General features: G+C 41.8%; 1 protein-coding gene across 1 annotated transcript; it reads left to right on the plus strand.

Moving 5' to 3' along the window:
* The first annotated feature begins 30,647 nt into the window (after positions 1–30,647).
* Positions 30,648–164,486, plus strand: GALNT9 (polypeptide N-acetylgalactosaminyltransferase 9). Its single transcript, XM_048322841.1, has 11 exons — positions 30,648–31,285; positions 55,538–55,718; positions 76,178–76,344; positions 78,101–78,275; positions 89,267–89,464; positions 96,619–96,736; positions 145,689–145,874; positions 149,288–149,425; positions 151,420–151,515; positions 158,607–158,774; positions 159,516–164,486. The coding sequence occupies exons 1-11, from the start codon at positions 31,045–31,047 to the stop codon at positions 159,660–159,662; spliced, it is 1,815 nt and encodes a 604-aa protein (XP_048178798.1). The 5' UTR covers positions 30,648–31,044; the 3' UTR covers positions 159,663–164,486.
* Positions 164,487–247,283: the final 82,797 nt, after the last annotated feature.

The following is a 247,283-nucleotide window of genomic DNA, read 5'->3' on the forward strand; positions in this document are numbered from 1 at the left end:
GCCTTGGTTTCTGCTTTTTAAACTGGGATAACCCCTCTCTTAGACCTTTTCTCCAGCCCAAATAGGTTGCACATTTTTAGTTACCCAAATAGGGATTACAGGGCTTTAATGTATTTGAGTGAAGCTAAGACTTAAAAGGGCTGATCTGTAATAGCCATAACTGCACTATATACAAATATGAGGACAAAACTTTGTGTTTCACCAGGATTGAAAAAGTTGTGGAAAGTCCTCTGAAGTTCCCTGCCTTCCTTTGGACAGAGTAGAACATTTTATTATCTCATTTCTAATTTCATCTATTGAATCTTTGGCCTTTTGCTGATATTGCTAATGTTCATAGTTCATGAACAAGCTAGAGTTTGGGAAATTAGAAGGATTTTCCATATCTTCATGGGAATGTGTGCTGCTGCTTTTATGCTGAAGAACTGACCTGGATAATGCTGGGTTCTGTTTCTTTAATGCCCCTGGCTTCACTCATTCTTGGACATATGAGGTATTTATTCATTCCAGTTTATTAGAGAAAAATTGTACCTGAAGGCTAATTTCATTAAGACCTTTAGAAGCAGAAAATAGCCCTAGTAAGTTAGTCTCTTAAAAGGAAAAAAAAAAAAAAGAAAGGTAATCATGCCAAATCTAATTAAATGTGGGAGGACTTTGCTGTGGGGTTTTTTGTTTGGTTGGTTTGCTTGCTTTATTTGGCCTCTCCTTAGATTCTCTGGCCATTTTGTTAATGGCACAATGGCTAGCACGTGCCCATGCTGCCTCTCCTATGATGGAGGAAGATGTGCAGCATGAGCATGTGTAAAGGACCATGCACAATCCACTGGGGACACAGAGGTTTCCACAGCAATTTTGTAGAAATCCATAACAAATGCATTGTTAGGTTGGTTTATTCCTTCTCTTTCCTGCTGTGTAAAGTATTTGATATTCAAATTAAAATGGTGCTTGTTTAGGACAATTCAGTTATAGAATAAGCCTGGTAATTGGTGCCCGTGGGACTGTTTACACTCCGCTTGGTGTAATCCACTTATGGAAAATTAATGAAAGGCAATTTCCTCCTCCGTTGTAGCTGTTTTAATATGTACACTATGTCGTTTCCTCTTCCAGCTGAAGCTTCAGATGGTTATTTGGGGACAAAAGCTCAGACAAACCAACGTGCTCCCCAGAGAGCCCCTTGGGGTTGTGGGTGGTTTTGGCGACGCAGAGGTTGCATGAGAGCCCCGCGGAGCAGCGACTCAGCACGCTCTGAACTCCAAACTCTTCCTGTTCCCAGGGCTAGTTTGCTACCAATTCATAACTTTTATTTATAACAACTTATGAGACTTCCCAGTGGCAGCTGAGCTGAGCTGGGGGTTTGTCCAGCCAAGCTGTCAGGCTGTGCCCTCTGGAGCACAGCGCAAATCCGCACCCGAATGTTCAGATCCAGTGCTTCCTCGGGCCCCAGCTCTGGGGAGCTGCTTCAGGGAGGGGACACAGACTTTTCTCAGGAAACAAATGGTCTGAGTCTGAATCTCGATTGAAACAACTGTAGTTTTTCAGCTTCCTCAAGCAGCTGCATAAGCCCTTTTTGTAATATTGAGGAGAAAGTGGAAGGGAAATAAAGGGGTTACTGCACACCTGTACATGCTGTGATATACTCAGCGTGCAGCAGGAGTGTGATGGGATGTCAGTACCACTTCTTACATTCCTGTAGAGACATTACTTTCCCTGCAGGTTGGTGAAGGGAGGAAACCTTTCCAAGGCCTGAGTGAAGTCTGAGCTAAGGCACTGCTGTCACTGCGCTCTGATTTCCCATTTTGTCAGACAAGGGGAGGAAAGCCAGCATTGCTTCTTTACTCAGGAATATTTTCTAGCTGTTTCATAGAGAGATGACTCTAAGTGCAGGGGGGGATGTGAGAAATGAAGGATTTCAGTAAGTAACTGTTCAATTTTGCAAACAGCACTAAAGCAGTTTTGGGCTGTGGGATACCTGAGTCAATATGGCCAAAGCAAAGAGCTCCAGTTCCAGAGCAAATAGCAGCAGCAGAATTGGGAATACTGAGAGTAGAAGTAGCATTGTTTTGTTATTCATGGTGGCTACAAAAAAAATTGCTGAGGAAATATCAAATGCAGAAAGCTGGAATTCAAAGAGGAGAATGAAATCAAGCTGATCCTGGAGAAATTACTGATCTGCTTTGCCTGAAAGGGATGTGAAATCATTGCCTCTTACGTCAGCAATAAAGCATCAGGGGGAACATAGGAAATATGCTCCGTTTGACCTAGACCTATTACCTAGATACCAGCTCTTCATTGTCTCACCCCAAATTCCCTTCCTTCCTTCAGGCAGTGGACAGACTATATTTTCTTTATCACTTCTAAGAAATGCTTTTTTTCTTTCTGTGTTCAGTCAGATTTCCTATCTAGACTGTCATGCCTTCAAGTCAAAAATATTGTAGCCTTCTCTCAGCGTCCTTAAAATCGGCATAATTCTCCCTGACCCAGACACAATTACAAATGCTGAAATCGTCTTTCTGATTCCCACTTTGCCTGTTTTCCTGGGAGCTCCTTCAAGTTGGGGCCCTCCTTTCACAATCTCCTGCTCAGAGATTATTTGGGTAAGATTAGGCTGACCAAAAGAGGTAGATGGGGAGGGGAGGAGATTGTCCCCTTTTTTGTCTCCCTTTGTCATCTCCCAGATGTACTTACATCTGAATAAATAGCGGGGGACAAACTCTCCCTAGATATTGATGTGGAAAACGTGGGAAAACTCAGTATTGTGCATGCCTCTTTGTCTGGTCTACTGATGTGAAACACTTGTTTGGGGAATGTGTTGTTTGTCAAAGAGGGTCCTGGGCAGAGCTGCTGTGCTTTTTGCAAGTCCAGAGCCCAGAGTACAGGCAGCAAATGCTTTGTTTTCCCCAGTTCAGCACCATCCCATGCCTGTTCTGCAAACCGTGCAGCAAACCTCACCTGCACAGTGTCTCAGCCCTTAAAAGCTTGATGTATTTCACACAAGGTCCAACCCATAACGGGCTGCGTTCCACAGCTCATTTGGTGTCGTTCTGAGAAGCATCACTCAGCTGATGGCAGTGTGATCCCTGAAAACAATGCTTCATTCTGCATCTCGGTCCTTTGGGAGACGAGGAAGATTTACTGCCTACAAATAATGAGGATAGGTGAACTTGTATCCCAGGGAATGGGATGGAGGCAATGAGCTTGAGAGATGAACAGCTCTGGGGTCACCTGCATGTTCCCACTGGCATTATCAAATGGAGATGAATCAGATTCACTCTGCCTCCCCACTCCGTTGTGTTCCTGTGCAAGAGCTGAACCTCTCCTTGATGCAGCATCTTCCAGGCACTGGGCCATCTACAAGATGCCCTCAGAGGTGGGCTGAAGGGGAGACAAAGAAACTTTTAAAGGTTTTTATTCATCAATACTTGAAGGGAGTTGAAAGGAAAAGACATTTCCAGAAAAATTACTTTTCCTATCCAGTCAGTTGAATGCCATTGAGAGGTTCTGTCTGTTATCTCCAGGTGATTGGCACCTCCTGCTCCAGATTGAAGGAAACTCTGTTCGTATTAACATAACTTTTATCCTTTTGTCACTTTTGAAGTCCCTGTGGACTTTAATTTTTGCTTTAGGCATGGTGAACTTTATTATAATTTTATTTGAAGAAAATAATGAAAGGGACTTGCTTGAGAAGTGTCTTGTTTCCTCAGGACTCCTGGGTTCAATGACCAAGACCTCCAGTTGTCTTTCAACAATTCACACTTGGTTGTTGCTATGCATTAAATTCTCTTTATGGATACTAGATGTAAATGGTAAATATTCATCAACTGCAGGAGCTGGGTTGCACTTCTTGCCATGTAGCTGCCCAGCTGGGGAAGGCAGAGTGCAGCCTGTGGTCCACTGCACCACCTGGGTGGTGTTTTGTAAATGGGGAATTGTTTAAACGGGTTTTGAGAGCTGTCACTGCATGTGGTGGGAGATGGCCAGTGACTTCCCATGTGTTGGGTCTCATGATTTGAATGCAAGGGCAGGAGCATAGAATGGTTTTGTTAAAATGGGTTTCATCAGGAATTGCAGTGACAGGACGAGGGGGGATGGCTTCAGACTGAAACAGGCTAGGTTTAGATTAGATGGAAGGAAAGAATTCCTCCCTGTGAGCGTGGTGAGGCCCCGGCACGGGATGCCCAGAGAAGCTGGGGGTGCCCCATCCCTGGAAGTGTCCAAGGCCAAACTGAACAAGGTTTTGAGCAACGTGGGATAGTGGAAGGTGTTCCTGCCCATGGCAGGGGTTTGGAATGAGACAGTCTTTAAGGTCTCTTCCACCCCAAACCCTTTTGTGATTCTGTAACTTGGTTATCTCTGATTCTGGGAACTACTTGGGTGAGCAGTTGAGGGGAAATAGGATTTTGCACAAGGAGCTTGCCTGAAATGGAGCAAGAATATGAGGAAGATAAGAATAAGATAAGAATATTTAGGTCTATACCACTGTTCTTCTAAGCAAGTAAAATTAAAGGAAGCAAAAAAGGTCTCATAATGACTACACCCCTGTTCCCTGATTATTTTCTGCAGGTTACTGGGGATAAAATAGAGCAAAAAACTGAGAGTACCTGAAAATCACTCCACTGTCTGTAAAACTTATGACAGATACTTTTCATTTAATTCATTCAGGAAATCGATGTGTCTTACAGAATCATTTGACTGTGGTTGGCAGGGAAATGATAAATATACATGAAAACAGAATTGGATTAATAATTTTTGACAGGTAATATAATGCAGCTCTTGCTGAATGATATTAACGAGAGAAGACATGTTAAGTCCCAATGTCAGAGTAAGGCTAGGTGGTTATAATGTCTGAATAAATTTCATGCTTTGACTGAAGACTCTGGATGGCAGATGGAGATTGACAATATAAAGTTCCACTAAAAAGTCCTTTGCTTTGCAAATTCTTGACTCTTTTACTGGTCAGTAGTCTGCTCATCGATCTTGGCTGACTGAAATAGAATTTCCCCATTCTGTCTGCCTGAGCCAACACATTTCATTTGCAATATACTGAGTTGTGAAAAAGTGGGAAACTTCACCCTCCTGAGATCAGCATCCCAAAGAAGGCTGTGGTCATCTGGACAGGGCAACATCTCTTTTACCTTCCTTCTTTCCCAAGTAAGACTGAGATTTTTAGATTTCTTTCTTCAAGGTTTACAAAATGTTAGTAAATGAATATGAAAGACAAAATTTTCTCTGTGAAAGACATCAGATTGGGTTTTTTGCAGTTTTTCTCTTCCAGTTTTTTTGTTCCCCTTCTTTTAATTTTCTGGGTTTTCGTTTTGTGTTTTTGTTTTTGTTTTTTTTGCTAACCCCCTAGACCAGTTGTCTCTCAGCTTTCCCTTGTGTGGGATTTTTTTTGTCCCCAAATAATGCAAAGCAATCAGAACTCACTTTTAACTACCTATGAATTCCGCCTGGAAAAAAGTATTACACGTGCTGTTTCTTACAAAAGACAGAGAGGCCGAGATAATCACATTTTGACACTGTTCATAGAATGATGAGATGAAAAAAATACACTGGGAGTTTTTCTGTAGAAGGTCCTGTCTACACCCAGCAGAAATAGAGCATCTCCATGAAGAACCTGCTGTCTGAAACTGCTGTCTCGTTGGGGGGGGTTGTGTCAGTTTTGGTTGTCTAATAAAGGCTGAGAATTGCTGCAAGCTGTGAAGTGACTGGGATGTAGAAAAGGATCTGGTTCAATACTTTTCATAACAGTACGAAACAGTTAACACGGGGAGAGCCTGGAATTAATTGAACTGTTCAGCCATAGCTCATCCACTGCTCTGTCATGAAACCATCAGAGCTGCCATTTTATTACTCATCCAGGACCTGGACGAATATTTTAGTGAGACAGAGTAGATAAAGAAGCAAGGAATATAATGGGTAGCACTGGAATTATACAACTCTTATTATAGCTTGTTTCAAAGATTATTTTAATTTAATTGATCAATTAGATAAAATTATATACCAGCGTGCTGCTGGCACAGGCTTGGGTGGGTGCTACCAGAATTTTTAATGTCCATCATATCAGTCACAGGTATCTTTAAAGTGATTTACATGATGGAAAAGAATGTTTTTAATTAGAGCATTACTTGTTATCTTTGCAGGATTATTTAAACGAGCACTGGGAACGGCGGCTTGATAATGTTCCTGTAAGAAATAATCTGCCAAATGTACAGCCCATAGATCTTGAGATAGACACATTTTGACTGGCTTTACAGCTTCACATATCCACTTTTGCAGTGATTAGAAATAAAATCACATCAGGAGATTAACCTTCATGCCCAGGTTTAATTGCTATCAGTTAGAAACTGTTTCTTTCTCAACGTGTTCGTTGTTTTCCCCTTCCTCTTGTCATATTCATCTTTATTCTTTCAACACATAGCAACAATTTCAGCATCCTTAGCTCATGCTAGGCTTTTAATACATAGTATTTAAAAATAAAGAGGCTTCCTGTTCACAGTTTTCTCTAATCTGAACAGATTCTTCTCTTGTTTTGATAACTTTATAGCCTCTTCATTTCACCACCTTCCATTACTGAGTGATCTTGATACTCTGGACTACTAAAATATGGAACATTTTCTGATACTGCTCTTGTACAGAAATGGCATCTTTCAGTGTGATTTCAAAGCCTTTCTGAATAGAGCTTCAGCTGTCCTGTGTATTAGGAAAACATCATCATCAGGCAAACATCATCACCAGGCAAACTGCTTATATCCAATTAAATTAAATGTTTTCAGAAAGTATCTGATTTTGTTTAGCAATGCTTTGTCTTTTATTCACAGGAAACAGCCCAAACTCTCTTTTAATCCAGCTTTTAATGTCACCTTCTTTAGATTTTGTGTCTAATAAATGCCAGTGTTTTGCAAATGAACATTTCACAAGCACAAAAAAGGCTTTGTTCAACTTCTCCCCAAGAAAGGGAAAAAAAAGATTGTCTAAATAATCCCAATTCTGACAGTTCTGCTGAAGCAGAGAAGACACTTCCTTAAGTGGCACAAAATGCGTGATAAACACAGATAAAGATGGATCTCTGTGCTCTGGGTGACTGATGTCAGTCAAATCCTGGCCAGGCTTTGCTTTCTGAGAGAGAGGTTGGAAGAGGAGGTTCTGTGCTGAGCACTGAAATACTTCTGGGGGGCTGAAGTCTTCCCTGGCCTTCACCTCTCTGCGCTGCATCGGCACGTTCCGAGGAACACAGAAGATTGATATTTCCTGGTAACTCTTTGGAAGCATTCAGCTGGGTAATAGGGTAGGCATTCTGCTCAGGAACTCATTTAGTCTGCTTCTGTGTTTCCAGTTTATGCCATGATGAGATGAGTTACTCAACAGACACACAGGACCAACGATGTGCTGCGGTTTGATTGCCCCCTGCCAAGCCCTTCAGGTGGTTGTGTGCCTGTGTAGACAGGATGCAAAGCAGGGGAGGATTCTGCCCTGGATTCTGCCATTTGCCTGGTTTTTAGATGCTGATGTGATCAGAGTGAAGGGAGAGTTGCCAAAGCAGAGCAAGGCAAGCGCCTGCTGCTTCCAGTCCTCTGTGTGTTGTGTGCATGTGATCTGTAACATGCAACCATGGACCTCCGCTGGGTTTGTGACACTCAGGGAACCTGTGCAAATGCTGGGACTCTCCCTGCATCACAGGCCAGCCCAAACTTCATCCTAGGATATCAGCAATCCAAATTGCTGAGCCTGTCTTTTCTGATTTCAAGCATTTTTTTCATTTACCTTGCACAGAGTAAAGCAAAGGACTGCATGACAGACATGGGCTAATCAAGCTGTGACCTGTCTTGTTCTTTCAGCAGATTTTAAGATGAGATGTGTGCATACTGCTGGGGGTTTTAGGGCAAAAATATACATTTCTTCCCAGTCTGTACAGTTTTCATTAGTTTTTCAGGGAGAACAGGATGGGTTGAGGAGAAAAACCTGAGGATGAAGTTGTTTCTAACAAAGGTAGGTTTTACATTTGCTGTGTGGTGTTGTAAAATAGGGCAGGCATTTGCAAGTAGGAAACTGAGGAGGGGGAAAAACCTAGAGGAGATGTCTGTGTTGGTTCTGCAAGTCCACAGCAGATACAGGAATGTGTGTTAGTTTTCATGAATCGCATGCTTTAACCAGATTGCTGGTTTAATGCTAGAGAAGAGCCAGGCTGTGTTGGGACCCTGCAGAATTCTGCAGGAACTCCTGTCACACCCTTTTTTTGGGGTGTGACTGCTCAGCTGTGTCTCAGGCTTTTCCTGAGCACAAATATAACCCAGAGGGTGACTCCACGAGAGCAGCCTGTACCTGCTGAGAGCTGCAGGATCAGACAGGGGATGGGGAGGCAGGAGCTGTGTCTGCAGCACCATTCCTTCCCAGGCCCCTTGGTTTGTGCCAGTCCTACACTGAGCAAAGGCTCAGTCCAGGTCATGGTTAATTATGAGGTAAGTGTCCCTTTTGATTAAATTTGATGCTTTTTAAAGACTTCAGGCAAAGCATGAGATATGCTGGGACCCTGAAAAAAAGAAAACACACACACCCCCCTCATGTCCATCTTTAAAATGATGTGAGTAGTGTATCTGATTTATGAAAAATGTATAAATGTGACTTGGGAACAGCTTGTGCTTTCACACTAAATAAAAGGAGAAGACAGAAGAGGGAACTTGAATGTCTGTGAGCATACTCATGTATACAAATGACTGTCATAAATCTTTTTGCATGATTGCTTTGCTTTGTGGCATCTCTTTGGGGAGTTCTGCAGGGGAAAAAAAGCCCTGCAGTTTGGGAAACTGGAAAAAAAAAAGCAGAAGAAAATGGATTTGCTGATGTTCATCTAGAACATATTTGGTCTGCTAATCAGAATGGAAGGGAAAAGCCTAGGCAGTGCTGTTGGTTTAAGGGAATTGAATTAAAAGACCAAACATCCTGGGTAAGACTGCTGCAGCCTCAGGAGACAAGCCTGGCTCTGGAGGGAGTTGGAAACAGAGCCCTGCAAACCCTGCTACTGTCTCGTGACTGAGGAAAGGAAATGCTTTATTCTTGCAAGGTGGGCTGGGGAGAAAACAGATTTCTCAGCTGGTATAAATTTGCCTTGACGTTGGTGCTTGCTCACATTACCTGCAGCTGTGGTGCACAGCATCCTCAGCTGGGTCTAAAGTCATTCCTGATTGTGGTGCAGCTCCATCAGCCTGGAGTTCAGGGTAGGATGCAGAGCTCCCCAGAAAGGCAAGAGGAGCCTGGGAGAGCTCATGTCCCCCGGGATTAGTGCTGCCATGGCCACAAGGGATCCTGGACCTGAGCTGGGGCTCCTCTCTGACTGCAGCAGCTCTGCCCCGCCGAGTTCCTCACAGCAGTGCTGCCCTTTCTCTTCAGGCTGCAGGGTGATTCTTAGTGACCCTTCTGGTGTGTGAAGAAGAAGAAAGTGAATGAGATCGTTCAGAAAGATGGCAGAGAGAAGAAATGAGGAGAAAGACAATGGAAAATAAACAGGAAACTGGTCATGCCCGTCTAATGTGCTCGATAGTGTTGTGCTTTTCCAGGAAAGCTCCATCTTCTGCAGAGGGGAAGGTGTTCCTCAGCAGACCCAGGCTAAGGAAGTGTGACTGGCAGCTCTGTGGCTTGTTCCTGCCTCTGACTGTGTGCTCCTGATTTGCCCTGAGCTGTACATCTCACTGTTGCTTGCATATAATCTTGCTGGGGACCAGGGCATACCTGAGAGGTATTTCTGCAATTATTAGTTTGCAGAGGAATGCCTGTTAATTGGCTGGGCTTTTCCATGCTTGTGAAATAGTTAAATAATGTAGAAAGAGTATTAACAGTTATAAATAATATTGATAATTAAAACCCCCTAATAAAGCTACAATAAAGTGTCCCCAAAAGTATATTTGGATAGCAAGGAAGGATTTACTCTGATGGTATTGAGGACTTTCCAAACCATGGTGGTTGTGATTTTCTCTTATGTGAGAGGGTGTGTGCATGTGGGATAGAACAGCTCAGAGCAACACTCATGATGGGCCCTCGTGCCTGTCCTGAAATGACCGTGAACGGTGCCAGCAAGTTCAGTCAAGCTGCTCTGTCCTGTTTCTCCTCACATCAGCCATCTGGCTGCAGAGCCTCTGTGCTGTGCCTGACCAGCCAGTTGGCCATCTGCACATCCCAGCCTCCAGACCCCTCAGCTCCCTTGGACCACTGCTGCCTTTGGGGCTTGAAGAGCAGTTCAGACTTCCACGAAGGTGCAAGTCCAGAGAAACTCCTTCCTTCATATTCAGTGAAAAGAGCAGTAGCCATATGGAAATGCCATTGCCTTTTTGTCCTGTCATTGAAGTGTCATGCAAAAGGGAAGAAAAGCAAAGATTACAGCAGAGTTGCTGTTAGTATGGGGGAAGCGAAGTCCTCAGCTGCTACACGCTGCCGTGGTTTTTTTTTTTTTAAGGAGCTACTTATACTAAAAGCAAAAGTAATTGTCTTTGATAGATATTTGTTCCTTGCAGTTGAAAGCTTCTTGAATTTTGAAAGCCAGCAGAGAGTTCCTTTGCCTTCCTTCACAGAGTTTTTGAAGTAACCAGTGAGATTCATGTTGAAAAGGGAACCCAGGACCTGTTCTGTGGTTTTCTCATGCTGTGCTCAGTTCTTCCATCCGCAGCATTTTTTGCTCTGGCAGCTCCCAGCAGAGCCAGGCCTGGGCTGACTCCCATTAGCATGGGCAAGCAGAGCCAGCTTTGGTTCATCTACCAGGGCATTTGTCTGAGACCTTTAAGTTCTCCTCTAAGTCCCAACTGCAGCTGTTGGAAATCTGTCTCCCCTCTGCCTCTCTGGCAAAAGGAGCACAGCCTCTGAAGGATTTCAGTAAGGACAGGCTACTTGTGAGCAGCCACCTCGTGCAAGAAGCAATATTTTGGCCCAGAGGCTTTTGCTAAAGGGGGGACCACGTCCCAGTGCTTTGTAGAACAGAGAAACAGAAGAGAGGGAGGGATGTATCTTGCTGTAAATGCCATTCTGTACTCTTTTGAAATAATCTTTGATAACTCAGAGAAAGGTGCAGCTGTGCCTTTCATTGAGCAGTGATGAGTGTGGTAGAAACTGCTTACCCCTACTTATGCAGGCTTTTCTTTTACATTAATAGCCATCTCTCTCCCTGGCTGGGCTGCCCGGGGTTCACTCAATTCCTGTGCTCAGCAGCCAGGATGGAAACTGTGCCACCAGCAGTTCTTGCTGCTGTCATCCAATTTTCCATGGGGTGTATAACATTAGCAGCTGGATGCAGCAGGATTTGGTGGGTTATTTCCCTGTGCTGGAATCTGTCTAATCTGCCCTCTCCTCAGGCCTTTCTGCATTGTTATTGGGAGCCAGGTCTGCTGCAATTTTCCAGGCAGAGGTTAATGGGATAGATTAGCATTTTATTACTATGATTATCTTATTGTTCTTTGCGTGACACTGACCTAGAGTTTGCAATGCTGCATAAAACATAAAGGAGACACGAGTCCCACTCATAAAAATAATCTTTAGATTAATGCAAGCCTGGTCCTGCAGGCACTCGGGAGGCAGTGTGCTTGTTCCCATTCTCTTTCCCAGGCTGTTACTGGGAGCATGGTGCTTGTACCAGCTTTCTCCAACTAAGTGCCTTCTATGTGGCTCCTCAGAGGTAGATGCAGCATAATTAGGAAGGGAATTAAAAAGGTTTCAGCAGGAATTTTTTAAAGCTCCCAAGTCATTAAGGAATGCAAGTAACAAAGTAATGGAGTGACCTTTGTGCTCTTGAGGGCTGAGATGCTTCTGAAATCCCCTTATTTCTGCTTGGGGCCTGACACAGCCACTGTCAGTTGCTCCACTGCCTGTGGAGAGCATTGGTCTCTGCCCTACTCAGTGTTTACCCTTGCTAGCTTGCACAGGCTCTGGAGGACAGTTCACCACTCTTTCCCTTGGGATGCACCCTTGTGTGCTTTTAAGTCTTATTTGTTGCAAGGCATTGGAATTCCTGGTCCCAGTGCTGTGAAAGGTGACACCTTTGAGCACAAAAGCTCTTATTTCAAAGAACGACAAAAAATCTGCCCTCAGTCATTTACCTAGCCACTGTCCAGGAAAGCAAGTGCCCTTGGTGTGTTCAAGGAGCTCAGGGTTGAGACCTTCATCAAGTGGCACCACCGAAGCCTCTGAATGAAAGCCCAATCAAAGGTGTCAGTTCAGCTGCTAAGCCCATTAAAATGTCTATAACGTTGTTGTCAAGGTAGTAGAAAATACTAATTGCCTACTTCTACTGAAAAGTCTGTATTTTAATAATTTTTACCATCCAAAGGCAGTGTCAGTGTATTCCATCATCTGCCCTGAAGACAGATGCCTCATGCACCAGAGCTCTCCATTTCCCCACTCATCCCTTGGCGGGGGAGGGAAACAGCCACGAGCAGCTCTTGCTGCTGCCATCCCATTTTCCATGTGGGGCGTGCCATTCGCAGCTGGATGCAGCAGGGTTTGGTGTTCTGATGGGCAGGGGTGGGGGGCACTGCAGGCTCCTCCATCTCCACCCTCAGGCAGTGTCTGTGAGCCTCTGGTCACACACCAGACATTGTGGGGAAGAGCTGTCATCACTCACAGCTCCTGGGCCAGTTGGGAGCCCAAAGATGCAGCTCTTCCAGCCTCGAGTACAAAATTATGTTTGTTTTTTTAAGATTACCTAAAGCTGGGGGTTTTTTTGTTGTTGTTGTTTTGGTTTGGTTTCTTGTTTGTTTTTTGGTTGGTTTTTTTTTTTTGTTTTTGTTTTTTGTTTTTTTGTTTTTTTTTTTTTGTCAATATATACCCTACCATGGACTATTTTTTCCCCTTTTGGGTTTTCTTTTACCTCTTCCTAAAATCCCTGACTGGGGAAACAGCTCAGTAGCAGATACAAGTTTCTCAGCAGTTTGAAGCACTAAATTGAGGCTTAATTACGGAATTAAGAGCCTGACCGTATCAGGGCTGACTACATTTTGGTGTCTTAGCATAATATCATAAACTAAATTTTATCTAGTGAGTTATAAGACATTAACATCTCATTAAGGATGAACTCTTTACCCCGCAGAAGCCTGCAATGGCACTCATGTTGTTTCCCAGTCTGTGAATCATCCTGGGATGATACTGCTGGCTCTGCTGTAGACTGGATAGACACTGCTCCAAACAGCAACTGCATGTTTGAAACTCTTCTCCAGATACTGCTGCCCTCTGTTCTTCTCAGAGGGGAGTCAAAGGAACCAACCAGGAAAAAAAGAAATTTTTTGGAACTATTATTTGAAAAACAACAACACTTAAATAGCATGCAGATTGAGGGTCACAGACCATTCCACCTCAAGCAATGGTTTTCAGACCCCTTTAGAGACAGGGTCTGGAAACCTACCAAATGTAAAGCCATTGGACCTATTTCCCACTGGATTTACTTCCACCTCTGCACAAAAAGTGCAGAATCCACCCAGAAGTAGCAGAGTTTTGCATATGTTCAGATGACTGTGTAGTGTCAGGGCAAAGAGAACATGACCCCATATTTCCCTGTGGAAGACAAGAGATCACAAAATAGGAATGTGGTGTGGTTCCTGGTTTTGCCTTGCTAAACCCAGTGTCCTTGTCATGTTAGTTTGGAAGGTTGGTACTTACTTTACAACTCTACCTCCAGGAATCCTGTGGGCTGGGAAGAAAAAACCTGCCAGAGACAGGACTAAACTCTGCAGCAGATAATGCTGCAGCTGTTGATCATGGATGCCAGAGTGAGTATTTTGTATTTTTTTAAAATTAGATAAAGTAATGGTTGTTTTCCTCTAATGAAAGAGATTTGTCTTTTCACTGAACCTCCAGCCTCCCAATCAAGGTTTTTTTGCCCTGTTTATAATTTTTTTTTTTCTTCCCCTTCTTTTCCCCTTGTGCAATCAACAACAACAGACCAGGTCTACAGCAGTTTGATGTTTATAAAGTGGTCCAATCATAGCTTCACTTCTGGGCAGGAGTAAATAAATTCATCAAGCAGTTGATGCTTTTGCGCTGCTGTTATGATAAATGTTGCCATCAATTATACCAGTATGCTCAGACTGCAAGGAGCAGAACTAGCTGCACATGCTGCCTGAGAGGAATGACAACAAGACAATTCGTGTTCCCTCTCTTTATGCTTTGTATTCACAAGCACAACTCTCCAATTATACTAATTTGTTTGTTTGGCTTAGCTGATGGATTAAGAAATGTTTTTAGTTAACACTTGCGCATAACACACATTAATATTTTGGCAAACATGACATAATTCTCTGTGTTGGGCTGGAATCAGTGTAGTCTCTGTGATGCTGGGGTTTCACCAGTTCCATGCCTTTGGAGTGTGCTGAGGGAGCAAACACCCCTCTGGCTGGGACCCGCTCACTGCAGCACCAAGAGAAATCCAGATGTCACCAACATGGGATCTGGTACGTGGCAGCATTTGAGAATCACCTGACTTTGGATTCCTCTAGAAAAAATGGTACCAGTCCCCTTACTGAAGGTGTTTGTTCATTGATGGTTTTGAGGAGAATGTAGGGGGTAGTTTTTAGGAGATGTGTTGTTTCAGCTCAAGACTGGCAATAACAAGGCAGTAACTGGCTTTTGTTTGGTTTCAACATTGGTTCTGGTGCCCTCGCTCTGTTATTCCTGTGTGGTGTTTAGCAGAGTCCTTGCATGATGTGTTTGCAAAAGATTTGTTAGAGAAGTGGAAACCAAACTAGCAGATAGCACACTGTAAAACCTAAACCATATTTAACATTATTTAAGGCGTCCTTTCTTTGATCACAAACTGTGAAGTTGAAGTCTTGCATGAATTGAAGGAAATTAATTAATTCAACAGAGAGTTCCCTTTCTTCCTTTGAAATTAATAAACAGCCAGTGCCTTTCAGAATTGGACATTGTCACTAAAATACCAAGAAAAAAGTGCATCTTCCAGCTCAAAGTAGAAGTAAACATACAGCATCTGCTTCTTGTGGCCCAGAGTTCAGCGTGTTTATTTGATAACTGGAGTTTTAAAATTAAGCAAGCATATGTGGCCCCCATATAAATGGCTGCTGAAACATTCCTTACTTGAATTCTATATTCCTAGATTGCCTGCATGCAGCAATTAATTCCAGAAAAGAATTCTGTCTGCGGTGTGCCATCCTAAGAGCTTTATTTGCCATGTCTGCTCTTGTCTTTAACCCATTCTTTCCTGATCAGATGCTATGGTGGGGTAGCTGTGCCCCATTTTGTTTAAGTGGGAATGGAGATGAGGCATGTCAAATACCTCTTTAATGGACACTACTGGCATGAATTTCAGATCTTTGTGCAGGTAGGTTTAGGTCAAGAAATAGGCAATTCTTAGCAGAGCATCAAATTCAAACTTCCCTTTCTGTCTGCCTCAGTACCTCTGAAGAGACAACATAAATGACAATCTGGTCTGTGTAAACAGCAGTTGTTATTTGTTATACTCCTGGCAAAAAGCAAAATAATGGATCAAAACCATTGCAAATTGATGTTACACTACGAGGTGTGAGGCCAGGGATTAACCCACTAGTGCAGCTGTGAAGACAGCCCTGAAAAGGACCAGAGATCCCTGTATGCATGAGACTGTTGTGAGCACAGGGAATTCATGCAGCTGGTTCTCTGTGGCTCAGCCAACTTCTCTGATCCAGCCAGGACAAGTGGTGACTTCAAGGAAAGCTCTCTGAGAAGAGGAGTGCAAGTTTTCAAACTGGGAGTGGGATCCTCTGTATGTCACCCATCACACGTTCAGCAGTGTGCCGGAGCTGGTTTGTTACAGTGCAGCACCTGGGTCGTGGGCACTGGAGCATGAACTGAAAAACACAATATGCAACATCCTTATTAAACACAGCCCGAAAGGAGGAAGGCTGGGCCCTGTAATCTATTCTGCAGAGAACAATCGTGGCAGGGTTTGTAAATGACATTTACAAATGATTAGAGGAATGCTGTGCTAATAGCATCCAGACAAAACAATTCTCTGGAAGATAAGGAATGGGTTTCAGTCCTCAGAGCCATTCTTGGTCTGCAGCAAAAGGATTTTGTCTTTTTAATAGCATTTCTTCCACGTATACATCTGCCTCTTTATCAAGAATTCAGGCTTTCAACTAGCAGAGTTCTGAGTTTCTAAAGAAGGTGCTTTTTTTGTGTTTGCAAGTTGAAGGCTGGTTGTGGGCATCATTTACTCTGTTGTCCTGCTGGCTACTTCCTGATCTGCTGTAACACAAATAACAAATGCCATTATGTCTGGATAAAGCAAGTATCTGATTTACAGCCTCTGCTAAGGAAGCAGCACAAGTCCCGTCGTGCTGCCTCAGGCTCAAGGGCTGCCCCCTGGATGAGGTGGGCACCCTGCTTTCCTTAGGTGGGACAGGTGGGCAGCAAGTAAGTGAAGGTCCTGACTGATTTTTCAGATTACAAAAGCCCATCTTACACTTTCCTGGGCTTCTGCGTGAGTGTGTAGTGCTGGGGTTTTGTGATCAGAGCCAATATGGAAAAGGGTTTTCTGATTCCCCACAATTCCTGATGTTGCAATGATGGATTCTAGAAATAAAACAACTACATTCCACTGCCACCAGCTCTGGGCACCTGTAAGTGTAGCTGCTTTGGTGGACAAAGATTGAGTTTGCATGAGTTCCTTTGCACCCTCTAATACCCCACTTCTCATTTTGTGCAGTAGCTGTAGAATGTTCTGGGCTAACCAGTCTGCTCCTGATGTAATTGTAATGAATGGTGACAGAATGGTGACGCATGAAAAAGAAAGAAATCAATCAATCTGATTTTGAAGAGAATTCCTTTTTCTTGAGTGAATTATCTGTGGAGCCAGAAAGTGACAACCCATGTAGGTGGTCCAGCAAGTTGCCTTGCCATGAGTTTATGAAGGGCTGTTGCTTCCCAGACAGACCACCCACCACCACCATCCTTCCCCCAACTCCAATTTTGAGAATTGACAACTTCTCAAAATAGTACTGAATACCAATGCTGTTTAACTGGAGAGGAAAGCCTTGCTACAAATACAAGCAAAAATAACAGAGGCACAGTGTACCTCACAGAAGGACTTTGTAGAGTTTTCTTGGCTGAGACACCAAGGAATATCACAGGGACTCTGCATTTGCAGGGAAGCTATTTTAAGTTATTGTGGAAGAGGCGAGTGTGATTTTGTACTTCCATTTCCATCCTGCATGACTTCTTGTAAACAGGCACAGCTTAAACACAGATAATTGGGTGAAAAGGGAAGAAAGTGGTGTCTCTTTATGTACAAGTAATTGCTGTCACATCCAGGTACTGCTGAGACAGGGAACAAGCTTTGTTCTATAATTGCTGTGCAGCTGTTGCACTTGCCCAGAGAGGGGTGTTTTATATTTACCTTGCAGGACTTTCAGGAGCAATGCAGAGTGGGCTGCTTGGGTGAATCTCTGGGCTTGGTCTCTGTGGATGCCTCAGTTTCCAGCTGCTTATGGCAAGGCAGTACATCCTTGAGGCAGATGTGGCACCTTGTGTTTGTAGCTTTGGTCAATGGGGACGGATTGCCACATCCTCACCTGTGGTTAAGGTGGTTTTGAGGTGTGTTTTTCATTCAGTGTGTAACACAGCTGGGAGTTTCCTGTGCAGTGAGCTATGGCAGTCCGTGGTACATGACATAAACAGATTTATATTTCCCCCAGCTTTCTGCTCTGGCCACTGTTAGCCGGGTGCTGAGACAGCTTCTGTAGGGAGGGACCAGACAAAGGGAACAGCCTTGCAGGGAACCACGGCTCCACACTGCAGCTGGGCCTGAGCTGCTCCTCAAAGGGAGCCAGGCAGGTAAAGAAAAAGCTGTTTTGAATCTCAGACTGATTGTAAATGACGAGTTATCAGGGAGCATAAAGAAGGAACCACTGTACCTTTCATAACACCGATACTCTTTGTTAGACTACAGACAAAAGTAGGCTTTGACTTGAGACAGCAGGAGAATACAAGATGAGAGCCTGTAAAGATGGAACATATTGATCTTCCCTTTATCTTTTCAAAGCATTCCTCTTTTGTCTAGGGGTCCTACTTTTTGTACAGCATGTCCCCATCTTCCAATACTTTGTGCATTTCAATGCACATATTTTAGGGAAATACATCATTAATGTTTTCTGTAATCAAAATCTTTTTTAAACTGAATATTTTTGAGTGATGAAACACATATATTTTCAAACAAAAAAGTTACTCCGAATTGAGATAGTAAAACCAGGTAGGTTGCTGGCCTGGCATGAAAGCGCAGTTTCATGTTCCTCACCGAGGGTATATTGATTTATATGAACTAAACATCTTTTTCTCTAAGCCCCAGATCAGAGTGGGTTGTTTTGAAGCATGCTGTCTCCTATAAACTTGAAAAGGGAAGGCTTCACTAAGGAAAATGGAGATATACAAATAATTGGCTTGTTTATTCCTTTGTTGACGAAATCAAAGCATTGGTAAAGAGAAATATCCAGGCCAAAATGAATTATTTAAGCTTTTTCACTAATATATATATATATACATATGTATATAAAACTGAAAGTTCTTCAGGGTCAGAATTGGCCCACTTCATGTCAGGGCATCATTTATAAATGTAGAACTTGAAAGTATGGAAAAATGTGAAAAATTTGAAACAAAGCTACCCTTATAAAGTTTATTTGAAAAAAAAAATCCTACTAACAGTTGCAGTAAATTCATATGGCCCATTTTGGGGTGCCTGAAGTCTGTTTTTCAATGGATGAAATCCCAGGTTAGCCAAGCCCCTCGTCCCCACGTGTCTTGAGCACAGAGTGCTGTTCAGTCACTCCCATGTTCTCACAACACAGGAATGGGCCATGGTGAAATTCCAGGAAATAAGGGTTGACTAATGCTTTCTAATAAAATATAGTGGTGTGTAATACAATAAAACACACACAACCATTATTCAAGGTGCAAACCTTTAGAAAAGCTCTTATGGTTTGTTTTTTCTTTTTTCCAGTGAGGAAACAATTGAATCTGTCCCAAATCAGCTTCTTAATCCACAGCTGCTATAAATCAAAGAAGAAGAGAATTAAGTTTCAATTGACTTTCCTGGCTTTGAGCATCAAACGAGAATAGCTTGAAAGATGGAGGGAACTCTGCAATTTAAAATTCAAATGCCTTGCCCTGGTAAGCTCACCAGAGTGCAGCTGAGGGTGCTGTGGGGCTCCAGCAGATCCCCTCTGCAGCCAGGTGGCTCAGCTGGGGGATGACAGCAGAAAGGGCACAAAAAGTAGGACTTGCAAATACATAAATGTTGAACAATTCTTTGTTCTGCACAAGCCTTGCTTCCCCAAATGAGAAGTTATCAGGAGTGAAACCATTCAGAGTGTCAGATGTGACAATGGGGCGCATTTATTCATCTGAAGACTAAAAGAATTTTCTACACCATCATTTTGGAGGGTTTTCTTTCTCCCATTTCTTCTTCTCTTATTTTTTGTTTCAGCTCAGTATAGAATGTTTGGGTTTCTTTTCTAATCATGTGAGTTGCCTCACGAAAGTAGAAATAAATAGAGTGCCACAAGCTTTCTATCTGAAATTTTTTCGAAGTTTTTAAAGAACCTAATAAATTACTGGATTTCTTTCTTCTTTTCAACAAGGAAGAACTTTGTGTCTTTAAAAACCTTTTTTCCTTCTAAAAGCAACAGAGAATTCATAGGTCTGAGGAGCTGAGTACTTTGATTTTGCTCTACTTTGATGAAAAATGCGAATTTACCCTCAAATCTGGTAAATCTGAGAAGGGTATTGTTTAAAGTCTGTGCAGGTATTTACAGTCAGTTCTACAGTTTGTTTGCTGGAATTTCAGTGCTACTTTAAAATATCACCTGTTATTGTCCTTGTTGTTTTAATGGACCATTCTAGTGGGTAGTAGAGTTAACTACCAGCATTTGTTACGTGCCAGCTCCATTTCCAATGTTTGCCAACAGAAAAACACATAGAGAAAAATTCCTCTTCTGTTTTGCCTTCAGCATGATCCTTCTTTCAAGTTTGCTATAAATCTGTGTAAAGTGATATTGATTGGTTTCAGTGTCCTTGCTTGAAAGGCTGGGGCACCTTTTCATTTTGGTTTGATGTTATGGAAAGGTTACTGTGTTCCAAGGTCATCTCCCACTGAAGTCATGCTGGGGGAGTGCCTGGGGCTGTATCCTGAGCTGATGGAAACTGGAGCAGCTCTATTTACTGCTGCAGGATCAGGCCATGGTGTGGAAAATGCTAGAGGCATTTTAAAAAGCCATGAATCTTGGGATTTATTTGTGAATATCAATATTAATATTGAATTAAGTAAAAATGAAAAAGAGAAGGAATTAGCATGAAAGAGCAAAAGAACTGCAAGAAGCAAACAAACAAACATTACTTTTTAATTGGGTTGTGTATTTTCTAATTCCCTTTCTAATCCAGTATAAGCAGCTGGCTTGTGACAATGAATTCCCCAAAGACTAAGCAATTTTCCCCTAGCATACCAAATTGCGTCCATCATGGCACTGCTTAGTGTCTTCTTGGCTATTACATCTAGATTTTTCATTCCATAAAACAAAGGGGTCTTGTCTTCCCTCTTCTCTGCACCCCAGAATCTCATTGGGGTAAGAATTTTTTATAGAATCGTTTAGGTTGGAAAAGTCCAACCATAAAACTGAAGTATCTATTACAGGATTTACTGTGCTTTAGAGGAGTGCACAGAAAGGTGTTCAGGTACTTTTCTGACCATTTTAAGACACCATCAGGTTTGCTGCAAGTCCACATCGTGCAGTTGAGGAACAAGGCGATGGAAGATTTGGCTTAGAACTGTTGTGTGTGCCACAAAAATTTGAGGTGAATTTGGGGTATGTTTATCTTGGTATTGGGCTTGTCTGCACATCTGCAGCATGCTTTGGAAAGCTGGGTGAGCATGAAAGAGAATACATTCACTGATTCTGAAATAGATTTTTCTTAAACTGAAGGTTTTACCTGGCAAAGGTCAGGCTTAGAACTGCTTGTTCAGTTCTCGTGTTTGAATTTGCACTGACGCTATGTACAATTAGTGGCAATTAAATGAATTAACATTTTCAAGGCAGAGAATTTTCTCAACACCGTCTGCTCTTGATATCCAGCTCTTCCAATTCCATTAGTATGAGTGTTATGTGGCAGCCTTCACTTATCTAATTTTAGAGTAGGCTATTTAAAGAATAATCTGATGTATTCGTTTATGTCATACATAGAGTGGATGTTATGAAGATGCACTGTTCTTATCACTGCTGCCTATCACTTGTCCTGCCTGTGTATTACGTGTCAGGTGGAAGCAGCTCCCTGCCCCAGTCAAGACAAGGGTCCTGTTGTAGATAAATGCTCCATTCAGGCACTGAGAACAAAAAATTTAGCAAAGTGCCATAGGGGAGAAAAGAGGACTGTAAGATACATACTGAAGGATTCATCAACAGAATTCATTTAATTGTAATCAGTAGTTGCACCTGTGACCAGTTAAAGCTAGGAGTAAAATGTGTTCTGTGAATGTCACTTCTGGCTCCATTACAAGATTAAATTATAAGTTTTCACTTTAAGCCTTTCTTACCCTCTGTTCCAAACCTGACTTGTGCACTCGTGCTTGAAACAGGTGTGCCCCTTCTGAAGGCTTCCTACATGTTATTTCCTCAAAGCAAACCTGCAGAACATTTGCCTGGGCAGGTAATCCACTTCACTTGCCTCCAGTTAGCCAGGTAACAGTGGCACCTAGTCTGGATTGGGCTCTGGAGCTTTGGGATGATCTGTTTATTATGTGAGTGTCTTTTCATAGTGCACTGAATGTTGTCACCACAAGAAATACATTATTCTTCCTATGCCATTCTGTCTTTTTTTGGCTCAGGTGCCAATTCCTCTGAGGCCCCTCTGTGCAATACCACAGCAGTTCCCTGTGCACATACTGACCTCAAAAATCTTTAAGACTTGGAAGGAAACCAGCTTCAGTTATTTTAGCTACAAACACATCAGATAAAATTGAGATCTTCATTAACTTTTATTCTTTATTTTTTGCCCATTCTACCCTAGACTATTTTGGCAAGTCTGTTTGGATTCCTCTGTATTCACCTGCCTGCCTCTAGTTTCCTCCTGCTCTAATCCACTTCATGTCATGGTGTCCTCCTTCCTGTGCTCAGGAAGTTGCAGTATTTCATGTGACAGACAATTACTGTTCCAAGAGAATTCCCCTAACCTTTTGTCAGAAGTTGAATAACCCCAGTCTATCACTGAGCTATCCCTTAGCGTTTTCTCTGGTGGGGAATTGTACTAATTGTGTTGAACGAAGTGTGCTAACAGGCAGCAGTGCAGCTCCCTGCAACGCTCTCTGTTAAATAGCAACTGAAACCCCAGGATTTCAGGCCAAAGCAGGGCCCTGCTAAGCTCAGTCCAGCCATGTCCTCCTGGGATCTCTGTGCCTGAGGGGTCGAGGGCAATACCCAGCACCAACAAAACCCTTGCTCAGGGCTGGACAGCCCAGACACCGCCTGCTGCTCATCTTTGGTTTATGTCAATCAAAAGCAGCTCAGTGGACATTAAAGGATTTAATGTCAGGATTTCTTTTGTGAGCTGATACCGCTGGATGTGTGTTGGATATAATATATAATAATAAACAACATAAAGAAAACTACAGACTGATCCATTTCACATTTCCTATAGATCAGTGGAACGTGATCTGTCCTTTATGGCTGGTATTAATGTCTGTACCACAATCAAGCCACCAATGTAAAATATCTCCCTGTATTTAGTAGCAAAAGCAGCAAGTGATCTGTGTCTGTAATTATATATCATGATGTAGTGGCTGATGGCAGGCACAGTATGGAATGCTTGGGAGCTTGGCCAGAGGCTTTGATGCTGCAGTTTCACCGGGGAGTGCTTTGCTGAAAAATCGTTTTCCCTCAAAATAAGTAAATATATAAATAAATGAAGCTTTTCAAGTTCATAGCCCAGAGCAAGATTAATTAATAGGGGAAAATGCTTAATCTATGTGCTCACCACAGAATTAATGAATAATAGAGAATGTCTTCCCAGCATCTAGAGCTAAAAGGGTGATGAATATGTGTGCCTGTCATACCTCCATGTCTCTGCCTACCTGCAGCTCCCCTCACCATTGCACTTTTTGTTGCACTTTTGGTGCCTCCTAACAGGTCCGTTGGTTTTCCTTGGTTTGGACTTCTTTTTGTTTTAAACTCCATATGGTCTCTAAATCAATTGAGAGGGAGATTAATAACAGCAAATTCTGTCACTTCCCTTATGGCAAGCTGTCCCCAGTTTTCAGATGGAGAAATTGAAAGCTAGAGAAGTTGTGTGGTCTGGAACAGGAAAAGACAGAACTGCTCTGAGAGTATTTACTGTCTTAAATGTTCTTTTCCTACTGACTGGCTCATTTTCAAGTGTGTTTTAAAAATCCCCAAAAAACAAAACCCTCAAAAAACTCTCTCCAAAACTGTTAAATTGGACTTTGCCCTTTACTGGGAATATTAGGGAATCCAACCAGACTAAGTGAATATGGTTTTGTCATCCTATTTCCATCTGTCAAAGATTCTCACTGACTTAGTTTTAGGATGGAATTTCATCATGCATCAGCCTTTCACTTTTTCTTTTTTTAAGATGAAATATTTTTAAAATACATTGAAGACTTTAATGCTAGAAATGTTTTGGTTTCTATTTAAAGATTCTGAACATCTCTGTTAAAGGCAGATACAAACTGTACTAAATGTTCTTTATTACTCATACATACTCTGTCCCTGTGAAAAACATCATACATCAGAGGCAGCAGGGATTCTTCAGATTTGCCCAGTGACAAGGCACCATATAGCTATTCTTTGCTAAAAATGTCAATGTCAACTTTATTTGCCAAAACATGTTTTCTTCTTTCAAGCTGCCAGTTGTTGTTTCAAAATAAATTGAATCTAAAAATCTCATTATTTTTATTGTTTAAAGCCAGCATTGGGTGCAGCTCCGGGGGTCAGAAGGTAGCAATACTAATTTACCCTGGTGCTGCTGCACTTAGAATATTTAATCTCTTAGGACTTTGACATGATGGCTGGCTGTGTTTCTTAAGTTTGTTGTGAAGATTTTGCTGGAGGGCCAGGCAGCTCTTAATAATGTGCATCAAGACAGAGACGAGTAAGTAATGAATATTGTATGAGGTTCTTTTCCTACCAGAGGATCAGCCTGGACAAATACCTGCACAAGTCCACAAGCCTGCTCCTCCTGGCAGAATTGGGACTGCTACGATGATGGCCAAAGATTAATGTGCCCTACTGGATTCAGTGCAATTCCAGTAGCAAAATATTTTTAGCTGTTCTAAGCCAGGGATAATGTTCAGCTTTTTCATAGGCTTTCAGCTGGATTGGACAGGGAGCAACATCCTTCCAGCTTTTTGGTGCCAGTGAAGAACTCTTACATTCCACATGTATCCAAGAAGGGGCTTCTCCCCAAAGCCAGCCCTGCTGTTTTAAAATGCTGTCATAGAAAACTTGATCTGGACAGTGTTTCCTAAAATAATATCTGATCAAATACTAATAAAAGACCTGACAGGAAATTGTGCCACCATAAGGTTGGCTGTTTAAGAGTAAAAGTGGAAATGAGACAAATGGATTCCAAGGAGGAACTGAGGATCATAATCCACAGATATCACTGACAGAGCCGAAAATTGATTTGCTCCTGGAATTAGGAGCATCATTCATGAATCCTTTTTTTAAAACAGCCCTATCAAAAAGCAGTCTATGTTTTAAAGGCTGTGCAGTGCATGAGAGCAGCAGAAGGAACATGCAGAACCAGAAGACAGTGCTGGTCCGTGTGAAAAGTAGAAGTCTCAGCAAGCAAACAGCCTAGCCATTGTTTAGGATTTTGTAAGTTTTCTGGCATCAGGAATAAGTAAAGATGGATTTCAAGGAGTATAATGAGATAATTTCTATATCTGTAATAGCTGGATATTAAGTTACATTTATATATCTCTTGCACATTTATTTTCTTTATTGCAACTCTCATAAACATAGAAGCTGTCCTTGAAAGCTTCCCTGATTTATTTCCACTGTGAGTCTCTATCTTATCACAGCAACTCTGAAATTCCTTGCAGTAAGTTATGGTGAAGATCAAAACCATCACTCTGCAGCTTGGGATCCCCGTGCAGCAGCTGCCAGGCAGGTCCCAGCCACCTTCCCTTTTCTGAGGTGCAGGTGGGCTGAGCCTCTCTGTCATTTGGGGGAGACGAGGTCCTCAAGGTTCTTTTTCTCTTGTTGCATGGGTAAATCTGAGTCCCTGCAAGTAATTTTTTTGATCAGGGTGAATGGTGATAATCCTCTCTTAGCAAACAAGCACCTATTCAGGAATTACAGTAGGAGATAATAATAGGAAATGGATGGAGGACTATGCAGTTGGATTTTAAAAAGGTAGCTCAACTCAATTCTTAATAAAATTGGTGAGAGCTGTAATGTTTATAAATTAGAGCTTTGAAAAATGTAAGTATGTGGGTTGAATATTTTAGTCTTGGTGTTATTTATATTCTGTTTTTACAATGACAGGTTTATTGGGGGTTTTAATGTGCGTTTGGATAATTGTTGAGTTTTATCTGTATGCTTTTACTGCAGGGTGGTCATCAGCACAATCTCACAGGCATGAAAGGAGCAGATCTGCTGGCAATTGTGTTTTCTATTATAAATTCTCTCTGCAGGGTCAACCTGTAGCTTTAATGCAACAGGAAGAAGATAAAAGCAGTGCATATTTGTGTCACAGCCACAGGTGTTAGAACACAATGTGATCTGTATATTTGAAGAACTGTCCCATGTGCAAGTGGGCATTGCTGCAGTTTTAGAAGGAAGCATCCCAAATTCCATTTATGAAACTTCTGTGTAATCCTATTAAGTGACTAATACAGCCAAAATTAAAAGGATATCTATAAATATATTACATATATATATATAATTTCTGAAATGTGTGTTCAGATTTTAAGGCATCTCATTTCATTTAGAACCATCCTCAAGATGCATTTAAAATTCAGCACTTCCAGGCTGATCTTGTGCATACTTAATCCCTGTGTCATGCCCACTGCTTTGAGCAGGTCTGCTCATTATGAGTGAGTCTTTGCACACTGTAATTGTGGCCCCACTAACAAACGCTGCTGGCATGGTGTGTGTAATAAGTGTCGCACAGAGGTCATTTTACTAAAGCAAACACATTCAGCCTGGCTCAGCCACAGCACAGCGTGTTGTCATTCTGCCCCACGGAAAGCAGAGCTGATCAGGGTCAGGGCTGTCCAGTCTCCACACACCTTCACTTTCTGAGCCAGCACTAAATGCTCCCAGTGCAGGATCACTGCACAGACATCGCTCATGGCTTTTGGGCTTCCAGCCTTGTTAATGCAGTGAGGTGGATAGCAGATTCCTCTCTCACTTCTCTGCTTCCAGTGACGGGCACTGGGTCAGCTGTGAATGTGCCCCAAAGCCTCAGCATCCACAGGAGCACAGTCGAAGCCCTGGGAACCTGGAAGCACCTTGTTGCAAGAGGAATTATTTACTGTGGGCCTTCTCGTGCACTTAATTCCAGCTTGACATCACCTCCCAGGCTGCAGCAGCAAAGGTGACAGGCTGGTTGGAAACATCTCCACCGTGAGACAGCTGAGGCTTCCTCATTTATTTCTCTCCTAACTTGTGCAAAAAGCTTCATGCAAACGTCGTGTTTGTGCAGATCTCATCTTACAGAGCCTGCTGGCGCTTGGTGAGCAGGGGCTGCGCAAACTCTGAACTGAACCTGGGGGGCTGCAGTGCCCCTTTGCAACAGGGCGAGGGCCTCAGCTCTGTGTGTCTGGGTATTCACAGATCTGAGACTCTGCTGGCTGGTTTTCTTGCTGTTTTCTTCTAAGTAAGTAGAAAAGTAGAAAATGAAGTAGAAAAATAGGCTATATTAAAACTCTAAGCAAAGTGCTGGCAAATGCAGTTGGGGTTTCACTAGGAAAATGGCAGGTGATGTCTGTGTGTGAAAAAATACAGCTGGAATCTACACTGGCATAATATTTTGTCTGTGGTGTCTTTTTCTTTCTTTAAAGCTGGTGTTCAAATATTTTAAACATCAAAGTCTTCCCTTCTGCACATTATTCATTCTTGCAAATGTCTCATATCATGCAGTAGGATGATCAGAAAGGTATGTCTCTTTAGATATGGTAAATCAATCTTGTCCTTTTGGAAAAGTGGTTGGGAATGATTTTATGGTTATTAACTTGAATTCAATATTTTTTTTCAACCTAGACTTTTTAAAATTCAAAAAACTTTCAAGCAACTTTTCAATCATCCTCTTCTTGCCTTTTCTCAAAAGTAAAATCTTACTTTTTTGTTTCATCAGCCAATTCCTTCATCTCATTTAAAATGAAACTCAACATAAAACACCTCAAAGAAAATTGAAACTCACTGGTTATCTGAGTAGGCACCCACCATACCTGGGACTGAAGGCATGGTGCCTCCAAGGGTTCTACCATAGGGATGGCACTTCGACATGGTCCCTTTTAATACATTTTTCTGAGGACTTTTTGGGAAAACTGGAACTTGAGAATTGTCCAGATGATGGTGGGTATCTTGGTCATACTCAGTTGCTGCACAATCTACAGATTTCAGCAGCTGGCTAAAACAATGTGTATTGGTTGAGGTTAGTAGCTCCAAATAAACTGAGGTCAGATTGACTTGGAGTCTGCTGCCTTGAGGAGCTGCATGATGGACTCTGCAGATAATGGCTGTAAGACGGATGCTTTACTAATTTTCTTTTCAAAATATTTTAGTTCCATGTTGCTTTCAATGAAACTTTCTGTCTCATACCTCAGTAGCTAAGTAGAACAGGATTTTAAATGCAGAAGCAGCTGAAGTTTTCCTCTGTATCAACATCTTCGTGCCAAGATGGAGCATTCTGCAGTAACCAGGAGTCAAAAGAAGCAAATATAACTGTTGCAAGATGAACGTTGCACAAGACCAAGCACAGCTTCAAGGAGAGCCTCAGACAACAGCAAGGTTTGGTTTCACACGCTGCTGCTACCATTACAGCCTCAGCTGACAGCCCAGTAGCAGCTCAGAAGTGCCCCAAGGCAATAAATCATCTTTGCTGCGTTTGGGGAGATGCCTGTGGCAGGTGGATATTTCAGAGTGCTGACTGGCTTTCCAGAGCCCTTACCTCTGGCTGTTTGACATCCCCTTCATCTGCAGCCAGCTGTCCTTTGTCCAGGTGTTCCCTTTGGCTGAGCACAGTGGGAGCACAGCAATGTAGAGTGTGGTCACCTGTGGGCTGACATTTGAATGCGAGAGAGAGAGAGAGAGAAACTGGATTTGTGGTTTGGAATGGGATCCCAGCATTGCCTCTGGCTTGTTCCATTGATTGGGAACATGCTAGCAATGCCTTCCCATGATCTCCATTTGTAGGATGGGAAGAAAAATTGGAGCTTGACCCTTTTGGGCAGGAAACAGTGGCTTCAGCTCAGTGCTGCTTGTATGAAAATATTTCAGTGCCTTTTTTGTTTGGTTCCAAGGAAAAAATAAAATATCATGAAATTTGATCATGAAATTTTTCCAGAAACACTTCTGCTGTCCTTCAGTCAGCTCTAGTATGTCTTTTGCAACTTGCTTTGAGATGTCTGAAGGAAAAGTGAGCTATACAAACTAGCTACTGTTTGAGTGATACTGGGTGAGGTTTCAGCCATGTGAACATAGTCTGTGGTGTGCACAGAAGAATATGAGAATATTTTAAGCTGACCATTTAAGAACATTTACTTAGGTCAAAAAGTGGTTTCCTTTAGCTAAGCCAGTCATGGGTGAAATCATGTCTGTGAAAGCCAGTTTAAAACTGCAGTGGTGCAAAAAATCCTCATCAAAACTTGGGAAGTTCTCTGAGAAATTTGAAGGTGTTTTACAAGCCTTGGGACAAACTATAAACTCGTGTCAGAATCCAAACTGAATTCTTGTGGCCAGCTTGTGAACTTGGGGTTGATAATGGAAATACGGATGTAACAGATTCTTAACCATATCAAGACCAGCAGGTGTTGCTATAATATATTAAATGCTGTGGAGCCATCAAATAAGCTGCACTGGAGCATTAGTTGAATATTTTCTTAAACCAAATGGTTATTTGCTAGGAAAATGTAATGCTGTGAGAGATTTACAATAAAAATACTACTGAAATAATCAAAGCACTGGAAAATTTCCAATTCTGAGCTGCTTCTGCTCAGGGACTAAGAGAGTTTTGCTATACCTTGAGTGGAAGATCTGATCCTGCACCTAAGGCATTATTTGTGTTTAAGAATCCAGTAATGTAGGAAATAACTAAATCCTGGACATATTTCCATAGAGACACACCTGTTTGGAAGAGATGACACTGCAGAAACTTGTGGCATCTGCTTCCAGGGATAAGATTAGATGGGTGAAACTCCAGTCTAGGTTTTTTCTGCTTTGCTGATCTCCTCAATGCAGGTCTAACTGGTGATCCTGAAACGACAAGGGAAGAATTCCTCTAGGACAGAAACACATCTTCTCAAAGAAACTGTACCCTCAGGGGCCTTGCAGAAGGTGAGCAGCAGGAGTGCCAGAAGTAGGACCAGCCGTGGAGAATTTATATCTCAGGAAAACCTGAGCAGGACTTACTAAGTTTCAATGAATTCAGGGAGGTTGTAACTTTTGCTGGACTTTGAGTTGGCAGCTCCTGAAACCAAGAAGGAAGGATGAAAGGAAAAAAAAAACCCCAGAACCAGGATATATCCTATGGTATGTGACCCTGTAAGTGAGATGGGTATATCTTTTTGTATAAAAGAAGGATCACTGTGAACATGAATGGAGAAGGTGTTGAAAGGGCATATTTAATGCCTGTAGGTGTTGAGATTAAAGAGTTAATGGTTTTGACCCGAGAGATTATCAGTTTAGACTAGATATAAAGAATAAATGTTTTATGATAAGGGTGGTAAAATGCTGGCATAAGTTGCCCAGAGGGCTGGTGGATGCCCCATCCCCGGACACATTTGAGGTCAGCTCAGACAGAGCTCTGAGCAACCTGATCTAGTTGAAGATGTCCCTGCTCACTGCAGAGGGCTTGGAGCAGATGGGCTTTTAAACGTTTCTGCCAACCTAAACTATTCTGTGTGTCTGTATTTCTATGGATGCTCGGCAAGAACTTCTCTTGCCTGTGCATGTGGTCCCAACCATGTCATTTCCATGTAGGATCCCAAGCCAGTGTTGTACTCGGGCTGCTGGGAAACCCACGGAGCTGAGTGCGTTACCAGCTCTCCCTCTTGCTGGGAGCGTCTGAACTTGTTTCAGCTCTTTTCCACCGGTGAGACGGGTGGGGCATCACCTCCCCTCCAGGGCTGCACCACAGCCAAGGACACCTTCGTCCTGCCGCCCTCAGGAGCTGCCCGTAGCGATGCTCGGGCAGGACAAGTGCTCTCCAGGTGGGCAGCGGCGACAAAATGGCCCCTGGCGCGTTCCGCGGGCGAGCAGCGCGCAGCTCCCGCGGCGCTGAGCCCGCGGCGGTGGCGGGGCCGCTCCGCAGGGCGCGGACGCGGGGCGGGCGAGGCGGGGCGGGCGGCGCGGCTCCGCCGTGTGCATGTAGATGAGATCCCCCGGAGCACGTCACTCCGCACCGGCGCTCTGCGTTTGGGGCGGCGGACAGCGAGCGAGGGCGGGCGAGCGGGAGCCGCCGGAGGAGCAGGAGGAGGAGGAGGAGGAGGAGGAGGCTCGGCGGAGGCTCGGCGGAGCAGCAGCGCTCGGCCCCGCTCCATGCCGCCCTGCCCGCCACGGCGCGGGCCCCGCGGGGCGACGGCGGGCGCGGGGCGGGGAGCGGCGCGGCGGTGCTGAAGGACAGCTCCGCTCCCCTGGGCTCCGCTCCCCTGGGCTCCGCTCCCCTGGGCTCCGCTCCCCTGGGCTCCTCTCCCGTCAGCTCTGCTCCCCCTGGCTCCGCTGCCTTTGGCTCCGCTGCCCCGGCTCCGCTGCCCCGGCCCCGCTCCGCGCTCCGGGCGCGCCCCTCGCCGGGTGGCCGCGGGGCCGCCGCTCGCCGCGCCTGGATGCGCCCCCCGCCACCGCGCCCGCGGCTCCCATGGCGGTGGCACGGAAAATCAAAACTTTGTTGACGGTGAACATCTTGGTCTTCGTGGGCATCATCCTCTTCTCCGTCTACTGCAGGATCCAGGACCGCTCCCAGGAGCTGGTGCAGATCGTCCGGAGCGCGGACCGCCGGGCCAGGAGCCGCGGCGCCAAGGTGGGCAGCCTGGCCGACAGGGAGTCCATCCTGCAGCGCCTGGACCACCTGGAGGAAGTGGTCTACAACCAGCTCAATGGTACGAGGGGCGGGGAGGGGACGTCCTGTGCCCCCGGCAGGGTGCTGCAGGGTGGACAAGAGCCCCCAAAGTGTTCCTCCGCTGGGGAGGGGAGCCCGGGCACCGCTCTCACTGACCCCAGCGCTGAAGTGCTGAAAACCCAGGGGAAGAGAGGGTGCAGGGTTTTGCTGGAGGGGTTCGTTGAACCTCCCATCACCAGCACCCTGCCTCTCTGCCAACTCTTGGTCCGAAGTCAGGACTTCCTCAATAGATACAAAGTTAAGGAGGCTGACGTTTAGGGGTTTCAGGATCAGAGGAAGTCCCTACGAGCTGTTACTAGGTTTTACAGTTTGCCTGGATATATTAACTCTGCATAGGAAGTTGTTTGTATAGCAAATACACTGTTAGGTTATAGCTGGAAGTCATATACTTGGTTTCAGAACTCCTTTAAAAACATTCTGCTGAGTTCTTACATTGTGCACTATTAATGGTCTGTTTAAACAGAGCACCCATATGCTTCCTTAATGATTTTGCCACTTAAATTTGTTATTGTCATTGATGAGGAGGGAAAGCATCCACTAATTCGTTTTATGACTTACCATTCTCATTCACCAGCCTTGAAAAATATTGCTAGGTAAGCAAAGAACCTCTCCATGGTAGTTAAAACAGGCTAAGCCATCAAAGTTGTTATAGGACAGATAACATTTCATATAGAAACTAATTCTTCAAAACAAGTGCATTTGTATTTGCATAGATTTTTAAAGTTCTAAGTGTGAGACATCAAAGAAATAAGTATGTGGTTAAATACAGCAGTGTTTTGGACAAGAAGAGGCTGAAGGAGTGAACTTCTGCATGAAATTAGAATATAAATGTAACATTTAGTGTTTCTCACCAAATAAAATTTCCAGTGTAAATATGTTTAAGTAGAGCAAATGTGCTTCTGGGCTGCTTGTGGAAATCCTAACTCATAACATTGATTTAAGAAAGGCTACTGTAGTCTCAAAATGCAGACGAATAGGAGGGTTAGCATAAAGTATGTTTCCTATTACTACTTTGTGAATGAATGTATAAATCTAAGTAAGTTGGGCTGTTATGGTAATACACAGCTTGTGCCAGCAAGTGTTAGAGAACAGGCATCCCCTTACGTTCTCCTCTGGATAAACAGGACAGACAGAGGGGGAACGTGGAGTGTGGAGTGTGTCCCAAAGCCACACATTCAGGAATGAGAGAGAAAGTGTCAACAGCTGTGCTTTCTAACCATATTTTGGAACAGTTTTGAAGAATGTAGGATTTAAGAGGAAAAACTTTCTCGTGAATTACACAAAGCCACAAAGTTCCCAAACTAAATCAGATTGCTCCGCAAGATACATCCATTGCAGCTCAGTGAATGGGGGGGGGGTTTGGCCCAAAATGGATTTGTTCTTGATGTTGTTCATAGGGGGGACTTTGGGTAGGATTTTCCTGTGCTGTGTTCATCTCAGCATAGCACCCCCTGGAGAATCAGCAGGAGTCCTTAACGTGCTAGGAAGGCACCATTGCACGCAATGACTGGAAGTTCTCTGTAAAGTATGCCTCTACTTTGGGAACTATTTTCTTCATCTTCTTTAATTTCATTTATTGGATATGGAACTTCATAGTGAAATTACTTGAAATTAGTGCTATGTTGTTTCTTCAGGTCCTATCAAACACTGCAGGCAGTTTTCTTTTCCTGAAAGTTCTTGCACAGGAAAATACAGAAAGTTTTTCAAGCAGACCTGTTCAAATTTCCTATTTATTTCCCTTTAATTTCTCTCTGATGTGTTTGGTGGGGGTTTTTTCATTACACAGTGGTACATTATCACAGATTAATTAATTATTTCATCATCATTCTGAAAAAAACCTTTTTTTTCCTCCCACCCTGTTTCAACAAAAGCAAAAAGTCCTAAGAAATCAGGAGGTGCTCCACTGAAATGATCAGAGTTGCATTGCTGTAAGTAAATCAGTATCAAGCATCTCTGTTTGGGTTTAGCTCCCTGGTATTCTGTTTTTAATACCATGACTCATTATTTATGCCATTAATGAGCATAATGCTGCTCTGGCAGCGCTGGGATTTGGGGGAGCCTGTCTGACAGGGCTGTGCTGTGTCACACAGCAAGGCTGGTGTTACACAAACACTCCATGTGCTCTGGAGCTCTGCGGCGTCACCTGAATGTTGAGTAAGGTTCTCAGACCCTGTCCTGTAGATGCTGCCTGATCACAAGGTTAGAGAGCCGACTGAGGCTGTCTTGGATGTTACTTTCTCATAAGGTGGGTCAAAGTCACTTCTATATGGAGAGACAGACACAGGTAGGCAGATTTTATTCAGGAGGAATACGAGTTCCTTGCATACCCAGAACCCCTCAAAGCACCAGGAGGCTGAGTCCAGCTCAATGTTATCATTGCAGCAGGTCAGCCCAGCCCAGTATTTCAGTTTTCTGCTCTTGGTTGTTTCTCTTTGAGATTAGCAAATTTAGAGCTACTTATTAAGTATATTTCTGGTAATAACATCTCAGTGTTCTTTTATTTCATTTTTCTCTTCTGTTCAGATGAGACCTGAACTCCTAAGACTTACTTGGATGTTCTAGGGACTCTGTTGATGATCCAGTGCAATAAAAAGTTACTCTGTGAGAGACCAGCCCTGCAGCTGCACAGAATTTTGTTTCTGTCACACATATTTGTTTACATACAATCAAGGAAATGTTATTGAGAAGTATGTACCTTCTGCAAGGAAAATAAACACAGGCAGTAACATTACAAATGTATAAAGAGGCAATCCAAAACTGATCACTTGAGAACTCGTTAACTTTTCAGTCTGAATAAAATCTGTGTGTGCAGTGCCTGTGGAGGTGAGTGCAGGACACAGAGGACCATGCATGAAAGTCAGGAGAAAGCTGCTCCTTGTGATTATCTTTGGCAGATCAAGAGTTTTTAGAATGGGATGAATGAGAATTGCCATGATTCCCTGCAGAGTCGTGCAGACATACACCCAAACAATAGTTTTCATTTGGCTCGTGCTCTGGTTTTTTATCAACTTGGGAGAAATAGTGTTTCTGAAAGCTTTCTTTTCACTCAGCTGCTGCTGGGTTTGGTGGAAGCAAATGTGCGGAGCATGTAAAGGGAAAGGAAAGCAATGAAACGTGTCTGTGGAATTTTCTTGGTCAGACTTTGTATTACCTCCTGATGCTTGACCTTGGGTACAACGTTTCTTTTGAAAAATTGAGTTATTATGGATGTAGTTGAGCAATCTATATATCTTCTTTTTTTTTTTTTTTTTTTTGCTGTGGTATTGCTATTGATGGGTATATTTTATTGTCATTCAACACAGAACTAATGCCAGCTAGACTTGGTAGCAATTCATTAAATGGCATAATGATAACACCTCGGCATTTTTTTTCCTTTGCCTTTACTTTTTTTGTAAAGGGGAAAAATTAAAAAAAGGATTTAATTGACTGAGTTTTTCCCCCTAATCAGTTTTGCATCTAAGTCTGTTGCTAATGATTTGCCATAGAGGATAAAGAATTTTTGATGCCCCAAGTAGAGCATAACCTTTCATGCCAAAAGCAGTTGAAGGTCAGACTACAATTTCAGTCTAATTGCCTTTTTCCCTTTTCACTGTCTCTTTCCAGTAATACACAACAATCAGTACAGCATGTAATTAGATTTCATTCAATCTGCAAAGATTAAGAGAGCTTTCATCTTCTCATTATGTATTCTCACATCATGTCTTCCTACCCATGTCTTCTACACTAGACTCCTTTGACCTGATCTGTTTTAGATGTGGAGGGATAAGTTGGGAGTATTCCCTTGAATTTGACAGGTTATCATTCGTTACACATCATAATTTGATTTTGCTCTCTTTGGGAAGATTAAATGCAATAGTAATTTCCAGTGTGATAAATGGGGTTTACATTACATATGCATTTCATGGAGAAGGCTGGGGGAAAAAGTGGACAATTCACATAATTGCAGCACAGAGGCTTAAAAGGATGGAAATAGCTGGTCCTGGATGCAGAGTACTGATTCCTGCTGACTGGGACTCCTGATTTTAGAGTGCATTGGAAGCCAAGTGATTGCATTTAGAATTCTTCCTGGCAATCTGCGTAGGTAAAAGTTACAGTAGTATTTTTTAAAGGACAGTTTATTCTTCGTAAGCTTGGGACTGGTCGAAAATGGGTCCACATTTCCATATTTGAAAGTAAGGGTTGGGAACAGGCTGCAAGTGAGTCATGTGAATGTCCACATCAGCTTTGACAAAAAGAACCTTTTACAGCTGGCAGCTCTCAGCTGAAGAGCAGTTCCTTGGCAGAGGAGAGAGGTAAAGCCACACATGCATGGGTCACATTTAGTGTGACAGCAGTTTTGTACCAATGAAACTGCACCTTCTCATACCCACACATTTTCTAACTATTTCTATTTTTGGTGGTTATGGTCTGCTGCTAACATAAATAACTCCAGAAGTATCTGCTCACTTGTGGGCTCTGCTCTTAGCCCTGTGCTTTCCTTATCTCAGTGAGGGTCTTATCTTCACGTGGTCTCATTATCAGGATATTTTTAAAGAAATACAAGGTTGAGCCTCATGAAGGCAGGAGTGAAAAAAATACTAACTTCTCCTTTTTTTTTTTTTTCTTTTTTTAAGTTAGGCTGCCATTTCTTGGTTTACCACACAGTATTTTCTCTTGTGTTGGGTCACTTTCTCAACTTTGGGTAAGTCACCATTGCTACAGGCCTGACCTTCTGTAGTGCAAAGTGATGGTCAAGTCCAAAAGACTGATTTCCCCATCACACCTGCTTTAGTTGTGTTAGTCTTGATTTATGTAGCTGAGGGGATTCACAGTCAGTGCTTTCAGGAAGGTGAAGATTTCGTTCCCTAAAACAACAGAAGGAAAATGTAATGAGCCAATATTTAGATAGTGTCTATATAAATATAAGGTAATATTCAAAATAATATTACTCTATTTAGGCACTTTAGGAAGAAAAGTTCTAGAAGTTTAGTTTAAAAAGAGGGCAGCTCCCTTTTGTAAAACAGGCAAAATTGCACTCAGCTCTGAAAAATATTGACAAATACAAAAAAAAAGGTCTCAATTCTAGCAGGACATCAGTGATTTTAATGCCTTTCCCTGTAGTCTGTGTTTCATATAGTGGTAACTATTTTTTATGTAATGTTTCTGCTTTTTGCCTTTGTAGCTGGGAAGAAAGCTTATTTTGACAGGAAAAAAAAAAATCATGTGGTAATTTTATCATTGACTCATTTGTGTGGAACTTGAATCATTTGTACCATATGAGATTAAAAGCAAAGTTTACAGAGGCAGAAAGGAAACCTTTGACTGATGTTGTTTTTGTTGCCTTTTCAGCTGTATTCCAGTTCAGTATCTTTCCATTTCTTTGTACATGTAGCTGGAATTGGAAAAGCAAATACGGGTCTCTCATCTTCCCAGAGAAGAGCTGCAGTGTGGTGGTTGCACACCTACAGCCACTGCACAGGTTTAGAGGATTAGAAAACCTGGCTTTAACTTAATACCCTTGATAGAGAGAGGTGGAGTTGGTTTTTTGAGTTTAGGGGGTTTTATTGTTTGTTTGTTTGTTTGATGTTTTAGTAAATAAAGGCAGGTAGCAGTTAAACCAAGAGCACCGTTTAAGAATGAGGTTCCAGACACTGAATGTGTGGCACTTCTCCAAGGAAATACTAAGATTTATGAAAGGAAGGAAAATAAATGAGTCATGTTTAATAAATTGGCTTTTTTTTAATGCCCTTCTCTAACTTTACTAACGGGCACTCAGTTTCTCTCGGTATACTTGGCATACTTTTTTATTATGGTTGTTGTTGTTTGTGGGGTTTCTCTTGGTAGTCATTACCATCATTTAGTTTAAACCAACACACTGAAGGAGAGGAAAAAAAGAAAAAAGAAGAAAATAAAAAGAGCCTGTGATGTTCTGGATAACAGGAAGGAAGAGAGCCAGTAACAGCAGAGCAGCTTCCAACCTTGTTGTAGTCCTATTGATCAAAACTGTCCTCTGAAATAAGACACCTCCAGTTCCTGAGAGTGAAAGCCAGAGAGATCCTGCAAGTGACCCAAAGTCATCTTCTTCTGAGAGCACAAAGCTAAAGCAGCCAAGTACTAATTGGATGTGTCTGCTTTTCCTAAAACTCATAGCTGTGGTGCCATGGAAGTGGCTGTGAATATCTGAAAGCCTCATACGTGGAGGCAAAACCCGTTTCTAGGACAGTAGGGCAGATGCAAACAGATTAAAAACTGTCTGTCTGCCCTAGAGTTTTATCCTTTCAGGTGTTCTGGAATATCTAGGTTCCCCAGACAGTTATGAAGTCAAGATGCACCACAACTGGCACTTGCTGGTTACTCAGAAAGTCCTGTAGGAGATAAAAAGAGTGTAAGGCCATCTCCTGAGCCAAGATTTCTTGACTTACGCAACAGATGGCAGCAATCAGGAAGCAGCAAGATGCAGCTTGGTCTAGGGCCCTCTGTTTAGCTGGGGTTACTCTGAGTTTAAACACACGTGGTGCTGCTGGGGATGAAGGTGACAACCCTGGTTCCATCAGTTATTTCTCAGTTGGATCTGTTGGGCTTTCAAATTCTTGTTTCTTGAAGTGATGTCACACCCGTGATCTGGTGTAGGTCCAAGTGAAGTAAGCTCTGTGTGTATGTGCACATCTGCAGATGTCCAAGGAAGGGACAAGGAAGGAGCTGAGTTCTGCTGTCTTATCCCTGTGATTTGATGCTCTCCTCCCACAGTGAGGGAAGGGGGCTTGTGCTTCTGCAGTTCTTTGCACTAAGTTTTTATTTCACCTGGTTTAACTAAGTTGGACTCGTTGCTGTGCATGGAAAGACAATACAGCAGCACCCTTGGTGGGAAACCCAGCAGAACGGATGCTCCAGAGGAGCTCTCACACCAGTTTCCTACCCCTCTTACTGCACTTGTCAGGTCATTTCATTTCTGAACAATTCTGTGTTTGTGTTTCATTTACTTGGATGACTTGTTCTGAGGCATCTTCTCCCAAACCAAGGATGAGCCTGGAGCCATGAATTGGTTTGTATCCTTGTTGAGGCAGTCCTTAGTGAAACAGTGCAGTAGAAAAGGGCTGGTTTTGAGAATCTCAGATAAATGGCAAAAGGCCTAATTTTTTTGGTTGGTTTTTTTTTTTTTTCCCTTCAAGTTATGTCCTTGATTACTGGCTTTGAAGGAGAGTCCAAGGGCAGCAGCAGGGTAGAGAGCTGAGGAGACAATAGAGTGATTCTGCTTTGTCATCATGCGCAGTGTGGACGCAGAGTTCTCTTGGGGGCTGAAGAGTTGTTGAAGTAAATGAGCAAAACGTTTTTAGAGAAGGTGAGAATATAGATTTCTGAATATCTTAAGCCTTGCACCACCTCCTATGGAGCCATTCTCTAGAAGCACTTTCACATGCCACCAGTCTGATTTATCCTTTTAATACATGAGCTGTAATTTGCATGTCATCCTGGGAGAATGGGCAGTGCTGAAGAAAACTAAACCAAGGAAAAGGTTTTTAGAAGACCTTCTCTTTAAGTAGCTTTCTGCTACTTTAAAGCAGTTCTGTCAGGCAGAGATATTTGATGCCAAAATACTACAGGAGAGCATTATCTGTTTCACAGCATAATGCTTGGAATTCCAGTGTTGGGAATCACATTTAAATAACCAGGATTTGGTGGATGAGGATACAAAGGAACATGCTTGGCCTCTGGGATTCTTTAGTGTGCATTTGCTTCAGCCCCAACCTCCTGGGCTGCGTGTTAGAGCAGCAAGCCCAAGAGGCTGCTGCAACACCAGGATCTCCCTCGGGCTGAACAGCCCCTGTAAAATGGCACAGCACTGGCACAAGCCTTGCTCTCCCCCCACAGATTCCTGACACTCCTTCCCTGTGCAAAGCCAAGACAGGTGTGTGGAAAGAAGCTGCTGGTGTAAAGGCCTGTGTTACCTGTGTGCCGCTGGGCTCTGCTGCCATAGGATTCATAGCACAGAGCTGGTCTCTCTGGGATTCCCAGTGTGTTACTGGGTTTTGTTGCTGAGGAGCTGTTGAAATTCATGTCCGTGATTGAGTCAGCAGTTGTGTTGAGTTGGGAATGCAAGCCAGGTACAAAAGTGACACTGCTTTCTAAGCAAAGTGCAGGTGCTGCCAGCCCTGCTGTGCTGGAGCAGTGTGTGGGGTGACAGACTCTGCTGGCTGCACGGGATGACTGCCTCAAGTAGGTTTTTATGACTGCAGCAATGATTCAAATTCTCCTCAGCTCACCCGTGCACTTAGTCCTGCTGAAACCAGTTGTCTAAATTAATCTTTGCTATTGATCCAGAGGCATCAGCACAGTCAGTAGTTATCAGTACAGTAACTCCAGTAGTAAATTTGGCCAGCTGAAGGCATTTTTGCCACAGGATGAGCAGGAGATTTGGTAGTCATGATGATGTATATGTCGTACAAAGGATGAAGTCTTGCTGTGTCCCTGTACTACTTCAGCATGGTTGAGAACAGGGTCCTTCCTCCTTGAAGGTTTTGGACAGATTCCCCTTTCTAGTAGAGCTTTGGTGAACTTTGTGTTCCTGCCTCTGACTCCTAATCCTGGGGGCTCCAGTTTTTTCTGTGTTTGTGCTGTTTGGCTCCAGTTGGCATTTTGCAGAAAGGAGTTCTCAGACCAGGTCAGATTAGCACTTCATCGTGGCTCCCTTGCCAGAGGCACTACAGGACCATTTGCAAAGAAAAAGGGGTTTTGTTGCATAGGAGCTCATTTTTCTTGGAAGATATCCATGAAGACAGCTGGAAAGCCCTTTCCTGCAATACTGGGAAAGTTTGCTGCTTCATTTTTTTTTTCCTCTAGCATTTTTGGTAGGGTGGTGGGGTTAATTGGTTGTTTTTCATTTGGATTTTTTATGCTGGTTTTGTATTTTATTTGGCAATGGGGCCTTACTGCCCTTTTAGAAATTGAGTTTATTTTTTCTACAGCTCTCACATGCCTCTAGGATGAGCAGCTTTTGTAAATAAAAATGTATTTTTTGTTATATTAACTCATTTTCAAGCAAGCCTTGTGTTGTAGAAAAGATTGGTGGTATTCTTTCCTGTGCATGCTGAACTGAAGGCAGTGATAAGACTAAAAATATCCCCAATTGAAATAGCATTGTATAACCCATAGGTTAGTTTTCCTCAGGATGAAAATTTGCAGTTTCTCTATAGATTCCTTGTAAGACAGATTTCTGGTCATGCAGCCATGTGTAAAATGAGGCTACTGATAGCTGCAAAGTTCTGTATCTGCAGAACTCAGCCCCACTGGTGTCTGCCACGAGCAGAATTCAGCTGGTGGCCAATGCTGACACCCACTGCTCTGGTCTGAGCTGAGGGTGAGTGCTGGGTGTGTTACCAGCACTGCACTGCAGGTGCAGAGCAGGGACCAGGCACTGTTCTCACCTCTAATAGGAAAAACAGGCTCTCCAGCACAGAGCTGTTAATCCTAAAACCTGCTGATGGATTGCAGGTGGCTCTATGTACCAGATGGGAGTGGAGTGTGAGGGGAGAGCATGTTGGAGTTATTTAACAGCCTAATGCCCAGCTGCTGAAAGAGTTGATGCTTTCAACTTCCACAAGCAATCAGTGGGTTTGGCTTGGAAAAATGGGTGGTTGAGTGGCTTAGGTGTGAGCCTGTGCTGGCCTTGGGTTTGGAAACCACTTTGTTTTTGGTAGTTCTGTTACATAATTTCTGTGTCACATGGAGAATCCCCAGGACCCAGGTCTGTGGATTTAGGCTGCTGACTCAAAAACCATCGCAGGGATGTGGGCAGCCAAATTCTCCACTGGAGCCTGCTTTATGTATTTCTTCCAGGTGACCAGTTGTTTCTACCACTCTTTAATGAACTTTTGCATCTGCCAGAAGTTGCAACTTTCTCAGCAGTTGAAAAATGTCTTTTGCTTATTCACTGCTAGTATTGTAAGGAGCAGTGAAAATGTTTGCAGGTATTAATTATAAATGTCACATATTTCTTCAATTTAATATTTGGCAAACTCACTCAACACATCCTTCGTGGGGTGCTCCTTTAGGCACGGACATGGCCATGTCAGCACCTGCACTGAACACTTCACCCTCAGCCATTCCAGCTCTGAACACACAAACTCAATAATCTTTCATTTTAGACCTGTGCCAGCCTGAGCTTCCTCCTGAAATAGATCCATCTGGCTCAATGTGTTTCCATTCAAAAGAAAATTAATGCTGGAAAGGAAGTGGCTTTTATAATGCTTGTATCCAGTGGGGTTATATGTAAAACCTTCTGCTTCCTGAAAGAGTCAGCTTGGTATGGGTCCCATATTCTCAGCTATGTTCCCATTCCAGGCCCACATCACTCAAAGCCAGGCTGCAGAGAGCCCTCTCAGATGAGGTCATGGAAGGAAGAATTTCTTCTGTGATTCATTCTGAACCTGATCTGCCTAATAACTGGATTCTTTGTCTCCCTCTTTCTGTCACACATTAAAAAGTTCACAGAGTGAGAATATTCAGTCTTCTTTACACAATGGGAAGAGCGAACAAAAGATGTGCGCAAATGGAGGAGAAATATTTATGAGGGAACAAAGACATGGCCTCAACTTTGAAGCCAGGATGGAGCAGCCCAGCACGCCAAGGGACACGGGCTAAGCGATGCAGCCCTCGCAGAAGGAGCTGATCACTGCAGAAGGATTTTTGCATATGTTACAGGACTACTTGTTTAGGCATCTCTCAGCCTTTAATCATGCTGACAAGAAGCTGGAGCACAAACAGAGTCTTGGAGACACAGTGGAGCCTGTGGAAGAATGAGGCCAGGGTGAAATTTTTCTTACTGCAGTTGCTTATAGTTGATGGAAGTGCTCATGGGATGAGCGAACTGAGGTCAGGGTCTGTGCCCAACTCATGGCAGAACTGCTCTAGCCTTAATAAGGAGAGGTGGAGCTCCCCTTGGCAGCACCATGCAGGACAGGTCACTTTGGGAAAGCCCATAGCACAGTTTGACAATGCATCTTAACATGGAGTGTTGATACCTCTTGTGGACCAGTTTCGAGGGAGAGAAGCTCTTGCATGGCTTCCTGATGGCACTGAGCAGCAAAGTCAGAACCAGGCCCAAAGGACAGGACAGCTCATGCAGGATCAGCACCAATTAGACATGACTAGGCAGTGCTCTGTGTGAGGGCAGGCTGACACATTGTACTGTCATAAAGCAAAATGATATTTTTGGATGGAAATTCATTGTAGAAACAGAAATCAGCCTATAGGCTTCTGGATTTGTCCCTGAGCTGGAAGAAGATGCCTCTAATCTGTTTGATGGGTGATATTGCATGCCTGTGGGCTCTCAGCGCCTCAGCATATGGTTGTGAAACTAGAGGTTGATTATTTTCAGAAGTATTTAAACAGATATTGAACTGAAAAATTTCCTGTTAAAAAGAGAAAGAGAGGTTCTGTTTGCTCCTCTGCTCATGAGGCTTTGTGGGTTTGGGATCATATCTTACTTTATATTCCTTTCAAAGGTAGGGAGGGAAAAGCACTCCTACTATAAGCAATCAGAAGGATTAATTTCTTAATAAATTCCAGGGGAAACAGGCAGAGCTGCATGGAGTTGGGTGCCCTGCTGTCATGGTGCCTCACCTCTGTGTTCTCCCTTTCCAAGGGTAGAAGTGCTAATCTAGCAAGTCAGGCCTTTCCATGTAAATTTTCTTTAACATGAGAAAGTAGTTTTAAATGGGATCCCACACATACCTCATTATTTCAGTAGGAATCCCCTAATCTGTGGCCAAAAAACACACTCTTTTATCACTTACCCTGGTTCTCATCATTGCCACTAACACCTGACTAGAAGCAGAGTGTGTGAGCTCACAGAAACTGGAACTGGGGGCAGAAGGAGCAGCTCCAGTGCTGGGGTCAAGAAAATATTTTGAGCTGCTGAATTTCCAGGGGGGCCATCCTGTGCTCTTCACCCTTGGTGACAGCCTATCTCTCCTCCCCTGCTCCCCTCCCCTTATCTGTGTCCTCAGGTTAACTTTGTGATCTTGTTAATCAATGGTCTGTATGACTGCCAGACTGCCAACAGACCTAGACACTTAGTAATTAACACATTGAATCCTAAAAATATGTGTTTAGCTCCTTGAGCAGCTAAACCAAGAAAACTGACTTTCTTGTGGCTTGGCATCCCACAAGTGAATTCTTGGGTGGTCTCTAACAGCTCCAAGAGGTCTCTTGTGTTTGATCTTTCACCAAACCTCTTCTCCCAGGAGGAGCATTTTAATGGCACTTTCTTCCCAGGTGTTGGCTTCTGTGACACTCAAGGAAATGTAATTTTTGGAGACCTCTGACTGTCTGCCAAGCTTTGGCTGAAGTTAGAAGCAGTCCTCGAAATCTAACGATCAGAGTGAGGGGAGAGTATAGAGAGGGAAGCAGACTGATAGACAAATGGAGACAGCATGATCCCACAAAATGTTTTTTCTTAGCAAACCAGGCTAAAAATCATATTGGTAACAAATGGGGTTTTTACTTATTTAAACACAATCAGGAAAACTAAATTTTGAGCTTTTAAAGGAACCAGACTCAGATATCCACCTTGAACTCCTTTGCTTGCTCTGTTAATTTGCAATATGTTAGCACAAGCATTTTTTTCTCTACTTTCCTGCTTATTTCAGTTAATAACTACAGCAGCATGACATTTCCCTGACACTACACCAGTACTGCAGGAGAGCCTGCTTTATTTTCAGCCTGCTGAAATGGCAGACTCGGGTCCCACTAACCTGTCTCAGTGCCTTTCAGCAGGGAGTGAATAATTGAATTAGGAGCCGAGCAGTGATGCCGCGCGCTCTGTGCTCGGCAGCGTGACGCATGTCCTGCTGCTCATCTCATCACATCTCCCTCATGGCCCAGGGGGCTCAGCCCTGCCTTTCTCTGGCACCACTTGATGCTGGGGAGCTCTTTCTGCTAAGGAGAAATGTGGGTGTGACCTGAAGTTTAAGCGTGACCAGCGAGTGCGTCTGCTTTGTGTCCTTGAGGAGGGATGAGCCCAAGCTGTAAACTCAGAACTCGGGTTTCTGAAATTCAAATTTTGATTCATTCCAGTCTCTCCACTGAAGGATGATCTTCTCCTGTATAAAGGCACCTTCTATCACTGTCCTCGTTTCTCTCTTTACTGTGTAATTGAACACCTCATAATGTAGTCGTAAGTACAAGCTGGAGACACATCAGGGGACAGGGACATTCATTCTTTCATGGAATTTTGGCATAAGGGAAAGGAAAGCTCAAAGTAAAATTGAGTCTCTGAAAACTTGAGTTTCTCTTTACATTGCCTTGGTGGAAACCAGGTAAGCACTATTGCAGTCAGTGGCATTAGGAAGGTAAATTGAAGAAGGTAGATCCACAACTTCAAAAACGTGGCCATTGTCTTTACGTATGATCTGAATTCTATGTATGTGTGGTAATTTAAACATGCTCTGTAGGTGGATCAAAGCAGCACATTGTTACCAAATGCATCCTTTTCCAAGACAAGCCCAGTGGTCCTGCTGTGGGTTTGTCAGGGCCCAAACCAGCCCTAGGTCACAGTCCATTCGTACAAATACCCACACGCAATGAAGCCAATCTTGTTAATAATGAATCAGTTATTATAGCAGGGCTGGTTTTTAAAGTGCCTGTAGTACTGGATTGTAGCTTTCCTGCTCCTGGGAAGTCTGAGTCAATTTATCTTTATATCAACAATAAACCAGAAAGGGCAGAAATCAAAGTAAGCAATGTTTTTATTACCACTTTTAAATAAAACATTGTGCCAATATTTTTTCCCTAACATTACATCTTTATTTTCTCAAATTTATCGGCAATTGCTATTTATCTTCACTTCTCCTTTCTTTTGCAAAGCTATCTCATCCTTTGATTTGCTTCCCCCAGAGAATGCAGTACCTAATTCTTGTTATTTGTCCTTGATAAATCCCTGATTAATTGTATGTTATAAGCTATCCATGCAACATCATGTCTTTCATTTCTAAATAGGCTTTCTTTTATGAATATCAAGAACTAAAGCTTTCCTTTCTACAGCCAAAACCAAATCCAGACTCAACATTTCCTTGAACAATAGCAAGGCACTTCAAAACCAAGTAAGATTCTCAGCACTGTAGACTCCTTCTATTCCTCCTCTGTGAGCAGGAGAGACTCAGACCTTTATTTGGACACATCCTCTGGTAGATAGATCTGCTATAAATGTGGCTGTCACTTCATATCAATCAGGAGGACTCTGCATAATAACTTTCTTCATGCATTTTAGCTTCAAACTTGCCATAATTTGTTAATTTCTAAGCATTTTGGTTTAGATGCTGGATTCAGGACTGTATTTTTGCCATTTAAAATGTGTCCTTTGTTTGGTTTTGAGCTGACTTGTCCTGCTGGCAGAAAATTAAATCATACACACATTAAGAGGTTGATGGAAGGAGGCACTGCAGCCTGGCACTGACAAGCAAGACACAGCTGTGGTGTATGTTGACATGAGATATGAAGATAAAGTGAAGGGAGGAAAGAAGAGGAAAAGCAGAGGTGAGAGTTCTGTCCCAACCAAATTCCCAAGCTAAGCTCCCTGAGAGGTGTCAAAGATGCGCCTGAAAAGGAAGAATGCAAAGACAGGTCAAGAAAAATACACATATCTACAGATCTAAAATAGACAGTCTGTCAGGAAAGTAAGTGTGTTTTGAAATTGATGTGCAACGATGCAAAAAAGAAAATGTATGTCACCTTTACAGAGTTTTTAAGGCAATGCCACACTGAAAGGAAAAGGGAGGACTCGGGGCTCTCTCTGGCACTTGTGAAAACCAATGTCCAAATTAACTGTTTTTCAAGAGATTGGGTGGAAATATTTGAAATCTCACATCCTCAATAGCAGCTGATCTCTTCTCCCATCTATTCCCAAGGAGAAATGTCCGATGATAAGGTGGAGAGGCAGCAGAGAGAGAACCAGCCCTGCTCTGACAAAGTCGGGGATTTTCTCAGATAATTTCACTTTCTCATGGCCAGTAGGGGAGCAGGCAGTGACTCTTGGAGCACGGAAGGGAGAACAGTGGATGTAGCCAGCAAGTCTGTAGTGGTTAACACTGGCTCTTTATTGTGGTTGCATTGCCAGGGGTGAACTCAGTGACTAATTTCACAACAGTGGAAAATCGAGATCTGCTTTCAAGCACGATGTGACTCTGAGCTCCAGCAGCTCCCACGTCTGGGTTTAATGCTGCCATCCTCTGCTGTGCAAAATGAGCTGAACAACCGGAAGCTTTTCAGCTGTACGAATGGCAAAGTGTTCTATATGACTTTGTTGTTGGGAAAGCTTTCTGTGTGATTATGTTAGTTTAATTTAATAGCAGGCTGTTTAGGTAAATGAGCAGGGAGGCATATGAGTGTCTGCTAATAATGTGGAGCGTGACTGCAAAATGATGCTGCAGGAGATGGGCTTGTCTGGCCCTTGTCGGGGCTCTCCAAACACCTTTGAGCAGGAGAGGAGTCTTCCTTAACCTTGGACAAAACCCTTCTGAGACAGAGACCCAAGGGTGAATCCTGGGCTGAAAGGCAGTAATTTGGCAGGTTGGGCAATGTCAGATGTGGTAGAGCCTTTGATGAGTTTGGACTTTAACATCAGCACAATGAAGTATGGAATAGTACAAACCTGCATAGGACCTGAAATTAGATAGATTTTTTTTATTATTATTCCTTGTGTTTAAAGATATTTTTTTTTCCCTTTTGGAACCTGGGCCTGTGGGATTGACTGTTGGAGTGGAGCCGGTCTGAGAATAGAGCAGTCAGGGACTTCTCATCCTGAATTGCATCAGAAGTCAAAGGGGTATTTTTAATGGTTAGAGGTGTGCAGTCAGCTCTGTAGGGTCAAGGAAATGCCATTGCATCGAACAGCAGCTTTCCAGCTGTGGGATCCATCCTGCCAGACCTTGGGTCACAACTCCCTTCCTGCAGTGCTCCACTGCTTTCCTTCCCTGCCTTTGATTAATACAAGCAAACTCCTTGCTTTTCAAAAGATACAAAAGATAGTTTCCTCATTTATGAAACAAAAGCCCTTTAACTTGGCTGGACCAGCTTGTTCCTGAATCTAATTAAACAGCTGCAAAGTTTTATCTCTTGCACTGTGGAGCTTTTCAAGGAGAAGTCCCTTTCTCTTCCTCTAGAATGGCTCTGTTATTGTTTTAATGATCACTTTCCCAAGAGTTTTCACCTCTGTTTCCCTGGAAAAACTAAAGAAAATCTAATATATTGATGCAGATGATCCATTTCATGTGAGTTGGTGACGCTCTGGCCGTAACAGTACCAGAGAATTCATTGCTGCAGGAGCCCATTGAATCTAATGTTAGTGGCCGGGCTTTTAAAGGACACTGCGTAGTTTTATGCCCTGTTTCTACCTGTCTGAGTTAAGATAATGAGGGTAATCTAATATTATGCTTCAGGGCTTTAGTTACCTGCCCATGGGGTTCAGAAAGGAACTCTGCTTCCAGGGACTGTGCAGAGTTTAATTGGCCAAGTGCTTTATCATCTGTGTTTCATTTCCTCTGAAGCCTCAGGTACTGGCCACTGCCAGAGGACAGGTGCCAAACTGATGACACTCAGATTTTGTCTCCTTTTAATATCAGTGGGCTGCCAGGCAGATACACCAACATTTCAGCTCCTCCCCCTCAACTCCAGATTATGCCATCACCAGAGGAGTTTTCTGGCTTTCCTCCAAAGCCCTAAAGAGAAAAATCCATTTTATGTTTCACCAGCACAAACCACGAGTCATCTGAGATTTTAAAACTTCCAGAAGAATCGTGGCATCTGTTATTTATTTAAAGATAACAAAGTGATCTTTCTCTGTGAGTGATCTTTTTGATCACTGAAATGAAATTTTTTTTTTAAATCTGAGTTACACATATAATTTAAAATTATCCACATGGGATAGGGGCTTTTTATTTTGTCTCTCTAAATATATCACATAGCTCTTCCTTGCTTGAGGAGGAAATCGATTTTTGTTTATATCAAACTTCTGGCAAAACTCTGGCACCTCTCTGTAAATTTGGGGTCAGTGTCCTACCTCACAAATGATGAGCTTTTATCTTCATCTCCAATGGACTGTACAGCTGCTATTTCTTGGTCCTTCCGATTGTCAATCTGTTTATCTCCTCCTGAATTATCTGTTGTAATTAGAATACATTTTCTCATCTCAAGGGGAAACCAGCTCCAAATGAGTGTTCTATAAAAGCAATTACTTTTGATATTAGATATCTGTACATAAAAACACAGTATTTCTTCCAATTAAAAAGCACTAATGAATTTTGTGTCTAGAGAGGCAGTAGCCTACGCAATGCTGCAGTTTCTGTGAAGCCAAGGAACAAAAGATTAGGCCTGTAAGAGGGCAGTGGTGTGTGTGCTGCACCACTGAACAGCAGATCCAGAGAGAACGTGGCTCTGCAAGGACATTGTGTTCCTTTCTGTCCCCAGCAGGCCTTTTGTCAACACTGCTGAACTAGATCCCTCTCCACATTGTGCCAAGATGACTAACACAGTTTGTCCTACTATGCCTGTCTCCTACACCTGGCCCTCAGTCTTTTTATTTCCTCAGCTATTCCTCTCCTCTTCTTCAAAGTGTGAAGTCATGTGGTAGGACTCTTCCATTTGGCATGGGGCAGCTTTACCAGAGGTCTCCATGGACTCCTTCCCTCTACAGACACAGAACTGCCACCTTTCGTCATCTCAAAATAACCTGATTGAGTAGGGAGCTTTTATCACAAGCTTTTCTACAAAAAGGATAATTTCAGAAACACCTTGACCACGTTATATTGTCTTCATGTCTTCTTTCTTCATTATCTTTCTTGCATCTGGTTCTTGTCTCCATTGATAGCGAGTTCTTTGGGGTGGGAACTGTCTTTTTGGGCTCATGTAGCATCTGCTGCAGTGGCATCCTGATTCTGGACTACATGCTAGGGAAACACTAAGGGAAAAATCTGTTCTGGCCAAATCCTGTCCTGGTAGGACTTACCATGTAGGATTTAAAGATTAAAGCATCAATATGGTGGGAGCAGAGTGTGTAGGATGGAATAAGGGTCAGCTTCCAGCCCAGATGCTGAGAACAGCCCTGGGCATCTTTATGGAATTTTCCATATAATGTATTTTGAGCACCTGACAGATGTTGTGTCTCAGAGTGCTCTCTGCAACCTGGAAAAGTCCCTGTTTTGAAGAAGAAACATATGGCAAAGCACACGAGGGGTTGGATATTGGTCCTCTTTCCAGGTAATTTGTCCTAATCTATGTAATTTCCAAGGCACCTGGTTCTGCACTCTCTGCTGAGTGGCTTCTGTGGGTGGGAAAGGAGCAGCCCCCTTACAGGCAGAGCTGCCAAATCCCTTCATCCCCTCACCACCATTCAGCAGTCTTCTCACAGATGGATGTCTTATAGGATTCCCTCTCATCTGGGCATCAGGACTGAGAAATATGGTCTCAGGCTTTCCATTGGGGTCTTGAGATGAGGTTAAGCTACAAAACCACTGCACCTCCTGTTTTCAGAGCCAAAAAGTTGTATATTAACTGCTTCAAGTTGCTGTACTGTTTTCCTTTTCAAGCCATCAGCTGCAGGATGCTGTTTGTCTTCTCCCTGATACATCTGCAGAGATACTTGGGGCTGATACCAGGCAGCAGGGGACATAAACTTTTCAAGCAAGGATGCAGCAAACTTGACTACAACTATAAAAAAATAAGACTGTGTTTTGGGTTTCAGATAAATGGAAATGCTGGAATTACTTAAATTAGATGGGGTTTTGTTTGTTTCTCTCCAGTTTCCAGAAGTTGGAGCTTGTATGCCTGTGGGATGTGATTTGCTGAATGTTTCTGTATGTAAAATAAATCTCCTCCACATTCAGCATTCCTTCTAGTTTAGAAGGTGAGCACCTTTAGATATGGGCAAAATTCAGGTCAGTTCTCTGGGCAGCAAATCTTACATATTATGAAGGCTTGCTTCAGGGTCATGGTGGGAGAAGCTGATTTGGGATGTGGAAAGTTGGGATATGCAGAAATTAAGGGCCAGGATCTGTTTAACATTTAGATTGAATCATGAGCTAGACACTACCAAGTCCCTTTGCTGCATGCTGCTGTTTACAGAGTTGGCTAAAACAGTGCCAAATAGTGAAATAGTTCCAAATAAGAATTTTTTTCTGCATATTGTTGATCCTCATTCTAGAAACTGCAAAATGCTTTTACTTTCTCAGGTTTAATATTGGTGCACTGACCTGCCAATGGATTCACTGAATTTATGCCTATGGGGCTGTGCTGGGGTTGTGTGAGAGGCAAGGGGCTGTTTACACCAGCGAGCCTTTGTCTGGTGTGAGCATGTTCTTTTAGAAACTGTCAGCTAATAGTTATTTTCAGGGATCACTAAAATGAAATTATAAAACATCTGGTGAGCTGAGACCTTTAGCTTAGTGTTGAATGGCTCACTTGTAGCGCAGTTTTCTTCCTCCTCCTCCAACCAGCTGCTTTTCTCGTGCATCTGCTTCACTCTAACATGTAGCTCCTGAAGGAGGAAGACCAATGCTTCACTCCATGCCTACAGCTATGCCATTCACTGAGGCTGCAACAGAACAAGATTACAAAATTAGCACAATACAGTAATTCAAGGTGGAAGCATTAGGGCTGATTCAGTAATTGCGACTGCTCTAATTCCTGCCTCCAAACAGGTGGTTTCATATAAAAATAGCTTTAAAAGACTTTGTAAACTGAGTCTTGTTTAAGCTGTTACTGAACCTATTCCAGAATCTCTGAACTTTTTTCTTTTCCTTCCAAAGCTGTAACTGGAAATGCTAAAAGTCAGCTTTGTCAATCTATGTGGAGTGCTATTGTCCCTGATTCTTTTTTCTTGGTTGAGCTAGGAGCCAAAGGTTTTTGTTGCCTTACATGGTATGCAGTGATATTTTCAGCTGAGAAATAATAATTGGAAAAGGAAGGAAACAACTGTTCTGCTGATGAGTTTTATGTTTCCTGTTTAAAAGAGAGAACTGTTTCAGGAGTCACAGGTAGAACTGCTAGGTGACTATGGTTTTTTGACCTATGCTAGGTTTTTCAGAAGGAAATGTTTTATCCCCTCCTTTTAAGGTCCTATAAACTGAAATACTTTCCTGTAATTATTCAAATGTGCAGATGATGTAAGTGTAGATAAAGCTCAGAAGTCTGGCTTTGGAGCCCTCTCAAGCTAAGGCTGAGACAGGCCAGCAAGGGCATTTCAGAGACTTTGCAGCAGTTCTGTCTGTGCTCTGACATTCTGTTATAATTTTCAATCACTTATTTTTATTTTGATTTGTCAAAAGTGTAACTTTGTCTGAGAACCTTGGCTGAACCTGATTTACAGCTGCCTGTAATTGTGTTGCAAATAAGAAAAAATGATAGTAAAATAATCACAGCCATAATCTGATCTAGCCTTTGCCATAGTTTCTCGTGTAAATCTCCTTAGTACTTTTCCCATTGTGACAGGGTTTATGATGAAAAATAGAAGATCTCTTTTCTTCCTAGAAAATTATGCATCCTGTGGAGTAACTAATCTGGTTAAGGAACTAAGGCTGGTTTGTTCTGCTCTCCATTCTCTCAACAATTTCTGTCCTACACAGAAATCTCTGCAGTGAGAGCAATAAATTTGAAATGAATGACAGACACTAATTATTTGTGACCTCATTGTCATCTGCAGTGTTGAATGGGCTATGACCATTCCCAGTGCATCAGCTGCAGATATTTTTAGTCTAGAAATTTTAAACAAAAGACAGCTTTAAAAATAGCTGCTCACTGGGCATCCCCTTTCTGCACATCCCCATTCCAAAACTGGCCCCGTGATCTCAATCCTTGGCTCTGGCTGTCAGCAAAGCTGCTGTGCCTTGCCCTCCTTGGCTTCACGTGCCATGGAAAAATGGGTGTGAGTTCGGACTGTAGGTGAGTAACCCAAAGATAAGAGGAGGATCTGCAAGTCTGCAATAAGCTTCAAAAAAAGAAGAAAACAGAGAAGTGCTCTCAGATGAGGGCCTGGAGGATGTGCTGGAAGGTATTCACCAGCAGTGTCTGCTTCAGCCCGACTGGGGGATGCTCATCCCATCACCTGTCTCCTGATCCCATCTCTTAATACCAACCTGGTTTTGGGAAGGTGCTGCTGAACTGTCACTCCTTTTCTGTTTTGTTAGAAGGCTAACCAATGCAGGAACTGTGGATTTGGGGGTTAGCAAGTCATCATCTTGGCTTAGAGAGTGATGGGAAAAAGCCTTCTGTTGAGGAGACACTGGCTGAAGGAACAGCAAATCAACTTTCAGTTGGAGAATGCAATGCAAATATGTGAGACATGGTTATGTTGGGTCTGGCTAACTAACCATGCATAGAGGAACATTGCCTGTAGTTGCTGCATCTAACACACACGCACATATATAAAATTTAGCATATTCATTGTTCCTAAGAACTTCTAGAGACACTTTAGTGCTCTTCTTGAAGAAGGAAGCAATGTGATATCATTTATTTAATTGCTGCTGTATACTGGTCAGTGTTACTGCATTGATGAAATAACTGTCAGTCAGACTAAGCTACAATTTGGGTAAGGAATAGAGAAAAAACTTCACAGCAGTGTGCTCTGAGAGCAAGTCAGACATATGATCACTCCTTTGCAGAACTAGATCAGATTAGCAGCACAAAGAGCTAGAATATCAGATTTAGAAAGAGGTATGTGAAATAATTGTCATTATGCATGGTTTGGCAGGCTGTCTCAATGATTCTCACAGAAGTAAAATAGCCAATTGCTTGATGCTTCCTGTGGGTTGGCAGTTTCATTCTCACATTACTTGGGCCATAAAGACTCGAAGAGTTTTGTTCCATAAACTGCAAGAACATGTAGTATGAAGAATAAAGGTTTCAACTACTGGAATTAAATTGTTGCTTCAAGTCAAATGAGCACACCACATCTTGGAAACCCTTTCATTAAAGCAGGTCAGTTAATTTGAATGAAGTCATCTTCAATTTGTTTTGATGTTATATCAGAACCAAGCCTAGATGATTCCAAATGAACATCAAATGAATTTCCACATTATGGTCTTTCAAGGATATAGGCTTTGTCAAGTTTTCTGGGGTTTTGACTTTTAAAGTGCATAATTTGACCTTTTTTTTGGAGGGAACTGCTGACTTTTCTCTGAAACTGAGCCCCCTTTAAGATTCCCTATATTGGGCATGTAAAGCAGAGCTTGCAGCATCACTGCTGGTGGTGTCTGTTAAGTCTAAGACTGTATCATGCAGGAAGATTAGGCTGCTGTGTTTTTCCTTTTGGATGGGGAGAGATTTAGAGTCTCAGACATATAATTTCTGTAATTACTTGAGCAAGGAGTCATTGTCAGGCCAGCCATGGAGGGCCCTCTGTTCTAATTTTTCCAAAGGCAAATCAAAGTGCCAAATAGCCTCTCATCCTGAAAAACAAAAGGACAAATGTTAGAGTTTTCTTCAGAATTAAGCTCCCTAAAATATTTTCAGAAATACTGAACATGGATCGAAGTGCTTCACTTAATAAGCTAGAAGAATTTCTGTGGTTTGAAATCAAGAGAAGTGTTGCGTTTTAGTCATGTTTCAGTGCTTGGTGATGAGGAGCATGAAGAAGCTGTGAAAGGCACAAACACTGGCAAGGTCTGTCCTGACTCAGGACCACTGATTGCAGTATTGATGTATTTTTGTAGGGAGTGTCTGAAATTCAGTAGCGGAATTCCTGAGTACTGCAGGTACTCAGCCCTTTTATGTTAATTTGTTTGTATAGTTGCACTTTATATTAGCACAGGATTTTGTCATAAGCACTGCAGTAAAAATGCACAACTTTAGTCTTTCAGACCAGTAATGAACCACTGTCTCTGTGGTCTGTCCTGTCATGAAACAGAGATGTTGATGGAGCTATAACAGGTAAGGACATTGTTAGCAGTGAGATGCAAGAGAATTCCTTCATGAGGGTCTGAACTGCCCTCCTTAATGCGCCTTGGAGAAGCCGGTCCCACATTTGTACTGCCATATGTGTTTGTTGCTACCAAGTGCTGACAGTTTCTCCCTTTCTTTTTTAATCATTTAGTTGAAATAATGACTTTTCCTCTTGAAAAAGTCTTGATTTGAAAAATGTTGAGCAGGTCAAACTCTAATTGCTTTACTTGGTGTCGTAAATGATTTGGGGGAGAGTCACACATTGCTGTATGGTATTCCTGAGATTATTATAAATAGCTTTGTCGCTTATAATGACTTGTTGATAGCGAGCCTTTTGGAAAGGAAAGCTTTGGCATTAAACACAGGATATTTGAGGAGCTTATTTATGGGAATTCAGCACCAAATTAAATGCCTGTTGCCATGGAAGAGGTTCTTGGCGATGTGATCATATGGACATTTTTTATGTTGGTTTAGTTTTGTTTTACTTTTATTTTTGAGTTGACCAGTGAATGAAACCTGTAAAGGCATTGTTGACTGGCTAATTTCTCAGCACTTACCAAGTGTCCAAACTTTCTGCTGCTGTGAGCTGTACAGAGCTGAGTATCTTACATATTTCATTTGTCAGATGTGAAGTACAGAGGAAATCTGGAGTGATTTCCAGGTGAGAGACAGTGTCAGCTCCATTAAAATAGTTTTAGCACATCTTTGTGGGAACAGGCTGGGCAGGGTGTGCAGCTGAGTCCAAACAACCTATCTGTTTGACTCAGGCAGTGAAATCAGCTTTATCCTGTATTTCCTACCCAGCAGAAGCTGGTGACCAGTCCATAGCTGTGTCCCCAACACGGGAACCAAAGCTTGACCAAAGCTGCAGTGGTCTTGGAGTCACAGAGCAGATACCAGAACTGACATTAATGTGGAGTTAAACTGGCACACCCACATGTGGTAGAAATTCGACATCTCTCCCTTAAAATGAGGGAAGCTATAAAGGGCTACATGGGGAAATCTTCCAGTTCTTATGGGGAAAATTTTTTCTTAATTATCTTAACAATAATCAGGCATTATGGAAAAAGAAGAAGTTGTGAAAGCTGCTAATTGATTCTTTATCGTTTGCTCATTATGCACAGATACTACAAGATGTGTTGACTTGGACTCTGGTTTGGAAAGCTGAGGATAATTTCCACAGAGCCATGAGGGTTTCAGAGCTGAGATTCCTGGGAATTCAGATCTCATTCATCTGAAAATATTCTGTGGTCACAGAAGAGGTTCTGTCCGTATACTTTATATTAATAATTCGATTTTTTTTTTTTTTTTTATCTATTTCATTTAGGTCTGGCAAAGCCCATGGGATTAGTTGAAGGTCCAGGAGGCTTGGGCCAGGGGGGAATGGCTGCTACCCTGAGAGATGATAGCCACGAATCAGAGACTAAGTATGAAGAATATGGTTACAATGCCCAGCTCAGTGACAGGATATCACTGGACAGGTCCATCCCTGACTACAGACCAAAAAAGTAAGTTGAATTCTGCATTATTATTAGGAGTAAGAGATTGGTTGTTGTTCTGTTGACCCATGGTGGCATTCTTCTCTTCACATCCCCTCCTGGTTGGAATACGACAGCAGTTACTTGTACAGATAGCCCTGAGCTGAGTGAAAATTAAATAGACCACTGCCATCTCAAGCAGGAAGTGCCACATTAAATGCATAGCTAATTCTGTCAGTAGTGCATTAATATGCACATTCAAGGCCTCAGATCAAAAACTACATCAGGATATCAGTGCTTACTGGGTTTGGTTCATTTAGAGAAAGCCTTCAGAGGTGGCAGCTTTAATCTGAGCTTCTCGTAGTCACATGCAGTGGGAGTGGGGCAGTGCAACAAACACTTTATAGTCGCCAGTCCCTTAAAAATAACCCCAACTTATCAAATCAGCTGTCTTTAATTGCATCTGATATTCTTAGAATTGTTTAGTCAGGGTTTGCAGTGTGCTGAAACAAAGACTAAGTGCAATCCATCGGCGTCCTGTAATTGCAGTAAGATTTTTTTTGTCTTTGGAATGTGTGTCTATTTTTATTCCAGCGTTTATAGTCTTCACACGCCCGTGCTATGCTTGACATTGCAATTACATGTTTATTATTTGCACTGATTTATTATATTTTGTATTAAATAACTTTCAGATCTTTCATATTTATGGAGTTATATATTTTCCAGATGAGACATCCGCACTGTCATCCCATGAATGACAATCAGTAATGTCTTAATGCGGAGGAGATCAGCAACAATGCCTAGTTGCTCTCAGGAGACAGAATTGAAAAGAATACTTAATTAATTTCTAATAATAATCTTCTGTTTTAAAAGACCCACTGGGGCTCCTAGGCAGAACTGAAAGTTAAATAAAAAAGTATCTTATTAAGTGGTGAGAAAAGTTTAGCCAAGCAAAACAGCTGTGCTCTGTGAGTAGATTGCAATTGAATTAGGATTTTAGGCAGTTCAAGCTGCCAAAACCAAAACTTCAGCTTAACTAGAAATTTCATTAGCTGTGTTACATATTAATCTGATCTCAGAAGTATTGACTCAGGTTTTGTTTTCTCAAACCCTTGCTATAGAAAAGAAAACCCAGGTAACAGAAGTGGCAAAGAGAAAACAATTTACCTTGATACCACATTTGATGCAAGTACACGGACTCGTTCAATGGTCTCGTCTCTCCTCGTCTCTTGTCTCTTGTGATGTATCATAAAAATCCACCGTGGGATTATGCTGGGGGAAAAGGAGTCTGTAGTTATGCAAATATTGGAGTTGTGCATCAGGTCTGGCCTAGAGACCCTTAAAGTCAAAGTGAAGTTTCCCGAATGGAGGTCGGTGAGGTTTGACCTGGCTGGCTTTTGCTGCTGTGGGGGATGAGGATAAATGAGATGTGTTCTGCTAGGAAATGCAAAAGCAAAGGCTGCAGAGCTTGAATCCAGCTCAGCAGCTGTCAGAGGCATGAGACCATTTGCAATGCAGTGATGTTTCACTTCAGATTATGCTCTCCCACAGTTTTACTTAGAAGCTTTGATGCGTCATTCAGATGAGCTTATCTCTCATTGTGGGTATCTCAGAAGGCCATGCCACATGATTAAATGTCTGAGTTACTGGGAGAACTGCCTTCCTTGCCATGGTTTGACACTTCTGAGGTGGTTCTACTTAAATCTAGATGCTGCAATTGATGCACTTGTCTCTAGATGCTTATGAGTCACAGGAAAGCCCTTCAGACTGATTTTGCTATGGAAAATGAGTGACAGTTTGGAGAAGGTAGAAGGTCTTGGTATACGAAGACTTTTGCCCACTTAGATGGATTGAGAGCAGCCCTGAGGAGGAGGACATGGGGGTGTTGGTTGACACAGAGCTCAACATGGCCCAGCACACTCAGAGTCCAGAAAGCAAATGTGTCCTGGGCTCATCCCTCACCATGGACAGCAGGGAAGGGAGGGGATTCTGCCCCTCTGCTCCACTCTTGTGACACCCACCTGGAACTGCATCCAGCTCTGGGGCCACGAGCATAAGAAGGACATGTACCAAAGCTGAGCTTGACTGTTTGGTTTAGACACTCTGCTCTAATTATGTTTTGGAGAGAACTGAACCTCCAGGAGCTTGAGACAGGCTTTGAAAAACCCTGCTTGTCCAGCTTCTCTGTGTGCTGACTTGCCCTCCCCTCTCCATCACTGAGCACTTCTCCGTTTGCTTGTGATTTATATTCATGTAATTCCCAGAACTGTTCATTTTTAAAAAGAGAGGGCTTTTCATTTTTAAATTGAGAAGCAAGGTAGAATCAATGTCCAAGGCTATGTACAAAGTCCATGGCCAGCCTGTGAACAAAAACACTTACCTCAATTTACATCCCCACAGTATTAAACTCTACTTTCTCTCCATTCTGGCTTCCATTTCAAATATTCAATCTATGTATTTGCACATACCAGTAGGTATTAAAGATATGAACTGGGAGAATTCATACTCAAGTTTGCATTGCATAGGCACAATTTATGAAAGTAAACGTGATTTCAGTATGCAAACTTGGGACTTGTAACATTCCAAGCTTGATGAGAAATACTGTATTTTAGTTCATTTGAGCTCCCCTCTTACTGCTGTCCGCTATCTTATTCTGATAGAATAAGCCTTCTGTTCCATCTGCAAGCATAGGTTCATAAACATTTGACAGTTTAATTGCTTTTCAGGAGATACTTTCATCCCCATGCAGCAAATTAAAAAGTATGTTGCACTACAGAGGTGCACAGTCAGCCAGCATGACCATGAAGGCTCCTAAATTGGAGTCACCTCCCTGTCCTTCCAGTGAAGCAAAGTCTCAAGCCTGGGTGGGTACTCCTGCCCTCGAGATGCTTTTCTCACATTTGGTTCTGCTTTCCTACCTGCTGCTGCCACTGCAGATATTCCTTTTAGCTCAGACACCTTTTCTTTAGGATACAAATTTGTGTTGGTACAGGAGACAAGAGCAAATTTTGTGCATGTTGTGTTTGTGTGCCAAATAGAGGCAATGGCAGTAAACAACTTGCTTGTGATTCCAAATCACACAATAATTACAAAATTGTAGTTTGATTCTAGCGTGGTATAATAAATGCATCTCAGCTTTTTCTTCTCAATATCAGAGATTTTTTTAAATCTATCAGAGATGTATAAATAATATAATACTTCAAGTTTTTTAAGGGCTGTACCACTGTAGGAAATATGTTGCAGAGAGCTCAGAATGATTGACGTCCTGATTTCTCTTCCCAGCAGTAAAATATTAGCAGGACTTCAAGCCCTCACTAACACATCTTACATCCTCTGTGCAAGAGAAGAAAGAGAAGCTCTTCTTGTAAGGAAAAAGTTATTTTTGTTTTGGAAGCACATGGCTTAAGCTAGAGCTTGCTCTGTAGTTCTCCAGGAAAAGTGTTATTTGATGGTGAAGTGTTATTGGATTAATTTCCATACATGTTCTTCCATATATAAAATGAGTATCATGATTGAAAAAAACTGAGCACTTAGTGAAAATAATCCATTGATGCCAATGAACCTTCTGTGTGGGAAAGCATAAGAACATGTATTCGTGTCAGTTATCCCTCCCAATATGTGTAGGTGTAGAATAGTCCTGAATCCTGCCCCTGGGAATGCTGTGAAATCTGCTGGACCCTGTCCATGCCTTTCTTACCATAATATCAAAGGGACAATGTTTGACTGAATAGTCAAAACCAGACCTGGAGCAACAGAGCTGAGATTTTGGTGGAGTTTCTGCACTTCCCAGAGTCAGCCACCTAAACCCCTGCAGGCACTGAGCAGAGGAGAACAGGTTTCCCTGTGTGGCTACAACAGGCTGCCAGAATTCATCCTCCTGCCCTTTTGGGGGTATAACAGCCACTGCTGCCAGCTCCAGCACAAAATATTGGCTTCTGCTTCAGTAACAAAGGATCAGACTCAGTCCTTCCCAGCCATGCATGAAGGCAGAGGTGCTAGAGCATGTGACAGTAGATTTTGACTTTATCAAAGATAAAGAAAGTAGAAAAAGTCCAAAATATTAGGGAATGTCATTCAAAGATGGGGGAAAGGCCCCCAAACTTACAAAAGCTGTTTGTTTTACAGTGTAGCGTGCTGGAAAATTGGGAACTGTCAGCTAAGCAGATGCTTTCAAACATAGGCATTGTCTCTCAGGATAACATTAATTCCCTTGTTCTTTTTGATGCACAGCCTGGATAGCAAGGGGTTGAATTGAACAGGTGCAACACCTGTAAATCCAGCATTTTCTATCTTTCTATCACTTGACTTTGCAACTTAAATAACTTCAGGGGTTTCTTTACATGCAGGACACATCCACACACACACAGACTCACACACACTCAGGCACTTGTCAAAACCACTTGCTGTCGTGCATTATGCATACTTTTGAGAAAAGTTAATATGATCCTGGAGCTTCCATAATGGCTAAATTGGCTTTTACACAAAATTGTCACTGCTTGGTGAGGATCTTTAATTTAACTGATCTTTTTTTGTGCAACTGGATGCCGAGTGCATTGTGGCAGTTCAGTGATAACAATATTATTAATATATGAATTCAGTCTGCTGGCTCTATCAGCCAAAGAAGGTATTTCTTTGTGTTATGGTCAGGGATGTTTGTACTGAGAAAATCCAGCCCTAAAGAACAAACTTATTAATGCTGTGGCAACTCAAGTCTTCAGCCATAAAACGCAGAGAAATCTGGGTCTCGAGGAAATTGCTTTCATTTATTCAGTTCTTTTATGGAGGCAAGCATTTTTGTGGTTTGCTATAGACATTTCACAATAGCAAAAGAATTGCATCTCTGGGGCTGTGAAGTGTAATTAATGGTTCAATCCACTCCATACCTAAGGAAAAGCTCTTTTAATTACCTATCAAAGAGAATTCTGGAGTTGATCAAATAGTGTTATCAAGGGGGCAGGCTTGGTAAATAGACCTCTGATTTGTTCATTCAAAGGTTTAATAACAGCAGCTTGAGTGAGGCCAGCAGCTGGAGAGCAGCCCTGCTGTCAGAGATGGTCCTTAGTGACCCATGAGCTCCAGCCATCTGTGAAGGCAGAACGATCACCTTGAATTCTGACCCTTTCTTTTGGTGGTAGATCTCTGGGGAGTCCCTGTGATACTTAAGCCATCAGTCAGCAGCTCTCTCGAGCCACATCATCTGTGTGTTTGCAGTTTCTCTGTGCTGGGAGGAGGGCTGGTGGTGTGGTTGGATGGTCCCTGCCCGAGGCTGTCGGCGGCCGCTCCTCTGCCCGGCCGTGCTGGATGTCGCTGCAGGAGCAGGGCATGAAGGCAGATGGCTTTCAAAGAGCATCAGCTTTTGGATCAGTGCACTGGAGAAGGCTAGGTCTGGGATTATTTGGTCTTCTCCACCTCTGCTGCTTGCTCTGCCTCATGACCTGTTTTTCAGATCCTCTGGGGGTGCTGGGTGTTCTTTGAGCCACTTAGAGAAAGGACACAAGAAAGTCCAAATTAAAACAGACCCGTAGGATTCTTTCCAGGGTAACCAGAGTGCAATGTAATGGGCTTCTTCACAAGGAATATTTGAAGTGAAACAGATCCAGAGCTTTCCAGGAATCAGAATTTCTGATTAGCAGAAAATGACAAGTGAAAAAAAAATATCGCCTAAAAATATTTTGTGTTAGGCTGAAGATCTTCTGTAAAATGTTTGTTTAAACAAAGAGTTTAGACCAATGAAACCTTTAGTTTCCCATTTTAAAAATCAGTCTTGAAATGATGGATTTTCCATTACTAGCTTGTTCCAATACTTTCAGATTAAATATCAGGTCACAGTAAAATGAAACATTAGCTGAAATTAAGCATTTCATTTTTTTTAGGCAGAACAATGTTTCACAATCAAAGTACAGGCATGATATTTTGATTTCAATTAAGCTTATTTTTTATAGGAAAGCATTTGACTTTTTTTTTTTGCACCCACTCTCAATTAATTGAAAAAAGCCATGCTGAAATTCTGAAAAATCCCTTTTTTGGGCACTCTGAACACATGACGTAAATTGAAGCAGAGAGAAGGAAAAACATAGACAGAAAATGAAGCAGACAGAATTACCTCTGGGCAACAGATTAAGATTGTTTATTGGAAGGAAATTCAGTAAGAGATGAAACTAACTGGAGTGTTTTAATTAGATCCCCAATCAGTGTCCAGATGTGGATTTTGAACAGGGCGAAGGAGGGGGGTGTGTACACGTGCTCTGGGACTTCCTGTAGCTGTTGACCAGCTTTGCCAAGTCACATGGGCTGGGCATTTTTGGGCTGTGAACCCCCTACAAACAGCACTTTGCACACACATTATCTGTGTGAACAGCTGGAGATACAGCCCCACAGAGATGTAGCCGAGTTTCAGCTGACTTTTGCCTTGCCCAAGAGGAGAAGGAACTGGTGTGGACTGAGTAAATCCCTGTGCTGCTTCCTCTGACCAGCTCTTCCTCAGCGTTTGGTGTTGTAGTTCTGACTCAGATCATTTGGGATATCAGCTGACAGCCTAAATTCACTCACACTGCTGCCTCTGGGCCATCTGTGCTTATTTGTGTATCCCTGTGTACGCCACAGGCTTATCACTGCATTTTGGGAAATGTTTCTTATTTGGCTGTAAAGGGCTCAGACTGGAACTGTGCAAAGCCCTCAAAGGAGAGGAAAAAATCACCTGTTCCTTTGGCTGGGAAATAAAACTCTGAGTCATAGGTACTTCCAGCATCTACACCCCAGTGCTCTGTATTAGCCCAGCCTGTAGCTGTCACTGAGTCCTGGAGTCATGCCCTGACCCTTGTTTATGAAGGTACTTCAGGTCTTCTCCCAATCTCTGCTGGAGCTCTGCTAGCCTTGCACAAATAATGGTTTGGAATTAGTTGGAATGTGGGCTCAAACCTTTGTCTCCCAAGTCCCAGGTCACTTTTGGGTCTTTGTATATTTAGTTGTGCAATGTTAAATTACTCCAGTGAGAAGACTGACTGAGAAACAGGTTGACACAGTGGCTGTGTTTCCTTGTAATAATAAAAAAAAATATTGAGAAACCTTCCATCCCCTTTTTGAGGCCAGTACCACAGTTTTTTGCAGGACATGGCTCATGAGCAGAGCCTCCCCATCATCGGACTCCAGGCTGTCTCCATAGCAGCAGTGCTGGACACGTGGCAGTATCTCACAGTTATTTCTGATATTCGATAGCTGTTTTCTCTGGCTTTTCCCATTAGATTCATTATTGATTCCCTTTTGTTTAGGGCTAGGTTTTCCAATTAAGTAGTGACTTTAATTATACTGCAAAGTGTATAACATAGGTCTTGATTATTAACACTGACCCGTGGGATGAAAGGAGCACCAGAAAGGCTAAATTAAAAATAACCATAAAAATGAGCAACCTTTTCCAAAAAGCCACCTAATGTTCAAATGTAGTCATTTTCCTCTTCTACATTTTTGCAGTGCCTTTGTGTATACTAATTGTTGAAGACAAGTTCTGCATGACTGTCAGCACTAATAAATGTGGATTTAGTGAAGGCTGAATTTGATTAACTAGGGAGTATGAAAAATAACTGATTGCAATGTTGTGTTTAAATGCAGTGAGACTGGAAGCCATTCCCTGCAATTTGTCTGCACCAGAATGTACTCTTGAATACATGAACAGTTTACCTAAGGTGGGTTGCATAACACTAGAAATTAGACATCTAATTTAGGGTGATTGACTTGGCTGCCTGTGTAGTCGATGGAGATGCCATGGCAGCATTGCTTATCATGTACAGAGTGTAATGTCCTCTGGAAGTCCCTCCCTCAGGAACCTAGGGCAGCCAGCTTAAATAGGATTTCAGGTGAATCCAGCCCAAAGTGTTACATGCTCCAAGGCATGCTGAAACAAGATGGGATTTCTGTACTAGCAACACTCATTGAAGAATGACCTGCCAGCATGGGCAGCCTGGTCAGCTGGGAGGAAAATAAAAGATGCTCTATTTTGCATCCCTCAATTTTTCTTATCAGTCCTCAGACTAAATGTGTCTCATGTGACCTGCACATTCACAGGTACCTTAAACATGTGTTTTTTTCTCTTTTAAAGTATGCTTTAGAGACTGCAGTAATTTCTTGAACTTAAAAAACAGAAAGCCACAGTATTTCCATGGCAGAAAGAGTATTTCCTCCTAAAGAAGAGCAATGGTGGGGTGCTGTCTACAAATTTGTGTGAGCTGTTCTTTCATAGGTAAAGGCATATCTGTAGTACAGAAGCACTACCTGCAGATCCAGCCAGGACATGCAGCTGTGTGCTGGCATTTTAGAATTTCTTTCATTTCCCTCCCCTGAGCCCATGGCTGGTTGTTGCCTGCTATCACTTCCAGGGAGAAAAGGGTATTCCTGTAAATTTCTGAACTGTCATGTTATGTTACACTCCATGATATCACATTACAGGATAAAAAGAAGTAGCAGAACAAGACAGGCAATGAATTCAAGGTGGTGTTTCTTTTCCTTTTATGTTTCCTTGCATGTCTCTCTGTTACACTACACCTGAGATTCTTTGTAGGGCTTTGAAGGAGTTCTAATGCTTTGAAATAATGTTTCCCATTTCTTTCTTAAAAGGTGTATGCAAATTTAGTTCTGCTGACAGTGTGAGGTATGTGTTATCTCCAGGTGTCTTCCTGATGTAGCTTTAAAAATTACCGAGTTCTGATTCCTATTTTATTTGGATAGGTTTCATAGTATAGGAAAGTCAAGGTTTCAGGTCACATAACCTCAGGGCTTTTTAGTTGTTGTTGTTTGTGTCTTTGTGATAAAAACATGAACAGGCCAAAATGTCAGACAATTTACTCTTCTGTCTGAAATAAAACTGAATTGTGAACTCCAGGTTGATGCAGTGTTTCATTTTAATAGTGTCAGTTCGTGCTTGTTTTGCCTGTGTCTCCTGTTTTGAGTGAATTTAGTGCTAATAAAAGTGAGAGACTCTTAAAAGTAGCCAGAGCCAGAAGTACCTGACAGATACAGGCTGGCAAATGTTAGCTCCCTGTCTTGGTTAGCTTGATCTAGATGCTTTCCAAGGTTTGGTTTCTCTGAAACAGCATCTGCCAGTTAAGCTGTTTGAAAGCTTTGTGATATTGGAGTGTGGGGACTCACTTTTCTTTTCCTCCAGCTTTCTGAAATGTTTTTGTCTTCTGTTACATTGCATCTAGACCTTCTGCTGTGGTCTCAAAAACAAACCACAGTCAATCCAGGCCACCTTGCCAAATGCAGCTCCAAAGGAGCTTGGTCTAAGATGTGCACCCACAATTTCAGGTGGTGTTGGTGTGTCAGAATTTATCAGTGAGGCACTTAGCAGATCTAAATTACTGGAGATATCATCTCTGTGTATTACTTCTGCACAAGCTCCCTGTTTCTCAGCTTCTGGAAACGAAACCCTCTGGAATTGCTTTTTACCTGTGTGAGATGCCTTCAGGTTGTCAAATAGTTTCTTAATTAGTTTATTTTCTTCTTTGCTCCAGGGGATATTATTTATTCTACACTCCTAGACTTTTGTTAGTCTGCATTTATGTGTTTTGTCTTGTGAAGGCCCCAGCAGTGGGCTGGCCTCTGGGGTGGTATGAAACACGCCTCTCAGGCAGACACGGTACTTCAGACTTGAATAATGGTGGAATATTAACAGCAGCAGTAATAATTAAAACAGTGCACTAAAATACCTTGGGGTGTTGTTGCTAAGCTAGTCTGTACCCCAAAAATTTCAGAGGAAAGGCATAAATTTTAGTTCTTTCCATCCACAAAGTGAACAGTTGTCTCATTCAGTGACTGGAGTAAGCTTTCATCCCCGCCGTGGACGTTTCATTAGGACACAGTTCTCCCAGAGGGTCATGGTGCAGTTTACATTAAACTCAAGATAAAAATGACATTGAAGCTTTGCTCCTACATTTTCTTCACTGCCTGAAAACAAATGTTTGACCTCCAGCTACTCCACTGGCTTATTGCCTTGGTGTTATTAACCCGCGTGTACCAAGAGGCAGGGAATTTGTGTTCTGTTTGCTCAGAGAGCAAACTCCACTCCTTTGCCTGACAGACCTGGGAATCTATGGAAGCACTGGGGGGAAGGTTTCTCTAAGTGCAGGTCTGAGCAAACAGTGTGGAAGGCCCTGGTTGGATGTGTGTGTCTGCAGATGAGGGATGAGGAAGGGCACGGTTGTGAACAGAACGTCAGCCTGCTGGGCACGCAGTTAATGGCAATGCCCCGTTCCCCCAGTGCAGAGCACTCACTCCTGGCTTTCTCTGTTGTGGCAAATTAATTTAAGTCTGCAAACACTGAGGATGTGAATTTAAAATGCTTGTGTTCGGTGGACAAGATAGAAAAGATACCAGAAAACATAAAGTGAAAAGGGAAGTAGTTTCTCAGCAGGCTGGTTTGGGCAGGAGCAGTGCAGGAACACTGATGTGCTGCAATGGCCAAATCCTCTCAGAGCCAGGAGAAGGCTTTGAGTGTCCTTGGCCTGCTCAAATTCACAGCCTTACTTAAGTACGTTGCCTGGTCTAGGACATGTGCCTAATTTCTGTCAACCTGAGTGAAAAGCAAGCACATGTTGACCTGGTTCTTTTTTTGAATTAGGATAAGAGCCCATAAATATAAAAAATCCCCATACATTGCACTGTTTTGCTGCTATCAAGCGTGTGCTCTAGGTATTAGCTGTGTGCTAGACAGTAATTGTGGCTGGATTTTTAAAAACTGTTTTCATTTCTACATGTAACCAAAGCTAAATAAAAACGCAAGAGTTTTCTCTATTTATATAAGCTGAAGCTATATAAATAGTTAGAAAGGAACTGTTGTTAACATTTAACTTCTAAGTTCATGAAATTATCAAATACTGTGCTGTTCACCTCTAACTAGCCTTTAATTTAAACAAAAGCTATAAAAGTGCAATTAGGCTCCAGTCCAATGCAGCACTTAAATATGTTCCTAGTTTCAAGTGTATTAATAACCCCAGTGAAGTTAAGACATGCCTAGGTGCTTTACTTGAATAGGACATTTCACAGAGTAGTTACAATGCATAGAGAACAATCCTGCAAGTATCACTGGGGGAGATGGAGAGAGGAGTAAGGTCCCATCTGCACTTTAGGATTTGACTGCTGTTGCCTGATGATTTATCCTATGGGATCCTGATCCAGAGTTCATTGAGAGCTTTGGATGTGCTCCATCATCTGATTGTCAGGCAGCTTCCTACCCACATACAGCACATGCACCTTCCTTTGTCCTCTCTGCCTGACTCAGACTTTTTATAAACACTCTGCTGCTGCCACCAGGCTCTCTCCTCAATCCCATATAAAGCATCTAAACATCATGGATTTAATACTCCCATTTTCAGTGCTAAATCAATGTTCTTTATGCATTTGTTCTTGGAACACTGCTCTGTTTGAACCATAATTCTTCCCACATACCATAAACTTGGTTCTGTTTTCATTCTGATAGGAATTGATCATTAAAAGTAAGAGGAAGCCCATGACTACTGTTCAAACATTTCAAGGCCATTGCTGGTTAGTCAAATGAGCTTGTGCACCACCTCAGCCAAGTGTTGTGATTACTAGGGGAGCATTACCTTTCTGGGCTACAACCAGCCTTGCAGCAGCTGGGAGAAGTGAAGATTAAAGAGAGCTCTCACTACAGTTTTGGCAGGCAGTGGTGGGGTGGGTTTATTCAGTTTATGGCTGACCTCCCATTTGGTGGTTTACTCCTCCAACCATCCTGTATTTGTACATAGGTAGAAAGAATCATTCTGCTGCATAACTGAATTTGACCAAAGATTAAAGCTGGTCTCCTGTGAAATACACTGGAGCCCATTAAAGAAGGGATTGTTTGCCAAACGTTGTTGTATATCCTCCCAAGACCATAAAAAACATTGTTAGCTGAAGTGATAGTGGAAAATTATTGCATTCCTCTATTCTCCTCCTTACCACTACACTGCAGCGTGACAGCAAACCTGTAATGAAATTCATGAAGAGCTCTGCAGCAGTTACCTTGAAAACTTTTTTATTGCCCTACATTTCCAGGTAACACTGTGATACTCAGCCTCTGTCCAGCACCAGCAACACCAGCTGAGACAGAGAGATAGTCAAAATTAAACAAAAGTACCTGGAATTTTTAATATTAAGTACTTGCAGTACATTTTTTAATAGTCAAGGATAACTTCCTCTATTTACATATTATTATCTGAATAACAAATAGCTTCAAGGGTACAGCAAACTGTTCTGTGCAAATGGAAAAGGGTGAGCTTACTCTTATGCATTATTTATTGAAAATAATTCCTTTGATTTCATCAACTCCACTGCTTTTCCTTTGTGTCTGGCATGGGCTCAGTAGGCAATAGGAGAGATGCTTCAGAGGAGGGGTGGTGTCTTCAGATACATAACCTGCTGTTGGTTGTCTGGGCTGTTACCATCTCACTCCCTGCAGACATGCTGGGACTAATTATTCCTTTGCCATAAAGAACCTTTTCTGGGATCTTGATGCATCACCTTGAGTGGAAAAGGACTCCTTTAATGGGAAATGTACTGACAGCCGCTGCTGGAAGTGCAGCTAAATGGCTTCACGTGGCTTGCTGGAGAGCAAGGACCCTTGGTGGCAGCAACAAGAAGTGGTGCCACTGGGTAGCAGCCAATTTTGTGAATGCACCCTGGAAAACAACTTCTGGCTTTTTGGGTAGCTCTTTGTGAACCTTCCCTATTTGAAATAGGAGGTCTTAGTTTTGGCAAAGCAGAAATGAGAGTGTAAATTCTCTGTTCCCCACGGACAACATGGTTCCCAGAATTAAGTTTTAAAAAGTTGCACAAAAGGTAGTGTTTTCCTGAATGTATTTTGCTGCTATGAACTTCAAATCAAATTGACACAAAGTTTGGCCTTTATTTAATAATCACTTCATCAGTTTCACCAATTTTTATATTTCACTTAACTTCAAAGAGCTCTTCAATCTCAAAGCAGAATTTTCTAACACTGCCTTTATGGCTTTTTTAAAATAAAATTCTTCACTAGTTTTTACTTCAAAAGGATGCAAGCTAAGAATCCAGCTGGAATTGGAGTGAGGATATTTGCAAAATCATGAGAATCACTAAACAAGCCATTTGTTTTAATCACCTAAAATGAGGCAGAATACATGTCACTTGGAATTTAGCTGAGCTCCCCCTTAAATTTAAGTGCAGCACCATTAAAAATAAAGTTGCACAGGGGATCTGTTTTCTTTGGGGATTTTTGGAAAGCATTTGAAAGCAGATTTCAGCCTCTCCATTAATTTCCAATGAGCCTAATGCTTTGTGATGCAGCATGCATACAGCCAGAGGCAGATCCGGACTGGCACACTGGGGGATAGAGTGGAAATTTTTTACAGATGGTATTTCAAAACATATTAATGACTCAAGGTAAGTTACAAAAAAAAAAAAAAAAAAGGCAAAGACTTTTTACTACAGAAGGATGTGAGCACGAGCTTTTAGCCATTTTTCATGTTAATAAAGAGGCTTGTTTTTAAAGTGATTGAAACTAGTTTTAGCATTTTTATATGTATAAATCAATAAGGGTATTAGACATAATGGCATGTTTCTGGTATTGTTTGCCTGAGGAAAACCAGAAATAGCTCACTGAAATACAAAGCCTCTTATTTTATGTGTGCAGCAGCTACTTTTGAAGAGTCTAATAATCTTAAATATAAGGGTTAATATTCTTCACAAGTAGAGTTGTCTTCATGCTGCATATGTTAATTCTGCATTTATATTGCGCTACCAGTCACTGATTGACAGTTCTCAGGGCTTTCTACTATAAATATAAAAATAATTTGTCATAGAGAAAGGAGGAATTAAACCAAATCGAGCAAGTGTGTTATAAAACAAAAGGCACAAACATGTGTTGGGTTTTTATGTGCAGAGCAATTAGTCACAGTTGTACTGGCCTGGAATTTAAAAGAAAGGAAGAAGAACAAAAAACAAAGCTGTGATTCTCAGGAAACACTTGTCCAATGTGTGTTATTGGAAGTTCATGGGGAGCTTTAACCTACCTGTGTCCAGCTTGAAAGGGCTCTCTCCTTCATAGAAATATTAGAGGACTGAAATTCCTGTAAATTTGGTCTTTCCTGTAGGAAATAGGACAATGAAGAGAGAGTCCTAAAGTATAAAAGGCAGTTATTTTAGGAAGGCTGCCGCTGTTCTTCAGTCTGCAAATCCTACAGACATCAAATCCAAATGTTCAGCCTGGGAATGTGGGAAATTCCCATGACCAGGTGTGTTCTGGAAAACTCATTGCACATTGCAATAAATTGCTTGTGGCTGACATGGAAGAACATTTTTCCTTGATACAGGAAGTGTTTGAGGTTAGCTCAGGTACAAGGACTTGGCCTGGTTTCTTTCTGATGAGTGTGGGGGGTTTCTTTCTTAGCCTTTTGGATGCAAAATAAGAAAAAATATGTCAAGAAGAATGTGAAAAAAGCTGCTGGGAATTCCCACAGTATGGAGTAGATTTAAGATCTCACTTTATGAGAAAATGATCATCAACATCACTGTGTATGAGGAAAGATGGAGAACAGGTTATTTTAGTGGATTTCCTCTGACTTACAGCACCAACAAGAATTGCACCGTGTGTTGTACCTGCACTTCTCCAAACATTCAGGAAGAAGGAGAAGGCATTGATTTTTCTGCTGGAGGATATTTGAAAATGGAGGCTGTTCCATAAGGAACACAGAAGAAGGCATCTTTTGCTATCAACATAATTCCTAGGCTTTTTGTGAAAATGATTCACTTATTGTTTTACCTTAGTTGTAACTGTGCTGCTTTTCTCAAGGTACATAGAGCATCTGTGTTCTGTACCCCTGCTCTCTTGTTCACAGTTGTATTTATATGTTCTTAGGGAATGCTGTCCCTGGGCTGAAAAACAGGAGCAGAAAGTAAGAACATATTCTGAACTCAAAAATTTACCATTTGGGTTTTTGGATAGGGCAGGAAAATCCACCCTCAATAGAAAGAGAATGTTGTGCCATAATACAGTTAACATCTTCTGTTGAGAAGGAGAATTAATTAGGAAGGAGTTGGAGCCTCTGGCTGACAGATTCATGATCCATGGAGCTAATCAGTTTTGTGGCCTGTCACTGCTTTTGCTGCTGACTGGTCAGCAGCTGGATCCCATGCTGGGGAAGGAGATGTTTGCAGCTTGTCACATTTCCTCTTTTGTGCCAATGGGGAACAGGAAGGTAATGTTAGTTTACTTTTGCAGCTCAAAAGTTACTGTTACATCCAGCACTAGCTGTAAAGCCTCAGTGCCTTCCTGGAGAAAGAAATCGGGCATTGAGCTAGACACTAAATTTAGTGATTTAGCTGTGGTAAATCGTCTGTGCCTATAGAAGCCACAGCAGCATTTAGGTGCTAAAAGGTAACCATGTAGGTAAGATTAGTCTGAGCCTTTGGTTTAACAGGGCTCAAAATACATATTGATCTGGTGATTAAAAGTAGTATTTGTTAGTATTAAAGAGCAAGGGTTCAATAATCTTTTTTAATATTTATCTTTGTCCTTTCATTGATCATGTACCAAATAAGGAGCTGTTCCAACTCTTTCTCCTGCTGTGGCTATAAAACATGAACACAGATCATTCTGAAGCTTTCAAGGTGGAGAACATGTTGGGGTAGGGGTTTTTTGTGCCAGAACTGCAGATGTTTCTTCATGCCCTGCAATTTCATCAAGTTTGTGAAGGAGAGAAACCTTCAGTCATCTCCATCCCAGTAGTTCATTGGAAAAACATATCTTGTATTAAACACTTTAAAGATTCATGAAGCAGCTTTAATTTTGTTTGCATTTCTTCCTGAAGGGTAAAGCTGTCAGAAATCTCTAAATGCATTGCTTAATCCATTTCCAAACTCAGTATATTAAGGTCTGCAAGCAAAACTCATTTTTGGAGTTTAGCAAGTTTGCAGACAGGAAAAAAGGGCAGGGGAAATAGAGCAGGAAAGATTTTTCTTTCTTTGGTAATGCACTGAACTACCAGCATGGCTGCAGTGTCAGTCGTTCACAAAAAGTAGTGCAACCCAAATGGACTGTAAGAGCAACCTGATAAACAGAGGACTTCATGTGTTTCGCTTGGATCAGATACAAATAAACTAAATACATCTATCAGGGAATGAATGTTCAGACAAAAGAAAACTTCCTTCCTCCCTTTATTGCCATGAGCAGGTTCACGTGCAGCTCAGTACCTTTTGTTTTCTCATGTCCCAGTTTCTATGACCTTTTTATGTCAGTACATGGGGGTTTTTTCCAAGGTTCTGGTCTGCCAACCAAAGAGCTTTCCCTGTTTTCTTATGCCTGCAAGACAGTGCTCACAGTTGGGCTCAGGAGGCTGGCTGGGAAATGTTCATCTAAGGAACCAGTTCAATGTAAAGGAAAGAATGAGTGAAAATCATCTCCAGAATAGAGAAAAATGATCTGACATCAAGCTCTCTATCATGTACAAAGGAAATACCTCTGGGTTGCTAGCCAAGCTCTGCAGTAGCAAATACAGAATGAGAACACTCAAAAGACCTTTCCCAAGACAACAGCAGGATGCCCCAGGTTTGATGCTTGACGTGTTGAATGAAAGCTGCCTGAAGGGCTGTTTCACATATCCGGTCTAATCCATCCTCAGCTGGCCCATGGAAGTGATTAGCCATGGCACTGCCAGCCTTTGCTGGAATCCCTAGTCCTGCACACATCCAGGCTGTGTCCCTGTCCAGGGTACCTGTGTGCCCTGGAGACCCGAGCTCCTCTGCTGGTTGTATGCTGTGGGGCCTGCTGACAGTTCAGAATTTGAAATTTTTTTGAAAATTTGAAATGATTTGAAATCACAGGAATATCCCACGGAAGCTGTGCCTGCCCAGCTCAGACTATCGTTAGCTACCACAGAGGTCAAATGTGCACTCTGAATTCTTCCTGAACTCAGGAGTGCTGGATGTTAACGAGGCCAAGTTTCAGCTATTGATTACTGTAATTGTCCTCCCTCACCTGGTTGCCACAGTTCACTGTGTGGTCAGACCTGGTGCACAGATGTGGAGACTGTGCTGGCACCCTGCTCTCTTCCCTGGCAGAGCATTGGGTGCTTTAAACTCTCAGGCAATTCACAGCATGAGGGCTGAAAAAGGCATGATTTCTACATTTCTTACTAGAGTTCTGTTGGCAGTAAGGCTGAAGGATTGTAAAGGTGTGCCTTGCTAGTACATTTTGCACAGTTTGATTTCTTCACATTCCAGTAATTTTCTTCTCAAAAGAAATAATAAAAGTGACTAGTCTTGTGCTAAGCTGCTTCATCATTAGCTCATAGATTTCTTGTTGAAACCTCTGCATCCAGGCTGCTGCTCCAACCGTTTTCTGCAAAGATGCCCTTTGGCTCATTGAAAGTCAATAGGTTTGTTACAGCCTTACCTTTTTCCTCTATAATGAACTGTCCCCTGCTGCCTTGCTCCAGGGCCATCAAGGGCTGCTCCAAGGAGGACTCTGTGTGTTCTGACACTCTGATTTTCTGTCCCTTGCATACAGGCACCACTGGCTGACCCACTGCAGTGCACTTGGTCCATTGTCAGCCTCTGGCTGAGCAAAGGTGGTGAGAGGTGACAGTCATGGGTTTGCTTTGGCACTTTGAGACTTGCTAATGTCACTGTTTGGCTCAGAGTGTCAAGCTCTGGTTCGAGTTTCTTGGAATGAAGGAAGTATTAACTGTAAATTGCTTTGGCTGGTATCTAATTAGAGAACACACTGGGAAGAACTCGGGCGACAATCCAGAAAAGCACTTAAGCACCCACTGATTTTTAAGGAAAGACACCTCAACTGGGACTGCTCATGCTCTCAAACACCATCAGAAGTGTTTGTTAGCAGACCAGTAATTTCTCCTGACTACCTCAGCACATCGATCCCATTTTCTGAAGTGACCTAAGGAGTTGGGAGTTCAAGGTTGACTTGAAGTCTGCAGCAAATAAACCCTTAAATCACTTCTGTGCTTTGGAAAGTGCTCAGCTGGACAGCTGCTTTTGTTGTTCTTCATCCTCACTGCAGTAAATAAATTTATGACAGCTTTTAAACTGCTGCTAAATTCCGAGGTTTTGCTTTTGCACATCTAGGTGTCCCTGTTGCAGTGGCATTACCAAAAATATTCCAATATATATTGTTTGGAGTGCTCTTTTCAAATGCAGCCAAAATGCAGTTTTTCAACTATGTCCTGCTAATAGAAAAAAAAAGGGGAGAACTGCCAGACAGAAGGTTGCAGTGAGAAGTGATAGGGATGACTTCATCCAGGTGGAATAAGAAATTCAAACAAGTTTTTTATCTAAAGCAGTCCCTGATGCCCTACAGTGTAAGTAATCACTGAGAACTAAGGCATGAAAAGTCTTGTGAACCAGCAAGGCCATGGAGTGACACTTGGGACAATAATGCATTGATTTAGTGTAATGAAGAACAAATAAATAAAAAATTAGGAGGTTATGGTTTTGGTGTGCTGGTTTTAAAGCTGGAATTAGATTTTTTTTTTTTTTTTTTTTTTTCTCAGAATGAAAGCAGGAGGGTGGCAGGAAAGCACTGGAATTAGTCCTGCTCACGCTTACCCTGTCAGTCTGACCAGGAACATGTGGCTGGATGCCCAGGTGTTTCAGTTCACTTGCCAATAAAACAAATACTTTTTACTCTGAGAAGTTCAGCAAAATTCCTAATTCTCTGAGGTCTTGTAGTATTCCAGTGGTTCCCTGTCTTTTCCTAGGCAATCTTGGTCCTTCCACACATGCCTCTTTGTTTTGGACATTCGTGATCATCCCACCTTTCCTGTAATTGCTTGTCCCTTCTGTAGTAAGTGCTGCTTTGACTGACCTCTCATTCTTGCTGTAATCCCTCCTCCTGTGTCACAACCTCTTACACACTTTCCCACCCTCCTTTCCTGCCAGCTCTGAGTGCTGCTGCAGGACCCCACGAGGATGGATGGCCTGGGGTGGGCTTCCTCCTCTGCCTCACCTCCACCTGAGGACTGGTCTGTATTCCTGAGGTGCGGTTTGTGATGTGTTGATACAGGTGAGACTCTAGAGAAAATTGCTGTCAGGTAAAAGATGTCCCTCATCACAGGAAATCTTGCAAAGTCCATGTTTTTAGCTGATGGCTCTTTCCCGTTACTGAAGTATTCCTGACGGACTTCTTTGATATGTTGGTGTGCTCAAGAGGAAAATTGCATTCAAACAAGAAATGCAAAAAAGAGGACTGTGTCAGAGCATTCACACTCTCCTGAAAACCTCTCTACTTGTTCCAGGCTTATTTTTAGGCTTTGTAAGAGTGCTGCTTAGCCAGAAGTTTTACACAGTGGTCCTCTGTGTGGCACAGGCCACCAGCAAGCTGCCAGTAAGTAGCTATGGTAACACTGGAATCAATGACAAGTGCTCAGGTCTCTGAGCAGATAGTGCTGGGATCAGGAATTATGAACAATTACACTTTACCAGAATTCATAACTGACTTCCAGAGGTTACTCAGCAGTCAAGCATTTGTCACCTGCCCTATCCCCATGACTGCTAATAGTGGGGAAAAAAGTGATTGTTATGCCAAAGTAATGAGCATAGAGGTCAGAAAGTTTGATAAGAGCAGGAGAAGTCATTTTCTGTGATATCATTAGCAGTATTTTAGAGAGCAGGTTCAGTAATTGCTATGGTAATTCTGAATGGCTTTTGACTGTGAGAACACGGAGGTAGATTTTAAAGTTAGATCTTTGCTAATGGGAGAGAATTCCACTGAAATAAGGCAGTGTGGTGTTACAGAGGGGCATGGGCCGAGGACTTGGGAAGCAGGAGCTCTGCTCTGTGCTGTGTGACTTCTCCAGGCCTCAATTTTTCTTCTCAAAATGGTCTGTGGTAAAATATATGTGTCGGTGAGCAGCACAAAAGCAAATTGTGAATCAGGATGTAGCAGCCTAGCAAGGTGACGTCTCAGAGGGAGCAGACCTGTTTGCAGATATTTCAGCAAGTGCAGGCCTGTACGACAGCCGTCACATGTTTGTTATTGCTGCACAAACTGCACACTCAGAAAGGGTGGCAAGTGCTCTCTGGATGGGCAAATCCAAACTTTGCTCGAGTGAATGTTGGTTTGAAAAGTATGAGATGCAGTTCTGCTGATGGTTCCCCTGGGAGCACAGCCAGGGTGTGCCATTGTAGGCCTTCTCCAGGCTGGTTTTGAGCAGAGTCATTGATGTTCCTTTGGTTTTCAAGAGATGCTTTTAACCTTCCAGGGAATGAAGCTGCTACAAATCTGTGTGCATGCACACACCCTGTGTTTTATACTGGGCCAATGAAGAGGTTCCTGCTCCTGACCAGGTTGATTCTTTCAAGCCTTTACCACATCTTTCCTTGGGGTTAGAAATGACAAAGTCTGCAAATCCCTACCCAGATGGAGAGCAAGGAGAAGAGGATACTCTTCAGTCTGTTTTGCCTCCCAATGGCTGCTTGGGTTTTAATTGTGTCTTTCTTCTCTCCAGGTGCAAGCAGATGACCTACCCTGATGACCTGCCCCAGATCTCTGTGGTGTTCATATTTGTGAACGAGGCTCTCTCTGTCATCCTGCGCTCCGTGCACAGCGTGGTGAACCACACCCCATCCCACCTGCTCAAGGAAATCATCCTGGTGGATGACAACAGTGACAATGGTGAGCTTTTGTCACTTTGCCTCTGAGTACTGTGCCCTGTGGGATTTCTAGATGTGCGATGTAAATGTGTTTGTTGATGAGAGGGTTGATTGAGCCATTTGCACAAAGCTGTGAGTAAATATTGACTATTTGTATAACAAATAAACATTATGTGGATAAACCCTGTTGATTTCATTGAAACCCTCACGGAATGAAGGCATTTGTGTAGGCAGTCTTAATATGACACTTTTCTCCAAATTTTCAGACCCAGAGGAGTATCATCATTAATACACTAAAAGTTTAAATTCTGCTTCCAAGGAAAAGTGAGGCTACAGATTCTCCCTAAAGAAAGTTCCTGCTCTTTTACATGGCAGCACATTGTTTCTTCATGATTTAATCCAAAATCAAAATACTGGTGAGCATACAGGGTGCTGTTGATCAACATGTTTCACAATACAGTCATGTTTGAAGAATTCTCAGGATACAAGGGGCTAGCAGTATTGTTGTGTGTAAAGTTGTTGTACCTTAGACTTCTAGAACTGATACATGCATCCTCTAAAATCATATTTATTTCCAATAAGCCTAAAATTTAGCACTTCCTCCTCAGATAAACAGCTTTAAGTTCTTTCAGTTTTAAGTTGCTGTTACTCTTCAGGATCCCCAAAGAGACGGGAGAGCTGAGAGAAGAGATAACTCAAACAAAAATAAGTTCCAAAACCTGTAGATTTAAGAAAATGTTTGTGCAATTCAGATTTTAGTTATGGCAGTGTAACCTGTGGAGTAATTACGTGAGATTGCAAAGTGTTTGAGGCAAGGCAATCCTGAGGAAAATTGAACTCATCATTTCTCAGTGAACTCTTAGATGGCTTTTCTCTGCCACTCTTCTAAATAACTGGAGATTTATCAAGTCTTTGATTCCAATGGTAATGATTCTATTGTCTAATATAGATCAGAAAAATGAGGCTCCTAATGTCCTGGAAGCCTCTACTAGTTTTCCTGATAAATATATTAGGGCAAAAGCCACTTTATGAATACTTTTCAGTGTAAAGGAATTACCAAACTACATTGATTTAAAAAAAAATAGAGAGACCATTTTGGTAATTTGCCTGTTTATGAGCCTCTTGAAATGAAGCTGAAAAAGGGTGAATGAGTTCTGCTCCATCTGTGATTGAATGCCTGAAAATGAACAAAAGAGAAGTCTAATTGAGATCTTCAATATCCATTTAGTTAAAAAAGAAAGAAGCCTGGTATTGAGGAATCTTAATTATATTTAAGGGAAAACCCTGAAAATAAAGAGAAATTCATTGTGATCTGAATTAGGTCTTGACCCAAAATCCATTGAGGTTATTTTTCAAACTCTTACTGAACAGCATAAATCAGAAAAAAAAATCACCAGACTGACATGTTACACTTCCTTATGGTCAGAATTGCCCTTCCAGAGGCCAGTTGTAACCTAACACAAATCATCAGAGAATTAGAACGGTAATTATTTAAAAATATTTAGACAAACTACTTCTTCAGCACTATACTCAAATCCATCAGGCCACATTAAACCTGGGAAGTCTCTGGTGTGTAGGGAATTTCTCTGAGCTGAAACCCCTGGAACTGGTCCATGCCTCAGCTGTGGTACTGGCTTTGTATCTGTCAGACTGACCAGGGGTTTAGGAACATTTAAGGATTCCTTTCCCTTTCTGTTGCAGAATAAGAGTAGAACACAGCATTGCAGGGCCTTTCTCATTCTAAATGTTTGTGTGGCTTGGTTTTTTCTGTCCTGCAGTTGAGCTAAAATTTAATCTGGACCAGTACGTCCATAAGAGATACCCGGGCCTGGTGAAAATAGTGCGCAACAACAAACGGGAGGGGCTGATCCGAGCCAGGATCCAGGGCTGGAAAGCAGCAACCTCTCCTGTGGTCGGGTTCTTCGATGCCCACGTGGAGTTCAACATTGGCTGGTAAGTGCTGGCTGTTCTCAGAGGGACTGTGGCACTGGGACAGCGGCACTGGGACAGCGGCACTGGGGCTCCAAGGCTGTGGGAGGGCTTTGCTCAGCTCAGCTTACAGGGATGAGGCGGCTGCAGGCTGCTGTTACCACATCAGCAATTACTCCTGATTTGTGTTCCTGATTATTGCAACATTGCTGACAGGCTCCTGCAAGATCCATAAAAAAGCTGTTGTGCCTGGTCTAGCACAGCTCAGTGGAGAGAGAAGTAATTGAAACCACAATGGATGTGAAATCCCAAAGCAGTCAAATGGGGAGACACCATTAAGGAGGCTCTGGGCTGGAGGATTTCAAGTGCTTTTTTTCCCTCCTTGTCATTTTCTAGCATTTCTTCTTAAAAACTTGAATACCAGTCTGATTTCCTCATAAATTTTCTTGCATTTACATTTGAAGGAAACATTAAATTATTGCCTGAATATTTTAATAGGGCTTGAAATTAGCATGCCTTTCCCCATCCCCTTTTGGTTTAATGGGCCAGAAGTGCATTTGAAATAAACCTTTGTAGCACCACTTGGTGGCCAGTATTTGGCATTACTGGAAGTCGGGACTGTCGGAGCTGATCTGTACCATCAGCTGCAAAAGGGCTGCTGGGACCTTCAGCATGTAAAACGTGCATTTTCCAAAGATAGGCTGGTATTTGATAATGATGATGCAGAGTTACAGTGGAAATGATTATACTCTGCAATTCTGGGAGATATCCTCAAATTAAAACTAAAAATAGCTGTACTTACAACTAGAGAGAAACTTAATTGCAAAGGAGTAGAGTGTTTATTTTTATATGTCCATGAATATCTTTATAAAATGGAAGATACAATAAAATAAGTCTTGTAGTGCACCTGCTTTATGTTCATCCCATTTTTTTTCCTTAGGACTATGTTAGACTATAATAGCAGCTGTAGTTAATTTTCTAGAAGCTTAAGAGCGGCTTTAATTTATTTATTTGCTTTTAAAGCAAGTAGATCGTTCAAATCTTTTCAAACATTCATCTAGGGTAATACCAGCTAGGGGACAGGATCAGGGACAGGGGAGAGCATGCTCTGGGTGCTGTCCCCAGTGCTTGTCCTGCCCAAGCTGCAGTTTTCTGAGGCTTGAGGAGAATTTTGTTATCATTTTATAAAGACATCGAGGTCTGACTGATGTACTGTACCCAGGGAAGCTTGGCAATGGTGTCAGTAAGCAGGGAAGGGCTTTGTGGTTGCTTTGGGGTTTGTTAAGGTTTGGTTTTTTTACTGTACTGCTTTGCATTAATGTCAGAAAGGGTTGAAATCAGCATAGCAAGAACCTGGACTGCTCAGTGAGAGTGTGTGTGTATCCAAGATAAAGAGTTTGTGTTTCCTGCCCCTCTCTGGTGCACCCTCCTTCCAACAGAGCACTCAGGTCTCAGTTGTTCTGCTGAGCCAGGCTCTGCCCCTGCTGTGGGGCACTCGGTGGATAAATGGGGACAGCAAACATGCACCAGGGTCATCCTGTATCCCTTCATTTCAGAGCTGCACCTGTGGGCTTGCAGCGTTCCCTGCTGGTGTTTCTCCTCTTGTTCCACTCAACCTGTGTGGCTGCTCAGAGCCATCTCAAACCCTGTTCCACCCACTTCCTCCTAGTTTTAATTTTGTCCACCTGTGCACATGTGGTTGCCTGTCGTCTCCATTTTCATCTCATCTCCTTTGACTGGGAGGAACTAAAGTCCTTCCATCTGGACTGCTCTATTTTTTCCCACCAGGTTAGCACTGCCCCCACTCCACAGCCCTATGAGCTCGGGAGTCAGGTGGGAGTCTCTTGTTAAAGCTCTGCTGTTCTGTTCTCCTACTAAGTTGCACCTTGCATGAATATTTCCCCCCATTTTCAGTGCTTATTTATGTATTCAGAGGCCACACGGTTTGCTCCCACTAAAAGCTGTCTATGGATTATTTGTGAGGCAATTAAAAAGAAGCCAATTCCTTTACCACAGAAAAGAGTATTAGCTTTCTGTTTGGTTTGTGTTCCATCTAAAAGTCAAGTGGCTGCAGTGCAATTTCGTTTCCCAATCTATGGCTGTTTTACTTGCCTAATCAGTTGGCAGATTAATTCATAAAGAATCAAAGAAGGACTTCATCAGTTTCTCATGAAATATGCAGGACTGACAACAAAAAAACTTCTTTAAACAGTAGTGGCCCATTTACAGGTGGCTTTTTGCCTGATACCTCACTGTAGCATTTTATGGGCTCTCACAGCATTGCTCTCCAGGGACACTTCTTCTAAACTAAATTACAATCTGGTAGGATATAAAAAAATACTCTACAACCTGGCAGGTCAAATTAGCTATTGAATTATTTATTTTGCTGTGCTTAATTGCTGCTTTTTGGCTTCTCAGGTGTAGAAATATGTTATCTCAGAGCGGTGATTTTCAACTGACCTATTCCCCTTAAGGCTTTTGGTAGTGTGAGCCAATACTGCTGCTGTGAGAGTGGGAAGTGGAGAGGACTGCCTGAAAGGGAGGCCATTGCTATTCATTCTCAAATGGAATTTAAAATTAGAATTACAGGGTAATATATGTGTACAGTTCACATGTGAAATTCTACCTGTCCCACTGTAGAACCTGGTCTGTTTTTAATGGTTACTTGATGTCAATGGGAGTCAGCAACCCAGCAGAAACAAGAGAGAGGAAAAGCTCCTGTGCTTTCCTCTCTGAGGGTATATTTAAGCTTGTTAAGTTCAGTTTTACTTCAGTCCTCTGAAGGTTTCATCATTCTTGCTCTGAATTTTGGGTTAGGTCTACCCAGTGTGCCTGAATCCACCTCCAGTAACACTGAGAGCAGACCAGCATATCCTGGATGCTGATTGTGTTGCAGAACATGCAGAGCATTGTATAGACTCGTGCCTTTGAGAGATGGGAAAGAATAACATGACAAGGAGAAGAGACCTTCCCTGCATTATGTCTGGGAGCAGGAAAGAGATTACAGAGATAGAGTGTTAATTCTCTGGGTGAGAAAAAGGACACATTGAGTGAAGGAGAGCAGAAATCAGTACATGAAAGGCAGAAACCACAATATATTAGCAGCCATAAAGAGGGTGCTAGGAGCAATAAAAGAAGACATAATGATAGAGTATTATTGTTGCATTCTATCTTAAGAATTGCTTTTGCTCCTATCACAGAGGTATTATCAGAGCACTGAATGGAGTTATGCAGTCCTGTAGTAATTAAAATTTTGCCAGACAAAGGGCGAGTATCAATAAGGAAGCAGTGAAGTAAGAGGATTTAATCAAAAGATTTCAACATACCGGACATGAGAAAGGGAACATGAAATATAAGTTGAGTATCCATCAGATTGTGTCACACAGGTCCCATCATTATGGATTATCCCTGAAGTTGTATAAAAATATACAGAACTGGTGTTTTAATGAACTAAGAAGAGCTAAAGATCAATATCCCTAGGCCTGTGGATGGTACTCTGCAGATGCTTCTTTATACTGTAAGGTGCAGTTTGCTGTGGTGACCATAAGCAACTGATTCTCAAAAAGGCGTGTAAAGAAGGCAGGAAGCTGATTTCCTCCTCATCTTCTACTGACTTTGATTATCCCAAGTACTCTGTAAGATGTGGCTGTGCTTTTTTGGGGCAAAGCCACAGGGTCTTTTTCCCCCTGAGAGCTCCCTGGTAACCTTTTCATGCAATGTACTGGCAGCCAATCTCTATTCACAGGTAACCTGTCCCCCCTGTTCAAGCTCAGGTGGCTCTCTGGGGATGTGACAAGGTCCAGGTGGCTCTTTCCTTCTAATGAGGAAAGTGGTGAAGGTGAAATTACCTTTGCAGTCCTTCTCCTGTGCAGTCTCTCCCCTCTGGAGTGTTCAAGTGCATCACTCCTGCTCAGGACATGGTTCATTGCAGCATCCCTGGTACCGGGCCAAGGCTGACCTGGGAAGCCCAAATAAAAAGGAACGGAGAACGTGTGTTTAGTAGGGGAGTTTTTCCTCATCCAAAGCCTTAGGATCATTTTGGTAACTTAATGGAATACACGTTTTAGATAGCAAAAGTGTACCAATATAATCTGAGTGGAGCATGCAACATAAGCCACGTGGGCCTTTGGGATCCGTGGGACTGTGCCAGCCGACACACAGAGGATGTACCAGAAAAGCAGCTTCAACTGTTCATCTACCTCAACAACCTAGAATGTTCACTGAAGCATCCTCATTGCTTTTCAGTGGTGCAGAAAAGAGCTATTGAGGTTTGGCAGCCAAAGAGCTGGTCTTTAACTCTCCAGCAGGCGTTGGGGCCGCGTACCCTCCGTTCTGGCTGGGGGCTGTGGGTTTGAAACTTCCCTGGGCACGCGGGAATGCTGATAGAGATGTCAGGCAGGACAGATGGGGAAGTTCTCTCTTCTCTTAGAGACCGAGGAAGGGAGAATGAAATTTATTTCTTTTCTAGTTCTCTGAACACTTATTTACAGGAAAGGCATTCCACATTAAATATTCTGCAGATGGCCTCAGTGAAGAATTATGTATGTCCGTAGATCTGCTTGTCTGCATCTGATAAATGTATATTGTCAGTGAAATGTGAGGTAGCATGTAAAATCATGCAAAATAAGCTTTCAGTTTATACAGATTTCTTTTTTCTTGCATTTCTCTGTTAAGTTTACACTTCATGGTACCTGACAGTGGTAGAGCCAGAGTAAGATACGGTGTTAAACCCCTGAGCAATAAAATCTAGCAGATGAGACCTTGTTGACTTTCATTTATGTCTTATAAGGACTCTTCCCTAACTGCTTGCAAGAAAAGGAAAAATTCTGATTTGTGAAAGCAGGAAAAAGAAGGTTGGATTTTTTTAATGTTAGTTCTTCATTTTTTTATTGGGGTAAAAAGTAGCATAGTGATGGTGGAGAAGAAAAAATGACAGCCGTGTTTATGTCAAAAGAACCCAGAGATGAGGGTATTTAGATACCCACCAGGGATAGGGCAGACTTGGAGAGACATTTCCCAATGCAATTCCTGTCATTTAGGAAAGGACTTACTTTTTGAACAAATTTAGAAAAAGTGACATTTGGGCTGCAGGGAGGAATTTTTTGACAATTGCCTTGTACAGCCATTCTGATTAAGAACTGGAAGCTAAGATCTGCTTCTCAGATGGTGCATGTTAGCAAAGCATCCCTGAAGTTGTGAAGGCCATTGAAGTGACAAAGTTGGGCAGCAGAGGATCTGGCCTGCACCATGCATGTGGATTCCCTTGGATTATGTGCATTTATTCCAATGTTGTGCCTTTTTTAAAGTCTGCTTGAAGTCAGCAGGTGTTTTTTACATGTTTTAAAAGGTGAATTATATAATCATGTGCACTGAGGAGCTCATTGCTAACTTCTTTTTATCTGTTTTTTATCTGGAAGAAGCTGTTCTTTTTAGCATTGTGAAAAATCAGGCTTCCCTTTGGCATGAATTCTCCAGCAATCTGATAAGGATGTAAGACAACACAGAGTTTTTGTTTGCTGTGGTTTCCCAGGGGGTTGAGCTGCTCTGAATCAAGCCAGTGTTAAATACAGAATGCATATATGTTCAGAGATAGACTTACAATGGGATTAGAGAGGCCTGTGTGATCACAGTATGGCTCCTGCCTTTGCTCTCAATCTTCTTACAAGCTTATTCTGGACTCTGGCTTAAATTCTGCCTTCCAACTCTTTTCCTACTCCCAGTGCTTATCTTGGGAGCATTTACTCTTTGAATCCCATAGAACCAGCATTTTTGGAACTCCCAGTAAAGTCATCATGGGTGCTCAACACCTTGGAAAATCCACTGTTAATGAAGAAATCTTTCCACTGGTAGGCAAAAGCATTGAATGCATGTGCTGTTTAGTGATGTGCTCAACAGACTTGGACAAATCAAAGTGAATAAAATTGAAGTGAAAATACCCTTTAGCCTAGCAGAGTCTATAATAGAACTAAATTTACTGTCCTTTCTCTTCTGGTTTTATTAATTCACCATCAATCTTTTCAGAGAGAGAGGAGGACAGTGACAAATACATCGTTTTAGAGAGGATGGAAGGGAGAGGATCTTCCTATGTCACTCACATTCCAGTCCAAATTGTCTGCTTGGTTTTTATTAAGTGGAAAAAAAACCCCACTGGATGATGTGAAGCACTACCTATAAAGCAGAATCTTTTGATTATATTTAGTTTACTGAAATCCATCATGTCTACGAATATGCCTGGGAGAACTTTCCCTCTTGCTCCAGTAAATAACTTGTTAACAATGCATGCTGCTCTTTGCCCATAAAGTATCTTGACTCAGATGCAAGCTGGGAACCTAATATTTTTGCATCTGAGTGAAAAATGGAGATGGATCCCAAAATTCACATCTGGCTTATGCACCTAATCAGGCAGGGCTGAATCCTGCCTCGCTGCCAGCGGTGGCCATGTGGAAAGGAAATACTCCAACACCACATTGCAGCTCATCAGCTCCATGTGTTGGACATACTTGGACTTCAGCAACCTCTTCCCCTCTTATCCTTTCAGTCCTGTGAGCTGCCAGAAGCACCTGACTTCTGCAGATGGACAGCAGAAAAAACAAGATAAAGTGGGGGAAAAAATCACAGAAAGAATGCTGGTGTCTATAAAGAGGATGGGTAAATCTACACAATAATGTAGCAGTTTGAAATTAGGGAACAAATTAGAAATTACTACGAAAGATTTAATCATAATTCTTTCAAAAGCCTGAAGCAATTATATAAAGCCAGAGTGACCAGGAAAGGTGACAAAGGATTTGATGAATGTGCAGCTCAGCTCAGCCTTACAGACTGACTCCGAGGCTGGACTTTGCTAGCCATGAATAGCGATGAAACCCCCTCATATTTCATGGATTACTCAAGATAAGCAATGCAAACACAGTCCATTGCCCAGTCCTGTTCAAGCTCATAGTCCTTCTTTACTGGCCATTACCTGGGGATCTTGGCAGGCAGAAAACCAGCCCACAAGCAGTGTTGGCAGTGAGAGGGCATTGGCAGATCTGGGATTGGAGTGTTCCTGCAGACCTCACTGAGATGAGCTTGGGCTGAGCCTCTGAATACCCCATTGCTGTCTCTGTTGTCTTTTATAGGGCAGGACAGGCTGTGAAATCTCTCAGGTATGCAATGTCTAATTAAAAGGCTCTCCATTCTGGGTTTTTGCTAAGAGAACAGCTCTGCCCTGGATTTTCTCTTTCCATCTGTGACTCAGAGCCTACTTTCTTACTTGTGGGTGTGAAAATATTTTGGGAGTTAGGTAGCTGTGCCGTCTGTCCAGATACTGAACCTTTCCTGTTCCTAATACATGCAGGGGTGTGATTTCCACACATGTGGATACCAGAAGAGCTAGGAAATCACCTCCATGGGTGAGATGGGAGGTTTAGAAGATGAAGTTCCAGCAGTTGCTTTCATACCAATTGACTCCATAACCTTGGCATGGCATTTGACTTCGTCTGTAACCTGAGGGTAGAGAAATTAACACTTGTCGAAGCAGTGGTATCTTAAACATTTACATTTCTTGAGTGCAGGGGACTTAAACAGAACTTCCATCACATGGACAGCTTATAGATGCCTTGGATTACATGAAAGTTCAGAATCTGTGATTTCACATTAATAGGTTGATAGAGATTAATGGAATTTGATCATGTGTTTTGACCACAACTGTTGCATTACACCCCAGAGATCCCTCCTTGCGTCATTCAGATGCAAAACACCATGTCAGGTGGTAATAAATGTGAGCCACACAAATGGGAAAACACAGAAGTTCCTCAGGTATAGAGTGACAGGAGTAGTTTGGTGATAGCTGGTGTGAGAGCAGCACCAGAGCTGGGAATGGATTGTTCTTCATGTAAAGAATTAAATGAGGGCTCAGGTTAGCATTTCCAAGACTCAAGTATTGGACTAACACAATCCCAAATATGATTAAGGGCTGAAAAACCAGTGTGACTGTTGAATATTTTCTTCACATTCTTTCTCTAACCATTATTTGGGATACACTTCAGCAGTCCAATTTTAAGATGTCTTGCAAAGTAGCAGGCTAAATTCCCTTTATATTCAAGATAGGCTCCTCTGGAACATTATTAATCTCACCCAGTTTCAGTGTCTACATTATTATGAGAAGCATCTGACTATAAAAGTGCCAGCCTTTGCCTTCCTCTGCTGAGAATGAAAGTTTGAGGCAATTACCATGTGTATGGGGGGTCCATTGCAGATATCTGACATTAAGGGAGAAGAATTCCTTATCTCCTTTCAGCTTTTTTATTACACAATCTCAATCTACCCTACGAAGTAAAATACTTGAAAAATGAGCACCCCAGGAGGAACCGTAGAAGGGACATAGAACCTCTGGGATAGTTTTGCTTTGTATCAACATAAATACGCTATTAATTGAGGACCTGGTGACCAAAGAATTCCCACCAAGAGGGAGAAAAGTAGTTTGGAAAACTCCCGGTCTTTCCTTGTTTGTCCAAGACCTGTTTCCAGAATCAGACAGTAGTGAATGGCAGAGTTTGGTTCTTACAAAAGGAAACCCATTTACAGATTTCTGCTGAAGAAGGCATGCTGTTGGAAGCCTGGGTTCTGAGAATTTCAGCCTGTCAGTACTGAGAGGCAGTGATCCTCAGAAGTACACTGCATTCGATCCAAAACCCTGGGAAAAGCTTCCTAAATTGTGTGATAGCACTGAGGTTGTTGCTGTGTAATTGAAAGTTATGTCACTGGGTGAAATATGTAGAAATGTAGAAAATTAGGTTTAGGGGTTATAGGTAATAATAGGTTACAATATGGAGGATTTGGGGTGTGGATTTATGTCTTCTTCTTTCTCCTTCTTCTTCACAAATCTGAATGTTCTGTCATTGTGTCAAAAGTTCTGCACTGCAGAAGATGAAAAGTTAGTAATTGCATTATAAGTAAAAACATATTACTTAGCATTTCATAATTGGTTAATTTAGATGTTAAAAAACCTTGGAAGTGAAAACTCACAGCCATTTTCCACCCTGCCAACTAAGAGGCACATACTGTGCAGCTGTGTTACTGATAAGATATAATAAACAACTAAGTCCGAACAAGAATTCTCAATCTCCTGCATCTTAATTCAAACTCTGAGTAAAAGAACTCAAGATACAAAAAAAGAAGAAAAATAATAGCATGCAAGCAGCTTTTCTGCTTTGCAGGGCAGATCTGGAAATCAGACCCAAACATAATAAATTTCCTCGTGCCATGGGAGTCACTGGTGCAGCCATGTCCTGCCGTGTGCACCAGGTCTCACTGGAGGGTGTCATCCCTCTGCTCTGTGACTTCCCCTCGTACCAAACCTTGGAAGCTGTGCCCAAGGGCTTCAGGAGTGGACCCCTTCCCAGGAAGGTGTTTGGATTGCAAAGGAGCTCAGAGGCAGTTCTGCTGCAATGAGGGCTCTGCTGCAAATGCTCCACAGGGACAGTGATGCGCACCAAGGTCATTTTTTTCCTCTACAACCTTGAAGAGGAAGATTCTTCTTCCGGGCAAACAATTAGTGACACCTGTACCTGTTGTCTGGTATTTTGAAATCCTTTGTTTCAGAGTCTAGAAGGGAGCAGCAGAGCTTTATGCCCAAGGGTTACGGTGTCCATGCATGGAGTCGTTGGATTTGTGATGACATGTCCATCGTTCTGTATTTTCTTCTGCTGATGAGCAGAGGTAACATGATGGAAAGAACAAAGCAGATTCAGCTTTTCTGCATTTGTCCCTGCTTTGTTGGATTTGCAAAAGTTTTTCTGCTACCCACCCACTGGTTTTTAAAACACTTAATCTCATAAATATAATGTACTAATAATGGAAGTGGCTTATCCAGATCTGGGAGGTCACACTGGCTCTATGGGGGTGCACAAGTGTGGCCAAAAACCCATATGAATTGAGAGTCTGAATAGGGTGCAGTATCTTCTGTTGGCCTACACAAGAAAATTCATGGTAACAAACTAAATAAAACAAAATATGAGGTAACAACATCGAAACCACAAAGGAGCAATTGCCTTCTGACCAACAGCAAAAGAGAAATGAGAAAAGATCAGTGTTCAAATCCTCCTACGTCTGTGAGTTGCAGCAAACCTCCATTCCCTTAAAAATCCATGTGAGAGCTCCTTAAAATCTTCAAAGCTTATTTCAAGGGGAAACACACTTACAAAGGAGTGAACCAGTGGCTCTTTCTAATACTGCTTTGAGGAACGATTTCACCCTTATGTAAGTCTGCTACATCTTTGGATCAGTTTCTCTGTAAATTCAGAGCAAACTCAGACTACCTTGGTCAGAAATGCGTGCTTGCACTGAAGCTTTTTACTTTCCTTTTGGGATGTAGCTTCTGTGGAAAGCACATTGATGTTTTAAAGCCTTTTGAAATGATGGAACATTTCCTGCAGTTCGCTGCTTTTGCACCATCTGGCACCTGAAATCTTCTCATCACCAAAGAGGTTTTAGAAGGCATAATGCAGCCACATTTGTCATTCAGACTAGATCTGATGGGGGTCAGTCTTGGGAAACAGGATTAAAATCTTTGAGTAACCTTCAGATTCTTGCAGCCCCTGGTCTGTGTTTAGTTCTTCGGGCCATATCAGCCAGTATCTAATGGCTACCAGGAATCTTGGTGGTGTAGCCAGTAGGAGACCATTTAGCTGCTGTTGGTGATGGTATCTCTCAACATTTGTCCATTGTGAAATGAATTAACAGTCTCTAGGCCTCAGAATAAGTGTTTGGTCAAATTTTGTCTTGTTAGACTCTGGTGCAGCTTCACAGAGGTGATAATTCCTGTGCAGGTGCTGTGTGCAGTATCCCACACCAGCTGCAGTCCCGGCAGCGCGTGGCTGGGATCTGTACCCTGTCCCTCTCTGCCATGCTGTGGGTTTTCCAACTCGCTGGGCTCACACTCACAGGATTAGAGAACCTCATTTTATCAGCCTGCAAAGCAGGAGCTGTGATTACTGGATGGCTGTAAAACATTGTGCTGTTTTCATTGCTCTCAGGGCGGAACCTGCGCTTACCCGGATCAAGGAGGATCGCAAGCGGATCATCCTGCCCGCCATTGACAATATCAAGTACAACACTTTTGAAGTGCAGCAATACGCCAACGCAGCCCACGGCTACAACTGGGGGCTCTGGTGCATGTACATAATCCCACCACAGGACTGGCTTGATAAAGGGGATGAGTCAGCTCCCATCAGGTAAATCTCCCCTGTGCTGTCACTCTGGGCCGAGCGATGTTTCCATCTCGGCTGTCTGCCGAGGGGGAATTCAGGTGAATGAGGCTGCAGGCTTTGTGCAGGGGTAACACAGACTGGGGAAAAATGATGGCTCTACAAAGCTGTGGATGCATGTGCTGCCTCTCAGAGCTGCCCCACAATGTACACAAGTGCTCTGGCTCTGAGTGTGTGCTTCAAGCACCTTTTCTGGCCCTTGGTAGGATAGCAGGATCCTTTTCATCTAACCTTTTATTTTCCAGTGGACTCTGGCCCGTTGTGTACATGAGAAACAAAGGTATTGTGTATATGATTACAAAGAGGCTGGTTTCTTTCCTGTTCTGTGGTTCTTAGGCAGTCTTGGCCATCAGCCTAAACCAGAGCTTCCCAGGAGCACTAGTAAGAGCTTTGTTTGAGAGTTGCTCTTTTTTTCTTTTCTTTTCCCCTTGAGAACTTTGCACATGTTCAGAGTTTTCCTACTGGTTGAATTTTAAAATGAAATATCACCAGACCATGTAGTCAGTGTGTCAATTTACTTTTCCCTTTAAGAGAACATTTTACATTACAGAAATGGAATTTTCTGAGGAAATGCTGTTACAGGAACTGTGAAGGTGTTTCTGAGAATCGTTACAGTGGGAAAACTGGAACTGATGTGAAAAGGGCTTTCTCTCACCTTCATTTGAAAAGTCATGTCTCCTAGCCTTTCATCTCCAGCACAGATGCTTGTCTAACAGCTCCTCTGGGACATATTGTGCTGGGTTAAGGGTACTGTTGTTACCAACTCTAGAAATAAAAGCTAAAAAATATGAAGCCTAAGTATGCACTTTAGGATGCTCTTATTTTTAAGAGTTCTTAAGAAGGACACAAATTACCACCTTAAAGTCATCTTCATTTTCATGTATATCAGCCTCATCTTAAATTAAGTTAAAACTCTACTGTATGGTCCCAGTGTGGGCTCTGGCAGAGGAGCTGATGTACTTCCAGTGCAAAGCTTGAGTTGTCAGATCCTGAAGAGTTTGTCCAGCCACTTCAAACAACACACCCACCTGAAAAAATGCAAGTGATCTCTTGGAAGTGAAAAGACACTGAAAAACTGATCCCATTTCTAAGTGATCAGTGGGATGGGACCACCTCACAGGATCCTTCCCTTATGCAGAGTAGTATTTTAATCTGTATTTGAGCAAGTGATGCAAGTTGTACTTAGGTTCATTCTCATGCTCTGTGACTGCAAAACAGAGCTATACAGTAATATTAACCTTATTTACTACAGGACAGCACAGTCCATCATCACTGACCTTTTGCTTGGCTTGAAACCTCAATAAGCAGGGAAGTAATTACTTAGGAAATCAGTTTTCCTGGATAACATGCCCTGCTCACCTCACATTGTTTTTAAAGTGCAGATGTTTTATACCTGTTTCAGTCAGCCCTGAGAAAGTTTATTGATAAAGGAAAATTAATCATCCAAAGCTTTCATTCCTGAAAGGTTTTGCACACTTCATGACTCAGAGTTTATATGTGAAATCACTGCAGTAATTTTTACATGGACTGCTTCAGTATTTGAGTATCTTCTGTTCTGGAGACAATGATCACATAAACAGATAAGAATGAATTAAGAGGTTAAACCTCAGTAATAAAGGGCCTGATTTACCATGGACTTGCTTCAGATTTACGTTCAAGCTCTTGCTGGTGTCATGTTGGCACTGAGCTGGACTGATACAGAAGTGAACAAATCCAAACTCAAGCACTGAGCAGTGTTAAAATCTGATGCACACGAGTAGCTGGCTCCCAAGAGCAGCAATTTTATTCTGAACTCGAGTGAAGAAACCCTCCCATTCAATAGTGCATAAACTGCCCAGAGACAGATGAGACAAGCAGCAGAAGGAGGAGGACACCCAACCCTTGCTGGCAAGTATCAGGAGCACTGACACACTGCAGCTGCCTAAGCATCTCTTCTGCAAATTAAGAATTACATGTCCTAAAATGCAGAGACATCCACATGGAGCTGTGGACACTTCCATGTCTCCCTGGGCACAAGTTCTTTGAAGGCAGGGATCTAGGAGAGCAGAGCAGCCACTTTATGGCCACACTGCACTGCTTGCTGAGGGGCTTCTGAAGCTGTAGCACCTGGATGGATTTGCTAAAGCATTTGGCTGTTGTGTTCTTCCTGCCCGTGGAAATACAATGCAATTTTGTGGCTTTTAAGTGATATACCAGTGTAATTATGGTAATGCAAAGAGTGACTGTGTGATTGTTATTGATGAAAACAATCAGGAATCCTGTCCTTAGGACTGAGATTTTAAAGCACTCATGATGGGAACTTAGTAGCTGTGAAATATTTCAAGTGTGTTTTCCAAAGGAAGGCAAAGTCAGGCTAGTGAGCAAACTTCTAAAAAAAAATCTCCATTAGTTTGGTACAGATTTTGGTTTTGTAACCAGCTTTCCAAACCACATTCTGCAACCATGATTCCTTTTTCAGTCCACTTTGCAAGACATGCACATGGGTGCATTTTGATGGGGTTTGAATCCGTGTGTGTGTCCAGTGCATTCATAAGATTGCAAAGCTGCTCTTCAGCATGAAAACTGCAAGTTCATTTAGTCCTTGCTAACACTGTTCCTCTTGAGGCTTTCTCTGATGCTGTCTTCAGCAAGTATTGGGTTTGGTTTGTGCCTCTCTGTGTTTTTTTTGTGAAAGAAAAGGCTGGCAACAAATAAGCCTGTGACTGGTTTTGTGGTTGGTGTAGCTGAATACTTCCTGCCAGATCCCCAAAGAGATTTGAGATTTTCAGCATTAAAGAACATGTGTACCCTGGTATCAGTGAGGATCAGAGCCCTGGCATTTCTCTTGTTTGCATTGTATGAATAAATATCATCGATGTGCAGAATTGGGTGAGGCATTTGGAAAGCAGGGCCCAATTCCTGTTTTCTTCTGGGACTGCACAACAGATGTGCTTCTTTCCTAAGAATTTTTCTATTTGAAGCCTGATCCTCTAATTCCTTGAACACTGACAGTGGTGTGATTCTACTCAGAGCCTTGCTGGGAAAGAGCAGGAACTGTCCCTCACGCCAGTGGGGCGTTCATAGGCAGTCATGTCAAGTATGCACCATAAAATGTCACATCAGCTGTTGTGAGCTAAGTGACAAAGGGGACGTGGCCTTGAAGTGCTAACAAAGGTAAAGAAATAGCAAGAACAAAGTGTCAGATTTTGTAAAGATTTCTGATGCACTTTAAAGTTGGTTCTTTTTTTCCCCCCACGTTAATACTCTGAACTTCAGAACAATTGATGTTCCCCGAGCTGGCTTCCGCAGGCAATCCATTTTACATGTTTGACATTAGAGATGTGAGATGTCTGTAACGTGAAGATTTAAATGAGGATTGTTATTTTGACACGCTGTGTCCATCACGTCATTTTCCATTTGTGTTCCTGCGATCACGCTGCCCCAAAACGTCCTTATCATCTGGCAACACACTGTGTAACAAAGGATCCTATTTCAGAGGGCTTCTAATGGATTGGACTATGCATTGAAACAAGCTGGGGTTTTTAATGCATGCTGTATTTTTTTTTTTCTGGGTTTTGGAACAGCAAGGAAGGTTTCTGGTATTCTGAGCTCTGGCTCTGACTCGTCCTCCCTCACCTGCCGTGATGATGATGGACTGCACTGCATTTGATTTCTTGATCAGCAGCCACTAACATTAGAGTCATTAGTCAGCCTCACCCAGCCAAGCACTGCACAGCTTTCCATTTTATCTTCCTCCAGCAGCAGTGGTGCATTTCATTGTTGCATATGTTCTCACTTACTGCTTTAATATGCCTTAGCTTGGTACCAGTAGGGATGTGTATGTACATGCACTGCATCAGCCGCTCCAGAAAGTGCCAGTGCCTTGCTCATGGACGTAAATCAGAGTTTGATGTGCCCCCAGAGAAGTGTTTTGTGCTGCCTCCTCTGTGTGGGGGTGTGTGTGCCCATCTCATATGCAAGTCAGGTCCTGTGCTGGTCTGCAGTAACAATACTGATGAAGCCAATCTGGGCCTTCACTGCTCTGGGAAGAAATCCACCTGTGTACCTGAGCTTAGGAAGTCAAGTCTTTCAGGATAAACCATGCTGTCATGTAATAATAAAGCTGGTGACTGTTTACTGAATGCTTATGGCCATCTTTTCAGTTTCTGGTTCACAGAAGCCTGTAACAGAGCAGTTTCGCTTTATTTGTCCACATTCTGATGGGTGTCCTGCCTGTTCCAAAAAATTTACTTCCACAGGGCATCAGAGACTTATTCTACACCTGTATTTGCTCTGCCTTTCTAGCTGAGCATTAGCTTGTCATCTTGTCTTTTTTTTTTTCCCTGTATCTCCTGAGCAGCAAATCTGTCCTTAAGTTCCATTCTCAAGGCCTGGTGTGACTCTTTCTTGCAGGAGACATGAGTTGTAAGAAAAATAGAAATACTTATGCAGGTACCATGCAGATTTCCCCACTTACATGTCAGACCAGGGCTGAGGTGCTGCTTAAGAACCTGAATCAAAGAAACACTCTGCTGAGAGAGGTGGAAAGCTCAGAGACAGGATGTGTGATGTGTCATTTGAAACTCCTTTTCTCTCCTTATGCCTGTATATATACATTTATGCTTATATGTTTATTTATGGTTCTATTTGTGTTTGAATTTATGTATTTATTGTGAGCATTTGTCCGTTTTCCTGGAAATTGGAGTTGGCTGCTCAGGAAACTGTTTCAAATGTGACCCGATTGTATTGTGCACATATGTATATATAAATATATAAATATACATATGTGCTGACCTTAAGGCAGGAGAGACAGATGCATAAGGCAGAGGAAGACTGACTATCACATGCAGTATGTCAGCTTAGTGCCATCACTTTCTCCTTCACTTGTTCTTGATGAAGCCCCCCCAGGCAACTCCCTTCAGTTGTCTGTGAAGGGGAGGGATGCACCTGGCTGGAGAAATGGGTGTCAGCACCCGCTGGAATTTTAGCAACAGAGCTGTGCTCGTGGGGATCTCACTGACACAAAATAATTCTGCCTCACACCTACAGCAAGTGCCTTTCTTTCCTGGCCAATGTGCCCTCTGTTCCCTGTGCCCCATCCCATGCCAGGCACTGCCCTCCTCACACAGGGCCTCTCTTCCTGCTGCCACAGGCAGGCAGGGAGGGAGAGTTCACCACCAGAAACCTCTCTGTGCTTCCTCCCTTTCCCCAGGGCATTACCCAGAGCAGTGTTTCTGTGTGTCTCCCTTGCTACAACAGTGCTATCAGGTAATTCCCCCAAACTGACTATGCTGTATCTTACTCCAGCGCAGAATCAATACAATTCTAGGCTGCATTTTAAGCTTTTAGTGGCAAAACCCACTTTGCTGTGTTTCCCACATTATCCTTTGAGTGCTTCTGTTGATTATAATTGATGCTTATAGCATCCTCCATTGTATCAAAGAATATTCCACAGATCAGTTAAGTTTCACAACACCTTTGAGGTGTTGGTAAAAAAACAGTGCACTTCTAATTGCTGTTTTACTAGAAGGTGCATGATTAAGGAAAAAGGTTGTTTTATATAAAGCAGGTTCACATGTTGTGCTCTGAAGCTGTGAAGTGCTAAGGGCACTCACCTTCTGAAGTGCTGTCCCCTGGGCAGTGAGCAGTGGGTAAGAGGTGCTAACACAGCTGCTTCTGCTCATGTAGCCATTTCCAGCTTTCAAGATGAGTCTGCTGCACTGCACTAAAAGTGGTGGGTGCACTAAAAAAGTGGATGGACTGGAGTATTTCAGGTACTGGAAAAACCCAGTTTTAGCACCAAGTGAAGGCCTTGAGCTTTTTTTCAAGCAGGTTTTTTGAAAAATGTTTGCAATATGTCAGTGTGACACTGTAGTCCAGTATAAAATTATAAAAGCTGGATATGGTTCCTTCTGTCTTTGTGCTGCTGGTGTTGCTCAGTCCTGAAAACACTTTTTTTTTCTGAAAAAGCCATGAAGGTTTGTGAAGTCTATATTTGAATATATATAATGAGCAGAAATAAATGCTAGAAGGGAGAGAGGGAGTTGCAAAGACAGTCCTCAGTGGCATTCATCTGTGAGTGATGATTATATAGTTGCATCTAAAATGCATTTCCCACCCCCATTCAATTAACTACTCAGTGTTTTAATGGACAGAGCCAGCAGCTGCAGAAATCCATCCCCCAGAGAGAGAGATTCCAGCACCTGAGAGCAGTCTGCAAAGCCTGGCAGTGCAGCTCCTCATTAGAAAGGGAGGGGATGTCCTCATGGGAGCATCCTGCTGCTGTAAGGAACTGCCTCCAGAGGATTTTTGTGAGGGAGGCAGGGCTGGAAAGAGAATGAGTCTAAGCCCAAAGTAGCGTCTCAGTTTTGCAAAGCAGTGATGCCTTGATCCATTGAAGCCTGTGTTTAGCTTTAAATACACAAAAAAGAAAATGAAGAAAGTGGTGTGTGTTTCTTCCCCCCATCTCCTTCCTTCTTTTATCATGGCTAAAACTTAAAAAATACACCTGAAATATTCCCTAAGAGGCTTATTTCATTGCAAAGGTACTGAATTTCCTTACCTTGGTTGTGTACTCCTTTTATTTCAGTTTCTAGACCAAATTTATTCCTTGTTAGCCTAAGATCTGCTTTTCAGTGATACAAGATGTGAAATCTTTTCAGTGATACAAGATGTGAAATCAAGATGTATATAGGATATGTCTCATCCTGTGTACAGGAGAGCTCTCAGCTTTTTTAGGCAAGTCTGTTTCCAGGCTTGGCTCTGGGAAGTATAATCAGGAAAATGCATTTTATCAAATAACTTGAATTTATAAATGCAAAGATCCTGGTGTATAAATATATGCATCAACAGAGGATGGAAGTGCCCAGCCAGGAGTACAGAGAACCCTGGGTGGTTTTTGTAGAGCCTTGAGACCACTTCTAACTAGAGAATGATTGAACAGAAAGTCTTCAGAAATTACAGCACCAAATAGAGTAGTACTGGAATTTCTTGCATCCATGAAGTGCCATGTGATTGATGCTATAGGTAAATTTAAAATGTTAATTAGAAGACTAAGAACTGTTTAATCTGTGTAAATTTGTTCTGAGGTGGGGTCTGTAATAGCTAATCAATTAAATTTTTGCTTTAATCTCTCTGTGCAGGACACCAGCCATGATTGGATGCTCTTTTGTGGTCGACCGAGAGTATTTTGGTGAGATTGGCTTGCTCGACCCTGGAATGGAGGTCTATGGAGGAGAAAACATCGAATTAGGCATGAGAGTGAGTAACAAGGAGCAGACCTTGTGCAGTGTCCCTTTTCAAAGAGTGCTGGGGAGCTTGTGGCCCAGCAGAGCTGCTGTCTGACTGATGGGCTATCATGCTGGAGTAATTGAGGCTGCAACACTATCTGGAAGTGACAGTGCCAGTAAATGAATGTTCCTGGCCTTACGGGCCGGGAGAGAACTGATAACAGTCAGAAATATGCTTTATTGGTTCATTCTGTCAGTGTCTGAACCAATGAGAAAGATTTTCTCCTTTCCCAGTATCTTTCCTCGTGCAAACAGCCACTCTAAGTCTCCATGTGCTCATTGCCCTTAGCTGATGTTGCACAGGTATGGTCTAACAGATGCAATTCCTACAGAAAACTAAGGCCAGGCTGGTAGAAGTCAGTTGTAATGTTCATCATAAACACATTATGAATGCTGGGATGTTTTGCTACTCTAAGGATCCTCCTTGTAGAATAAGAACTACAGGGTACAGGTATTCAGTCCTGTCGGACAGGCCAGTGCAAAGTGTGGGCAGATGGCTTTGGAACAACATCAGTCCCTGCACCCTGGACCTATGGGAGGTCTGATACCTGTGATCCCTTGCCCTTGTTTTCAAGGGGGTGCTTACCAGCAAGTCCTCCTGAAGTCCAAGGAATATGTTTTTGCTTAGCATTTGAAAATTAGGCTGCTTAATGTTGCATGAACAGAGTTTCCTCATTATAAAGCTGGCTGTTTAATTATTTTCCCTCTACTCTTTATCCCCTGCTTCCCAGTAACATGTCCCTGGTGCATGTAATGTGCTCATTAAAGCATATATTCTGCTCATGGTGAAACATTGAACGTCAAATTAGTCCATTCTTTATCTGACTCTTTTTTTTCTAAAATGGCTACAAACTCCTTCACACCACTGGACTGAGGAGGAAGGTCACTGCAGCAAGAGTTTATTTTCACACACGGGTGTGTATTTGTTATTCCAGCATTGCAAGAGGGATGGGGTTTGTAATGGGACTGTGTGAATACACTGCTTATACTTTAAGGTTCAGAATTCACATAGGGGACAGAAAAACTGCTACCACAAATCATCCAATTTTCCTTAAGAGGGTCAGGCTATTACAAGGATTGTGTGAGCTTTCCTTTATCATTGTGCAGGGCTTTGAGCTGTTTGAAACTTTCTCCACATGGCTGCTCCGAGAATAGATTGAACACTCTGGCAATACCCTGACGTGGTTGATGAATAAGCCTCCTAAGAAATCTGAAAGCTGTCGCTCCTCCTTAAACGAGGAGCACTTGCTGAGTCCGATTAGGGCTCCTGGTAAACAGAGGCAAAGGTTTTAATAGGATTATGAAATGGCACTTGCCTGAAGAGACAAGGATTTGAAGTGAGCAAGGACGGGTTTTCAGGGATAGGGAACCTGTTAAAGCCTGCAGAAATCTTAGATCTAGAAACCAGCTCTCATTCATTGGGTTTTGTTTTGTTTGGGGTTTTGGGTTTTTTTTTGCCCTATAAGAAAAACTAACCCTACTGTTTGGAAAAGGTTTTATGAAAGTACAAGAGTATGAGTTTGTTCAATCTGAAATAAGCTGTGTGTCCATAGCATGGGTCTGTTACTCTGTGTTTCCAGCCTGGATCCATCATGGTAAGTAATATACAGTGTCTGCCTCCTAATTTGCAAATCCTGTGTGTGATCCCCTCCTGTGTGTCTTTCAGAGCTGTCAGAAACTAACAGCATGAAAATGCACAGGAACCTTCTCCCTTCTCTCCAGGCTATTTATAAAACCACTGTGAATTTACCAAGCTGGGGTTTTTTTTAACTCCAGAACCTGCAAGTACATTGCAAAAAATCACTTCTTTCCAAGGGCCTGGTGCAGTGACCCATGCAGGGATATTTGGTGCATCCCCCACACCTGCCCAGAGGGATGCTGTTGACCATGTGTGACTGCTTGTGTAAAGCAATGAGAGACAGAAAAAGGAATGAATAAATGAATGAATAAGTAAAGAACAAAAATTAATATAATAATAAATAATAAGACATAGGGAAAAGTGGTGGCACATGCTTGGCTGAAAACAATCCCTATTTGAAATAGCTGTAACAATAATCCTTTAAAACATTTTTGCAAACTATTATCATGTTACTGCTAAAAGAAAAGGGATTAGGTTTGGAGTGTCTGAAATAGATTACATTGCGTCTAGTGAACCCTTGTTTAAATTGTTTTAATGAATTGAAATAGGAAAACTCAGTGAAACTAATGAGCTGATTTGGGAGGATATTGTTTGATAACTCAGCTAATTCCCATTAAATCTATTGTTTATTAAAAAATCATGATCTGGGGTATTTCACAGCTGGCTTTGCCCTTTTCTAAATTCCATAGATGGAAATATTTAAATAATTAACCTAGGTGATTTTCTATATTGAATAAGCAGTGCAGCAACAGACTGGGGCTACCTACTATGCCTGTTGAAAATATTTAGGGCTCTGCAGCTCTTCTCTAAACTCCTATCATTTTTTGTGTAAACTTCACAGTGGTTAGAGCTGCAACGTTCTCCTGATGGGGCAACTTTACACTGAAGCCAATGTCTGTTTGCCAAGAGAGGGAGATCCTGGTTTGGTTGAGAAAAAGCACCAGCTGTTCTGGGAAGTAAAAGGGAGATGGACACATCTGCAGGCTTGTGAGTGTAAGGAAATAGATGGACTCTTACAGAATGTCATCTTGTACTATATTTTTCAAAGGTGACAGTTTCACTGCAAGGTGGATAAATCCAGGGGAATTCTATTAGGACAAATGGTGCTGTTCTCTCACTGTTCACCAACCAGCTACTGAAGCTGATGGGAGTTATTATTAGCACCTAAACACAGGAAATTACAGCATCCAGTCTTGGCTGACTCCTCTGTGGATGAGTTGCCCTTCATGAGCACAGGCTGAAGAAGAGCCTCTTAATTCAGGGTAGATCTTCTTTGCTGCTCCTGAACATCAAATGGTCTCTCTGGCCTGTAGTACAGAGAGATGTCCCAGCAGGAAGAGAAATTCAAGCAGTGCTTGAATGTGGAGAAAGACAGGGATCCCTTTAAGTGAGGGTCCTAAATTGTGACCCTGTAAGAAACTGCGTGGTTTGCAAGCATCATGTGAGTTCCATTCCTAGTGGGAGCCACAGACACACTTAATTATTTAGAAAGGGATCGTATAAACATTAAATGCCTAGTTTATGATTTAACCTAATACAAGCGGTTTATGATGCATCTTTTTATAGTGAGTCATTAATCATTGCACTAAGGATCCCTCGCTTCCTCTGGTGCTCCCGTGATAAGGTGAATGAATTGCTGTTCTTTTTACTTTGTGCCCATCAGCTGTAATGGTGGGTGGGAAGAGATCAAGTGTTGTTTTTAAAGGATGCTCTAGCAGAAATTAAATTCTGCTGCCACCCTTAAAAATCCAAACAAATTAAATAGAAAAATATCTCACCCCATTAATAACCTCAAGTAAAACTTCTTTTCTTTTATGGCCAGCATCAACAGGCCAGGCTGCTCTATTCTCAGTAGCACTGTGTCAGCAGCAGCAGGTGTGTCCCAGGTAACTCTGGCCAGTTTTGTGGCCACTGTCAGTGGCATGGCCCTGGGAACACACAGCTAATCAGGATTGAAAAGAGCTGACCCAAAGCAGGATCCAGCTCAGACCCCGTGTGCTCTCTGGTGTTGTGATTTAATTGGTGATGGAGGCCGGGCTGCCCAGCTGAAACCACGGGTTGTGTGAACAGAAATGCAGCCCCACCCCTGGCTTACACAAGTACTGTGTGTACTGTAAAAAAATCATGATGCAGATGCACCGAAATCTCTTTATGAGGAAATGAAGCTCGTTACCTAATGGACTTCCATACACAAGCAAATCATTATACTTTCCAATCTTATATGTCCTGCCTTTACTTTCTTTAACAATAGATGAACTACATTTTTTCTGAGCAGAAATGCTAATGGTAGATTGTTGAGTAGTGAATTTTTGACCTCATTTTATTACCTTTAGCTAAAGAGATTTAGATTCCTTTGAGCAGTCAGTGTTTTAAATGCAGATTCCAGACTGGTATGCTGTAATAAAAATGTCACAAGGTTTATGTATAGCAAACTTTAATTCTGGATTCTGGACAATGCTTTTTGCTCTGTGTGATTCATGAGGCCAGGTCCCCAGTCTTAGAGCTAAATAGAAACCCAGTTCTGGTGAGTTACTCAAAATTCCACCATTTTTTCACACATGCTGTGGTAACAAGTGAAAATTGTACAAAAATAGAGGTTAATCAAATTGTCTTATTTTGGTGAATACGAAAGTACTTCATTTTTATTTTGACCTTTCCCAAGCTGTAATTTTTAGTATAAATTAATTCCGTTTTGAATTAAAGGTCTTAAAGCCTTTTAGTTGGAAGGCCTTTAATCACTTAAATGATGTTAACAAAACCCCACAATTGCCAACATCTGAAAATGTAGTGTGCTCTGTCCTGAGACATGCCTATTCACACTGGAGTGCAATAAATCAGCATTTTCAGCATGAAGTTAAATGCTATTAAAATGTTTCTGAGCAGTTCTATACTGCCTAAGCAAAATCCTAGTAAGTGATGTAATCTGCTGTTATTGGAAGTTGCCCCACTGCTGAGGTTGCAAAGATCTCAGTGATAAATCTCCCAGGTCTCACGCTCCAGATAAACGGTATAAGTGAAGGTGTCCCCTTTTTCCATCTCCAGTTTAATTTAGCTGGTTTATAGCTATTTCCTAAGGTAAAAGAATCCTAAGCTTGTAAAGCCAAGCTTTAAGAAATCATGAAAGGATTGAAGTCATGGTGCCTGGATTACATTCATTCCCAGCTCCCTTCCCTCTTCAGAGCAGGGATTGGAGCAGTTGCTTCTGTGGTGCTGTGCATAAGTGATGAGCCAGGTCCTCAGCACAGCCGAGTGCTCAGCATCTTCTAATTCCACTGGAGTTGCACAGATTCAGGCAGGATGGGATTAGGCTTGACATTTGTGTACAGCAGCAATGCATTCTGTCTGGAAAAGGGGACAGGCTTCGTGGCAAGGGAAGGAGCTCATGCAGGCATTAAATCCCAGGCTGCTGAGCCCTGGAGTGTCCAAAGGCACCTGGAGTCACCGCTGGTGGTTCTCCATGGCCAAAGTCCCAATGTGCTGCAGAGGGCAAGAACTGCATTAACAACTGCAAGGGAGCTGTCAGCAGTGCCAGGGACTGTGATCCCAGCTCTGAGGTCAGATCCCCACCCCGAAACAGATCCAGTGCTGCCAGCAAACAAGAAAATGGTGGGAAAGCAGATGAGGACAGGCTGATTCCAGTGATAACCAGCACTGGGGACAGGGTTCAAATGTCTGACCTCTGCCACATTTCAAACCAGAGGGTTTCCTCTGTAAAGGGTCTTCCCCCACCTGAAAGAACAGGATGTGCAAAGAGTGTAAAGCAAAGCCAAAGAGCTAAAATGGGGCCCTGGGCCCATTCTGATGAAGTTAAGAGTACTTGGGTTTTTCTATGACCAGATCATTAATATAGCCCTAATTGTACTTTTAATAAGATGTATGAACCTGGTTTTGGAGGACAGAGCCCTGCCTGTCTGCAATTTCTTTGAAGCATACTGTCCTTTTTCCTTTTCTTTCTTATTTTCTTCATTAATTTTCTTTTTATTAAATTGAGGATAACTTTAACCTAGCATGGAAAACAATGGTTTCATCAGAACACAGCACAGTGGTGCTCTAGCATGAAATTGCCAGCACACTACAGGACTGGAGCTTGTGAGTACCCTTAAAAACACTCTCTAAAGTGGGAGCATTGGAAATAGCTCAGAAAAGAGCATCTGGCCATTTGGCTCCAATATCACATCATGCTCCATCGAGTGTAACATTTTATGTTACAAACTCTTTCATGTACCAGGACATTATCAAAGCACAGGGCTAGAAATTTCAGAAAGAGATCGACAGTGAAAGAACTGAGGAAAGAAAATGCTTCCTTTAGTCTTTGCCACTTTCTTCTCAGCCACTTTCCTGATGGTTTGATCTAAATCTAACACAGGTTCCTTTTCAGAGGCAAGTGTGAACTGAATGAGAGAGAGAGAGGGAAAATGAAGAGGAGTGTTAATTGTGTTGAGATTGAAATAGGTTTCACTTGCCTAATGATGAGTCTGAACCAAACACTGGAGATGAGCTACAGCTGGTCAGAAACTTTCTGATACAACATATTTTGTGTTTCAAAATAACAGCTCATCCAGAACTCCAAATGGTCTGTAGAACTCTAAATTTTGATGCTGATTACTGAAAGCCTGGCTTGGGCTATGTTGTACCCAGAGGTGCCCAGCTGTCAGTCTTTAGTTTGGCCCCAGCACACCTGGCAAAAGAGTTCTTTGAGTTTTTCTGGAACCATTTTGAATCTCTCTCCAAACCATTAAAAAAGATGAAAAATCGGGTTTGTGGAAAGCATCCTTTTTCCACTCAAAAAACGAGATGTGAAAGTGATCCAGGATACCAGCTGTTCCCAGAGCAGGGGATGCCTGTTTCCTAATTGACTTTTTGAGTAGCTCCCCAGTTGGTGCTCATTTTTCTGGGGATGAGAGGTTTAATCAGGAATCTCTAGGAAATATAAACGGCTCTTAAGATGGGAGGAGTCCTTGCAGTCCAGGTTTCTGCAGCTGGAGCAAAGATTTGGCTTGGAGGAGCATCCTGTCTGATGGTTCTCCAACCCAGACCAGCAGCCTGGGTAAGTGCTGGAGGAGCAGCTGGTGGATGTGAGGGTCAAAGTCCAAACTGCTTCCCTTGGCAGTGCCCAGGGCTACTGTGTGTGGTTGTGTTGGTTTTCCCAGGTACCTCCACGTAGGTGACTTCATTTGGGAAGGTTCTTTTTAGCCTTAGGGCTGAGCTGTCAGATTTATAGGCTCCTCCAGGCTTGAGTGCAGGGTCTGGAGGTGGGGTTGCAGATGTTTAAACGTACAGCTGAGGTGTTACCCTTGCAGGAGTGTTGAGGTCACCATTATTTATGACATTAAACATGAAGTCGTCACCACTGGCAAGTGGAAGTGTTTTTGTCATGGGAGCATGAGGGTAACAGAGCTGATCTTTGAGAGTTGTGGGTTTGGAAGGCTAAGAGTTGTGGGGCTTAAGTTTGCTTGGCTTTGTTTTAATTCTGCCTGGAAGATTTTGGGAGGTAATATTTTTTTTTTCTGTACATTTTCTGGTCTGCTAAGTAAATATCTAACTGACTAATAATTATCCTTGCACTAGTGTCACCTGATTAAGGCAAAGCATGTTGAGCTGGCCTGTGTGACAGGTACCTCTGAGCTGAGGAGCAGGAGCAGGGAAGGAATAATGCATGTAGCTGTGTTGTTGGATAAAGGTCCACTCCTTGGTGCCAAATTTATCATTATCTGCATTGTGTGTAACACACGGTAAAAAGGCAGCTTAACACTGTGCTTGAAAGAGCATTTTCTGTGAAGGCAGCAGCAGATTAGCCAGCAGTGAGAGGTGTAGTTGGTGCTTCTCCCCCAAAGAGCTCCCAGAGGAGTGAGGTCTGGCACCTCCCCCTAGAGGAGCCAGAATAGGGATCCAGATTCCTATCTGGCTAAGCACAGACAGAAAAAAAAACTTCATTAAAACACTTAGAGCCACAAAATGTCAAGATACTCTTAAATTTTGTTTTCTGCATAGGAAAAACAGGGAAGCAGGTCGGCTGGAAAGCTTTATTAGCATATTTATTGTAACATAGCTCCCTGTGTAGTTTCACTGCTTGCATGCTGCAGCCAGTGTAGATAAACATAGATAAATTCCCTCTGCATCCTCATGTGTCATTGTTTCTCTTCCATGAACATCAGATTAGATTTCATGGCAGCGTTAGACGTATATTTAATGTGCACAAAAGCATTGGTCAAGATGCCAATTGCTTTCCATTGGTAGCTTTCTTTCAATGTAAAGGAAAGGCGTTAGCTATTTAAAAGAGAAGAAAACAAACACAAAATGACATAACTGTCATTTCTATTTGTATTCTAGGCTTAGAAAAAGCAGATCTCACTGAAAAATCATAATTAATATGACCTACAGAATTTATAGCATGAGAAACGGAGCCAAGGAGAACCCACAGAAGCAACAAAATATATTTGCAAAATCTGTTTTGGGTGCAACTGCATATCCCATAGTCAAGTGTTTTGACTGTGATAAAATAATTTATTCACGTGTTTTGGTAAAACTGTAGCCGCATATTTCTACCTAAAATGCCACTTAGATTTCCTCTGTGTCTCTGAGAGAATGTCATTTGCACAAATATCTTCCTATCAGAAGAAAAACAAATGATTCAATAACCTCAGAGCATGTCTGTAATTTCTGGCACACTCTGAGGAAGCAGGTAAATGAGTTTGGTTTCATTAAGCCAAGGGGAAGCTGAGGCAGAAGGCTCCAAAGATGTCCTCACGGGAAGTCTGAGAGTCATTTGTTGGCAGAGCCAGGCTGAAACTATTTACAATAAACTTTATTGTATTTCTCTACTAATTGGTCTGCATTCAAAACCTGAAATGATTACTGGAGGTTACAGCATGTGCATACACTGTAAGAACTCTACTTGAAATTCCTGTGTTCCTTTAGGGCCTGATTGAGTGAAAAAAAGGACAAGGGTGATGGACTTCAGAAGGAATGAGTGAGTCCTAAATCCTGGGTCTGAGTAGGAGTGTGAGAGCACATTCAAAGCAATCCTCTTGAGATCTGTCTTTTCTATTCCTGTTTCCAGCTGATGTTGCCACGTTGTGCTGGCAGGTAGCTGGTGGGTTGCAGACTTTCTGATATAATCTTCTGTGGCCAGGTCACTGCTGCTGTCCCTGTTCCCCCAAGGAGGGGAGGTGGTGTCATTTTCTGTCTCTGCCTCCCCTCAACTTGCCAAGGACATCCCTTGGGGCCAGTCTGGCAGCAGTCTGCTGAGGACAAGTGGGGTGTCCTGTTTATGCACACACGTGGCATATTCCTTCTTCACTCCCCTCCCTCACCCTTCTTACCCCTTGTCAAGAAATCTCTTGGCTGCTGAACACTTGTACTGCAGGACTGTGCAGTCTCAAGCTGCACTGGTGCACGTGCTGGGCTGGCTGGTGGGTCTGTGACCACTGAGCTGTGAATGGTGCTGTATTCCCTACCCCTCTGTCTGTGGCTCAGCCTTTCCTGCTCCTGGCCTGAGCGTCTGCTGCCCTGACATCGTGCCTTGAGCCGAGAGGCGCCGATCTGCCAGACACCGTGAGCCTCAGAGAGCTGCTGACAGTTCAGCTCCAGTTAGCTGCAGTTCAAGGTCAAATGGGACTTTAAAATATGAATAAATGTCAGGGTTTGCTGGCACATCGATCTCAGCCTTTTTGATTACTGCCAGATCGCATGAATAAATTAGCCTTGACAGGTGCGATAAATTATATAGACTACTGATCTCAAACAGTAAATGTTAGAGAAGGACGTGGAAGGCCTGGAGGGGAAAATACCCTCTGCAGATGCTTGCATTAAATGAGGTGAGCTTTGATACAGTGCTCAGGGGGTACTCTTCAGGCAGGAGGAGGCCTTTTGTTCGTTTGAGATTCTGTGCCAAGCCAGGACACGTCTCCGCCTGTCGTATTGATTTCCTTTGTCAGAAGGAGTTTGGGTTGCTGTGAGTTGTGAAGCGAGAGAGCTCGGCTGCCTTTCCCACCCACTGCCCTCCCCACCCTTCCAGGGGTGTTAAAATGGCCTGGGCTCAGGCCTTCTGGGTCCTAAGAGGGGACAAACAGCAAGCAGGTCTCTAACTACAGTAAAACAGAAGTAGAAGGCGTTGGAAGTGGCTCTCGATATGTTGTCATGCTATGCTGAACAGTGTCGAGCCACAACTGACTTTTGCATGTCAGATCTTTGCTTTGCAGGGTCTTTTTACTTAGAAACCGAGGCTGATATTCAGAGACTCACATGACACAGAGTACGTGCTTTCTTCCCTATGATTTCCTGTAAAACATAACTGGGATGCTAAATTTCCATATTATGCATAAATATTAGCAATGTCAATCACTAGTTAATTTTATTTTTACTAAGCGTTTTTTCTCTTTTATTGATTGCTAAATGAGCCTGTGAAAAGAATTTGAGGATAGGGTGGGGTGTTTGGATCCTATTTCATGTATCTCTGTCCAAGAACTTCCAGTTTCGTTAAATCTACAATCAAATATTGTAATCCTCTCCAATATCAGACACATCGCAAAGCCAGACTTTTTGTCACATTTAGACTTGTTCTTTTACTGATATCCTTTAATTAAGCATGCCCTCTTTCTGCAGCATCATGTACACATTCTGTCTCCCCATCTTGATAACTCATCTGTGTGTTTGTGTATATAAGTCTGTGAATCCATATTTATATGTAAGTAGAGATCATGGGCTAGTGCTCATTTTGGGCCATTCCTCCTCACAAGGGCTTCTGTGAAATACTTGGATTTATGCTGAGACACTGAGCTTCACAGTGCAGTTAATCTGAAATGCCCAATTTCAAATGCAGAAGCATTTTTCTCTCCAAAAGCAGAAAGGTATGGTATCTTGCTATATTTTGTAGCAAGAGAATGAAAGAGAGAAACTCTGGGTTTGCCTCAGTCGATTTTACAAAATGAAATCAGAACAGAGTCTGAATCCAGTGGATTTTAAATTTTCATTGTGAAGGTTCTGCATAGCTCCACTGTCTTAACTATAAATATACAGCCACCAGTTTTGCACATAAATTGCCCCTTTAATATACATAATCAATAGCATATGTATAATTTAAAAGAGACTATTACAAATCTCTTGTTTATATGCCAAAATGTTTGGGTTCTGTGATGAATTGATACATCTTCAATACATGTGTAGTGTTAGAATGGAAGGAGTTACTAAAAGGATTTTTACTTGTCTCGAAATGCCTTTTTAATGTAAAAATAAGGTGAGGTAGACAGAGATCAAGACAGAAGAGGCTGGGGGAGAGAAAGGGCCTTTCCTATTACAAGATCTTTGCCATATGGGTGAAATCCTGCACAGACCATGCTAAGGAGGGTGTTAAGAACAGTGATGAGAAAATGGGGTGTATGACAGAAAGGAGGGTCAGCCATGGTGCTGAGTGGTAAGAAGCAAATTGCCTAGCAAGAAGGATTTTGAGAATCATAGAGGAGCTCTGGGAAGATTAGCCAATGCAGGCAGGTGTCTCCAAGCCTCAAAATGTGTGCTTTTCTGATTACTGGTATTAGAGAGAAAAAAAAAATGTTTACAAAGCGATAGGGAGGAGAATGAAGATTATATTTTGAGGGCCAGGGAAGTATTGTGCCAGACTTAAGAATCGCAGAAAAAAAAGCTGTTGAAGTAAATAGATAAGAGAGAAGCATTAGTATTGCTAGAACTGGGGCTTCTTGAACACATGCCAAATGAAATGTGGAGGGATTTGCTCGTAAGAGTCGAACCATCTTCAGTCAAAAAGGCTGCAGAGATTATTAAGGATATTTTTTGCATGCCTACAAAATTGCTTCCCTGTTTCTGCTCACAATATCCATTAGTTTTCTGATCTGGGGCAGAGCAGCAGAATGGGGCCATGGCTATGATGATTCTGTGTCAAAACAAGCTTTGCCAGGCACCTCCTGAGAGAAGAGGTGGAGTCTTGGTAGAGTCAGTTTGGAAACTACCTATGGCAGTGCCAGCTGCTTGAAATGAACCTGGCCCATCCCTGGAGGGGTTGGAGTTGTGGATAATAGATCATGGAGCCAAGCCCCAAGTGTTCTGCAGTGAGCACCCTCAATTTAAGCCAGACCTGGCATAAACTGAATCAGTCCATTAACTTTCCAACTTTTCCTTGCCTCCTCCTTCCCAGCTCCTCCCTAGGCCATTTTTTAACTTGAGGGTCAATGTGTTTTGCTTCTGGAGTTGTGCTGAGGGGTTCTCTGGGCTGCAGAGAAGTGGGAAGTGATTTTGGAAAGCTGCATTCTGACCCAGGCTTGTGTCACTGCTCAGTAGCACTGTAGGTGCTTTCATTCGTACAGGTTACTCGTGGTTATCTCCAGCTGGAAGCACAGCAAAAATAATTGCTGAGGGAAATGTGGTTCATTTTTCTCTTTCCTCATTAATCCCTATTCAGTATCTCTTCAGGAAGATGCAGTGATGTGCCAGTGTGCTGTAAGTTACTTTCTCTCCATTCCCTCTGCCTGTTTTAATTAAGCATAGCCTGTTGTCCATCTTACTGGAACAACATTCCTGGCATGTCAAATGCAGTTTCTATATGAAAATATAGCAAATTCTTGCACTTATTAAGATGGCTTTTTTAGATCTTTACACAAAATGTTGTCATTCTGTATACCTCATGGGACACTGACTTTTTTCCTAGAGTCTAGATGTGAAGGGCTGACTGTCAGCCACATCCCTATTTATCTCTAGGTGCTTTCACAATAGTTTCTGGGGTAAACATGGATCTGCTGTCGGTTCTGCCTGGTAGTGTTTCAACATACAGAACCAGAGCAGGGCTAAGGAAGGTGTAAATGTAACCACACTGGTTGTGTGTCAGGCCCCAGCTTGAGAACCATGAAAATGAGATGCAGAGGGAGGTACATGTTTGACTTTGCTCAGTTGTCAGCCCTGGCAGGAAGGTGTGGTATGCAAGCAGCACTCACGAAATCTTCTCTAGGGAAGTCTTGGGGCTTTGGATATCTTTTGCAATCCACACATGGAGCTGGTAACAAAGGAAGTGTTTTGTGGGGATAGTGGAGATGAGCCACTGAAGTGTGTGAGACAAATGGCCACGACTGAATCATCTTGAGCTGTGCAAGGGAGGTGTTGAAAATTCAACCCACCTTGGTTCAGCTTTTCTCCCAGTCTTAAATCCTTTATTTCTGGCAAGTCTTTAGATTTTCTCTCTACCTTCTGTCTCCTGCCCTTGCCAATGTATCTCATTCTATTTCATCCCTCTCCTATCCCTCCCTCTGCCTTTCCTGGCTCAGCTCCACCAGGCCTTAATGTTCCACATTCTCCTCTAGCTGTGCCAGTGACTTATGAGCTCAGTGCTGCTGTGGACACCAGACCTCTTAAGTACCTTAGCAACTCCCAGGAAAGCTCATAAATGTCTTTCACAATGGATGTTCAAAGTAAGAGAAGCATTAGAGGTTTGAGGAGTTTCTTGCCTAACAGGAGACACCTAAACTAGATGAGAAGGGGAAACCTATTACCCGGGGTAGAAAAACACAGATGCCTTTTTAATTGAAAGAATCCTGTCTGTGACATGAAGTGAGAATGTAAAGGAAAGGTTTTAGTTTGAACAGAAATTAATTCAGAGGAAAAGTAGAAGAGGCTTATGTTTTGTCAGGAAATTAACCTTTTTTGATCATAGAGCTTTCTTTTGACATCCCCTCTGACTGTAGAAAGATGGTGGAGTAAGGACTTCTAGAGGTGTTATGCATTTGAAAGAAGAATTTGAAACAGTGACCTCAGGAAATGAACACAGAGGTGCAGGCAAATAGAATCTGATTAATGAGTCGAAGGAGGGCCAAACTCAGATGCACAGGGAGAAGTCTCTGAAACCCTCAAGGTCTCAAGAACTAATCCTGTTCTGGGGTTTGTCTGCTGTATTCCTTATACCTCTGTTATCTCTTGCCTGATTGTCTCTTCTGCTCCTTTGGTCTCTCTTTCTCTGTGTGGCTGCTTGTTTTTGATGCTGCTTTCTTTCTTTCCATCCACTCGTTCCCCTCAGGTAGTTGGACAAAGTAGCTTGGAATTATCTCATGCTAATGAGAAGCCAATGCTGCCTTTCTCCCACTTGATGAAAACAGACCTTGAGGCCCCACACTGCACGAGGAGCAGATTGCATAATATGGACATGGGTTTAGTACAAACACAGTCGTGGGGTGTAGAAGTGGAACAGAAAACAAATTTTAAATTCTTGTAACATTAAATCCTGGATATTTGGGCTAGATGCATCCCTCTTCATATCCAGTGCATCCACATTGTTTTAGGGGTGGTTTTGATGCTAATAACTGTTTGATATCATAGACAGGTTGATTTGGTTGATTAATTTAGATGTTCCAGCTTATGTACATGAGTATTCCCAAACTACTCAGGGGTTTTTCCAACAGCTTGGCTGTGGTGGCATCAGGCTGTGCCTGACACTAACTGTGCCAGCTTATGGGTTCTGATCCAGTCAGTCTTTTCTCTCGCTTTGAACCAAAACATCAAAGTACTATTTACTTTTTTAAGCAATCACCTGTGAATTTCTATTGGTTTGCATCAGTAAAATGTTACAGGTGAGTGTCTTAGGGACCAGTTCCTTTGGATGTTCAATGCCACGTGGTTTGAACACCCTAACATAGAGATGTGCACAGACTGGCTGCCTGCATGCAAAGCTGTGTTTTCGAGTGCCCGTGCACACACTGCAATACTGCTGACATTCAAGTGGCCAAATCTGCTTTAAAGAATTGGTGTCATCACTCTGAGACACACTGTCCAATGTTTGCAGCTATCCTTTAGTTTCACGTGTATTTAGGAGGTGCCTCTTTTGGGTGTCCATCTGACTAGGCCTTGGCTTCTGGCGAACATAAGCCTTGTGTTTCAGAGGAACTTAATTCTCTATCAGCTTGACTGCCCAACAACAGGAGCGCTCTGTCTCCAGTGTTTGTTAGTGATTGGCAGTCAGTAAGACACTCTAGAGTGACAGCTTAACACTTTTCTACATATCCTTTAGCTAGGTTCAAGTGACATTCATGTGTTGGCTCCAGACAGTCATTTGTAAGACTCTGTCTACATCTCAGACTAGTGCAAGATGAAGCATTAGATGTCATTAACTGGGACAATGTGGTATCTAGATTTCCAGCCCACATCTGGGCCAGAATGTGGTGTACATTCTGCTGTATGAAGGCATCAAGAACCAAAGAACCTGATAAATTGCTGTTGGGGTGCATTTTCAGAGTAGTGTCTAGCAATGTGGCTGGGCAATTCCATTAATATTAATAGGAATTTAGCAGATAAATCTCCTTGAATAACTTTTAGAAAATTTACCCTTAATGTGCCTTACATTTCAATAGGCTGAGCTGTGTTTTGAAATTCCATTTGAGAAGGGTAAAGTGATAGATATAATAATGAGGGATATGCAAAAAACAGTGGGATGCATATTTCTGTGTGACACTAAAGGCTTACAGTACTTTTAAATCAGAGCATCCTGGAATACTATTAATGAAATCCCCTTTAACCTTAAGGGGTAATTTTTTCTAAGTGATCCACGGGGGATTTGGCTGTTAAATTTCCATTAGCAGTAATGGGATTCACAATATTACAAAGCAAGTTCCCCACTAGCCATGCTGAAATTCTACCCCCTGCGGCAATTGATCATGCCCATTGGGCTCTCTAATGGAAATATGAAGCAAATTATCTGGCTAATCATGATATGTGATCAATTGCCTCTCCTGCAGTAATTGATTGCCAACGAGTCAAAGCCAACTCACAGCTTTTGTAGCCGAGTGACGATAGACAGGGTGTCCCTGTCACAGGTGGAGGTGCCAAGGCATCTGCAGCCCTTGGATAGCCCAAACCAAGGCTTGCAAGTAGCTGTTCCTCCTTGTATTTTCCTATCTTCCATCTCCTGGTTAACCCTTTTCCAGCAGTCCTGGAGAGGCTTCCTTCCATTGCCAGGGTGTAGCAGTGTCCTTTTGTTTCCTTTTATTTTTTTTGTCATATCCAAGCCTACTTAGTTGATTGGTTTGGGGGTCTTTTTCCTCACTGGCATTCTGTGAAGGCTTCACATTCTGCCAAAATGTACCTTGAGCTGGGCTGCAGGCTCAACTCTTGAGGATATTTTTTGATATACATGGTGGTGTTATGGTTAAGCTAACTGGCAAACATGCAAATCCAGATGCATGCACGATGCCGTGCAAAATCAATAGCATTTCTTCAGGCAGCAGCACGCTAATTTATAGCCACACTGCATGACTGTGTCGTTTTCCTAATGAATTCTCCAGTGTGCAGAGGTGCACTAAACAACAAAGATAAATACTGGTGTGCAGAGGAGCATAATACAGATTTATAGCCATAACAGCACACAGAGTACAGATGTTTTGCATACAACCAAGATTGCTTTATGAGCTTTTGCAAGCAGGGGTATCTGTATTGTAACTAAGGACTGTTTTTCAATGAAACTCGAGATTAATAAAGCAACAGGAATCTTCTTAAAATACATTTTGGCACCATCCACACAACAGCATTTTCTGCGTGCCCCACTACGTGTTTCAGCTCCTATTGAGAGCTGTCTGATAGCAGAGGTTGGGTGCTAAAAAGGGAGAATCCTTAAAGTCACCTGAGCAACTGTGAAACAGATGTCATTGAAAAAGGACACTTACAGGAGCACTAAGCAATTTTTAAAATCCCTCCCAGAATGTGTATTAGGTTAGCCAGGCACCAACACAATGAAGAACTTTTCATTGCCCGCTCTCTCATTTGGCACAGAAACATTGACTGCCTCGTTATTAATTTTTATAAATTTGGGAGCTTATTTCTGCAGAAATCTTGATTTTATTTTTCTTCTTGCTGGGGAAAATAAACCAAACTGCTTCTATTATTCTGTGTTTCTGTGGGGAACTTTACTAATGTACATAATACGCAACAGCTGATGGCAAGTGATGATAAGCTGCTGATACCACGGGGAGCTCTGGAATGAGTGGTTTACAAAGCCGAGTAAGTAATGAAAGTCCATAAACAAGACACTCCACGGAGCATCAGAGTGACAGAATTTTGGCTCCAAGATTGAGGCTGTTTGGCTGGTATTGGAAATCCATATAACATCCTTCCCTCCTGGCATCTGCTACTTTGAGAAGGTTCGGTTCATTACAATAACAAATTTCAGCTAAGCCTGATTGCAGTCTGTGGCCCCATGGATGGATGGCTACATCCTGTAGCTTGGTCTCCCACTACTGGGTGCCACAAGACAAGGCCTCTGTGGTCATTTGTCACTCCCTGACTCTAGGCAGGGTACATGTGCTGATTTGTAGTTAATGCAGGTGATCTTTGTAGCCTTTCTGATCAATCCAACCTAATTAAAGGAGTAATTCCCTGGTTTTGGGGCCAATTTACCTTTCCAAGATGGTGTGAATGCCTGCAGCTGAACTAATAATGAGGTAGCATCTTAGAGCCAATGAAGTGAAAATGAATCAGTAGAGCCCATTAGACTTGGTAAAGTTCACTAAGAGATGGAGCAGGTGAATTTGTCCTTGTTAGGAACTCTGGTGTCATATGGAAAGTTAGAAAAGTCACAGCAAGCAGCTTCTCACACAGGAATGTCAGGCTCTGAGTTCCTGAAAGCAATCCTTGTCTTCAGCTTCAGCCAGCAAACTGATGGCTTCCTAAAACAGCTGTGCTAGTTAGAGGTTAGGGATTCAGAACAACTTATATGTAACATACTTCTGGATGTTCTTTTAGTGACTATTCTTGCAGATCAGCCCTTGTCCATGAAAAGATTCTATTAATAAAGCCAGCTGTGGAATAGGAAGGGAGAGTGATGTTATTAGTAACTGCAAAACGCTTTCAAAGCACTATGCATCATCCAAATAATTTACTAAATGGTTTCTGAGAAGAACTATTAATTAACTGGCAAGAATGAGCCACATTAACATTTGTTTATTGCGCTCTATCTGTTGGCCTCATGAGCTTGGACCAGAAGAGAAATTATCGCAGAGGGGCAAATTTTAGCTGTGCCCTGCATGGACAGAATATCTCAGTGATTCACACTGTGAAAGCTGCTTGGGATTAAGGCCAGATCCGAAGCCGTGGTGCTGCAGCTCTTTCAGACTCAGTTCTGCCCTCCCATCCTGCCTGATTCCCAGTCCTCCAGAGAAACAATTCAGTGGCTGTACTTTAATTAGGTGTTTAATACTGTGCAAATCAACTTGATGAGAAGAACACATTATCGATGTAATTTAAAATATGCATTTGTTTTTCTCTTCTGAAATGGGACAGATTTGAAACATTGATTCATTCTGTAATTTGGTTTTTCTCTATTGAAAAGTGCACTTCAATAATCACTATGACATAGAAGAAAAAATAATCATGTTTTTTTCAGTCCTCTCTGCTTTATTCACATCTACCTGTGTTTCTATTTCATCTTTGCTTTTATGCAGATCATTAGGGTTTGTTCATTCAAAGGTAGTGGAATTGGAGAAACACATGTTAAGCCTGAATTTTTTCTTGCATCTAGGTCATCACTACAACAAGATGAACCAACTTGCTTTTCAGCTTCCCCTTTGAGGCGAGGGAATAAAGAACAAAAAGTGTATTGTGTTTACCTGAATATTAAAAAAACTGACCACACAGTGGCGGCCTTCGTTGCTGTAACTGAGTTCGTTCAGAGAGGGTTAGAAAGACAATGGGTGAGTTAGAAAAGGCTGCTTGAAGGGTCGATGTCAGCCTGTAATACAAACCTTGGGCTCAATCCACAGGTTCTTCCAGTGTGAGATATCCATAAAGTCATTAGATGGATTTTCTCAGCGTGTGCTGTGTCATCTGCACTGTTCTTCTTTCACAAAGGGGAAAAAGCTAATTGAATGATTCAGATATGTGAACAGAGCTGGTTATCACGAGTGTCTTATGCTTCCTTGCCGTGTGCAAACGGGAGAAGATGGTTGTACAGCTGATGAGCCTACTAAATAGATCTGCGTCATCAGTTTCAATGATGAGATCTAAATCAGAGCCTAATGTTACCTTGCTTTGCAGGTGAAGTGTTCAGCAGTACATTACACACTTCTTGCAAGCAGGTGCTATGGACAGCAGCTCCAGCCTAGATGGTCTGGTCAGGTGTGTGAGCCACTGTCAGGACATCTGGGCAGCCATGGTCAGTGCCGAGTCATATTTGCATAGTCATGGGGGTTTAATTTTATTTTTTAAAAAAGTGCTGTATGGGGTGCAGTAGGCTGGCAGAGTGTGAAAGGCTTTTCTATGCCTTTGTTCCAAGCATCCTCAGTGACGTTGTTTTCCTTGTCTGTTGTCTCTGTGTTTACCAACTCCAGTTTTAGATTGCTTTAGATTGCTCCGCCAGCCGACATAAATGCCTTTCACTGTTCAGTGTTTCACTTCAGTGTTTCAAAAGGGTGGCACTGAACTACTTATTCATGTCAACACTGAAGGCTAAATCACTTCTCTCACTTACATGTCTGTGACAAATTTCAAAGTGTTTTCAGAATTTGACACATCCTTTCAGTGAAGATGTCAAAGAAACTAATGTCTTGCTGATTTGATTCAGAAAGAGTGAATCAATTCAAAGTGTGAAGGGAACATCTGTGTTCAAAGTTGCCTTAGACTGCTAACCCAGATCTGCCATGTAAAGAGACTTTCACCTCAATTAGAGCTTTCATAGTAGTCCACTATGTTTGTTTAATTACATACGTTCACTTTGATATCTGTTAATTAACCAGTCTTAATTATCTTTGTGTTGAGAAGTCCTGAAGTATCTGGATCAAAAGCAGAAGTCTTATATTGTGCCTTGCACCACTGAGCCCTTAAGTGGATTTTCTGTTGTACTAGGGCCACATGTTGGGCTGGTGGAAGAGATCTGGGCTCAGTGACTGTTGTTTGTGGATAAATTTATATATGAGACCTGAAAAAGAATATCTGAGGACTCTAAAATAGTGGTCTGGTAGTGAAGAGCAAGAGAACCTTTCCAGGAGGTTGAATTTGCATGATGAAGACTTAAAAACAAAGTGTTTAACATTTGATTGTTATCTCTCCTCCAAGTCCTAGGCTATATCTTATTCTCCTTTTTGGCAATCTCAGACTTCCTTTAAAACTTTCAAGCATCTGTGAGAGTAAGAAATATGTGAGCCTAACCTCTGGAGACAAGCTTCCATCTAGCATGAGAATCAACTCGAAGTTCTGGACTATAAATTTTGTTCTTGCCATTAGAGCTGAGAACCCTCAGCTGAAGATGGACTAAGAAATAACAACATTCAGACTTTTGAAAAATTGCCTCTGATTTACAGTAGTGACACAAAGCTAAGTATTGAGTTATCAGCACATTCATCACTAGATTTAGTGCAGTATCTCAAGATAACTTTTTTTTTGAACAGTGTTACTGTCTGATTTTTGTGAAGCAATCTAATGTTCCTTTTTCATGCATCTCAACTACTCCTTTGTGCAAGTTATTACCCATCACTTCCTTTAGGCTTTTATTTATCTGCCCTGTGTAAACCTGCTGATATTGCATTTTCTTTAACTTCTGGGATGTATCCTAAAACTTGGTTATGGCCAGTGATAAAGGGGTTATGTCCAATTCTCAGTTGACAAATGAGTGTGGTTCCCTTGAAATTGGTAATGAGATGCCAGTCCGCACCAGTGCAGGGTATAAACCAGGAAGCTGTACTGGATCCAGAGGCATGTAGCGCTTAAATTTTATTTATTTCTCAAATGCGTTAAAAAGCCTTGTGTGAAATGTTTCTGCCTTAGCAAGCTGAAAGCTGTTGATGTTTTTCCAGACATCGTCCTTTTCGAGCTGCAATCCTGAAGAAAGCTGAAAGGTGCCAGACTCGCTATTTCTATAGTCATGTACCAGTGAATCAGAACAGCTTGAATTTAGTGCTGGGTTTTTTTGACAGCTTGGAAATGCCTTATGTCATTGGAACTCATGCTTCGTGCATGGGATTCGCTCCTTCACCTGCTCAGAGGACAAAACTGTCAAGTTCAGACCTTGTGCCCACTGAGATGTGAAGTAGGACCTTGTAATACTAATTTTTCCCCTGTGTGCCTGTTCTTCCCCATAATCTTGCCTTGAGATTACCCTAATGGCATCTCCCATGTTGCTGACTTGGGGTTTTATTTCCAAATTAAGCCTCCTGTCCAGAGTGACCTCTCTTTCCCATTTTAAAGACCAGACACACTGGGTTTTGTGAAGGGCTGTGTGATCCAGCACAGGAATTGGACCTGGGTGCTGAAACTGGGTCAGTTCCCAGGTAAGTGGCTCAAGAAGAAAATTAGCTGTTCTGGAGAAAATAAAATCCTTATGACTTCCATCAAAATGCCAAGAGGCTTTTCATTTTCCAGGGTCAGCCGTGCCAGAAGGGGCAGGTTTCTTGATCCTTCTTTATTTTGCAGGGTCTGGTAAGAGTAGTATGGGGCTATGTGGACACAAATAAAGCTGCAGCACTTAGAAAATTGTATTAAAATAGAGATCAAGCAGGAATTAGGAGAGGGAAAGGAAAGGGGAGTCACTATCTGGGGACTGAGAAGCCACTTCAAAGGAAAATTATGTCAGGAAAGAAAATCTGAAGCCACGACATTAAATTCGTTCAGTGTCCCTGCATTATCTGTCTGCCTGTTGGAACATCCTTGAGTATTACAGCAGCTGAAATTGCTGAAGAGGAGCAGCGTGAAAAATAATAGAAAAATAATCTCTTTATAGGAAGTGGGGGCTAATGCCCGGAGGCATCTTGACAACAAACAAATAACAAATCCCTTACACAAAGGAGAGGTACTCAAATAAGGCAGCAAGCCTCCCTGACACCAAAGCCTGCTGAACAAAGCTTCTCTTGTAAGCCCTGCCCACTTGCTTGCAGTAGATAAATGCCACTAAACCTTTCCAAAAGAAGCTTAAGAAAACTAACAAACAAATCACAAACAGCAACAAAAAAAATTCCACGAACCTGCAATCTTGGCTCTTTGCCCTGTCAAATACCCAAGACATATTTATTTTGACATGCAGCCAATAGAGACAATTGAGAAGAAAAATGAGGGCCAGGTCTTCTGATAATGTAAATCCTTCTGACTTGATTGCTAGCCCAAAAAAATCAAGTGGAGTGGAAGCAATAAAGTAATGGTAATATTAAATATTTTTTTGGCTTGAAGTGCCCTTTCCTTTCTCTCCCCCTTCCCAAGCACATGTGCAGTCACACTTCTGTTTCTTCATAAAGCCAGGTGTGCATCTGATTTAAGGAGTGATCAATAAAAAGGGTGAAATTTTCCAGAGGATGTTTGATGACCTGGATGCCCAAATCCCATTGAATTTTCACTTTAAAATTTCACTGGTAACACTTTGGCTGCAATTCTGTCAGCTCCTCTCTGCAGGGAGCTTACAGTACTGTAGCACACCTCAAACTTAATCTCATACTTGTGATGTTACTTTTGGTGAGGTGTTTGTTTGCACTCTCCCTCAAGCAAAAACTTTGTGGAAGGATGCCAAGAGTGTGTATATCTATCCCAAATATATATATATATATATATATATATATATGAACCATATCCTAAAATTATACTTGTGTTTATGTGATTTTAATACTTTGTATCAAAATATGTGTAGCCACCATGTCATTTTAATGACTGACAGGGAAACATGCTCCCAAAATTTAAATGGTGTGTCAGAGCACCCATAGCCTGTTTGCCTGCACGATGATTCACATGTAATTATGACAGGATTCACACATTAAAATAATAGAAAAAAATCATTTATATTAAAATTTTCTAAGCTGATTTGCTGGGTAGGAGAACACAGTGGTTTGTGGTTATGTTGTTTTTTTCAGTCAATAGCTTGGAGAAGCTTTGGGATGTGCACCCAAAGCAGACCCAGACTCTTACTGCATCTTTGGGGCTTTGCCATCAGTGAAGCACTTGTGCAAGTCCCCTTGATGTCACCAGGAACTGAGTGCCTGGTTAAAGTTAAGCACATGCTGAAGGGCTTTGCTGCAGGAGATGAATGCAGGTGAGCTGTGAGGTGTCCTCTCTGTCTTAGCCTGAAAAATGAGTGCCTCAAACCCAACAGTGACATTTGAAAAGTGTTGTAGCATTGATTTTCACAAAGACACGACAAACGAATTTGTGAGAAAGCAGCAGGGAGCTGCTCAAAGCAACGTGGTCCTCCACTGTAAATGAATAACAGTAAGGAAGGGGATCTTGACTGGGAGGAAGGAAGAAATACCAAATCTATTTTTCAGACTGGGAAGAGGTATTAAATACGTACACCAGCTCCATGGCTGTCTCTTTCTTTGGAGAAAAACTGAACTTTTAGGGAAGTTCCTGCCTTCGCTTCATCTGTTTTCTCCATTTGCCTGAGAGGACAGCGAGTACTTTGAGGTAGGAGCTGGTTCCCTTTCAATGTGTTTACAGTGCAATGATGCCCTCGTGTGATGCTGTACTGCCAGGAGTGATGGTGTGAACCAGTGCACCTTCTGAAAAGCAGAACAATTTGAGCTTGTGTTCTTCACAGTGACTCAAATCACCAAATGCTGCCTCTGCTTTGTTTCTTCTGAATGACTTACTTGAAGGCGTTGCAAAAGCTCTGCCCAAACAGGATTGGACTTTGATAAGATGGGTGGGTCGTGCTACTCCCCTCTGACTTAGTGGTGCTGGCTTTAAAAGCTCATCTAAGATGAAAGATCACAATCATTTTAAGCAACAGGTTCATGAGAGACACCTCCTTACATTACAGAAGCATTCCTGAGAAACAACATTTTTAATATTTGATTCTCATATTTTTTGCTATTGGAACTGTAGAACAGTAAGGAACTGCTGACAAGTCAATCAGATTTGTCTTCTGAAGAATTTTACAAAAGCTGGATTCTTTTGTAACATTGCCTTTCAGTAGATAGGCTGAGCAGGGCTGTATTTTGAATTCTGTCAGGCAAAACTCTCGTCAGTTTGTGGCAGTTTTCTCCAAAAAGCTTTTTCTTGCTCTGTTTTCTTTAAAACTTTTTTTTTTTTTCAGGCAGCAAAATACTTTACCCACATTGCTACAGCCATTCCTTGTGGACTTTGCCACTCTGCTCTTTTGAAGCATCCTTCAGGTTATATCAGAACAAGAAGAAAGTTGGGTTGTTCCTAGGTTTTTCAGCCACAATTTTTGTTTAAATTCCTGTGTGGTGTCTTGTGGCGTGCACTTGGCAGAGCCAGGAGACTGGATTTCCACTCATGTATTTATGTCTCTGTTTGCATTGTAATGTCACCCTGTAATGCCAAGATGTGTGACTGGATGAAAAGAGAGGGTATTCCATGGGCTCTTTGTTTCTAAGTGCCAGGTACAAAGGTCTGTGGGTCCAAGACTGGATTTCCAAGGTACTACAGTGGAAGAAGGAAACGGTGGTAAAACAGACAGGGAGTCATGTATTCAATAGCTGAAACCACAGAAAGAGTATGTTTCATTAGTTGACATATGTACATAGAAAAAGTAGGAAGTTTTTGAGCTCAGAAACCTTCCTTCAATTTTATTTATCCCTAAACCACATGGTTATAACATCACTACAGCATCATTTTACAGCAGGGGTGAAACTTGTTTTGTATCATTCAGCTGAAGGAAATGAAATTGATGTTTTCTGTAAAATTTTACAGCCCTGGGCTGCTTTTAAGGAGCGTAAACAGAAATATCAGATCTTGTCTTCCTGAATCCATTGCATATTTATCTGAGTTTTGAAAAGCAGCTGGTAGAAGCATCAGTTCCATGGTGTGACAAGACTAAGGTGGTTATGAGAGAAGAAGGCACCTTGGTAGGAAGTGCTGATGTCCCTGTGACAGAGGGTTTAGCAGGCTGGTTCCCTCCTCAGCAGCAAGCCCTGACATGTGGTGTGATGTCCAATGCTGTCACTCTTGTGACTGCTAATTGCACTCAACAGGCTTCTTAACTGCTGCCTGTCAGTGCCCAAAATGTGTCTGGCACAAATGGGATCACCACGTCGCTGTTTTCTTGTGCTAAAGGCACTGTAAGGCTTTCAGAAAGCGAAAAATGGAGCAGTGTCATGCACATACTCCATCTTCAGTACCTTCAGATCCCCACTTTAAAATTTCATAACTGACAAATGCTGCTGCAGACATTTCAGCAAATACACTGTGTGGTTCTTAGAAGGGCTTTTATCATTTTAAAGCTGTGATGTTTCTTTCAGTTTTTCTCCTCTTTCACTTTCACAAAGCAGATGCTTTATGTTTATAGGTTCAGTTTCTATATTTCAGCTGATGAAAATGTATTCTGTTTCTTTCTGAGTGCAAGAGTTGCCTGACAGTGTGCCAGTGCCACTAATCACCTCACTAATGGCACAGCCAAGCACTCCCAGTGCTTCTGTGTTTGCAGGTACATTTTCCACACCAACAGATGGGGCAGACTAATATAACTTGGAGCAAACTGTGAGTGCTCAAACCTCTACCCCAGGTGCTAAGGTTACCCAGGGGACCACCAGGCAGCTGGGGTGTAAATGCTTTGGTTCTTTCCAGGGTTGCAAAAAGGCAAGAGGAGCAGGAGAGTAAACAATTTCTCCTTCAGGCTTCACTGAATTTACTCTTCTGGACCTACTACTGACTCTGGAAAAGAGTCAACTTTTCTCTCCCAGAAAATTTTTAATTTTACTTAGGGAAACACTGAAGAAAAGCAGAGGATCACCCTGATGCTAACCTTTGTATGGACAGGGCCTATTCTGTGGCTGAAAACGGCTGAAAAGGATGAAAGCTGTATGCGCTGAAAAGTTCACTGTGTACAATGGTTTAAATTGCTGCCCTTAAAGATCAAAGGCTTAAAGAAGAACAATTTGCTTCATTCTTGGTGTAGATATCATCCATTACAGACATAAAATACTGGTTTGTCCTAATATGTGTCTTGATCAAATTGCTGGGAGTAGTACCCATTTCACAGATGACACTTCAGTTAGGGCACAATTATATTTAATGGTGTGTGCCCTTCCACTGCTGATGATCCACCTAACAGGAGTGATGTGCTGCACGGTGTGCTGAAGGAGGGAGTAGCACAAAGGGGGTCACCCTGCTCAGCCAGCACCTTCTTGCTGTTGCTAAATTGGGAAATAACTGCAGGTGGCTAAAAAGAGATGCATTCATTGACTCTGAGGAGCCCCAAATCTGCCATATGCAAACTGAGGCATGTCAGTAATCAGGAGTGTCTGGAGGACCCTCACTCTAAGTCAGCACAGAAAGTCCTACCAAATATGTGTGAGCAAATTGTCAGTATTTTAAAACTCCAGTGCTGTTTTGTTAGAAACAAAGCAAAAAACCGCCCCGGGGTCTTTTAATTGCTGTGTATTTTTTTCAGCTTCTGATTCTCCTGTGTCTTCAACAGAAGGCAGTTTTATTTTCTGATCTTTACATGGAGAACACTGAGGTATGGGGTGTCTTATTCAAATACTCTGCTTTTGGCAGAACCAAGGATTCCAGCCAGCTCTGCTTCTCAGGCTTACAAAAATGCCCTACTGTTGCAGTGGGGATCCTGCAACACGCATATATCAAACCAGGAGTCCCGTGGAAAGGAAATATATACGGACAGACAGATTCTTGCTAGCTGTTTCAGAGATGTTTATTTCTCCAGCCGCATGGCCGGAGCTCTGCCCAGGAACTGTTCCAGTCACGGGACCAAGGGTCCTTCTGCCCGCGCAGGGAACACAAACCAACCAATGGGAACGAGGCTGAGCAGGGACAGGAAACCCCGTGTCTGTGCCCTCAGGGCCCCTCTCCCAGGGCTACACGGCGGGGGAGGGACCCCAACACCTCACCCGTTTTATTTTAATAAAAGGAGAATGAAAACAACTGGATAAACATAACAAGAACAGTTTCAAGACAAAACAAGCCACCCTCCTGAGTCTTTAAATGTCCAAACAGATTCTCTGGAACATCTTAGGGCTGACAGAAGGGAGACAGAATTCTCTGAGCATGCTTTGTGGGGAAACTGAGGCAGGAGAGGGTTTAACTTCTTCCCTCCCCCTTTTTCATCCCCCACTCGGCATTGGAAAGGGATTTTTGGGGAAACAATTGGCAAAAGCATGGTTTTGTGAGGGAAACCATGGGTGAAAAAACGGATTGGGAATACACTGGGGGTAATAGGACATAGGGTAAAAGGGAAAGGTGGGATTAGGAAAGGGAAACTGTAGGGGGGGCTTACAATGGAGATACTGTCTAACATGACTACGATTTTTTGCATATATACTGCCTTTTACAGGAACACCATCAGGCCCAGTGACCTGCGATGCTTGTAACCCTTTTCTCCCTAGTACAATATTAAATTCCACCACTTCTCCATCTCCCAAGCTTGGGATCCATTTTTCAGGGTTATTCTTTTTAATAGCAGTTCTATGCACAAATATGTCTTGCTGGTTGTCATACCTTGTTATAAAACCATAATTTTGCTTAACATTATACCATTTTACTATCCCTAAGGTCTTAGTTGCTATGATCTTTTCCTTTTTCCGAGTGGCTGCTGTTTTCTGTCTCGCTGCGTCTTTGCTCTCTCCTTCGGTCGCTCCCGTGTTGGAATTGTCGGGGCTGCTGGTGCCTGCGCGCTCTTCCCGGGGTCGCGTTCGGGGCTGCGCGGGCCGGGCCGGGCCACGCCGCTCAGTTCTCCGTGCGTCGCCTCCTCTGGTCGCAGCTTCGCTGCCGCTGCCGGGCGCTGCACCCACGTCTCGGCCGGGTCCCTGAGCGATGACTCCCCCGCGCCCTGCTCCAGCGCGCGTCTCGGCTGGGCGCGGCTCCGTTCCACCGCCATCGCCGCCAGCCGCCGCCCACGCGCCGCCCCTCTCGGTCGGGCGTTCACGGGGCTCGCTCCACCACGCGCTGCACGGGGCCATTCGGGCACCGCCGGGTCCCGCCGCGCCTCGCTCCGCCGCCGACACTGCGGCTCGCGTGGCTCCGCCCGCGCGCGGGAACTGCCTCGCTGCTGCTCTCAGAGCGCTCGGTGCACGTGGCCTGGGCCGCACGGTCCCTGCGCCACGCTTCCCTTCGCCAGGACACAGCTGACATTGCTCAACAGTCTCAGTAACTAAATAATATTCACGAAAATATTCTTCCATCGGCATATATTTTGACTCCAGTATTAACTGTGTCCAAACGGTTTTCCAAAAGCCCTTGGTAATAATTAAATCCCAAGAAACATAGAAAAAGTTCTTAAACAACCATGCCAGGAAGTGTTTCAGTTCTTTTTGAGCTTGAATCAAGCTAAAATTTACAAATCGTTGTTCAAGAATCATTTTAAGTTTAAGATAAATGTCCATATGCGGCTCTGAGAGCCAAGAGTCTTCCCACGGTTCCTCCATAGTTCAGATATGGAATAGCAAAGCAAAACCAAGAAGAGGAATCCAAAGTTTCCAGGGTTTACTCACACAAATCAGTCGCTTAGGGATCGGGGATCGTTCTGCTCACAAATCTCCACCATTTGTTGCAGTGGGGATCCTGCAACACGCATATATCAAACCAGGAGTCCCGTGGAAAGGAAATATATACGGACAGACAGATTCTTGCTAGCTGTTTCAGAGAGATGTTTATTTCTCCAGCCGCATGGCCGGAGCTCTGCCCAGGAACTGTTCCAGTCACGGGACCAAGGGTCCTCCTGCCCGCGCAGGGGACACAAACCAACCAATGGGAACGAGGCTGAGCAGGGGCAGGAAACCCCGTGTCTGTGCCCTCAGGGCCCCTCTCCCAGGGCTACACGGCGGGGGAGGGACCCCAACACCCTACCAACAAGGTTATGCTGTCTTCGTACATATGTATATTATGCATAGTTAATACCCATGAAATCAGTACCTGAATTTTCCACAGTCCCTTTATCATCTCGAGACACCTTTTTTTCAGCTTCTTGCTTTGGAAAACACACTTTATTTTGGCTTCTTTCATAGCTTCTATTAGAAGTAGTCATGGTTTGATATTAATGTTTGCAGTGCTTTTGACACAGTGTAAAGCATGAATATCTGAAACCAGCTTTGCTTTGTATATTTTGTCAGCAGTTTAATGTCATTTCTCTTGCTGAGCAAGTGAATTTTTTCAGAATACAAAATGACTGTAATTTAAGGAAAAAAAGCTGCCTCCTGTGCAGCGACTTGGAGATGTGAAATATCAGAGAAGTGAAACAAGGCAGGATTGGAGGGGGGTTCCATTTGTTGATTAGTACATTTTTTGCTAACTTAGCCTGCTTTTGCTAAGCTCAACACTTTAAACAAAATTGTTCAAAATGTATCACATTTATCAAATACTGTTTGATTATTGTTACTTTGGTTGTTGGGTTGCTTTTTTTCTCCGCCTGGTCAGACTCAGAATGTCCTTCAATGATTAAACGCCATTTCTGAATAACAAATTAACCATGTTATCTACATAGTGAACTCAGAATTCATCAAAACAAAGGATGAGGACTGTTACTTGTCATCTGAAATTGTGTAATCACAGCTCTGCTGCGTTGTGTTTTGATTAAGTGGAAGATGATTACAGAGATCCGTCTCGCAAAGATGCAAGAGCACCCAGGGCAGATTTAATTCCATTCCCATATAATAGAGGTTTCTGAGCACAGTTTTAACTTCCCACTCAGGTCAGGGAAAATGCTTAAAACTGCGCATGTGTTTAAGGCTGTGCACCCATCTGTTTCTTCATTTTTCTTTTCCAAATGAAGAAATGGATGATGGAGCAGGAAACGGACAGGAGGCAACATGTGCAAATTTTGTTACCATAGTATAAAGCACAGACTTCTGATACTCAGCCAAGTATCTCAGGGCCACAGATTGGTTTCTTCAAGTTGTAGTATCCAGAGCTGGAGTGAAGAATCAGGGCTGGCATTTTCCAGTTTGGCTTAGATAACATGGACTGCTGAATGAGTCTTTGAAGCAGTCAAAGGTTAGGATTGGAGCAGTTTTCTGTTCAGAATGAGGTCACTCAGAGGTCCCTACTTCTCTACAGTCATTATGACATTGAGGACTTTTTCTTCAAACCCTGAAAGTGTCAGCTGAGAAACTGAGAAATGAAGTTAAAGTCTATTATCTGTAGTGTTTCCCTGAAAGCATGTGATCACCCTCTACAATACTTCTCCATAAGATAAAAATAGTGTAGGAATTCCATTTTAAAGTTCATTTTAATTAAGGTAAGTTTAGAAATGTGAAGGCTCTCACTACAAAGCTGAGCACAGCATCTGAGCTACTCCAAGAGGTCCACAAGACAAATTGCAGAACTGCGCCACTAGTTTTGTTATCAGTTCCCTCTTTTTTTCAATATGCTGAAATCAAAGAGGATTCCCAGGTCCAGTTGTGATAACAAATCAGGTGAGAGGAGAGGATCACAAGAGCTGTTCTTATGGCCAGCAGCTGCCTTTAGGCCAGTACAGTTTCAGAGTAACTTCCCCACAGTCAGTGAGTCATTGTAAATTTACAACAGCCAAACTGAAAGTACAGTTTAGTCTTGTTATAAGAACAGAGGAAAAAAGAGAAGGAAACAGAAGATATAGCCAGTATGTCAATGATAAATTGTAGGACACACTTCCTAGAGAGCATCCAGAGGAGCACACTGAGGCAGCTTTAAATGTAGAGAATGATGATGATCAACGTATGAGCATTCTCTCAGGCAAGGAAGCTTTTTACTCTGTGGCTCTTGATGTTCTCTGGGAAATATTCCTTATGATTTTGTGAAAAGAGACAAATTGTTACACTGCATCAGATTAGGTACATAATGGAAAATTTTACTTGCACAAAAGACTCCTATAATTCACTTATGGCTGGGGTACTTGTGAGTTATTGGGCTTTCAGATGTGAGAAATAACCCTCATAAGTCATTGCTGCTATTGTGACCCATCCTCTTTTCCTTTACACACAGTTTTTCTTCCTTACCCTTCTAGCTGGAGCATATTACAATTATTTGATTAGATCTGTTACATGCTGCTCTATAGAGCAAAATGATGAGACTGTTTTCCCAAGTTCTGTTTTCAAAAATGCCAGTTTCTTCCTGAGGTTACTTATGCTATTCTCAGTTTAAACGAAACCCAAAAATCCTCTCTTCCCAGAATTTTGGTAGTCAAAGTCTGAGTGCTCCAGAAAGTTCTTTCAAGATTAACTTTCATTTTTCACATACCAGCACTTGCAGGCTTCAGCTGAACTAGAAAGGTGAGAAGCTGTTTCTGTGCCTTTTCCAGCCTCTGGGAAAGCCAAGTCTGTGCCTTTGGGAAGTTCACCCAAAGCAAACCTGTCAGTGAGACAGAGACAGGAGCTCTCCTTGCCCCCTTACTGGACCTCAGTGCATTTTGACTTTCCCTCATCTGCAGTAGAACACTTCAGGGAGTTATGTCTGTTGTGACAAGGATTAGTAATTCTCTATTGATGAACACATTGCTGCTGCTTTGCCAAATCTGGCTGGGCAATCAGATTGTACCAGTTGGTTTTGTGAGGTCTCTGATGTCCTAGGTGTCAACACACACCCAGGGCTGCTGCTCACAGACACGGAGCTTTTTTCCCTCAAGCATTTTTGGCTTGATTTCATTAGCAAGAGGCACTACTTAGTGCCACTTTCTTCATAAAATCTATTAGGTATTAAATTTTTTTCTTGGGTTTAAAATTGGTTTAGAACATTACATCCCAGGCTACTGTAGCTGTAAAGATTTCAGTGGAAATTCATGAGATTCATGGAAAATTAGAGACAGCAAGGCTTCCTAGGTAAATCAAAAAAAGGAAGACCCACCCACACGGTATGTACTGCCTGAGGAGATGACTGCTAATGAGATAAGTGTGATGTACAGCTCTGTTACTAAAAATTACGTAAGTTGGAAAGATAGCAGGTTCTTCAGTAGGTCTCCTCATGGGTGTTTTCAGGAGCACATTTACGTGTTCAGCTTGGAGTTAAGAGGAGTTTTAAGAGAAGCACTGCAGTGAGAAGGCGCGACAGCCTAAGCAGGTTGAGGTATTGGCGGTGAATTGTTAACAAGCCAAAAACCTACAAGGCACTTAACCAGGCATTTAATTTTAACTGTGTGAGTGGTCCTGCTCTAGTCAATGGAATAACACAGAGCTGTGCAGTTAGGCAAGCAGTCAAGTGCTTGGCTGGATCTGGAACTACAGGCAGTTGCAAATTGCTTTCCTGCCCTCAGTAAGGCCATTCTGCAGCAGCAGCTAAGGCAGGAAGGGATTTCCTAATGATCTCAAGGGATATAAAAGATAAGGAAAACTCACACGTTTTCCTTATGTCAGCAGGCAAAGGCAAAATGCAGTCTAATGGTTAAAAATGGAAAGCAGTTTGGAAGTAAGGTCCAAGTTGAGATAATCCACGCAGGGATACAGGGAAAGTCCTGACATCCACCTTGGGACTGCCCTGCAGTCCCTGCCTCAGAGTCCCTGACAGTCCTGTGCAGTCACCCTGTCAGGCTGGGAGGTGGCTTTGATCTGCTGGTTAGAGAGGGCAATTTGGGAGCACCTCACTTCACCTGCCTTCTTCCCAGTAACTCTGCTGCTAGCTTTTGTTGCTTTTTTTTTCCAACCTAGCACCAAATGACGACTGTCCCAAGGGCTAGCTTAAAAATAAAGTTTCCACTTTCTACTCAACAAAGACATTTACAGAACATTTGCTTCTGAGGTGTTGTCACACAGCGTGCTCAGTCCTGGCCATAGTTAGTCCTGTTTGGTAATAGCTGTTACTTGCTGCCTACTCTTGTGTTTATTAATATAAAACCATGACTGTACTGCTCACAAGTGCAGTAAGTTTGTTCTGCTTGATAACTTTTGGTTTGCTGCACATCCTTAGTCATGACAAGCAGAGGAAGAGGTTGTTCTTTTGTATCTTGGATTACCAGAAATTGATGCACTGGGCATTCATTATTCTTCAGCTTGTGAAGGAGTTGTTAATCTCCACCTGTATCTCTTGCCCTGTAACTACAGTAATTGTAGCATGAGAAATTTGAGGAAAGAAATATTGTTTGAAGAAATTCTAATTCTACATCAAAGGATCATTAGGCTGAATTTAGCCCAGTCTAGGAAGCTTGCCTGATTAATTTTTAATACATAAAAGTTTTATATAATTTATAAACATTGGAGAAGTTTGCCAATTTTTGGACTTTCTTTTGAGATGTGGTATTTTCTTCCTCCTTAATGTTTTGTGAATTTGATACACAAGGTTAAATTCCTCAACTTCTATCAGGCTTCTTTAATTAAATTGGCTAACGAAGGGCCAAGATCCTGACCCAGCATCTTACACAGAGAGCCCCATCATTTCTGTTTGAGTTTTTTGGTAGGTTTTAGGAGATGCCTAGTCTGACTGCAAAAACCCTCAAAGTGGTAGAGAATTTGCCACAGTGGGCCAGCAAGCTGTTCAATGTTTAATTATCTTTGTTGTTTAAAAAGCTCCAATTTATTCTGAAGTCAGAATTTCTCTAGCATTATCTACCAATTATTAGCTTTCATTATGTCTTCTTCTGCTACATTAAAGAGCTACAACCAGGAATTTCTTCCCATGCAGCTGCTTATTAAACTGTCTCTTGGACTTCTCTCAGAAAATAGATTGGGCTTCTTACATCTCACACATTGCACATTTTTGAGGTTTAAAACCACACTTCTGCTATTTAGGAGGAATGCTAGTGAAATACACTTAATTTGTCAGAGGAAGACAAGGACTTTTTCTTGGTCTGTTTGCACTATTTTGAGCAAGTTTGAGCACTTTGACAAGAGCAGACATGGGACAGGTTTACCTGCAGAGTTTTCTGGTGCTGTCTGGCTGCCCCTTTAGATGCCCTGCAGTGCCCCACAAGCAGCTCTGGGCACACTGGAAGCTCACAGACAGGCTGTGTATTCACTGGGGCCCTGTCCTGGCTCACCTGGGGCTGCCAGTGCTTCTCAGCTCCTGTCAGAGCACCAAGGGAGATTTCTCTTCAAAATAAGAAAGGTGAGAAAGACTGGGTTGAACACTAATTTTGCAATACTGAGCAGAACTGATGTTTTCTAGCCAGAAATCCTGTAGAGATGTGCTACTGAGTAACAGCTCTCTGCCTGTTCCATGCAGAGCCCAGAGACTCACCATAGCTGGCTGTGCTAGGATGATTTTTTGGCTGAAGATTTCCAAAAATTGGGCAACCTGAGTTCATTTTTTCTGACTTCGCTGTTGTTTCAGATGTGACTTTGAATAAGGCATTCTATTTTTGTATATTCAATTTTTTTTCTTATGGCAGATGGGAGAAAATATTTGTTTCTGTCCATGTCCATCTTTCAGAGGAGGAAATGCTCCTGGTATTTCAAACTGCATATGTAGCATCTGGATGTAATTGAGGCTTCCATAACTGCTGCCACATCAACAGCCACAGTACTGCTCTTTTAAAAATTTAAATTTACCCTTTAACAGGTCCATGCCAACATAAATTGTAGTTGGGCATTTTGTGTCCAGCAAAGCTACGAGAAATGTGGCCTCCTCTTCCTCTTCATTCTGAAACAGAGATTACCATTTGCTTAAACCTCAGTGCATGCTTAGCCTTCCCAAATCTGTTAAAACAATGGAATATCTTATTATCTAAGTGTTTAAACTAGACTGTATCATTTTGAATTATGATTTACCCAACTTATGGAGCATTTGCACACCCAGCTCAAGCAGCAGGGATGGGGGAGTATGGAAGGCAGGGGGACTGAACCAGGACTGGCACAAACACCTCTGGGATAAAGCCCAGTCAAATAAACCTACCAACCTCCAGTTTAGCCTGAGCAATGGGACACAAGCAGCCACAAGGCCCTTTCTGCTGTTGTGGTACAGGGTACTTGAATTATTCTTTTCAACACAGCATCCTTCATGAAAAACTGGAACTGCTCAGGTGTCAGTTCAATCATAGAGCAGAGCCTGTTACCAGAGCTGGTTGGCAGAAGGTGACAGAAACAGGGGAAATGGGGAAAGGAAATAGTTGTTGCCATCACCTGACAGAGTAGATGATAAGGCTGGAATCCCTCTGAAAACGTGAGTGGTAGAAGCAGCAGAGCATGTAAACATTGACACAGGGCAACAGGGCAGGATTTTGATAGAGTGGACACTGTAGTTAGATCTAGTGAAGAAATCCCTGGGGGCCTTGACTGTGGTTATTGCTTTTGTCTTATTTTATCTCTGTAGAGGTATTAGCTGCTTGTGACAGCCTGACTCTGAGAGTAGATGGAAAGAGATTATTTAGAGACAAGAGGAAAGACAAGTGGGTTGTATTCCATGTTACTCACAGCAGACGTGCTCCAGGGCAAAATTAAATGAACTGCAAGTCCGGAAGAGTGCCTTCATAAAAATGATGTAAAGCCGTATTTTTTTCAAATTTTGCCTATAGATGATAGGCAGAGTAATGCAGCCCCTGTAATTGTTCTGTTGGTTTGGGTTTTTTTAATCATCCATCCCATTTTACCAGAAAAGGGGTTTTTTTTAACAGAATTGTATTTAGGTTGAATAGGAAAGACTCTTGATTATTTCTTTGGCAGCCCAGAATGTTTACAACAAAGGCTCCACAAATAAATAGTTGGATGACACCTGGAACTCAGTAAACGAAGAGCACTTGTGATCCAGCAGGGATAAAACACATCGGCCATGTGATGAAAGAATTACTTAACCCTGTGGCACTCTCTCTCTCAATTCTTGGAAATTCAGACTTTAATGAAGCAAAGTAGCATTTAATGATTACTGCCATTCTACAGAAACAAAAAATTACTGGAGTAACAGGGGAGTTGTTTTTATTTGTTTATTTTAGCCAAGCTGAGGTTGAAGTGGATATTCTGAAGTAAAAGTATGGGCACTGTCTGGGAACATAAAATGCTGTGGGTCACTATGTAAGCTCTGTATTTATTCTAATGCAGTATTTTTCTGGTCACATCTGACATGCTTTTAAGGTCAGTTTTGTGCTGATACAAGTGAAGAATGGTGATGAATGACTTAATTAGGTAAGCTCTGAAAAGGCAAAAGGTAAATGTTAATGCCTTCTTTGTAATCAGCTAATGATCTTTTTGTCTATAATGGGACATTAATTTGCCGAATAATTTATCTGAGAAAGAATACAGATTTGGCAAGGAAATATATCTAAATTCATGTGTTGAGAAAGGAGAAGCCATTACATTACATCCTCAAAAAGGTTATTTTCAGATGTTGTTGAAACAAAATATTTTGCTGGATCTGAAGTGAACTTTCATTCCATACTTTGAGTTGTCAAACACCTTGAAATGCCAAGCACAATTTTGGTTCAGTTTGAAACCGTATCTGTATCTCTATATATTTGACTTCTAGAAATCTCTTGCAAACAAAGAACATCACTTATTTGCTCAGCACTTTTATAATATGGGACACTATCTTCCCAATAAGCTGAAGCTAATATTTGCAGAGTTCAATTTTGAGGACACTTTTAGCTCTTGGGAGAAATACTGCCAAATTCGTGTGTGTGTTTTCACATCCTTATGCTAGATGGAATGTGGCCTAGGTAATTTAAAGAATAAAAACATGCCTAGCAAAGACCTTTACATGTCACCATTGATAAACTTATGTTGGTTTCATTATACAACACAACAAACAACCAAAAAGAAAATCCGCCAAACAAAAGAATTTGTCAACTAAAGCAAACTCTAATCTAAGTCTTAGTAAATGGGAATAACTGGTCTTGAAGAAATGAAATGAAAAGAGCCAGTAAAAGGCTGTGTCTGGTGATACACCTCACTTCAAATTTCCCTGGAGAGGCAACAAATCTACAGATGTGACAGCCTACTTTGCAGTCCTGGAATGTGGAGATTCTTTAGGGAGCTGTCCATCAAAATCACAAACAGCCTTTTTCTTTCGTGTTTAACCCAAATTGCATCCCCTTACCAGCTCTTTAGGTGGTGTACAAAATAGCTTAGTTTGTCAGTCACTTCACAGCCTGTGATTAATGATAATATCTGTCCATTAATAGCAGCAATAAAGCATTTAAGCAGAGTGAATCACTAGGACATAATAGCACTTTCTTCTCTAAAAGTTCTTTTTCTCTGCCATTTTGCATTTCTCTGAGGTATCCAAAGACCATTCCAGACATCTGCTGTCTGATAGTCAGAAAGGTAAAGTCAAAGAATGTTGTAACTGACTCACCAGAGGGGGGGTTTGCATATTTTCAAGTTCTTTTTGCAGCTCAGATAGCTGCCAAGGCTGGCGGTGCCTGGGTGAGAGTGCAGTGTAGGCAGAGGCATTTTTCAAGCCTCAGACATGTTTCAAATATCCTATTCCAGTCGTTTATGGGCATTGCCCGTCCTTTGGTGCCTTCCCATAGCTCTGGGAGGAGAATATTAATCACAGGTTTGCCATCCCAAGTAAATAAGTATTCCCAGGGAAAGCCATGCTCACACACATCTTATGTTTATCAAGGATTTGGCACTTACTGTGTAAACCAGGACATCAGCTGAATTCAGTAATCATGTGGCATTTTAGTGAGCAGGCACTCCAGCTGAACTTGTCCATTATAAGCAGGTGATGATTTGTGAGGTTTTTAAGTGCAAGTTGCAGGTTTCGTTTGCTGCTTTAGAATGGGAGTATGGGAAGGGCTGCCTGGAATTACTGTAATGATTTGTTAATACTGGAAATACTGTAATGATTTGTTAACACTTCTGCTGACAAACTGATCTTTTTCTTATTGCTCACCTCAGATATTTTATTAATTATCTCCTAGAGATCAGTTTTGATTTACTAAAATACGACTATCGATCTAGTATCGATATCCAACTGAGACTGACAAAGACTCTCTAACAGTTTAGAGTTAGAAAGTGCATGTTTATTTGGTGCCAGGCACTGCATGGGATAGCTCCCTAAGATGCAGGGCCCTGATCCAAGCAAACACAAAGCTTTTTATTTACAAAAATTATGAATATCTAAAATACAAGTGCATATTCATAACATCAACACCTCCCATTCTCCTCTTCGTATGGAAATGAGCTTTAATGTCATTCAGCATGCATAGTGTGTGTCCTGAATTGAGTCTTGAATTGGGTCAGTGGTCCCAGACAGATGAAGTAAGCTCATCTCCCTCATTTTGACCTTTTTCACCTCTCTGAACTTTAACAATCCTAATTACTTTAGTGACCTCCAAACTTCCTCTTGTGTGACTTTTGAATAGGTTCCCACAAAGGGAGGAAATTGGTAATTGTCCTTGTTCCCTACACCAACTGATCAGTATTTCTGTTCCTCGTTCTAAGCACAGCTAAACAAACATACAAATGACAGATCATCAATTATTCCATAATCAATTACTAACATCTTGAAAACTGTTTCAGGTCCAGCTCTCTGAACTATTTTAATTAACTCTAGCTGGGCCCAAATTCCTTCCTATTCTAACTAATTTCAACACAGCTAGCCTATAACTAAAATCTTTGTTTCTTTTAAATCTATGTTTCAGTTTTCAGTGTAAATTCTAGCTCCAGTTTGAGTTTTGCTGCTCAGGGCACAGGAGAGAATGCTTTACTGTGGTGTCACTAGACTGGCTGGGCTCTGTGCATATGAGGGATGAGTTCACACTATTCCTTACAGCAGGATTACCTCTGCTGTACACTTAAAGCACTAAGACATGGCAAGATTTATAGAACTATTAAGGAAGAGCTATCAGGTAGATCTCCTGGACGATAATATTCATCGTTCTGCATTCGTACAACTGCTCCCTCGGGAAGGTCACAGAGGAGGACCAAGATGGAATTAATGCTTTGAAAAACAGGAGTGCCCCTCCTCATCCTCAGTCTGTCTGCAGGTCACAGCTGCCAGGTGAGAGTTTAAAGAGCAGTAACAAGAGATGGAAACAGCCACAGCACGCTGAGTGCCAAACATCCAGCATGAGGACAGTGGTTTTGCTCACTTCTGCCATTTTTCCAATTTTATGCCTTGCTTTATTTCCCTTTTTTTTTTTTTTTTCTGTCAGCACTGCCCTGGAGATTGTTATGGAGCAGGGCTGTGGAGAACTCACACCTCTCATCTTGTGTGTCTTCCATAGAGGTCCTGGTGAGCATCTCTACTGGTGAGGCTTCTCTGCTGCCTGGATGCCTCAGGTGCCAAGGCTTGAACAAATCAAACTTTTTGTGCTTCAGCCACCAAGAAGCCAAGTGACAAACGTGCCTCATCTGTGATGGCTTCGTAACGTGGCCTCTAAGCTCTGTGTGACCACCCATGCTCCTGCTGTGTGCCCCTAACACTGAGTTCTTGGGACTTCTTGTGACTCTGTTCAAAGCTGAATTTAAGCTGACACACCAGATGTTTTCGTGGGCTAAAATATTAGTAATTGATCTGAGTTTGTAGTGTTCCTGCCTTGGAAGAAGCTTTTACTTTAACAGGATTTTTTTTTTTTTTTTTTTTTTTTTTTTGGAAATGTTATTCTAAGTAGATCAGCATGCTGAAATTTGCATCGTAAAAGATTGTTATGGAACAAAGCAGGATCTAATGAGCATATAGTAAATCCCTTGGCTCTGCAGCACAACCACAATAAGCATAATAGCTCTCACTGAATGGATCCCTTGCAGCCTAAAAGCTTTTTTCTTTAAAATGAAATAGCAACCTTGCAGGATTTAGTGTAGACAATATGCAAAGATCATTTAAGGGTCTGCTGTGGAAAGAGAAAACAAATGAGGATGACTCCACTTAGGGTCCTTTGAAAAGACCCTTTGTGATCACTTCATTAGTCAGTCTGTTTCAATATTTTCTTATTCAAGAATGACTTTATTCTAATTGAAGCATCAATAAATCCCGCTCTTTATTCTTCCTCCCTGTGGTCTCAGCTAAAATGTCAGGAAGCATTTTATCATTTTTCAGCCTTCTTACTGAAGGCTGAGCACACAGTAAGTATTATTTCATTAGCAAAAGGCTGAAAGTGTGAACTACTGGTATTGCACGAGAAAGCTGAGAACTCACTTTGAGGGGAAAAAAAAGTTTAACAACTTTTACTTTTTACTTCCACCCTGGCTTAGCTTAGGTAACAATTGAAGGGAGAAGCTGTTGGAGGGTTAGTGTTGTGCTCTTCAAGAGATTTCTGTGGTCATGTGAACCCCTGTATGTCAAGGAAGGCATCCCTGCTCTGACCTAAGGTATCCTCGCTGATCTGCCCCGGCATCTGACAGAGATTAAATGTGGTTTGGAGATGGCTGCTGTGCTCAGCTGATCTAATCTTGAGCCTCTTTTAAGCATTTTCTGTGGGCTGGACTGTGTTCCAGAAGCAGCTGCTGAGCTGACCAGGCAGCATTGCCTGGTGGTTTGGTGCAGATTAATAAAGCACTGTCTGGCAAAAGGGGTATTTTCCTAAGAACTTAAATGTTGCAGGAGCTCAGCTGCAGATTTTCTCATGTAAGCTTAGTGTACATAAAACTTTATCCCTTGCTGGGCTTTGAATTTAGAGGGAGATTTTCTCTATGGTCCATTGGGATAAGGGAGGAGAAACAACCTAAAGCAATCACATGAAAGAGATGTGAGGAACAGGAATAACAGGCTGGTCTTTAATGCTGTTCAATATATCCCATACAGATTGTATTTTTCCAAGGCCAATTTGTTGAATTTTAACAGTTACAGTACAAACAGTATCTGTGCTGTCATATTTACAGAAATGACTGACAGTGATTCTGTTGGTTTGGGAAAAAGTTGAGTAAATTTGTAAGAAAGCAGAAAATTATTCTCATCAAATCCATTCTTAAAGAATATGTTATGAGAAGCGTCTGCCTGGGACAATTAGCAAACTACATTAGAGATACCAAATTTCATTTACTTTAGAGAGGAAAAGTTATTTGTGCTTGCAAAACACAACATATATGGTATTAGACCAGAAGAAATCTGCAGCCTCTTTCAGACTTGAGGAGAATTCAGAGAAAAATAAAGTTATTATCTCTAATCCATGAAGTTTGAGGGTTTGCCTCAAGCCAGTCTCTTTCCTGTGCCTGTCATTTACATGATTGGAGCTGTTAACATCTCTTGGAGCATTTTGAGATGCCAACATTCATTAATTTGCTAAGAAAAGCAAGCCTTTGAAAATTAAAGCCTTGCACTTAGGCTGTCCTGTTTCCTTCTCCCATTCCTCACTGCTTCCTCACCCATCAGACCCTGCTGACCTCCCTGAGCAGTGATGCCAGGGAGGCTGGAGTAGGGGGGATTTGCCCAGCATCCCTGCACTGACTGAACTCCCCTGAAGAATTCCTGAACCACCGCCACCTTTTGGAGTCGGGGATATTTTATTCTTTGCCATTTGAGGTCTGTGTGTAAAGCCCAGCAGTGTGGCAAAGGGCATCCTGCCTGTGCAGGGGCAGGCTGCTCTTCTTGCTCTGAAGGGTTTTTGCAATTTCCATCTCCTATCAGCAAGACATTTCAGAGAGTCTGGAATTTTCCTTGCAGAAGGGAGATCTGCTTCCCACATCAAATCATCAGCTTCTTCCCCAGACATGCTTTTTTTCAAAGGTGCATTACCCTTTGTAAATGTTGTGCAAAATATGGGTTTATGGAGATCGGATTAGTGGTTAAAGCATATGGGGCATTTTTATTATCAATTTAAATCCTATCTCCTCCCTTGCATAGCAGCCAGTCTATTAATTTATCAACCCCGCTTCTTTACACACAAAGTTTATCTTTACAGCAAGATAGCAGCTGCTGAGGGTGAGTTTCTCTAGAACGTGTTTCAATTTCGTCACGCTTATCTATTTCCTTCTGGAAAAGGGTTAACAGAAGGGTTTTATCTTCTCCTGGTGTTACATCTGAGATCTTAACTGGCTTGAGGTTCTGCGTAACCTCTAAGAAACCTGTGAAGGACAGCCTCTAAATTTGGCAGTGAAGAGCCACCAGACAAATATAAAACATGCGTGTGTTGAGTGTTTCATGGCAAGAATGTTATTGTTCCACTGCCTTTTCTTTTTTTTTTTTTTCTGAAAGCAATTCTTCTGTAAATACCAGAATACCCCAAGGGATCAAAGCTAAAAGGTCAAACTAACAAAGTATTAGAAAAAAAAAAGCTAAATTCTAACAAATTTTGAAGGCTAATCAAGTACCTATGTAAAAGTTGGTTTACTTTTCTATAAAGAAAAGGTATTATTTTGAGTCTGCTGTGAAATTCACATTAAATTACTCTGCAGAAGGATCTTGCAGCACACCTTTGAACTCTATTGTAATAGTTCTAGGAAAAGCAGCAAGCTTCCAAGTATTCCTCACTGGGACAATTGAAATATTGATAAAAATAATAATCATAAAGCCATAATACTAGAGCCAAACATATCCTGACTACTTGTATGGCTACATCTACTCTATCCTCCCTATCTCTGCTTCTCTCTTCAAATTAGTTATTGCTGTTTGAGCCAGGAAAAAAACACGAGGAGAGCCCCAGGTGAAATTCAACCCTCCAAAATCATCAGTCCAAAAACATTGCTTTGTGTTCCCAGCCTTCCAGGGCAGCAAGAGTAAGGGATGGTATTGACACACTTAGGATAAGAAGACTCCTAACAACAGAATTAGCTTTCATATTTGAGCTAATAATTTGCCACACTCCCTCTACATCTGCTGTGAGCAGATTATCTGCAGACTGCTTTGAGCAGGAGTTGAGAGCAAAAAGGAAGGATTGTCACTAAGTCAATGTCAGGATCAGTCGACCAAGGACCCTTTTGGGTCCTGAAATTTGAAGGCATAGGTCAGAAGTTTATCCTGAAACCTCTGACAAAACAAAGATCTGTGGATCTTGAGATGTGATTTCTTCCTTTTTTCCAGTCTCTTTTTGGCAGCTAAAAATCTCTCTGATGTAAGCTGGTTTGTCCCAGCGTGGAAAGATTTTTGCTCTATAAGTGCACCATTAAACAGCACAGGCTATTTTGAGAAATGACAGTTGAGACTTATTTAAACCATACTTATGGCTGCCTTTAAAGAAGATGATAAAAATGCAGTTGATGAACAAAACGAGACCATGTGATTAATTTTTCCATATGATGTGTTTGATTATGACAGCTCCCCAGTCTCTAACAGCTTCCTATGTGAAGTGAAAAACAGAGAGAGCACTTCATCTAGCACAGCTGATTAAATATGACTATCTAGGCAGCTCTGAGAATATGTGGAAGAGAAAATATCCATAAAACTCCATTACACAACAAGAAAATGTCAGGCTATAAATTACTTTGGAAAATCAGCTTTCAGTGAACTACGTAAATTGTCAATATCAGAGATGCAAGAACACTAAGTGTGCTATATTCATGGTAATTTTTTGTTTCTAGTGTGGGCACTAGAAGAGTTGGCACATCCCTTAAGGGCTGGAGGATAAGTACAGAGCTCCCATGTTTCAGATGGGAAAGGATTTTGTTGTCATCTTTCAAATATACTTTGAAGAATCGCTTCTGATTCAGACCTTGTTGGTTCATGGCTGAGTGGAGAGAGAAACTGAAACTACAGCATCCTCTTCCTGTGCAGGTTTTTAAGAATTAAGAACTACCTTCCTGTTTGACTTCACCAGAGTAGGAATTTTCCTGTACCTGCAGTACACATGGATTTTATTTTACACTGTGGTGTTCAAGGGGCTGAAGAGGGCTCAGTGGTGCCTGCTGTTGAGAATTTACTACATGTCCTCCTGCCCTTCAGGTATCACAACTTCTGTCAGAAATAAGACTTGTCACCTCAAGGAACCATAATTTGATCCCTCTGTCAGATCCAGCTGATAAATTAAACAAAAAATATTTCTTTTGAACACTCTGCACTTTGGCAAAATTTCTAAATGGGAACAAATACCTGGTTTTAATGTTGTCAGAAGATTGTGTTGTTCTATTTTTGCAACAAAGTTTTGTGTTTTCAGTTTAAACTGACCTTTCAGATTGAAATATATATATATAATCTTACATTAAAAAAGCTTTTAACACCAAGCAGATATTCTGAAAATCATCAGTTACTCAGTTTCAGAAAAACCTTTGTGGGAAACACGGGTGGAGGAAACAAAGAGCTTGTGTTTCAACCGATGAAAACATTTAAAATTGATGTTATTCTTGAAATTTAGGTCAACAAAATTTCTGAAACATGTGGAGATTCTTTCATCATAGAAAAATCTTTTCCAATCCTGCTGTAGGGGTGTGTAGGCAGTCTAGAAGACATCCATTTCTGGTAGTCTTTGCCTTGAAAATCAAAGAAAACCTGAGATCCCTGACTTTTAAGAATTCCCACGCTGGAATATCATGAAACAGGGATATCTGAGCTGCTTTAAAAACTCCTCCATCTCTTCTGCTGTCTTCACTCGGAAAAGAAAGTTTGAAATCTGAAAGGCTACTTCTGTGGAGTGCTGCTCAGGTGGAGTACAAAACTGCTCCATAAAACCTCAGAGCCCTGTTCCAGCACAAGGGTTTTGTTTCAGGATGTGCTGAACATCCACGTCTGAAGTGCTGCTGCTGGCAGGGCTGTGGCACAAGTGCCAGGTGACATCCTCTGCTGGGTGTATCAGAAATGAGGGGCCCTGCTGCCACATGTGTGTTCTGAAGCTGGTTCCTTCCATTTTCTTACTGCTGGAAGATGCAGACTGTGATTATTCCTCTCAGGAAAGGCCCACTGAAATACCCACAAGTTCTTGGAAGGAGATAAAGCACAAAGCTGCTACAGCACCCATGCACGTTGTGCAGTGATGCCTCCAGAGAGATTGCTAACTATGAAAAATGGGCTCAAAGCCTCAGGGTACTGAAAATTTCATTAATTGCTCGGTGTTCTGTATCAGTAGAGAAGCTGGACTAACCCCAGCTTTACCAGAAAAGTCAGCAGATTTTAAAAGAGATGGAGACCAACACGTTGCAAATGCCTGGGTCACTCTCCACTGGAGTTGATTTGTCATCTATAAACTTGTGATGTTGAGAGGAATGGATGGAACTGGTGTGTCTGTGAAAAGGGTATGAAAGTGTTAGCAAAGGGTGGTTATTTGGAAGCAAATCCCACACACACTGAAGTGTCCTTTCCACTATTACATGTTCTGGGATACCTCATCTCTCCAGCTGCTTAAATCAAAGGTGTGTTTGATGGAAAAAATAGTTGTAACAGAGAATCTGAGGCTTTTCTTTTTCTCTCTCACTGAACACCAGGGTGTTTAAACTGAAAAATTCACAGCAAGGTACAAAGTTCTTAAGGATCACAATCTTTACTTCCAGTGTAAGTTTTCAAAGTTAAAACTGTCTTCCCAGCTTTTCCTTCACACTGTGGTGCCATTTTTATTTTTACCTATTGATTTTGCTTTTAGTGAGATCATCTGCACCAAATTAAATAACCCTGTGCAGTCACTTCAGTGTACAAAATAATGATATTCAATTTACAGAGCACCAAGTCCATGGAGAGGGAAGAGCCCTCTCTATAATCAGCAAGAGCCTCTTGGGAGCTGCAGCCACTCTCTTGCCAATGGCAAATATTAAATCCCAGGAATAATACTAAAAATACTAAAAATGGCAAATATTAAATCCCAGGATATTTCTGAGCTCTGACATTCGCTCTGCAGGCCATGATGCTGTTGGAAACAGGTCTCACCTGCAGAGCAGGAGACCACATCAGCAGTGTTCTCTCTATATGTATTTAGGAATGGATTAGCCCAGCAGCCTGGCTAGCTCTACTTCCTACTCAATGGTGGCCAGGCTTGTTTAACTCCTTTTAACTTTAATTTTTTTTAAATCCTGATGGTAGTTTCAACCTTCAGCAGAAAGTACATGTGGGAAAATGCGTTTCCTCGGAAAACTTGTTACTGTTTGTCAAGAATTAAACTTGGCACCTTATTAGCCTTTCTAAATAATGTACCCAAGCTGCCTTCAGGGAACTTTGCTGATGCCCAGTTGAGGCCATGGCAGACAAGACATGGCCTCACCTCAGATTTTCTCTGATGCATAGAATGTGATGTCCAGCTGGCTGCTGCATAAATAAACACTTGCCTGTAGGACAGCCACACCTCAGGTGCATAGGAATAGCTAATAATTAGTGTCAGTAAATCATTATAGTGCAAGCCACAAACATTATCACTCAGTTTGTAATTTAGTCCTGATGTGGGTACTTCTTCTTCTCAATACTTAATATGTCTGTTTATAGAAAAGTTGATTGAGATAATTAGCAGTAAAAATGCTAAGGTAACACGGCTATGGTAACATTTAAATTGCTATCAATTTTGTTTATAGCAGCCTAAAGAGCAGTGCTGAAATTAGAAATTAGCTACAATTAGCAAATAAATTGAGTGTCTCTTGGAATTACTTGATCATGTCTTAAAACGTTGCACAGTGTGATGCTCAGAGAGGCAAAGCTGAGTCCCTGGGCTGCTCAGCTGCACCAAGTCAAGGAGCACACACTTGGCTTTGCTGCTGCTCCTGGCCTTCCATGGAGCCTGGGCTGTTTCCTCACAGTACAAGTTTGAGGAGTGCATGCTGTGAAGCCAAAAAAAAATTTTTCTCTAAGAGATTTGTCTCTCCATGGGGAAAAAGAAGGCAGAGTGGGATTTTCAGTGATGTGCACCCTTGTGGGGAGCAGCTCAGAGACTGAACACTTCCACCTTCTCAGTAAATGAACCTTGAGACACACATTTAATGTTGGAAGCTCCATTTGAGAGGAATAACTTGGGCGGGAAATGTGTTGTTATCCCAGAAGACAAGGCATAGATATGGAAGTCAGTTTTCTTTGATTGCCTGAAATGTGTCGCTTTGGAGGGCCTTGGGCAACATTTTATGCTCACAGTTAGAAATAGTTTGCTTCCCCCAGTAAGGTACTTTAAGGATCCTGCTTGATAAGTGCTTTACAGAGGCATGTAATTATTTTCCTGGCATAATTTCATAGTTTGATGTGGAAAGAAATGTGTTGTCTGCTACTGTTAAAATGGGTCATTAAGTACAGTTTTGAGAATGAAAAGAGGAGGGGAATCAACCAGTTTCAGGATCAGCCACTGACTCACCTCTCTCTTACCTGACTCATACAAGAAAACCTTCCTCATTCTTTCACCCTTTGTTAGAAGCAGACAGGCAATGGTTTTCTGCATCACAACATGCCTTTCAACTCTGTGTCCAGAGAGGAGAAGGTGCTGCTGAACCTCCCATCCTCCTCCTTCAAGCCCAAGTCTTGAGTACTCATCCAAATCTCACATGACGGCTCTTAACTGCTGGGATCTTGCCCAGTTTTGAATGCACATATTTGATTATACTACAGAAACTCTTCTATTTAGTGAAAGTTTAAGTAATTATTGGAAGGGAAGGAGAGAAGATCTTCACTTTGTTCTTAGCCATGTGCTGAAAGGGTGTGGGGATACTGAGTCATGTCTGTGCTCCACTGAACAGCAACTAATCTTCATGAAGTAAAACAGGAGACCTTATTTGGCCTGGAAAGAAATGACCCACAGCTGAGCAGCTGTGACATTTGTCTGGGATGTGGAGAGATAGTGGCACGATGATGTACACCTGGTGATCCACAACCATCTGACTCCTTGCCCCCTGTGCTCTGCATCCAGTTCTCTTTCTCTGGGGTTGGAAGTCCCATCCTTATCCAGGGAAACATCCCCTGCTGGTGGTAAAAGTTACATATTCCCAGAAAAAAAAAGTTGTCTGGGGTAAATTCTAACATCTTGTAAGGAAGAAAAGTTTCCTTGAGTATTTCCTGGCTGTTCCCTTCCTTCCTTCCATGTCTTCAGCAGATGTTGCCTCTTTAAAGAACAAAATGGGGCTGAGGGGAAGGGTAAGAAGTGACTGAATGTCGGTGGAAAGCAGTCCACGGGATTAGGGATGGGGCAATCACACCACAGCCAGACCCACGCTGAGAGCTGAGCACCAGGATCTGACAGGGTGTGAGTTATCTGGCCTGAGGCTGCTGCTGCCTTTTTTTGTTGTGTTTCCTTCAAAGCCAGGGGTCTGTGTTCCCTGTGGATTTCATCTGTGGGGAATTTATAACTGATAAATAACTGCTTGTGTTGAATTTACAGATGAGCTAAACTGTTAATGTTGCAGTTTAATACCTTTTCCTTTTCAGGTTTTTGTGAGCACTGGCATTCGAAGGAAATAAATCTGTCACTCAGATAATGTACTTGCCCTTGGTACCAAAATATATAAATAAGAGTTACAAGGTCATTAGGCATATCAATAGAAAGAAAAATGTGCTGTGCATGAAATAGCTGACTTCCAAGCTGGGTTGGGCAAACAGCAGTATACTAAAGTGTACTGCTCATTTCTCCTTCTGATCGTGAAAATCAATTAATTCCTTTCTTTTTTCTCTTTTTTTTTGGTAGCAGTTCCCCTTTGCACTGGAAACCCTCAGCACCTGTCAGTCCAAATTTATGAGCATGTTTTGCAGTGTATTCCATTTATCAAATGTAAATTCCAGTGGCCAGTGATTTACTACAGAACTGTTTGGAAAGCAGCAAGTAAATAGTACCTAACAAAGTATTTAAAAAAAAAAAAAAAAAAAAGGCAGAGCAGAGATCTTATTTGCCACTTCCCAAGCACTTCATCTTTATCCTTGAGAAGGCAGGTAGGCAGGTTAGGTGGAGAACTGCCCCAGTATGGTTCTGGAATGCATCTTCTATGGAAATGTACTTTTATTCTAAGTAAAAGGCAACCTTGAAAAGTACTGAATTATTGTTTCTATTTTAATATCTTTTATTTACTTCAGCTAGACTCTGCTACTCGGTGCAGACCTGAGGGAGCTGAATCCATAAGCCTCACTCACTCTGCGTCACTCCAGATCTCACTGATGCAAAGAGACAAGTCCTCATTGTCCCCTGCCGTGGAGTTCAGACAGTAAATAGCCAACAGGGAGAAAATTGCACAGTGTGGGTACAGTGGTATCTGGGCAGGCTGGCTGATACAGTCTCCACTCAGCCCCTTTTATCCCTCTTCATCAGCTCAGGGGTAGAGAGATACGATGATGAAAGGTCTGGAGCACCTCTCCTGTGGAGACAGCCTGAGAGAGTTGGGGGTGTTTAGTCCAGAGGAGAAGGCTCTGGGGCGACCTTAGAGCCCTTTCTGGTACCCCGTTCATGTGTCAAACACAGACAGATGATACAGCTGATTTCTGTTGAAGTTTCAGTAACAAACACTGGGTTAAAGCAGCATCCAGGGCAGAGGTTACCCCCTCACAATTCGTTCTCTGCCTAGTGGTCCCAAGAACAGGGATATTATGGTGAAGGACTCGTCTCTTTATGGCTTCTACACTTATGTACCTAATGCAGCCATCTGCATTCCCCTCCGACTCATCTGCAATGCACAGAGAGAGGTAAATTGGGCGATCCTTTTGAACTGTTCAATAGCCCTCACCTCCAAACCGCAAACACTCTACACACAGCATCTGAAAAGAAGCACTTGTGTTGCCTCAAAAGGGGAACAAAAGGCCATGTGGTTGTTTTCTGTGCCTCCCCCAGGTGTGGCAGTGCGGGGGGAGCATGGAGGTGCTGCCCTGCTCCCGTGTGGCGCACATCGAGCGCACCAAGAAGCCCTACAACAACGACATCGACTACTATGCAAAGCGCAACGCCCTGCGCGCCGCCGAGGTCTGGATGGATGACTTCAAGTCACACGTTTACATGGCCTGGAACATCCCCATGGCAGTAAGTACAGGTCACACTCTGTCCTGAACAGGGGCAGAAACACGGATGGCTGTTCCTAATTAGCTCTTCGAGGTGAAGGGTGGTGCTACAGCAGCACAAAGTGGGCTAAGCTCAGGGAAAGTGCTTTGGTGCATGCTCAGTAGGGAGAGTTCTGCCATGTGAACTTGCTCCCTCAGTCTAAGTTTAGTTGTGCACTCAGTCCAGATGGTTGTATGCAGTGACACAGATTTATAATTTCACCAGAGCAAAATGTCTCAGGTTTATGTGCTCCCCAAGAAGTCGTTAATTTGGGGCACCCTTAAACTCTGAGGTGTTCATATGCTACAACGGTGGGGACGGCAGAAATGTCCATAAATAAATATCATCATTCATCGTGAGACTCAATAGACCTCACCAGCATAAAAAACAAAGTATGCAATAAAAGAATCACACATTAAATAGCTTTATTGCCCACAGGCTCAGAGGTGCAGTGTGGGCACGTTCTGCTTCTCACCGCACATACGAATTGTAGATGGCATGTGGGGGCCTCTAGGAATCCATGTAATATAAATATTAGATAAACTCTAGGTTTGGTTTATCACTTTGTTCTGTAAGCATATCACATGCTACATCTGCACTGAGCATAATTCTTGCAGAGAAGAGCTATATGTTATACCCCAGCCAGGTGGAAGCTGGCTGTTGCTGTGTTCCCTAGCTGTGTTTGCACCCAAGTTATTCATGTGAGGGGTAGTATACACTGATCTGTAGGTAATGGTGGTTTATTTAACCCTTATAGCAGGGGTTTGCCCAGAGCTGATTGAAGCAAATAGAAACAGGAATGTTCCTATCAGAACAGGAAGATACACAAACCCAGCAGTGTCTTTGGGAATATTCAGTTATGACCTAGAGTTCATCAAAGTCATGGGAGTCTTGTCAAAGGCTTTATTAGATTTAGTCTGTCCTGGACATCTACTCATACTGTGGTACACAATTAATATGTGTACCCATTTTTGTTCTTTCCTCTTACAGTTTTTGAAATACACATACCTAGAGGAGTAATGTGTCCTCCTTGTCCATGCGATGTCTGAATATGTCAGATATTCTCAGAGCTCTAGATTCACTCACTGCTGTTCACTGTTGGACACTCTGTGCAAGGTCTCTGAGATGTGTTTTTGGTGACTTCTTTTGGCACAAGAGGTAATTGCAGAGAATTATTTTGCCTTAACAAAAGGCAATACTGCATAACTTTTTCCACACAAGATTTCTGTGACAGTAGGAGGAAGACAGAGCAGTGTCCATTAAAGATTGCAGGGGCATTTTGGCCCTGTCTGCACACATAAAAAACACTTGCTAAAATGGTCAATTTTCAATTAGGAGATGAAAAGTTAACCTCTGTAAATTTGCTTGCTTGATGACATCTGCAAATGAATTCTGAGAAAAGATGATATTTAAATAAGCATTTACACCAAAACATGATTCCCTTTAATCTGAGATTACTTATTGATGCAGTTTTCTGTGCTGAGCTATACAGCAGAGCTTTAAAAAAAACCCAGGCACATCTACAATAAAAGACATAAAATCAGCAGAAGTACTGAACATTAAAATTTTCTTTCCATAAAGTAAATTGATTGATTGATAAAATGTGCATCATAAAAAAAAGCCTATTAGCTCTCAGGAAAAGGAAGCTGATGTTAGTGTTCATTATACTATTCACTGTAGTATTTGATACAGATGGCAGAAGTACTGTACTGGAATAAGCCATCACAAAAACCTTCTGCTGGGGAACTAGAAACCTTGCTAGCTGGTTAAAAAGAATGTGTCCACAAAGTAAATCCTGTGGACACCTCATTCTTACACCATCAAACTGTAACCTGCCCATGGTGACTGCAGCTGGCACAGAGGGTGAGCACAGCGTTTTCATAGCTGCTCAATTTGCTGCTTTTGTGCTCTGCAAAAAGGGCAGTGTGTTGCCTCATTTTAAACAGGGAAGAAAAGAGGCAAGTAAAATATATGCATTTTCCCATACCACAAAACCAATCCAAATTAATTGTTTTATAACTCCCATCTTTTGTACAAATCACAGGTTACTGAGAACATGTGCATATTGTGTATCTGGATTAGCAGATGGTCTTGGGCACACCTGCAAGATCATGTTCCTATAACCTTCAGCAGCAGGTCAGCGTAGCTTTATTTTAGTTAACCAAATACTTGGTACATCCCCACTTATGATTTATTCCTCAACAATTTTAGTGATAAAGGAATCTTACATTGAATGATTTATTGCACTGAGTGCCTCGGAGGATTGCTCTCCTTCCATGCAGCCTCAAGTACTACGTAAATTAACATTCATTTGAATGGATGCTGCACTGAGGGCTCCTGACAGAACGTGCATCAGCAAGCAGCAGTGAGCACAGCAAACTCTTTATGTGGCAAATAGGAAAACCTGTTCAGTATTACACTTGTGTTCTCTCCTGAAAAGCAGGCATCTGTTGGGGATCTTAATAAACCCTGAGCTAAGATTTGCTGCTGCCTTGTAACCCTGCATTAGAAACAATCTGTAAAATGTACAGATATTCTTCTGGAGGAAAAGCACAAGGCACTTCAGAGAGATCTCACACAAAACTCCCCAGTTTCAGTCCATTTTATTAATAGTGTCAGAAAAGGGTTTGGATGAGGTAAGACAGTAACTCTTACTGTCTTAATGTTGAACTGTGATGATTTACAACACTTTAAATCAACAGACTCTAAGTCAGGACCCACCAGTTTTAAATGGCTGACTTTGGTCATATTAACTTGAATCTTCCAGCCTGTGACTTTCATGGGATTTGTATTTAAACATAAGTTAAATTCTGAAGTAGAATTATAAAGGTTTTGAGTTTAACTGCATTCTATGGCTCAAGTCTGCAAATGAGCTCCAGTTCTAGTAAAAACTGAATGCTGGTCTATATGAATGCTTAGTGGAACTTAATGACTTTCTGAGCAGCTTTGCTTTGAAGTTTTAGCAGGTCTGTTCTGATGTCATTTACATTACTGAATACCCAAATCTCTTACTAGAGTAAAACATGACCAAGCTGCTCTATTTTCGATCAGAATTACTGCCTAATTCTAAATGAATCTGAAAGTAACTGGACTGTTCAGGACTGATTGCAAATACTTAGAACTCCTGTAAGTAACAACATTCTTACTGTATTCTTATTATTTTGATTTATTTTTGGTTTTTGCTTGTTCTTTATGGTTCTTTTTCCACTGGCTTTCATTAATATTTATTGTCTGCATTCAACAGCAGCTGTTTGATGAGCTGCTACTTACAACAAAAGAAGGAAAAGAGGGAAATACAGCTTGGTATACAAAACGAACTCCAGTTTGATTTCAGTAAAGATAGCAACCATAAAATCAGTGCAGTGAGATTTCTTTATTCGCTTTCTGCTTTGCAGAACCCCGGAGTTGACTTTGGAGACGTTTCTGAAAGAATTGCTCTGCGACAGCGACTGCAGTGCCGGAGCTTTAAGTGGTACTTGGAGAACGTGTACCCTGAGATGAGGGTTTATAACAACACAGTCACTTACGGAGAGGTACAGTATGTCTTTGGGAACACATCGTGGCTGCATTCGAGCAGTCCTCTCCTTTCAGTGCTGGGTGTCAGGATATGCAGAGCAATTACAAATCAGCACAGCAGCGACAGCAAAAATGCCCTCCCCTCCTTTTAGTCAGCACCAAGGAGTGTGGCTTTGGAAGCTCCGTTCCTTTCGTTGGAGTGCAGCTGGTGAAGTCATCCACAATGACGATGACATGCAACCGCCTAGGCTCTCATTTTAAAATACTGAGACATAAGTTTGAGGCAATCATTTTCCCAAATAAGACGTCACAGTCATCATGAAAAAACATCAGCGGTCAGCAGAGCTAAAACAATTGTGTACATGAACGGCAATTAAATCCAAAGGCAGGATATTTTCCCACAAGACAACTAAATGGACACTGTTCCTTTCTCTGCCACTTGATTGACTTCATATAAAAATCAGTCAGGCACTTGAGACACTGATACAAAGTGCAAGTTCTATTGCATAATATCACTTTGCATCCTAATACAACTATCCTCATCAGGAACTGAGAAAAGACATTGAGCAAATTCAAGAGGAGCTGTTGGTATCTGTCCGCTTGGAGGACGTCGTTAACAATGAAGAACATTGGCAGAAATGCCGATGTTGTGTCAATTATACCAGACCCTGAGCAAGCTGGGCTCTAAAACAAAGTTTGTTCCTCTTGAGCTGTCACATAGAAGGTTCTTGAGTCAAACAGGAAGTTCAGTGATGCAAATATCTATTTCTTTAACAGTTTAAATAAAATAGAGCCATGCAAGCTATTTAGCTGGTATAAACCAGCCTAGGTCCCTTTCAGTCGTACTTTAGGCTTCATCCTAAATGACACCGAGCTTGTTATTAAATACTTTCTCTTCTGGTTGTTTTCCTGGAGGAAAAGATGCCTGGATTTTTGTGAGTTTCAAGGAGAATAAATGTATTGAGTAGATGTGAAACAGATTGAAACAGTAGTAAAAATCTATTTCCTAGTGACTCAATTCCCATTTTTTTAAAGCCATCTCATAAAGCTGTCTTCATCTTCTTTAGCCTTTATAGCACCCAAGCCATAAAATAAACCTCCTGAAATTTGGTTGTTTGTGAGCCCCCTTATCCAGTCAGATTCCCTGTTATGCTTGTACACTATAATATGAAGGATTATATACTGATTTTTTTTCTGGCGCCTTATGCAGCAGCTGTTCCTATATTATGGGGGTGGCCAGACAGGTACTTCACAGTCTAAAGCAAAACTTACCTGTTGAGTCTTTTGAAGTGTCTGTCTAAGTAACTTCTTGTTTATGATATCCCTAAAATTTTTCTATGTCCAAAATATGTGTGTAATGTTTCCAACCTCAAGAGAAATGCCTGTATTTTAACAAGAGCTCCATCCCATTTTTTATGAACTTGTAAATTCTCCTTGTCTGGGGAGTGCAGGAATTTTTAAGTACCTTTGATCTCTGAACCTGTGCCCTTTCATAAAATGTGCTTTATGTCAGTTCTGTACATAACAATGTACTATATTTTCAGTTCAAATAAAAATTTTTCACATGGTTTTTTGGTTTTATAGAAGCAATAGGAAGAAAAAAAGCATGTCACATCCAACACCAGTCCTAGGTAGTTCCTATCCTGTTTGTAAAGCCACATTCTCAACAAATAGGGTCAAAATTTATGTTTGCACAATGGGAATTTGGAGAAAAACTTGGCCTGGGTTTCTTAGGGTGGATTTTAAGAAGTTCTGATCCTTGAGTAATTGCTGAAAATACATCTCTGCCCCAGGGTCTGCAAAGACAGCAGGTTGTCCAAATAATGTCTTTTCCTGGAGCAGATTCACTGGTGGCACCCTGTCGTAGCTGAAGGAGAAGCATGTGTCTCTCAGAGAGCGGTTTTACACAGTACTTGTTCCAAGAGCAGTAGCACAGCTGAGATTTAGCTGGACTGGACTAAAATCAGGATTAATTTCCAGCTCAGCTGTTTTCATTCTGATCTGGTTACAGGTGCGTAACAGCAAAGCCAGTGGCTACTGCTTGGACCAGGGGGCTGAAGAGGATGACAAAGCCATCCTTTATCCATGCCATGGAATGTCCTCCCAGGTAAATGGTGAAAATCCGATAATTAACAAGAAACCTTTAACTTAGAGAATATTCAGAAGATACAAAGAGTCATTTGGTGTATTTGAGTTGTGTTTGGCAGTATAATTCCTGAGCTGCAAAGGCAAATGTCTGGCTTTACTCCAGTCTGGTTGGGTGCCTTTTCCAAGGTTGTCCAGCATGTGAATCTATACTTCAAAACTGCCAGTTAGGAAAACAGAAGAATCACATTATTTTATTTAAATAACAGGGATCCACTGAAGATTAATTAATTTAGGTAGTCTGTGTGAGGGAGCAGTTCTTCTTGTTATGACATTACTTATTCAGGGTACCTCTTTAATTTAACTGTTCCTTGGTCCAACAGACTCCTGGGCAGAAATTATTTAGCAAGCTGCTGATTTGATTCCCTGAGAAGGCAAAAAGTTAAGCATGTATTTAACATCAACTTCAAAGGGAATTAAGAATACCCTCTAAGTTAAGACTTTTCTAAAATATTTATTTTCTAAAAGATTTTTTTTGTCAGTCCCTGTGCATATTATTATTTTCTTACAGATGTCTGAAGATTTTAAAATGACATTTCTTCTTTCTGTGCTCGTAGTGATGTTACCTGTTTTTTAAATACAAGTTGGATAATATTTAAATCCAGGACTTGAGCTTCTTCTGAAATGCAATTCCAGTTTCTTTTGAAGGAGCATCTGAATCAAAACTATGTTAATGAACATTCTCATGTGTAAATAAACTCTGACCTTATCAGGCTTAACAATTATCTGAGGTTCAGTCATACCTTTATTGATTGGGAGTCCTGGCACGTGCATCACCACGGAGGCAAAGTGAGATAGACAGTAATTCCTACTGGCATAATGTCTATCTTTGGCAGGATCATTATGGAGTATTTGACTGACACTCTCCTAGTAGAGGTGGAAGGAGCAGCCTTTAAATAAGGTAAAAAAATAGCATTGCTTAATTAGATGTAAATTAGCTTTTCAAGAAGACTCTCGTTAGAGATGTTAAGGCGCTCAGAGAGAGTTCAGTCTCTTGCTCCATTCTAATCTGAAAGTTGCAAATTTAAGTCCTTCCAGAAAGTCTCCTAGCAACATCTAATCTCTATCAGTGTGCTAGCACTTAAAAGAGTAATGAAGTAAATGGTTCTGACTGTAATTTATTTTGCAATTTAAGTCCTTCACCTGCTTGTTTGCCTCCATGATTCCTGTTTCACAGAGTAGGCTTTGACTTCTGGAAGAAAATAGATGAGGGCATAAGTTACAGTGAATTTCTTTGAAGGTACAACATGCCCAGCTTCTCCTGACTAACTTGGGGGTATAAAGTAGCTCCTTTTAGCAACCAGCTCTGACCAAGTGCCAATGGGACTATGTAGGTACATTCCCACAATCCTTTGACCCTGGTTGTGAGTCTGATAGTCCATTTCCTGCAGCAAGCCCCAGGTATCTTGGGTTTATATTGCATGATGAAATAACACTGTTCCTCAGGTGATTCTGGATTTGGTAAAGAATTTTATGTAAAACACAAAGAACACATTGTACAGTATGGCACATGTATTTCTTAAATGGCCCTACCAAGCTCTTTGTTAAATTCCTTACCCTAATACAAGAAGAGTGCACAAAAATACCCAGATATTTTCCCTTTTAAAGAAATTTGATACTTCAAAGTATTCTTCAGAAATTCACAAGATATTTACTGCCTAGAAACTTGAAATTGGGTACTGACCCATTAAATCCTACAGGTAGATCTTCAGTGTCCTATATATGTGAATTTTCTGGAAAAGCCTGAAAAGTTGGCTTTAGACTTCACATTGCAGCCACAAGCTAGAGCTGCTTTGTTATCAGCACTGTATAAACACATAAAAAGAGAAACTCACTCTTTTCAAACCCGTAAGATCCAAAGTATTCCATGTGTCCAAGAATTATCAAAGTATGGGAAAGGCAAAAAGTTAATTTGTCAAATCATCCTGCAGCACTTTTCATTTCCCTTTAAAACAAACAAACCGACCAACAAAAAACAGGAAAAGAGTTTTCATTCTGCAAGATACACCAAGTGAAGGTGATGAAGAGGTGATGTTTTATCTAAGTTGAGTATTTCACAGACAAGCATGGGTTGGAGCCACTCAAATGCAGCCAAGTTAATTAATGATTACACAGCTGGAAAACTTCTGTCATCTCACTACAATTTACAAAATTAATTCAGTGTGAGAACCACAGCTGCACAAACCCTAATCAAGGATATTCAAGCACATAGCATGAAAGGTGTTGACAGCAAGCGTTTTAATAAATTAAATAAACATTTTTAAAGCCCCTCTTCTAATCAGCCTGGGTGAGCATAGTTGTCTGCTGCATTTAGCTTTCCATTTTTGACATTTTTCATCTCAAGCATAGGATATAAAATACCCCTACTGAGCCAAGATTTGGTTTATTTGTACATGCCTACTGAACATAAATTAATATAAATATGGAACTCACTTTCCCCAGTTGGGTTATCACTGGTTTTCATGTGTCCTACCAAAGTGAAAGCCTCTCCCAGTTCAGCTACAGACAGCCTTGTTTGTTGTTTGTACTCTTCAATTCTGACAAGCACCTTACCAGTGATTTTAGTGTACTCATGGTTCCATGGAAACCCACACAAGTCAGGCAAGTGTTTAAAGAAAGCTGAGTTAGGGATAAGATTACTGTCCATCTGTGATAAAACATTCTTTATGTCTTACGCTTCTGTTTCCCTCGGATGTTGTTGTCCTGCATTACAGTGGCAAAATAAAGCCACTCCACTGTGACTGCTCCATGAACCAAATGCCTTTCCCTATGTGTATTTTCAAGATCAGTTTTCACCATGATAAATCACATCTCTGTAATGACATCAGCTTTTAAATTTCTTTATTCAAACAGGGACAAGCTCTTTAACGGATGCTCTGGAATGCATTTAGCCTGAGTTTACATCAATTTAGTTTAATGAGTTTGACTTGAGCTAAGTCATTGTAAGCTAACAGCTAGGAATATCCAGACAAGGTTTTGCATCAGTCTGAGTCGATTTCAAAACCTATTTTACAGAAAAGTAGTGTCCTTTTTATATGTGTTCATTGGATCTGAAGTTTGAGTCTAATGGCTTTCAGGAAAAAACTGTTTGCAAATACTGCTGGGAGAAACAGTCCAGGGCTATAGAAGATTTGTAAAGAAAGGAATATATTTGAAGTCTTGAACTGCTTTGCCTCTGTGTGTGGCCTCCATTATACAATCAGCTGCAAAGCCCAGTGGTGCTATAGCATTACATTATACCCTTTCATTGTAAAATAAATTTTTAAAAAAAGTGGGATTGTGAGGACAGATACAACGCCCCCAAAAGTGGAATGTGTTGTTCTGGAAGCTTCTTAGAATGGTTATAGGACATGCAGGTTTTGAACCATCTGAGAGCACTTACACAGCCCCAGTGGAAATATTCACTGCTGTGAATGCTGTGATGTGGAGCTGGTTATATGGTATGTGAAAGAGAGGAGAACTTAATGAAATGGCATCTTGGGACAGAAGGGCCACGGTGAACAGCCTCCTTCTCCACCCTCCTCCCTTCCCTTTCACAGCAGAGAAAGGGGAGGCACTGCAGCTGTGAAAGAGAGAACTCCCTCTGCATTGAGATCAACCAGAAGGAAGGGAGAGCTCCGTGCTCGGATTCCTGGGGCTTGCAGCTGCACAAACAGACGGAATGAGAGGAGATGAACGGCTCCACTTAAATTGTTGCTAAAGGACAGATATTTAACATTTTGCTGGGCAGCGCTGTGACTGCCCAGACTTGCATGCAGGGCAGCAGGGTGGATAAACAGGTAGTTTCTCCACTTGCAGGAAGAGGTGGGTGAGATTCTGGAACAAACATGGAAGTTTGGTACCTTGTGATCTGTTTGCCTTGAGGGGACAGGGACTCTGGAGATGTAGGGAGTTTGGGATTCCTGCATCACTCTCTGTTTCAGTTCCTGTGTCAGCTTACAGCTTGCTTTAACCTGCAGAACTGAGGGACCATTAAAGATTGCCTTTTGCCTGGAGAGCAATAGTGAGAGAGAGGTTAAATTGAGTGTGGAAAGCTACCAGGCCCATCCTAGTAACTGTTTCCCACAAACAATCAATCACCAATCATTGTAATCATTTGGTGCTTTTTTCACTTGACTGGAAATTAGCAGGAATGGATGTTTTTGAAGTCAAATCCTCCAGTTAAAAGCTGCCATTTTCTTACCACATTGACACTCCTGGAGGATCATGTTCCATAGGCAGCAGCACTGACTATTTTTGATCCAGGTATGGTGGCTTTGATAAACAACCTTTGACATCTTTTGCATTCTGCTCAGATTTCTGGATGTTGAAGGGAAAACTATCCTATCTTACATCAGTATAGAAGATGGTATCAGGATTAGATCTTGAGTATTTAATAGAGCACTTGGCTTCAGTGTCATTTATGTGAATCCTTCAGCTCTTCCCAGATAAAAGAGAAAGGCTGAGTGAAGGTCCATCCCCATGTGATGTATAAAAGTTTGCTTCTGTTCTGCAGCTTGCAGTTTGGAGTATGTGGATACCAAAGGATCTCAGCCCATCAAAACTGGCACAGATTTTTTTTTTTAATTAATAAGATTTAATATTTCTTAATAAAGGGGACTTTGTTATTTGATTTTGGCTGGTTGGCAGCAGGAATGGATTTGACATGATGTATCATGCCTACAGTCCTAACACAAATTCAGGGATTATTTCTTTGTGGATATGTTAGTGACACTTAACATGAAATTTGAACAGAGAAGCCATCATTTTCATTGACTATATCCCAGTTCCTGCTTTCTAGCCTGTAGTAATAAGCAACTTATTTTAATGCTTATTTTATTTTCGCAGTTTATGTTGTCTCTTGGAAGTTAAGATTGGAATTCTTTGGAGGGAGATGTTATTAACCACATAGTAGTTTCTTGAACCTTAATTTCTGATCTGATTGTGCAGAAGCAGGCACTACAGCTTTGCTATGTAATATGGTCTGAACTGAGATAATTCTTTGTGGGTGGGTTTTTTTTAGAATTCTATTTTATTGCAGAATAAGCCTAAATTTTCATGACTGTTGGAACAGCCATAAAACTTGACAGAAAGTGCAGATTCAGGAAATTAAGCCCAAGCTGTTCCATTTGTCTCGAGATTGTACAGATAAGTTTCCTGCACCAAGCCATCCCTGACCCTGTTGAGCTGTAACACAACTGCCACTTTCAATACTGCAGATGGTTTAGAATAGAGTTAATGTATCTTCCACTTCTAAAGCCTAAGAGAACTGGTACTTTCTGCTTTGACAGGCTGCTCTATGACAAAGTCTTTCCCAAGTACATGGCCACTGTGATGCAGAGCACATGTAACTCTGGCTACTGAGATTCTCATGACAGAGAATGTTTTAGACTATTTTAATATCAGTACAGAAAATGCTGCTCATCTCAAACCACAGGGAAAATTGATCCTATCCTACAGAGCAGATAGCCCATTATAAACAGTGCTTCTGATTATCTACATAAGGCAAAGCCAACAAGCTTGTGGGGTGGGATTTTGGGACTACAGAGAGGTAATACACACTGCAAGATGAATACATTTTCTGGTCAGTGTTTCAGCCATACCTGCAGTTCATTTGAACTCTGCTGAAAACCCATTAAATAGAAGTGTGAAATATACAATCAGGTTTTACTTAAAAAAAAAAAAAAAAGAAAGAAAGAAAAAGAAAAAGAGAGAATGTTGTGTTTGCTTTGGATTTTTTTCCCAGCTCCTTTTTATGTGAAAAAACAAAGTTAATTTGTCAGACCTGGCAAGTCCATTCATAATTTGAATTACTTTGCTTGCTTGAGCTTCTTTCACATATGTCCCTCTTAACCTCAGAGTGGAAAAAAAACCCCAAAAGTGTCTTGATTTAGTGTGTACAGACTGTGCCATGACAAAGGCACTGTTCATACCCAGAACAACCTCGTGTGGTTATCTCTCTGCTCTTCTCTCTTATGTAGGCTCTGTTCTACCTCTGTGCTTCACATGGCTGCTCTGAACAGAAGTGGCAGGTGGGAAAATGAACACATACTATGTCAAAGAGCATCTGGTCTGGGAGCAAGTAGACCATGCTCTTTTTACCACCAGCAAGAAATGATTATTCACAGCATGATTCTTCTGAGGTTAATAAGGATGGCAGTAGAAAGCCAGACTCTAATTTGAGTTTTTTGATTGACTCTTAATGATATCTCACACACTGGTCAGTGGCATCCAATAAATGGCAGGCACTTCTGACCTTCCTTCCGTTTCTTGTTAAGTAATTTCAGCCATATAACAGCAATAAGCCCAGACAGGCAGTGAATTTCCTGGGTGGTAATTGCATTTCTTTGGTGGCTCAGATCCTCACCCTGCAGCATCCAGACTCACAGCACACAAGCCACGTAGCTGACTCCACTCTGCAGTCTTTTGGCACCTGGCTGTTGCACTTTCAGAGTAAGAAGGGCAGAATATTATGCTGGTTTAATGACTCTGGGTTTAAGCACAGAAGTGAGAAGTAGATAAGTCTGATCTGACGTATTGGCCTGCTGCCAAATTAGCATCGTGCACTTTTGCTTTAATGTGCTTCACACAAAACTGAAATACCAGAGTGTCGTTGTTTATTATGTAGGCCTGAAGCATATGTTAGCAAATTTGCTGCCATTTCCTTCATGGTTTCTTTTTTCCTCTCATATTTTTGGATACTGGTTGCATGGTTCGATTTTTTCAGTAACATTTATTTACAAAAACTAATTAGACTTGTTGCTATCAATAGCCTCTAACAGAGCTCTTAAGAACAAACTGCACGACAAAATTGACATTGTGTCCTTGTTAAATCAACTCCTGCTGAGTGGGCATGATTTACATATTGATTACTTCACTTTCTTGATTGCCCTTTTTACAGTGAAATACTGGGTGGGGAGTGGTGGGGAGCAGAAGTGTGGGAGAAGGGACTGTTGTGTTCTAGGTTTTACCAACAAGGTTCCCAAGCTTTGCCCTTGAGCAACGTGTGCCAGACCCAAGGTGCAGCAGGACAAAGGGCTCCTCACCACCTCAGAACTTTCCTTTCTTCCCCAGCTTGTCCGCTACAGCTCAGAAGGTGTCCTGCAGCTGGGGCCACTGGGCTCCACCGCATTTCTGCCCGACTCCAAATGCCTGGTGGATGACGGGAAAGGCAGGACACCCACCCTCAAGAAGTGTGAAGATGTCCTGAGGCCAGCACAAAGGTTCTGGGATTTCACACAGGTGTGGAAGAGCTCAGGAAGCCTTGTAGAGATAAATTGGAGAGGGATGATGCTCTAGAGGGTATTCCGTGAAAAACAAGGAGGTCTTTAGAGGGCTGTACTAGGAATTCTCCCAGTTGCCTTTTAGAAATAGTCAAATATGTTTTCCATAGATCATGTGCTACCCAGGAATATTCTTTCATTATTACTATAAATTTTGGAGTATGCTTCCTAGGAATTTTTACTTATCCTGTCTTGGAATATTCTCAATTTCTGTCATGAAAATCAAGAACATGCTTGTAATTTTTTACTGTCCAGGAATTTTTGTGTCTAGAACTTTTCTAGAATTCATCTAGCACCTTTATGGGCTTTTTGTTTTTTCTTCTTTTTTTTTTTTTAAGATCTAGAATCTACAAATCATTTTTAAGACTTTCAAAAGCATTATTACAGTTTCTGGGATTTCCTATTTCTTGGGCTTCTGGGATTCACTAGTGCTTTTTAGATATTTTCTAGTGATTTGGGGGATTTTCCCAACAATTCCTAAATCTACAATTATCAAGGAATTGTTTTGGTACTTTGTATGTATTAGCTAGCTTCTCGTAGGAATTTCTAGCACCTTCTGGGGAATTTATCACTTGATATATACAGAAATTTCCATGCATTTCATAACGTTTTTAAGGATTTACAGATCTAGTACTAGTTTTTTTTTTAGTCTGTTCCTTCCTCTAATCCTTTTTTTTCCTTCTTTTTTTTTTTTTCCCAGAATGGTCCAATCATCAGCAGAGACACTGGCCGTTGTCTAGAAGTGGAAATGTCAAAGGATGCAAATTTTGGGCTCAGATTAGTTGTACAAAGGTGCTCGGGGCAGAAATGGATGATTAGAAACTGGATCAAACATGGTCGACACTGACTGTGAGGCTGAGCTGCCTCTCCTGCTGTTGTCCATTGCTCAGTGTGCCATATCTTGTGAGGCATTTGTCTTAAAGCAAATTAGTTTGAACAGGTCTTAGCTCTCAAGAGTCCTCTGTAGTTGGGCATTCCAAGGAAAGAAAGAAGAAAAAGAAAAGCAGACACACACATGCCCTGTTTGACTCTTCCTTGCTCCAGCAGATGATGTGGGAAGCTTAATGAGAGTTTTCTGTTGATTTGGAAATCTTGTGAAGATCAGAACTCAACAGGAAAGTGGATTCCTTAAGCTCTCCTAGGGGAATGGATGGACAGATCTTTCTATGCTGAGTTCAAAGGAGACATCTCAATACTGCCTCATAAAGAGAGTTCTCTGATGGGTAGCTTTTTAGCTTTAAGTTTTGGACTGGTGCACAACTCCTATGGTGAATAATTATGTGCCTTTTTTATTGTACTTCGTATAAAAGAGGACTGGAAAAATCCTACCTTTTCAGCATGTCTGGTTCATTGTACTAAACAAGAAGATCTGTAAATAACACTGGAAATATATTATAATATATGATACATTTCAAGGTTGATTGTTTAGGAGTCTCTATTTCTAGAAAGAGACTGTTCTGCAAATGTTTACAGGTGGTTCTCAACCTTTGAGCTGCTGGAAAGCAGCATTTTAGAGACCTCTTCTAGTTAGACACAGGTAAATGTTGAATAGGTAAAATAGCCACACGCTCCGTTATATTGCCACGTTTTACATTTGTTGGCTGTAGAGGCATCACAATTTAGCACTTGGATATTTGGCTCTCCCGAGGCAGTAAATGTACTGGCAGATGGATGGATTTCAGGAGGCCTCAGCTGGCCCCAAAGCCCTGAGTGTGTGTGGGTCTCTGTCCTGCAGGTCACTGTCGTCTTGTTCCAGAGACTGCCTGGAACAAGGATACTCCTAATTCTGGAGATAAGATGACTGGCTTAGGTGCCATCTGTGGAGCTTAATAACTCAGATCTTCCATTTGGTTTCCCACCCTGTGAAAATGTCAAATGTGAGCAAATACACTTTGTGAGCCCTGTCTAGACAAATTTCCTGAACAAACCAACAAAGTCTTTTCAGCATTTGAAAAACAAACACAAGCCTAGTGATAAGAAGGCAAATTAGAGCAAGAGGTAGGGAGCATATATAAATACTGTTATTCTGAAATATAAATATTTTACTGTAGCTGACCCACTGGCAGCATCTTTGTGAACCTGAATTTAAAAAGGTATCCAGTTGCTCATGCAGGATCTGTGCATATGGACAGAGCAGTGACAAGGTCTTATCCAAAAGGCTGTCAGAATTGATGACCACTGTCATCAGCAGGTTTTGGATGGGGCTCTGTGGCACACAGCTTTTCAGTACAGATTATTTCAGTCATACTGAAGGAGAGACACAGATGGTATCTGTTAATTTCACTGTTTAATATTTTATAGTTATTTTTTAAAAAAAATGTTTTGTTTTACTGAGCCAGGAAAATAGGTAATTGCAGTCACTGTGGTACTGTGAATCTTGGTGATCTGTTCCTTGAATAGTTTTTGCCATTCCTGTTTCAAGGCATGCTGAACAAAACTGAATGGAAACAGTTAATTTTTCAAGGGCATGATATGTAATAAAATATTTACTTTTAACATGCAAAATCCATCAATTCTTGTCAACTCTTGGTTAGTATCTAGAAAGCGTATCACTATATTTTGCCCCAGTTTTATTCTTGAAATAGACTGTGCAAGATGCAATACAAAGCCTTTTCTCCTGGAGTTTACTTGTGGCTAATTGCTGATCTTTATTCATGTCACATGGACCAGGTTACACATGAATATACACAAAAGAATAATTCTGGGTGAGATTCTAGATACAGAAATGCTTAAAATTCCATGTTTTTGGTAAGTTGAACAAAACCTTTTGAACAGTGTAATAAGACCTGCAGGGAGAATAGCATCTTTAATAAATCGAGCAATACTGGATAAAATCACGGACAATCTCAGTTTTCAAGCCTTCCTGCAGGTCCAAAACATGTAGGAAGCTTCAGGCTAAATATAGATTGGGAACAGCTGCCCTGCATTTAACCTCCTTGTGTTAACCTATCAGACAATTTAAAATTATATTTGCCATCTATGGAGCAGGTGTTGAAAGCTTTGTACAGGGTGAATTTGTGAGTGAGTTTTCATCTTCTCTCCAAATACAAGTTCCACCTTTTAAATTGTATGAAAGCTGTATTCTCCTTTTGTTTGCTCTGATGGAGTTTTACTCGAGGGAGGTGAGAAAGCAAAGGAAGGAAAAGATGGTTTTACCAGGTGAGATTTAGAGGAATACCAGGTTTTAAATCTTCTCTCCTAAAAGGGGTCTTGCACGTGCAGTTTAGGAGCTTTGAAGCTGAGATGACCAGATAGATCTGTGTTTACTGGCAAAGATTTCAAGGGAGATTTCAAACCTTCACTCTGACACAACTCTGATGACATAAAATTGGTTGTCTTGGAATTTTGCCACTGAGTGCTCAATGCAGAGCATTTGACCATGGCCACGCTGTCTGAGAGTGGTCAGTCCTGGCAGGTTTGAGTGCCAAGGCCACCAGCTGCAGGAGGCTTGCAAGAACCAGACTTAGGGTATAAGAAGGAAAACAGGTTTTTGTGGTAGATAAATGGCTTTGAGATTTACATAATAATAGAAATCAAATAACTCTTAAAAGGTGGAGTTGGTATTTTATGTGGTTGTCGTTTTTTTTAAGATTTGTTGGAACAATTTCTTATATTTGCAAAACACATCTGTTGGATTAATTTTACTTTAGTCTTCATCTGTATGAACCACTGCTTTGGCTGTGGTACTAACATGGTGACTCTGCATGTGAGAGAGTCTTAAATATTCTCTCATCAAAGGAATAATAATAAAAAAAGCCTTGAATATTATCTCTTTTAACCAAAGTCTATGGTTCTTTTGTCAGTGATTCACCCCTTAGTATAATCTGAAATCCTGCTTAATGGTGTTCACATTTTCAGTCTTGTTTCCTACAGTGCAGCATTCTAGATCTCATGAAAAGTATTCAGTGTAGTGTAATATGCCTTGTAGAGAAAATTCAGTTCAAAGGCTTCAGATGCTAGTTTGTTTGATTCAGGAGATTATGGAGCTAAATACTAGGTCATAGGACAAAAGAACAGAAGGTAAGAAAGACTATCAAGTCTAGCATACTGTTGTCAAAGGCAAGGCAGGAAAAACGTACTTTTTAAAGCGTGTCAGGGTCCCTAAAAATTAGCTTGAGTCCCGTGGTAATAAAAAGCCCTTTCTCCTTTGAGAGCTACAGTGTGTTTTCCAAGCTGAATTTAATTTTGCTTTGGTTGAATCTGTTTGTTCCTTAGCCAGAACAGTCCTCTATCCTTACTGGCTTGCTGATTCCTGAGGCATGCTAAGCTCCAGTGGGAGGGAACCAAGAGAAAAAGTTGGTGTTTTGGAAGGACCCACTGGATTCCCCTGCAATCATATAAGATCTCTGTTGTGTTCACCCACCAGAACTCTTCAGGGCTGTTCTACATCAAAAAAGCCAAACTCAGGTTCCATAGAAGTGATCTAAGACCAAAATATGGAAACAACAGGTCTTCATACATGTTTTGAAAGTGTTGAAGTATTTCCCTCAGTTGAATGAATAATTGGGGGCTCAATGTGTCTGAAGATGAAGCCTTCACAGTCCTTCATTTATATTCCTTTACATCAGCCTATTCCTTTTTAAAAACTGTGATCTAGTAGATGAAAACCTCACTTGCCATGTGACAAGGGGTGTAATCTATGTGACACAGGACAGCTGCAATTTTAAGTACTTAAGCCAGAGCTAATAAGATTTAATGAAATAGCACCAGTCCTAATCTGTTCTTTAGATCAATTACACAGCATGTAATTCCTTCAGTATCCAGTATTCATTTGAAATGGTTCATTAACAGCCATACAAAAGTGCATTATGGTCTGTTTTGAGATCCAGGGAGCTGGGCTATAAGAAGAACTGCAATAGAAGTTGTAGTTCAGAGGGAATTTGGCATATTATTATTCAGTTAGGACACAAATACCTTTGGTTTTTCATGAGAGGCTTTGAGAGGAAAAACAACTACCAGAATTCACTTGATTGAAGGTGTTTCTAACAATGATGTTCTATTTTTGCCAGCTGCTATTTTGACTACCTGCTTCTTAGTGCTGATCCAAGTCAATGGTAGAGGTCATACCACAGATAAAAGATGGTATTGCAAATTAGAAGATCTAGCTAAGAGGCTGGACAGAAACCAAGGAATGATCAGGTCTTCACATGTCTCTGGATCTGGATGCCACCACAGTAAACTTAATACTCAAAAATTCTCTTTGGAAAGAATTCCAAACTACAGTGACCTCTTTAGTACATTATCATGGATTTCAGAATGGCTTCACAAAATACAGTGACTTATATTACAAAAGCATTAATGACATGTAACTAAAAGTTATTGAGTTCAGGGGTTGTCCTAAATGAAAACAATGGGTTTTGGCCAAGAATGCTTACAAATACCCAGTGAACAATATATGGCAACCTGCTTTTGAAAAACATAATTTCTGAATCAAAAGTTTCTTCAGACATGTAGAAGCATGGATTACTTTTCATAGTATTAGAGTTTCCTATTGGCCATCAACAAGTGTTGTGCAGTTTCCAAACTCTTTGTAATGTTTAATTAAAAAAGAATTGCAGCAACTAGAATACAAGTTGTGACTGCAAATAATTTTTCATTATGTGGCACTTTATCAAATCAATTTGTATTCACACTGGAAAAGTTAATAAATTACTATGCATTTTACTGCTGACATGAGCAGCATGTTTTATCATTGTACATTTGGGAATGTGTATTAAAATTCAAAGATTCACACAAAGGAAAACTAGAATAACAAAGCATATGGGCATTTTAAAATTTAAATTGCACGTAATGTGTTCTGAAAGGTAGTCACCACACACTTGTAAAAGGCTTGGCCCTGAGGGTGCACATCCAAAACTGGATTGGTAACAGTACAGAATACTGTCATCTGTATAACCCAGCATCTCGTCACTGAAAACAGTCAATAACTGGTGTTTAGAAGAATGCAATAGGACACAAGGGATAATGTAGAATGATCCTTTCACCATATATCTCCCCCTAGTTTCTCAGGGTAAGGCCCTCCCAAGCCAGAGGCTCTACACACCAGTCCAACCATTAGATTTAATGAGGACAGTGGGATTGTATGTATCCAATCCACTCAGAGCTCTGGATCTCACAACATCCTGCTGTAATAAATAGCACAATTGCTGCAAGTCAGTACCACAGCCTCTCCATCCATCCATAGGATGCCCCGTAGTTCTCTTCTGGTGAAAAGCTGTGAATAACTGCTGCCAACTCTTTTTTAACACCCTTCTTAGTTTGACCTCTGTCATCCTGTTTTAAAATACATTTCTGAACTGACTGTCGTGCTTTTTTTGTGTCACCAGCAAACAACTTTGTAACTGTACAAGCAGATGCTCTGTGTCATCTCTTGTGCTGGGTGATAGCAGGGTGAGAACCCATCGGGTTCCTGAGGTGCTCAGTGGGATAAAACATACATTGCTGGTTTCAACATTGATTTTGGATCTCAGCCAGGCTGTTTCTGCAGTGTGTATGACAAAGTTTGCAATTTGTGATCAAGGAGAACAGAGCATCTGAGAAAGGATCCAAGCCCTTCTTTCATTCTTCCCTGCCCTGCGGCTCCTGTGGGGAAGAGGCTGTGGGGCACATAAGGTTAGAGCCGAGTGACCAGGGAGGGACATGGCCATGTTCCTGACTCTCTTACACCCCTCTGGTCCAGCTGAATCAGCTGGGTGAGACCTGAGTGCCCAAGTTTTTTCTTTCCCAATTTCTGCAAGGACAGTGACTGCCTAAGTGGAAGAGCAGCTACCGATTCCCTGGTTTTCCCAGAGGAGGTAGGGTTGGCTGTAGTCTTCAGGTGGGTGACAATACCACCAGCCTCAGAAGGAATGGCCTGATACAGCCTTGGCAAATTTAGCTCCATCCCCAGGATCTGTGTTTGCATTCTTTCGCATTTCTTTGCAACTCCATGCTGAGGACTCTGTGTAGAAACGCTGCTCTGTTCCAAGCCAAGGCATTCTGTAGACCCAACTACCTATTGTAATCAAGCCAGCATTTCTTGGATGAAGAAACATCACCTTTAAAGGTACCATATGCTTGCTAGAATGAGTGTTTTGTGGATAATACCCAGCAAAATTAGGTTTGTATAAATATTTTGTCAGCAGTTGTGCATCTGACAACATTTGTACTGCAGAAGTTATCCTAAGCATCAGATTTTTCACAGTGAAGAATGTATTCTGTGGATGTTGCCACCATTTTGTTCAATAAATCTTCATTAATCGACTCTGAACCATTAATATGTGCCTGTAACTGAGCATTGAGTGGCAGTGATAATGATTTTTCAGCCTATTGTGGCTTGGTCATTGTTTTGTTTTGGCTGTCTGTTGTTACTGTAATGTAGTTGAGCACCTTTACTTGATAGACTTGCCTTTGCATCCTGACTCATTACTGGACATTAAAGCAGGGAAACAAGGGCAGGGGTATTTTTCTGCAATGTTGAGGCAATATTTTTCTGTAATGTTGAGGCAAAAGCAAGCAAACAAACAAAACCGCCTTTCTTTACGCTAGAATTTGTGAAACATTCCTAACCTGTGAATTAATCCAAGAGTTTATTTCAGTGTCTAACTATAATCCTAAAAACCAGGAAACAAAACTCATGCAAATTTAGAGCAAGGTCTTTCTGCACTTCATTCTTCTTATCATAAGCTCACTTTTACTGCTTAACTATATCCTACAATTTTCCTTTCAGGCTTTGTATTTTTCTATCAACAATTATTCCTAATGCAGATCTTCTTTCCGGTGTGTTACTGATGTCGATGACCTGTACTGGAAAAAAACAGCCTTCTAACTAACAAAATTCTGTCATTTACAGAACTTAGGGGTAAGGCTGCAACTAGCAAAGTGATGTGACATTCATTGTACAACATTATATATTTTAGAAAAGCCTAGCAGAGCTTCCTAGTGGCCTCTGTCTTGCTGACAGTGCAGCCTGTAAGATGATTCTTTGGGTGGGCCCAGCTGGCAGAAAAAGTTCTTGAGGAACTCCGAGTTACAGTAATGGGATAGGAAGGGAAGGACAAGGCACATCAGGATTCCCTTGAACTGGAAAAGTGGGGGTTAAGGAAAGACTGAGCTGCAGTGTCCAACCTGGAAAGCATGAACTGACACACAGCAATTCACCTGGTGATAAGGCCTTGGGTTCCTTACACAAATAACCGAGCTTAAATAAAGAGATTATAATCAGGATTCAGGAAAGATTTTTTCTGCTTTTGTGGTTTATTACAGTGAAATCTGCCTAATCTGTTGACAGAGCTCCAAAACACACAGGTCAGTGCTGTGGTGTGTTAGCAGTGAAACATTTGCCAAAACCTATTGAAATTCTTCGTGTACTTCAAGCACTGGCATTCTGAGCAGAAACTGGTGCCACCTATCATCAAAAATGAGGAAATTAAACACCAAAATGATGTGTTTAAACTGAAGAAACTGCTATTTTCATTGCAAAGCTGATTGTTTTATATTAAAAAGCAATTAGCAAGATGTTGGGGCTTCTCAGGATGATTCTGGGTGAGGTGGTGACCTGGCCACTCTCACCCTGCAGAGGAGGTCAAGGCTAGACAGATGCCGGCTGTTCTGGTTTTGCTGGTCAAAGGGAGAGTTATGAGATTATAATCTGCATCCAGGGTACAAATGCAAGTCCAGCAGATCAGCTGAGGTCCAACTCACCACAAGTAAGTAGTTAAATGTTTTTGTGGATCTGAACATAAATAACTTTTTCTCCACTTTTTCTCTTTTTAGATGGTGTAAGTCATTTTGAGTCACTCTTGAGAGCAGAGTGTAGGCTCATTAAAGTGACACAGGTGTTTTGAAAATGTTTTTTCCTTTTTCTTTGGAAGGGTACATTGGAATGATAACCCTGTTGGAGTTTTTGTTTAAAATACTGAGAATACATCCTAGCATGTCCAAGCCATGTTTTTTCCCTCACAGTCTCAAGCTATCATAATACTGAGGCCCAGGATACTGCATTATGCCTTCTTTTTCTGAAAAGAAATGAAGTTCAAAGCTTCAGTGGGCTCCTGAGGGGCAGTGAGGGATTTGTGTTGTGTTCAGCCTTATTGGAAAAAAAAGTCACAACACTTTTCATCTCTTAGAAGCCTGCTTCATGTTTTGATCCTGGAGCCAAATCACCTTTCTTAAGTCTGAATCAGAGACCCTTTTTGCCAGCCATCAGGCCAGGGTGACACAAGGCTTTTCTCCTTCTTTATGACTCTGTGTAACTATTAAACCTATTCAAGACCTTACAGTTCTAATGGTTTTGAAGTAAATTTTTAAGTTCTTCGCCTGAGCACAAGTCAAAACAGTGAACCTTTAGGTTGTCTTTCTTTCTTTTCCTTTGAAATGCATTGATAAATGCATGGATGATAAATTTAGTCTGAGACAAGTGCACACAGCATCATCACATCTCACAAAATTTTTCTTTCATACACCAGCTGAAGATTCAGCTCAAGTAGAAAAATGCTGGCTGCTTAGAAAAATGAGGCTCCTAATCAGTTAATTTGTGCCAGGCCTGAGGACTTCATGAAAACCTGTGGGTTTAATGTGCCATGTATACATATCATCTATATATTAATGAGACATTCTGAAAACTCCTCCCTCTCCTCCTCTTGTTAATGTGCTGATGAAATCTGATTCAAGATAAGGTTCTGACTTACTCAGTGTGTAAATATCGGTGTGACATTTATCACAGAGCTTTTATGTCACACAGAGACCAAACAGTAAAAGAGCATCAGCACCATCATAATAGTGGAAAAGATGACAAGCAAAAACTATTTAAAATATGTTTTTACAGTCTACACCTCCACCATGCATCCCTCCCTCCCTTCATGCCCCAAGGTGAGTCTCTTGCTGCCAGAACTAAGAAGTTCTGGTCTAGCGATGTTTTGTTGTACCTTATCACATAAAACAAATGTTTTTCCAAAAGCTTTCTTACATGAAGGCAATGAAGTAAATCTAATCTCTAACGTTCAGCTCAAGCTTACAGAAGGGCAAAGAGGACTCTCTTTGGCTTGGATGGCATTTATGGCCTGCAAGCAGCTCATGGATAGGAAAAGGCAGCATGCTGTTCTCTGTAGGATGTACAATCTGAAACAATTTTATCAGAAATGCTGGATAGAACTCTTAATAAGCTGGAGTTAAACAACTGGGTGGTTTTATCTTGGAGGGAAAAAAAACCCAACCAAAAAACAGTACATTTAAAATCTGCCATATGCACAGTAACTTGCAGTTAGTAATTAAATTCTCACAACATCCTTCCATAGTGCCAGGCAGAGCATATTGGCTTAGGTTGGCCTGGTTGTCGAGCGTGAACTGAAATGATTTCTAACAGCAATCAAATACATTTTGAAATATGCTCATAAAAATGCTAGCTCAGAGGCTCAAAGCAATAATGATTCATGTATTAGCAAATGAACCTGTCCTCTGCAAGCTAGCCCCTGAAATGTAGTAAGGGGTCAGTCCAAGGAAAGAAAAAAAGTGTGTTTATTAAGATGTTGAGAGGTAGTATTTTGGGATGGGAGTTTGGGGTGACATCTATTCAACATCTAAAGATTGTGGTGTTGGACTGGCCTCCAGAAGCCAATCTTTGTCAAGGATGCCTTTATCAAATCTATATCCACAGAGGGATTTAGGAAATGTACTTGCCAGAATCCCTCTGTCCCTTGGTGGCACCCAAGGTAAGCTCTTTGGTCCCTGTATCAGCAAGATTGGGACACAGAGAAGGTGAGAACAGCTGTCCTGCATCTCCTGTGCTGTGAGGATGCTTAGGAAAGGCCTGTGGGTGAGACCTGGGAGATCTCAGATAAATAACACAGCTACCCTCCTCAACCACTTCTGCACATGTCCAAATACACTCTGAAGAGATTGTGAATTTTAAAAAAGTAGTAGTAATCTCCTCTGGAGTCTAATGGCATGAGCAGTGGCCAGACACCTCTTTTCTTCCTTGTTTTGAGCATGAAACAGGGGTCCGTTCTCCCTCTCTTTGAATGCTCATCACCTGGCACTCAGGAGGGCTCATGGCAGAGTGCCATCAGTAAAAAAATGGGAACAGGAGAGGAGAAGCAGCATGGAGAATGAATCAGTAAGGGCTCTATGGGAGCAGAAAAGCCTTAAATAAATATCTGCACAGAACCCCCACTCCTTGCATCTGAGATGATGGTCCATTGTATCCCACAGGCTTTAATTTGTTGCCCTAGGCTGCTCAGCTAAGTGGCATTTAGTGACTCAGGGATGAAGGGGACAGCAGTGCAGCCTGCAGACTCCAGAGAGCCGTGACCTTTCCCAGCACTGCGTAGAAAACCTGCCGATCTCACAAGGAGTGAACAAATCCAGGCGCCGCGGGCAGAAACCGGCCCTGCCACCATCTGCAAAGGTGACGCCTCATTAACCCCAGGCACAACAGCCATCCTGCTGGGGTAGGACACACAGGGCCATGCCACAAGTCTGGGGGCATGGCTGGAACCCCACTGGGGCAGCACAAGCCCTCAGTGACCAGGCCTCAAGAAGAGGCTGCCAAGGCCTTCTCCTCCCGATGAAGGGGCCGTGTGCTGCCTGGGAGCAGCCCTTAGCCGGGACACAGCCACTGTCACTGTGTCCCTGTGAGGGGGAGCTCGGTGTGGCACAGCTGCCCTCCCTGATGTCTGCCGCCTGTGGGGATGGAGGCCTGGAACAGATCCCACCGGGAGACTTCTGGAGGAGGGCCAGGAGAGCAGGAGCTCCCAGCCACCTCAGACCTTAGGGGAATGGGATATATGAGCTCCCAGCCGCCTCAGACCTCAGAGGGATGGGATATAGGTCTTTTCCTGAGGGGCTGGAGGAACAGTCCCACATACACCCCAAAAGGGGCAGCATAAATGAGTGCTGTCTGTGAGGAGGCTCAGGGATGCTCTGAGCTGCTCGCTGGGAAAGCTGGAGGATCCTGCACAGCCTGTCCATCCCTGGAGACAGAGCTGGCACCACAGAGCCAGACAATGGCCTCTGCTCAGCTCAGGGCGCTTGGGAAGCTGGGCACTGAGGTGCAGGAGGCAGAACATGTGGGCACAGACTGGGTTCATCATAGCAGCTCTTGTGTATTCTCCATGGGGCGTGGGCTAGAGCAGTCTTAATACACTTCATGCACTGAATTCGCTTTTCCTTTTCTAGCATGCAGATATATTTGTTTTCCTTTCCAAAACCTGTGCATGTCTCTGTTCCAAATGCTATTTTAAAGTCTCAGGTGTAATATCCCTTTCATTCCCCTGTAGGGACATCTGTGTTCTTACAGGTTCTTTGGATGCCAAGCAACGTTTAGTCACAGAAATCTTCATAAAATAAAATAAAATTCTTCCTAAAATTCTTCCCTCTCCCCAAATATTCATGAGGGTTTCAAACTTTGAGACAACAACCTGATACTGGCAGAGCCTGGAATTTTCTCACATGAGGTGCTGCTGGGGGATCCAAGACAGAGATTTAATCAGGACCAGGGGCAGCTATCAGAGCAGGCTGTCATGCCTAGGAAACCTCAAATTACATGCTAATTATCCACCTACACTACCAGGGAATAAATAAATAATGACTTCAGCTTACTGTGCTAAAGATAATTCCAGTTGTTACCAGACTGCAGGCTGGGTTTTTTCTGTGGTGTGTTGGAGGTGCAATAAGGAGGAAGAGGGGTTGCTCAGGAGTGATGGGGTGGGTTTTGAGTCCCATGGGCTCTGGAGCAGCAGAATCAAAGCTCAGGGTGGTCACTTTGGAGGGGTGACTGCTGTCATTGCCTGCCTCCTGCAAGGGCTGTGTAATGATATGTGGCCGGGTATCTGCTCTTTTCCACTCCTCTTTCTTGCTGAGTAGTGTTGCATTTAATCACAGGAAAGGAAAGCAGGTTCAGGGAAACAGGCTTTGTCCTCACCTTGACCTTGCAAACAAAAGAAAATGCTGACAGGAAGATCCTTATCGAGTCAAGGTGTTAGAAGTATTGTTCAGACTTGAAAATTTCTAGAGCTCTGATCAAACTAGATTAGGCTCATGCATGTGAGTGAAAAATAATGCCAGTCTTTCTTTTAAGCATTTGAAATGAAAGTTTGCTCCCTTGCTTCTTTAAAAACTAGAAAATTAACACTTTTTCTGTTCTAGGAGTTCTGTGTTTGTTCAAGTGCAAAGGCTGCTGGCAATAAGGGAAAGTACGAGAAGAACTGTGAAATTAATTAAGTTGACATTTCAAGAAAATACCTCTATTGTTGTAATCCTCAAAACAGCAGTATAAAGAAAACTTACGACATTTTGCCAAATGTTGTTTTTCATTATTAAGAAAAGCTAGAGATTTTGCTGAACTCTGAAACCTGTGGGTTTGGTTTGATACACATCCTGAGGGTGAGAGCAACTGTTTGTTGAACTGCAGGAACCTGGATGTATCTCTCCTTTCCTGTAGTTCTCAAATAATGAATTGCTCCTAGATGGCATTTTTATTAATGAATTATCATTAAGACTTAAGTTCAAAATGTGCCATAACTTCTTTTTATGATTTTTTTTTTTTTTAAAGTACGGTGCATGCTATGAAACCCAAACAAATCTATTCTAGTTCTTTAAGGATCCCAGTCATTAATGAATAAGAAGGATAATTACCTCTTATTGTCCCCATTTGGGTGTTTTCATCTCCTTTCCTAGATCTTCCTTCCCCGTTTTAAATTTGGAATAAGTGAAGCTGGTGAATTTTGTTAGCACCAGGAATAACTCTACCTGGATTTGAGGACAAAGGGAAGTAGGCAAAGAATGAGAAGTAGCAGGTAAGGAGATTAATGTAGGCAAGAAAGACTGACTATTCTCAACTTGCAAGTCATGGTTTAGGTGGGATTTTTTGTTTGTTTGGGTTTGTTTTTCTTTTTTAATCCAAGCTATTGAGCATTGATAGCTTTTTCTACATAAGCCTTTTCACTGGTGAAATTCAGAAGCCTGTATATGGCTCTGCTTCAGGGTAAAAGATATCTGCTAGGCAAAACAGAAACCAGTGCAAGAGTTCAGACTGCAAAGCAGGGCAGTAGAAGCAGAGGAGTCTTAACAATGGCCTTGACTGAAGGGGTGAGTTTTTTCCATGCTTCACATATTCAGAGACCTGGATTTGTTCTATAAAGTGATGAGAAAAATGGCCCACATGGGAAACCATTATTGATTGCTTCCTCTGCCCTTCAGTGATAAATATTGCATGACTAGCTGCTCATCCTTTGCATTAAAGGAACAATCTGATATCCATTTGTGTTTTCTCCACTGTGCTAGTATGACAAGCTCTTTCCTATTCTTCATAAAAAGCAAAACCCAAAGAGGTTTCTTCTGAATGCTGGATGACAAATAGGAGAGTAATGCCTTCCACAGGAAATTTCATGTTGCTGTTGTATACACTGTCAGGATTTTTTTTTCCCAAATTGATAGTGGAGAATATTTCAAAGCTGTTAATGTGGGGGATAACTTTATACCTTGAATGTGTTCTCACCATTAGGATTCCCAGGTCAGCTTCTGAAAAACACTTGAAAATGTTTATTTTGTTTGCTTGCAAAATCTGCACCTGCAGGCACGCTCTCTTAGAGCTTCTCAGAAATATATTGACAGAACAAAAGCAAAACTTGTGCTTCCAAACCCCAGTACTCAGCTGCAAGTAGTGGTTTTTTTCCTTTAGAAAATGCTAAAGGATCTTGATGAACTCAATAAGCAAAATCAATACAATAAAATTTAGGGATTTGTTTCTTCCAGCTGTTTGGTCTTAAAGCAAATATTACTTTCTTCTGCTCTGTAATTTTACAAATTTTTGTGAACAATCCAGATTTTATATTTAAACAATATGACATAAAATTTCTCAATTATTTCCACACCTTGAAGCATTAACAGCTGAAAAGAAATAGGGTCCTGGCAGGTTTTTTGTTGAAATCCCCATGTCACAATTCCTCTGCTTACTTTGTTGTGTTTGAACTGTGCTTGTGAATTTTCATTTCGGGGCTCATTTGGGCAAGGGATCTGCTTGACCTCTGGGTGGCCCAGCTCTGATACCCAGCTGTGACCCCCACATATCTTCCTTTTATTCTTCAATCTCCTGAGTTGCTCTGCACGTTATTATGCCATTCTGGATAGGTTCTTAATACCATCCATATTGATTTCCAGGAGATAAATGTCAGGCATGGTCCGTATGTCACTGTGATCTAGCACTGGCCAACCCAGGTGAACAGCAGAGGTGAGAAGCAGTGTGACAGCACCACATCATTTCTGGGACCTGCTCTTTTCCTGGGATTGGCAACAGTTATCAAACCCTAATGAATAACTTAAAAAGACTTCAAATAGGTGTTGGTTGATGGAAAGCTGCTGAGGAGCTGTGGCTAGGTGGTGCTGTGCTTTGCTGTGCTCTGTTGGCACTGGTCCAGCTGATACAAGATGATTTATTCCTTGCAAATCAGCCCAAAACGTAGTTGATGCCTTTATCTTTCTTTATGCAGCTCATTATAGCAGAACGTTAACAATACAGAAATGTTGAGACTGTCTTTCCCCTCTGGTGCAAACTGGCTGCTTTGGAGGTGCTGATTTACTGCAGTCCCTTCGTGAGGAGCAGCGGTTGGTAGAAGCCAAGCATAAATTGCACTGGAACAGCTGTTGTGTGCTGCAGAAACTCCACGCTGGGTTCTAGAAATTTCAGTCCACTCATCACTTTGCTTCTGCCATTAGACAGGCTCAAGTTACCAGGTCCTGTGGAAAACTACTCCTTAACCTTGTCCTACTGCTTTTTCCTGGTGTATGTCAACAGCAAAGTTGGGAAAATGCATATAATTTATGAAGTAATTTCAAGACTTTGGAATAAAAATGGAGAACCTAAAAAAAAATCCTCATAAAATGCTGTGTTTTGCACTTCTTGAGGCTGGGGGAAAACTTGTGCCATATATTCATTATACATATGTTCTTTCATTTGGTTATTACAATAAAAATAGCCAGGGATAACAGCAAGGGAAAATCTTTCAGCTGTGTTAAATCCCAACGTGTTGTTTGATAAGGGCAAGGCATCAGCATTATCAGATGAATTTTTAACAGTAAAATATCATTTTGGGAAACATAAGTTGAAAGAGAGGACTGTAATATTAAGCTTGGGTTAGTTGTGTCTTTTTATCTTGTCAAGAGTAAGGAAGAAAATACTGTGCTTCCCTGTTATTCCTTGTAAAAATACATAATTTAGAAGGTTAAAAATGTATTTGATTTAACATAAATATTTCTTTTCTTCTGGAACTGTTTTGCAGAAGATAACATTATTGAGAGAACCTCTGTTTTGGTTTTTGCAGCTCACATCTATTCTTATTTTTCTTTTGCAATTGTTCTAAAAAAAAGTAGCGCAGATGCTATTAAAAAACTCATTGCTCACCTTGGTTGTTATCACCTGGAAAGTTCTGTTTCCTCCAAATTAAATGTTCTGGAGTAAACAAGGGTTAGGTGGCATGAATTAAGACCTAATTTAAGGCAGCAAAAATATACCAGCTGGATATTGGGGGACCGGGGATGGGGGTGGGGGGGGGAAGAAAAGGAAAGAAGAGAAGGAAAGGGAAAATTGAGAATTGAGTCATGCTTCATATATACCTATCAAGTTTGTTGAAGGGCAGAGCTGATATGATGGAAGAAGAACTGTAGGATTTTTCCACTCTAAAAATTTGTATTAATAATTAAGTGATAAAATATTTAAACAAAAAGGAAGTGCTTACATTCAGACAGTGCATCACTTTGTCAGTGGTTTCCAAGATAATTATTCCAGGGTACATTTTTTAACCTAAGCTTTACTCCTGAGAGAAAAGGAGAGAAGGAATGTGAAGAGCCAGAAAAAGAGGACAACTTGGAGAAGCAAGTGAGGATTCCACATTCATGAGAGCAGAAGATTGGACCTTGCCTTCTCCTTTGGCAACAACTTGTTGTGCTCCAGGCTGCCTATCCAGTGGTTAGTTTGCTTTACCACTTCCCTCCCTAAAGCATTTGCAGTCCCTGGTTGGTTTGTATAAGTTGTTTTAAGCAAGCTTTAAGAAAAGACTAAGACCAGGACATTCATATGAATATTTCTCTGAGTAATCAAACTGTACAATGGTGAGCTGTTCCCAATTCTCCAAACCCACCCATCATTTTTGTCATATGCTACACAAACAGAGTTTGTTCTTTCCCACTGCCTCAGCAGCAGCTCACACAAATTTCCACAGCAGTACATGCAAAAAGCAATCCCTGGCGGTTGCATTTGTAGTTCTAAACAGGAAAAAAAGCATTTACAGTTAATAATCATATTTTATTGTGGGGCTAGCTGTTACAAAGACAGGCTGTTTCTTCCATACTGCCATTTCTGAGCCATCTAATGAGAATGTGTTGCCATAGCAACCAATGCCATAAGTACTTTTTTTTAAAAAGTAATTAAACTTTCTAAGTCAATTTTCCCTTACTTGTCAGGTTAGGAAATAGAATGTTGCTTATTGTTTTCTGCTGGAGCATTGAGGTAACTCAGAGGGCCAGCGGGGTTGGAGCTACCTGAGGAGATATCAACTATGCAAGCCCTTTGTTAATAAATTATTCTTTTTCTGATATGTGGCAGGTGTGGGAGGGCTCGATGAAAACTTGTGGATAATTCCATTCCAGCTGGATTGGTAGGGTGTTGCTAAATGGAGACATGAGGTTAAATACAAGGACTTTGCTTTGTGACCAGGTGAATGTACCGGAGACCAGGATGCCATTTCAACAAATGTGTGTGAGCGTGATATGAAGAACAGTGTCTTTTCCAGGCTGATAGTGGAATGAGACAGACATCCCTGATTCAAGCTCTGCTTGGTGCTGTCAGATTTATTTACCAGCCCTCATATGCTGTACAACATGGATTTTATTTCCAAGGCACAGAATGCCCTAAGAACATAACAGAGGGAGGGGACCAAGTCTGCTCAATTCCTGCAGAACAGGGATCTGTAAAGTGCCCGGTTCCCTTTCCTGTAGCTTGATGCACAGACGTTGCTGGCTGCCCAGGGCATTCTCTGCCCAGAGCATGCCTTGGGAATACCCAGAACATATGGGCCAGCCACAGAGCAGGATGGAAGAGCGAGGCCCATTTCATGCCTCCTTTGATTCTGCTTGAATTTCCTGAAGTCACTGTATGCTTTTCCAATGCCTGTCAAACCTCATCTTAAAAACTACAGCTGTCAGCTATCAGATCCTACGAAGTTTATTTTAGCTACACTCTGCTTGTGCCCTTTAGCTCAAAAGAGAATGAGTCTCCAGCAGAAAACGGAGGGAAGAGCCCCTCAAGTGTTTCAATTTTTAACTGTGAAAAGGCTCTGTTTAAGCATCAGAGACAGAAGCAACGACCCAAAAAGCTGCAGAAACTTTAAAGCATTTCAGTTTTATTGATCATGCTATTTGCTGTTCCATTGAATTGATATGAAATAAGGTATAAAGAGATCTTTGTAGAATATTTGGTATCTTGACTTCCGTTGGACAACGGAAGATCCAAGCAAATAATGTAGGTTTTTTTGTGCTTGGTGGCTGAAACTGGAAGCAAATTTTCTTTCAGCTTTGCCTGAATGCCACACTTTAGCTTTTCATACCAAACTAAAATTTGAGACAAGTAGTCTTGGTTTAGAAGGAATTTTGTTATTGATGTGATTTCGCAATAGAACACTGAATTTAGCTATTAAAAATTACAAAGCCTGCTTATTTCCCCTTGAAGTGCAATTTTTTCCTACTACCTAATGAACATCTCTAACCTGTCCAAATATGTCTGAAGGCTGATTTGTATGTCCCCAACCTGTGCCAGCTGTTTCCTTCTCCCCTCTTCAAGAGTGCTGATACATGACAGGGCTCTTTGCAGTATTTATTGGTTTTGGACTGGCCTGTGCCCTGAGGGGCTCTCTGGGTGTCTCACTTGAAATCACTACAAATCCATGACAGCATAATTAGGTCAATCTGGTTGATGCAGGTGCCTTTTTAATTTGCTCTGGTGAATATGGAGCATTTTCACAATGACATTCCCTCTAGCAAATCAGAGCTCACAGATTGTCTTCAAAGCACGAGTTTGCTGGCTCTCAGAGCAGGAGAGTGATGGAGCAGCAGAGCAGCTTTGACATCACATTTTGTTTTCTACCTTCCCTCTAAAGCCTGGTTAGCTGATATGAAAGCAAGAGGGCATTTGTCATGGAGGCTTTTGTTTCCCAAAGTGCAGATGCTCACCTCGACAGCTTGGAATCTTTGGGGGTGGGGGAAAGGCTGGGCAACAGGTTTCTCATGTTTGTGCATGGGAGAAGGAGTCTGGCATTATCCAAACTCCCTGGTATATCCCTCAGCTATTAAAACGTGGAAAGAACTAGGAAGGAAGCAATAATGAGAGGAGTCACAGATATGAGACACAAATAAGAAAGAGTGAAATATAGTGTAATTTGACAGCAACAAGGAAAATACTGAGAAATCTATCACATCTGTGCTCCTGGTGTTAAGAAGGCAGAGAGAGCTGTTAGGGAGGCACAGAGCATGAACTCACAGTACTTTTATGCAAAGGCTACAGTAATGAATTCCAATCTTGCGTGGGAGCAATTCTTAAGATAAGCACAATGGTGAGTTTGGAGTATTGATTTTACTAAAAGGACGATAAATTGGAGTGAGTTGTAAAAAGTTAGTGCTGCCTGGAACAGTTCACATTAAATCAGTGCACAAGTAAAGAGGTGCAGGCTCAAAGGGGAGTATATCAGGATTGAATTTTGGATCTTGGAATCATTGCACAGTAGGGTCATTCCTTCTTCCATTCTGTTCCCTTTCCCCTGCCTCCTTTGTTGCAGTAACCCCTGTGGATAGATCTCCAATTAATAAAACTTACCTTTATGTATGCATTATCATAGTAAAAAGGCTCAAGGGGAGCACAATCCCTTCATGCCTGAGCAAATTTAAAACTCATGATTCTCCTGGGATGCTTGCTGGGAAATAGAGAAAGGGAATAAAGGGCATTCTAACATTTCTGCTGAATGATTGCTACTCCTTGCAAAGTGCTATGAAGCTTGTTAGATTCTGAACATTTATGGGAACCTTATTGCTATTAGATCCTTTGAAATGACTATAATTAAAAAATTCTGGTCCTTTTTACATGGAAGATCTGCACTGTGTGTTAAATCATTTTCTTGGAAGAGCCTGGGAGGAATTAGAGATGTGATTGGTACAATAAGAGCAAATTACTAGAAATATTTAAATTGCCTATGTTTTTTAATGGAAAATACTGTGAATGCCAGGTGTGAATGCACATATACATTGGCCCATGTTTTATCCTTGGGACACCACTCTGTGCTAATGATTACTGATATTAAAAATTCTGGGTTTTCATTGTTTAGTCTGTTGTGTGACTAGAGGAGTCAGGCCCATCACAGTTTGTGCTGTACAGAGCATTTATGGAACAGCAGCTGCCCCAAAAAAACTGTTAAAATCTATCAGGGCTGTAATGACAGACTCAGTTAAAGAGATGGGGTGAGGGAGAAGTCAATAGCCCAGTAATGTAATTATGGCAGAGTTATAATCAAAACACTCCAGCTTCCCAGCCATTGCCAAGTGGTCTTCAGCATGCCAAAAAGCACAACTGTAATCCAAGACTTTAACAATAACTTAGTGGTGGTGGAGGATTTGTGTGAGTGTTCACACCACACATGCACGTTCAATGCTATCGCTGCCCATTAAGCAGATTTAATAATACTTTGCAGAATTGTGGCTTTCATTAACAATCACCTTGGAGTGCCAAAGGGACAAATGAGAGGATGAGCACATTAAATAAAGAGATTTTTACTATTTGGCCTATCTGTAGAATATAGTAACTCCCAACTTCTGTTTTTCTCCAAGAGTGAGCACGGTCAAGGAATGTTTAGGGCCTGGGAGGAGCCTAAAGGAGCATGACTTCCCTGTTCATGATGCTGGGTGTCTAACTGCAAGGAAATCCTCTTTTGCCAGAAGAGGAACCTGGAACCTCACTAAATACCTGCTTGACTAAGACAGGTGCCCAACACATAGCAAACACTTTTCACTTTGATCTAAAACCTTGCACACAAGCAAGACATTCTTTCCTTGTTTGTAATCCCATGTTGGGTGAGAAGCCAGCCACAGATTTATGGTCCAATTTTTATTTTGTTCTGTGTTTCATCCAGTTTTCTATGAATTTATTTATAAAAGTCCCAAGTGAGAGTGTGGGGATATTTCTTCTTGGTTTTATAACCTGAAGTTCATGAAAGATTTTTGCCCCAATGATTTTGAGAAAAGACTCCATATCCTTCCCATTCCCAAACCATTCCTAGAAAGGCAAGGTCATTCCTTAGTGAATTCCTGTACATATTTACTTCTAGCAATACCAGATAAATTCCCACAGGGACAAGTATAATTAAACTGCCAATCTTTTTAAGTCATGTAGTTAGTAGCTACTAGATAAATAAAATGAACTCAGACTTATTTGTTATGTGTTCTCAGTCTTTAATCACCCAATAGTAATTCCATAATTCAATTAAAGTACTTAACCATTCTAATGCAAACTGTCTGGCTTACAGTTCTTCAATGAGTAAATTATTGCAAATCAGGTACCCATGATATCAACATTATTCACTTATAGTTAATTTATCTTTATAATAATGAGCTAATTTTTGTTTATTCCAGAACTGGATGTCTTTTTATTTGTGAAAATTGCAAATTTAAAACTTGGATGGCTTCATAAAACAAAACTCTCACTTTGTTTTCTCTTCTTTTTTTAATATTATTTAATATTTCATGAGACAAGGAAGAGAATCCAGGAAGGATATGGATTATAGCAGCAGGTCAGCTTCCACTGCAGTTTTGATAAAGTGCAAGCAAATGAACTGTAGACAAGAAGAATGTTGCTAAATATCTGAGAAGGAATATAAGAATATTTATGAGACTATACATACTGTTAAGAACTCCTTTTCATGCTTAAAAAGAATAGAAGGATTTGCCTACGAAGAGGAAGTATCCTAATTAAAAAGGCATTTTAATTAGAAAAATTACTTATGATTTAACAGAATATTTTAGCAAAATTGTGAGCTACTTTAAGAATATGTTTATTCTGCTCATAAAATACTAGCCAGGAAGAATTTACTAGAGAAACTGTACACAGATAATTCTGTAACTGCAGCAGACAAGTCAATAACTGCAGGTAGCAAACTAGGTGTCACAAATTGAAATGGTCAGCAAGGCAGAAGGTAACTTCAAACAGGAAGCTTCTTCTCTATTAAGAACAGGGTAGTTGGACAAGCTTCAGCTACTGAGCTTCTGAAAAGGTGAAAATGCAGTTTCTCCTAACTGATGTCTGATTAACCACAATTAGCATCTGGTAAACAGGTGCCTTTAGCAATACAAAAGGATGGTGGTTGAATAGTGGTTGTGCTGCTCTGTGTTTTTCAAGTCTGTTAAGAGTTTAGAGAAGCCTTCTGAAATTTTGGAGAAAGGGAATTTTTTTGTTTTGTTCTTGTTGTATGTAAGAGCTCTCTTGACTTTGTCTCATGAAAGCAAAATAATGTAATATGGAGTACTTCCATGAATAAAAAATATTGAGTTGCTGACTGCTTTTGAGGCAACTCTTGTCAGCTGCTCAGAGGACTGAATAGTTCTACTATAGGAAAAGTTGTAGTGATAAGTTCGTAAGGGCTGTGAGAATTTTGTTTTCTCTTATAATTGTTTTTGCCTGGTCTTTTATTTTGTTTGTTTTACGTTTTATTTGTTAGCTTTTGCAATTCATCGTTTTAGGACCTAATTCTGCAGCAAATATTAACCTGATGTATCATCTGTCTACAGATACATGAGGGGAGGAAAAAGCTTATTCCTTCTCTAAGGCTCACTCAGTCTTACAATAGAACAAGTCTAATTTGATAAAAGCCTGAGGATTATTTTATGTGATGATAGCAAAGTACACATGCCCTTACTGCTTTGTTTGAATCAAAGTAATAGGTAACTTCTGATGTAGATTCAAAGCCTCAAGTCAAAGTTAAGATACCAGGATGGGAGGTAGGTGGTATTTATGTGCTGCAGTAAGCTTTAAAACTCGTACCTGGTGCTGGGGCACTCTTTGATGTGTGAGTACTGTGTGTGATCCTTGTCATGTGGAGCCTTTCAGAAAAAAACAGTGAGGAGCTTTGCAGCTCCCAGTGTCTGTTGTCTGTGCAGTCTCTTTCACTGCCTCTGAGGTTTCAGACGAGTTCGCCTGCAGGTTGGTGTAACTCAGAGTCAGATGGGAATTTCTGAAAGAATTAAACAGAAATTGCTTTCACAGTTTCTGAAGTAATAATCAGTTGAATTTCACTGTTAGAAGGATACAAAAGTTTAACATTGTCCTTCCTCTATATTCTTACAGTTATATGCTGTCACCTTCTGCTCAATGGGTTGGACAAAACAGTTTGAGGCTCCAGAGCATGAACTTGTCACTCTGATGGAGGTGGCCCACTGGTGGGAGATCACTTGGTGCTTTTTTTGCTCTTTTACTGGGATGACTAGGAATCTTCTTAGCTTGCTCCTGCTCTTTTTTGGGTGTCTGAATTCATAGCAGACTCCTCCCTAACAGAAATCCCTGCCATATGATTGCTCAATTATCCTTGTCTGTACGAAGTCTACAATGACTAATCCGATAGAAGCTTGGAATGGGATTGTGAATGCTGTTACATTTATTAGCTACATTTATAATACCCTTACTTTTTAACTTTCAGTATTAAAATATGTTACTTTATGGTATTACTTTTTTGACAATGACAAATAAATGCCAGGCACAGTGGGAGCTCAGAGCACAAAGTGGTTAAATATAAGTTTCACGCAAGGTTAGAAATAAGGGTTACCATGAAAGGCAGCTAATTGCATTGCAAGGCTTGCTTCCTGTTTAAGGAACATCAGATATGCAAATTCCCCCATTGTTACGCCTGCCACGTACTGACAATTAAAGCTTTTACCTGAGAACACCAGACAATTGTATGGATGTAAAAGAGGGAGAGGGAAAACCATTCTTTTTACAGTATGCTGGGGAGAAAATGATGGCTGGTACCTGATTAGGGTAACAAATGTTCAGGAACTGTAAAACTCAGCTTTTGGTTTGTCTGGCTGTTCTAAATGAATGGTTTAATTTGAAAATGTTGTTACAAATCTGGCTGGACTCTAACTCCCACTAACCTCTGGCTCCTTGAGTCTCTGTTAATGAGGTGCTATTTATCAAACTCTATCATGAGCTATACTTATACTATACATAAAATGGTTCTGCTGGCAATATGATTATTTGATTCTAAGACTGTTGCCTTTGTAATCTCTGATGATTAGAGTTATCCTCTTTCACTTTGCAGTCAAAATATTATTTCTGTCTTGACAATGGATCTGTGTTGGCTCAACCCTGAATGCCCTAACCAACAGTTCCTGGAGTATATGCTCTTTTTAATCCTATGTGAGACTAAAACACCTCAAGTATATTACATTCTTATGATCTGTCTAAGCTGGGAATTTTCTGAAGGTGCTGGTGCTGCAAACCTTACTTGAAAGTACCACAACTTATGGAGTGAAATGATGGGAAGTGGGTGTTAAGCATATCCCAGAAACATGGGATATTGGTTGTTAAATGTCTTCTGTTATTTCAGCAGATCTGTAACACTGAAGATCAGTGTGGTGTTTATTAATTCCCGATACTTCTCTTAGTAAGGTACAGCAAAAATTGGTTTTTAACCATTAGAGGAATGAAATTCTGAGCCAGCCTTATTCTACTTACAGTGGGGCAAGCGAGCACTCGTAATTTGTGTTAATGAATGAGATTTTTATGATGTGCTCACAGCAATAGCATAGGCTTAGGCTGGATGCAGGAGTCACATCCCACAGATGTTACATCCCTACTGTTTATCCCCATCCTGCCTACAGTGTAGGGAAAGCAGAAAGGCGGTGTGAGCCACTGAAGCCGAGGCAGAGGGTGAGTTAAACCCTGTTCTGCCATTTGTGCTCCCCCCTCAGGCTCATGAGAGCTTGGCCAGCTGCCATAAGCTTGGAGTGTCCCAGCTGCTGTTTTCCTGCACAGGAGTGGGAAAACAACCTGTATTTTTTGTTGGTGTTGCATGGGATTACCCTGTTAGACCATGGTGTGTCTTTCTTGCTTTGTGGTGAAATGGTAGAGATCAGGGAAAAGATCAGTATTTTGTAGTAAGAAAAGAAATACAACCACGAAAAAAAGCACTCAAGTCTCTTATCACACCTGATCACTGACAGGTGACAGATGTGATCTCATCACACAGATGAGTTTTCTCTCTGAAGTTGAGCTGGGCTGATAGGAAGTGGTTAAGGAAAGGAAGTGGTTAAGCAACCTGAGGTTGGAGTTACTGCCCTTCCTGCGTTGTGTCTGTAGGCAAAGTTCTCCCTTCAAGGACAGAATGGGCTTGAAACTCTTACACTGAGAAATGCATGCTTTTTGAAAGTTTTGGTATCCCTTTACTAATTAGCTTCACCCTTAACTTTCCTCAGTATTAATAGGTGGGTTGCTAATGGTCATATCATGCACATTTTGTGACTGTAGCTCAGTGTAATTGAGAATAATGATAACATAATAATGATAATGGTCTATACTGCAGCTCTGTCTCCAGGCAGTGGAAGTAGGATGGAATTTCCTTGTCAGTTAATGAAAAGAAAAAAACATTGCTTGAGACCTGCAAAGGGAATGATAAAGCATCTAGGAAAGTGTTTGTAAAAACCTCCTGAAAAATCTGATACAATCTGTTTTTAGGATCTGCCAAATATGTTTTGGGGAACAGTAAAGATGGTTGTATTTAATCAAGCATTAGCATGATCTGTGAAAACAGATGCTCTCCCTCAAGGACAATGATGAAGCATTAATTACAGGTAGAAGTGATTTGAAACAAAGACTGGAAACCTGCTGCTACCAGAGCCTTGTTTTGGTAGAGCTGATTTATTGTAGCTAACTGTAGAGTCTAAGTCCTAATGAAGATGAACCTTGAGACTAGGCAGGCAAATGTACTCTTCTATAGTCCAACATGATACATTGAATTTACATCATGTTGGAAATTAGGCTTGGTAGGAATTGCAGTTGTAATGAGCAGTTTACCGTGTGATTTCAGTGAAAGCTCCTGATGGTGATAACTGCCTTACAAATGCCAAGGACTCTTACTCTTCTTTAGAGCAAATGACTTCCTGGACCACATCAGTCACAGAGTGCTGGAGGTGCAGCAGGCCTAAATGAAAATGAATAAATTCAAGTGGGTAATTAAATGTTGCTGCCTGTGATAACCATAAAGCAGAAGATTTGCCTTAACTGCGACAGAATAGGCCAATTTATGGTGGGGTTTATTGAGTCAAAAAAAGGCAGCTGATAGAGGCAGAGAATATCACACCTGTAAATGTGTCAGTGGGCAGTGGGTATATATAAATGAGCACTGGAAGGTGCCACTTAAAGCAGAGTAACTACAACTTTCTGGTGACCAAGGCAAGATAGGAAAATGTAGAAAATAAGAATTTGAAAGCTTTTAATGACTTTAATTACTATACAGTCTCACAGTCTTTCTGTTATTCTGATTTAATTCTGAAATAAAATCACTTGGAGTGATTCTTTCATGGAATCTACTTGTCTTGATAGCTGTGAAGACAAAAATATTCCCAAGAATTTCTCAGTTATAAAGGCATCACCTTTCCCAGGGAAAACTGAGGTCCTGTAGGGACAGGTGTGTGCGAAGTTTACATCAGTAACCTGTTTATTGCACTGTAAACACGAGTGATCGGGTGTGCTACATGTGTAACTAACAGCAAACTGGGAAAGGCTTAAATACAGGCATTGATCATGCATCTGGAACTATTGGCAAAGTTGATTGCAAGGGGGACAAGGGTCGTGTATTGATCAGATTGTAATGAAGATTTATTGTGAAGAAACTGGGAAAGTAGCAATCTGTTCTTACATAGAATCAGCGATTCGGGTGTGAAGGAAAGAGGATTAAATGCTGCTTAAAAGTTCTTGTCTTTCCCTGTCTTCTGGGATTCAAGAATGTTTAGTATATCATATATTCTCCCACTGGCATTGGGGGATGCTTATGCAGCAGCTTTCTGGCTCATACTTGTAATAATTGTAAGGGTACTTAAAATTCTTCCAACAGAAGTGCTCTGACTCCTCAAGGCCTCTGTGGTCCAGGTTGCACTGCAAAAAGCACCTGTATTGCATCACCTGCAGAACTGAAACTGAGCTGTCTTGCTGTGGAGACCTTTCTAAGTCTCCAAGAATAGCAATGACCTCCATACAGAGGAAGTGCCTGTTTGTGTTTTGATGGCAGACATCTGGCTGAAGATCAGGCTGATCTGTTTTCTCAGAGAGAATTCCTTGGACTTACAGCTAAACAAAATTTTCTCCTTAAAAGACAAAGCTTCTATTCTCCAAAGCAAATCAGCAGCTCTTTCAGAAGATGTGGGCTGAGCCTTCCTTGCCAATAGTACAAATCTATTGATTGATTTCCAAGCGCTTGAAAATGGATTAATGTTGTTTCAGCTCCCAGGGGAGCTTTCAGAGGAATTTGAGATGAGTTCAGTGCTATAGTAGCTGCCTGGGCTCTGCTTCTAGTCCATGTGTGCTCCTATGGTATCAGAGCTGAGTCCTCATTTGGTTTTAGAAGGAAGGGCACCAGTGGAACCACTGCTGCCTCTTTTAATATCTCTGGGTGAGATTGTGCTGAACTTGCTTGCTGGCTAAAAACTCAGGAGTAATGTTAAATATAATTTTTAATTTACAGCAATACCGCTTACAAATGCACAGAAATGTGTCTCTGGGCTGCACTTGTGCATGTGTGTTTTATACTACTTTCACTCTTTCCAGCTGCTCTGGTGCAATTGTGTAATGACTGCACCAAGTCACAGATCTAATTGAGATGGGCTGGAATCCCTTTTTGCCAGGAACTGTTACACGATGGCAGGGACCCAAGGGAGATTTTAGAATTCACTACAACAGGTTAAGACAAGAAGGCTGAGGGAGGCAGGAAAAGAGCAATTGAAGATGACAGTTGTCAGATAGAATAGTTTGCATGCCTGCACATCTGCATTGATGTACTGTGGTGTATTCCCCAAATAAAAGCTGACATTGCAACAATGGAATGGTCATTCCTAGAGAAAAACAGTAGTTCTTGCTTGATTAGCTGCCAAGTAAATGCTGTTCTTTTGAATAAGTTTTTTGATGAGTATTTCCACTTTGCAAAATAGGGATGTGGTATCAGGCTTGCCTATCATCTTCAGCTTCTCCTATGGAGAAAGCTGGAAATAATCTACCTCTAAAATATCCTCAGCCCTGGGGGAACAGCATTCATTTCATCCTTTTGCTGATTTTCTTTGCTGGTTCCTGGATAAATAAAAACATTCAAGTTGTAAACATGTTACTGCTGATGAAACTCATTTTTAGTTTGTTTTGGGTTTTTTTCAGTCGACATTTCTGTGAATATTGTAATGGTCTCAGCTGACTTTCAGCCAACTGCAGAGATTACTTTAGTTGTTCCAGCAAGTTATTCCTGATTTTAGGGCTGCCAGTTATGTTTTGTGAGATGTGCAATTTGGATGGAAGCAAGATGGAAAGACTAGATGAGAGCAGCCAAAAGTTAAAACATAAGCTTTTCATAAGTAAACAAGAATAGTTCTTCCTGGGATGTCTTATTTCAGGGAGCTGCATTCCCTGTGGAATGAGGGGCTGTCCAGCTGCTGCTCAAAAGATGGATTTACTCCCATCTCTGCCATTTCCATCCCAAATGGAGGCAGATGGTGCAATGGCATCTCTGGACCATATGCTCTTGGTTTGCTCAGTTGGTTCTTCCTTTGTCTGTTTTTGTAAGTCTGCCCTGGTTTCTCCACCTGCTCATTTGTGAAAGATGAATGGGCTCTTTGCTGAGCCTTGTCTGTTGTATTTCACTTTATTTCCCCTGACCACACTTTTAAATGTCACTTTCTCGGAATTGCCAAGCAGTGACTTTTTGAGTATTTGATTCAAAAAGACCTAACCAAAGCAGCATAAGGCATTAAGGGTGCAGATGTCCAACCAGTTGCAGAGTAGTCCTTTCAGATTGCTGATTAGTACTTCTTTTCCCTTATGCTGGTTTAATTTCAGTGACTTTGCTGTAAGTGCTCCCAGTTTGGCATTCGTTAATGCTTCAAGTCTGACTGCTGATAGATTGAAAAGAATTGATTGTAATTGTTTTGGGTGGCATTTTGCTTAGCTACTGTAAGTTGAGCCTGCCCAACTTAGGCATCATTAAGAAAAATCATATGTTCCATAAATATTTTTATTAAAACTTTATTCCCCAGCTGGAAGACAGAATTGCCATTCTAAGATAACTGACAGGCATAGTGTTAAATCAACATTACACTGTCAGGATGCAGGGAGAAATTGAGTCAAAAGAGGCTGCTCCTACCAAAACACTCCCATTCTATAATAAAAAGTAATGTGTATTCCTAATAGTGTTGAGTGAGCTCTTAAGCAAGCAATTTCTTTTAAAGTTATAATTAGAGCACATTGTTGCTGCTAAAGATGCCCTGTTTTATTCTGTAGCTGACAAGCAAGAGAGATGTGAATTGTAATTGCTTCCAGTGTAATGGAAGCAAGCTGCTGAGGTGGAGCAGCAGGTTTCTGGTGGCTTGTGAGATTCCCTAATGCCCTTTTCTTTGTTCTTCTCTGTCAAGTGATACCAATAAACTGCAATCCTGCCACGAGGCAAGTCCTTCCTCATCATCCCATTGATTTAAGCAGGAAAGTGCATGTGAGAATTGGCTGAGGGAGTTGTGTAAAAGCTGAATCAGGTTGCTGTGTCCAGGAGCTTCTCTCCAGCTGCTCTGGTACCTGCAGCCCTTGCTGCAGTGCAGTGCCTGAAGAAATTAAAGACTGAGCTCTCTTTGTTAGGGCTTGGCTGCTGAGCTGTGACAGGGTTAAACACCTTTACCAGCTCTTTTAGTCACTCTGATCATGGCTGGGTTTGCACTTGAGCATTCTTCTCGCTGGCATATCCGTGTTATTGAGCTTGTCCTGCTGCTGGTGGCATTTGATCAGGTACTTGTGTCTGTCTTAAAACACCTCTGTTGTGACTTTGTTCTCTGTCCTCACAGAGCCATAGAAAGGGCGTGTTAGCAAACCTTCCCAAATGCAGTCAGAGCTGGCTGCCACAAATGTGCTTCCTGCCTCTGCCAAGCTGCAGGAAACCAGAGGAATGAACCCATGAAGAGAAATTGAGTACAGCAAGTACCTGTCTGGCCACCAATCTCCTTTTCCCTTCCGTTTACTTAGGTGCGTGACAGATGTTTACCCACAAAGATTTATGAGGAGGCTTATTTAGAAAGATTTGATCTGGCATTTGAACCACGTTCATAATTGGGAACATTTTGGAGGATAAGTTGATGAGTAAGCCCATTTGTTTAGCCAGGTAGGATGAAAAGTAGTTTTAAGGTGCAGAAGATTCATCTAGAAGGACTTACAATTATAAGTAATAGCTATTTGAGCTGGAGAATGGTGTTGACAAGAAAACACTAAATCATGTAAAAACTGGCTCTGGATAAATTTAGACTGGAATTTGAAGACTTACTATTATATCATGGTTTAAATTGAATGTTTCAGTTCGGCTGGTTTCTTTGACAAAACTGAATTTTAGAGAAAGTTGGCTGAAATCAGTCTGAGACAGGAAAGCTCATGTGACACCAAAGAACAGGCTGCTATTCTTTGAAGCAAATCATTGAAAACTTGCCAGACTGTCTCAAGGCTCGGTGGGAGACGCTGTTAAAGCCAAAGTTTTAAAGAGTAATGCATAAATCAACACTGATATTTCCAGTATCCCTATGATTTAATCAAATTATTTCTGTGTTGAGACAAACCCTACTTCCTCTATAGTTCTGTGATCTTTGATACGTTTTTATTTAAATGTATTCTACTGGATAAAAACTATATCTTTTCAAACTTAGAAATCACAACCTGATGTTTGCTGAGCTTCCTTCCCACCCCAATGACACTTGTTTGGAAGGCAATGTTTCGTAAATTTCAACCATTTCAGAGCATCTCAGTTTTGCATTTTCATATTGTCAAAACTAATGCGCAATCACATTTTTCCAAACTCCCATTGTAAGTTAATATGAACTTTCTACTAATTACAAAGCTCTAGCTGGAGACTTTTATGGTAAAGCAAACCTTTTCTCTGAAAAGAAATGTCAGTTTTACACGTTTTCCATTTGGAAGTGTGGAGATGGAAAATGTCAAGGAATGACTAGCCAGTTTTCCCTACCATACCGTGAATGAAAACCAATGGAGAAAATTAATCTGGTTTTATCAGCCCTGATGTACAGTGTGCAAGGTTGGAGCAAATATTTTTCAAAGGAAAACTCTTTGCTGAGATTTGTTTTTTTCTAATCTTCATCCATCACCCCAAAAGATGAGGAACTAATGAAGGCTGAGATATGAATATCAAAGTAATGTCAAGAGGATGTACTTGCACAGCAGTCCAAGGGAAGCTTTAATACCTTCCATGTAGATGATGATATATGTTGATTAATCCATATCACTTCCCTCACAGATGTGCAGAAATTCCATCAGATGCTTTATTGCCTACAGAGGGAGTTGCAGTTAGAGTTCACCTGTCGTCTGCTCGGAATTTATTTAAAGAGGGAAAACAACAACGCTTCCCTGAAGAGCTGCAAAAGTTGTGGCTGGTTCCACATTCCCTTTCATTATAGGGAGCAGCCAGTCTCCTACCAATCATTAGCATCCTTTAGGCACAGTGACATTGTCTCCTGCTTTCTTAAGGAACTTCATTTTCCAAGATACAAGATACTGAATGGGCTGTGGGAATAAGTGTCACACTTGCTGGAAAAGAGATTTCCTGCAGACCAGCAGCTGGGCTAAGGGGCACATGTAGCTGCTGGTGGGGACGGGAGTGAACACAAGGCAGGGAAGTTTGCAAGAGGAGGGAGAATGGAAGTGCACAAAAAGCACAAGGCAGTTCTGCAGTTAAGTACAGGTCTACTGGATCACATGCTGCACTAATGGACAAAAGAATACAAGTTGTGCAGAATCATAAAACCAGAGGAAAGAGTTCAGTTTGAAAAGATATCATGACTTTAGGGCCATCTGGGTTCATTCAGTGAAGAACTAATTAGGTTAGCTTTGAAGAGTGTGGGGCTATTCCAGGATGACCTCCTCGCTCTACAGAAAATGATTCTCACTGCTTTGCCAAAAAATTCAAGGATTCAACTTCTGGTAACCTATTCTACTTCTCTTTCAAAAAACATCCCACTTCTCTCTCATCTAGCTAGACAAATTAAAGCCAAAATAACATAGGGCATTTAGCTCCTAGAGCAGCCACTGTTGTTTCCCTCCGTGCAGATGAAGAATGATTTTGCGTAGTGGGAAGTCAGACTGAGTCCTCATAGACCTTTCAAGGAACTTTGGGGCTGAAAATTGCTATTTTTTTTTTCTTCCCAGCCAGTCATCAATACTCATTACATTAATATTTCTTGTATGTTTATTACTTTCTCCACTTCTCTCACTTCTGTAAAAAAGAAGGGACTTTTATGAGAGTCATGAAGGTGAATTTCTGAACTGGCAGTTTCCTTTAATAAGCTCTTTTAGGAAGATTTTCTTCTTGTAGTAATGAGAAGTCAATAAAGATATTTTATGCAGGATGAGCAATTCTGGCTGATGGTTTCCACTAGGACAAAATGACCAGCTTGTTAGTTGATGATCCCACTCCAGAAGGAAATAACCATTGATTATTATACTAAAGTGAGAGAGAAACAGGGCTTGGTTCCCTGACACCTGTGCGTGGATAATCCAGGGAAACTGTTATTTCAAAAGCAATGCAAACACGAGTCTTTCCTTTTTCTCAATTGAACCTTTCCCTGTGCTTTTATAGCTGGGCTGGGGGTTATTTTTTGGGTTTGGGTTTTATTGCTGTGTTGGTTTTGGTTGGTGGTGGCGGTGGTGTTGGTTTCTTTTTATTTGGTTGGAGGGTGGGGTTGGTGAATTTTCTGTTTGGTTGGTTTTTGTGGGTTTTTTTTTACCCTTACCAGGGATCCACTTACTCTTTACAGGTAGAGAAAACTAACTTTTCTTGCTCATAAATAATTTTTTGTCATGGAGTATCTAATGACCTCAAGTGGTCAAGGGCTTCATTTATATTCTCTAATACTGTCTACCCTAGAGCTTACTTCAGAATTAAAATAATTATCATAAGCAAAAAACTGTACAGCAAAGGCAAAATATCAGGTGAGAAGGAAAAAAGGACAGTATGAAAAAACTGTGTGTAAACAAATGGCTTGTCATAGATATAAATAACAAGAAATTATTCTCCTCTTGCCAGAAGAGCAAGGAATTACTGAAGCTGCAGATATTCATGCTCCTTGTTCTCACACAAGGATTTATGTGAATGTGGGCGTACATATATATGTATGCAACTAAATTTATAGGCTGCCTTCCTATGGAGATTGGAGGATTAAATGATACTTGCTCCAGCTGAAGTTCGCTTGTGAATTGGTCATGCATCCAGTCTGTTTGATTTGCTTGGTGTTTTGTACTTGTTTTCCTTCTTCCTCCATCCCCATCTCCATGGTTTCACTCCTCCTATGTTACCCCTTTTCTGCAGCCAGCATGTGTATCCCTGGCAGGGAGAGTTATATGGAACCCCATGGTTAGAAGTTTCTCTTTCCTTGTCTCTGCCCTGTATTGCAGCAGAACTTGTGCAATGTGGATGTAGGAAAGTCACGCATGACACGTTCCTCTGTCCCTGTGGTGATGAGAGGAGGAGAGCCAGAGAGCTTTCAGTCTCTTCTTTGGGATAAATCCTGAGCTCCACCACTGTTTATTTTAATCTGTATTTTCCTGAACTGATGCCTCCTCTTCCTTTGGGACTGTGGCACCTCATACATGCAGAGTTATCTCTCCAAGTGCATTCTCTTCCCGTTTTCTGGTGGAGCTGTGATTACTACACAGAAACGGGTCACAGAGCCACATGAGGCTGCTTGGAGTCGTGCCCCCAGTAACAGTTCAAGGCTTGCACAGAAGTGCATTGCTGTCATCTAGTGATGAACAATGACAGGCTTGCAAATTAATTGTATGGATCACAGGCGCAGCTCTTGCAGCTGTTACCAGGTTTACTGGCCAAATCTGTTATAAAAGAGCACTAGTGAGCTCTCTAACAGATGCCTGGGTCTGGACTGTGGCCAGTTCTGCAAGAAAGAAGCCCACCAACCTTTCCTCTCCTGTGATCCGTCCAGATGGAGAGGAGCCTACAAGAGTGCCTGGGGGAAAGGAAGGAAGAGACCTCATTACCTCGATTCACAGCTTTGGTTTAGCACAGACTGAACTTGTGCTGCCTGCATGGGGTCATGGAGGCTGCAAAAAACATTGGGGGCTCTTGTGCTGCGCATGGGAAGGCAGCAACTGTGCTTAAAACCTGCCTGTGACACAGGGAATGCAGGATATGGACTGCTCCTGTGCCTGTTGGAACAGCAGCCAGTGTGTGCCAGGAACAATGGCACAGTGTGTCAACAGGAATCTCTGGGAATTATTTGTGGAGGTGGCAATGGCCAGGTTGTACCTCCATCTAGTTACTACATCCTGCTAGTAAGCTACTGGACTCCTATCCTGACCAGTAACATGGGACTCCAGAAGAAAGCTCCTTCCCATGCCAGGAGGAGGAATAACCTGTGCTGCCTCACCCCTGCCTTAAAGCTTTTGTCCTAATGTCTAGTCACCAGGAAAAAAAAAAAAAAAAAAAAAAATGGCTTAAGATCAGGAGGTGAAGATTTAGTGGCCCTTTGAAGCTTTGGGGTCACCTGCCCTCATTGCGTGACTGCCTGATGCCCACTCCCTCTTCAACTTTGATGGATGATTTCAGCCTTAACGAGCATCCAGTGGCCAATGAATTTCTCAGCCTAATTACATGCTGTCAGATGAAGTGCCTGCATGTAGATTTTCTTTTTTTTTCCCAATCTGCCATCTTGTAGCTCTGATTAGTGTTGGCTACCAGCACTAGCTATAGGATTGACATATGGCAGCCCAAGCCTCAAATAAATACAGAGGGGTCTTTTTTGTTCTATCCTGCATACGCAATTTTTGGAAATGCAGTTATGATGCTATGCATGAGCTCTCAGGCAAAATCCAACCTGTCTTGGATCCTAAGTGCATGAAAACACATGGCCCCTCCAGATTTATGGCAGCAAAACCATTGTACTCCAGACATCAACAGTGTAATGCCAGTCACATCCAGGAGCACCAGAAAAGCTTTTCCTTGATTAGTATTCTGATGTCTGCTGGCATTCTGTTTGACAGGGAGATTATCCTTTTGTGATTGCAGACTTATCACAGCTCTTCTTTGTCTATTAGCACCATTTCCCAAGGTGATGGGAAGAGAACTTTACCATCTTCTATCTTTTGTCCTGGAATTATTGATTATTGCTTTCACAGGGACTCTGAAATTTGCTTTGTGAGGAAGGTGACCCTCACAAACGAAAGTGGGGAGAAACCTGGTGAGACTCTAATGTTGAGCAAGGTCCAGGCTGGTCACTAGCTGCCTCTTACTTTTTTGTTTTTACTGCTTTATATATCAGAGGAGAGGCTGGCATTTTTCATGGTATCTCCCATCCTCTGTGTTCTTATATCATCTTCGTTTTCACTGAAGTGTGGGTGTGTTTCTCCTCAACTAGTAGACCCAGGGATCACCCTCTCCACTTAGTCCATGAACCAAAATCTTAGAAACGAGCCCTTATAGCCAATGCTGAATGTTACTAGGATCTATACCACAGTATTTTCTGCTTTTTTACCTATGGCTCGAATGAGTTTGGGAGTCTAGATTGCAATAAATTTTTTCTTAAGAATAAATACTTTTTCTTTTTACTTTTTGCAAGTTATTTATATCAAGTTTAACTGATAGGTACTGGTTGTATGAAATAGCTTTCAGTGCATTCTGCTGTGTTGTCCATTGCTCATTCTAAAGACCTTGTAGTCTCCAGGTTTCTTATTTTCTTTTTTTTGTTTCCTTAATGTCATAGCTGACAGTATCTCCTGACTGAGTAACTTCAACTGCACTCCAGCTTCTGGGGCTTGAGATCTACAGCCTGGGAGTGGAGGCTAAAGAGGGAATTGATTATAGTACAGCTATATAAAAATAAATTTAAGAAAAGGTACAAACATCAATCTGTCAGAGGAGAAAGTAATAATCTTCTTCCATCTTCTTCTGTGTAATCTTATGTTCTTTATTGAAATGAACAAAATATGCTTTGCTTCAAGGTCTTCTGTTTGATAACTTATCCTCTGTGATCTCTTGTCTAAGCTTTCTTCTCACTCCCCGTTTCCTTAGTTACATCGAGTTCTCTTGTTTATTAAACATGAAGACCTCAGTGTGTCCCCTTGATCATTCTTTAACTTTCCTCTGCTGCATTTTAATGGAGGCAGGTACCCATCTGCCTCAGGTATCTTCCTGAAATAAAATGATTTGGGGTACTGTAAAAGGAAGGGATACAATGTCTTGTCCAATCCACTTTCCCTTTTTAGCTTTAATTATTGAGCTCGAGCAAGAAAAGGTTGACATTACTTAAAATAACTGTTGTCATTATGTCCTTCTGGGGTATGTGAGGAAGCCAGATATCCAGAGCATACAATGAAGGCTGGAAAAACAGGGCAATAATGGTGAAGCAGCACATGCCTTAAAGAATTCTTACAACAAATCACCAAACGCAGCTTTGGTCCTGCAGAAAAATCTGATGGTCTGAAACTTTTTTCTGTCACAGAAGAAGATGCCAAGAGGGAAGCTTGTGCTGATTTTGAAAACTTAGTGCCTAATTTTTTGAAAACATGCTGTGCATCAGGGTTCTTTATGCAAGCAAAAGTCATCCATGTTACACAAATACCATGTTGGGTTTTTGGCAAGAAACAAATGTTTTCTTGATTTTTTCCATTTGAAAAATACTATCCAAAAGTATTTAAAATATAGTACATAGCTCATTATCTAGGTAGGAAAGCTGATTTTTATTTGTGGTCAGTTTGCTATTACATAGAGTGATAATAGCAGTCCATAGAAAGAAGACTATTTTTATTTCAGGATTTCTCTCAGTGAGAGACAATACATAAATAAAAGACAAAGCTCATGGTTTGTGTTTACAGACTCTCAGCTCTGTGGGAAGGAGAACAGGGCTTCCATATGTTGTTGATTTAGACATGATATCTAGTAGTCACTCGTTGTTTATCTGGAGCTGGTTCTCTCCACCTGAAGTTTGAGTTAGAGCTGTTTGTGGATTAATCATGAGAGATTTGAACGTTTTCTGATTATTTTTACAGTTTATAAAAACTCCCCTGAATTGGACTGTTTTTCAGATGACCAAATGAAATAAAGTCTTTGCAATTGTTCAGACCCTCTAATGCTTTAAAAGAGGAGCTGTGTAAACAGAACTTTTCCTCATTAAAAGATTGTTACCTTCTCATTTTAATGTTTGTAAATGGACTTGAACAAATATTATAAGATTTCAAATTAAATGTAATTTTATAAAAAGATAAAAAGGAAACTTCAAAATTGACATTCGAATCTGACACCTGTACCTGGCTTCAAGGAGAAAAGGTGAGGAAAAAGGAAAAGCTCTGATAAATCTTGAGAAAATTGGACCATCCAAGTGAATAATAGGATCAGAGGCCAGAAAATTTTATACTTTGAGGTCTAGAAGGGGAGAAAACTTTTCAACTGATGCTTGAAAACAAAGGTTAAAAAAAAGGAAACATGCATCAGAATATAAGAGTTTTGCCCTGAAATGTGACACTAAATAAAGGGAGTGTGGAAAATGGAGGAGTGGCAGCACAGGGTGATACTTGGTGGAGGAGCCCCTCCAAAGCTTTGGGAAGCAACGCAGTTTGAATCCTTGGCTCTTGGCAGAGTAGGAAGCCAGTGTGTGATGCCATGGCTGTGTTGGGTAGGGGAGAGAAGGCAAAACTGGAGTTTCTGGGGAAATTTTCTCTGGAGCCCTCAGTGCAGGTGAAGTTACCTCAGCTTTACTCTCTGCCATAAACTGCACTTCTCCCTGCTCAGCCTTTTGTGCCCGGCTACTCCACGTTTAAAGACCAAGTTTAACCTCTCCAAGGTGAAAGGCAGGAAGCAGCGTGGGAGGTGTGATCTAACAGTGAGAATTGATCCAGCAGTGGAGATCTGCTGCCCCAGCACACGAGAGAACGCGTGTAAAGAGCCTGAAACCTTTCATTATTGTTTTCAGAAGTTTCCTGTATCGATCTCTGCTGCTTAGCAGCAGGTACCTCTGCAGTGCCTCAGCTCTGTGGGAAGCCCTGATCAATAGCTCAGTGCAATGGCCTGGCAGTTATTTACTCATCAGCTCATTAGGGTGGGAAGAGTAGATTACACTTCTCATAATTTCACTATTGACTGGCACACTGCACTATGGTTTTGTTGTTGGGTTTTTTTTGAAGTTCCCTGTAATGAAGATGCCTGAAGGAGAGGAGTAAAACCACAGTCTTTTAAAATGAGAGATGCTTGTAAAAGCAGAGGAGACTTATCCATGGCAAGACAAAAATTTCAGCCATCACAAAGAGCAAATAGGAGAAGGGAGGAGCATGGGCAGCTCAGCCCTGGCTAAAATGAAGTTGTTTATTTGCATTACATTGTGTGAGCCAGAATCCCTTGTTGTGTTCATCCAGGGCTATTGACTGAGGGGAGAAGAAGTGAATTTAGTTTGAGGTCAGTGATGGTGTGGCACCGACTAACAGACTTGTACTGACGCTTGCCTGGAAGGACTCCAGCTGGGAAAAGGTAAAATACCTTACTCAGCAAATGTGTTGCTTGCAGTCCCTGATGAGATTTACAAACTGCTGGTGACTACAAAAAAGGGAACCAAGACCACTTTCACTGCCCAGAATTGTCCTGAGAATGGATACCAAAATTTTGAATTTTTTCCTGGCTTTTGGGTGGATTCCATTCATTTCAAGTGAGCTCAAAATGCCAAAGAGCTAAGAAGAAATCCAAATAAATTTAAGATGGGGTATATATACTTTTATTTTTAAAGTTGAGCATAATTACCTATTGGAACAAGCTGATAAGTAATACATGACTTCTGCCTCTCTCTTCAAGCCTTTGAGACACTGTGGCCTGTCTGCACAGTTTTGATTTAGACTTAAGTGAAGTGAACAGAACTCATTTGGCCATGGAAGGGGTAACTGAATAAAATTCTGTGCCTGTGTTGTACTAGTAATTGGACAAAATAATATCTTCTGGAATTAAACTCTATTTCCATCGCGCCATTTTTCAGGGAACCTGACAAATTTTTGCTGGAGTTTAGTCACACTCTGCCCAGGTAGGGCTGGGGAAGTACTGGTAGAGATGCCTACAGTGGGTGAACTTTTTGTCACCAGTTGTCAAATCTAAGTGGTGGGACATGATTCCTTCATTAAACTGTGCTTTGGGGGGGAAAGTTCCCACACTGGATTTGACACCTCTGGCTCTGTAGCCTAGGAGTTGCTAGGAGAGGAACAGAACTCAGTACAAGTAAAACTGAAAATGTGGCATTTCCAAGGCTCCCCTCTAAATGCTTTAAACATGAAACTTTGTCTCTAATCCAGATTCATGATCTATAAAGTTGGAGCCCCTACCTGAAAATTCTTGTTCCGCTCCGGGACACCTCTGTGATGCAAAACACATAAACAAGGGCTGCATCCAGTTAGAAACCATGGGGTTTATGCACCCCTTTATGTACTCCATGGAATAGGAGCCTCATTCTTCTGCTGAACCACCTCAAGCAAACCTATAAACCAGGGCCTCAGTTTTCTTGATTGCTTGCCAAGTTGCTGCTTTTTCAACTGCCTATAAGGAGTGTTTTTATAATTTTGTACCTTTATGACACGAGGTACTAATATTTGAGGCCGACTCTCCTTGATTTGATATATCTTGCATTTTTTAATTTGCTTTCTATATAATTCTTCTTGGGATGAGCAAGTACATTATCTTTTGGGGAGTGACTAGAATGCTGGATCCAGACAGTGCTAAATCTTTTATGAAGCAAAGCACTCCAAGAAGCTAAAAAACTAATTTATGAGAGCCATTCAGAAAAGGAAAAGTGTCAAGAGAAGTGTTCAGCCCTTGCATTGATTTTTCTGTAGCTGCTTGCATTCTGAACTGGTGCTTATATTCATTGCCTGAAAAACTGTCTGCTTTGCAACTCCTGCCAAGGGTGTATTTTGTATTTTTGATTGTAGTCTTATAAGGTCTTTTTCTCTTCTGTTTTTCATTGCCAAGAAAGAACCAATTTCCCCATTGTAAGAACTAAATGGCACTAGGGGCTTTTTGTAAAGGCATTAACTACCAGTTTTACTCACCGGATTTTGTGAAATATTGAGGTCAGCTGATTATTGCTTGCCCCAAAATCAATCTTCCAAAACTAGACACTAGGCTATGCAAATGAGCAGGTTTACTGTGAAAACATTTGAAACTGACCCAGCAAAAAGAAGCTGTCAGTGGCAACTTTTCCATTAGCTTCAATAAGCCCTAATCAAGCTCCTGTAATAACACAGCACTTCCAAAACATGCTGTTTCAAGAGCAGTTGTAGGTCATTTATGGAGAGCTGGATAGCAAAGATCAACAAAAGGAGTTAATCTGTGAAACATTTATACAGGCACATCTGTAAAGTACCATTGTTTCCTTACAGAGCCTTTGCAGGCAGGAATTCTTGTCCATTGATGTACTACAGTCTTCTGATACTTGAAAAAAATAAAATATCCAAAGCCCTGTATCCTCCCCAAAGAAGAACGTGATGGCTTGGTGGACAGTTTTCTATTTTAGTAAAATGAGTTCTGAGCCAGTGTGGGAGCAGTAACAGCTATCCCAGGGTTTCAGCAATCCCACAAGCAGCTGTGGAAGTACTGGGCTCAGCAAGGTCGGTGTGGATCCATTAGCACTGCCCCATAAAACATCCCCTCCCAGCCTTGCCCTGCTCCCTGCAGTGGTTAAAGCACAGCTGACTCTGCCTCAGCAGAACCCTACACAGCCTAACCGGTTTCAATTAACCATCAGCTGAAGGACTGACAGTTTTATTTCATCCAAAGAGAGGCAGGGAGACCCTTTAAAATGCAGGCAATGTCAGGTTAAGCCCTTAAAGCCATGTTTAGCACTGAAAAAGGAGCCGAGTTTGCTGGCTAGGACTGAAATTAGGTGGAGGGAGGTTTGGTTTTGCAGCTGAGGTGGGTGGCTGGGGCTTCTGAGTGCTGGGTTTTCTGCTTTTATTGGGGTCCAGGGAAGCCCACAGCACTGCAAGCACTTGCATGGGGTGAAGTTCATGGAAAGGACTGCTGCCACAACATTCTGCTGATGGATGACAAAGAGAAGCTGTGTCCATCATTTCTACTTGTTCTCCTTTAACACTCTGAAATGTAAAACATCACTCTTCTTCACAGAGCCCTTGGGGAGTGTCCTGAATGACACCACAGGATAAATTCTAGGACTAGGGACATGTGAGCAGTGAAGCTGAGGGGGCACGATCAGTGGTTAATAAATCATAAACCTGTTTTAAGAGTCCTAGCCTAGTTATTGTTTGATCCCAAGATCAGTTTGCTAGAACTCATTTAAGGCAAATAGAGCTTGAAAAATAAACATAAATGTGAAGCAGAGTTATGTCTTTTAGAGAATACATGAAAAGAATGATTGAGAGCATGAGGCACCAGAAGGAGCAGCTGTGGGGCTGACAGCAGCATGTCTATGTTTGTGGGGTTTGATTGCCCTCTTGTACCTTGATTTTTGAGAAACAATCACTTCCTACTTTCATTTTCTGGTTTTTTTCTGCTCTCTCCTTCTGTCATCCAACAATTAAATGGAAATGGATGCCTGGAGCTCGCTGCTAAGCTGTTCTGCTTAGGAATGGTGACATTCACTGGTGGGAAAAGAAGCACATAAATGCACCAGTCTTCAGCACAGGAGTCCTTTGTGTGGTGGCCAGAGTACTGTCTCTAGCCCACTTTCCCACTGATCATCTTTGCTCATTTTTCTTATTTAGTTCAGCATGACCTTTAGTTTAAATGAATGTTGTGTGATATTTTCTAGGGGAAGTGTCCTGTGAGCTCCAGTGCCACAGCAAATATGGGGCTTGCTCTGGGAAAGCTTCATAATTTAAGATCATCTTTGGGAGCATCAGACACTTTAATTTTTCATGGGTTCTTTGTCTCCTCTCTGGATATAAATGTGAGACAAAGATTGTAGATGCTCTGGGATAAAATAATAGAAAATGCCTGGAAAATGCCATTGTGAACAGAAAGCAGCAGTGAGCTGGAGACAGAGATCATAACCCAAGAAGGGCAAACCTCGTGCCAGGAACCAGCTGCCCTTGCTGGGTGCATTCACCTGAGCACGCAGGAGCTGCAAAGTCTGTTTGGAGGTGGAGGGAACTAAATTTAGAAGCTAATCTAAGTGTTGCTACACTGCATGTCTCTAGCTGGAATAGCTGGTGCTGTTCTAGCCCTGGGAGCCTTCAGACAGACACTCAGCTCCACTGGTGGCAATACCTGGCACGTTCAGTGCTTGAATTTTTCCCAATCTGCTGATGAAGTCAGGAGCTGTTCATTTCCGTGCCCTTTGTAAGTGGCTGATAAGCACATTCACTAGAGGTCTGCAGCTCTGTTGCACTTATCATGGTGTGCAGTCTCTAAAGAAATAATTTTTTATTAGCCTTTTAAAGGAGGAGAGGCAGACAAAGTAGACAGCACGTTGATCAAATGGGTGACACTTGTTCCAAGGCTTTTCCCTGAAGCAAATATTATCTCTTTATTACCATCTTTCAGCTTGGAAATAAAAGAGCTAAACTTTCCCAGTTGGACCTTGATTTGTAACTTTTCTTCTGGACTCTCAGCAATTTAGATTGAAATTCTAGTGGCATACTGAGAATGGGATGGAGACTTTGCTTTTGTGAATGTGTGGTATTTAACCATTTTCATAAGAGCTCTCTACTATCTCATGGAAAAATGGTTTATTTTAAATTGAGGTTATTCTGGGTCTCCTTCAGAAATTCAGTCTAAAATTAAGTTGTCTGTTGACTAAAATTGATTTGTCCTCACAGAACCTGAAATCAGTTTGTCTAAATAGATTTGGAAAAGCCAGCACAAATGTGGAGGTCGAGGTGCCCTTTTAAAGGTTTTGTTTTGAAAGCTGGTGAAACCAAATGAAGAGAAAAAATTGTTTGCTCAGGGGAGGACAAGGCAAGAGAAGAGAGTTGTAAGCAAAGCAAACTTTTAAATAGCTGCTGGATAATCATTTTTAAAAAGGACTCGCTCATCCCTTGGAGAGCAGGGTACTCAGGGTTAGGATGGGGAAAGGATGTGCTGCTCCTGTAACTAGTGCTCTCCCCACACCACAGAAGAGAAGGGCACAGAGGCTCTGGGTTAGATCAAGCCAAGTGCTGTCTTCCCTGAGCTTCTGTTTTGTAGGCAGGGCTTCTGTTCTGTATCTGCGGTGACTTGACACCTCTGGAGTGCAGCTGGCAGGGAGCACCACGAGAGGGCTTGTGAACAATTCCAGCCATGGCTCAGCGTGAAGGGATTTTCTGTTCCAGCTGTTGTGCTGGTGTGTCCTCTCCCCTCACCTTTGCTCCTCTCTACGGCCACCAATGGTCAGTGACTGGCTAGCCCAGGAGCTGTTGCCTTGTTTACTTACACAGCACAGTTTCCCTGGCTCCCGCACCTATTGGCACTAAAACCCCGCTCTAATTCCAAACCTATGATACTGCAATACCCGTGGAGAGACTGGGGCAGAGAGGCAGAACAAAGTGCTGGCATTCAAGGCTTTCTTTAGTTCCTGTGTTTCTGAGATGGATGTAGGTCAGCAGCCACCACTCACCATTATCGCTGACACTTGCCAAGGGCAAAAGCTCTCTTCCTTCTTATTGCCCTCCTGGGAACAATTTTGGATTTGATCTTGCTGGTGCTGGCTAACTGCAGGATCAGGCTGAGCAGGAGTAGGATTTATTAATGGACAATTACTTGGATGTAAAAAAGTAGGCCAATCTGTTCTGGTTTAGTAAAATAAAGTACTATGCTTGGGAACTGCAAGTGTTGAAGAGATGTGGGTTGGGTTTTTTTTATTTTTACGCAGCTGGGAAGCAGTGGTTTAAGTAAAGTTCACACTGAGCTCACTGGGGAAGGCAGGAGCTACCTGTGCTCCTGAGTTCTGGAATCCAAGTTTGTATCTCTGGGAAGAAAAGAATGGGACTGGAAGAGGAACATGGGCAAAGTATAAAAGGGTTAGCCCAGACTGGGACAGGTTATAAATAGGAAAAGGTGTCTCAAGGCCCTGTGCAATATAATATTTAAGAGGAAAGCTTATTAAACGTGCCTGATAGGTCAGTGACAAGGCACACTGGGGATTCATTTTATTGTCATTATTAAAGCTGGTGAGAAAAGAGAATCAAATCTTCACTGACAGAGTATCCTAAACCACTTCAGTCTTACTGAGTAAACGTAATCCCTGACTTGTGAAACATTCCCAGCCTTTTGTGCTTTCCACAAATCCCAGAAGTTGCCCATAGAGAAACACTTTGTATTCAGATAGAGTCCAAAAATTGGGGTTTTTTTCCCCCTGACAGCACCAGAGAGCCAGAAGTTTTTTCTTTTTTAACCTGGCAAGACCTTTAACCTAGAATACTTGGGAGACCAAATTACAGAATGGAAGCAACGTGCAATCAGCAGCATATCCTGTTGATGGTAACAGTTGTGTTACATTCAGTGTTCCCTGCTGCTTGCCATGAGTGTCCAAGCAAAGGAATTCATCTATTTTAGAAGGTACTTGAGAAGTTACTGCCTTGCCAGAGTTCACATAGCAACGAGCCAGAGGCATCGGCTTGCCTGTGTTACTAATAATATAAATATTTAAACTCTCATTGCAAGTATGGTTTTATCTGTAAACCTCAAACAAGAAAGCCATGCTCAGTGGTCTTCCAAAGAAGTCTCTTCTTACACAGAGAATGATGCCAGTTGGATTTGCTATCCCTGTAACCTCCTGTAGAGCTTGGAGAGACGCAACCTGTGCAAATGCACAACCCTTTTATGTGCAGCATTGATGACACAACTTGCCTTATGTTTTCACATTTAAATGCCAAATCCTTCTTCAGTCACACAGGGAACTGCTTTGGTGCAATACAGATTATCAGGCTTCTGGGCAAAAAAGGCATTAACTGTGTTAGAAAGTACTTTTATCTCCACTTGAGTACTGTATAATTGTCTGCTGTGGAGTTTCTCTGGCTTTCTTTGAAGCATCTGTGGTTGCTGATTGGAGCCCCACACAGGATTAGCTTGCATGCTCGTGTAATGAGAGGTAGCAATTACTTCTTTTTCCAGACCAGAGCAGTGGGTGCCTTTGTGATTAAATGGTTTATACACTTTAATGGTACATAATAAAATCCAAAATTCAGGCTGCTTTGCAAAGCCTCAGGTCTTCATTCTACTTTATAGGTATTACCTGAAGAACTTGGATCACGCAACTGCCATAAAAGTGAATTCAGACCCAATATTCCACTTTTTTCCATCTTTGCTCCTATTTCTGCCCATTGTTGTATACCTAGGCCAACTTCTTTTCTAATATGAACCAGACCTGTGTCTGTTCCTGTGCAATATAAGGTGTGTTTGCTTTCACTGCTACAAAAACTCTGAGTCAGCTATCACATCACAAAAAGTCTAATTATTTGCTGAACTTCCCTGCCTTTCCTCTCTTGCCCCCATGACTATTATTTTACCTCATTCTTTGTGTTCTTGAGCTTTTGGCTTCACAAACAAATAGCAAATGACCACAAAGGGAAAAAAAATCTTCCTGCCTTTTTTCTTGTGTTGCAGCAAAGGTACAAAGCACACATGAGTGTATCAAAGACAGGTGGGTCAGGGCATTGAGGGACCTGGATCACACAGGCCCAGATCTTTAAAAATACTTACCTAGGAGCTATATTCCTATCACAGCAACTTCATACTTCATCATTGTTTGTAAAGTTCCTTGAGACGCTTCTCTTGTTTAAAGTGGAATGGGATTCACAGTCAAAACTGAACTGTGGCATGTTAAAATGTGTATCATTCACATTTTCGGAGAGCACAAACATTTAAAAAACAAACAAACTTGTTAAACAGATATTTCATATCAAGCATTACTTCGTGCATCTGAACCAGTCGAAAGTCAATCACTGTAGCTGCCAGGGAAGATGTGATGTACAAATGTAGATGGCAAAGAGAGAGTGAAAGAAAGCATGGCTTTAAACTATGCAAGGACTTTGTTGGAGCAGCCTGCTTTGTTGAGGAAATGTATCCAAAAATCCTGACTCAACCCAAAATTCCATCTGGGAGGTGAAGTTTTTACAAGAAAAGTTATGGAAATAGCCCTCAATACGGGAGTCAGAACCAACCCACCTTCCAAGTGCTTTGTTTCTGTATTATCTCATGGACTGAAACACCACAGACAGATGTTTTTAAACCTGCTCAATTATCTGTTATAATTAATTAGGTCTGGTGACTTCCTTGCCCTTGGATAGGACAACACAGGTTTGGGTTAGGTAAGGACCTGGCTCATACCAAGCTCATCCTCCCTTCTTAATGCTCTGCTGTCTCCAGACCATTTTTACAGTTCTGAGATTGTTTCAATTACCAACTTCTGTCAGGCTTGTTCCTCAGTAGGCATCACGACCCATTGCCTGGGAGCAGTGCCCTGGATGGCATCCCTTGGAAAGCAAAACTTTACTCAAGTTTTACGTGTTTTTATACCACTGCTCTTTCATTTTCTAAATCAAAGCACAAACTCGAGGCATTTTACAAATTACAGAGTTGAGCATGTCAGACAAGTCCTTGTTTCACAGGAGATAACCAGTAATCAACCCACTGTACAAAGCACAGAGCAAGCAGAACTAGCAGGGGGCTTGCAGGTCAAACTTCCAGCTCCGTATGTTACCTTTTATTGTACACAATTACAATCCTGGCAGGTATTTGAAATGAAAAGCTCCTTTAAATGCAGCATGCTATGTGCTTTCCCCTATTCTTTGATATTGAACTGAAATTTTACAAACCGTTCATCCTTAGAAGACTTTTAATATCTTGAAAGCAAAAATCAGAAACGCTTTATGAGTTATATCTCAAAAACTAGTGGATATTTGTGTATAGAAAGCAATTCTTGCATGAGTATTTTATAATATTGAACTGTTTCAACCTGAAAGACTGAAAAGTTTATTAAAGCTAAATACCCATGCACTAAATAGCTTCTATCTACTGATGAACATGGAGCACACTACAGATCTCTGCAGTAGTTTGTTTGCAACAGGAAAAGTTCATGACATATTTCTTTGGAGGGAAATGAGAAAGGTTTTCAGACTTCATGTGTGATATTTGGTTAGTTATTTAGTTAGTTCTGGACCTACAGTTTTAGAAGAAAGTACTCACCAAAGTAATAATAGATGAACACTTACAGGCTCACTGACAGTAAATGCATAAAAAGCCAACACTTAAAGGACAGACCTAATTTAAAGCCATCAGTATTAAGCATTCCTTGGCAAAGGGCTGGATTTTCTACCTCACTAAGCTCACTTATGTAATTGAAAACTTAAATTGTCCATAAATGATAGCACCAGGACTGTCTCTTCCACTGGGCACTTACCAGGCACATTTCAGAATCACCTCCTTTCTCTCTAAAGCCAGACCGGGACTGTGTGGAGCATGACTCTGACTCTTCATTACCTTCCCTTTACTTCCACATGCAGATGGTGGTTCCTACCCTCATGCCAAGTTCAGGAGGCAGCAGACTATTGAAGAGCACCACCTCTCTCCTATGCCTAAACAAAATATGAACCAAAGCAGCTAATCCTGCCTCGCTCTGTTTGGCAGCTGGCTCAAGGTGCACAACCTCTTGGGGTGGCTCTTTGCAGCAAAGAATGGGGACAGGATAGGAGCAGTAATCAGGGTTTTGGTGGGTTCAGGATTTTTTTAATATCACAGTCATTATGTGCTTCATGTATTTTGATGTCTGGCTGCTGTTTTGATGTCCAAGGTTTTATTGTGAATGATTTGAGTAGTCCAGATTCTCACAACTGGAAAATACCACCATGTAGTACATCAGAAGCAAGAAACCATTACACCAGTCATTACCTGGGTTTAATGTAGGGCTGCTTGAATATTATCTTTCTGCTGTTCCCTGACTAAGCAGATGCCTTTTAAACCAGACTCGTGTGCACAATCAAAATGTTCTTGACACACTCCATCGCTGGTTTATGGATACGATAGCTGGGACTCTGCAAAGTCTCTGAGCACATGGAGGGATTTCAGCTCTATGGTATATCATCTTCTGCTTCCACCTGTTCAGGAAACTGCATTCCATTTTATTTTAATTAAAATCTAGCAGATGTTTCATTAGGGTTGATCCAAACAACAAGAATGCCAGTTTCTCATCAAAACAAAACCAAAGTAAACTGCAACATCTTGTGCTCCTACCACCTGGTCCAGAAAGTAGTACTTTTGTCCATAGCCCAGATTATACGTCTAGAAATTGGTAGATTGCAGGGATTTTATTCATGACAGCTGGTTAATGCCTGATGACAAACTGCCCATAACCTTTAACAGAGCAGCAGAACGTTCACCTCTGTGCTGAAGAGCCCCAGCAAAGCTTGTAGGTACACTGCTAACTTTGTTAAACCCCTCTTCACCACAAAACCAAATCCTTCCCTATGTTATTATTAAGCTGATGTGAGAAATAAATAATTTAGGAGACAGATCTGATCTTGAGAGGCCTGAGATTGGAAGTGATTTGTGCAGATGCACAGCACTGTGTGTTCCATGAGTGTATGGGAGCAGGTCAGGCCATCTGCTCCACGCTGCTGCCTTTGCTCCTCAACCAGCAGCACCTGAGGCAGAGCAGCAGCAAAATGGAGCTGCCAGACAGGCTCCTGCTTTCTTCCAATACCTGCCTGGCTTTTGAATAGAAGGGGTCCCTGCAAACAGCCCCTTTCAGTATCAGTTCACCAAGCAAGAGGAAAGATAAATAAGCTCAGAATTTTACATTTTGTTTCTGTGTGCACACACTCTCTTGTTTAAGTGAAGCAAAATTACATAGCACAAATTTTACAGGCAGAAAAAGCCTTTTCCACCTGCTGCAGTTACCAACAGCATCTTTAAAATAATGGGAGTGCAATGTTTTTTTTTAAATTTTGTACTAAAGGCATGAAAATGCTGTTTAGTGCCTGACTTTATTTAATATTTTGTAGGCTGACTGTATTTTTTAAAGCATCCAGCAAAGCTGGGAGAAGTTTCAAGCAAGGCTAAGCATGATTTCAAAGACAAGCTGTTTTCCAGCTACCCTGCAAATTCTTTAACCGTGTGTACATTGGTGAAACATGACATCTACCCAGATTAAGGGTGTTTGGATATGGGACTACCTGCTGTGATAGCTGAGGAAGGATCAGACCTAGAGGTTTCTTATCTGAGGTGTGAAGAAAATCAGTGAATTACTTGGTATTCAAATGTAACAAAAAGAACTCCTCACAAAAGTTGTTCAGATTCCCCCTGGATCTCTGTATGCTGGAATAGGACTTTGAAATAGCAACTGAAATTGAATTATAAATTTGATACCACCTCTGCCCCTGGGGTTTCTGTAATTCATGGACTCATGAAAATTCAGTTCAGATACAGCATCTGGTTCTCATTAAAGTTCTTCTTTTAACCTGGTTTTCTAGTATGGTTACTCAAAAGTCAAATGTCCTTCTTTGAGGTCAAGTACAAAGCAAATCCTTCACTGACTTCTGTCCCAGAAGACTGAGTTTGTTATAGAAGGTATGCCAGGGGTATTTGCTGTATTTTTTTTTCCCAAAATAAGCAATAGCACTGCCTAGAGCAGCATGCCAGTGCATCTCTGGACAGACTCACATGACCACATACACTGTGGTTAGCCATCTAATAAAGAATTCAGCAGGTTTAATCTTTTTTTCAGAAAGAGTGAACAATCTTAATTGAGACTGTGGTGAAAATATGTCATTTTCATCAACTCTGGAGAATTATTTTGACATCAAAATTCCCTCTTATAAAATTCACTTTTCCCCTCTTATAAAATTCACTGTACAAAGGGCCAGTCCTCACACTTCATTACAAATCTCAAGTCTCTGTTGTAGTTCCATGAAGACCAAGTAGATCAAAAATCAAAAAATGCCAATAAGGAATATGATCCATTTATCACTCAGGAATAGTGTTCTCTCTCCACTTACAGGGCACGGGTAGTGCTTTCTGCCAATGTTAAATGTTGCTCCCACTATTCTGTTCCATGCCTGCTCAGTGCTGGTCCTCTTTGATTACCCATTGAAGGATTCCCACTTAGGAGGACTTGATACCTATCTAATTTGACAAGAAGCATGAGGAAATTTCAGAACTCGGGAGAAGTGCACTGTTTCTAGGAGCTTAGAAGGTGGCAATACCAACACACTGCAATTTCTCCACACAGTATTAAAGAAAGATTAAATGAGGTTGTGAGCTGGACACTAAAATAGCGACTTGTGGGCACTGGAAATTATATTCCCTGGTTGGCAGAGTTTCAGCTGGAAAAGATTATATGCTTATGTGGTCTCTTCTGCTACAAAGAATGGGATGAAGAATTTCAGACAGATAGTCCTGTGCTGAGCATGGTAGCTTGGTCTGGGCTATAGAAGATGAGCAGCTTTGATTTGAAGGCAATGAGAGGGAGAATCAGCCTCTTTCCCTCATGATATGCTCCAAAGGTTAATCACCAATTCATAGCTGAACACTCTGAAAAATGGCTGCGTGTTGATTCATCTGTTTCTGTCTCTACCAAAGCATCAGCTATTCCAAGGTTTAGGCGACCTTGCAAAATATCTAAACCACAATTTTTATTTGATAATTGCATCAGTTTCACCTTTGCCATCTTCACAAACTCTAAGAGACAAAAAAAAAAAAAAGAAGAAAAAAAGAACATTACTGCAGTATATAGTGTGGATATGTAAGAAAGTGCTAAAAAACTTGAAATTAAGTTAGAGGTTTTTTCCTGCAGGGTATTCTGACACTGACATTCTGAGGTACTAAGACTGTGAGCTCTAAATCCCTGTTTTCCATATGCAAAAGCTTATCCAGGAAACTGGAGTCTGAGTGCCATTGTGACCTCCCACCTTTCTGAGGAAAGTAGAGCAGAAAGAAGGAAAGAAGTTGTGTTGTACTAAAATAAATACTCCTGCTCCCCTGGCAAAGAGAGAACTTCACCCAAAGTGAGATGATTTGCTTAGGTGTGGATTCTTGCTGCCTATTTGCATGGATAATCCATGCTGGGATATGGGAGAGATTTAGCACCTGGAGACAGAAGCTCAATTCGCTTTCAAGGGATCTCTTAGTCTGTGTCTCCTCAGTGCTAAATGCAATGAAGTCTGCTAGAATTATCAGAATAGGAAATAAATATTTGTACCATTTAGAGCACTGTTCTGACAGTAATGGATGAATTGAAGGGACAGGGCTGAAATATTTTAGTATTCCTAATGTTTAGGGTTGTTTGAGTCTTGTAACAGGTGTCTTTTCTTTTGTCTTCTTGGCTTTATTTATCCTGGTTTTGAAAACCTTTGGGCATTTTAAGATGTCTTTTTCCTGAAGTTGGTTATATGCCTACACAGTGAAGAAAATTAAAAGATGGCTTCATTTAACTTCAGACTGAGGACTTTAGCTTCAGCTTCTTTAACTGAAGACTGACTTGAGCAAGATGCAATACTGTAAAATAATATTCTATATGCAAGACCAGTAGTCATATACCTGGAAGCCAAATGAAACATCAGGACTAAGGGTTTTAACAGCAGAGAATTAAAAGCCCCCACATTTACATGGCTAGATGGTAGTAAATTGAAATTCTGTTCATTAATGACTGCAGCACTTTTTAAAATGCTCAGCATAAACCTAACAAAACAACACACACACACATTGGAAAGTTGTGAGCTGCAGCTACTTGTGTGCTGAGCAAGGTTATCAGAGCAGAGAGACTGAGCCAAGACAGCCCTGCTGAGGCAAGAACAAGGATTAGATTTTCATCAAAGTAAACACTGAGATAGCTGAGCTGTAATCCTACAGTGGAGCTGTTCTTGGCCAACCATGTGCACACACCATTGGAGAAGAGTTCTAGATGATTTTTCACAAGCTGAAATGTAGCTTTTGGGGGGGAATTGGGAGGGAGTCATCCTAATGTAATGCTCAAGTGAAAAGGGAAGCTCTGTGACTGGCTGGATGATCCCACAATTCAGAATTTGCAGCCAAGAAAACAAAAAAGTGGCTGAAACACTATGAACTTGACAGTATTTTGTAAAGTTGCTCTACCATATGAGGGTGGTGTCCTACACATGTGAGAAGGATATTTTATTTTTTGACCTTAAGATCAGTCACTGATGTTATTGGCATAGTTATACTATTCAGTGTATATATTCAAAATCCATTCTGCATGGCAAAGCATTTTGGTTTATATCCCCTTGTTCTGCTCTCTGTGAAGTAAAGCTGTGATTAGGATCACTGTATTTTTCCTGGCATAATGCATTGCAGAAGTGGCAAATGCAGCAGCCTGCCCTTGAAACTCAGGTTAGTTGAGGTTCCTGGAAATTGCGCTGTCCAGAGAAGTTTGGAGGTGGTACACCTGCTAAAATAGAAGATTCTGTTGTAAAACTCCAGACAACCAAGATAGGCATCTCTCAAATTGGCTTTGCTCTTAGGAACTTAGTTGCTTTTGAGTGGAAAAAATGGGTTCATATACCAAATATCATGGTGCAAAATTTCACTTGAAATGAAGTAATATCATTTCGAATAACAAACACAATTCTTTGGAGTTTCAAAATGGGCTGGGGTGAGAAGACCCTTGAGATTTGTGCAAACAGAATGTGTGACCTTCAGAAGGTCACTGCAGGTCCAACAATCTCCTCTTGCCCCTGAGTCCCTCAGGTTTTACATTATCTGTCAGTCATCCTCATTCAGGGCAGCAGAGTTTCTCCCACAGTGTGTGCACCAGGCTCCTGGGCTCACATTGCCCTTGAACCAGCAGGAACAGCGTGGGTGCAATCCCTGCTTCCCAAAACCGGGTGGATTTCAGCTCTCTTCCAGGCACTCTTTTTCTTTTTAAATTATTTTTCTTCACGTTATGCTGCAGGAGAAAAAAGCCTGAGAAGAGCTTATAGGTGTTTAGAATGCAGATGTTAATCAGATTACTCGATGCTGTAATTAAAGCCAGCTGTTTGGGGTGTGTCCCCTACCAGCTGGGACCAGACGTGGTCAGTGCTGTCGCCGCCCTATTGACTGCTTGAACAAAAACCTCTTTAGCCACGGTGCATTTGGAGGCGCAAGGGGATGTGGATTACAAAGTAGAATTAGTGTGTGAAATAGGAATCAAATTTGGGATTTAATTACTCCCATCTCTGCTCATTACCTCTCCTTTGCTGAGAAGCTGGAGAACGCATGAGAGCCATTTCCATAACTGAGCTGGCGGGCAGGAGCTTTGGTGTGTGCTGGAGCCAAGAGTGAGCTTCTGCAAATCTTCTGAGACCAGGTGATCGAGTTTCTTCTGTCAAAAAAGCACAAAAGACTTCCATGTTTTCAAGGAAAATGCATTTGGTACAGCTCACTCCACTGGGACCCACAGAGCTGCATTGTGCTGGATAAAATAATGTAAATATTCCTGGAGGCAGAAGTGTTATGCCAAGGAGCCTTATGGAAGAGTTGGGACTTTCAGACACAGTAGTACGCTATTATGTAAATTACCACTTTGTTTGACAACTGAATGGTATTAAAACTGTCTGGAAGTTTATTTCTTGGAGCAGAGAGTTCCTAAGAGCTACATTTGACATCATTTAAATTACAGTGGTGCTGTGTGGTATGTAAACTAACTGTCTTTGTTCAGCAAGGTGTGTGTGTGCTCCTCTGCTCACCTCCTCTCTGCCCACAATCATTTCAAACGTGGGCAAGACCTTTCCCCACAAAATTCAGTGTCGAGCAGACAGGGGAGTATTACAGGATTTTCAGAAGAAATTAATGGTAACAGGAACAGCCTCAGTGGAGAGCCGTGTGGCAGGAGGCTTTCCCTGCCTCAGGAGGGAACAAAGCTCTGCTCTGAGTGAGGAGGAATCCTTTGGAGGAAGCTTAAGTGTTAATGGATCTGATCCTCAGCAGGAGGAAGGGCTGCAAGGCCAGGAGAGAGCTCCTGGTCCTGGGTGCCTGCTGAGAGGACACAGAGAGCTCCTGGGAATTTGGCACACTCGATTTTTTTCCTGCAGCAGGTCTGCATGGTGTAACTCTGGAACAGCAAGATGAGGATCAGACCTAAGCTATCCCACCTTTCAGCTTCTCCCATAGAACTGGGTATAGCTCAAATACAGCTCAGGTATTTTCCTGTGCAGCATCCTGGGCAAACAGGAGGCTCAAAGCCAGCATGGAAAGCAATCTTCTGTCAAAACTTGGAGGCAAAGAGCAGGATCCTTTCCTACTCCCATGGATGACTTTGCAGGCATCTTCTTGGCCAATATCTTGTTTTTTCCTCCTGTCTCTACAGAGAAAGCAGCAAAGAGAGAATGTGGGGCATCTGAGAAAGCCTTGAGCCTCGAGTGTAAATAAAACTTGATGTGAGGAACAGTTTTCTCAGGAGTCCAGTTTCAGTGCTCCTGTGGGAATCACTAAGCTTTGCTCTGGGTTCCTTCCCACCTGAGAAGTTCTGTGAGTTGCTGGTTCAAAGGGGGAAACTCAGCAACCATTTTCTTGGAAATAGCTTTATTTAAACCTTGTATCTTCTGCTGTGTGCCCCAGAAGCATAAACCTGTGCAACCAGGGACTGAATGAAATATTCAGCCTTTCCATTCTCCTGCAGTTTTTCCTGCCTGCTTGGCATATGGAATCACTAGATATGCTTGCCAATAAAGAACTCCTCTGGAAGAAATCATTTAACAAGGGATGAAAATGTGATAAATGTTTTATAATCAAGGTCCCACAAGCAAAAGTGAGTGTGAGGCAGCTCTTATCCGAGTGGGAACTGGCTGGAAGTTTTAATATTCACTTGGCACTGGATTTTTCTGGGTTTTGATGTGAAGAGACTTCTTCTAGTAGGCTCATTTTTACAGGCATTCATCTCTGCTGCAGCTGCTCCTGCAATAATTTATACAGATGCTATTACTCACAAGCAGTCGTGTCCCCAGTACTTCAGATGTTAAAATCTTTTTGTTGTTGTTGTATTCCAAATCAAAAGAACTACTTCTACAAAGTATAGGTAATTCATGCAATTCCACTTATCTGCATGCTGATGCTAAGGAACCTCATCTAATTAAAAAGCTGTTATCAAAAGTCTCTTCACCCCACAGAGAGCAGATAAAGTTGGTTTACCAGCTTCATTTCTAAACTGCAGGCTAATGAATATAATTTTACTGATGAGGGATTTCTGTATGATTCCCCACACGAACTGCACGTTTAATCTAATGGAGGACTAGCTGAGCTTGCAGTGACAGTCAAGTCATTTTTCATACCGGGGCATAGTCAATATCTTTAAAATCAAATTGTTACTCTCTATTAATTACTGCAATGTGTTTATCTGAAACATAATAACTGGAGTGACAGTGCTTATTAACAGCCAGGCACTTGTAAGTATGGTGGAAAGGTCAAAAATGAGAATTGTGAGGAACACTAATGAGAGACAGGGGAATACTCAATTATGTGCAGTGAGGACCTTCAGGGTGCGAGTACCTGGCTGCTGACTCTGACATCTGTCAGCAGCTGTGGCACTGGATCAGCTCACAGTGCATCTCTGGAGGCCTCGTGCCAGTGATGAATTAAGGCTACCACAGCAGAGATTTTAAATTTACCATCTCATCCAGGGATGCTCAGGGCAGGATGGATGAAGGCATGTTCCTACTTACAGAAAGCAGAAAATTCTAAGCAGAGGTGCAGCAGCTGATGTGAGGGGGATGTGCCAGTCCGTGAGTGGAGTTGTGCTCACATTCAGAAGTGGATGGCATGTGCTGCCCATGGGGATGTGGCAAAGTTACTGCCCTGACCTTAGGGGGAGGACCAAGCTGCTTTTCTGTAATGATAATTAGATGAAAACTTGGCTTGGGATGGGACACGAACTGAGATAGCAGACTTTATTTTTTCATTTCACAGAACACAAGTCTCTTAGAAAGATGTTGCCTTCCAGGTTCTGGGAAGAGCAGAACCCTCAGCCAGACTTACCAGCCTCGCTGTCATTCTAGGAGAGGCTTTTGTTTTGGAAAATGTTAGAATTTGAGGAGAGAAAAATATCCATGGTTTGCCAATCTTGCATTGCCTCACAATTTTCCTGGTGCTTCATTATTCAAACAAAGATTCACATAAATCTGATAATTTAACTCACCTCCCCTACTTTCTAATCAGAAAACCAGCATGGTCACGAGCTCTTAATCTGCTCCTTATTTACTTCCCCTGGCTAATGTCCACAGAAATTGTTACTGCTGCTGAAAAGTCAGCACACTTATCTGAACCAGGGTTTGTTCTGTTAATACAGCTGCTAAATATCTGGGATGAAGGAAGAAAAAAAATTGTTCTATTTCTCAGCAGTTAAATGCTGCACTGCATGGCCATTCAGTCAGGTCACAGAAATCAGAGTATATTTTCAAGAAACAGATGGTCACAAACCTCTGTAAAATCTGCATGTGTTCAAATGTCAAAGGCAGCACTTTTTGAAAAATCAAGTTAATTAATGCCTGTGATTTCGTAGGAAATGAAATGCAGGAAGCATTCCCTTATACCTTGCTCCCGACTGGATGGCTGGAACTGCAGTAATTACCTTGTATCAGGAATGTCATTTTTCATTTCTAGCAAGTCTTGTTTAGCCAGACAGGTTCTTAAATTACAGTTCATTGTCTGCTCTGTAGTGAAGCAAACCTTTCAATGCTGTTTTCCACACGTGGAAGCACGAATTCAGAGGGTGGCTGACGTACTCTGCAAAGGCACGTGCTGGGCAAAGCTCTTGCAGCCTGTGTAGCTCCATCAAAGGATTGCTTTCTGCTGTTTGTCTTTCTGAGTGATCCCAGAGGAAAGGAGAACATGAAAAGCATCCCACTGTTTAACTGACTTCAGAGATGTTTGTGGTTCTGTTTTGACCCACTGCTCGAGCCAATGGATAGTTTGTGATTGGGTGAAGAGGGGACAAGTCACTAATATTCACCTTATGCTCTTCATAAAATCTCCTGGGCGTCTGGTTTAATTTTTTTCCCGGAATCTGACTCATTAAGCCGTTACTACTAATGGGGGGTATTTTTCTGGGACCCACAGTTATCAGGAAATAAATCCAAAGAGACTGGGAAGAGAATCAACAGGTCCAATTCTAAGGCAAGGGTAATTTCTTGGCCACCACAGAGTTGCCTTTTCCCAAAAAGTAATTCTTACATTTCTACTTCGGCTGAACTCGGCACCAATGATATTTCCAGGTCTACCCAGCTTTGGGTATATGGGACTTTAATGAGGGCTGGTCTCCCTGAAAAAAGATTACTACTTCTTCTTTTTTCAATAGGAATATGAATAAATCCAGTGTACATTAATTTCCTTGTACATGTTTTTATTAATTCTCCTTCCTTGATCCTTATGTTCTTTGTATCCTGTGAATAATTTCTAGACCATGGATGTTTTTCTTCACCATCCCTGGCACAAGCTCTGCTGTCTAGTTCATACATTTAAAACTCCTTAATCTGTGTGCAAAAAACATCCCCCTATGTTCCATGTGGGCAAGGTTGGGCTCTTTATTATTATTAAAGCCTAACATAATTCTCATTAAAATTCTAAAACCTGCTAATGCAGATGACTAGTGCATGACAGATTTTCATCAAATATGCTTTATTCATTTACAGATGTTTAAAGGGATGATGTGCTAAAAGCACTGAACTCATTCAATCCAGTTCTAAGCCCTTCGACCACAATGTGAATGTATAATTCTGGTGGTGAGAACTCAGTAGAAGTGTTGCCTTTAATATCTGGTCCCTGGCATCAGTGGGGCTTAAGAAATAAGAAACTGGCATATTTATTCACCACCTAAATTTTTTATTAACAAGTGCTCTTAAAGCTCTTGCTGAAATATTTAAGCCAAGCAAATAACAAGTAGATGATGTGTGACAGGGAGAATAAATTCCCTGATTTATTGAAGAAAAGTGAATTCTAGAACTTAGTGTGATGAACATTCTTGTTAAACTGAGTGAAGATGATTCTCTAATTAAATTGTTCTCAGTAGATTATTGAATTTGAGAATCTGTGAAGGAGTTCCAGCCCAAGGTTGTAATCTGACCATCTAACCCTTGTGAATGTCAGTCACTGGCAGAGATTAGTCTAGAAAGGTTTACAGAGCTGTCAGCAAGTTCACCCAAAATCAGCTGCTTGGCAAGAATAGATTAAGAAGGGACTTTAATGTGCTAACGCTGCAACCTGCCATCTCCTTCATTTTGTGCTGGGAGTGGGAGAGAGAAGTCAGGCTTCAGGCTAGTGAACTATCAGACTCACAGTTCTCTATCAAAAAGGAGTTCACAACCTGTGCTTCTGATTTAAAGCTCTTCATTCACATCTTTTCCCCCCTTCCCCCTTTCCTTTTTTTACAAGAAGGAACCCTCTGAAGGGCATCCAGAAAGGACAGGAAGGAGAGGGAGAAGCAGCAGATGTACAGCTCTTATAAACACTCACTCTTTCTTGGCATTTATGGGCTGCATCATTTTAACAGCTGGATGTATGTTCCTTTATTTGCAGTTGATCTCCTAAAGTGGCACTTGTTCAGAGACTTTTATGACCCTTTAGACTTCAGATGCCTGTACATATTTTGAACAAAAGGCAGAAAAGAATAAACTGTGTCAGTTCTCCTCAGAAGTTTCTGAATTTCCTAACTCTGCATTTCAGAGTTCCCGGGTTTTGCTGGTGGAGGATGCTGTGGCTCTCTCAAAGGCAGTTTGAAAGAAGCAGGTTACACTGATTTCCATTCTGGTTTCTTATCCCATGCAGACTAAACTGAGAGAGACACTGGGGCTTTTCCTGCCAGCAGCAGAGCTGCTAATGAAGCTGCTCTCAGTTCACCTTGCAACCCCAGTGCTCCCTTTGAGCACAGGGCATTGTAACTCATTTCTTCTGTGGCAGGGACTGGAAGCTGGGGAGAGACACAAATCTGAAACACTTCGCAAATTCGATTTGCCTTTTAGATTTCTCTTTGTGTTTGGGATGAGACAGCAGATGTTAGTCTAAGATAAACAAGTGCATTGAATTCTCCTGAGAAGGAAGGGTGAATCTGTTAGGAACACTAAGGAGCTGTTGGCTGGCTGACTCTAAGCAGCACAGGAGCAGTTAGATTTAGCCTCCTCTTTACTGTTTAGCCTCACATTGCAGCTGATGAAAAGAAGGTTTTAGTGAATTTGGGAATAATCCAGCAAAATTCTGGTTGGTTCTTTATGCTGCAATGTCAAGCTGTGCTCGGAGCAGGTCTTAAGGCTGGTGACGAGGTAACGATACTCCAGGATCTGATCACAGAGCAGTTCAGATGAAGTAGAAGGCGATGGAAATTTTACTTCAATGATTTGGAAATAAATAGGCAGATGACTCAATATTTTTGTGATAGAAACTCTGACATCCTATGCTTACATGAGCATTCATGTAAGGGTGAGGGGGTTTTTTGCTTCATGACCTTCCTTAACCAAGTATATTTGGTAGGAGAGGACAAATAAGAGATAAGATGGTATTTCTTAGGCTGTAAGCCAGAAGTTTTGCTTCAGTATTGGCAAATTATATTACTATTGTTCAACTTAGGAATTTAGAAAATTCTCCCTATCAGAGTTATGAACATTTCTCTTTTACAATGAGCCCCCAAAGTCGCTGTGTTCACGGCCAGTTTCCCCATAACAGATCTCCAGTAAGCAGGCAAATGGAGCAACTCAAAACCAAAGTGCATAACACCTGAGCAGTTTAATACCTATCAGCTGTCGACCCTGAATTTCACTGGGTTGTCTTTTCAAGTGCATGACTGCACTAACCTTGCTGTGTCAGGAAACTTTGTGTCCAATCCTGTAATTATGCATTAGATGTCCTGGCAGGAGAAAGGCAATGGAGTTTCTTTGCTGAACTCCAAGTGCAGCCTGTCATTATTTATTAAGGAGCAGGTAGCTGAAAATTCAACTATTCTTGACACTGCGGCCTTTCCCAGCCTTATTTGTGCAAGTGGTGAAGTCATTTGCAGAGAAAGACATCTCCAGCCACTTCTGAGGGAGCTGAAATGATATATTTTTCTTATTTAGGAAGGGCATCTCTTTTTATTCTCGTTTAAAGGATGGGACAGCGTGGTCAATTCCCCTGATGCTTGCAGCTCTCATTTCAGCACGCCTGCAAAAGGAGAGTCCCAGCAGAAATCTCAGGAGCAAGTTATAATTAATTGAAGCAAGCAGATGGCTCCAGCTTCGTGTGCCTTAGCGAAGTGACAGCATCTGATGGAAGAGCTGTGGCAGCACAGGAGAGGGGGTGGGATGAAAGCTCTCCATGTGCATCTGCAGCAGGCTCAAACACTGTCTTTATTCAGGCAAGTGTTATCTCACCCCTCATTGAATTATCTCTCTCAAATGGCCTTGGGTAAGGGATGGCTGTAAGGGAAGGAGAAAGAGGTGAACCAAGATTTATTCTCAAGAAAGTGTAGAATAAGATGAAAAGTTTGAATGTTGAGCCATAATTGGCTCCTAATTGGCTCTGTGAGTTGTTTTTTCCTATTTTGGAAGAAGAGTGCATTTTCTGAATAAAACTCTCTTCTAAATGGATTAAACACATTCAATTAAAAGTCTGAAAATGTTGTTAAAGGATGAACACAATCACATATGGAATCAGAGTCCAAAGTAATTTCTGGCATAAATATATCCTTACAAGTGCAAACAAGCGGTTTTGTGCCGTTTCTGAAGGGTGTGTTTGGTATTTAAGTCAGGGTGGTTCTGAGCAGAGAAATTCAAGAGTGTCTTTTCTTCAGGAGACTCCTTCTGGATACATAAAGTGTGACAGATGGAGAAACTTGCTGCATCTTGGATAAGTGAACTGAGATATTGCAGAGCTGCTGTAAATATTGTGGGACCTCATGACAGTCAAAGAAGACGAAAAATGACACCTACTCAGAAGGGTTGCAAAGTGTTTGTAAACCTCCAACTTTTAAGAAGAAATTAATATCCATCTGCCTACAGTCTGGGGTCCTTAGACCACTGTCCTCTACGGAGAATCATGGTGAAATGGATCTCCCCACACCACATCAGTGTCTAGAGAAGGACCCTCCAGGGTTTCATGGTGCACAACATCATTTGTGGAGGGTTCAGACTATTTCAAGTCTCTTCCCAGGTGGCCCAACTACCTTGCCAGAAGTATTTGGTTCTCAGGGAAAATCAGACTCTGGCCTGACTTTTATAACTGCAGGTGGTAGGGATGGTTCAGTTTTCCCTTTAGCTATGTCCTCTCTTTCTTTCTTTTGTCTGTACATGCCAAATTTGTGACACAAGCTTAGTTCTCACCAATATTCTGAATTCACAATTAGGACAGACTTTTCTTTATAAGATCTCTATGCACTGCAGTCAGCAGTTTTCTTTAAATCCTTATACCTAATTTAATCTCATGTGTTAAAAATTTTTATTCATTACTCTAACAATTATATATTATTATCTTTAGATACCCTAGAGTTTGACATGCCAGCTTTTTGACTGCAAATTCTGATTGTGAGGGCAAGCTGTCATAAATAAGGACTCTCTGCAGAGCAGCTCCTTCATCTGGATGTACAGAAATGTACAGCTCTCAGGCAAAGTCACAGATGTGGCAGGATCAGACCTCTTATTCTGAGGTTCCTGATAATTCAAGCTAAAGTCTTCCATCAAAACTTCTTCCAAGTTCAGCATGAGCATAACTGATGGAATCAAAACCAGTTCCCTGCTAGTGCTAAATTATTACTCATCCCTTACCTTCTGATTCCAGAAAGATGGCTGGATGAATCCTACACGTCCCTTGGTGCAAATATTTTCCAACTTTCTTTCTCCCATATCTTCTGGTTTTGTGTGTGCATACATTTTTTAAGAAAAAAACTTGCTTATGTGCCAAAAAAATTTCTATTGCTGCTTTTTCTTTGTTCCATGGTTTCTCTGTTTAAATTGCCTCACAGCAGTTCCTTTTCACTCACATGTGTTTATCAATTTTTAACAATTTCCAATTACCATATTCATTTTGAAAATTTGCAGGAGTACTGTTGCTGATAGAAGCGTTATATTTATTTACTGCCTTGCTACCAGCCTGCCTGAAAAACTGTGAAAACAAGTGTGCTGTTTGCAGAGATGTCTGACTTTGAGTCAGCAGTGATCCGAACCAAACTGGTACACACTGACATCTTTGGGATCTGAAAGAATCCAAATTTGTCCTTACCTTGTAGCCTGCAACCTAAAGATCTTTCCTGGGAAGGGTTAGAATCAATTACCTGAAGGGGAATATTCTCAATTTTCAGTATTTGGCATCTCATCCAGGTTCTGTGCTTATTTCTAGAAGCCAAAATATCTCAAGCCATAAGAAATTATCTGAAATTGTGGAAAACTTGACCTGCACATACTTTTCCTTCCAAACTCTGCTTTAAAATAAAAAAGTCAAACCAGTTGGAAGAATAATTAGCAGAACAAACACCAATGTTCCCGGAGGAGACCTTGTGTGCCAAACCAGTGACTGGAAAGGATGGTTACAGCTGTGTTACAGCCCAGCCCTCCTTCCCCCTCTGCAAAACAGGCTGGAAAATGCTGACAGACCCTGAACTTTATCTGTGCAGGTGAGAGACATGCTGTAATAAATCACACCTCTGCCAAGGACATAAAATCAGGATTTAATTCAGAATCTGATGCTTAACTCTGCATCCTCACTCTTCTCTCTCTGTTTTTATCACACCAAAATATGTACTGTTTCCATCTGTTAATACTCCAGAGCCTGTTTGACAACTGAATGCAGCTGAAAGCTCTTAATTCTTGATTTGTATTTTGTTTTTTTAGGGGATGGGCCTTTTCTTTTTCCACATGGCAGTTAACACAACAAAGCTAGATGCTAAGAGCTGGCCTGTTCTTTACTGAAGTTTGCCCAAAACAGAACCTGATTTGGAAGAGAAAGCTCTACTCCAGAGCTTATTAAATACAGTTTGAGTGGATTGACAATTATTTGAGGCTGATGTCTATTATAAAAGTACCCTTGGTGAATATTTAGGAAACATCAATTTTCAGTGAACAAGGAAATTGAAAATATTATGCAGATGCTAATAAATGGAACTCCAACTCTGTCAGAATTAGTCAAATTCATCCCTGCCATGTAATGCCTAATATTTTACAAAATAATAAAATCTCTGCACATTTCTGAATGAGAGACTGGTAGTGCAGAGCCCTGTGAGTTTTAGTGGAGGTGTGTGGTGATTTCCAGCCACTGTGAATCTTGTCTGGTTGCAATCCAGAAAAGGGGCAGGAGGGTGATAGGCGGGGAAATACTCAGCGATGACAGGGCTGAAGGGTCAAACCTGAACACAAAACCAGGCAGTAAATGCACGTATTGGCCCAAAGCCAACCTTCACAAGGGCCTCCAGGTGCTTCCATCCCAGTTGTTATGTGCCAGGTCACCAAGAAATTGGAACATTGTCAGTGCTGTGGTGCTGACAGTGCAGCCCTGCTGTGTCCCCTGGTACCTTCTGCTCTTTTCCAGGCAACGCTTCTCAAACACCCCAAATTTGGCTAAGATCACAAGGATTCTGCAATTCTCCGTTCACTGGCTCAGTGTTGCTTCAGCTGTGCTGGAGATGGGACTACATCCCCAGATTTGGACTGGGAGGGATTCTCTGGGTCACCCCTGCATGGCAAACAGGGAAACGTCAGCTGAGGCAAGAGAAAAGCAAGCTGAAGGCACAACAGGAGAAGTGTGTTTATCTGGCACAGCCACTGTTCCAGCTGATTTCTGTGGTTCTTCTGGCAAATACACAAACCCTTTGGACAATTAGGAGCACAAGGACTCCGTTCCTATAAAAAAGGGGGTTTCCATTAAGAAATGGAAATGATGGCTGCTGGGGGAGGCAGGACACCCAGCTGGATGGAGCCGTGGTGCACCACAGCTCAAACCTTCCCCAGCACCCCTTCCTCCTCTGTCAAATGCAGCTGTGGCAGTCCTGTGTGAGAGCACAACCAGAGCAGAAATCCCATCTGTGTGCTGCAGAATCATGAAATGGTTGATAAAATCTAGTTATGCGAAGATTTCTCTTGCTCTGTCTTTTGACCTTTTGTGGTACCTGGTAGCTCATTTGTCTTCCAGTACTAACAGAAATAGGAAGAAGGAAGCAAATTAAAACCAGAGTGCTCACAAAATTGAACATGGATTCAGATGAGACAGGCAAAGCTGATTTTTCTTGTGGAGGTGTCCCTTGTCACTTTTTACTCATCCAAGGTAGGTCAAACTTTTCAAACTTGGAAAGTATTTTGTATTGTCTGTTGAACCTAATCAAGCCATGATTCAATTAACTGGGTTGAGAGAGATGCTACTGAGTTATTTGTGCACCTGGCAGTGTGTGCTGAATACTAATAGTCTGGGTAATGTTCTCCAAGTTCTTGATCAGCAGCAGCTGGAGCAAATTTTTTACTTTGATGAGAAGGGAAAAAGAAGAAATCTATTTCAGTGCAGCGACAGTAGTAAATTTACATTACAAACACAGCAATTGCTAAGCATTACTGGAATTCAGCTGCCAGAATAAAGGCAGTGGCATTCATTTAGTTTCATTTCCAATTATAAGAGATCCTGATGGGGTTTTTTCTCCAAAATAAAAACTTTGCAAACCTAGCTTAATTACGAAACTACATGGGCCACGATCCTCCTTGTCTGGCTATGGCTGTCGTCAGCTGTCATCCCAAGCATTCTGAACTCAGTTGGGTTTTGGGGAGGGGAAAGGCAGCTTTTGGTGGTGTGATTAGTGCAAAACTTCTTTTATTTCATAACTGAACTGGGCAGCCTAGTGCTGCAAGGAAGAGCTATCCATAGTAAATTCAGAACATCCCTCAGCCCCTTGTTCACCAAGGGAGCTGAATCTCTGGCAAGCAGCTCCTCTTACTGGAGTAAATTTTTAAATTCACAAATTTAAACTTTTAAATTCACAAGGCTGGGACTTTGAATTTTTTGTACACCTCCCTGGTGTCTGATCCAGTCAGTGGGAGACCTTCTCTTAACTGCAGTGTAACCAAGTCAGTCACCTGCTCTGTGGTTTGTACAGGCAGCAAGCAGAGGGGTCTTAGAATAATTTACTGGTACTCAGGGAATTCCTTACAGCAGCAGCATTGCAGGAGGGCTGGAGAGGACACAGGTTAAAGGACAGCACTGCTCCAGGACAGCAATCAGTGTCTGCAGCTCCCATTTCAAGGCAGGTGACCCAGTAATAAACATTATTCAAGGGAGTTTGATGGGAATAGATGTTGTAAGAATGAGATGTGTTGAAACAAATCCTGCTGTCAGCATAGGAGAGATTTTACTGAAAGGACAGGGTGGACTGAATCGTTCCTTTCACATTCTGCTCCAAAAAGATTACTGAGGCTTTCCCTTTCCTTCCACACTGAGGCGCGATGTCCCCAAACCTTTCCTGAGACCCCAGCCCTTTGACCTACCTGCAGAGGTTCTGGGAACCTAGGGAAACTAAGACATGGCAATAGGCACAATGTCTAAAATCTCCTGCCTGGGGCCCAAATTTCCTGAGCTCACAGCAGGAATGAAATGAATGAAATATTTCAGCTGTGACATAAAGCCTCTCATGTCTGTTGAGCAGAGCGATGCAGGGATCGGATCTGATTCATTAATGAACTTTTGTGTGCAGTAGCTCTGTTTTTTCTTCAGGCTCTTGATGCTATACAATGAAGTACATGATTAAACCCAGCAAATGTCAGCTCAGAATCAATCTGGTTTGAGTAGGTTCTTTTTAATTCAAGTTACTTCAGTGGTGTTTTCAGTTGCCACTTGCTGAACAGTTGGAGGGTATTGGTTATGTTACAATCCTCAGGAAAAATTAATTCTGTTCAGACCTAGTGCAAGCAAATTTTATCGTGCATGCAGCTGCTCAAGATTAAGTAATTATATGGTGAGGCTTTGGAGGCAATGAATTTTAGATGAAGCAGGTACACATTTTTATTATGCATACATTTCTCTTGATCAGTTTTCTCTTCATTTGGTCACTCGCCTATGTGGAAGCAATGAGCAAAATCTGCATATTTCACTCCTTAGAAAGAAAATTTCCATTTACATAGCCTTAATGCTTTCAGCCCACACATCCTTTAGTGAATTTTCAAAACCCACTGATCTATTACGCTCTACGCAGCAACTTCAATAAACAGGTCATCTCAAAAAGACCAAGCTGGCTCAACAGCCTTTTCTCTCTCGAGCTCTCTTTGAGGTCACCTAGAACCATTTCACCTTCAGTTGAGCAGGGGTGGCATCACGACCCAGGTCTCATCAGGGGATGTTTTACATGTTTTTTTTATTGTTTAGAAAAGGTTATAAATCAAACGTTTCCTCTCTTTGTTTTGTTCTTTCCAGGTGGCTGAAAGCTCTTTTTTTTAAAGCTGGTTTCTGAAAAACACCCAAAGAAGACAAAAGGGGGAAAAGCAAATCTGAAGCAATGAGCAAAAGGGTACTTTTCAAAAAGAGTGTTTCAAATACTTCACAGTCCACATTAGCTAAAGTGTATTTGTGTAACTGGCCCAACCTTAGCAAAGCCTGCAGCAGCTTTGTGTTTCAGGTCAGATCTGTTCACCATGACTTTGCCCCCACATCTCAAAGAATGGCTTTTGCTGCCACCTTGAGAACTCCCCTACCTCCCTGGTCAGCCCAGAGGCTTTGCCCTGGGGCAATGCATCCTGAAACTGTTCCAGCAAAGGCTGAGGGTGTCATGCTCTGTTCTTCATACCAAATTCATGCTCTTATGGGACCATCTAGCCACATGGATTTGAAGCAGATCAAGCATGGACATGTAATTGCATCTCTAAATGTAAAATAAGGAGCTTACGTTTATTTTCTGGTAGCTGAAGGTGGTATGGGATCTCAGAAAATGTTAAAGTGTTTCGGACACCTGGTACATGATCCCGACAGTGAAAACTGAACCTTTCAACTCTTTCTCTAAAAAATTTGAATCAGCAGAGCAAATTCATAGTGGGTCAGTGCTCTAACAGCTGCAGCAGGTTTGGTCTAAGATGGATAAATTATATCACTGAACCATGATGTGAGTGTGCAGAAGATGTGAATACAGCTGAAGGAAATGTGTTTCTGTCAGAAGAACACCCCCTGTAAGATACCTCACCCTAAAGCTGTTTGGCTACATTACTTTAAAGCCTCTGTCTGAGAGCCTTTCTCCATGACTGCCTTTTCCTCAAGCCCAGCTTCTGTGGTTCCTTGCCATGGTGTGGTACACAGAAATATTCATGTTCTCTTCTGAAGAGGTTCTATAGCAGAAAGAACAGTGTATCTATGCAGTTACAGGTATTTATAGATAAATAAATATAGGTACAAAGCTGTCCCTTTTCCTATCCAGCCACATGGCAAAATATCTGATTTCTGATGCCTGGTTGGAGCATGAGTCAGCTTTACAAATTCATCCAGGGATGAGACCTAAATACCATTGCCATCACTGGCAGGCCCCTTATCAGTTGATGAATAAAGACACTGTAAGTAGGTGCTTTGTAATGGTGCTGTAAAAGCGTTCTGTGTGCTCACAAGAGCTGAGAATGTTCCATAAGACCTTGCTGTGAATTGAAAGCCTGCTCTGTAATGCAGCAGTTTTGACCCAAGGACTCTCCAGCCCCCTGATGCCACGGAACAACACCAACAAGAAACACAGGTGAGCCCCAGACACGCTGCTGTGATTTCATTGTAATGTTGTTTTCTGTCAACAGCTCCTAAGAAAACACCCGCTATTGTTCAAAACAATGGATATGAAAAGTGATGTGTCTTTGTGACCCCGTGCACTTCAGTACTGCATACATAAAAAAGGGGTAGATTTCTTTTAGGCTGTATTTTATATCACTGAGACTGTCTTATCTGTTCAGACTGATGGCTCTTGTTCTGTATTTTATCTAAATGTGTGTTATTAACTGCCTCATGTGAAAGCAAGAGCAGCAGTGTGGTACCAGAGGAGCTCAGGGGCTTTGCTTAAATCAGTGCTTTGTTGACTTTAGTGGAGCAGGGTGTTGACCCCCCTAACAGGACTTTTGATAGCACTTGTAAAGCCACTATTTGTACTGCAGTTGCCAGTAAATGAAACCAGCAAATTCTTTTTCAAATGGGCCTTCAGAAGTGAGAGGAGATCTGCAGTGATGAAAAACGGGGCCTGAACTCTTAAAAGCTCAGCTGTACTCATTTTTTCTTAGTCTGTCAGAGTCATGGGTAATGACAATTACATTGCCTGTCCCTATCTCATATGCAGGAAGAACATATGAATAGTTGGATATATTATTTTTCACTTGTAGACATTGTAAAATGAGGAAGGGGGAGAGAAAAGAATCTTGTTTTTATGAACAAGGGTCATAAAAACCCAAACTGTAAAGAATAGCAGAACTCAGGACAAAAAACATTCCATTTTAGTTTTGGCAGTTTGTAAAAAAATCCTTGAATGAAATACTGTTCTGCATGAGAAAACAAAATATCTCAGTTAAATGTTTTGACTCCTTTTCATGGCTTTTTTAACAGATAAAGTCCAGAAAGTTGTACAAAATAATCCCATGGGGTCCCAATGCCAGTATTTCTTATTTTTGGTGCTCCAAAAGCATAAGGAAGAAAAAAAATTTTGCTTTTCCTCTGAGGTTTTCCAGTTTAGGGCCAAGCTTCAGGTTTGTCTCAGTTGCCTGGACCAGGGTGAGCTGCTGCTGTGGGGTCCTGACAAACAGAGTTTGTCCTTCCTGACACAAGCCTGGGGTGTGAGGCTGTCCTGGCTGTGTGTGTGGGATGTACAGAAATGCTGATTTTCAGAACACTTTGGTGTTCACTGGAGCTGCAGCAGGGCAAGACCAGGTTTGAAGGGATTCCTGCAGTGGATATTTCAAGAAATACACATCAAAGATTTTCTTTTATAAGATCCAAACCTAATTTCTTGCTAGAAGAACTCTGCTTTTACCTGCAAGCTGTGCATGAAAGAAAACTTCAGAACAATGACTTTTATGGCATCTGCCAATATTTTCATTTTAGCTTAATGTGGGATTTAAATTATTATTGAGTCCTATTTTCTGAAGAGAGAAAATGCTCTCTTTGAGAAATTTGATTATATTGAGCCTCTAACTGCATAAACACAATACCAGCCCCAGTGGACTAATTCCATTAAGACTTGAACTATCCACCTTGAAGTTGCTCATGAATACAAAGTGCCAGAACTGCTGGCATTGCTGGGTTTGCAAAACAACTTGTACATTTATGTGTCAGATAATAAAAGCCATATTTATTTAGATATTAAAATGAACAGATTTAATAATATATTTTTAAAGTCACTGTTTCTCATATGGTTTTTCTCTCTGTATGAATAATATTCTTTATTACAGCTGTATATTACCTTCAAAATAATTCTTGCTCTGAACCTTGCAAGGTGCTGGATCTGTGATCTGTAGCATAGACAGGTGGAGAATTTTAATTCTCACAGCAGAAAGGTCCTTTTCAGTATTTTGCCTATCCAAACTATGCTCTGTCTTGCCAGTTTTTTAATTCTACCTATCTTTTAGATAACTCTTTTCTATCTAAATAACATATTACTGCTGAGGTTTGGGAGTCATTAGGGAAGATCTGCCCAATTAGCATGTTAATTAGGACCTACCCAATTCAGGGATAGGGAGGTGATTGTTTTATTAGCATTCTGTGAGATGAAAGAAAGATTAATGACTGTGCCTTCAACCCTTGAGGGGTATAGAAGTAACACTTCTTATTTGAGATATCTGTGTGTGTGAGGAGGTGTTTGAAATGGCTGGGCTTACTGAGGGAGTTGCCTGCTGATTACTTATGCCTGGAGCAGAAAGAAGTATAATTGAGTTTGTTTCTTGATGAGAAGAAAGTGATAGTGCAAAGCAAACATAACAAGGCAGGGATGTCTGCTCTTACAAGTGAAGTCCTGTTGCTAGATGGATGTCAGCTAAAGCCTTGGTCCCCTGAATTGGGCTGGCAGGGTGAGTCTCAATACTGCAATTGTTCCATGCAATGTGGTGTGTGCACGTACTTAGATGCCTCATGACTGTGGATGGAAAATGTTGTTTATGACAAACATCTCTCCCAGATGCTGTGTTTTCTCCCAGCCATGTGCTGCCACAGAGTGTGGCCCATGGGTACCTTGAACAGGTTGTGCCCAGGGCATTAAAATTCAAAGGGCCTAAAAGTGCAGGGACCTTGGGGGATGTGCTCTGGTTTGGCTGACAGTTGGTGCCACGCAGATTTGCTCCTCTTCTCCGTGTGATGCTGTGAAACTGATATGTTCCAAGATTATCTGGCAAACACAACTCATGCCTGTCATTTTGTTGCAAAACTCCAGCACTAATTTATTCCAGGCCTCTCAAATATTCATATGCCCAGGGAAACACCAGATTGTTGGTTTCTTCGCTTCCTCTGAGTTCTGCATAGACAACACCTGTTTTGATGCGCTTCCTTACGATATAAAAAAGTTGTTCTTTGTTTCCTTTGTTAAATTCTTCAGTAAAGAGTATCAGCTTCTCAAAATGTAGAGGGTTGTCAGTGTGGTCTCATCCACAAATGCTCAGGAAATTGTATTCCTGGCTTTGGGATTTGAGCATATATTCCTTGTAAAGAAAAGGATATCTTCTTCCCAAGATTATCCTCAGCACCATGGAAGAGATCAAAACAAGACCCCTGTGGGCATTATCAGTTTACCATAACTTGTTCTGGTTGCAAATGCTGTTCTTTCAGCCTTTGTTCTATTATTGAGTCTGTGGTGCTCACATACACCTCTTTGGTTTTGTGTCACTCATGCCAATCTTAAAATTTCTGTTAGAAATTGATGCAGTTCCAGGGAGATTTGCTAGAGAAAATTCTGTCCTATTTAGGTGTTTCTGTTGACCCTGTTTGATGATCATAAAGAATCATTTGATGCAGTAAATTCCCAGTGCACAAGCACAGACCTTATGCTTTCAACATTTTAGATGTCTCAGTGTTGGGATTTTTTAAAATCAAGTTGAGCTGGGTGAATTGCTTTATTCAGAATTATATTTTATTTCTTTTGTGATGCTGTGTCATCCTTATCCATGTGAGTGCTTCTGGATCTGGATTGTAAATTAATCTCTTGCTGAGTTTTAAATTGGGGTATGAGCCACTCACTCATCTCCCAGAGAATGCAGAAACCGTGAGATAAGGTCTCTGTGCTCACATGAGTTACAGCCAGGCTGTTCAATAAAAAGCTGCAGATAGCCATGGTTTGTGATAACAATGTGGTTTTTCAAGTCACCCTGAGCTGGAGTTCGCGATTTGTCAAACAATAGCATTTTGATAAAATAAAAGTAAAAGCTGCCTACGTTATCTTTCGACACAACCAACAGTACCTGTGGGAGACACAGTTCTGTATAAAGCAATTGATTCTACTGATATAAGCAAATTAGGTTTTTGTGACACAGGGAGGAGTTTTCCTTTTAGTCTAAAATGCTCCCCACTGAGAACTCCCACCAGGTGTGCTATGCTTTCTGAAGTCATTAATGTAGATCAAAGAATAATTAGGCTTTGGCAAGCATAAGGGGGTTTGATTAATCAGTCTGAACAGCATCCTTTTATCTCATAATACCAACTGTTGAATCAGCGTGGCGTGGCCAGGCTGTAGGAAAGTACTCACACAATTGTTTTCCTCTTGCACAAAAGCATGGCATGAGGATGAAGCAGAATCCATCTTTTGTTTCTTACCTTCCTCAAAACTGAGGGCTAGGGACAAGTGTTTGTAGCAAATAACAGATCCAGCAGTGCACTGAACAGAGAGTGAACCAATACTTTGTGACCGATAGAGACCATCCCACCACAGAGATGTGGAAAATAGGTGTAGTAGATTATTTTTTGAGGACAGTCCTGTGCAATGAGAGACTGTGTGTGTCAGAGAACACACCAGTACTTTCTTGCTCACTTACAGGAGTTTGCTTTACTTTTTGAAAGTTCTGTTTGCTCTTCATAGTCCATTTTTCCAAAGATTCCTGTACTTTTTGAAGACATCTGTGCCATAGCTGTGTAAAAAGCTACCTCTGTTCGCAAATGGCCTATCAGTTCCTGGAATATAAATGTTGATGGATGAAAAGGGGAGAAAGTCAATGGTGTTAACATGATCCTGTGTCTGTAGAACACGAGTAAGACTGTCTGGTATAAATGTGATCGGGGTTTGGCCTACAGAGACCTCCTCTGGTTTAATTACCTGGCAAGCCCTAGAAATTTGCTATCAGCATTTTAAAATCCATTGATTAGATTAGTCAAGAGGCAAAGAATCTGACCAGAATTTTTTTAATTGTCTTTGCATGCTTCTGTTAAATAAGAGCATTTGGTCCTTCTTCAGAGAGAAGGCAGCTACTCAGGTGACTTTTGTTGTGCAGCCTCAGAGAAAGAAGGGAGGAGCAGGTAATTAAAAGGTAAGGGGGGGTGCACAAGCCACTCACCAGGCAAAGAGAAATGGGGAAGGCTTTTCTTTCTCCCTTTTCTCCTGAAATTATGCTGCTGACAGAGCAACAGGGTGCAGGATGGAGAGTCTGGAGCAGCAGCCTCTGCCCAGCAGATCCATCCCAGCACTGCTGTCAGAGCCCCTTATGGAGACACAAGGAAAGAAGATGTTACAGCAAGTAGGCAGCATTTTCCTAACAATATTATACTGTTTGTCTTCTTCACTTACATCGACGTTTCAGTGAGAAAACAACAGTGTTCCCTTCCACCCAGCAGTAAAATATGTCTCAAATAAAATGGGAGCAGTAATGCTTTTATTACCAAAGTATCTGCAGAACAAAGTGCTTACTTTCTCCTACTTATTTCTAAATCATATTCACGCTAACTGTTGCATCCGTTTTCTGCATCCCTGACTGTGTGAGAGAAACTTGGGGAGAAATTACCTCAATAATGTCTTTCTAATCTTCCTTGTTTACAGCACACTTTTTGTTCAAAGTCATTATGACAGTCATGGAAGATTCTGAGTATGATGCAGTTATTGAATTTTAAATGAAAACTAAATTGGCTGTGGTAGAGGGGAAAAATATCTCATAACACAGTAATTTTTCCTCAGGGTACTGTTGCTACATTTTATTAGAAATAAGCAATTTTCACCATGTCTCCAAAATGTATAGTGCAGATAAACATGAGATATTAATCTAAGGAAAAAAGGCTTTTACAAGTATTTAATGCCAAATGATGGTTTAAAGTTTGCATGTCTTCTACATTTTTCTGGTGTGCTGCAGAAACTATTTACCCATTTTACTGAAGCGAAACATATCTCAGTTCTCTGCATTGGTCAGAAGCCTCCTGTGGTGTCAGTTAGATGGGATTTCATTGAAAGGTCTGGAGGTTTTTTCTGCTTCATTTGCACATTTGGGAGGCGAGAAACATTGTCTGCATGTGAAAGGTATTGAGGTGCCTGTGTGGCTGTTAAACAAAACTGTCTGTAGAGCATCTACCACTTTTCCCATTGGGATCCTCCAGCATCTCCCACTGCTCTGTTCCACCAGCCCTGAGGTTGCCTTGGGGGTTCTGCTAGCAAGGATGCAAAGGGGAGGTGTTTGAGAAGATAAATACGGGCATGAAATAAAAGCACCTTCATCCCAGCGTTGCAGCCAGCTGGCTGGTGTTAGTTCCACAGGCTGGCTCTGTCAGCTGGCAGATCTCTGCAGGGAATGGCTCGTCCCCAGCACAGCTCAGAGGCTGCCAGGAGGGAGCTGGGAGCAGCCCTGGGCCACAGGCAGCCCCCTGAGCCCTGGCCCTCTGGGCAGCTCCCTGCCAGGCCCACTGGAGAGCAGATTTCTGCAGCTGCTCCAGCAGCATCCTCCCTTCAGCCATTCTTTTCTAAGCCAGCAGCACTGGTGCCCTGGTTTTATGGGTTAGATTTGCTTCATTCCTTCAGCAGCTCTGAAGTTAGGCTGCAAATAAGAGCAATATTCCAATCAGTGTTTAGGAATTCTCATTAACCAGTATTAGTTCTTGCTCAGTTATAGTTTGTCAAACAGGGAGTGGATGTGAAATAATTGTTGAAGAGAAAGGGATGTATTTTAGTAGTTGCAAAGTACAAATTAGTATGGAAAATGCGTCCACATATGCTTGGTGGAGTCCATAAGGTCACGGTTTTACTCATCCTGGCTCTGAGCTGCAGCTGTGACCAGCCCAGAACATTGCCCTTGTGCCCACCCCTTGTGCTCGTGTCTCCTGTTTGTTTCATGGCTGTAGCTCACACTGAAAACCTAAACACAGAGTAGGGTAAGAGGTTCAGTTTGATCAGAACAGGTGGGCTTGACATAGGATGCAGTTACAGAGAAATCATGGCTTACTTGGCATCAGGTTATTTTGGCCTTTGGGAAGTAAAACCTGCATAGGCACAGAGTCCAATATGAGTGTTAGAGGCATGTTCAAGAGAGTCCACATAGAGGATTCTGTAAGATCCTCACAAACTGGTGCCATTTTCAGAAAATCTGGTTTGGATTTTGAATTTTCACACTTCTGCCAGGGTGCTAAAATAGAAAATCCGGGGAGGTTTACAAGCAAGCTCTCAGCAAACTCACACTAAGTAAGCTAATTCAATTTATCAGTCCTTGTTGGGTGCTGGGATGAGAGAACATTTAGAACTGAATATAAGTCTGTTTCCAAATTAATCACAAGCTGTTATACTTTTATGATTTAGTGGTGTTGTTTATGACTAACATTTATGGAAGATAACTAGAAGAATTTCAATAAAAGATTTTCACCTAAAACTAAGATTATAACAATTTTAGGGGTAATTGGGCAACCATTGAATTCAAAAGCTGACAAATACAGAGAGTTTTTCAAAACTGTTTATTGCCTACTGACTTAATGGCAGGTTAGACTGCCAGATGCATCGCTCTGTGATGAATGTATAGCTTGCTAAAAATAATGTTGGTGTTCATCAGTTGAAATATATTGCAGCCTATAAGCAAATGAAAGGGGGTCCTCTCCAGTTTCGAATTAAATCAGTTGTGAAAAGCATTTCCTAATTAACAAGGCTTCATTTTAGAGCAAATAACAAAATCTCTTATATTTTTCACTCTTCTGTATTTTCTCTTTGTAAACATGCCATTATGTTGCCATTGGTTGCTCTCCTTCTTCCCATGTTGTCTGTTCGGGCTTCATAAACTGAAATGAGAGATGTGTGTATTAAGGAAAATTATGAAAAAATTATGTGTACCTCACTGTGTGATCTGTGAGCTGTCTACAAGGGCAGGAAGGAAAGAGACACTTACAGCCATCATGTTTAAAGAATTTTACAGTAATCTGCATCAGCCTAGAAAAATATTTATAGTAAATAGGTTGAAAAAGGTAAAATATTTCTATTCTAGGGGAAAACTTTATCCTCTCTCCTTCCCAAATGGAATTTCATGACCTTTGCATTTTGCAAATTTGCTGTAAAAGTGCTTGAATTTCAGCACAAGTGCTGTTTACACGAATTTAACACAAAAGCACTCTTCAGAATTTTTCTCTGTGTGTAGGGGTGCATCTTCACTCAGGCAGTTTTGTGCAAGTCTATCCTCCCTTTAATGATATTTTAATTAATTGCTTCCTGGTTTTCAGCTTCACGTTGAGTGCCACCCATTCAATCTCAGCTTCATATTTTGGACAAACTCTGCTGTACATAGCATGTCAATTTTTTCACAAAGAGTGTAAATGTAGTTCTCATTTCCAGCATCATTCAAATGCCCACATAACTCTTATCCTTGTGAAAGTAAATTGAATCTGTCACGTCATCTTCTATGGCAGCCTGATTCTTGGGAACAAAAGATATTGCAGCTGACAGATGGAGCCACACACTACATAATTAAGTCTCCAGTGTGTGTCAGCTGCAGCCTTTCAGGCACAATTAGAGTCTGACCAGTTCACCCACTTAGGTACTTTAAATAAAAACAAAAAATATCCCTTAGGTGGATGTGGAGGTTTCTGTGAAAAACAAACTCCAAAATGCGCTAAACAGAAAAAAATAGGGTTGTGTTCATTGCCAGACCTTCCAGTGATAAAATTTGATACACGTCTTTAAATCCTCACTTTATGTCCCTTTCTTTTGCATTTGTTATGTCCTTAGTGTAGCTAAGCATAAACTCTTCTCGGTAGGGAGGCTCATGGAGGCAATGGATAGAAAATACATTTTCTTTAGAAAACCAGCTTCAGGAAGCCCCAGCTGTGCAGGAGATACAATCACGTTGTGTTTGTAACAGGAGGCTGTAAAACTTAGGCAAAATTATGAAACAACAGAAAACTTTAAGAAAAGACAAAAGGCATTTAGTGGTGTGTGATGCAACCACAATTAAAGGTGAGCCTGATGCACAACCTTGTGATCTGGTCTCAGTATCTGCCATGTCTGGGAATCTCCATGTTTATATGACTTTTCCTCACAAAGACAAAGAGAGAAAAGGTTTTGGTTAATCTGCTCCACTGCACTCCTGGTAAATAATTAGGTGCCTTACACTAACCACCTCTGCATACCTGAGTTGCTTTGGTTTATAAGAACACTGAGCAACACCAGATCTCAGTGTTCTGTCATCCCTGTGGTTTTAACTTCCAAAGTTGATTCCATTATTTCTGACTCACACTACTTTTTTCAGTCTTTCTTCTCTCCCTAAAACCTACACAGCAGTTGCCTGGTAGTCATTACAATGATGCACCAACGGCAGCAAAAGCAGCTCACAGAGTTACAGCTGCTTCTTCACCTTCTTCTTCTCTTTTTAGGTATGTTCTGTTGCATTAAAGAGAAGTTCCATGCTGCTTTTATTACTCTGACTACTAATGAAGGATAAGCTTATTAATTCAGAAGTTTTAATTAAATCACTTGCAGAGGGACCTGCTTGGCATGAAAATATATTCAGTGGATGACTGTAAGGAGTCCCTGGTGGTACAACCTTCCTTGCTGACCATCCACGCTGGATGCTTGCATTCCAAATCTACTTTGGTGGGGAGGTCAGGAGGCAGGAGACACAGGGATGCACTTCCCAAATGCAGGGCTTCAACCACCAGGGCAGTATTTCAGCTTTCAGCAGACATATCAGATGTCTAAATGGAGAAAAACAGGTTGCCAAGAAGCAAGTCAGTCAACTTTTCCTACAAAACTAGCCAAAAATGGGATTGACTGCCTCATGGTTGACTCTATTGGGTTACTATTTTAGGCTGGGGAGTTCTAGCAGTTTAAATTAGGACTGGAGTGGGATTTATCCACTCTTCTTGAACCTGAAATCTCCAGAAGGCACATGCGCATTTGTAATCCATCTGCATTCAGAAGTCCCAGGACTTGGTTTACTTCTATGACTTATATCAGACAGACTTGGTTTTAAGAAATAAATGTTTCCTTGGGAATAAAAAAAAAAAAAAAAAACCTGCCTAATTCTGGGAACTGTAATTTGTGGTGAATATGGCCTTTGACTTACCTCTTTCATGCTCCCTGCCCCAGTCTGGCATAAATTCACAAAACTGATTTAAAGATTCATACTTCTTATCCTGTTGCCATGCTCCCTCCTCCAAAGTAACCAAGTTACAAAGCTTTCCTCAGGTAAAATGCATTATTAGAATGCCATTACCCCAGGTGGGGTCAGGAAGGAAATATTTTTCCTTGCAGCCAACTAAAGAAAAGAAAAAGACAGAGAAAATATCTTGATTTCATTTATCAGACTTTACCCTGTTGCTTCTCTTTGGCCCGTGCCTCTCAGATCTGCACTGTCATTTGAGTTATCAGAGTCCTGACCCTGACAGGGCTGCAGTGCTGGGAAGGTCTGATTTGGATCTTGCACAGTGGTGTAAGGCAGGAGAAACCCCCAGGCAGGACCTCGTCGCTACAAATCCAAGTAAGAGCTGTAATAGCCACGATCCATCAGGTAGGAAACCTGGAGAGAGCAAATGCTCTTATCTCAAACACTGAATTTACAGTAATTAACAATTGTAAATGCAATTGCAGTGTTTTATAGGCTGTCCTTTCTATGATTGTGGGGAATGGAAGTTAATGGAAATGCACTTGATAATAGCTGCTGGCTGAAGGGCTTCCATTAGCTGATCCAATACCTCCAAAAGCACACTTAGGTAATAATGCAGCAGATGAATCTGTGAGAAATGAATTGGGGTTTTTTGGTTGGTTTTGTTGTTGAGAGAGATAATAAAGACGTTTCTCACCAGGCTCAGCTGGGATATTACTGCTGTTCATATAGCTGAGTGTTTTGTTGGAGAGATGCAGTGCTACGTATAAACTTGTTCACTACCAGAAACCTGACAAATACTGAGCTAATATCATGTCAACAATAAACTGGGGATAATGCATTTCCTCTCCTTCTAATAGATTTTTCCTTACATATAATCATAAGCAATACTAAAAAATTACAATGGGAAAGAAACAGCCGCTGTCTGCTCTCCGTGATTCGCCGTTCGTCTGACTCAAAGTATCAGGTGCAGAGAGGATGAAAATAATTTGTTTGGGGATTACCTACACACAAAAAGAAACTTGATAATCATTCAAGTGAGTAGCTGCTGCATTTGTCTGCTGCCCTCTTGGCTAGTAATCATTGTTGAATCCAATGAAATTATTGTTTCCAGGGCTGGGGAGTGAAGGAGAACTCATTGTTCATCGAGCTGCCTCTGTTTCGTCATTGGAGAAGTGTCAGTAGCCACTTAGCAGGGCTTGGGCTACTGGGGGGCTGTTAGTTGGATCTACAGTCACTGACCAATTAATATTGTTTGCTTTTTTTTTTCCCTTAGGGAAACACAAACACATAGCACAAACATGGAAGTTTGACACACACAACCACTTTAGCCCTCAGAAAATGCTTAGTGCATCTTCAACACAACGTGGCACTTAATGGCACATGTATAATTATGTTTTATAAAGATTTTATAGGAATGGCCAGAATAATATTAATGATGTGTGAACATAGGTGGCAAGACTAGATTTATGTTTCAGGCAATTACATTCTACGAGCTGAAGTAGAGAACAGAGGTAATTAACAAGAATAATGAAAGCACTACCTTCCCATAAATCACCGTTAAAAAAGAGTAAATAATAGAAGGCAAAGGGATTATGAGTCAAGTTATGTCGTTATTCATCAATTTCAGAGCAGGAGGGTGGGTTTAATTAGTGAAATGGCACAGCACTTTTTTTGGTGCTTTTCAAGTAGTCTTCATGCTCTTCTATCATGGGGAACAAACATCTGATTGAATGCAAATGGTAGTGATTGCCTTCTCCACATTCCTGATCAGGGAAGGAAATTTCCCTTTGTGCTCCTTTGAATGAAGCAAAGGGAATGATTAGTGGCCATGCTGGACTGGGAAATTTTGCAATCCTGATTGCAGGTGAGGGTCTCCCTAATCTGCAAAGGATGAAAGCACACTCCAGCAGTTTCAGGTTTCTATGAGTTGCTAAGTTCCAGTTTTTAATCTGCAATGCTTTTTGGGTAAGAAAGCAAATAAGTCTCCACTGTGAGGACCCTTATCTATTAATTAATTTTGCCTTGTCTAATCCTAGGAGAAGACATTTCTCATGCCAAGCCACGGGAAGCTGATGCTGAATTGCAGTACCACGAGCAGCAGGAGCCCATGAGGATAAACACAGTGTGACTGCTCAGAAAGCGGAGGCTAAGAGCTGCCACAGCCCCAGAGTGGGGTCACCAACTAGCCAAATACCTAGCAAAGCTTCTAAACATCTCATTGTAATATTTTAGCTGATACAAGGACTGTTCCTTTGGAAGTTGTTTTATATTCTATTCACTCCTCTGAGGGCTGAGCAAGTATGGACTGAAAAAATGACTAACAGAAGAGAAGGCTTTTTTCATCCTGATCAGTTTGGGGTCTGAATTTGACTGGCTGTACAGACTAAGGGGATAAGAAAGTTGCTACTTGTAGATGCATTTGATCTCTCATTGCCAAGAGGACATGCTGCCATTCCGATAAGGAAAAGTAACGCTGAGTTGTTTCTCCATTCACAGAACACAAATCTGTTTTTGCAAGCAGTTTGCCAGATCGTGATATCAATCAGTACAGCCACTTTACTAATCCCCAGTGGAGGGCCATTTCAGTGAGCCTGGTGCCTGCCCAGTCAAGTCTGAGGTGAGGGGGAGCTTCTTTGCACTGCTGAAGATTTGCTACCAGGCATCATGAGATAACTCTTTCACAGCTGGCTGAAGAAATCTTACCTACATGCAATACGTTTTGTAGAGCATTAAGGCATCCTTTGACTGAAAAGTAATGAGAAATGGACTGTTAACTATTATTCATTATAGCACAGGCAAAGCTTGTGGGCCAAGTTTAATTAAATTCAATAAAGGCATATGCAATAAAAATGAGCAATTAGCAGCAGTGAATGTTTCTGATCTGAATCTGGGAAGACTTCCTTCATCAGTATTAGCAGAGTGGGAAATAAAAAAACTCTGAAACTCCAACTTTGACATATATAGAGAGGAAAGCTCTATGTTTCCTGTACTGCAAGTGGGTAAATTCAGTTTACCTGCATTTGTCCTTGATTACACACTGCTTTCTTCTCTGGCTGCAGACCTCAGCATAAATGTCCAGCCTCCTAAGTCACCTCCAGATAGTGACAAAATGCTCCATGTCACAGAGAGCACACCCACTAAATACAAGAGGCTGCAACACAACTCTAAGGAATACTCACAGGGTATTTGCTGATCCAATATTGTAGCTGCTCCACCCTACAGGCCACAGGGTGAGTGATAAATGGAGCTGAGGGGATGGAGAGCTGAGCTGAGGGAGAAAGTGTTCATTCAATACAGCAGATCCTGTTGTTTCCTTATCTCTGGAGATGTCAGGACAAGGGTAATGGAGTAGATCCATTGTGAAAAGGCTCAATATTTTCTTGTCCACAGACTCAGGGGAAATCTCTGTGGTTCAGAAGCAGCATTGACTGATCAGAATCACATGGCAGCCCTTTGGGTTGAAGGCCTCAAGAAATGGGACTTCCCAAACCTTTTTAGACTGACTGAATTAGAAACTTAGCCTGAACTGCACATCCTACAACTCTTCACAGCCCAAAACCCAGATGCAAATTTTGGTATTAGGCTTCCTCCATATCCTCAACTGGGGGGCAGTACCATATGAAAAAAAAAAACCAAACCAACCAAACAAACAAAAACAACCAAAAACAAACACAAACCACCACAAAAGAAGATGAGAATGTGACAGTCTCATGGAAAACACCAATTCTGATTTCAGTTCAGCTTTGCAGACAGCACTGCTCTTGTACCTGTAGTCTCATAAGATACTTTCATATGAAAATGCTCATGCAAAACAGATGTTGTTGTATCCCTATCTCTAAAGATGAATCTGTGGATATGGATGCACTGGCTACTTTGAATTTCAGACCTAGTGGATAAAGGCACTCTAAGAGCTTTCCTGGAAATCCTTAGAATTGCAGTCTGTTGGGGGCAGATTCTTATTCTTGGTGTTCACCTCCCTTCTTGCCTGTGTCTGGGCTTGGTGAGTGAAGCAGAGCTCCCTTTAACGATCCCATTGAAATCAGGGGAGGGAAGAAGTGCTTCAAGGCTAGTTGTGGGTGTGTGGAGGGAGGGGGGAATTTTAAACAGGATTTAATGGAGCTGGGAGCTGGGTTATTTAAAGCTGGTGCAAAGATCCTTTGTATTGACAATTCACTGTATGAGCCATAAACTCTTCACTCTGTGCCTATAAAAGATGAAAGGACCAATTACTTATTGAGGCATTAAACACCCTGGGGACAAAGATGCCTGTCTAGCAATAGTAAACATATTGACTGAAACCTATTTGAATTTCAAATTGCCAAATGTCCCGATTTTTTAAAAGCTTCCTATGATAACCAAGGTCTGGAAAGTCAATTGAAACTTAATTCTCCTGGATATCTCATGGGGGGAAAGTACATGAATCTGGACAGATTCAATTATTTAATTTTAATGAAAAAATAGATAGCTGCTTTATCATTTCCTTATAGAGCCGTAGATGGGAACTCAGCTCCTTTTTCTAAGATGTTATCCTAGGATAAATGACAACAGTTGTCTGGCAAACACAGGTTGCCAAGAGGTTTATATCCAAGTGTTTTCTGCTTCTTCTTGTCCTTAGATCTTCTTTTTTCCCTCCCCCTGGGACCAGGACTCTCTGATGTGCCAGCCCAGTCCAGAGGAGCATTTCCTCCCTGCCCATGGACAGTGCAGATGGAATTCATCAAGGATTGCCCAGGGGACCTGTTACAGGATGCTGTACATCCCCACACTGCACAAGGACACGTTTACTGTCTCATCTATTGGAAAGACACTCACAAAGCCAGTCAGCCACAGGTCACTGCTGCTACTACCAGCATCCTGCTGGTGAGATATCCTGTGGCTGCCACAGGACAAAGTCAGTCCTGACAGCAAATGTGGAAAAACAGCCACTGACCATGTTCTGCAATCCTCCCACCCTCAGATGCTTTTGAGACTTGCCATGATCATCAGCTTGATCGACTTGCCATCAGCTACTTGCCAGGAGGCAGCTGGGCAGAGCTCATCGAATTAAAAGTTACAACTAACTCTCCCTGACTTGCACTGCTCTCACCACATTCATTAGTAGAACAGTTCATTGTATTTAATTGCCATTACTCTGAATACCAATGGAGTTAATTGTTTGCTCTGTATGGACAGCACTGCCTGAAATGTTGACTCCACATAAACCCATTAAAACAATTAGTGCGGTGTAATTGTGGGTATTTACTGTTGGATTCATTATCCTTTTGTTTTTACTGTAATGTCATATACAGAGCAAAGGTCCACAGCAGCAGCAGGGCTGTTATCAAAACCTCAGAGGAGTTTATCCTCCTCTTTATATTCTCTGCACACATAGAGGGAGCATCTGTAATCATAACAGCTGCTCTGTGTGTACTGCTGGGCAGGAGAGACACTAGTGCACCCCTGTCCTTGACCTTGGCATAATGAGGCTTTTATCAGATCCAGCCAACAAGGACACACTCAGTGCTTCTGTCTGAGCAAAACTGGTGTTTGTTGTTGCTTTTGTTTTAACAGAACCTCGTTACAGGAGGACGAGTGGCTGCATATCAGCATCATTCAGCTGGTCACGAAAGAGATTCCATCTCCCCGCCTTTGTTTCGGGTGGTTTCTGTTGGGATTCCCATTATGCAGTCATTTTTATGTGTTCCATTTACTCTCTGTCTTGGTGTACAATCATAAATGAAGGCAAGCATTTATCACCACAGCAGCTTTAAATAACAAATGCTTGATGAATTTACTCTCAGCTGGCCGGAAGCAATACTGTGATGGCAGCATTTTATAATCATCAGGACTTGTTTCTCTAAGCTGAATTAATTTGCATGGGCAATGTGTTATTAACAAAGTTGCTGGTAACTAGTGTGTACAAGAAGACTGTGGGAGAGGACTCTTTCTGCCTGTGCTTTCCTTGGGCAAACTTAACCTTGTGAGGTGTTTTAGATGGGTGAAGAAATGTATCCAAGGACAAAGGTTTGAAATGAATGCAAGGATTCTGGCTCCATGTGGGACAGATCCTACAGAGCCACGCCCTGTCTCTGGCCATACAGGACTTTCCTACATTATTATCACACTTATCTCTAGCCAGGGTCTTCCAGGACAGCAAATCCAGCACCAGGGCTTGTAATGCCAAGTCAAAAATATGCAGAGAGACCTTTTCCTTGCAAAAACTCAACGCATCATTCAGGAGTGCTCAGGAATTCTTTGTGAGTGAACTGTGTACCAACACATCAGGTGTCACCAGTCCTTCTTTATGCAGCCAGAATAAACCAGTTGATGCTCTAGCTCACGTCTGGGAATAAATTGACTGGAGTAAACGCGCTGTTTACACTTCTCTAAACCTAATATTTACATTTAGGTGGGCTGGTAGCATATGGATCTGGAAGGATGCTCCAGATATTTGCTTCACTGTGTGATACATGGCCAGCATTTCTTCTGGCTCCCTCAGATGGCTTCTTTTTAAGACGGTGGAAGGTTTCTCCATCATGTCTAGGGGTAGCTTTTTGTGCCTGCAGAAGGAGCTTCAGCTGTTTCCTTTCTGTGGAGGTTCTTAAAATATTCTCTCAATTATTTTAAGTGGAGGGCACTGTTTACACTTCCCAGCCTCAGTGAGGTTTCTGCAGCTCATTGTGGTATTTATTGCTGTATTAATTGCTCATGTACAAAAGCTTGTGGTGGTGTGCAAAATGCTAATGATGGATCCTAATGACTGTGCACGTCCCTCTCCTTCGCTGGTCGGTGCTTTATTGATGTATTCATTAAACTGTCTGAGCAGCAAGGCTGGATGCACATACCAAAATATTTCCTTTTCATCGGAGAAAAATACAGACCCTGAGAGAAATTGGTGGTTGGAAGATGCCAGACAGTGATCTCTGAAGGATGAATAAAGGCACTCTGAATAATCATGTAAGAACTGACAGTCAGAGTGAGAGGCTGTGCCTCACAGAGAGAGGGAGGTGGTGGTAGGATGACAAAAGGCAATTTTTGCATTTTTGAGAAACTTGTCTGAAAATGGGTCCTGATCTTGTAGGGATGCTAGGAGATGATCACATGGACATGGAGCACACTGTGTTTGAGGGAAGATGCATATGGAAAAATCTAGTGGGTTAGATGCTTCTGTGTAATTGTAAAGGACTGCAACACGCACGCAAACGAGCTCACTGATCCTGGAGTGCATCCTCAGGAGAGTCCCCTCACTGCCTCAGGATGGAGACACTGGGCAATAAGAGCTTTATTAGAACTTCCAAGAAATTCTTCCTTGAGCATGGTGAGAGGAAGGTGATGAGGAAAGCCTGTGGGCAGCTTTGGGTATATCCTTGTCATTTGGTAGAGTTCTCCATCAAGAGGCATTTCAAAGCTCCTTACAATGGAAGTGTCATAACCCCCACATGCCAAAGGAGAAATCAAGGCACAAAGCTATTCAGGACATGAGAAAAAGGCCAGGTGTCCCAAGACTTCAGTGCTTTGTCCACCACCTTCAGTGTTGACTTTAAACTATGGCTTGCTATTACTCCACCTTTCTTTCTTCATTCCAGAGAAGTACAGGGGAGAAGGCAGTGATGGCAGTGATGTCATCATATCATCTTTGTCAGTGTCATAAAACACATCCTTATAGAATAACACTTATAATATTATAAAATAACAGTATTTTTTCAATTCCTAATCTGAGTTTATGCAAGAGCTCTGTAGAAATAATTGATCAGGTTTCAATTTATACTCAGAATGGTAACTGACATGGTAGCAAATGTGTTCATTGATATCTAATTTGGTGTGGCTAATTTCCTCAATGCCAGCTAAATGCCTGGGTATTTCTTATCACATTAAGGTATTATCTGAATCTTGTTGCACATTTGTTCAGTGCTTCTGTAGCTATGACTTAATTACATGGCAACTGAGTTTATGCCCTGGTATGGAAGGATTGCTCCTCAGTTAGTCTCCTCAGATAAACAATAGATAATTGCCATGTTCCTACTTTAATTAATGTAAATTATAAGATTATTTTAATGATCTTGGATCCGGCCTTGGTAAGACACAGATCACCTTTCCAGTCACACTGAGCTCCAAAAGTGCCCACTGAAGTCAGTGCAGTCCATCAGAGCAGGCTTTCACCCAGCTCTACAGAAATTAGGGCTTTTGCATAGGAAAATACTGTCCCTCGGTGTGGGGAATGGCACACACATAATAACATTCAAAATTCTGGTCCTTGTGGCAAGAATTGCTTACCCCCAACCCTCAGAGGCTGTGCAACACAATCCTGCACTGTGTGACCTACTTGAAGCAAGTGGGAGTCAATATCTATTAACTTCTCTCTGTTCTGTAAGTCAATACCTTGTCCTTAAAGCAGTTGTTTCCCTCTCCCTGCTGCACAGTTCATGATCAGAGGAAAAAGGGAATTTTTCTCCCCTCCATCCACTGATGCTTTTCCCCATTAATGCAGCCAAGGGGGTGGTGGTTTCCAAAAACACCCAGGAAAGGCAGAGAAGCAGGAAAGGGATATGGAGGGTCACCTCTGGGTGAAAAAATCTGGGTTTTTGAGGGGGTGGACAGGTGGGCAGAAAGCTTGTGCCAAGATTCAGCTCTAGGTGTGTGGTACAGCCTTGTGAGCAGAGTGAAGGGAACACTCATGGAGTTGGAAATGCTGGGGAAAAAACAGTGACCCTTCAAGATACCTAAATAACATTCCGTGACTCGAGTGAAATGCTCTTGTTAGGCCTTCTGGAGGAGAATTTGACATTTTCTGTGCCACCTGCAGTATTAAAAGAAAATGCTGCTGGCTTCTGCATTGTCTCCTGGAAGGCACAGGAGCTGACAGAAATGTAATTAAATTACCTGCAGCATTCATCTGTTGTCATAGCAGCCCTCACAATGAATGCAACAATAATTTCATCTATAGCTTAACTTAATGCTAAATTTTGCCTACACCAGCCAGAAAAAAGTTTCCATATCTGACAGGGTTCAAGGGTTTCCACTTCAGTTCCACCAACAATGGTCTACAGTGGGGTAAAATCACAGATGGAACCTTTGCTATGCTCCTCCAACATCAGACAGCCCCTACTACCTGTGGGTGACCTCATGTGGTTCAGGAGGTCAGATCAGATGATCATATTTCCTTCTAGCCTTAAAAATCTCAGAATCGCTGCATCAATTTAAGTGCACATAACAGAAGCACAGTGCAGTGCTCTTCCCATCTCGATTAAGTCCACCAAGAAGCTCTGGCTGTGCTCTAAACACACGCCCCTAATTCTCCTGGAGGTGTGTTTCAGGTTGGATGTGTGGAGCACAGTGAGGACACAGCAGTTTTGGCACTGATATGGGGCACAGCAGACAGGGTAAAACTCATCTTTCTTTTTTTTTTAACTGGCCAGGCAGTGTGTTTTAAACTGAGACATTATTGATGGACCCAAGTGGCTCCAAGCACCTCCTGACTCTCCTTTGCTAAATGTGGGATGAGCTCCCTGGCTCACTTCAGTATCCTGTGGGGAAGTGATCCCCATCACTGTGCTCGAGGGTGAGGGGACAGCAAACTGTCCAAAGGCTAAAGGATTGAATTATCCTGAACACCTGGATAATGTCTAATACCTAAAGGTAGATCATCCATTAAGTCCAAGAAAAGGTAGCAGGCTACTCCTAATTTCCATGACTTACCCTTCTTTGGATATGAAGGAGTTTGTCATTGATTTATCACTGTAAGAAATTTCAGAAAACCTCGCTTTGCTTGCTGATATTCAATTTTATTTTACCTTTGCTGCTATTTATCTACTACTTTCTTCCAGGAATGACTCCTGTTTACCGCCTTTCTCAATTAAGCAGTCCCAAAATTCAGCTATGTAGCAATAATATTTCAAGAGAACAATTAAAAACAAGCCAAGAGTAGAAGAATATGATAAATGAGACATAAAACATCTGCAACAAATATGTGGCTCCACCCAGTACACCTGGGAAATATCACCTTCTTTTTGCTTCTATCCATTCCATTCCTGTTTGGGGAGCTTTAGGGAACTGAGGTTCATCCTGCAATGACTTGTTTTTATCTCACATATTCAGGAATGTACAAGTTGAAGAGTGTTTAAATGCCGTGTGAGAAAAGGGTAACTTGTGCACGGCCAAGATAAGCTGATCTGTGAGCTGAGGCTTGCCTGAGCCTGGTGTATGGAATATTCCTCCTCCAGGCAAGCTCTGCTCAGAGCAGGGGAGTTTTCTCTCTCTGGAGCAGCTGTGCATAATGACCTTCCCAGGCTAAACAGTGCTAAAAGGAGTTGTTGCAAATTGCTTATGTGTTGTCATTTTACTTTTCCCTGTATGAATAGACCTAATAACACAGCCACATGCACAGTACCTCTCCTCTGATGCTCTCAAATGCTTTACCCAGGTGCACAAATAGCATTTATTCCTGTTTTACAGATGAGGTAAGAGGAATGGCAGTAGCAGGAGAGCCAAATGTCACTCAGGGTTAGCAAGAGTGAGATGTGCCTTTGCCATGCTGGATCATGCCAATATTTTGGTAAGTGTCAAGTAACTATCAAAGGCAAGTTTTGTATCAGATTATAGGTCTGGAAATATACATCCATCCCTTTGGACTGACCCAGAGGCAGGCTAGAGATCATCTGTATTCCTTGAGTTAGAGAGCAAGGGAGAAATGTCCCTTTGCTGTGTCCCTACCTGCCACTAAAGAAGAGCTAAAGTACCTTTCAGAAAGGCATGGGGAGAGGAAGAATCCATAATTTTCCTCAGTGCTCTGTTTTTCCCATAATTTCCTCATGGCTTGAAATCTGGGGATCACACAATCACCCAGGGAGGGAGCTCACACCCCCTCCTACCACAGGAGAA

This window comes from Corvus hawaiiensis, chromosome 18 (assembly GCF_020740725.1).
Source record: "Corvus hawaiiensis isolate bCorHaw1 chromosome 18, bCorHaw1.pri.cur, whole genome shotgun sequence".
Classification (NCBI taxonomy): Eukaryota; Metazoa; Chordata; class Aves; order Passeriformes; family Corvidae; genus Corvus; species Corvus hawaiiensis.

Coding starts and splice junctions, on each gene's coding strand:
- GALNT9 (XM_048322841.1), top strand. CDS start 31,045: ATGGCGGTGGCACGGAAAATCAAAACTTTGTTGACGGTGAACATCTTG. Junction 149,426..151,419: donor ACACAGTCACTTACGGAGAG/GTACAGTATGTC, acceptor ATCTGGTTACAG/GTGCGTAACAGCAAAGCCAG. Junction 151,516..158,606: donor GCCATGGAATGTCCTCCCAG/GTAAATGGTGAA, acceptor TTTCTTCCCCAG/CTTGTCCGCTACAGCTCAGA.